Source organism: Bufo bufo, chromosome 5 (genome assembly GCF_905171765.1).
Source record: "Bufo bufo chromosome 5, aBufBuf1.1, whole genome shotgun sequence".
In the NCBI taxonomy this organism is placed as follows: domain Eukaryota; kingdom Metazoa; phylum Chordata; class Amphibia; order Anura; family Bufonidae; genus Bufo; species Bufo bufo.
In genome coordinates this window covers 532,688,215-532,932,007 of record NC_053393.1, presented here as the reverse complement: position 1 = coordinate 532,932,007, position 243,793 = coordinate 532,688,215, and the positions used below count along the sequence as shown (strand labels likewise).

The following is a 243,793-nucleotide window of genomic DNA, read 5'->3' as shown; positions in this document are numbered from 1 at the left end:
GTAAGAGAGTTGATCTCCAGCCTGCCAGCGGCGATCGTTCGCTGGCAGGCTGGAGATGTGTTTTTTTTAACCCCTAACAGGTATATTAGACGCTGTTTTGATAACAGCGTCTAATATACCTGCTACCTGGTCCTCTGGTGGTCCCCTTTGTTTGGATCGACCACCAGAGGACACAGGTAGCTCAGTAAAGTCCCACCAAGCACCACTACACTACACTACACCCCCCCCGTCACTTATTAACCCCTTATTAGCCCCTGATCACCCCATATAGACTCCCTGATCACCCCCCTGTCATTGATCACCCCCCTGTCATTGATTACCCCCCTGTAAAGCTCCATTCAGATGTCCGCATGATTTTTACGGATCCACTGATAGATGGATCCGATCCTCAAAACGCATCCGGACGTCTGAATGAAGCCTTACAGGGGCATGATCAATGACTGTGGTGATCACCCCATATAGACTCCCTGATCACCCCCCTGTAAAGCTCCATTCAGATGTCCGCATGATTTTTACGGATGCACTGATAGATGGATCCGATCCGCAAAACGCATCCGGACGTCTGAATGAAGCCTTACAGGGGCATGATCAATGACTGTGGTGATCACCCCATATAGACTCCCTGATCACCCCCCTGTCATTGATCACCCCCCTGTAAAGCTCCATTCAGATGTCCGCATGATTTTTACGGATGCACTGATAGATGGATCCGATCCGCAAAACGCATCCGGACGTCTGAATGAAGCCTTACAGGGGCATGATCAATGACTGTGGTGATCACCCCATATAGACTCCCTGATCACCCCCCTGTCATTGATTACCCCCCTGTAAAGCTCCATTCAGATGTCCGCATGATTTTTACGGATGCACTGATAGATGGATCGGATCCGCAAAACGCATCCGGACGTCTGAATGAAGCCTTACAGGGGCGTGATCAATGACTGTGGTGATCACCCCATATAGACTCCCTGATCACCCCCCTGTCATTGATCAACCCCCCTGTCATTGATCAACCCCCCTGTCATTGATCACCCCCCCTGTCATTGATCACCCCCCTGTCATTGATCCCCCCCCCCCTCTGTAAGGCTCCATTCAGATATTTTTTTGGCCCAAGTTAGCAGAATTTTTTTTTTTTTTTCTTACAAAGTCTCATATTCCACTAACTTGTGTCAAAAAATAAAATCTCACATGAACTCACCATACCCCTCACGGAATCCAAACGCGTAAAATTTTTTAGACATTTATATTCCAGACTTCTTCTCACGCTTTAGGGCCCCTAGAATGCCAGGGCAGTATAAATACCCCACATGTGACCCCATTTCGGAAAGAAGACACCCCCAGGTATTCCGTGAGGGGCATATTGAGTCCATGAAAGATTGAATTTTTTGTCCCAAGTTAGCGGAACGGGAGACTTTGTGAGAAAAAAATTAAAAATATCAATTTCCGCTAACTTGTGCCAAAAAAAAAAAATTTCTATGAACTCGCCATGCCCCTCATTGAATACCTTGGGGTGTCTTCTTTCCAAAATGGGGTCACATGTGGGGTATTTATACTGCTCTGGCATTCTAGGGGCCCCAAAGCGTGAGAAGAAGTCTGGTATCCAAATGTCTAAAAATGCCCTCCTAAAAGGAATTTGGGCACCTTTGCGCATCTAGGCTGCAAAAAAGTGTCACACATCTGGTATCGCCGTACTCAGGAGAAGTTGGGGAATGTGTTTTGGGGTGTCATTTTACATATACCCATGCTGGGTGAGATAAATATCTTGGTCAAATGCCAACTTTGTATAAAAAAATGGGAAAAGTTGTCTTTTGCCAAGATATTTCTCTCACCCAGCATGGGTATATGTAAAATGACACCCCAAAACACATTCCCCAACTTCTCCTGAATACGGCGATACCACATGTGTGACACTTTTTTGCAGCCTAGGTGGGCAAAGGGGCCCATATTCCAAAGAGCACCTTTAGGATTTCACAGGTCATTTACCTACTTACCACACATTAGGGCCCCTGGAAAATGCCAGGGCAGTATAACTACCCCACAAGTGACCCCATTTTGGAAAGAAGACACCCCAAGGTATTCTGTGAGGGGCATGGCGAGTTCCTAGAATTTTTTATTTTTTGTCACAAGTTAGTGGAAAATGCTTATTTTTTTTTTTTTTTTTTTTTTCATACAAAGTCTCATATTCCACTAACTTGTGACAAAAAATAAAAAGTTCCATGAACTCACTATGCCCATCAGCGAATACCTTGGGGTCTCTTCTTTCCAAAATGGGGTCACTTGTGGGGTAGTTATACTGCCCTGGCATTCTAGGGGCCCAAATGTGTGGTAAGGAGTTTGAAATCAAATTCTGTAAAAAATGACCTGTGAAATCCGAAAGGTGCACTTTTGAATATGGGCCCCTTTGCCCACCTAGGCTGCAAAAAAGTGTCACACATCTGGTATCTCCGTAATCGGGAGAAGTTGGGGAATGTGTTTTGGGGTGTCATTTTACATATACCCATGCTGGGTGAGAGAAATATCTTGGCAAAAGACAACTTTTCCCATTTTTTTATACAAAGTTGGCATTTGACCAAGATATTTATCTCACCCAGCATGGGTATATGTAAAAAGACACCCCAAAACACATTCCTCAACTTCTCCTGAATACAGAGATACCAGATGTGTGACACTTTTTTGCAGCCTAGGTGGGCAAAGGGGCCCACATTCCAAAGAGCACCTTTCGGATTTCACAGGTCATTTACCTACTTACCACACATTTGGGCCCCTAGAATGCCAGGGCAGTATAACTACCCCACAAGTGACCCCATTTTGGAAAGAAGAGACCCCAAGGTATTCGCTGATGGGCATAGTGAGTTCATGGAAGTTTTTATTTTTTGTCACAAGTTTGTGGAATATGAGACTTTGTATGAAAAAAAAATAAAAAAAAAAATCATCATTTTCCACTAACTTGTGACAAAAAATAAAAAATTCTAGGAACTCGCCATGCCCCTCACGGAATACCTTGGGGTGTCTTCTTTCCAAAATGGGGTCACTTGTGGGGTAGTTATACTGCCCTGGTATTCTAGGGGCCCAAATGTGTGGTAAGGAGTTTGAAATCAAATTCAGGAAAAAATGAGGAGTGAAATCCGAAAGGTGCTCTTTGGAATATGGGCCCCTTTGCCCACCTAGGCTGCAAAAAAGTGTCACACATCTGGTATCCCCGTACTCAGGAGAAGTTGAGGAATGTGTTTTGGGGTGTCTTTTTACATATACCCATGCTGGGTGAGATAAATATCTTGGTCAAATGACAACTTTGTATAAAAAAATGGGAAAAGTTGTCTTTTGCCAAGATATTTCTCTCACCCAGCATGGGTATATATAAAATGACACCCCAAAACACATTCCCCACCTTCTCCTGAGTACGGAGATACCAGATGTGTGACACTTTTTTGCAGCCTAGGTGGGCAAAGGGGCCCATATTCCAAAGAGCACCTTTCGGATTTCACAGGTCATTTTTTTACAGAATTTGATTTCAAACTCCTTACCACACATTTGGGCCCCTAGAATGCCAGGGCAGTATAACTACCCCACAAGTGACCCCATTTTGGAAAGAAGAGACCCCAAGGTATTCGCTGATGGGCATAGTGAGTTCATAGAACTTTTTATTTTTTGTCACAAGTTAGTGGAATATGAGACTTTGTAAGAAAAAAAAAAAAAAAAATCATAATTTTCCGCTAACTTGTGACAAAAAATAAAAAGTTCTATGAACTCACTATGCCCATCAGCGAATACCTTAGGGTGTGTACTTTCAGAAATGGGGTCATTTGTGGGGTGTTTGTACTGTCTGGGCATTGTAGAACCTCAGGAAACATGACAGGTGCTCAGAAAGTCAGAGCTGCTTCAAAAAGCGGAAATTCACATTTTTGTACCATAGTTTGTAAACGCTATAACTTTTACCCAAACCATTTTTTTTTTACCCAAACATTTTTTTTTTATCAAAGACATGTAGAACTATAAATTTAGAGCAAAATTTCTATATGGATGTCGTTTTTTTTGCAAAATTTTACTACTGAAAGTGAAAAATGTCATTTTTTTGCAAAAAAATCGTTAAATTTCGATTAATAACAAAAAAAGTAAAAATGTCAGCAGCAATGAAATACCACCAAATGAAAGCTCTATTAGTGAGAAGAAAAGGAGGTAAAATTCATTTGGGTGGTAAGTTGCATGACCGAGCAATAAACGGTGAAAGTAGTGTAGGTCAGAAGTGTAAAAAGTGGCCTGGTCTTTCAGGGTGTTTAAGCTAGGGGGGCTGAGGTGGTTAACAGATTCCAGTGAGATTTGAACCCCAGACTTTCTGTACAGCAAACAGCCGCCTTACTCATTCCTCTACAGAAAAGCTCAGCTGTAAAGATTGGATTTTTTTTAAAGACTTATAGTAAATAAAAAGGGGGCACAAAGTTTGCCTGTATGAAGCCCTGAAATTCCTAATGGCAGCCCTGTATCCAAGCCTGCTTGAAGACCTGCTGGAAAAACCCCACCCTAAGACGCAGCATCATTGCTGACATCACATCTACAGGGCTGGGTCCAGGAGAATGAGCAGACCACCACCCACAGAGGCAAAGTCATTGACGATATTGTGTCTACAGTGCAAAGCCTTACAAGACTTGTCACGCCTCAGATGCAGACGTGAGGTCATCAAGATAGGGAACCAACACAGTGGAAAATGTCAATGCTGAAAACTGCAAAACTGGAATACCCCTGGGGAATAAAGGGAATTCCACATTACTTTTATAAGACTCTACATCTTTAATTGGGTTAAAAAAAAAAAAAACATTCTACAACAGTAGCGACAGGTGTACATGTGGTTTTTGAAATGCCTTTTCAGCAGTGAAGGACCACAGGAGTGTCCTAATCATCTGAAAGAAGGGGTGACCCAGATATCTATTAGTACAATGGGTATGCCTTGTCTTTTGGAGACAATGCCGGAAACGGCTAAATCGAGGAGCTTTTTTTTGTGTTATCAAGATAATAAACATGAAGCCGGTGGTCTTGGCACAGCACCCGACTGCTGGGAAGTCCAATACAGTATATGGACTTGCTATATGAAGACACACCATGGATGATGAATGCCTTCAGCCAGAGTTGGATTTTTAATGCAGATAATAATAAAATAAAAAAAGTATTACAGCATATCAATGTCATTAGATTTCTTTAACAGTAAAGACCTATAAAATTCCCAACAAATCGTTTATTTATTTTTTTACTTTAAAATTAGCCTCTAAGATGCCAAAAAAAAGGTACTGTATATAGTCTCAAAGCTTGAAGTGTTTCATAGGAACTTGAAGGGGTCATTGATTTCTGGGAACCCATAGTGCAATGATAGTGGCGACTTCCCCTGAAGCCACAGAGTGAGAGATCGTTTGCTCTTCCCCCAAATACATCCAGCTGCCTAGAAGGAAAAAAAGTTATCCAACTGGAACTGTGCCTCATTACTAAAGGGATATTGCTAGGATATGTCACAAATGTCAGGTGCAGTGGAGTCCACACCGATCTCCAGAACGGGGCCTCCGAAGGGAAGGGAGAGCAGCCGTGTATTTTTCGAAGTCTCACAGCAGTGAATGGAAAGCATGTCACGCAAGCGCAGTGTGTTCTCCTTCATTTCAGGGGTCCGTTCTCAAGATAGGAGCAGGTCCCAGAGGTGGCACCCTGGATCTGTCTGACATTTGTGGCATATGCCACAAATGCTTGAATGGGAAAACCCCTTTATGACAAGTAGTCACTATGTGGCAAGAGTCAAGTGGCATCTTGGACATAATGTATTGCCGCAAATTAGACAATTCTCTTAAATGCCATTGCATGCTGTTAGATTTAGCTCTTTACTGGAACTAAAGCGGGCCATACACATTAGATAGCTGTTGTCCGAATCCTACTGCTCCCAACCCCCTATATACATGCTCGACTTGGCCGAGCAAGCATGTGTAATCAATTGGGAGAAGACCATAGTCTCCTGCCAGACTCTTTCGGCAGTGGCTTATCTCCCTTGACCACAAAAGGATCAGGCTGGTTGAAATCCAACGTGCCGACCCTTCTTCCTCTACATCTATCACTGGGGCAAGAGTCGGGACACCCCATACACATGAAATGGTCAGTTGTTCCAACTCCCACCTTACGGAGCTGCGCCTAAACAGTCCAGACAAATACTCAACCAAATTATACAGTTGGCACTATGCATTTCGGTAGGAATTCAGGAGGCATACACCAAATTAGGTTATTATCGTTTGTTAGTTTATCTGAAGACTTTGAGTTGTAAGGCTATTTTCACATTAGCGGTTTTTGCCGATCCGTCATGGATCTGCAAAAACGCTTCCGTTCCAATAATACAACCGCATTCATTCGTCATGAACGGATCATGTTGCATCAGGTCTTCTTGAACACCATTGAAAGTCAATGGGGGACGGATCAGTTTTCTATTGTCAGAGAAAACAGATCTGTCCCCATTGACTTACATATGGTTGTCAGGACGGGTCCGTTTGGTTCCGCACCACATAGCGGACAGAAAAACGCTGCAGGCAGCCTCCAGAGTGGAATGGTGACTGAACGGAGGCAAACTGATGCATTCTGAGCGGATCCTTTTCCATTCAGAATGCATTAGGGCAAAACTGATCCGTTTTGGGCCGCTTGTGAGAGCCCTGAACGGATCTCCCAAACTGAAAGCCAAAACGCCAGTGTGAAAGTAGCCGAATACATCTTTACTGGCAACGTGTTCGGACTTCCCCAGCCTCCAGTGGTGTTATGCTGTACGCCACTCTGGCCAGTGCTTGGCACTGTACATGCCGTTTTCCATCTTGATTGCAATTGGTAGAAAAATTCCGTCCCAGCACTTGACAGAATTGCCTGCGTCTATACTTCTTACCAAAAACTCTATTCTCCTACAGCTGCAGTGTGCACCACTTTTTTTCCTGCCACTGTCAATCTACCAGACTGGTCTGGGAGGGAGTGCAGTATAACCTAATGTTTAAATTATGTCAGTGGATGGAGGATATGTAATTAGGCTCCATTAACACGTCCGCAATTCCGTTCCCGAAAAAAAAATAGAACATGTCCTATTCTTGTCCACAATTGCAGACAAGAATAGGCATATTCTATTAGTGCCGGCAATGTGCGGTCCGCATAATGTGGAACGCACATTGCCGCTGTCCGTGTTTTGCGGATCCATGGATCCGCAAAACACACACGGATGTGTGAATGGACCCTTAGAGTTGAGCAAAGTTCTCAAAACTTCGATTTCGGCTTTGTTTCATGACAAATTACTTTGTCACGAAGTGCATTTCTTTGAGAAAAGCGTGCACAATGATGGGGAACAGCGATGGTGCCACCCCCCCCCCCCCCCCCCCCGTCATTGAAACCCTCAGATGCTGCGTTCATTGCTGATCACAGTATCTGGAGATTAGGGCTGTCAGGGGTCAATCTGTTAAAAAGAAAAATGAAAAAAAGAGTGGCCATCTTGATTGAAGATCCAGTGAGAAATCTAGTGCGGTGCGTCAAGTGAGAATTTTTATTTTTCCTACTACCATTTTACCACGAATCAAGAAATTTGGCTTCGCGTTGAATCAAATTTTCACTGAAATTCGGATTGAAGTCCACTTGGTGAACTTCGATTCGCTCAACGCCATATGTAACACTTTCTCTGCTGTGATTATTACATTTGGAGACTACATGCAAACAATCTAGCATTGCCTGCGATTTTCATTGAATGTTTGTTGGTGGAAGAATCCCTTCACAGATGACCCTCTACATTTGTGTGTCGTACCACTGCTTTTAGAATTGTGTTGCTTCCAAAGGCAATTTGGATTTGAAATTGAGACCTAGTCCAGCTTCAGTGGCCACCACCTCACAGCTGAGCAGTTGTTTCAATGACCAAGGTATGGCATTCATTGACCAAGACGAAGGGCGGCATTCATTGATCAGTTGGACATTGGAATTGACACACTGGAAAGGATGACATTCGTTGACCAAGACACACTGGAAAGGATGACATTCGTTGACCAAAGACACACTGGAAAGGACGGCATTCGTTGACCAAAGACACACTGGAAAGGACGGCATTCGTTGACCAAGACACACTGGAAAGGACGGCATTCGTTGACCAAGACACACTGGAAAGGACGGCATTCGTTGACCAAGACACACTGGAAAGGACGGCATTCGTTGACCAAAGACACACTGGAAAGGACGGCATTCGTTGACCAAAGACACACTGGAAAGGACGGCATTCGTTGACCAAGACACACTGGAAAGGACGGCATTCGTTGACCAAGACACACTGGAAAGGACGGCATTCGTTGACCAAGACACACTGGAAAGGACGGCATTCGTTGACCAAGACACACTGGAAAGGACGGCATTCGTTGACCAAGACACACTGGAAAGGACGGCATTCGTTGACCAAGACACACTGGAAAGGACGGCATTCGTTGACCAAGACACACTGGAAAGGATGACATTTACTTATCAAGACTAGTCGGAAAGGAAGTCATTCGCCGACCAAATCGCATTGGAAAGGAAAAAGTATTCGCCGACCACTGTCAGTTTTATCAAATAAAACATGGAAACCCAGAAAGTGATTGGAGTATTTACATATTTTTGGTCTCCTAGTGCAAAAGTCACCACAGATTTTACGGGAATAGATTTTTCTAAGTAAATGAGAGAAGACGATAACGGAAATTGTCCTCTGTTCCAGTTTATTGGATTCACATTATAACGTCTTGAATACACTGCATCGTAATAAGGAAATTATATGATCATTATCTACACAGAAGACTGCATTATTAACACCAACTCCTGCAGATGAACAAGAGCTCGCAGGAGACCACCATTATTAATGATCACTGTCCGGAACGATTCCTGATGAACTCAAAGTCCTGATGAAGTCACTAAGTAAGGGCACATGCACACGACCGTATGTATTTTGCGGTCCACAAAAAATGCGGATGCTGTCTGTGTGCATTCCGTATTTTGCGGAACGGAACAGCTGGCCCCTAATAGAACAGTCCTATCCTTGTCCGTAATGCGGACAATAATAGGACACGTTCTATTTTTTAGCGGAACGGAAATACAGACATACGGAAACGGAATGCACACGGAGTAACTTCCGTTGAAATTAATGGTTCCGTATACGGTCCGCAAAAAAAACTAAACAAAAAACGGAACGGATGCGGAAAGAATATACGTTGGTGTGCAGGAGCCCTAAGGCAGATGTTAATACAGTACATGGATTCTCTACTGTTCATTCAAGTAGCATTTTATAGACGTCTATAATTCACACATTGCTTTGATTTTCGATCTCAAGAAGTTGGCCTATCGCAGGGTCACGTACACAACAGCAGTTATCACCCATTTTGTAGACTTCACCAAGACGCATCCGATCCATAGACTAGGAAGTACGGTCAGTCCTTAGGCATATAGCGCACAATGCAGCTCCTGGGTCCTAGTCAGGTGGCCATCATAAGAAGCTATACAGTTTAGAGATGGGATCTCATATTCATCACCGGTTCTGTCTAAAAGCATAAAACAGTTTTCAGTCCGGTGGGTTCACGTACAAACACTAGTGCATGAAAGACCACCCTCACTGGGTGCTGCAGACGGAGGAGGATAAATGCAAGTCACCACTGGAGGCGGCACACCTAGTGAGGGTTGTGCTGCCAACAAAACTTTCATGGCATATCCAATACATGCGGTAAAAGGTTTGTGATGGGGACATCCATCGGCGTCCTGGGTTAGGATTCGGCACAGATTTCTAAATTTAAGTAACATAGAAATTGTGAAAGCAGCACTCTACTCCTTTTGATTGTAATGGATGTTCTGTCCTCTTGAATCATCCGCTCCGCTCCTTTGGTGGTTCCGTCCCTCCGATCCATACAGCATTGTCAGGGTGGGGCAGAAGTCAATCTCAGTGCATGTCTATGAGCGTCTAAAAAGGAAGACACTATGATTCGGAGGGTAAGAGTGCAGTCATGAACTACAGCTGAAGGAACGGAGCTGGTGAGCTGATGTGGTTGCTAGATATCAATGACCTATTTGTATAGTTTGCTGCAGCTGACATGAATGGTAACCTGGCATGGCCACCACAACAATGGACAGAGCTGTCTGCCGGGAACAGCTAATCGGTGGGGCTGCTGGGTATCGAGCCCTCAACGACCTGATATTGATGACTGGTCATTCATATCTAGAGCTTGAACAACTGGTTGTGCATTTCAAAAAGTAACATACAACATTTTTCTAGAGTGCATCTTTAAAAGGTTTGTCCCACCAAAAACACATCCTTCACCACTGGGGTGCCACCAACAAGAACACGGTGGCTGGCAGTAGTGCATGTGTGCAGCCGCTCCATTCACTCTATGGGGCTGATGGAGATACCCGAATACAGAGACAACTCCGTGAAGGAGCGAAGGAATGAAGCGCCTTTGTATAGGTTTGTGTGGCTTTTTTTTTTTAAACTGAGCATTTCTAAGGGCCAAAAGTAAAACTGCATTGAGAGGTAGACAACCCCTTTAAGGCATCTTTCACACAACGTTTTTTGTTTTTTTTTCCCCCCACAGCTTTTTGCGTTCCGTATACGGAACTATTCATTTCAATGGTTCCGCAAAAAAAAAAAAAAGGGGAATGTACTCCGTATGCATTCCGTTTTTCAGTTTAGTTGAAAGATAGAGCATGTCCTATTATTGCCCGCAAATCACATTCCGTGGCTCCATTCAAGTCAATGGGTTCGCAAAAAAAAACGGAACACATACGGAAATGCATCTGTATGTCTCCCGTATCCGTTTTTGCGGAACCATCTATTGAAAATGATATGCCCAGCCCAATTTTTTCTACGTAATTACTGTATACTGTATATGCCATACGGAAAAACGGAAAAGAGACTGAAACAAAAAACGTAACGGACTGCAAAACACTGAAAAAGCCATACGGTCGTGTAAAACAGGCCTAAAGAGTATGCATTTGTTGACCTCAACCAATTTCTCAATTCTCCTGCCCAGCGGCACCAAACTTATCCAAAAAAGTACCTCCGATGTATAAATCGATAACATGCACTATGACCACCCCTGGACCACTGTTTGTGCCTCTACACAGAACCACGTATTAGGCTAGTTCCACAACTGCGGCACAGCTCTCCGACATCGCCGCATGTTACTGGAATGCCCACCGGCCCCCACTGACTATAGTCCTATCTGGCGCAGAGCTGGCTTCTACCCCGCAAACATGCTGGGAGGAACGGTTTTCGTCCTCCAAATCTCAGCATTCGATGCCAGAAAGCTGGGCCACAAATGTGAAAGTAGATTTAGATCTAAAACTAAATTTCACAGAAATTAACAGCAACAATTAAAACTTTTAAAGCATTTTTTTGAACCCTGAAATGACGTAACATTGACTTCCATTGCATTTACATTTTTACTACATAATCCAGAAAAAAAACTTTGCCAGACCGCGGCTCTTCATCTGTCGTGAAACCACTATCTTCAGCGTACATGTAAGAGCACGCTGGGAGTTGTGGTCCAAGCTATGAGGAGCCACGAGTTGCTGGAGCCTGATCGAGCCCTTAGAATTGTAGGACTTGGCAAAGCCCAACCTGAAGGACAAGGACTGATCGGGCTCTCACCGCAACGTTCGACTGGTTTCAACTACTTAAACACTGGGGGCATTAAATCTCGATGACACAATCCAGATCGAGTCCTCGGACGTTATTTAAAATCTACGGCTTCAGAGGGATTTTTTTTATTTTTGTAAATTAAAATTTTTCATTAAACCCACAACTAGCTACCTTGACTGTTCTAGGTGAAGATTATTGCTAAAAGGGGAAAAATATCATTGTAATACTAGCATCCGATTTCAGAGTATTCAGTGAAACTGTAAGTGCTTTATAGCAGCCTCCAGAGGTTGGAAGACTACAACAATCAGTATGCCCTGCCCAGCATGCTGGGGGTTGTAGTTTGGCAACAGGCGAAGGGCCGCCGTCTGCAGCACATGTCAGTCAATAAGCTGGTGGGGATCATCCCGAGTCATTCCTTGCGCCTCATATTTAAAATTTCTGTAAATAAAGGACCTGCACGTTCTCCTGACATGTCCATTTTAGTAAAAACTTGCACTGCCCATAAAGTAATCATTTTCCCACCTCTATTACTCCTCCTGGAAATGTATGAATAAATTCAAACTGGGGAGTTACCAATTCTCTTGACAATGGGTGTTGTCACTACAGTCTGATACTGTGACAGAAATCAGACTGGGCAAGTACACACCAAGCTGAAAAGCCCATTGGAGATCCTCGGTTGCCAATTTATTTATTTCCAAGAGGAACTACAGAGGAATGGCCCAACCCAGAATTCTAAGAAAATCTACCCCGGTAATTGCCATCTCATGGGGAATACACATTTTTACTATGACAGACAGGAGATCTTATAGTGTAATGAAAGGTTGTTTCCTTAAGATCTCTGCTTGTGGTCATTGAATGGGAACAGCTATCAAGATTCTGTGCTATAACTCCCGTGCGAGCAGCACCTGATCAGGACGGGGTTCCAATTCAATGATAGTAAGCAGAGGTCTTGCGAGGATAGGAAGAACAAATGACAAAGCACAGGCTTTACTTACAGAAGACCAGCGGCAGGTTGGAGAAAGCTTTGGGGGGAGATCCCAGTGATGGTGGCGCCATTGTCTGGTTGCAATTATTTACACCAGTGTTTCCCAACCAGCGTGCCTCCAGCCGTTGCAAAACTACAACTCCCAGCATGCCCGGACAGCCTTTGGCTGTGCGGGCATGCTGGGAGGTGTAGTTTTGCAACAGCTGGAGACACGCTGGTTGGGAAACACTGATTTACACCATACTGTCGCTATACACTGTATGTCATGTTCGTACACATGCAGCCACATGACATGGCCCATCATATGCTCCCGTGTATTTCTTCTCCCACAGCGCCACGCTGGAGAAAATGGTCAGGATACATGAAAGTCAGAGTGCACTGGGATCATACAGCCTCCTGCCTGCACAGTAATGAGGGCGCTGCAGGCCGCACGTCTCTCCAGCTACAGAATCTGTAGGTCCCGTGAGGTTAGAAGAGAGGATTCTCAGGATCAGTACCACTCCTGTCCCTGGGTTCTGTCTGGTGCTGCAGCCCAACTCCATTCAAATGAATGGGACAGAACTGCAAAACCAGATACAACCTGAGGACAAGGATGGCGCGGTTTGTGAAAAAATTGCAAATCCTTCCTTCTAATATCAGACATCTGCTTTAAATGTTTCCTTAAAGTAAATGTTCACCTCTGAGCCTCAATTTATATCTAAATATATATAATCTTAATAAAAAATTTGTTAACTCTGTAAGTACATTGCATTATTTTATCCTGCACTGATCCAGAGCTGCACTCACTATTCTGCTGGTGCAGTCACTGTGTACATACATTACATTACTTATCCTGTACTGATCCTGAGTTACATCCTGTATTATACTGCAGAGCTGCACTCACTATTCTGCTGGTGCAGTCACTGTGTACATACATTACATTACTTATCCTGTACTGATCCTGAGTTACATCCTGTATTATACTCCAGAGCTGCACTCACTATTCTGCTGGTGCAGTCACTGAGTACATACATTACTTATCCTGTACTGATTCTGAGTTACATCATGTATTAAACTCCAGAGCTGAATTTACAATTCTACAAGCGTCAGCGTCTGCACATAGCTTGTTTGGATGTTTTACATTGTGGGTATTGTTGCCTTTACACCAGAATATTGCATTACAGGAGCAAGGCTAAGGCTGGGTTCACACCTGAGCGTTTTACAGCGGGTTCCTACGCGCTGTAAAACGCTCAACAAGCAAAAACCAATGCTTCCCTATTGGAATGGTTCTCACCTGAGCATTTTACATCGTGTACGATGGCGCTGTAAAACGCCTGACGCCCCAAGAAGTACAGGAGCTTCTTTGGGGCGCATTGTCGCGTGTTCCCGCACATAGACCTAGCGGGAACGCGCGACAATGGGCGTTTGCTTGTCTCCTCGGCACGTATGTAAACGCCCGATAAAGCACGCTTGTAAACACTGCTTATCGGGTACGCTTATGTGTGAACCCGGCCTAAGCCAAGCCAATAAAGACAGCAGCATAGTGAGTGCTGCTTTGGAGAATAATACAGGATGTAACCCAGGATCAGAACAGAAAAAGTAATGTATGTACACAGTGACTCCACCAGCAGAATAGTGAGTGCAGCTCTGGAGTATAATACAGGATGTAACTCAGGATCAGTACAGGATAAGTAATGTAATGTATGTACACAGTGACTCCACCAGCAGAATAGTGAGTGCAGCTCTGGAGTATAATACAGGATGTAACTCAGGATCAGTACAGGATAAGTAATGTAATGTATGTACACAGTGACTGCACCAGCAGAATAGTGAGTGCAGCTCTGGGGTATAATACAGGATGTAACTCAGGATCAGTACAGGATAAGTAATGTATGTACACAGTGACTGCACCAGCAGAATAGTGAGTGCAGCTCTGGAGTATAATACAGGATGTAACTCAGGATTAGTACAGGATGAGTAATGTAATGTATGTACACAGTGACTCCACCAGCAGAATAGTGAGTGCAGCTCTGCAGTATAATATAGGATGTAACTCAGGATCAGTACAAGAGACAAAATGTAATTACAACTGACCCCTTTTTTTTTAGATTATATATATATATATATATAAAATGTAGCTCAAAGGTGGACACTCCCTTTAATTCGGTCCCTATGCTAGATTTAGTCAGTATTTTTTTAATAATTTTTAAATAGACCAAAAATTCTGAGCAACCCAGAAACTATTTCATGAATTAATTGTCTAGTTCATTTGTGGGGTGTGCAGAACCCACTAAAGTTCACAATCCAAAGCAACCCGGAGACTCCCTAACTGGTGCTGGTGAGAGGCTGAGGGGTCACAGGGGACCCACCGCCACCTCCCTGCCACAGGCTGCATTCTGTAAGGAAGGGAACCACAAAGATAATTGCACAAAAAATAAGTCTAAAAGATCTTTCAGGAAACAGACTGTGGGATAAAAGGCGAGAGTCGCTGATACATTGTAACAGATGACAGCTGTGTATCTAAACCTCTCGCCTGCGTCCTCAGGCTTTAACAGCTAATGGTTTTAGGTGGTTTTAGAGGTTGCTGATGATGGCTGAAATCTAGGAAGGTAGAGTCCAAATTTGCTTTCAATTCCCGCAAAAGTCGCCACTGCTAGTTTGTATCCTCCGACGTGGTCGGGATTCGCCGCAGGAAGTGTGATCCGGGACTTGGGGACGGCTCCGGACCCGGCTGGTTTCCTGGAATGGAAAGACAAAAGTTAATATTGAAGAACAGCTTTGAATATTTAGAATAGGATACTTTAGAGCTCTTCTTCCCAAATCAAAGGGAAATCTTTGAAAAATTAATTAAGGGGAATTAAGGTGATGTCCAACAAAAAAATATTCTCTCTGACCGTTTTCAAACCAGCGCCCGGATCTGAAGACTTTCATAATTGCATGCAATTAAATATTTAGCATAGCCACTGAGTTATTTAATAACATGTATCTGTATAGCGCCACCTGCTGTTTGTTTTTTGTTTTTCCTTATTTCTCTGTCCATTTTGCTGAGGTGGTCGCACATGCTTATTTCCATCTATTAACCCCTTAGTGACCACCCATACACGCCTTTTTAAAGCGTCAACTAATTGGCCTTAGGGTGAGCAGATGCCCTTTTAAGGCGGCCCTGTCTAAGAGCTGTACGGGTCCCCACATGCAGTGGAGAGCAGGGACTCGGCTCTACTGCTCCAACAGCCTGGACCGGCAGGAATGCTAATCCGGGCTGTTTAACCCCTTAAATGCGGCAGGAGATGGCACCCACCGCATGTATGTGGTAACAGTGGGTGCTTTTTAATTAAAAGATAATTGTAAAAATAAAATCTCCCCCACGTTTGGCATCGCCGTGTCCGTAACGACCCGCACTACACAAATACAGTCCTGATCAAAAGTTTAAGACCACTTAAAAAAAATTGCAAAAAAAATCCTATTTAGCATGGCTGGATCTTACCAAGGTTCCAAGTAGAGCTTCAACATGCAACAAGAAGAAATGGGAGGGAGACAAAACATTTTTTGAGCATTCAATTTAATGAAAACGACGAATAAACTGAAACAGGCTGTTTTTCAGCTGATCAAAAGTTTAGGACCACACCTCCAAAAAAAAAAACTAAACCCCCCCAAAACAGAAATACAATCTCCAAACATGAGCTCAGTAACGAGTAGCTCCGCCGTTATTGTTTCGGCATGCTTGATGCAAGCGTTTCCATGAGGTGAGTGGGAACATTTCTCCAAGTGGTGAAGACGGCCGCACGAAGGCCATCTACTGTCTGGAACTGTTGTCCATTTTTGTAAACTTCCCTTGCCATCCATCCCCAAAGGTTCTCAATAGGATTTAGATCAGGGGAACATGCAGGATGGGCCAAAAGAGTGATGTTATTCTCCTGGAAGAAGTCCCTTGTCCTGCGGGCATTGTGTACTGTAGTGTTGTCCTGTTACCACACAGACGAGGGCCCTCAGTCATGAGGAATGCTCTCTGCCACATCTGGACATAGCCAGCGGCCGTTTGACGCCCCTGCACTTCCTGAAGCTCCATTGTTCCACTGAAGGAAAAAGCCCCCCAGACCATTATGGCGCCCCCTCCACTGTGGCGCGTAGAAAACATCTCAGGTGGGATCTGCTTGTCATACCAGTAACGTTGGAAACCATCAGGACCATCAAGGTTACATTTTTTCTCATCAGAGAATAAAACTTTCTTCCACCTTTGAATGTCCCATGTTTGGTGCTCTCTTGCAAAGTCCAAACGAGCAGTTCTGTGGCGTTCAAGGAGACGAGGTCTTTGAAGACATTTTTGTTTTTGAAGCCCTTCAGTCTCAGATGCCGTCTGATGGTTATGGGGCTGCAGTCAGCACCAGTAAGGGCCTTAATTTGGGTCGAGGATCGTCCAGTGTCTTGACGGACAGCCAATTGGATCCTCCGGCTCAGTGCTGATGAATTTTTTTGGGGTCTTCCACTTGACATTTTTGTTCCATAACCCTCAGGATCATTTAATAAATTCCAAATGACTGCCTTACTGCGTCCCACCTCAGCAGCGATGGCGCGCTGTGAGAGACCCTGCTTATGCAGTTCAACAACCCGATCACGTTCAAAAAGGGAGAGTTTTTTTGCCTTTGCCATCACAACGTGTGACTACCTGACAGAAAATGACAATGAATCCACATCTTTGCACAGATTTGGCCTTTTAAAGGCATGTGGTCCTAAAATTTGGATCAGCTGAAAAACAGCCTGTTTCAGTTTAATAGTCATTTTCAATTAATTGAATGCTCAAAAAATGTTTTGTCTCTCTCCCATTTCTTCTTGTTACATGTTGAAGCTCTACTGGGAACCTTGTTAAGATCCAACAATGTAAAATATGATTTTTTGCCATTTTTCAAGTGGTCTTAAACTTTTGATCAGGACTGTATCATGTGAATTATCTCCTACAGTGAACGCTGTAAAAAATAAATAAAAATAATATGGCTGAATTGTTAATTTATTCTTAGTTGCCACCAAGAAAACTTAACAATCAAAAAGAGTAATTTTCCTCAAAATGATAGCAATGAAAACTACAAGTTGTCCCACAAAAAATCAAGCCCTCACACAACTCCATAGAAAGAAAAATAAAAAGTTATGGGTCATAGGAAGTGGCGATGCAAAAATATTTTCTTCCCGTTAAAAAACAAAAAGGGGTTTTATTGCACAAAAGTAGTAAAACGTAAAAAAAAATAAAAAATAAAAAAATAAGTATTTGTTATCACTGTAATCGTACTGACCCAGAGAATACAGATATTATATTATTTATACCAAAAAATGAACGCTGTAAAATGTATAACGTAGAAAACTCAGTGGCAGTATTGCTGTTTTTTCCCCATCTCCCTCCCAGAAAGAGTTAATAAAAGTTAATCAGAAAGTTATGTGTACCCCAAAATCAAACCATTAAAAACTACAACTTGTCCCGTAAAAAACAAGCACTCATACAGCTACATAGACGGAAAAATAGAAAAGTTATAGCTCATGGAACGACAAATGAGAAAAGGAAGAAAAACGCTTAGTCAGTAAGGCCCAAAACAGTCTGGTCACTGAGGGGTCTGCTGCAGTTTGGGCTGCCCTGCTGAGATGTGATAGGGAGAGAGCTGTAATAGTAAGGACACACCCCCTGAGCTGTGATAGGGAGAGAGCTGCAGATGAAAGGACACCCCCCCTGAGCTGTGATAGGGAGAGAGCTGCAGATGAAAGGACACCCCCCCTGAGCTGTGATAGGGAGAGAGCTGCAGATGAAAGGACACCCCCCCCCTGAGCTGTGATAGGGAGAGAGCTGCAGATGAAAGGACACCCCCCCTGAGCTGTGATAGGGAGAGAGCTGCAGATGAAAGGACAACCCCCCCCCTGAGCTGTGATAGGGAGAGAGCTGCAGATGAAAGGACACCCCCCCCCCTGAGCTGTGATAGGGAGAGAGCTGCAGATGAAAGGACACCCCCCCTGAGCTGTGATAGGGAGAGAGCTGCAGATGAAAGGACAACCCCCCCCCCCCCTGAGCTGTGATAGGGAGAGAGCTGCAGATGAAAGGACACACCCCCTGAGCTGTGATAGGGAGAGAGCTGCAGATGAAAGGACACCCCCCCCCAGCTGTGATAGGGAGAGAGCTGCAGATGAAAGGACACCCCCCCCCCCCCCCTGAGCTGTGATAGGGAGAGAGCTGCAGATGAAAGGACACACCCCCTGAGCTGTGATAGGGAGAGAGCTGCAGATGAAAGGACACCCCCCCTGAGCTGTGATAGGGAGAGAGCTGCAGATGAAAGGACACCCCCCCCCCCTGAGCTGTGATAGGGAGAGAGCTGCAGATGAAAGGACACCCCCCCTGAGCTGTGATAGGGAGAGAGCTGCAGATGAAAGGACACCCCCCCTGAGCTGTGATAGGGAGAGAGCTTTAGATGAAAGGACACACCCCCTGAGCTGTGATAGGGAGAGAGCTGCAGATGAAAGGACACACCCCCTGAGCTGCCAGCTCGATATAAATCTAGCAGAGCCATGAATGGGGAGATCTCTGGATGTGATGTCCAGGGCTGGTTCTAGCTTTGTTAGAAAGAGATTGTCATCTACTATATGATGTCTGATTTTCATTTTACACCAATCATGGGATAAGCACATTTCTTGAATCAAGCTTTCTATTGCTCCAATGCATGAAAAATAAGTACAGTAAAATGAAGGGGATTTGGCAAATATTCTGGATTAAAAGTCTCAAATCTCTGTGTTTACAGCTCCCATGCAGGCTTATGAGTCTACACCAGAGACTGGCAACCTCCGGAGCTCCAGCTGTTCTGAAACTACAACTCCCAGAATCCTCCTTTCACTTCTATGGAAGTTACAAGAATAGCAGAGTAAGTGTGCATGCTGGGAGTTGTAGTTTCACAGCTTCTGGAGTGCCGAAGGTTGCTGATCCCTGGTCTACATAGTTATACACCAAAAAATGTGTAGTCAGATCCTGCAGTAGTCAAACTCACTTTCATCTTTCCCCCACTTTTTGCTATGGAAGAGAGTGGTCCACCAGCATGGAGTCATATAAACCTGCATAGGCGCGGCATACACAAAACAGTAGGTGACGGTAATATTTTTTTCCACAGACTTTAAAAATAATAAAAAATAAATAAAAAATACTCTAAATTTTATTCTTCTATCTGGATTTTTATGTTGCAGCTAGCGTGCCTCCTGTATCCGCAGCTCAACTATGGCACTCGGCACAGGAGCCTGAGGAGGGATCTCTGCAGCTATAATGTTGAAGATGTTATGGACCACAGGCGAGATATACAGTCAGTTAGTAGGAAAACAACAGAAACCAAAATGGGGCACTTACACTCCGCCAAAATCCACGTACAACCATCTCTGCAATAGCTCATAGGTCACAAGAGTCACACCGAACTGTGGAGAGGACCTGAAGACGCGGGCTGCAGGAAGACAAGGCATTGTAAGACTTTGAAAAAATCCACAAATAGATATTAGATGGAAAGCAGCGCTGCACAGAGCTTCCCGGGGCTCACAATCTAAATTCTCAATTAGGGCTCATGCACACGGCCGTATTTTGCATCTGTGTCGGATCCACATTTTTTGGACCCGTTGATTTCTATGGATCTGCAAAAAAAAATGGACAGCACCCAGATGTTAACTGCATGCTATCCGTATGTCCGGTCCAGAAATTATAGAACATGTCCTATAGAATAGTTATTTCTAGTGATGGGAGAAAAATGTGGACCGCACACAGAAGGTATCCTTACTTTGCGGATCAGGGGTCTGCAGACCACAATACGGACATGGTCGTGTGAATGAAGACTTAACCTGTTTGTATGTCTTTGGAGTGTGGGAGGAAAGCCATGCAGAAAAACATACAAAGTACATGCAGATGTTGATTTTGGGTGGATTCGAACCCAGGACCCCAACGCTGCAAGGCAACAGTGCCAAGCAATGAGCTACTGTGCAGACCAGGACAGATTGATCGAGACAGACAGATCTTACCTCCAGCGCCTTTCCATAACGCCCGATGTCCTTCCTCTCGCAGAATCTTTCTGAAGCAGTCTATGACCCCGGAATAAGTGGTCTGACCTGCTCGTGCGGCAACCTGTAGTCGAGTCTTAATGACGTCGGCGGGGGTCACAAGAGAAGCGGCCGGCATACCTGGAGAGCAAACCACCATCAATACAATCGCCTCCTAATACAGCAGATGACAGTGAAAGTCTCAACTTGGTTGGCTTCCCTGAAAGATCCAGAGGGTCTCTGAGGATGGGTGCTGTAGTCATTTGAATGGGCACCATGTACTACTACACTATCACTCCAAGGTGATCTCCAGGGGTTTTAGGAGCTAACCTCTGACTTCTGAAAAGTCCGGCCAAGACATCTCTTAAAGGGGTATGCCCAGTGATCAGAATGATATCTGATCACTGGGATCCTCTTGTATCTTATTTTGAAACAGAATGTAAGAACAGTGAAAGTGCTAGTCAGTGTGTAACTGGAAGGGGAGGACTGTACGTATAGTCCCTGAGGAGCATGATGTCCCATCGGCCTTCATCCATGGTAGCTTCAGCTATACTCTAGCTGCCTTCTTGTCACCTTGGACCAACTATGAGGTAATAACCTTGAACACCCAGTCTTTACCAGTAACGGCAGTGCAATCTAAAGGTAGACTAATTCAAACTCACAACAGAAGTAGAAAACCTACAACCCGTCAAACTTTTCCCCGATCCTTTGGAATGCAAGGGTCAAGAACTGATGGTAACTCTTAGCCAAAGCTTAGGAAAAGCCTACATTGTTCTTGGCTTCTGCTTGGGCGACAGTTCCTCCAGTAGGCTAGAAGTTGAAGGGGAAGCCACAGCTGCATGGGAGTGAGCAACCTGACAGATGCACACACAACTCCTACATCTCCAAGAAAAACACCCATAAAAGCATGGCACCCTAAAAAAAATCCTCTGCTACACACATGGAAAATGACTACTCAGTGGCAGCATGAACAGCCAACCAGAACTATAAAAATTCTTCAATATCTGCTAGCCGGAAGGACCGGGCAAACAGGAGCCAGTGCAGCCAACAGAGTAAAAAGCGAAGTACATGCAAACGTGTCAACAAGTTGGATCTCATCCCTGGTGACATCTGAGACCTCAGGGTCACTTGTCCACATTGGGTTTTTTAAAGGACTTTAGACTTCTAGAACTTTTTCCACTTGAGGTCTTCAGGGAGGAACAAAAATGCCAAACTTCAAAAAAGCAAAATTTAGCCAACTAAGAGAGGCCATAGGCCTAACTAACTGGGACAAAGTCCTCAAAAATAAAAATACAGCCACAAAATGTGATATTTTTAAAAGCATCCTAAAATCTCATTGTGAGAGGTATATACCGTATGGGAATGAAAGGTTAAGGAACAAGAAAAAACCCAATGTGGATAAATAGAACCGTAAAGAAGGCAATAAATGACAAAAAGAAAGCATATAAAAATCACTAAAACAGGAGGGTAGCACAGAAGCACTGAAAAACTATAAAGGAAAAAAATTGAATATGTAAAAAACAAATAAAAGCAGACAAACTAGAGACCGAGAGATTAATTGCCAAAGAGAGCAAAACTAACACTAAAATGTTCTTCTATTATATAAATGGTAAAAAGTATAAATCTGAAGGTGTCGGCCCTTTACAGAGTAATGAGGGGGGAGTCGCAGAGAGGGATGAGCACAAAGCAAAGCTGTTAAATATTTTTTTTCTCCACTGTATTCACTGAGGAAAATAAACTCTCAGATGAAATGCAGAATGTAAAAGTAAATTCCCCATTAAAAGTGCTCTGTCTGACCCAGGAAGAAGAAGTACAGCAGCATCTTAAAAAGATTAAAATAGACAAATCGCCAGGACCAGATGGCATACACCTCCGTATCATAAAATAATTTAGTAATGTTATAGCCAGACCCTTATTTCTGATATTTGCAGACTCTATACTGACAGGGAATGTTCCACAGGACTGGCACATAGCAAATGTGGTGCCAATATTCAAAAAGGGTCCAAATACAAAGCCCGGAAACTATAGGCTGTTAAGTTTAACATCTGTCGTGGGTAAACTGTTGGAGTACCTCAATGAAAATAAGCAAATAACGCCATATCAGCATGGCTTCATGAGGGATTGGTCATGTCAAACTAATTTAACCAGTTTCTATGAGGAGATAAGTTCTAGACTTGACAGCGGTGAATCAATGGATGTCGTATATCTGGACTTCTCCAAAGCATTTGACACTGTACCACATAAAAGGTTAGTATATAAAATGAGAATGCTCGGACTGGGAGAAAACGTCTGTATGTGGGTAAGTAACTGGCTCAGTGATAGAAAACAGAGGGTGGTAATTAACGGTACACACTCAGATTGGGTCACGGTCACTAGTGGAGTACCTCAGGGGTCAGTATTGGGCCCTATTCTCTTCAATATATTTATTAATGATCTTGTAGAAGGCTTGCATAGTAAAGTATCAATTTTTGCAGATGACACTAAACTGTATAAAGTAACACTGAAGAGGACAGTATACTACTACAGAGGGATCTGGATAGATTGCAGGCTTGGGCAGATAAGTGGCAGATGAGGTTTAATACTGACCAATGTAAGGTTATGCAGATGGGAAGGAATAATGCAAGTCACCCGTACATACTAAATGGTAAAACACTGGGTAAGGGCTCATGCATACAAACTTATTTTCTTTCCGCTTCGGTTCTTTTTTTTTTTTGCGGACCGTATGCGGAACCATTCACTTCAATGGGTCCACAAAAACAACGGAAGGTACTCCGCGTGCATTCCGTTTCCGTTCCACAAAAAAGTAGTGCATGTCCTATTATTGTCCGCAAATCACGGTCCAAGGCCCCATTCAAGTCAACGAGTCCGCAAAAAATACAGAACGCACACGGAACACATCCGTATGTCATCTGTATTTTGCAGATCCATACTGTAGAAATGCTCTGCCCAGCCCATATTGCTCAAGTTACTGTTTCCGTTTCTGATCCCCAAAAAATGGATTGCATACGGAAACCATTCGGATATGTTTAGTGGAATAACGGAACAGAAGAGGACTTAAATCAGACTAAAACAAAACTCGCATACAAAACAACGGATCCGTGAAAAATGGTCCGCAAAAACACAATGGTCGTGTATATGAGCCCAAACACTGACCTAGGAATTTTTGTGAACAGCAAAGTAAGCAGAAAAACCAGTGTCAGGCAGCTGCTGCCAAGGCAAATAAGATAATGGGTTTCATTAAAAGGGGCATAGATGCCCGTGATGAGAACATAGTCCTAACACTTTACAAAACGCTAGTCAGACCACACATGGAGTACTGTGTACAGTTCTGGGCTCCTGTAAACAAGGCAGACATAGCAGAGCTGGAGATGGTCCAGAGGAGGGCAACTAAAGTAATAACTGGGAGGGTAGGACTACAGTACCCAGAAAGATTATCAAAATTAGGGTTTTTCAATTTAGAAAAGATGACTGAGGGGAGATCTAATAACTATGTATAAATATATCAGGGGTCAGTACAGAGATCTATCTCATCATCTATTTATCCCCAGGACTGTGACTGTGACGAGGGGACATCCTCTGCGTCTGGAGGAAAGAAGGTTTGTACACAAACATAGAAGAGGATTCTTTACGGTAAGAGCAGTGAGACTATGGAACTCTCTGCCTGAGGAGGTGGTGATGGGGAGTACAATAAAGGAATTCAAGAGGGGCCTGGATGTGTTTCTGGAGTGTAATAATATTACAGGCTATAGCTACCAGAGGGGGGGTCGTTGATCCAGGGAGTTATTCTGATTGCCTGATTGGAGTCGGGAAGGAATTTTTTTCCCCTTAAGTGGGAAAAATTGGCTTCTACCTCACAGTTTTTTTTTGCCTTCCTCTGGATCAACTTGCAGGATGACAGGCCGAACTGGATGGACAGATGTCTTTTTTCGGCCTTATGTACTATGTTACTAATTTTAATTTCCGTGTTTTAAATTCCATGTTTTGTAATTTTAGCAATGGTGCGATCAGAAGGGCGGCAGAGATCTCCGAAAGATGATTGACCTCATGTCTCCCAGCAGGAAATTATCTCATGGTAAAAAGTGTGCCATCATCTCTTGAGGTTTTCTCCAAAAACCCTTAAATTACAGACTAGGAAAGGATACTGAGAGATTTTCCATATCTGCCCCAAGGGAAAAAAAAAAAGAAGCTATATGATATGGGCTATCGGTGCCCGGTAAACCACTCAGACCCTTACCCTGCGGAAGGTATACCACCCTATCATTGATAACATGGACCCTGCCGAATGCTCAGCATGTGGCCGTCTCAGAATTGGAAGCGTTGGAGAATCTCGTTCCACGTAATCTCCACCATATCTGATGATTACATTCAGATTTTTGGGAGGCGAAAGCTCCTTTGGCCTTTTGCTTTTCTTTACGCCTCTTTGTGGCTACTGGCAAGGAACACACAGCGAGCTGAAAAGCAGAGTCTTCAAACTCACCACCGCTGCCGCCACCACTTACCCACAGGCGCGCGCAAGCATGACTGTCTGCCACCGCCTTAAATAACCCTATGTAAACTCTGCATCCCTGCAAAGAAACATTTCTGTGCAAAATCAGCAAACCAAATACAGATAGGATTTCAGGAGGGAGGGAGCCAAATGCATTCTCTCTGTACAGCACAGGCTCCTGGCTCAGACGCCTCACCATGCATGATCCATGTAGGTGGGTCACATTCAGTCTATTAGATGGAAATGAAGAACATGTGCCTGGAGTTAAGCATGCAGACCTGGCGCTGGCTTCAGATCTCACACTTTACGCACTGTTTTGCTTCTCGTCAATAAATGTAAAATCTAAGGTCTTAAATACATCTTTTGCACCAAGAAACTGTCAACAAGCTGGCTGGTTGATGCTGCAGCCAGATCTCAGTATACTTCTGCATTGGGCTGCCATTCTCAATGGTTTCCAGACAAACACAAGAGAGTTCAACGCGAGAAACTCGCAGCGTGCGTCAGTGTGAGGTCTTGTTCTGAACGCTGCTCCTCTGACAGGCTCGCACAGCACAAGGTCAGAGGGTCCTGGAATCTACTGAGTTACACGGACATAATGCCGTCAGTGTAATACAACAGATTCCGGGACTTTCAGGGCCACACGGCCTTATAAATCATTATAGTGCTGTGCGGTCCTGCCACATGCAGCGAGTGTCTCACATTGAACTTGCTAGCCTTAAAGGGTTGTTAAGAACTTAGATATTGAAGGCCTATACTCAGGATAGGTCACAAATATTTGATCGGGGTGGTTCTGACTTCCACAAATCCAGCACTGCTGCCTCCTCCTTGACATCACATTCAACGGTCACATGGTCTTTGTGCAGCTCAGTCCCATTCAAGTGAATGGCCCTGAGCTGCAATACCTAGCACAGCCACTATACAATGGAGGGCGCTGTGCTTGGTATGGTGTGAAGAAACTACAGTGCCCTTGAACCCCATATATATACGGCGTTATGCGCCCGCAGGTGTATGGAGCGGGCCTCTGCAGTGACCCTGCTCCATACGCGCAGTGTGCCGGCTGTTTCATACAGCCGGCACCCGCCTGCACTGACGGGGAGCAGCGATTGTGCTCCCTCGTCATTTAACCCCTCAGGTGCCCTCATCAACGCTGATCGTGGCACCTGAGTGTGAAGGCAGAGGGATGCGGTTCCCTCTGCCTTCCGATCAGAGCCCACGCAGTGAAATTGCGGGGTTCCGATCGGTTGCCATGGCAGCCTGGACGCTTCTGAAGCGATTCACGCCTACCATGGCATTCTCCCTGCTGAGCTATGCACGAATGGAGGGAGTAAAAATCCTATTCACCCTAATAGATCTCTATTGGGGTGAATAGGAGAGGGGATCAAAAGATCCCATGTACGAGGCCCCTAACGGGGGTAATAGTTATTTAAAAAAAAATTTTTTTTTAAAGTTTTCAAAAAATTAAAAAAACACCAATATATTAAAAGTTTGAATTACCCCCCTTTCCCAATTTTACATATAAAAATACATAAACAATAAAAAAAAATAAACATATTGGTTATCGCCGCATTCAAAAATGTCTGAACTATTAAAACATTTAAAAAATTTCCTGTGCGGTGAAATGCTGTAACAGAAAAAACATGCAATTTGCCATTTTTTGGGTCATTTTGTCCCCCCAAAAATTGAATAACTGATCAAAACGTCATATAATAAAAAAAACTGTTCAAGTTTGGTATCGCTGCAGAATAAGAAAGCTAGGTCAGTCCATAGTGAACGCAGGATTTCAAAACCCCAAAAGCCTTGGTGGAATTCAGCTTCTTTTTTATTTTTTTATTTTGCCACACAAAGAATTTTTTTCTAATTACCAATACAAGCCATGGTAAATTAAATGGTGGCATTAAAAAAATGCATCTTGTCCCGGCAAAAATAACCCCTCAAATAGCTGTGTGAACGGAAAAATAAAAAAGTTATGGCTTTTGGAACATGAGGAGGAAAAATGAAAGGGGTTCAACAGCTGATCAGTGGGATGCCAGGAGGGAGACTTCCACTGTTCTAAACCTATATTCTGCGTTTTTCACGCTGCTCTGGCTCCATAGAAATGAAAGGGGCTGCGTAAAAAAACAGAAGGCATCACGGATGCAATGCATTTTTCACGGATGGCGGCTAGAAAATGTAGATTGTTAGGCCCCTTTCACATGAGCGAGTTTTCCGTGCAGGTGCAATGACACGTGTAGGGCGCTTGACTACTCCACACTGATCGGTGGGGATGCTGGCTGTAGAGCCATCACAGATAGGATATAGGTGACTTATCCTAAAGATAGGTCATCATTACCTGTAGGCCAAAAGACTCCTTTAAATAAATATCCTCCGCTCTGTTTAGCCACAATACACAACCTTTGACCTTGGGGGTAAACCATCACTTGCAGTGGAAACGCCACCGATTCTATTACTTCTGGATTCTACTGCGAGCTCCGAGCCAAACAAGTCTCAGAGCGAACCGTGAAATATTTTCTTGTTGTAGTTTACTAAGTCCTGTGAGAGATTTAGCCAAACCAGCATGGTCTGGCTCCTCAACCCCTCTCCATAAAAGTGCAGGGGACGGCACACGGAGGCTCGGGGCGATGTGAAATAAAACTATACAGAGCGTCTGTAACATGAGGTAGATCTGTGTGCAGAATATTGTACCGCTGCCCAATATAAACCTACAAGAACAGACCAGCGTGTCCGTGTGGCACGGCCACCAATGATATAGATAGGACCGTGACGATACGGCTAAAATGAACGCTGTTTAACCCTAAAGCCAATAAAATAGATGACGACCATCCGTGAAGCCATCATGTGGAGAGCCTGCTAATCCAACAGCACTGTAAAATGGTTTTAGATTTGGATGAACAATGGATTGGCGGTTTTTGGGTCCTGAATGCAGAAGAGCAGAAATGGCGGAGCAGCAGCTAAATATCTATAGGTGAGAGCTCCTTATGGCGCAGCACTCCAGCTGTTCGGAAACTACAACTCCCAGTATGCTTCATTCACTTCTATGGAGTTAGAAGAGCAGCCAAGCATGTTTGCATGCTGGGAGTTGTAGTTTCACAGCAGCTGGAGTGCCGAAGGTTGCTGATCCCTGTTATAGAGGGACAATTTTTAGGCTGCAGTGCAAAGTTTTTTTTATCGGGATATGTAAACTTCTGCAATCACTTAAAAGAGGTACGCAAAGACCAGAGAATTGGTCGCTCCCTGCCGTTTATCCTTCTGGTCCACTTTCTCCTGCATTTAGTGGTGGACACACATGCTCAGTGGCTTCCCTGCTCTCTTCCTCCTCTCCGTGCCGGCGTAGCGATCTCATAGTGAACCAGCCCAGCGGAGAAGGAAATTATGGGGGCATCATATATCTCATATGCATCTCTGAGGCTACATGTTTTCTATGCAGGGGGAGGAACGGGTTAACAAGAACTAACTGCAATGCATCCTGAGACATATAGATGTTTGATGAGCTGCTGCCCTCCCATAGAAAGAGAAGAAAGTCCTCCAGATATGTAATAAAAAAACAAAAACATTAATTTGTGGGATAACCCCTTTAATACTTCCAATCAAGGTGATATATATTATATATATTCTCCTTATTCTGTGCAACCCCATCCACAATATTAACCTGACACCTATCAGCCCCATCGATGCCGAATGAAAGACATTTTATCTGTATTGCTTTTTGTTTTGTTTATAAACCTTTACCTATAGTTTTAGATTTCAGGTTCCATACTCTCCGTCCCTGCCAGGATTTCAGTAATGGCACAAGCCTTGACGAGCAGATGACAATCAGGTTGACATGGACAAGAAGGGAGGGGGGAGGTGGATGACCTATTACATTACAGTAAAAAGGGCCGAAAAGGAAAAAGCTTCCCTTCCGCCGCCTGCAGAATCTGAATGCATTGTATCATATCTATAGATGTGTTCGGCGCACCCGAATGTAGATCTCGCAGCGTTGTAGATCGCTAGCCTGACATAAATGAAAGCATAAAAGCCGCCTGTGTGACTGAACTTCAAAAGGCAAATTATCTTGGTCTACCATCACATCAGCAGCTTTCAAAGGGGACGACTGAATCTCAGAAATTGTTTGGCCTGTCGATGTACGCTTCCATTTCACGTCGGCGCATAGGCTCCCATGTTAAAGGCTTGTTTTGTTCCAAGGAAGCAGGCTGGGAGTAGACAAGTCTGAAGGCATTTGTATCTGATCGAGTGGTGGGTAAAAGTAGTGTTTATGGTCCTCGGAGCTTTAAAAAAAAAAAAAATTTAAAATAATCTGCAGAATCTTTTCATTTCTGGCCTCTGTGTATTTGCCCTTTTACCTATAGAAAGGTGTAACACTGTAGACTGAACTTCCAGTCCATGTTATAGTGGAATATGCTGGAGATGCAATGACGTTTGGAAAGCCTATTTCTGCTTAAAGATAATAGCTTTCTTTAAAGGGGTTCTCCGGGGTTTTAATATTGATGGCCTGTCCTCAGGATAGGTCATCAATATCAGATAGGCGGAGGTTAGATACCCGGCACCCCTATGAAAGGAAGGCGCGCGCGCAGTGTGCACGTCCTGCATTTCATGTTCAGTGGGACAGCGGACAACCGCATGGGTCGTCGGCTCCGAGGCTGGACAAACCCTTTAAAGGGATTCTGTCACCAAGTTTTAGGCTCCTTCACAGGCGGGCGTAGCTGGGCACCAGGAAGGTTCGTACAGCCCCTTGGGCACCTACAAGACTAATTTACATATCTCTAAAATCCTTTTTTAAAGAAAATAAAAGCGCACAGCCCTATAGGACCGGTATATTGCGGACATGCTAGCGGCGATCTAGCCGTGCATGTCCGTATCTCTATAGCCTAAAACTTGGTGACAGAATCCCTTTAAGGCTGATTTGCAGGAAGAGATAATCTGACTGGAACAATCATTGAAACAAGCAAGATGATCAGCGCTCGACTTCCAATCATCAGCATGTAAATGGATCCGGTTAAAGGGAATGTGTCGACATTTTCAAGAAAAACTTTGGTGATTTTTTTATTTTATTTTACATCAATACCAATATTATTTAAAAATAAATAAAATAAAAAAGTCTTGCAGTTTTCACAGCGACCATTGAACTTTATAATAGGCTGACCCTTTCTGCCCTGTGGAGATCACTTTTCAGCAGTCATCTCATTATCACAGGCAAGATTTCAACAACAGGTATCACCAATATATGCAGTAGATAACACAGGATCCATCATTCACAATAGGTGATGTCACAGCTCATCTACTCCCCTTCCCTGTACAATGACCTCTACACAGGTCACAGAGCATGCCTAGAAGAGTCTGACACAGACGTCAGTGAACAGCTTCAGACTATAGTGCCCTATGGGACACGTGGCAGCAGCAAAGCAGATCTCTAAATGCTGGTAACAGCAGCTCAGGCAAGATGCCTACAATCCGGTACAGAAAATAGAAATAAAAAAAACTACAAATCAGAAAATAAAAACAGATTAGAAAAAAAAAAAATTTCTATCTGGTTCTTATGAGTAAAAAACAAACAAAAAACAAAACAACTGGTGACATTCCCTTTAAGGCTGGCCACACACACAGATCGCTTTTGGCTCAAGGCTTCTCCGTTGAGAGCAAAAGGGATCAGACTTGATGAAATCCAACTGACTGATCCTCCATTAGGCTGGGTTCACACGAGCGTGTCCGGATTAGTTCCGGATGCGTCCAAGTGTGTTGCGGCAAACCCGCGCGAGTAGGAATGCAATTTCAGTCAGTTTTGACTGCGATTGCGTTCCGATGTTCAGTTTTAATCGTGCGTGTGCAATGTGTTTTGCACGCGCGTGATAAAAAGGAGACTTTTGTATTACTTACCAGTAAAGTCTCTTTCTCGCTCTTCCTTGGGGGACACAGGAAACCATGGGTATAGCTCTGCTCCCTAGGAGGCGTGACACTAAGTGAAAGCTGTAAGCCCCTCCTCCATCAGCTATACCCTTCAGCCTGGAGAAGAGACTGCCAGTTGCGTGTCCAAGTAGTGAAAGATAACCACCAACCGGAAAAAAGAACCGTCAAGCCCCAACGGGGGCAACCAAGCCGGAACCACAACTGTAAACCCAAATGAAGGGCGGGTGCTGTGTCCCCCAAGGAAGAGCGAGAAAGAGACTTTACTGGTAAGTAATACAAAAGTCTCCTTTTCTCGCCCATATTCCTTGGGGGACACAGGAAACCATGGGACGTTCCAGAGCAGTCCCAGAAGGGAGGGACCAGAACAAACTAGACCAACACCGGAGGCATCAATCAACTGCCGCCTGCAACACCAGACGGCCTAAAGCAGCGTCAGCCGACGCATGAGTATGCACCCTGTAGAACTTGGTGAAGGTGTGCAAGGAGGACCAAGTGGCCGCCTTGCAAATCTGCTCCGTAGAAGCCCGATTTCTCTGAGCCCAGGAAGCCCCGACCGCTCTAGTGGAATGAGCGGTAACACCGAGGGGCGGAACCTTGCCCTTGGCGAGATAAGCCTCAGTAACAGCCATCTTGACAAAACGGGCGATAGCAACTTTGGATGCCGCCAACCCTCTGCGCGACCCCTCCGGAACCACAAAGAGCGAGTCAGTACGCCTGAAAGAGCTGGTTACCTCCAGGTAAACCTTGAGCGCCCTGACAACGTCCAGGCGATGAAGTTCCCTCTCCCTAGGGTGGGAAGGGGAAGGACACAAAGAGGGGAGAACGATGTCCTCGTTCAGATGAAAGGCGGAGACCACCTTAGGAAGGAAGGAAGGGACCGGACGAAGAACTACCTTGTCCTGGTGGAACACTAGGAAAGGTTCCAGACAGGAGAGTGCAGCCAATTCGGACACCCTCCGAAGAGAGGTGACGGCTACAAGGAAAATAACCTTGCAGGACAGAAGTCGCAAGGAAACCGTCCGCAGAGGCTCGAAAGGAGAAGCCTGGAGCGCTGAGAGAACCAGGTTCAGGTCCCAGGGCGGTACCGGAGGCCGGTACGGGGGAACCGCGTGAGCCACGCCCTGAAGGAAGGTCTTGACAGGACCAAGGGGGGCCAGTGGGCGCTGAAACAAAATGGACAGCGCAGACACCTGACCCTTCAAAGAACTAAGACCCAGACCTTGGGCAAGTCCGCTCTGCAGGAAGGACAAAACGGTGGGGAGAGAAAAGCGGAGCGGAGGAATCCCCAGATCGGCACAGAACCCCAAATAGGTCCTCCAGGTCCTATAATAGATCCTAGAAGAGGACGGCTTACGGGCGCGGATCATGGTGCGGACGACGTCCGCAGAAAAACCCCTACGTGTCAGGACGGTGGTCTCAACAACCACGCCGTCAAACGTAGGGACCTTAAACGCGGGTGGAAGATCGGTCCCTGAGAGAGAAGATCTTCCCTGGCGGGCAGCGGCCAGGGCGCGTCTGCCAGGAGCAGCATGAGGTCGGCATACCAAGACCGGCGGGGCCAGTCCGGAGCGACCAGAATTACCGAGACGCCTTCCGCCGCGATCTTCCGAAGGACCTTGGGCAGGAGTGGGATGGGAGGGAATATGTATGGACGTGCGAAGCCTCGCCAAGGAAGAACGAGGGCGTCGGCTCCGCAAGCTCCCGGATCCCTGGCCCTGGACAGATAGGCGGGGACCTTGTGATTGAACTTGGAGGCCATGAGGTCCACGTCCGGTATGCCCCAACGAAGGCAAATGGCCTCGAATACCTCCGGGTGAAGAGACCACTCGCCGGGGTCGACAGTGGTGCGACTGAGGAAGTCCGCCGCCCAATTGTCCACCCCTGGAATAAAAATTGCCGATAGGGTCGGGACGTGGGCTTCCGCCCAACGGAGAATGCTGGAGACCTCCCTCATTGCAGCAGCGCTGCGAGTGCCCCCCTGGTGGTTTATGTACGCCACAGCCGTGGCGTTGTCCGATTGTACACGAACTGGATGACCCTTCAACAGATGAGTCCAGTGTCGTAGAGACAAAAGGGCCGCTCTCAGCTCCAGGACATTGATCGAGAGTTTGGACTCCAACGGAGACCAAATGCCCTGGACGGATCGGGGAGGAAACACGCCTCCCCAGCCCAAGAGACTGGCATCGGTTGTAACCACCAACCAGTTGAGTGGCAGAAAAGACCTGCCCAGAAGAGGGGACTGTAACCACCAGCGGAGAGATGACCTCACCGGAGGCGATAGATGGAAGGGATGATCCAGAGACTGCGGCGATTTGTCCCAGGAGGAGAGGATCGCCCGTTGGAGAGGGCGGGAGTGAAACTGTGCAAACGGGATCGCCTCGAAGCAGGCAACCATCTGCCCCAAGACCCGCATGCAGAAGCGGAAGGACGGTCGACGGTGGAGAAGGAGACCCCGAACCGCCCCACGGAGGATCAGACGTTTTTCCGAGGGAAGACGTACTTCCGCCGCTCCCGTGTCTAAAAGCATTCCCAGGAAGACCAGTTGTCTGGAGGGGGGAAGGGAGGACTTGGGGAAGTTGATGACCCAACCGAACCTCGTCAGAGTCTCTAGAGTGAGATCCACGCTGGCAACCGCTTGAGAAAGGGACGGAGCCTTGATGAGGATATCGTCCAAGTACGGTAGCAGAAAAACACCCCTGGAACGGAGTAAGGCCAAAACCGGGGCCAGGACCTTGGTGAACACCCGGGGGGCTGTTGCCAGCCCAAAGGGAAGGGCGACAAACTGGAAGTGGAGGTCCCCCACGGCGAATCGGAGGAAGCGATGGTGACACCGGGCTACCGGAACATGGAGGTAGGCATCCTGTATATCGATGGAAGACATGAAATCTCCCTGCTCCAGGGAAGCCACCGCGGAACGGAGGGACTCCATCCGAAACCGTCGAAGGAGGAGAAAACGGTTGAGCTTTTTGAGGTCCAAAATGGGCCGCATGGAACCTCCCTTCTTGGGAACTACAAAGAGGTTCGAGTAGAACCCTTGGAACCTTTCCTCTAGAGGAACGGGGGTAATCACCCCCCTGTCCAGTAAGGCTTGAACGGCCGCGGAGAACGCAACCGCGCGTTTCGGGTCCCGTGGCGGGCGGGAGCGAAAGAACCGATCTGGAGGGAAGGATGCAAATTCGATTTTGTATCCGGAGCACACAATTTCGAGGGCCCAGGCGTCGGAGACGTGAGCCAACCAGACGTCCCTGAAAAGGAGGAGCCGGCCCCCCACCCGGGTGGGTGGGGGCGCGCCTTCAGGCAGAGGATTGCTTTGCTGCGGGTGTGCGGGCAGCCTGCGGCTTGCGCCAGGAGGGCTGCGCCCGAAAAAACGGCTTCCTATGTTTGTCCTGGGGAGGAGCCGAAGCGGTAGCTGTGGTGGGAGCCCCAGAGGCCCTGCGGGAGGACCGAAAACGAGACGCACCAGGGCGTCCGCGGGGGGCGCCCCTGGCTTGGGGTTGAGGAAGATGGGTGCTTTTACCACCCGTGGCCTCCGAAATAAGTTCGTCTAGGCGGACCCCGAAAAGGCGGGAACCCGCAAACGGTAGCCCCGCCAAGGAACGTTTGGAGGCAGCGTCCGCTTTCCAAACCTTCAGCCAGAGCTCCCTCCTGACGGAAACTGCCAGGGCGGAGAAGCGTGCAATAAGGGCTCCCGCATCAAGGGAGGCCTCACAAACAAAATTCCCGGCCCGAACAATAAGCTGGGCCAAGGAACGCAGGTCCTGGATAGGGACGTCCGAGTCCAACTCCTGTTCCAGCTGCGCACCCCAAGCAGAAATTGCTTTCCCTGCCCAAGCAGAGGCAAAAACCGGTCTGAGAGCAGAACCGGAGGCAGCAAAAATGCCCTTAGAAAGGGTCTCCATGCGACGGTCCTCCGCTGACTGAAGAGAGGACCCGTCGGGAACAGGGATGGCCGTGTTCTTTGACAGCCGGGCCACAGGGGGGTCCACCTTGGGTGGGGAAGACCATGTGGCCACGACATCTGCTGGAAAAGGATAGCAAATGTCCAGCTTCTTGGGGTTGACAAAACGGGCGTCCGGGCGAGCCCAAGCCTTAGACACCACAGAGGAGAAATCAGAGTGGATTGGAAAGACTTTTGAGACCTGCCTGGGTCTGATAAATGAGACGCTAGCTGCGTCCGAGCTAGGGGGATCATCCTGCACCTTAAAGGTGTCACGAATATCAGAGATGAGTTGACCCATCGCTGAGGCTAGCTTGGACGGCAGGGCCGAGTCCATTTCCAAATCTGAAACCGCCAATTCACCTTCAGAGAGCGAATCCTTTGGAGAGGAGAGGCTCGTCTGGGTGCGCACGCGTGGCGGGGAGAGGGAGGCATCCGAGGAGGAGGCTCGCTCTACTCTAATACGCTTCTGAGAGTGCCTAGCTCGGGAGGGGTCACTAAAAGAGAGTGAACCCGCTGCAGCGGCAGAAGCGGTGGACCCGGAGGGCGCGACAGTAAGAGTGGCGTCCTGCGGGGTAGGCGGCCTGTCTATTAGGCGGCCCACGACATGAGTGAGGCTTTCCATGGCCTGGGACAGGGATCTAGCCCAGTCAGGCGGGTCAGAGGCAGCAGGGAGCGACACAGCGGGCGACTGAGGCTGCGGTGGAGCCCGGCATGCAGTACAGTGCGGATCAGACTGCCCCCGGGGAAAAGGTTCCCTACAAGCAGTACAGGCATGGTACCAAGGCTTGGCGGCTGCAGAAGGGTCTGACATGGTGGAACAAAGATGTTGCACTTAAAGTGGGAGACCCCAAGGAAAGAAACGGGGATAACACCCAAGCGACAGTACTGTGGCACGGAGGGGGTTAAAAGTCCTACCAGACCCGGATGATGCAAGCGGCAGCGGTAAGGGGAACAGACTGAGGAGGCTGTGGAGGAGAGGCAGCAGCACCGGCTTCGGATCGCACTGCAGAGAGGATTCCACGCAGCACTGTGCGATGAACCCGGAAGTAGCGGAGCGCATGTAGGAAGCTCCGCCCCCTCTCTGCCGCTCTGAAGCAGAGCCGCGCGCGCGCGGCAAAATGATTTTAACCCCCAAGGATCATGAAGTGCCGGCCTGAAATGGCGCCGTTCACGCCAAGAAAGCGGCCCCCTCCGCGCCTGGATGTGGCAGACGGCTTGCTTTTTTCCTGCAGCCGTCCCCTGAAGGTAGCGTCCCTGCCAAGGACCTGCCCAGATAAACTCCCCTGCCCGATAACGGTCCCGATATATGCCCGGGGGGGGGGGGGGGGGAGGGGTGGCGCACGATGTAGCAGTGGCCATGTAGTAACAGTGGCCATGGGAGCCCAGGAGGCCTGTAGCAGCGGTGGGAGGGAGGAAGGGGAGGCTGGAGCAGCCTGTCTCACCATACGCTGTCTTCACCCTCAATCCATCCAGCGGGGTCGCCCCTTCAGCTCCTGGCACCGCAGTGGCAGGAAGCCGGGGGAGGGACTTGGCGTGCGGGCGACCCTGAGCTGGCGGGACGCAGGGGAGCGAGGCTGCCCTGGTCCACCTTGTCTTCTGTGGGGGAGGCGGCAGTGCGGAATTACCGGCACTGGCGCAACTCAACCCCGGGAGAAACAGAGGGGTCTAATGCGCCTCTGTTGTCCCTGTAAGTAGAAAAAACCGAATTAAAAACAACAAATAACGCAAAAATAAAAAATCATAGGAAAACAACCCTGCATAAGCAGGGGGTGTCTTGCCTCCTTGGACACTAAGCAAAAACTGGCAGTCTCTTCTCCAGGCTGAAGGGTATAGCTGATGGAGGAGGGGCTTACAGCTTTCACTTAGTGTCACGCCTCCTAGGGAGCAGAGCTATACCCATGGTTTCCTGTGTCCCCCAAGGAATATGGGCGAGAAAAACCGACTGTGGTACCCAGACCTGAACTTCTTCACAGAAGTTCAGGTTTGGGTTCGGTGTTGTGTAGATGTTATTATTTTCCCTTATAACATGGTTATAAGGGAAAATAATAGCATTCTGAAAACAGAATGCTTAGTAAGTGATCAGTTGAGGGTTAAAAAAATAAATAAAAATTAACTCACCTTCTCCTGTTGTTCGCGTAGTTCTCCCGGTCTTTAGTTCTTTAAAAGATAAACTATGGGCTAAAGGACCTTTGGTGACGTCAGATCACATGCTCCAATCACGTGGTCCATCACCGCGGTGATGGACCATGTGATTGGAGCATGTGATCTTACATCACCAAAGGTCCTTTAGCCCATAGTTCATCTTTTGAGAAGTAAAGAAGAGACCGGGACTTACGCGAACAAACGGAGAAGGTGAGTTAATTTTATTTATTTTTTTTAACCCTCAACTGATCACTTACTATGCATTCTGTTTTCAGAATGCTATTATTTTCCCTTATAACCATGTTATAAGGGAAAATAATACAGTGAATAGACTGTCACCTAGCAACCATGCGTGAAAATCGCACAGCATCCGCACTTGCTTGCGGATGCTTGCGATTTTCACGCAACCCCATTCACTTCTATGGGGCCTGCGTTGCGTGAAAAACGCAGAATATAGAGCATGCTGCGATTTTTACGCAACGCACAAGTGACGCGTGAAAATCACCGCTCATCTGAACTGCCCCATAGAAATTAATGGGTCAGGATTCAGTGCGGGTGCAATACGTTCACCTACCGCATTGCACCCGCGCGGAATACTCGCCCGTGTGAACGCAGCCTTACCCGACCGTCTGCTGTGTAGGGAGCGGCAGGACATCCCTACGGACATCAGATGGTCGGCTAGATGTCAAAATTGGCCTGAATGCACTTGCAGCAAAGGGGTTTTCTGGGAGTAAACTATTGATTACCTATTCTAAGTATAGGTCACCAATATTTAATAGGTAGGGGGGGTCCAATGCCTGGCACCCTCACACAGTCAGCTCTGTGAAGAGGCGCTCTACCAAGTACTACAGCCTCTTCCTAGGCAAGTGGTGTCACATGGCGCGTGTGCAACTCAGTCCCATTCAAGTGAATGGCCCTGAGCTGCAATACCAAGCACAGCCACTATACAATGGACGGCGCTGTGCTCGGTAAGCTGTGAGGAGTCTGCAGAGCTCACTAAAGCGCCGATTCCTCTTCAAACAACTAATCAGATACCTCTTACTAGAGATGAGCGAAGCAAGCTTCGGATACTACGTCCGAAGCTGCTTCGCTAAGAAATGTGTTATAATATCGTACCGAGATTTGTCTCCATACAGTATTAGAATGTATGGGCTCCGATGAGCCGAAGTAAGTTATTCACGAAGTCGCACGAGACTTGGTTGAATAACTTCAGTAATTGATTATTACAGTGAAAATAAAACACTTCAAAACTTGGAACCGAGTTCGGTTCTAAGGTTTTTCACTGTAATAATCAATTACTTAAGTTATTCAACAAAGTCTCGTGCGACTTCGTGAATAACTTACTTCGGCTCATCGGAGCCCATACATTCTAATACTGTAAGGAGATGAATCTCTGTACAGCATTATACCAATCCGACTTCGGATGCTCATCTCTACCGACTACCTATCCTGAGGACGGGCTGCCAATATTGTACTCCTTTAAAATTTCGATTCCTATACACTAGCAAATCCTGCACACTCCAAATGACAGTATCTCTAACTGCAGCCAATCCCCCCAGCACAAGGTCCTTCCACTACACCTTCTTGTATCCTGCCCCCATCACTACATCTATCACTGCTGAGATCTAGGAGAAGGAGCCATGTAAACTCGAAAGCATATTTTGTCTTGCTCCAATAGAAATCCATCCAAATATGTAAAGAATGCCGGAGACCACCCACCGCTGCCGAATATCTGCACCGATCAGCAATGGCTGTGATAAGACTGACAGCCCTGGAGGACGGAGAGGGATTCGTTTGTATTTCCTGGAGCCCGATTTGGTCTCCACATCTGCTTGTTGTGGGGAAGGTTCCGGGTCCGAGGTGGGGGGTAGAGCGGGTGCATTTTCAGTGTCCAGCACAGGCATCCGAAACAGACAGGAACCCACTTCTGCAGTCTAAATAGCCAGTGAGGACCATGTAGTGTGGAGAGGCTATGCTGCGGTCTGTGTGATCGCTGGGTGGTCCCAGGCACGGCAGGGTGCTGAGTCTTAAGCAGGCCGCATGAGTTATGATAAACGGCGGGTAAGGCTACTTTCACACTAGCGGTTTAGTTTTCCGGTATTGGAGTTCCGTCATAGGGGCTCAATATAGGAAAAAAACGCTTCAGTTTTGTCCCCATTCATCGTCAATGGGGACAAAACATATCTGAACAGAACGGAGCGCTCCAAAATGTATTCCGTCCCGTTTAGTTGCGTTCCCATACCGGAGAGCAAACCGCAACATGTTGTAGTTTGCTTTCCGTTCTGGGATGCGGAGCAAGACGGATCCAGCATGACCCCCAATGCAAGTCCATTGGGACGGATCCGTCCTGGCACACAATGTAAGTCAATGGGGATGGATCCGTTTTCTCTGCCACAATAGAAAATGGATCCGTCCCCCATTGACTTTCAATGGAGTTCATGACGGATCCGTCTTGGCCATGTTAAATATAATACAAACGGATCCGTTCATAACGGATGCAGATGGTTGTATTATCAGTAATGGAAGTGTTTTTGCCGAAACCTGCCGGATCCAGTAAAAACGCTAGTGTGAAAGTCGCCTAAACCTGCTCAGGACTGGCCGACCATCTGCTATGTGTGTGTGGTGGATGTTGGGGGAGACGAGCAGTGATCACATAGGGTATCGTGATCACAGCATTTAGGATATGCCTCATTTGTCAGATAGGAGCCGGGCCCAGAGGTGGCCTCCACACCTATCTCCAGAATAAGGCTCTTGAAGTGAAGGGAGAGAAGCTGTGTACGGATGGCCGCCCTCCATCTACAGCTATGGAAGCCTCAAAAACAGTCGGCTCTTTCTGGCAGCATACTGGTGAATGGAGACCTAATCTATGGGACTTCTGAAGATAGTCGAGCATGCTTTCTTGGCTGTTTTCGGAACATTTGTGTCATATGCTAGTGATACGTCATAAATGTTGAGATGGAAACACCCCTTTAAAAGGCTTTTGGGGGGTCTTGGGGTCTAAATACTAGTAACTGGGATATATTAGAACAAGACGACCAGAACAACTAGAAATTCGTTGACTACTTACCGGCGATGGCTCCCGCCAACAGGAGATACCCGGGACTAACCCTGCCGTCTTCTCCGGCGAAGGAGCTTTTCATATGTGCATAGCAGGGGAAGTAGATGGCGGAGAAGGGGATATCCCGGAGGAAGCACGCCTTCGCCCCCTGAAACAAACAAGACAACTCACTACAGGCTCCGGTTACAGCAGCAATTCCATAGTGCAGTGTGTGAACAAGCCCCAAGAGAGAAGCAGACAAGGAGGATTTTAAGGTCTTGGGCAAAGAACTTGTTCTTCAGCTATAACATACCATGAGGTCTGATCGTTTGGGGGCCTAAGGCTACTTTCACACTGGCGTTTTGGCTTTCCGTAAGCAAGATCCGTTCAGGGCTCTCACACGCGGTCCAAAACGGATCAGTTTTGCCCTAATGCATTCTGAATGGAAAAGGATCCGCTCAGAACGCATCAGTTCAGTCTCCATTCCGCTCTGGAGGCTGCTTGCTGCGTTTTGCTGTCCGTCTGATGAAACTGAGCCAAACGGATCCGTCCTGGCACACAATGCAAGTCTACGGGGACGGATCCGTTTTCTCTGACACAGTCAGGCACAATAGAAAACCGATCCGTCTCCCATTGACTTCCATCTTGGCTATAGAAGACATAATACAAACGGATCCGTTCTGAACGGATGCAGACGGATCCACACAAAACGCGAGTGTGAAAGTAGCCTTATTCTGCAGCCACCCTGCAGCAGGTGCTGTCTAGCTCTAATAGCAGGGATCCGAGTAACTCCAGATCCCAAATGTTTAACCCTGTGATTGCTGCTGCATGATAAAATGGGACCTCCACCTTCAACTGGTTTCCTGGGGACAGGAACCAGGACTAGGGAAACCTTTGCAATCAGCCCAAAGGATTGAAAGGACCTCTTTCGGAAATGGAGGATTCATTAAAGGGGTTTTCTGGGAATTATATACTGATGATCTATTCTCAAGACAGGTCATCAATACATGATCAGTGGGGGTCCAATTCCTGGCCCTCCCGCCAATCAGCTGTTCCTAGCATACCAAGCACAGCGCCGAACACTGTACAGTGGCTCTGCTTGGTATTGCAGCTCAATCCCATTTACTTGAATCTGTGACACAGGACATGTGACCGACAGATTTGACGTCACAGGCCGAGGAGAGGCTGCGGTGCTCGCCTTTTTATCAGCTAATTGGTGGAGATCCTGGGAGTCAGCATCTGATCTTAAAGTGTCGGATGTGAGATCCAGTTCTTTTTCTTATATTTTACATTAAAGTGTCGGAAAACTCAGTTAATTCTTCATCTTACCCACACACACACGAAACAAAACAAAAAATCCAGTCAGCGTCTCAATTTGTAAAGTTAAATTTGGGTGGAAAACCTGAAAAGAAGATTTCACTTGCACAGCGCTAGGTAATGAGTCTGATCCTCTTAAAGAAAATTACGTCAATAGTATTATGTCGTCTCGGGTTATCATATTTCGATACACATACAATACAAATCAAGAAAAAATAATAATATATAAACATAAACGTACAGATTTTTGGTAAAGAAGCTATAGGAATGTTCTTTATTGCTCGCCCCTTCAATCCCCTTTAAATCATGCCAAAAAAGTCCTAAAATGCGTAGACCTGAGCAAGAAAAATGCGTCCAACCTCCCCAGTGACTTGTGTCCGTGTTCACATGCACCATTCTGATACATTTGCCAAAACGTACAGCACTCCTGATCTCCCCTATGACAGAAAATGTCTGCCCATCCACAAGGTGTAGCCCACAAGAATGACCCTTCCCCTTTAGGGTCCCATTCACACGTCCGTGAATGTGTCCGCACCCGTTCCGCAATTCTGCGGAACAGGTGCGGACCCATTCATTCTCTATCGGGCAGGAATGGATGCGGACAGCACACAGTGTGCTGTCCGCATCTGCATTTCCGGAGCGCGCCCCCGATCTTCCGGTCCGTGGCTCTGGGAAAAAAAAATAGAACATGTCCTATTCTTGTCCGCGAACAAGAATAGACAGTTCTATGGGGGTGACGGCCGGGTGTATTGTGGATCCGCAATACACTACGGAACGTGTGAATGGACCCTTAATATGAAGTCACACCCCCCCCCAATCCCATGCCAATTTATCCTTTTGAGGGTCCATTTATTCTCCTCTCGGGTCTCGTCCCTACTATAAATTTCCATCCTCCCTCCGCATTCCGGTTTCATGAACCTGATGAGGTCACCAATTTCTGATTGGTGGAGGTGTGACTCTCGGGACCCCCACTGGTATGGGTCATTACCCAGTACCACCACTACAGTGTAGATGGTGGGCAGGTAGACACTGAAGAGAACACCGTTCTCGCCCCATCACCGCAGCCCCTTCAAACAGCTGATGGGCGGGGGTGCCGAGAGTCAGACCCCCACCTATCTGATATTGATGACCGATCCTGAGGATCGGTCATCAATATCACAGAACTGGAATACCCCTGATCGTCCAATGAACAGATTTCCATTATTGCAGATAAAGCGAAATGCGCACAAATCCCCAGAGAGATGCGTCAGCGGCCATTCATCCCCGTAATAATAATAAATTAAATTAAAAAAACCTGCGCACATAAATTAGGTCACATGCAGCCAGGTCAGGTGTTACAGCCGCTCTCTGTCTATGACAAATGGGTGGTTAAGTCTTAATTCATTAGTATGTTGTGTAAACCATTAAAGAGGACTGGTTAACCCCTGAGATTCCAGGCAGCACACTCCCGCCCCTCCCTTCCTGGACGGCCGCTGTACCCACGAGGCTGGAGGACTCTCTTTAGCATGCTAATTCTTGCATTTTCCAAAGCGTACCTGCAAGGGACGGCTCTGAAACAGCCATTTCTACAACAAGGGGAGAGTAATTACACTCACAAAGGCACCTCTGTGTCGGGCTGGGCAGAAGGAGCCAGCACGTCTGGGAGACGTAGGCTTAGCCCAGTCTCCTGCAGTGAATGCACATTGTCTCGTGTAGGGGGGAAAATGCCAGACAGGGGGGGGAACCTTCATCTATAGAAGACAGAGGTGCACCTTGTCTGCTGGGGTTATTTAATGCTTCTGGCACCTGTACGGGCTCCCACCCCCTCTTAAGTACTTTTTCCTTCCCTTATACCTTACAGGTCTAGAAATGATTTGGCATCAGTAATTGTTATTTGGAGTCAATGGCTGTAAACAATAGGCAGCAACTCACTTCTTGAGTCACCAATTTTGGCCCCCGCCACCTCCCCTACTCCATGGGCCCATTAACCCTTGTGCATTAACCTGTAAGGTGTGCAACGAGATGCACGATGGTCCCCTCCTAGATCAGAAGTATGCAGGTTCCTAGAGGTGCAGTATCTATTAAAGCCTGGATTACTAAACGACTGAGCTTGGGGGTCTCCCGACTATCCCTCCGGGGGAAGGAGGGATCAGGTCCAGCTGAAGGTCCTCGCCCGCTCCTTTTGTTCTGCCAGGAGATAAGGTGCCTGGCAGCAGCATTCTCCTCTTTTGCCAATGTGAACACATGCATGCCCGGCTGAACCGAGAATGCACATATGTGGTGGAGTCATCAGAACAGCTGTAAGCATTCGGCCGACGGCTACTGAAGGCACCTCCAGGGTGAGACCAGACAGTGCGGCCATTGGCTGTTGCAGGTGTATGTTGACCATCCCTGACCTATACAGAAGATACGTTATCAATATCGGACCACCAGACAACTAAATTTACAGGCCTTAAATTGTGAGGCTGCTCCTCTGCATGGACAGCTATATCTTACTTATGATCACGTGTGTATGTGTGTGAACATTAATGTGGATGGTGATTTGAATTCATACAGGGACATATGACAACACTGCGCCTAGCACAGATCAAATGAGGACGGGTAGTCAAAATCTCTCAGTAGTGCAGCCTCAGGTCTTAGGCTCCATTCACACGTCCGTGGTGTGTTGCGGACCCGCAACACACCCGCCCGGCAGCCCTATAGAAATGCCTTTTCTTGTCCGCAAGCTGCGGACAAGAATAGGACATGTTCTATATTTTGCGGAGCTGCGGACCCGAAGATCGGGGCCAACCTCCCGCAAATGCGGATGCTGACAGCACACTGTGTGCTGTCCGCATCCATTCCGTCGCCATAGAAAATGAATGGGTCCGCACCCGTTCCTCAAAATTGCGGAACGGATGCGGACCCATTTGCGGACGTGTGAATGGAGCCTTGCAGGCGGTAAAATTCTGCTGTTGGCAAAACAGCAACAAGGCAAGTTTTGCTCATCTCTACACACGTGATAAGACCCCGCATATTCTTTTACATGGACTAGCAGGGACTGCGGAGGGATGGGCGATTACAGGAGGTTTAACCCTAAACACTTTCATAGGAGTGTCATCAGTGGAAAGTTCCCGCAAATCGGGGGAAAACACCTATAATAGAAACAAAAGCTGCGTGCTGCTGTTTTCACCCAAGTAGTAATGAAATTTGTGCAGAAAGTGTCGATTTGCAGCTTTGCATTATCAAAGATTTATCCCAAATTGCTGCATTGATGCATATTGTAGCTGCAGACACCAGAGAGAAGCAGACGCTCCTGCGAGGAGTATGAGGGGCAGGTGTACAGGTGAAAGATCTTGCTCAGTAAACCTGTGCATCGCCTTAGCCAACAATTACCCGGAGGAGACACAAGGGGGCTTTGCTGCACCTCACCTGAGGAATACCTGCGTCTTCAGGAAAGCTTCTACTATACAAATTGTTTAGCAACAGAAGAGTTAATTTACATCTGATAATAAAGAGATTAATAGGTCACTCTAATGCTTCCCATAGTTCTCTATACGTTCTCTGTGGATTATTATATATTTTTTGCTACTATTGAGGAAAGGGACAACTGGTGAAATGCAATAGTATACCGATGGCATCTTGAGATGCGAAAGCAAACAGCTCTATTGATGTTTATAATGAGAAGATTTGTGCATAGGTCAACTCTACATGAGTACGAGGTCAGAAACAATCAGCAAGGAGATCCACCGAGCAGCACATAATACCTTGTAAAGTCCAAAGAAGCCCAAATCTCTAAGAACACTCAGAGCGCTGACACGGGGTCCTGTGGTAATTTCTCCTGCCACCTGCAAGCGGATCTTCACAATCTCCAAGGGGTTGGTGAAAATTACTTGAGAACCTCCAGCCTGAAAAACAAGACCGTGATATCATTTGTACAATATGATGAACCTTCTGTGCTGATATTAATTAAATGTAAAGTAGAACCCTTTAAAATGTCACTACTATCATTTAATGCGGACACGTCTTTCATTTGTCACTAACCCCCTGCAAGGCTATGTACTCGATATGAACTGCCAAAAGAAGCATGAGAAGGCAAGAGAGGAGAACACAATATAACTATAATATAACTACTATAATACTGCTCCTATGTACAAGAATATAACTACTATAATACTGCTCCTATGTACAAGAATATAACTACTATAATACTGCTCGTATGTACAAGAATATAACTACTATAATACTGCTCCTATGTACAAGAATATAACTTCTATAATACTGCCTCCTATGTACAAGAATATAACTACTATAATACTGCTCCTATGTACAAGAATATAACTACTATAATACTGCCTCCTATGTACAAGAATATAACTACTATAATATTGCTCCTATGTACAAGAATATAACTACTATAATACTGCCCCTATGTACAAGAATATAACTTCTATAATACTGCCACCTATGTACAAGAATATAACTACTATAATACTGCCTCCTATGTACAAGAATATAACTACTATAATACTACTCCTATGTACAAGAATATAACTACTATAATACTGCCTCCTATGTACAAGAATATAATTACTATAATACTGCTCCTATGTACAAGAATATAACTACTATAATACTGCCACCTATGTACAAGAATATAACTACTATAATACTGCTCCTATGTACAAGAATATAACTACTATAATACTGCCTCCTATGTACAAGAATATAACTACTATAATACTGCCTCCTATGTACAAGAATATAACTACTACAATACTGCTCCTATGTACAAGAATATAACTACTATAATACTGCTCGTATGTACAAGAATATAACTACTATAATACTGCTCCTATGTACAAGAATATAACTACTATAATACTGCCTCCTATGTACAAGAATATAACTACTATAATACTGCTCCTATGTACAAGAATATAACTACTATAATACTGCTCCTATGTACAAGACTATAACTACTATAATACTGCTCCTATGTACAAGAATATAACTACTATAATACTGCTCCTATGTACAAGAATATAACTACTACAATACTGCTCCTATGTACAAGAATATAACTACTACAATACTGCTCCTATGTACAAGAATATAACTACTACAATACTGCTCCTATGTACAAGAATATAACTACTACAATACTGCTCCTATGTACAAGAATATAACTACTATAATACTGCTCCTATGTACAAGAATATAACTACTATAATACTGCCCCTATGTACAAGAATATAACTACTACAATACTGCTCCTATGTACAAGAATATAACTACTACAATACTGCTCCTATGTACAAGAATATAACTACTACAATACTGCTCCTATGTACAAGAATATAACTACTATAATACTGCTCCTATGTACAAGAATATAACTACTATAATACTGCCCCTATGTACAAGAATATAACTACTATAATACTACCTTCTATGTACAAGAATATAACTACTATAATACTGCTCCTATGTACAAGAATATAACTACTATAATACTGCTCCTATGTACAAGAATATAACTACTATAGTACTGCTCCTATGTACAAGAATATAACTACTATAATACTGCTCTTATGTACAATAATATAACTACTATAATACTGCTCCTGTGTACAAGAATATAACTACTATAATACTGCTCCTATGTACAAGAATATAACTACTATAGTACTGCTCCTATGTACAAGAATATAACTACTATAATACTGCTCCTACGTACAAGAATATGGATATAAAAAAGTATTCAACAGCAAGGTACACCTCAACTGAAACCACCATATATCACCTCTATTATGACGCACAGCTGTATTTTACTACCACTTGCTGGTTATTCCCATCGGGGACAGCAGTCTCAGCTATTCTCAGAACTCCCATAGAAGTGGATGCATGCACATCTCTTCCTTTGCTGCAGCCTCCAGAGTTGAGACCCTACACTACACTGTAAGATGTGATAAATAAGGGGGCGATAACTAAAGGGTTCAAATATAAGAACTTACATATATGTGTAACGCAATATAAAATTGTTCTAGTTTTTTAATATGGTGACGGGAGACTCAAGGGTGAAAATGAATTTTATGCAAGAAGAAATTCCAACCGGTAGAAACAGAGTAGAGCTTCACAAGTTGTGACCAGCATTGCAGTGTTCTGGAAGAAGAGGGGGGGGGGGGCTTTGGCGGAGCGCTTAGAAGTTCGGGCCAAGTTGCAGAACACCCCACTTGACTGACGTTACAAAGGCAATTACGTCCCAAACCTGTGTGATGTGTCATTACATTCTCCCTGTGCCGGGTAACGCTGTTGTGTTGGGCTGGATGGCCCGTTACCACAGCTCTGTGTATGAGAACCTGGTGAAAGAGGACCTTCCAGGAGAAGCTCAGATCTCATCTCTCTCTCAAAATGTAGCATTAAAGAATAAAAACAACAGTAACGAGAGTAAAACAAAAAAATGACAGGGGGGAAAAAAAGGAAACTTTACAATTGCAAAAATTCCAAACGCGCGGCACACTACCTCAAGTTACACTGGTTTAAAAAGGTCCTACATTTTTATGCATATTTGGGTAAAAGGGTTATTTGCAGAATACGCATTAAAAAAGGGCTGAGTGCAGCATAAATAAAAAATAAGGAATATTGAGCCTTGCCGATCCCATCCCTATGCTGGTCTCTGCTTCCTGGATCGGACAGCCAATCACTGGTTGCAGTGGTGATCCCGCCTCAGCTGATCAGGCATCTCCAAGCAGAAAGCTGAGAGCAGGAAACACAAGACCTGATCAGTGGGGTCCCAGCGGTAATCACACACTTACTCTTTATTGTAAGGACAGGGGAAAAGCTTAAATCTTCAGACAGCCACTTTCTGAAGGGGGTTGGCAAGGATCAAAAAAGGGTGGCTTTTTTTTTTTACTCCAGAATCAGCACCATACGTGTCCATAGGTTGTATGTGTTATAGTAGCGCAGCTCAATAGAGTCGCGTTGCACCATCTCTTACTGGTCTCGTTTGTGTAAAAAACCTAACCCTTTCGGCTACACCTAAGGTTAAAGGCTCTGAGAAAAAGAAAAATCTTGTGTGATGAAGGTCAAGACAACAAAAAGATCCAGGAACAGTCAATGTATTAATATCGACATCTCAAGGAACGTCCTGAAGAAGGTCAGAGTTTAGAATGTAGAGCCTTTCGATGGGGTGGATAAAAATGGACATCATTAGAGATTGAGTCAGAGAGTCTTCAAGCGGAGATGATGATTCTGCGACGAGCAGAAACTCTTCACCGAGATCTAGGAATGAATCATTCCTCTGTGCAGAAGCTAAAAAAAAGGAAACATGGCGATACGGAGACGCTTGGCTTAAGACAACATCTTGAGTCTCTTGTTTCACTAACAAGGGCCAAAATAAGAAGCTCGCTCCTTGGGTCAAAACAACGGGGCATGAAGTCTCTCTTTTGAACTTCTACGTTTCACTTTCGCAGAATTAAATATAATTTGTTGTCTAATAATGATATCTCTCTCCGCCGCCATCAACCCTCTGGTCTTCCTCCTTAGCGCTGACCTTCGAGGGCCAGGCTTTGTTTGTGTATCCTCACCATAAAGACCTGACACATTTACCGTGTCTATTTAATGCAATAACAGCGGCTAAAAAGCTGTTAGCTGAACCGGGGTCACGAGGCTCATGGGCTATTAGAAAGGGGGGGGGGGGGGGTAAAATTTACAAACAGAAAATTGCACAATGGAGAAGTGGACAAAATTAGCCATGCGTACTAATTCCCAGTAATTACCATGCAAGGTGAACTCCGCAGGGTCTCGGGAGTCAGCACCCGGGGACGCTCGACTGGAGAGAGAAGTGGAGAGGATCGTGTGACAAGGACCCTATGAGAGGCTCTGGAATGTTATCAATGGGCACAAAGGTTTGCTGAGTGGCACGGATCGTGAGGTTGGCATGGATAATAGTAATTACAGGAAAAGAGTGCATGGCAACGGCGTCCTCAATAGACCTATTCATCCTGTAGTGCAGGTTGAACGATCACACCACAGGCGTGTATTTGACACTCTCGTTCGGGGACGTTTTAAATAAACATCTGATTGGGAAAGATCATGAGAGTATACCGAGGAGGAAGGTGGGCGGCTTGTGGCAATGCCGTGGCGCAAGACCTGGCATCAAAGGAGAAACCGACAAGTAGCTCGTAAGTTTTGAAGGTTTGTCACGCTCGACGGCCACTGGAACTGGCGGTGGCCTAAAGTAATATACGTGTGCCCAGTGGCGGCACCGACTACCACCTAATACACAGACGTGAACTCCTCTCCAGTGGAAAGCAGGATGCGTTTCGTAACTTCTATTCAAGCCATTGGAATGGGACCTCTTCTTGGCAGGAATATTTATGGTCCGAATTTTAGAGAGTGTCCTCTCGTCTATAATAAGTTATTATGAAAGGCATTATCAAAGATGGTGGACAACCCTTTGCCGGGTCAGCACAGGTGGAGGTACAGTACATCAGGGAAGAGGTGGACGTCTCGTATCTGCACTGCAAGGTGCAAGATGAAAAAGCGCCATCTTAGAAAGGATCTGGACAGCTATGACCGCTACCCTGGACACTAAGGGAGGGCAACTCCATGCGGGCTACTGTAAGCCCGGAGGCCAATTAGCAGCATGCTATACTATCACATTAGTGAATGGCATATCTGCCATTCAGCAACCCCTTGATTTAGTGATCTGAGGTGTAAGCTCGGGAACCTGGGCCCTAATGCATAATCTTCAACATGACCCCACTTTGACGACTTATCTGGCAGACAGGCCTTAGGGCTCCTTGGACACCAAGGATCGGGTGCTTACTGCTAGGTGCATAACAGGTTCTGCAAGGAGTGATATAATGCGCATAAGTCATTGCACGCTGAGGGTGATTGTCCATAAATGATCAGATGAAGCTCTTCAAGGGATGCTCATTACGTAGCGGCAGGGACACTACATTACATTTCTGTAAATATAAAGGCTCAGTAATCAAAGACATTTTTCCAGGAAGTGTTGCAGAACAAGGGACAGTACCTGGAGTTTAGCAAAAGGTGATCAAACAAAGCAGCGGCCAAATCAGATCAGCACATGACATCTCCCCAGAGAACAAACAACGTGGACAGAACTTCCCGGGGGCTACATGACTTTCACCTGCAAGACCGGTCCGTGGAGGGGACGATAAGCTGAGGCCATCACTGGAATATAGATGACAACCTGCCTCTCCTGGAGAAAAGCCGAGCAGGAGAAGGCAGGGGGGTGGTCAGGCATGGCTGATCACAGAGGGGCCGGTTATTGGGAGCCTTGGTGTAGAATTAAGTGCATTCATCTTTCAACAAAGGGTGGCGTGACCTTCCCAAACCAACTTTATTAGCAAGCGCACAGTTTGAGCCGAGTACCTCCAGATTCTGGACTCTTCCCTTAGGCCTCTTTCACACGGGCCTTGCGGGAAAATGTGCGGGTGCATTACGGGAACACTCGCGATTTTTCCGCGTGAGTGCAAAACATTGTAATGCGTTTTACACTCGCGTGAGAAAAATCGTGCATGTTTGGTACCCAAACCCGAACTTCTTCACAGAAGTTCGGGCTTGGGTTAGGTGTTCTGTAGATTGTATTTCCCCTTATAACATGGGTATAAGGGAAAATAATAGCATTCTGAATACAGAATGCATAGTACAATAGCGCTGGAGGGGTTAAAAAAAATAATAATTTAACTCACCTTAGTCCACTTGATCGCGATGCCCGGCATCTCCTTCTGTCTCCTTTGCTGAACAGGACCTGTGGTGAGCATTCATTACAGGTCAAGGACCTGTGGTGACGTCACTCCGGTCATCACATGATCCATCACCATGGTAAAAGATCATGTGACGGATCATGTGATGACCGGAGTGACGTCACCACAGGTCCTTGACCTGTAATGAATGCTCACCACAGGTCCTGTTCAGCAAAGGAGACAGAAGGAGATGCCGGGCATCGCGATCAAGTGGACTAAGGTGAGTTAAATTATTATTTTATTTTTTTTAACCCCTCCAGCGCTATTTTACCATGCATTCTGTATTCAGAATGCTATTATTTTCCCTTATAACCATGTTATAAGGGAAAATAATAATGATCGGGTCTCCATCCCGATCGTCTCCTAGCAACCGTGCGTGAAAATCGCACCGCATCCGCACTTGCTTGCGGATGCTTGCGATTTTCACACAACCCCATTCACTTCTATGGGGCCTGTGTTGCGTGAAAATCACCGCTCATGTGAACAGCCCAATAGAAATGAATGGGTCGGTATTCAGTGCGGGTGCAATGCGTTCAACTCACGCATCGCATCCGCGCGGAATACTCGCCCGTGTGAAAGGGGCCTTAGACTGCCAACATCCAGAAAATGAAACAGATTTTCTATTTATTTTTTAATTTTTTTAGACCAAAAGCTTAAATGGGGTATTCCGGATAGAACAAGATCTCTATCCAGTGAAAAACAGATCGGCAGGGTCCTATTCACTTTCAGTAAGCAGAAATTTAGAAAATAATTAAAAAATAAAAAATAAAAAAAATACCCTTCCGCCGAGTGCTCCTTCTCATAGGTCTGTGCGGCGCATTGCTAATGCTATAAGCATTAGCAATGTGCCGCACAGACAGAAGAAGGAGCGCCCAGGGCGCACGTGAGTATAATGCTGCTCACTAACATACCATGGCAGCCAGGACTTCAGTAGCGTGACTCCTGGCTACCATGGTAACAGATTGGAGCCCCAGTATTACACTGCTGGGACTCCAATCGGAACTGCCCACTGCCACCAATGCAGAGACTGAAGAACATTCCCGGCACCCGACCTCTGACAGGACTCTCTGATCCGCGCGATTAACCCCTCAACTGAGGGGTTAATTGTGGCGGATCGCAGCGTGCAGTCATAGAGGCCGGGATATGGCCGGCACATGAACGCTACGTTGGTATTCAGGCATTCATTGGTGGCGCAGTGGCCACAGTCCCTCCCCTTGGCCACAGTCCCTCCCCTCCTCCTCCTACTCTGATCTTATTGGTGGCCAGCGGCAGCCGCGCACAGTGGGGAGGGACTGCAGGGAGAAAGGTAATAAACATACTGTTACATAGTGCTGACATTAGCGCATCGCTATATCAGTCAGCTACATAACAGTATTCCTGGTGGTAGAAACCCTTTAAAGGGAGTCTGTCAGTAGTTTTGCTCATGCTCAACCACTGACAGCACTAGGTAGGGGCTGAAGACAGCAGCATAAAACAGCTTGTGTGGAGCTTTCATTATCAGGAGCAGTGTGAACATAACATTTTATTCTGCCAGATTCTGCTACTGCAAGTGCCAAGCAGGTGAGGCTTCGCTGTGATGTGCCCTTGGCATTGAGCTGCTTGACAGCCCCTCCCCTATCTGCTCTGATTGACAGCTGTAGCATCCAACCAGGAGACTAGAACATCTGTCACTCAGAGCAGAGGGGAGGGGCTGTGATGCAGCTCAATGCGTAGAGCGCTATACAGTGAAGCTTCGCCCCCAGGGCACTTGCAGAGGCAGAATCTGACCGACTAAAAGTTCATATTCAGATGTGCATACTGCTCTCCCCAATCCCTACCCACTGCTGTCAGCAGTTTAGCATGGTCAAAACTGCTGGCAGCTTCCCTGTACGTTTACACTGACTATATATTACACAGGATAAGTACATCTGCTGTAAAGTATGTTAAAAAAAATAGCAATAAACTCAATTACTGTATTTATAGGGTGGCTACAATCTTTTCACCACTGAAAGGATAGTTTTGGGGGGATGGAAGCTGTACACAGATTATTCTGACTCAGTTACCGATGAACTTGCAGAAATGGACACTTACGGACGTCGACTTCAATATTGCAGGGTATACAATTACCATGACATAAGCTTAAAAGGGATTGTCCAGCTTCAAAAACCCATTTTATACACCCCATTATGGGTTAATAGAGGGGGTTCTATGCACAGGACCCTAATCAATTGGCCGGAGGGGAGAGCATTTACAAAGAGCAAATCTCTCGCTCCGGAGGACGTCCTGTCCTGTATTACACAGACAACCCCTACTTGAATAGGACCTGTGTAATACTTCATTTCCACAGTGGTGGCGCTGTAGGAAAGCTGAAAACTTACTCCCAGGTTTCCTAACAGATCACAGCTGATCACTGGGATCATCTTATAGTCAGGGAACCCATCTAAAAAACGGGGATTGTTGACAGCGGAGAACCCCTTTAACAGCACAGTGTTCATGCAGAACTTACACATCCACCGGCGAGGATCTCCGCAGCTAATGGAATGCCACCATCTCTCTTTGTAAACTTATCTCTCATAAAGTCGTTTACCTGGAACACAAACACAACAGGAAGTATTATTTTTTTTTTATTTCTGGAAAGATTTCATTTTCATACAGAAACAGGGAACAGAACATTCAATGAATCGATGCCATGTTCGCCGCCTTCCAGATGTCCTATTATGGCGCATTTGTCACGATCAATGGTTTCGAACGAGCAGTTCGTGCATGAAAATCTACCAATGTGTCTGAATTACAGCATTTCTAAGAGCTAAAATTATTCAACAAAAGGCCAGAGAGACTGAAATCAAATATTACAGAACGTGTGTGGGAGCAACTTTTATTTTATTTTTTTCAGAAAAATAAAAAAATAAAAAAGTTCTTGTAGTTAATTTAAGGAGGCAAATGCACTTTGCTGCTGTCCACCTAAGGGATGACTGGAGAATAATAAAACACAGCAACATTACAAATAATCTTGATTTTAACAAAAAATCTGGCTATTGTGCCTACAAGCATCTATGCAGATCTTTGTGTCTCCATGGTTACAGACTACAAACAAACCTTCTGTAGTCTGATCCTGCAGTTGTGTGTTACTCCACTCTCTATGCCCTTCTAAAGGTCCCTTGACACAGGATGATGTACAAGCAGATTGTTGGGAGGGAAGTGTTCCTTCCCGACAATCTGCTGAACGCTAGAGGAGGAGACATGCAGCGATCTCCTCCAGCGTATGGGGAGGAACGACCGCCAACGCCATCGCTCTTCCCCATACACGATCTGCTGTCGGGAAACAAGGACTTTTTTGCTGCACTCATTCATAGGCGGTGATTTACACTGCCAGATCATCACTAACGAGCGTTATTATGAACGCTCGTTAGCCATGATCTTTTCAATTCTCGGGCCGTGTAAAGGGCCCTGAATCCACAGACTGAAAGATAAGACTCCACACAGGGTTTGTATGTAGTCTGTTACCACGAAGACACGCAGGTCAGCATAGGAGCTGTGTACAGAAAATAGTACATTTTCAACCAAGACTATTTGAAAGCTTTCTTTATTTTAGATTTGAAGCTATGAAAATGGTTGCAAAGGTGGACAGTAAAACGCAAGACCTAAATGCAATAGAAAATATTCCTGAATAAAGAAAAAAATGCAATACTAACTGTTAGTTTTATGGCTTTCTCTGGTGCAACTCCCAGCAGCTGAGGCAGAAGACCTATCAAGATAAAGAACAGATTTTTTACTTCCGTCCCTAGCAAAATTATCACTTTTGTAAATATTAAAGGGCCTGGCCACAGGATAGGTGAATTTTTATATATATATATATATATATACACACACACACACACACACACACACACACACACTATATACCACAATAACAGGATGTGGATGGAGAAGTAGTGCGCATGTGTGACCGCCACTCCACTCATTTCTATGCCGAAGATAGCCAAGCGTTGCACCCTGCGGTCCGATAAAAGTGAATGCAGCAGTGGTCAGGCATGTGCACCACTACTCAATTGACACAGGGGTCTCTGGCATACATGTTGGTACCTGCATCCCTTGTAAGTAATGGAGTAAAAGGCAGAGTGGACCCAGCATGCATGTGGATCCAACACTACCTGAACTTCATGGCGCATAACAGGTAGTATTTAGCGTTAGGACCCGTCTTACAGAGATCGCCTTGACGTTCGGCAGACGGGCTCAAATGGTTTTGTACAAAATGTATTTGCCAAGCATCTCACTTTATAAATAAGCGGCTTTGCAGGGTGCTGCTGCATTGTCTTTTTTCCTCTATGTTTTCAGCCATGGCAGCATGCACCTGCGCATTGGGATGTGCTGACTAACCCCCTTTTCTTTGGGACCCTCGTTTGTGACCACAGGGGTTCCCAGTGATCATACATTCGTTACCTATCCTGTGGATGCAGATGATAAATGTTGTTCGTGAGTCAACCACATTAAATTATAACACTCTGTTCACCAGCAGCCACCACTAGAGGGAGCTAACTATTTTTAACCCCTGAAGGACTGGGCCTATTTTCATTTTTCCCGTTTTTTTTTTTTTTTTTTTCCTCCTCACATTCCAACAGCCATAACTTTTTACATTTTCGTTCACATAGCCATATAACGGCTTATTTATTTATTTTTTTGCAGGACAAGATGCATTTTTTTGATTGGCGCCATTTAATTTACCATGTCTTTTGGGAAAGAAAATTCTCTGCTGGATAAAATCTAAAAAAAAATTTTTTGGAGGGGGTTTAATATTACGATGTTCACTGTGCACAAAAAAATTATTACGATTACAGCGACACCAAATTTGTATCTTTTTTTTGTTTAATTACTTTTAAAAGAATAAAAACCTTTCAAACTGTTTTTTTTTATTTTCTGACAGCCATAACTTTTTTTAAATTTCCATCTACAGATCTGTAGGAGGGCAGGTTTTTTGCGGGACGAACTGAAGTTTTGTATTGGCACCATTTTTGGGGCTAGTACAAATTTTTGATCACTGTTATTCAATTTTTTGGGTGGGGACACGGTGACTAAAAAATGGCAAAATTGCATGTTTTTTTTCTTTAGGTTACGGCGTTCACGGTGAGGGAAAATATTTTAATAGTTTAGATTTGCCAATACTTGTTATGTTTATTTTTTTGTTTATTTTTAAATGTAAAATTGAGAAAGGGGGTGATTTGAACTTATAACTTTTTTTTTCCTTATTACATACCGTAGCTTTTGGTCCCCTTAGGGGACTAGAACCTGGGATCTTTTGATCCCTTGTGCCATTCATCATAACAGAAATCTATTATGGTGAAGGGGATTCTGCCACTGTACCTGCTGAGCTATGCCTCGTGCACAGCTTAGCAGGCAGATTACCATGACAGGCCTGGGAACCTGCATCAGGCCCCAGGCTATGATAGCAACCGATCGGAGCCCCACAATTTCACTGTGGGGGCTTCAATCTGAAGGCAGAAAGAGCTGCAGCACTAACCTCACAGATGCAGAGATTGCTACTGAATGCGGCAACTGAGGAGTTAAATGACCAGTTTCAGCCTCATCGTCGATCCAGGTCATTACGGCCAGGTGTGAACGGGCTCAGCACAGCCAGCTCCATACAATTCCCGGCGTTTAATGCCGTTATGGGGTTAAGGGGAATCTGTCACCAGAGACCTCCCTATCAAACTGCATAGACACATAGCTGTGGTTCACTGGACTAAGGCTACTTTCACACCTGCGTTTAGGTCGGATCCGTCTGGTATGTGCCCAGACGGATCCGCACCTATAATGCAAACGCTTAGATCCGTTCAGAACGGATCCGTTTGCATTACCATGAACAAAAAAATATATATATATTTTTTTTTTTTGTTCATGATGATGCAAACGGATCCGTTTTGACTTTACATTGAAAGTCAATGGGAGACGGATCAGTTTGAAAACTGAGCCATACTGTGTCAACTTCAAACGGATCCGTCCCCATTGACTTACATTGTAAGTCTGGACGGATCCGTTTGCCTCCGCACGGCCAGGCGGACACCTGAACGCTGCGTTCAGGTGTCCGCCTGCTGAGCGGAGGACAAACGGAGCCAGACTGATACATTCTGAGCGGATCCGCATCCATTCAGAATGCATTAGGGCTGGACGGATCCGTTCGGGGCCGCTTGTGAGCCCCTTCAAACAGAACTCACAAGCGGAGCCCCGAACGCTAGTGTGAAAGTAGCCTAAGACTGTTTTTATTTTGTTGATCCGAGGCTCTGTTCCAGAGTTACGATACTTTTTCTTAAAGGGATTCTGTCATCAGAAATTACTCCTATAACCTAAACATATGGCGATGTCCCTAGTAATTCAGTGAATCCTAAAGTGACTTTATCAAATGATCCTGTGGCTCTATAATCATAAAAAAGACGTTTATATCACCTGTCAATCACTTCAAAATGTGTCCAAGGGGACGTCTCATGCTGAAAGGTGCCCGGCTACAGCCATCTCGTTTAGGTGCCCAGCGCCGCCTCCTCAAGTGAAATCGCCGCCCCTCCCTTTTATTATATCCGCCTACTTCAGTTCGTGGCCGCCTCTGTAACCTCCGCTCGCTTCAGCCAGATCCCGCGCGTGCGCACTAGGTATAACCTGATGCGCCCGTGCGGACTACTGGCATCGGCCCCGTTTAGCGAAGCGCGCATGCGCCGGCGCACTTCGCTCAAACCTCCACAGACCGCCCTATTACAGCCCATCCCAGCCGGTCTGTGGAGGTTTGAGCGAAGTGCGCCGGCGCACTTCGCTAAACGAGGCCGATGCCAGTAGTCCGCACAGGCGCGGGATCTGGCTGAAGCGAGCGGAGGTTACAGAGGCGGCCACAAACTGAAGTAGGCGGATATAATAAAGGGAGGGCGGCGATTTCACTTGAGGAGGCGGCGCTGGGCACCTAAACGAGATGGCTGCAGCCGGGCACCTTTCAGCATGAGACGTCCCCTTGGACACATTTTGAAGTGATTGACAGGTGATATAAACGTCTTTTTTATGATTATAGAGCCACAGGATCATTTGATAAAGTCACTTTAGGATTCACTGAATTACTAGGGACATCGCCATATGTTTAGGTTATAGGAGTAATTTCTGATGACAGAATCCCTTTAATATGCAAATTAGGCCTTTGGTGCAACAAGGGCATCACCGTTGCTCTTGTTGCACCTGAGCTCCACTCCTTGCTGTGACCAGCCCCTCCTGGCTGCTTTGCCACTGGCTGGTCCTGTCAATCAACACAACCAGGGAGGTGCTGGCCACAGAAACGAGTGGAGCTTGGGTGCAACAAGAGCAAGAGGACTGCCTCATTGCACGCAGGGTCTACTTATTATTAAAAGTGTCATAACTCAGGAACGGAGACTCAGATAAAAAAAAAACATTATTTTAATCAGGTGAACCACAGCTGTGTGTCTATGCCAACAGTTGGATAGGGAGGTTGCTGGTGATAGATTCCGTTTAATGGTGAATACGACTAGTTAACACTATATACAGTAAAGCTCCCCCTAGTGGTGGCTACAGGCAGCCAGAATTCTGTCACGTAACTATTTTTATAAGGTGGAATTGGAGATCTGTAAATATATTAGACCTGGACGACCATAAAAGAAAAAAAAGAAAAAATGCGGACATTCACTTTGAATTTTCTCCTCTGCAGTGTCCTGTGTATGCAGAGCATCTCTGACCGGGCTAGCCTCACAGATCTCTGCACAATATGAAGGAGGTGAGAAAAACAAATATTTCCATGTATTGCCTCGTAGCCCACACACTGGGATCACAGCCCAATTTCCAGTGCCAGCCCACACACCCCTGTCCTACAGGCATACGGTGGAGATCTCGTAGACTCAGTGGTGTCAATAATTTAATAAAGTTGTAGATGGAAAAGGTGTGATCAACATGCATTTCCTCACCCAATTTTTTTTCCTGAGGGGGGAAAAAAATCCTTTAAAAAATTCTTACAAATGTTGCATCACACCCAAAGTAAAATATAAAAAAAAAAAAAGGTGCAAAACATCCAAAACGAAAATAAAAAATTGACATCATTAAAGCAAGACGGGAGGGTCAGCAGGTGATCCCACCAGAGCCTGCACTGAATCGGTGGCATGCCTATGACCATAGTCCCGCTACCAATGCATCTGGGGTGCCATTTCCCTAGGTGCTGGTGAAGGGAACCACTCGCAACCTTCAGCGACTGACTTTCCGGGTGCAGGATGCTAAAGCTTCGACCTTATAAATATATATTGCAGGCCTACGACCATCAATATGCATTTCATTTCAGGCCTCTGCAATGGAACGCAGCCCCCTGCTGCGCGAGCGGCCTGCAAAATCTACAGCAGAGCGGCCACAATCGAGACCAAGAGCTAAGGACACCATGGGGTCGACCTATGAACCTGAACAGCTCAGGAAGCAAGAAACTGACATATTTATGTGGAAATCCCATCATCTTCATAATTCAGACACTTTGGCGAGGAACACAGAATATGAATATTTGAGACGCTGGTTGGGGAGGGGGTTGGAGCAGGACATAAATCAGCTGAACCGAGAGCACAACCCCCCCCCCCCCCCCCATCTGATGTCATTTCCTTTTTACGTCTGTATTTTCACGAGATTTAACGTCTGTTTAGTTTTCATTAGAGTTTTTTTTTTTTATGACATTTTTCATTATTGTTGGCTTATTTCATTTATTTTATGGATTTTAATTTTATTTTTTTAGGGGATGAGGCGGATTTAAGAGGTCGACTTAAGGTGAATATTTAAGGTCTCGGGCAGACTAAATTTTTGTTACTAGGTGGAGGGTTGCAAATAACTTACGTAACATCTTGTAAAGTTTACTGAAATGCGGGCGTCTTAAGATTTTTGAGGCCATTCGCCAAGTGGCGCAATCTCCTGTTTTTATTTAGATTAGATCACCCCAATTAAAGGGCTCATCCTATGCAGATCTATAGGTGACATCACATGAATAAAAAGTAACAGGGGACATATAACGGGGAGGGAAGGGTCTGTGATGTCATCCAGTTAATGTGACCTTCAGTGTTTAAAGGGGTTTTCCAGGACATCAATTTATTTTTATTACAGATGAAGGCTTCATCCTCTGCATGCTGCAAACTAACGAGGTAGGTAAGTATCCTTTATGATGGAAAAAGTCCAATACAACTCAAACCCCAAGGCATACGGAGACCTTTCAAAAATGCATGGAGAGGAGGTCTATAGCCGGCAATCATCAGGTCTCTGAAGGTTTGCGGTTTTAGCTTGGAGATCTTCCATATTAAAGGCACATGAGATTCAATGGCACTGTACTATGACTGCAGTCCCGTAGAATGTTAAAGGGGCTGTCCACTTCCAGAGGCCTTTCGGGCTGACAACCCCACTTCAATGGACCTGCGGAGGGAAGCGTACTTACCGGCTTCCCTGCCGCTGCGTTGCAGCTCATTTGGTCCGTCGCTGTCACCATCGGGTTTCAGCAGTGACATGTCCTCCACTGACATGACTCAGGGAGGACACATTACCACTGCAGCCAGCCATTGCCTGCAGCAGCACATGTGATCCCCATCAAACCAGCAGACATGCGGCAGAAGAGTACCAAGGGAGCCAGAACCCAGCAGCGGCGAAGTATGACACTGGTTTACACTAGCATTAGGAGATCCGACTGCCATGTGCCGGTAGCCTGCCCGTCATAAATGGCACAAAAAGAAGAAAAAAAAAAGACGCATGCGGAAGAATTTATCTGGCCGGAAAGTAGCTGGATCACCGCTGGATCCCATTACAGTCAATGGGGACCCGGTGGTTCCCGGCATTATCCGGCAGGCTGTTCCTCTGCTGGATTATGAAAAATGATGTAAACACACCTTGTAGAAACATCAGGCCCAAAGTCCCCCAAAGGTGGACGAGCCCTTTAAGAGAGGCATTGATGATCTACAGATCTCAAAGCTAATTGTCAAAGGAGCCTCTAGCGCAGCCATGTTCAACCTGCGGCCCACCAGCTGTTGTGAAACTACAACTCCCACAATGCACTGCTGTAGGCTGATAGCTGTAGGCTGTTCTGGCATGCTGGGAGTTGTAGTTTTTCCACAGCTGGAGGGCCGCAAGTTGAGCATGCCTGCCTAGAGTATGTTCACATGTGATGGAAAATATCCACTGCCGATCCCTGGCAAGATCCACATTTTACATGAGATTTAAGGATTACACCCTATGCACTGCAAAGGGTGAAATCCATGATGAACAAACGCATTAATAAACGGATGAATCCCTCAAACCTGGATGGAAAGTGTGGAATATTCCAAGGAAGAGAGCCAACGTTGGGGGGGGTGTGTGAACGGTCCGTGTCTCGTGTAGGATGCTGCTGGCCGATTCCTATTAGGCGGGATTCACACAAGCAGCATTTCCATGAACCTGCCCTCAGATGTCACTTTACAGTCTACACATACACGTTGTTTTTGAGCACTGTTTTTGGCCATTTTCATTCCAAATGCTCTGGGAATGCCATTTTCTACAGGCATTAAAAACGGCAGAAAAATGCTTAGAATTCATAGCTTTTTAAGGACTTTTGCTGACATGTTGCAGTGGTGTGCGGAGTCACTAATTACCATAGCATCTTTTTGGCTGCGCGGTTTGTACAGGTGAAACATGCATGCTTGTAAAAACCGTGAGCCAAAAAACGGCATGCAAAAATGCGGCAAATGCACGCGGTCTGGCTGCGCAGCACACTACTGGCATGTTTACAATGCAGACTAATACCTTTGAACCGAGGTCATCAGTACCTGATTCATGGGGGTCCGACACCCCCACAGATTAGCGGGTTGAGAAGGCACTGGCGCTCACACAGTACCACCATGACCACCTCTCTGCTCGCCAAGCACAGTGCCGTACATTTGATAGTGGCTTTGCTTGGTATCGCACCCACCCCAATTCAATTCTAAAAAGATGAGCTGCGCCAAGGTCATGTGACCGACGAAAGTGACGTCACATGGACTAGGCAAAGCTGCGGGGCTACTGTGAGCGCCAGTGCCTTCTCAAACAGTTGAACGGTGGGGGTTGCAAGTGTCGCACCGATCAGAATAGGTATTCCTTTAAAAAATGTCAGAAAACCCTTTTAAAAACTGTGTGTGGAAAGACCCTTAAAGGGGTTATCCAATTTCACAAACAGCCCCCCCCCCAATGTGCCGGGCCCCTCACAGGTAATATACTTACCCCACTCCGCTCCTGGTCCCCGCACTGCTGCTTCTCCGTGTAGAGGGATGAAAACATCCGGTGTCAGGGAGGGAAGCAGCCGATGGCATGTGGGGAAGTGGACGAGCCTCCCTAGCATCGCGGGTAACGTCTGCCATTGGCTGCTTCCCCCCACACTGGATGTTTTCAACCCTGTACAGGGAGAAGCGGGGCCCCGGGGAGTAAGGTAAGTAGATTAATTGTGAGGGGCCCGGCACATGGGGGGGGGGGCAAGTTTGTGAAATTGGATAAAGGGGTTGTCAGACAAATTAAAACTGCTTTACTGAATGGTGTACAATAATAAAATAAGTCATACCTTACTAATTTCCCACCCCCTGCCGGTCTCTTCTTCCTGGTCCCAGTTGACACACAGGATACGACCACTCAGCCAATCACTGACTGAGGCATGTGAGCACAGCAGCCAGTGATTGGCTAAGCATCCTTCTCCTGAGTATTGGGAGGAATCTGGAAGTAGAGCCTGGCGGGGGATGCAACAGGAGCAGCGGGGGAAATCGGTGAGGTATCAACATATATTGTTTCACTCTCATTCTGAAAGGTTTTTTTCATTTAATTAACCAGACAACCCCTTTAAGAGTGCACGAGAGCCAGTCTACTGTCTTCTAATGGCTATAGCTGCCTATCGTAAGGTTAGGGTGGCTATTATCGTTTCATGAGGGGAAAAACAAAGGGATTGGGGGGTGACTGACCTCTGTAGAGTCCAAAAAAGCCTTCATACCGCAGCACTTTCTTAAAGCAGTCGAAGCTGTTCTTGTACATGAGCTCCCCTACAAAGGATCCAGTAGATCTTTGGTTCTGCATTCTCGTCTTGACCAAGTCAATGGGGTAGACGGCGGTGGCGCCAACAGCTTATTGGGGGAAAAAATAATAAGCGATTCAGTGGTTACAAGACACAATAATCTTAAGGGCAGGTTTCATAAAACTTAATGAGGTAACATTAAAGGCTCCTCCAAGACTTTATTAAAACGGAACAGTAAGTTGTTCTACATTTATTAAGTTTACAGACTTGAGGGAGACAAGTCATAGGTACGACTCCGATAGTCATAAAGTACAATGGACGGAGCGGCGAATACTGACAGGGTCAGCGACCCATGAAGCTCCTGTGGGAATAGACAGGGAGAGCATTGTGCACCCAGTCAAGACCAGGGAGGGGCCCATCATGAAGATAAGACGACGACAGTCAACCATGACTAACCTCCAGCGATTGAACCCAGAGCAAATCTGTACGCCGACTCGGCCACTTGGACAAGGACAGTACGAGACACTTCTCCGGAGCCTTGATGCTTGAAAGAAAGAGGACAAGATGAGACACCTGCTATTGTGCGGCCCGGTCACCGGCGCGGTATCAGTTACCTGGGGCTGCGGCCACCAGCTCCAACATAAACGGAGAAAAGACTGTACCTGTAAAAGTAATTAGTGGGCGCTCCGCAGGATAACACAAACGTGGTCGTCGCCAAGTAAAACAGAAGAAGGCAACGTTTACATCACGTTAAAGGGGTTATACCATGATTGATGTAAAAAAAAAAAAAAAAATGGAAAAATTAAAACCATCATCATCTAGTACACGGCAATGTCCTTCTAACAAAGCTAGAACCAGCCCTGTACCTCACATGGATCTAGAGATCTCCCCATTCCGTGCTCTGCTAGATTTATATCAGCCTGACAGCTCAGGGGCGTGTGTTTCCTTTCAGAGGGTGTGTCCTTTCTGTTTCAGCTCCCCACTATCACAGCTCTGGGGGGAGGGGGGGTCCTTTCTGTTTCAGATCCCCACTATCACAGCTCTGGGGCTCTGGGGGGGGTCCTTTCTGTTTCAGCTCCCCACTATCACAGCTCTGCGGGGGTGTCCTTTCTGTTTCAGCTCCCCACTATCACAGCTCTGAAGGGGTTGTCCTTTCCTTTTCAGCTCCCCACTATCACAGCTCTGCGGGGGGTGTCCTTTCTGTTTCAGCTCCCCACTATCACAGCTCTGCGGGGGGTGTCCTTTCTGTTTCAGCTCCCCACTATCACAGCTCTGAAGGGGTTGTCCTTTCCTTTTCAGCTCCCCACTATCACAGCTCTGCGGGGGGTGTCCTTTCTGTTTCAGCTCCCCACTATCACAGCTCTGCGGGGGGTGTCCTTTCCGTTTCAGCTCCCCACTATCACAGCTCTGCGGGGGGTGTCCTTTCTGTTTCAGCTCCCCACTATCACAGCTCTGCGGGGGGAGTCCTTTCAGTTTTAGCTCCCCACTATCACAGCTCTGCGGGGGTGTCCTTTCTGTTTCAGCTCCCCACTATCACAGCTCTGCGGGGGTGTCCTTTCTGTTTCAGCTCCCCACTATCACAGCTCTGCGGGGGTGTCCTTTCTGTTTCAGCTCCCCACTATCACAGCTCTGAAGGGGTTGTCCTTTCCTTTTCAGCTCCCCACTATCACAGCTCTGCGGGGGGGTGTCCTTTCTGTTTCAGCTCCCCACTATCACAGCTCTGCGGGGGGTGTCCTTTCTGTTTCAGCTCCCCACTATCACAGCTCTGCGGGGGTGTCCTTTCTGTTTCAGCTCCCCACTATCACAGCTCGGGGGGGGGGGGGGGTGTCCTTTCTGTTTCAGCTCCCCACTATCACAGCTCTGAGGGGGTGTCCTTTCTGTTTCAGCTTCCCACTATCACAGCTCTGAGGGGGTGTCCTTTCTGTTTCAGCTTCCCACTATCACAGCTCTGAGGGGGTGTCCTTTCTGTTTCAGCTCCCCACTATCACAGCTCTGCGGGGGTGTCCTTTCTGTTTCAGCTCCCCACTATCACAGCTCTGCAGGTGTGCCCTTTCTGCTGCTGCTCTCATTATCACAGCTTAAAAGGCGTGTGCTCTTTCTGCTGCAGCTCTTTCCCTGTAACTGTCACAGCTGCTAGAAGATATGACCAGTGTCAGTTACAGGAAGGAACTGAGCGCGTGCGACCGCCTCGGCAAGATACTTTTTATTGATCAACTCTGTGGCTATTCTACATTTTTAACTACAACCAATTTAAAAAAAGTATCTAGATCCAGGAACTAGTTTGAAAAATCCAGAATATTTTTTCTTTTTTTTTTTTTCTTCTCCTGGGACAACCCCTTTAAGGGACCTATGTATACATCCCAATGGAAAGCTGCACCGTTCAGGCATACAGCAGAATACGTCAATAATTGACTCATTATATATAGTTAAAAAGATGCGTTCTGTAGTTTACTATTACATATTGCAAAAAGAAGAAGAAAAAAAATAAAATGCCAGATGAAGGCTAAAAAGACAACACTCCTGCCCCCTCCGCAGGGACCTTGTGAGCTTCTCCCGGTTCCTCCAGTAACATAGGGCATAACATGTCATCAATCTGCATAAAGTGCAAACCAACGACACAAACTGCATCCAACCAACGACACAGAAGACAAAGCTGCTGAGCACAGTATTAGTGAAGCCAATCACGCCCGCTCCGAGTCTAGTTCTAGAAGCGCTGGTCTTAAAGGGGTTGTGCCAAATTTTACCTCTCTTGTCCAAACTGAGGGGATCCGACCGATGGCGTATTCACCGATCACAAGAGCAGGAGTCCCGATCGCCCAATTAAACGCTAATAAATGGTGCTGTACAGTCCTGCTGCTCTACGCGGGGCGATCGGTGGGGGTTCCAGCGGTCGGACGCACCATTCAGATGGTTATCCTTTTTCCTGGGAGCTTTACAGCCTGGCACAACCCCGTTATCAGGCTCGATATTAGGTCGACTCAATAAAATCGCATTTACAAATGAAGCCAGACAGGCAATGAGCGGTCATAGAAGACTGGGCGGCTCTCAGTGCTCAATACTAAAATGCTAAGGGGGTTCACTAATTTTAGACCTGACTGTTTAATAGACATTGAATGAATTCTGCTAGTGATGTATGTGGGAGCTGCTGCCGGACACCTCATCACTATGCACCCACCTCACCATGCAAATGACACGCATCCCGCAGACCGCAATGACCCCATGAAAGAAGAAGACATGAGGTGGTCACACATAACGGATCTCACACAGTCCTCTCTAAGGAAGATGTGCAGCGTCTGTACCTGGTAATATTTCACCATACTTGGGACCAAGCTTGAAACACGGGCACACGAAACCAGCAAACGTCCAGGAACACGTAGCGATGGCGGGATGGCAGAGCCTACATTATCCCGGGATGTTGAAGCAGCAAGGGAGAGCTGGTTGTGGCCACACTGCATCTCAGTTACAGAGAGGGGCACACTCACCAATTAAAGGAGCATCTCCATAGGATATATCAAATGTTCAATGGGTATGGTCCCACCTCTATCTCTAGAACAGGTCGCAGTCCTGCGATGGCAGGGACGGTGAGGAGGCCTTGCGTGTGCAGTCCTCTCCAATCACTTGTGCACCGTTATTTCTGGAAGCTCCATAGCAGTGAATGCAGAGGGCTGCTCTTCAATCAAGGCTGCAAGACGGGTCCTAGAGATGGGACCTGCACCAATCGGGCATTGATGACCTATCCTGTGGCGATACCAGAAAGGTCCAGGTAGGACAAACCTTATAAAATGGTTGTCCTTATCCCCTATGCACAAGGCATGAGATAAGTGTCTGATCGGCACATGCGTGTCTGCCGCCCCGTGTAAACAGGGGAACGCGGCCACCGTTCTCGTGATTGGCTGGGGTCTCAGCGGACGGAGCCACGCCAATAAGACACTTATCCCCTATATATTGTTGTAATGGGACAACCCCTTTAATGAAACCGCTGTTTTTTGCGCTTTATCATCTTCACATTCTGAAAACTAGAGCGGATTTTTATTTTTTCCCACCGATGTAGCAGTATGAGGGCTTGTATTGTTTTCAGTGGTACATAAAATGTCCTGATTAACCTTTATCAAACTTTTTATTTATTTGTTTTTTTGGGGTGGGGGGGGGGGGGGGTAAAGGGAGAACGTGTTTAAAAAAAATAAATAATACAATGTCCACCATATTTTTCTAACTTATAAATTTTGTACCATTCACCATGCGCCATAAATAATGTGTTTCCTCTATTCTGGGGGGTCAGTATGATTATAGCAATATCAAATCTATATACAACTTATTGATCTTTTTGTCTTACTACTTATCCATAATAAAAAAAAATAATAATCTTTAAAGATTTCTAGCACTTGACTCAAATTCTTTTTTCCAATTAAAGGAGCTATGCAAGCGCTTCTTTTCTTACAGGACAAGCTGCCATTTTGGGTTTCTTAGAGCTTTTACAGCATTCACCACGTGGGATAAATAAACATCTGTTTTAGTATAGTTTATTACAGTTGCAGTTACCTTAGACTTTTTTACCAATTACCTTAGACTTTTTATAATTTTTTTCTTACACGATGAAGCATTGATTGCAGGTATAATGAAATACTTCTGTATTGCAGTGTATTATGCCTGTTAGCGTAATGCTGACAGGCATCCCGTCAGTCCCTTCCCAACATGAGCGCACATATTCACAAGCTCCTTGGCTACCATGAAAATCAATGAGCACCCCAAAATAGTGTTGAGGGGGTGCTGATGGAATTACAGAGGGCGCCCCCTCCCTGTCCCACTGTTGCTTATTAAACTGTTGTGTCCAAATCGACTGCCAAAGTCAAGTATGAGCTCCCCCTCTATCGCAGTCCACCTCACCTACATGTCGTTAAAACCAAATACTGAGTATGCTGACCACTGAACGCCCCCAACATGACATTAACTTATCCTGTACTGATCTTGGTTTACATTCTGCATTAGACTCCAGAGCTGGACTCACTATTCTGCTGGTGGAGTCACTGTGTACATACATTACATTACATTACTTATCCTGTACTGATCCTGAGTTACATCCTGTATTATACTCCAGAGCTGCACTCACTATTCTGCTGGTGTAGTCACTGTGTACATACATTACATTACTTATCCTGTACTGATCCTGAGTTACATCCTGTATTATACTCCAGAGCTGCACTCACTATTCTGCTGGTGCAGTCACTGTGTACATACATTACATTACTTATCCTGTACTGATCCTGAGTTACATCCTGTATTATACTCCAGAGCTGCACTCACTATTCTGCTGGTGCAGTCACTGTGTACATACATTACATTACTTATCCTGTACTGATCCTGAGGTATTATACTCCAGAGCTGTGCTCACTATTCTACTTATACTGTATTAAACCCAGGTTATATCCTGTATTATACTCCAGAGCTGTGCTCACTATTAAGCAGGTGGAGTCACTGTGTAAGATTATGGTGTAGTGCCTGTTATAAAGATTACAGCTTCTCAAAATGCAAATCACAAGAGAAGGTTCTGTTGACACTGAACACATTTTGGAACTTAAGTCTTCAGAATTGTGATTGAGCTCTGAAGTATAATACAAGATGTACCTTGGAAGGTTAACGTATTAACAAAGTGGATTAGATTAATTCTAAATAAACTGGTGTTCACAGATGGACAAATGCACACAGAACCCCTGGAGCCCTGCCTAAGAAATAAAAACAATGTATTAAAAAAATAGGAAAAATCACTGCAGGCCAGTGCCAGCTTCAAAGCCAATGCAGACCACATCGTAGACACCATAAAGCATGGCAACAAAAGCAGCGAGAACACTGCAAAACAAAAAGAGTTCAGCCCCAGCAATGTAAGTGCAAGCTCTTCTGGAAGCCGACACACCTGGAATAGCTCTCGAGCTTCTGTGCTCCTCTTGAAGAAGCAGCAGCCGCCTCTTGCTGTACAGAGACATCGGGTCAGAAACCGCACAGCAATACTCTGGGATGGAGGTCTGGACCGGGGCCTGCATCAACCCTTTGTGGTCTTGAGCAGGCGTCTCAGCGCAGACTTGGCCTCCGCGGCTGTGGTTTTATCATAAAAATTTGATTTAAAAAAAAAAATATAAAAAAGATGCAAAATATCTATAATAAGCATAAATAAAACACAATCAAACATTCTTAATGTCAGGCGATACATGCAAAGGCCTAAAAGAAAACAAAGCTGTGTACATCTGAGACCTTATTATATAGTATAGTCGAGTCCAGGGCATGATCTTCAGATGAAGTAATGTTTAGCAATCGGTAGAGAAACTCCTCAGATCATATGGTTAACATGTCTTATAGAGTGTGAGCCACAACACAGTGCCTATCAGACATATCGGGTCAAAGCAAGTCTCCCCTGGATAGCAGGATGTATAAGCTCTCCCTCCTACATCACAATATTTCTGCTCTCCAACATCTTGAAAGATAAATATTTCTCCTTGTCTCACTCTCTAATCTCCCTGCCACTCTCGGATAAGAATGAGCGCCAGACAAAAAGGTATGAGTTAGAAAAAGCGAAATGGCAGGTAAGCATCAGCCAAATGGTGGAGGGACTGGAAGGCGAGCGTCAGCCAGAGAGTGGGTGGGCAGGCGAGCACCAGCCAAAAGCATGGAAGACTGGTAAGTGAGAGTCAGGCAAAAGGAAGCCAGAGAGGCGAGCGAGAGTCAGGCAAAAGGAAGCCAGAGAGGCGAGCGAGAGTCAGGCAAAAGGAAGCCAGAGAGGCGAGCGAGAGTCAGGCAAAAGGAAGCCAGAGAGGCGAGCGAGAGTCAGGCAAAAGGAAGCCAGAGAGGCGAGCGAGAGTCAGGCAAAAGGAAGCCAGAGAGGCGAGCGAGAGTCAGGCAAAAGGAAGCCAGAGAGGCGAGCGAGAGTCAGGCAAAAGGAAGCCAGAGAGGCGAGCGAGAGTCAGGCAAAAGGAAGCCAGAGAGGCGAGCGAGAGTCAGGCAAAAGGAAGCCAGAGAGGCGAGCGAGAGTCAGGCAAAAGGAAGCCAGAGAGGCGAGCGAGAGTCAGGCAAAAGGAAGCCAGAGAGGCGAGCGAGAGTCAGGCAAAAGGAAGCCAGAGAGGCGAGCGAGAGTCAGGCAAAAGGAAGCCAGAGAGGCGAGCGAGAGTCAGGCAAAAGGAAGCCAGAGAGGCGAGCGAGAGTCAGGCAAAAGGAAGCCAGAGAGGCGAGCGAGAGTCAGGCAAAAGGAAGCCAGAGAGGCGAGCGAGAGTCAGGCAAAAGGAAGCCAGAGAGGCGAGCGAGAGTCAGGCAAAAGGAAGCCAGAGAGGCGAGCAAGAGTCAGGCAAAAGGAAGCCAGAGAGGCGAGCAAGAGTCAGGCAAAAGGAAGCCAGAGAGGCGAGCAACAGTCAGGCAAAAGGAAGCCACAGAGGCGAGCAAGAGTCAGGCAAAAGGAAGCCAGAGAGGCGAGCAACAGTCAGGCAAAAGGAAGCCACAGAGGCGAGCAACAGGTCAGGCAAAAGGAAGCCAGAGAGGCGAGCAAGTCAGGTAAAAGGAAGCCAGACAGGTAAGCAAAAGTCAGGCAAAAGGAAGCCAGAGAGGCGAGCAAGCGTCGGCCACAGAGAAGGCAAGCAAGTGAGCAAGCAACAGCCAAAGAGCGGTTGGGACAGCAAGCGAGTAATAGCCAAACGGCAGGCTAGCTATTGTTCTCAAATACCTCCCTCACACTTATTAGAAGAATGTGGTTCCCCTGCACTTCAGATTTAAAGTGTCTATGCCCGGGGATGGCAATCAATTCTCTGTCTTTTTATAAACCACCAGGGCAGATACTTATAGGCGGAGACGGCTAAGAACAGCATGGCAGGCACAGGCTGGGCACCCCACTCTAATCTCCCTCTATATTTTTAGCTGGGGGGGTACTGTTTCTCATTGATGACTTGGAGACTTATTTTTCACGCAATGCTCCATAGGAAATGTGTATGCAAATTAGATTGTACCAGCCAAACCAGTACCCCGCTCTTAGCCCTGCTTCCTGGGCCTTAGCCACTACCAAATAAATAATGAATACTTGCAAAAAAAAAAAAAATTGAAAATAGAAAAAAATTGAACAAAGCAACATAGAACTCCTTATGTTATACTTTTACTTCAAATAAAATCTTTTGAGTAAAAAACTAAACAAAAAAAAAAAACTGCTTTTTAGTTAAAAGAGCTTTTTCCTGGCTGCTACCTGCGCCATTTATGGAAATGTTAAAAAATACGGCCTGTGTCCCTTTAATGGGTATAATTAAAGTGATGTATGTATAATTGCTGTGCTTTCAAATGAAAAGACGTGGCCCTTGAAGATAATTGCGCACAGCGAGAGATGGCTTCCTAAGGAGCAAAGAGCCTTAAATGTGGGCCCGGATCACTATGGAACAGCCTAATGACATGAATGAAACATGTATGACGCTCCAGCATGTACGGAGTTAAAGCTGCCAGGGAGATCAAACGCAACAGGGAATATAGAAATTGGTCCGACGACCTGAAACGTGGATGTAAAGCAGGATTCGAGCTATTCGGCTATTATCTCCCCTGGTCAGGGCCACTTTGTGGATGACGGAGCGAAAAAGGGGCCACAGCCTTTCAAAAGGCTTTTATGTGGAGATCTATAGGGAGCCGTATATAATGATCCACCGCTCACGTAATGTAATAAGCCAAAGATACAGGCATTAGAGAAGCCAAATCGAGGGAAGAAGAGAGTGCAATGCAAAAAAATGGAATAAGGGAGTGCAATTTTAAAGGTCTCCTGGCAGATTCATGGACTCCTGCTACAGAGAGGTTATGCAGGTACTCTTATTGCTGTAGAACCGCAAGTCCCAGCAAGCGTCACCGCGGTAAACACAGAGAGAGCTCTGCTAGTTATAGGAGTTGCCCAATTTTTGCATTAAAATTTGGGCAACTTCCATAATTCTCTATGGAAAAAAAGGCTGCAAGTCACCCTGAAAAAACATTCAGATACTTAAAGGGGTTATTCGAGTGTTTAATACCGATGACCGATCCTCAGGATAGGCCATCAGTGTCTGATCGGTGGGAGGTGCGACTCCCAGGACCCCCACCTATCAGAGAGCAGCGGCCTCTTCCTAGGCCAGTGATGTCACATTCATCTGTCAAGTGGCCTAGACTCAGCTCAGTCCCATTCAAGTGAATAGAACTGAGCTGCAATACCAAGCACAGCCACTACACAATGGATAGCGCTGTGCTTGGTAAGCTGCGAGGAAGCCTAGGTCATCCGTATTAAACACTCTGACAACCCCTTTAATGACTGTGGCAAGGATGGGCACGTGGTTCCCAGGGCTACAGCTAGACTCCCGAAATTAAATACTGAAAGGGGTTGCACGCGATTGTAAAAGCCGGAATTAGATTTACCGGTAATTCAGTTTCCACGAAATCACCACGACGGCCACGAGGAGATTGACCCCTGACCTCTGTAGGGGCAGGAACAGAGGGTTTAAATCCCCCCCCCCCCCCCCCCCTCCCACCACCAGTGTGTCCAAAAATTACAGAGGCAGAAACAAAGGTGGTGATAAAAAATAAATAAGTCAAGAGGATATTACTTCATAACCTCCAAGCTCAGGACCAAATTTAGGGTAGGGAATATATGTGCCGTCGTGGTGATTTTGTGGAAACTGAATTACCGATAAGTCTAATTCCGGCTTTTTTAGAGATAGGTGTTTAATTGAACAATCTGACAGGGGCTCGAAAGGGGCAAGTGTCAGGCCTGTGAGCACTGTATTTAGGTCCCAGGTAGGGATCCTGGATTTTAGAGAAGGACGGAGCCGAGAAGCTGCTTTCATAAATCTTCTAATCCACCGGTGTTTGGCTAGATCTTGATCGAAGAAACAAGCTAGGGCCGAGACTTGTACCTTCAGGGTGGAAGGTCTAAGACCTAGCTCGAGACCTTGCTGGAGGAACTCTAGGATTTTCTGAAAGTTAGGAGGCCCTAAGTTTGGGGCAGGGTTACCGATCCAGGAGCAAAAGCTCTTCCAAATTTTCAGATATATCGAAATGGTGACCTTCTTTCTACTTGCTTTCAGGGTAGAGATTACCCGATCAGAGAGACCTTGTGATTTCAACATCTGGACCTAAGGATCCAGGCTGATAATTTGAGGAAACCCGGGTTTTGGTGTAAGATTGGCCCCTGGTGAAGCAGGTCTCTCCTGGATGGGAGAGGCCACGGGTTCTCTACTGATAGGTTCTTTAGGGAAGGGAACCAGCTCCTCTTCGGCCAATAAGGGGCTATTATTTTAAGGTTGTATCTTCTTGGTTGAGCTTCTGGATTATCTTGGGAAGTAGAGGCAGGGGTGGGAATGCATAACAGGGTTCGAATTCCACCGTATCGCGAGTGCGTCCAGGGATTGTCTCGTGGATTTAGGGAACAGAATGTTGGTACATTTGTGTTCTTCTTTGAGGCGAACAAGTCTATTTGAGGGGTGTCCCATCTGTCTATTAGCATCTGGAACACGTCCTGGTTCAGAGACCATTCGGTGTGGTCTATTAGCTGTCGACTGAGGTAGTCTGCTTCCACGTTTAGTGCTCCCTTCAGGTGAATCACGGAGATGGATCTTACGTGGGACTCCGCCCCAATTAAAGATCTTCCCTGCCACGAACATCAGCTTTCCTGATCTCCTCCCTCCTTGGTGAGAGAGGTAAGCTACTGTTGTAGTGTTGTCGGAAAGGACCTTCACATGCAGGCCCTCGAGTAGGTCCTCTGCTGCCTTTAATTTTTTCCAAACCGCTTTCAGCTCTCTGAAGTTGGAGGATTGAGAGTGAGTTGTTGGCGGCCAGGAACCCTGGAAATAATGATCCCCCACTTTCGCTCCCCATCCTTTTTCGCTTGCGTCTGTTAGGACTTGGATGTAGGAAGTCTTCTCCCAAGGAACTCCTAAGGACAGGTTGTTTACGCTCGTCCACCAGTCGAGGGGGCTTTTACTGTTGGAGGGATAAGCACCTTGTGATTTAAAGAATCCTGCTGCCTGTTCCAGATTCTGAGAATCCACGACTGGAGGGATCGGAAGTGTGACTGACTCCAGGGGACAGAAGGAATGCAAGACGAGAGGAGACCCAGAAGGCTCATGGCTTCCCTTATGGGACAAGACCTCCTGTTCTGAAACCGTTGGATCTTTAACTGAAGGTTTCTGATCTTGTCTGATGGGAGGAATGTATGTTGAACCCGGGAATCCAGGATGACCCCTAGAAACTGGATTGTGCTGGAAGGTAGAAAATTTGATTTCTTCAGATTCAACAACCACCCTAGATCCTGAATGAGAGACAGCAAGGTTACTAGGTCTGTTTTGAGCTGGCTCTCTGAGTTTCCAATCAGGAGAAAGTCGTCCAGGTATGGTACCATCACCAGGCCCTTGTGTCTCAGGAAGGCCACCATCTCGACCACCAGTTTCGTGAAGACTCTGGGAGCAGATGATATCCCAAAGGGAAAGGTCGTAAACTGGAAATGAAGGGTTACTCCACCGTGATCTTGAACGGCGAATCTTAAAAACGTCTGAAAATCCGGATGGATTGGGACGTGATGGTAAGCATCCCGTAGGTCTACTGTACACATCAGAGCGTTTCTCCTTATTAATGGTATCAGGGATTTTAGGGATTCCATCCTGAATTTTCGATATACTATTAACCCGTTCAGGGTCTTTAGATTTAGGATGGTGCGAAATGAACCTTCTTTCTTTTCTACCAGGAAGAGAATCGAGTAGAACCCCTGTCCTAGCTGTGTTGATGGTACCTGGATTACCACTTCCATATCTAGAACGTTCTGAATGCCCTGCAGGATCTTTTTGCATACACTGAAGGAGCTCGGGTTGGTTACAATGAAGTGGTCTGGAGGAGATGAAGAAAATTCGATCAGGTATCCGAATTTTATGATGTCCCGGACCCAAGGGTTCGGAGTAATGGACTCCCAAGGAGCCATAAAATTCTCCAATCTCCCCCAGACTTTGGCGTCATTGTTTGTCAGAAGATTTGTTCTGGGAAGAGGGAGGGGTATCTCTCCTCCTGCCCCCTTTAGGGTAGCTCCAACGCCCCGACTTTCCTTTATCCCTATAGGGCCTATTCTGGCTAGTGGGGGCACAAAAGGGATATTTTGTTTTATAGGCTAGTTCCTCCGGGAAGCCCTTTTTCTTATCCGCTGCTTTCTCTAAAATACGGTCTTATACAGGGCCGAAGACGTACTCCCCCCGAGAACGGGATGGAGCACAACTTCATCTTTGAGGTGTTATCCCCTGACCAGCATTTCATCCACAGAGCCCGGCGGGCCGCGTTGGAGAGGCCGGCGTCTTTAGCAGCGAATCGGACAGATTCTGTCGAGGAATCTGCCATGAATGCCGTGGCGGATTTTAGTAAGGGAAGGGACCTTAAGATCTCTTCTCTAGGGGTGTTGTCCCTAATATGAGACTCCAAGTCGTTCAACCACAAACCCATAGACCTTGCCACCGAGGTGGCGGCAATATTAGATTTTAGGTTAAACATAGCGGCCTCCTAAGATTTCTTTAACAGACTATCCGCCTTCCTATCCATGGGGTCGCGTAACTGGGAGGCATCCTGAAAGGGCAAGGCAGTCTTTTTATTAACTTTTGCTACTTGTACATCATTTTTAGGTGTTTCATTGAAAATTTTACATTCATTTGGATCGAACAACAGACTATTCCTGAAGGACTTGGACACCCCCACGCGTTTCTCGGGATTTGACCACTCATCAAGCACCATATCGCGTATATATTTTCATTAAATCGGGAAGACCCGGGTCTTCTTAACACAAAGTCTCCCGAACATCTTGTCCTGCACAAAGTGACCTTTTGGAGCTTCTTCCACTTCCATAGTGGCTCTGACTGCCCTTGGTAGGTCTGGCATCTCGTCCGAGGAGAAACAAAATCTTCTGTCCCAGGGTCTGGAATATGAAGCGTTTTCCGCAACCTCTTCCGAAACAGAGGAAGAAAAAGACGGCCTTCTCTGTCTTTTAGATGGAGGTAGGTCCCTGGGTAAGAAGGAGAGCTGGGATAAGGAGGATTTTACTTCCTCGGGTATCATAGATCTAAGCTTCTCAATTAAGGAAGACTGTTCTTCTCGTATAACGCTAGAGATACAATCTTTACATAATCTCTTGCGGTAATCGTCCGGAAGTCGCTTAAAACAGGATACACATTAAGCAGGCTTCCTGACTTTCTTCTGAGCCTCCTTAGGGACCTGGGGGGGACACATACATATATAGAAAACTATGTAAGCCCCAAGCCTGAAGAGTGGAGGAGGAGGATGAATGACAGGTAACCTGAAAACAGTGAAGACACAGTTAACAGGGCAATAGCGCTTTCCCCACAGGGGAACTTATGGCAGGCGGCACAGAGGGGTCTCCTGGGGAGCGGGGTTCCGCAGACATGTTGGCACACACAACGGCTGTTGCTCTGCACTTCCATGTGCTGTGCCGATGTTTTGAAGGAGACGCATCCTAAATACGTCACTTCCTCTGTCCACCGGAAGTGACGTCTGCCGCATACTTGAAGCGCTTCGGCGTGCAGCCCGGCTACAGCCATAGGAGGACCGAGGAGCAGGCTCACGTATAGTAACGGAGCGAGGCCTCCCACATCACCCCCTGCCCAGCATTAGTACAGAGACCGCAGAAGGGCAGGGGAACACCAGGTTTCCGGAAGAGTCAACATTTTTGCCATCCTGTGACTGACACAGTCAGTCTTTTGCGGTCCCAATTAAGTGAGTGGGTCCGCATCCGACCCGCAAAAAAGGGGGACCGGATGCAGACCAAAAATACGTTCTTGTGGATGAGACCTTAGGCTATTTCCCCCCTACATTGCAATGAGTTTCTTCAGAAAGAACCAGGCTATCGCAGACAATGACAGGCTCTGCCCGATCGTTCCCCCAAAGCCGCTTGAGATGCCGTGGCCACAACTCACCACGCCATCTGAGGGCTTAAATGTCTACAATCAGCGTTATCACCGATCGCAGACATTAGAACTGGGTGTCTGTAATAATGCAGAAACTTGCCGGCTTTGGCACTTCCGCCATGTCTGGAAAGGATTAAAGGGTTTTTCCAGAAATTTTATATTGATGACCTATCCTTTGGATAGCTCATCAATATCTTATCGTTGGGATAGGACTCCCCCAGCGATCAGCCATATGAAAGGACTACAGAGCATTCGGCTACATGCGGCCTCCAAAGAAAAGTAGAGACGGAAGCCGAAGTGTCGCCGCGTTTCCTATGGTCACTTCATTCTAGGGAACAGTAAAGCTCACAGACATCAAACTTCCATGACATTGTGTGACACCGCACGTAGCACAGCAGCAGGTCCGCGCCTTTGACTGGTACAGTTGACATTCCTACTCTGCATACCCTCCGGTCCGCTGTTTCAGTGTAGCTCTGGCACCAGTACAGCACAGCCACTACAGAATGGACAGAGCTGGTTACTGGGAGCAGGTCTGCAGTAACCAGTTCTGTCCACTACAGAATGGACGGAGCGGTGTAAATCCGGCACTGGAGCTAAACTGAAACAGCTGATCGGCATGGCTGTTCAGATCAGATAGTGATGGCCTATCCTGAGGATAGGCTTTCACTTCTAAAAAGCTAGAGAACTACTTTAATGTGTCATGATATATACTCCTGCTAGTAAATAAGCCGAGAACCTATAGTTTTACCTGTCTCTGAGCTTCAGCCAGGTTGTAAGGCAATGCCCCCTCCTCCAGAGGAGCGATGCGTTCGATATCTGCCATCGTCATCCGCCTGTTAATGAAAACCGCGACATTAACTTTGGAGCCTGGAGAACAATACTTTGGACATACATTATATTACACACATTTCAGATATGAACGTATAGGCAGTACAGCCACTGATTCAGGTTATTGTTTTCTCCTGGCTTATAAAACAACGCAGCAGCATCTTACTTACCCCCTCGACTCATGTAAATCGGCTAATTGGAACAATATGTCGACTTCCATGGGTGTAATTTGACCAAATTTCTGAGCAGCCAACACAAACTCCTCTATAAAAATATAAAAAGGACAGAATAGAGAGAGCACACATTAATTACAGAGCATCACAAAGAAAAAAAAAAAAAAAAAAAAAAAAACAACGAGGTACACAATGTGGAATTCTAGTCAATCTTCCAAGTCTGGTCTTGTGAAATCACATCCAGCTCCAAACCCCATTTTCCAGTTCCTTAACTGCTATAATCAACATAAAAGTAAATTACGTTTGTACATACATTACTTATCCTGTACTGATCCTCAGTTATATCCTGTATTATACTCCAGAGCTGCACTCACTATTCTGCTGGTGCAGTCACTATGTACATACATTACTTATCCCGTAGTGATCCTGAGTTACATCCTGTATTATACTCCAGAGCTGCACTCACTATTCTGCTGGTGCAGTCACTGTGTACATACATTACTTATCCTGTACTGATCCTGAGTTATATCCTGTATTATACTCCAGAGCTGCACTCACTATTCTGCTGGTGCAGTCACTGTGTACATACATTACATTACTTATCCTGTACTGATCCTGAGTTACATCCTGTATTATACTCCAGAGCTGCACTCACTATTCTGATAGTGGGCTAAAATCTCAGTGTCTGGCAATGTATTTCTTTATGTAACTGCCCTTCTATTTCAGATTTCCATTAAAGGGCATCTGTCAGCAGTTTTGTCCCTATGACACTGGCTGACCTGTTACATGTGCGCTCGGCAGCTGAAGGCATCTGTGTTGGTCCCATGTTCCTATGTGCCCGCATTACTGAGAAATATGATGTTTTATTATATGCAAATGAGCCTCTAGGAGCAACGGGGGAGGTGCCATTACACCTAGAGGCTGCCGCGTCCTCTCCACATGTTTTCACTGCCTAGCCAATCAAAGTGCAGAGGGAGTTGCAGGGAGAGCAGAGCCTCTAGGTGTAACGGCGACGCCCCCGTTGCTCCTAGAGGCTCATTTCCATATATAAAAACATCATTTTTCTCAGCAATGCGGGCACATATGAACATGGGACCAACACGGATGCCTTCAGCTGCAGAGCGTACATGTAACAGGTCAGCCAGTAAAGGGGGGGGGGGGGGGGGGGGGGGATTTACAGGGGGCCTGTCTAAGCCAGGGGTGCACAACCATTCTGTGCGGCCCCCCAACCATCTGGTAACAGACATGTATGTCTATGTCTTGAGGCTGCTGCTCACATACATTTTTATTGTATTCTCTTATTAGATGGGAATCCTGGAGGTGTAACCAGACATTTATAGTATATACTGTAAGTAAAATATGCCATTAATACAGTATTTGAGTTGGTAATACCCCTTAAAAAAAGAATTTCGGGCCTGGTCATTGGTTCAGTCTGGCAATGAGGCCCCCAAACCGTAAAGGTTGTGCACCCCTGGTCTAAGCCATATGTCTGAGTCAGATGAGTCCTACAGACGGCACTACTATATGATGATATCACCGGTATGCTGAATTATATAATAGTTTCCAAATTTTAAGGTATTTCTCAAATTCTCCATTCACATCCAAAGTTCAATTTAAAAAAAATCATCTGGATCCTTCATGGAATCTGTACACGGTCATGTGACCTAACCGCTGAGCTCCCACAATGCACTGCTCTCAAATAATAAGATCTCAATTATGTAAAACGAGATATAATAAAATTAAAAAAAGCAAAAAAGTAATATAAAGTATTAGTACGGATATGACTCCTTCAAAAGAAACCTAAAAACTCACCTCTTCAGACAAGCGTACAACCAGTGACCCTGCTGCTGCTATACCGCCATATGACCAGCTTTACCCTCACCCACTGTGTCCTCGCGGGCGGGGCCCTCGCTCCTCCTGTACCAGTTTGTAACTCGTCTTGTTCATGCTTAGTGCAATTGTCTGTATTCTCATATGTACAGCGCCATGGAATGAATGGCGCTATAATAATAAATAACAATCTGAACGGTGGATTCTTGCACATAAGTTGCTGTGAAGTGGAGTTCCCCTTTAAGTAACCAGACCATAGCTATGAAATTCTCCCTCATGAATAACACTTAGAGAGCCCAACGGGACTCTGCTACAGATGTGGTCAGGGCGGAAGAGATAGCATCGTGTTCTGGGCTTGCTGACCGGCAGCGCGCTGCTCTCCTCCCTGCGCCTTGAGGGACAGGTCGCCGTGCTGCCAATTTGGACGGAAGCCCAGTCCGTACAATCCAATCACTGCTTCAAGATATTTTTCTTTCTAAACCTCCAACCTGGCAGAAGGCGCAATGAGGTGTAAGCCTGAGCTGTACGGCAGACAGGAGAATCTCACAGTTCACCTGGATGACACCAGGGGGCGACAGCGAGGCTTTATAACGCCCCACAGTGATTTGGATATTGGGAGTTTAGATATGTCATTTAACCCTTAACAACTGACTGCAGCATCTCAGTGGTTAAACCTCTGCGTTCAGAGTTGATTCCACCCGTAAGAGCGGGTTGCCAGCTGTGTAAATTTAGTCAGCACCCGCAAGTAATGGCACGGGCACAGCTCCTAACTCTACTCCACAACTGCACTTTGCACTAACTACATTCCGGTCATGATGTCAAAGTGCCCAGCGAGAAGGGGTTAATAATAGTAATCATTTTGCTAGCCCTAGCCTTGCTAATTTCACCTCATGTAGCATTCAAAATACAGTGAGCTCCCTCTAGTGGTGGCTGCAGGTAGCAAAAGTTTTAGCATTCAGTTATCTATCTAAGGCTTCGTTCACATCAGCGTTCAGCTTTTACGTTCTCCTGCGCCGTTTAGGAGCGGGAGAACGTAAAGGACGGATTCGTCACATAACTGAGCAGAAAGGAACCTTGTCTCCACCTCAAAAATCTTCCTCTGAGAGGAAACCTAATGGACCCCATTATAGTCTATGGGGTCATTAGGTTCCGTTCGGCTCAGTTATGTGCCGAATCAGACCGTTCCGTTCTCCGGCTCCCAAACGGAGCAGGAGAACGGAAAGGCTGAACGGTGATGTGAACGAAGCCTAAGGGCTCATTCAGACGGCCGTATGAACGGGTCCGCATCCTGTTTCAGCAATTTTGAGGAACGGGTGCAGACGCATTCATTTCAATGGGGCCGCAAAGGATGTGGACAGCACACCGTGTGCTGTCCGCATCCGTGGTTCCGCGGAAAAGATAGAGCTTGTCCTATTCTAAATAGGCATTTTCTATTATGGTTGCAGCCATGTGTGGTCCGCAAATTGTTGATCCGCAAAGCACTACAGCCGGCTGAATGCTAAGCATTGCGGGTGACGCTAGGGAGGCTCATCCCTGTCCCCGCCTGTTATTGGCTGCATCCACTCCCCAAAACCTACCCCCCCCCCCCCCCACAGGGAGAATCAGCGGTCCCGAAACCAGGAGCCGCGTAGGGAGCAGGAAGCCAGGTAAGTATATTCAATTTGAGGGGCCCGGGCATATGAGGGGCATTGGTTAGTCTCGGATAACCCCTTTAACTTTCCAATCAGAAGACTCTACCATTTAGTTCCTTATGCTCAATGTTCTACTTGGGGTCAAAGTTTTCATGCACGAGTTCCGTCCTAGGGGCTCAATACTGGAAAAAAACTGATCAGTTTTATCCTAATGCATTTTGAATGGAAAGAAATCCGTTCAGGACGCATCAGGATGTCTTCAAGTTCAGTCCTTTTATGGTATTTGGACGGAGGAAAAAAAATAAAAGTATAAAAAATGGCTGCATGCTGCATTTTTCTCTCCGGCCAAAAATCCTGAACACTTGCCGGACCTTTAAAAAAGTAAAAAAATAAAAAATACCGGATCCGTTTTTCCGGATGACACCGGAGAGACTGATCCGGTATAGCAATGCATTTGTGAGACGGATCCGCATCCAGATCAGTCTACAAATGGTTTCCGTTTGCATACAGATTGCCGGAATCCAGCGACGCTAGTGTGAAAGTACCCTTAGTTGTGCTGATTAACATTATTACACGTAGAATTTATAGACCAGGTCAGGTATCTTTAAAGGGGTTTCCTGGATTTTTATATTAAAGGGTAACGGTCATGTTTTCAGGAAAAATATTTAGCATATGCATAAAGCAATCTTTAGTTTCTTCACATATCACTACTTTCCTTGAGTTTTTCCCTTAGTTACGGCTGTTTAAACATGCACAATATGAGGACCTTCTTAAGATGGCTCCTCTGCCAGTTCTCTAAGGCCAAAACTGCTTTCCCTCACTTCCCATACACACTTGCTGTAGCCAGCAGCTCCCTGCCAGCCAATCAGATTGGATTACTGAGAGACACGCCTCCTCACTCTGAAGCCTAATGCAGGCATGCAGTGTGAAGGACCGACCCTCTGTCTTCTGTTTATACTAAAAGGGAAGACCGATAAGGCATAGCAACGGTCTTTTAAGGGAGCAGTGGGAAGGGACAGGAGACATTAATGAAAGCTGTTATTATAAGGTAATTACAGATCTTTTGGCAATCATTGACAGACTAACTCAGGTATACATGCCTAGCTGTAATAAACTAGCAAAAAAATTAAATAAAAAAATATGACAGTTACCCTTTAATATTTTCAGATTAGTTCATCGATCTGATAGGTCCAATTCCCAGCACCCCCACCGATTAGCTGCTTGCAGAGAGCGGTCTCTTCAAACATCTTATTGGTGGAGGTGCCGGACCTCCACCTATCAGAACCTTCCTAGGCCGGTGACATCACTGTACATCGGTCACATGTCCTAGACGCAGCTCATTCCTGGGCGGCAAGACCAAGCACAGCCACTATACAATGGACGGCGCTGTGCTTGGTATGCTGTGGAGGCCGCAGCGCTTGCTGGAGTGCTGTAGTCTCTTCAAACAGTTGACCAGTGGGTGCGCCAGGTGTCGGACCCCCACTGATCTAATTCAAATCCAAAACAACTCCTTTCATTTTAATGTCACTGGGTGCAAATACAGCATTTTAGAAGAACATAATTGCAATACTGATATAAAGAGGTAAAAAAAATAAATAAATAACTAAAAACAAAATAAAAAATGACCACACGACAAAAAGGACTGACCTTTGGTGACCTCTATGTCTTTTTTACTGCCGGCCAAGGTACTGTAGATCTTCCTAATAAGCTCCATGTTGTTAAGCAAGGAATTAAATCCATTAAAGTAGGAGAAGCTGACCTGATGAGATATGGTACCTCCAGCAGCCTTCAACAACACAAGAGGAAAGACCAAAGAAACGCTTAAAAATTAAGAATTAAAAAAAGAACAAAAAAAACACACAAGCAAAAGATTTATGAAGACAAGAAGGCGAGCTGTCAAAGAAAATACGTCTCTCCTACTAATAAACTCCATGAAAGCCCCAGCCGAGAACCTAAACAAATACATATGGCGGTGGATTACGCCGGCTCGGCCAGCGCTGATTTACAAGGCTAAAGTTTCAATATTGCCGGGGTCAGAAATGTTTTACAAGTCGATTTATTTGGGGTAATAAATGTAGAAACATCACCATAGAACTTGTCCTTCAGGATAAAGCGCAACCAAACACCCTCTCCCCCAAAAATGCCCCAGGGCACAGAGTCGGATGGGTTAAAGGGGTTTTGCAATCACATACAATGGGGGCATATCGCTAGGATATGCCCCTATTGTCCGATAGGTGCGGGTCAACGAAAACGGAGCGGGAAAATTAATGGAGGGCACACTGTGCATGAGCAGCCACCCTCCATTCATTTCAAGAGAGCTCTGGCTTGGCTATTTCCGCCTGCCCCATATAGATATGTATGGGAGCAGGGGCCGCGCATGCGCTGTGCGCTCCCATTCACTTTTATTGGCGCAGTGCTTGGTGGTGGACGTACCCTGGGTCCTCCAGCCACAGCTCTCCCCTCTCCTTGTCCCAGATGTAGGACCCGCACCTATCAGACAATGGGGGCATATCTTAGTGATATGCCCCCATTGTATGTGATAGGCATACCCCTTTAAGGCCACTATATTTTCACTAAAGATAGTTTATTATAACCTGCTTCTTCATTAGGCGCCATTGCTTAGCCTAGGTGCAGGAGGGTTCCTGGAGTATGACACCCAGCGGTCCAGATCATCCGAAAAAATATTCTTATATTCAGCTTGAATTCAGAATCTATTAATGGTCAGCTTTGGAGGATTCCTTAAAGTGTAACTGGCATTTCACTAACCAAAAATGAAATTCCTAACATATGTGATGGTGAAAGGAAGATATTCATGAAGCTTTATTTTCCCTTTCACCCATCACAGCACGAGAGAGGATACACGCCCCCCCCCCCCCAGACAGGTTCCTTCCCTCTGGTGGTGCTTCTACGCTGACCCCTACAGTGGGCTGGATTTCTCCCCGTCGTACCCGCCGTTCCTGGGATTATATTGCGGCATCTCTGGTGCGCTGAAAGGGTCAGGCAGAGGCACAGCAAAACTCTGGAGGGAGTAGTTTGTGTGCTGGACCATCAGTGATGCGCTAGAGGCACGGACTTCCGGACCCCAGAGGGAGGAGGAGGAGCCTCCGGCAAGCGGCATGTGCCACGTGACCGCCGGCGCGCAGCATCGAGCGTGACATCATCACAGAAGCGCCTAGGAGAAGGGCGCATTGTGGATGGATAGCCGGCGCCCTAGCAGCGCTGGTGCGGTAACAGAAGCAGCATGGAGGAGGACAACACGTGGAAGAGTCTGCAGTCCCTCCAGCCTTGGTACCTCTGAGGGGGTGAGGGCTCTGGGCATAACGTTGTGTTTTTTTCTGTTGGGTTTACTTATACTAATGTGTTACAGACAAAACCTAGGAAAGTGGTGACAAAAAGGAAGAATAAAGAATGTGTTCTTTGTAAAACTGGGTTGTCATCTGAATGGGAGAAGAGGATGTGTCAGCCATGTATTGTTAAAACAGTGGCTGAGGAATCGCCACCTTTTTACAAATGTCTCCAGGCACTAGTCAAATCGGAAGTTAATTCTACCTCATCATCTAAAAAAGAATCTAGAATTAGACGACATGATCCTATACAGGAACATAATTTGTCTGATTCTGATGAAGGCGACATGCATTCCTCATTATATATCCAGTCTGATGATTCATCCCCAAACACATGAGACCGTGTTTCCCTATAGAAGAAGACACAGAGAAACTCCTAAAAGCCGTATGTTCAACCATGGGCATTGAAGAGACAAAAGAACCCAGGTCCATCATCCAGGATATTATGTTTGGGGGGGGGGGGGGGGGGCTGTAATCTAGACACCACAGCACCTTTCCGGTTCATAAAAATGTTTCAGCTTTAATCAAAGGAGAATGGAAAAAACCTTACCGAAAAGTTTACATATCTAAAAATCTCAAACGTAAATATCCCTTCAAAGAGGAAGATTGCGCCACATGGGATGAAGCACCGGGAATAGACGTGGCCATTTCTAAAGTATCTAGGAAGACTGCTCTTCCCTTCGATGATATGGGGATATTAAAGGACCCACTGGATAAAAAGGCTGATAACTTTTTAAAAGGGGCATGGGAAGCATCTACTTCATCGTTCAGACCAAGCATTGCCTCTACTTGTACGGCCCGGTCTCTGATAGTATGGCTCTCTGAATTAGAAAATCAATTAAGAAATAGATGCCCCAGGGGTAAGATTTTATCAGCATTGCCAACTATAAAGAAAAGCAGCTGATTTCTTGGCGGACGCCTCAGCTGACTCGGTTAGACTGGCGGCTAGATCTGTCTAACTTAGCCCGTAGAGCACTCTGGGTAAAAAATTGGGTGGGAGATTTCCCATCTAAAAATAAACTATGTGGGGTTCCTTGTGAAGGGGAGTACCTTTTTGGACCAACCCTAGATGATTTACTAGATAAAGCGGCCGACAAAAAGAAAAAATTCCCGGTGTTTCAGAGTTCTTTCCCCCCCAGAAATAGGTTTATCCGCCCTTTTCGTTCTTTTAGAAATAATCAAGAAGGAGACAAAAAATCCAGGGAGGACAGATTTCGGAACCAAAAGGAGAGGTAGAAATTACTTTTTTAACCAATCCCTTGGAAACAAAAAGAAACAAGACCAGCAATGATGCCAGAAGTCAGGTAGGGGGCAGATTAAAAAATGTTTTTCCTGCCTGGTCCCAGATTCCTTTAAGTTCATGGATACTAGACACCATTCACAACAGATGTAAACTAGAATTTCATCTGTCCCCGCCAGCAAGATTCTTAATTACAAAAGATCAGGCCTCGGCTCTAGGAAATTCGGCCATCGAAAATGAGGTGCTAAAATTTGTAGAAAAATCTGTCTTCGTGCCAGTAACAAAAGCGGAAGAAGGTGGTGGGGGAAGGGGGGTTTACTCTCCCCTGTTTTTAGTGAAAAAAACGGATGGGTCCTTCAGGACAATAATAAACCTACAAAAATTTAACAGGTTTTTACATATAAAGTTCAAAATGGAAACTATAAAATGTTTCATGGCAATACTCGATCTCAAAAGATGCATATCATCATGTCCAAATCTTTCCAGAGCATCAAAAATTCCTAAGAGTCGCAGTGAGACTAGGGGGTCACCTTCGACACTTTCAGTTCCAGACTCTCCCGTTTGGCCTGTCCATAGCTCCAAGAGTATTTACGAAAATAATTGCAGAAATGGCAGCTCACATAAAAAAGGGAAAAAGATTTTCTCTTCATACCATATCTGGGCGATTTTCTGATAATAGGGGGAACAGAAGAAGCTTGCAGAACTGCAGTATTGACAGTATCAGAAATTCTGAGCAAGTTGGGCTGGATTTTGAATCTGGAAAAGTCAAGACCAGATCCTACCAGAAGACTTTTCTGGGACTGATATTACATTCCTCCTGCCAGAAATGTTTTTTACCACAGGAAATAGTTATTCTTGTCCAGAAAAAAAAATCAAAAATCAAAAGATCTGATCATGAACCCTGTGATCACAATGAGGAAGGGAATGTCTATTTTGGAGTCCCTCACAACATGCATTCCGGCAGTAAGATGGGCGCAACTCCACTCGATGGTTCTCCAGTGGGAAATCCTGTTATTCTGGGAGAACGACTCCCTAGAGGCAAAAATAAGATCATCAGACCTTACTCTTTAGAGCTTGAGGTGGTGGATGGAGGAGAAAAATCGGATTCAAGGGGTTCCATGGAAGCTAGAAGACCTGGTATGTCTAACTACAGGCACAAGCCTCTGGGGATGGGGTGCTCATATCCTATCGTTGGAGCGATATCCAGGAAAGAGTATCCTCCAACCTAAAAGAACTAGTTGCGGAACGCCTTGCAATGACCTCTGTCCTCCCAAAAATAAGAGGAAAAGATCTCAGAGTCATGACAGACAACAAGACCGTAGTCTCGTATCTGAACAACGAGGGGGGCACATGGTGCAAAACTCTGATGCAGGAAGCCCAGAAAATCCTCCTATTAGCAGAAAAGAAGTGCGCCTCGATCTCTGCAGTACATGCAGACTGAGTAGTTTTACGGAAAATCAGGGAAGATGGGACAAGGGTTGTGCTCATTGCCCCATTTTGGCCAAGAAGATCTTGGTTCACGTGGCTCTGAATCATGTCAATCTCGGATCCCTGGATTCTTCCAGAGAACTGGAATCTATTGAGCCAAGACCCAGTTTTTCACCCCGGCATAAAAAATCTCCATTTAACTGCCTGAAACTTAAAAGGTACTTGTTAGGTAAGAAGGGATTCTCTGACGCCCTGATCTCTACCCTTCTTAAGAGTAGGAAAAAAGTGACGGTGGCTATTTATGCTAGGGTTTGGCAAAAATTCCTAGACTTTGCTCTGATCCAGATTAATGACATCCCCTCTTCTGCTCCTATTCATCTAATTTTAGCGTTCCTTCAGAAAGGACTGGATTTAGGGCTAGCAAGTAGTACTTTGAAGGTACACGTTTCGGCTCTGTCAGCTTTGTTTAATCAGGACATAGCAGGGATCCGATGGGTGTCCAGGTTCTTTTCAGCAGTAGCCAGATCCACCTCAACAACTTCCAGTAGACGACCTTCTTGGGATTTAAACCTAGTGTTAAAGGCTTTAACTCAACCTCCATTTGAGCCTTTAGAGACCATCTCCATTAAATGTCTCACCTTGAAGTCTTGCCTTCTAATAGCCTTAACATCTGCTCGCAGTATTAATGAGATTCAGGCCATCTCCATTAATCCTCCATAAACCACTATTTTAGATTTCCAAAAGTTGTTTCCAAATGTAATAGGTCTCAGGAGATTGTTCTCCCTACGCTGTTCAGTAACACTGGGTCAGAAAAAGAAAAATCTCTTCACTGCCTAGACGTTAGAAGGACCTTGATTAATTACCTATCTCGCAATAGAGATTGGCGCAGATCTCCTTCACTCTTTACACTCTTCCAAGGAGTGAATAGGGGAAAGGCGGCCACAAAAAGTTCTATAGCTAGGTGGATTGTGTCTGCTATATCTTTTTCTTATCTTGCTTCTGGGTTGTCTCCTCCGGTGGGTCTTAAGGCACATTCTACCAGGGCAGTTGCTACTTCCTGGGAGGAAAAATTCTCTGTTCCCATAGAGGATATTTGCAGAGCGGCTACCTGGTCTTCTCCTTAAACTTTTTTCAAACACTATCTGCTTGATTTGAATTCCTCTCCTTCGGGGTCGTCCTTTGGGGAAAAGGTGCTTCTTTCTACTCTCCCACCCTGATTTTTCCACTAGTAAATCTCTTGTGGTGCTGTCATGGGCGAAAGGGAAAAGTGATGATTACTTATTTGATTTTCCAGAGCCCATGACAGCACCCTTCTATTCCCTTCCTATTGGGTTCTCTTGAATCTCTTATTCACATGGGTGTTGCATAAAAAACATAAATAATTATGATTAATCATCTAACACTATGTTGGCGGACTTCCTCTGATGCTTGGATATCACACTGAATTAGGAGGAGAGTGTCTGCCCCGTTTATTCTGCAGGTTTCCTGTCTGTGGGGCGGATCCTCTTTCTCGTGGTGCTGTCATGGGCTCTGGAAAATGAAATTACCGGTAAGTAATCATCATTTTTTCAATTAATTTTACCTTTCTGATGTCTGCATTCAGCCCTTAGCAACCCCATTTCTCTGTGCCTCTATTTCAGCATCTTCCTAAGATGGCCTCTGCTGCACTTCCTGTGGTGATGTTTGCCATGTCCTTGGAGGCCATCCTGCATTTCCCTCACTTCCCATAAGCCCTCGCTGTCCTCACATGAACTAGCAGGAACAATCAGAATGCAGATAACCTCCCCCACTACCCCAGAGCAGTGTGTATCCTCTCACGTACAGCTAACTAGAGACAAGCCCTGCAATTACATGAAATCAGTAAGCACTTGTTATAGCCTCTTAGTCACATTAAAAGGTTTTTTGGAGGGTGTATATATAGTCTATTAAATAACTTATTAATTTATTTTTAGGGGGAAAGAAAAAAAAATTAAATTTTTACATTATTTAATGGAATTTTTTTATGGCATTCACTGTGTGGTAAAAATAACCATTTTACTATGTTGGTCACTATATTGATGATAAAGTCACACACATTTCCATATATTTTTCTCAACTTCTGCAGCCTGTCAGCTCTGCAGCTGCTCCCTCATTCTCCTCCACACTGACAGGGAGGGGAGGGGGGCGGCTGCTTTAGCTGCTCATATCTCTGGTTTGACATTTTAAGCTTTCAGACAATACCAGAATGACAGCAATATGTTCAGTACAGAGGAAGATATCACTGATAGAAAATCGGGATGCTGTGAATAAAGCTAAAAATGAAAGTAAAAGCAGGTTTTACCCATGATTATTCCTAACTCCATTTTTAACAGTGATTTCTCCACTGTTGCTTGGACTTGTAAAGCCTGGAATGTCAGCTTTCAAACAAGATCAGTTGTATGTTTCTAGCTGCTACCATTCAGGAGATATCCCCATCTTAAGCAGCCCTCCCCCTCCACTTTCTGCCCGAGCCCAGGCACTCAGGGCTGTGCTCCTCCTCCCAGTGCTCTCCCAGTCTCTTGTTTATAATACAGAGGAGACGGCTGCACATGACAACGCTGTGGAAAAAAAACTGCAGAATAGGAAAGTAGCACACATTTCTTGGAGTTATTATCAAGTAAAACTGAAAATGATTACATTTTAAAGCACAAAAGCATTTATACAGCAGGGTATAAAAAAAATGAAACGGCAGTTACACTTTAAAAGGTGCTTTCCCGGGAATTAAGAAAATGAAAATACTTAAATTATACTTTATTATAAATATATTCCCAAATACCTTTCATTAGTTATAATGCCTTGTTTTGTCTGGGGAGCAATCATTAGAAGTAAAATGGCCGTTGTCCTATTAGTACACACAAAACCTGTCATAATCATACAGCAGCACAAGTTATTTCTCAACACGTTATTTCTCTGTTCGTCAGGGATTAGGATCCTGAATACAGGTGATAAGATCTTCAGCTGAATCCCTGTAGGAATGGAGTTCATGAGGAGACATGGAGTATAGAGAGGACGGACAGGACAGATTGTGGTAATGGAGACTGCATACAAGAGCTGCTGCTCATTATCCACATCCCCCACCTCCTCTCTGTACTTCATGTCTCCTCCTGGACTCCATTACTACAAAGATTCTGCTGAAGATCTCATCAGCTGTATTCAGGATCATAATCCCTGACAAGCAGAGCAGAGAGGAGGATGAGGCAGCTCTTTGGCTCACTGCTCTGACGTAACTTGTCCTGCTGTGTGATTAGGACAGGTTGTTTGTGTACTAAAAGGACAGAGGCCATTTTATTTCCCCTGATTGCTCCCCAGACAAGAAGAGCCATTATAACTAATGAAAGGTATTTGGGAATATATTTATAATAAAGTAATATTCAAGTATTTTTATTTTCCCAATTCCTGGAGAACCTCTTTAAAAGGGGCATATGGAAGTAAGGGGGGGGAGGGGGGGTCCTCTGACCATGACCCTCCCATTAACTATATATAGTAAAGAGCTATTGCAAGCACTCTTCATAACATTATAGGGATCCACAGTGGACAACTCCTGGAACTTAAAAGGGGTTTTCAGCTTTGAACAATTCCTATTTGTTAGATAGGTCCCTTGACCAGAAGCTGATCATCAAGTTTCCTTCTGCCAGGACCTGAAGTGACCAGTTTAGAACTGTATGTGCAAACCTGACAGTAAGGATACTTTCACACTTGCGTTTTTCTTTTCCGGCACAGAGTTCCGTCAAAAGGGCTCAATGCCGGAAAAGAACTGAAAATACTGCAATGCCGGATCCGTCCTCCCGGTCTGCACATGCGCAGACCGAAAAATAAAAATAAAAAGGTGAAGAAAATAAATGCCGGATCCGTTTTGCCGGATGACACCGGATCACCGTTTTTGCCGGATGACACCGGAAAGACGGATCCGGCATTTCAATGCATTTGTCTTACAAATGCCATCAGTTGGCATACGTTTCGGCAACGGAACTGCTTGCCGGATCACTCTGCCGCAAGTGTGAAAGTAGCTTAAGTCTTCTGTTTCCCTGCAGCGCCACCACAGGGGAAATGAAGCATTACAAAATGTCCAATGAAATCAGTGGGTTGCCTGTGTAATACAGGAACAGGACAGGTCCTCCAAAGCAAGAGACTTTCTTTGTAACCGCTTTCCACTCTGACCAACGGAGCACGATCCTGAACAGAGGAACCCCACTATTAAAGGGGCATTCCACTTACACAGAATAGGGGATAGCTACTAGATCACCGTACCACTGGGACCCCCACACCGAAACAAACAGAGCTGGCGGTTGGGCATGCTCACTAACTTGGCTATCTCCAGAACTCCTACAGAAATGAAAAGAGCAGCTGCGTGCATGCCTGACCGGCCGCTCCTTTGTTTTGGTGGGCTCCCGTTCTCGTGATCAGTGGGGGTCCCAGGAGTAGGACCCCACCCAATCTAATCGTTATCCCCTATTCTGTGGATAGGATACAACTTAATATAACCGTAATACCCCTTTAATGAAGAATCGCATAATAGGGTGAATGGAAATGTTTTGGGAAAGTGGACAGACCCTTTATAAGACAGTTATCCGAGAGCAGAATTTTTTTTTTACTTTTTTGCTCAGTCTCAGGAGCACAGATACATGACGTGGTCAAGTGACCAGATACATGACGTGGTCAAGTGACCAGATACATGACGTGGTCAAGTGACCAGATACATGACGTGGTCAAGTGACCAGATACATGACGTGGTCAAGTGACCAGATACATGACGTGGTCAAGTGACCAGATACATGACGTGGTCAAGTGACCAGATACATGACGTGGTCAAGTGACCAGATACATGACGTGGTCAAGTGACCAGATACATGACGTGGTCAAGTGACCAGATACATGACGTGGTCAAGTGACCAGATACATGACGTGGTCAAGTGACCAGATACATGACGTGGTCAAGTGACCAGATACATGACGTGGTCAAGTGACCAGATACATGACGTGGTCAAGTGACCAGATACATGACGTGGTCAAGTGACCAGATACATGACGTGGTCAAGTGACCAGATACATGACATGGTCAAGTTGAATCGAGTTGCACTGCAATACCGAACACAGTCCATGCACATGAAGTGGCGCTCTTTCTGGACAAAAGAACCATTTAGGCTCCATTCAGACGTCCGTATGAATGGTCCAGATCCATTCCGCAATCATGCAGAATGGGTGCGGACCCATTCATTTTTAATAGGGCCGGAAAAGATGCGGACAGCACACAATATGCTGTCTGCATCCACACTTCCGGTTCGTGGCTCCGCAAAAAAATAGAACAAGTCCTATTCTTGTCCGCAATAGCGGACAAGAATAGGCATTTTCTATTATAGTGCCTGCCATGTGCACATGGCCGGTGTCAGTGCAAAACACTTGCGGACGTGTGAATGGACCCTTATTCTAATCTCCTGCGACTAGTTAAACGTGACCTAAAGGGCATACAAGTTATCCTTCATTACAAACCGGCACAGCTCATTCCTCAGATCATCGTCTGCTGTTTTGCCGGATCTCTTACAGAGGACTGGTGATACCACAGGTTCTCTGCGTAAATAAGGCCTTGGATCTGCCCACAGATGATAGTTTCTGGTTCGCCGATATCCATTTGGGTCTTCAGCCCCTATGCAGACCTATCCGTCAACATAGCTACAGACTACCGACAAACCGTGGGTTGTCTGATCCTGCAGTCAAGCTTGCCAACTTACATCAATAGCAAGAAACAGGGGATCGCAACGGCAGGATAAGACTACAAAGGGTTGGTCTAAAGTCTAACTATGGCAACACAGAGTGCACAGGGGCCCAGGATCCAAACAGAACGACATTTAAGAATAAGATGGAATTCGCTGTAAAAAAAACAACAACATTATCTATCTGTGGATTTGCTGATTTTTTTCCCCCTTCATTTTAGATACACTGGTGCAGTAAAAAAAGTAGGCTTTGCTTTCTCTAATTTTTATATCTACAGAGTCCATGAAGTAATGTGAATGACGTTTGGACAGATTTACTTACAGCCACTAAGCACTGCTCCACGAATGGTGTCAAGACATGTGGGCGGATGGTCACCATGATGTCCCTAAAGTCCATGGCATTGATCGTCCCAGTGTGGTCTGTGTCACGTTGGACAAAGGCTTGTCGTGCATGCTCCAGTTGTATTTCCTACAATTAAAAAAAAAAAAAAAAGACAGTGGTGTCACGAAAACTGCCTGCCAGGATCGTGGCACCAAGGTATGTGACTAGAATGGTGCAAAAGTGGGAGGCCAAGGACGTAGAGAGCCACGTAGCATTTCTACGGGACACGGTTTTCTGTAACAGTTCAGTAATGCAGAATGTTTCATAACTGATGCCGGATTAACCTCCTCACAGTCACACTAAAATTGGAAAAACCCTCCCAAAAATATCACTTTTTTTATTGTAGATTTTTAATGCGTGTCTGCAGTAAAACAAGTCATGGGACACAATTGCATTTTTAACCCCTTAGTGACAATTTAGCCTTAAGGACCAATAACATTTTCCCCCTTCGTGTTCCAGCAGTCATAACTTTTTAATTTTTTCTTCTAAATTCTTTTTTATTAGTTGTAGGTTTTTAGGAACCATTTTGGGGTGTATATATATATATATATATATATATATATATATATATATATATATATATATATATATATATATATATATATCGTATTAAATAACTTTTCTTATTTTTTGAGGGATAGATAAAAAAAATACAGCAATTGTAACATTATTGTGTGGAATTTCTTTACGGCGTTCAAGGTGTGGTATAAATAATATAACTTTATTATGTCAATCACTGCAATGATGATAATATTAATATTTTTTCTTCTCTCCTGTGTAGGCTGTCTGCAACTGCTCCCCCTCCTGCAGAGCTTTGCTTTAGCTGGGGGGAAGCTGCTTTAGCTGCTCATATCTCTGGATAGGTAGCTGCTAGAGATATGGGCTTTGTATTCTTTGAAAGTTGGCATTCCAATTATGACAGCAATATCTTCACTACATGGGAAGATATCACTGTTAGAAATCGGGATGCAGTGAATGCATCTGAATGTGAAAGTAAAAGCAGGTTTTATCCCCGATTATTCCCGAATTGATTTCTAACAGTGATATCTCCTGCTTATCTTGGGCTAATGCTGTCATTTTGGCCTTATATGAAAGCCTAAAATGCACATTTTCAAACAAGACCAGTGTCTCTAGATGCTACGAATCAGGAGACATGAGCAGCTAAAGGAGCCCTCCCCCCCCTTCCCCTTCTGCCTGAGCGGGGCACTGGCAGAACAGTTAAGTGCTTTTTCTACAGCCCGAGCTGAGCTTGGGGGGAAAATGTTATGTGGTTAAAGGACTTTTCCAGGAGTTAAATATTGATGGTCTATCCTCAGGACAAGGTCATCAATATCTGAACAGTGGGGGTCCGCCTTCCGGCACCCCCTCCAATCGCCTGTTTGAAGAGGCACTTTAGTGAGAGCTGTGGCCTCTTCATATACCAGCGATGTCACGTTCATTGATCACATGGACTATTTACTGCTCAGTCCAATTCAAGTGAATGGGCCTAAGATGCAGTACCAAGCAGAACGACTATACAATGTACGGCGCTGCAGCCATGGCCTCTGCAAACAACTGATCAGAGGGGGCGCTTGGAGTCGGACCATAGCTTTATCCGATATGGATGATCTATCCTGAGGACAAGCCATCAATACTGAACTCCCAGAAAACCCTTTTAAAACTAATGCTTCGGATAATATGCAGCAGGTGTCTAAAGGCAGGGCTGCATCAAGGAGCTTCAGGGAATTCCAAGCAGTATACTTAAATTACAATGCTCTTTTAATTCCAGTTTAAAGTGACTTAAAGGGGTTTTCCCATCAAAGCGAGTGACTGCATGCCACCAGCTAACCAGTGGGGGTGCAACCACTGGGAGCCCCATCAATTGCTAGAATGAAAGGGTCACAGTACTGGAATGCCGCTGATCTTTCTGCCACCCTCAGGCTTGTGCAGGTACTACAACTGACTTTCTGCATATGCTGTAAAAAGGAAGATCCTGAAGGTGCCTCTGTTCCTTTATTCTCTTCATCTGTTGGGTCCCTTTGGCTGTATCTAAGGCATATCTAAGGGATACGTCGCTAAATACAAAGATGGGGATTTAAAAAAAACACGCAAAAGGAACAGGTTACCGGCATGTTTACAAGTACGCTGATTAGTCAACCATCTAGGGAACACTAAAATGTACCCTTCTGTCTTTACGGTCTTCTCTTGTTTTCTGGAGAATCAAATGTCAGATTATCTCCTTAATAACTGCCAATATGCCTTTCTGCAGTGGTCATTAAATTTTTTTTTTTTTTTTTTTTTAAGATAGAAAGTCATCCCCTATGGACTGGATGGATAAGTGGGGGGAGGGTCTGACCGCTGGCATCATGAGAACAGGGCTCCAAATGAATGGAGCGGCAGTTAAGCATGTGCATCACCGCTCCATACATTCTCTGTGGGAGGGATGGAAATAGTGGCGGGTGGTCCAACCGAATGAATGGAGCGGCAGCGTGCTTGCTTTATTTATATGTAGATGAAGGAGCCCCTTTTTTGTGACTCCCAGATGTTGGATAGGGGACAAGTTTCTATCTTGGCCCAGCCCCTTTAAGAGGGCCTTTAGGTGACGTTTATGGACTGTACAACAAAGCCTCCAGATTGACAGACATGCTCAGCGCTCTGGCTTTCATGTGGCCGCACATCTATCAGGAAATAGGACGTTCCCACTTCCCTCCTCGGGAGTCCTGACCACAGCGCGCTGCAAGGAGGAAATGTTACTGCTGCTGATGCAACGTGCCGGCTTCTTGCTGGCGGTGACTTTTAAGCTTTCCAGCTGATGGAACAGCGTACGGAAGGAGAACATAAAATGCATTTGGATGCCCATCTGGTCCAGGTTAGGAGCGACATGAAAAGAAAGTGAAGTTAAACGAGCGTCTCCACGTACACTCCGGTTCCAGCTGCCGCAGGTCTAGACATCGTAACGAGAGCATAACTCATGCACAGCAGATTCCTGGACCGGCACTGGGGGCTTCGCTTTAAGTGACACATCTTGAAGAAGCCTGCACAATCCATTCATCCTTCTAAATGTCGGACAGAAGGAAGTTGTGAAACAGAGGGAAAAGGAAAAATAAGATGCTCTGCGGCACAAGCAATAAATTATGTTTAACTGGGTGAGGATCGCCTGCTGAGCTGCCTGTTACAGTGGGAACGTACAGCGGGAAATTTTATATGTGTGTATGTGTATATATTTATATACAGTACAGACCAAAAGTTTGGACACACCTCATTCAAAGAGTTTTCTTTATTTTCAGGACTATAAAGGCATCAAAACTATGAATTAACACATGTGGAATTATATACATAACAAACAAGTGTGAAACAACTGAAAATATGTCATATTCTAGGTTCTTCAAAGTAGCCACCTTTTGCTTTGATTACTGCTTTGCACACTCTTGGCATTCTCTTGATGAGCTTCAAGAGGTAGTCCCCTGAAATGGTCTTCCAACAGTCTTGAAGGAGTTCCCAGAGATGCTTAGCACTTGTTGGCCCTTTTGCCTTCACTCTGCGGTCCAGCTCACCCCAAACCATCTCGATTGGGTTCAGGTCCGGTGACTGTGGAGGCCAGGTCATCTGGCGCAGCACCCCATCACTCTCCTTCATGGGCAAATAGCCCTTACTTTCAAAGTTTTCCCAATTTTTCGGCTGACTGACTGACCTTTATTTCTTAAAGTAATGATGGCCACTCGTTTTTCTTTACTTAGCTGCTTTTTTCTTGCCATAATACAAATTCTAACAGTCTATTCAGTAGGACTATCAGCTGTGTATCCACCTGACTTCTCCTCAACGCCACTGATGGTCCCAACCCCATTTATAAGGCAAGAAATCCCACTTATTAAACCTGACAGGGCACACCTGTGAAGTGAAAACCATTTCAGGGGACTACCTCTTGAAGCTCATCAAGAGAATGCCAAGAGTGTGCAAAGCAGTAATCAAAGCAAAAGGTGGCTACTTTGAAGTACCTAGAATATGACATATTTTCAGTTGTTTCACACTTGTTTGTTTGTATATAATTCCACATGTGTTAATTCATAGTTTTGATGCCTTCATAGTCATGAAAATAAAGAAAACTCTTTGAATGAGAAGGTGAGTCCAAACTTTTAGTCTGTACTGTATATATATATATATATATATATATATATATATATATATATTTATTTTCCTCCACACTAGCAGAAAGTGAAAAAGAACTCTTAAAGGGGTATTCTCATCTCAGACACTGATGACAAGGCTATGCCATCAAATGTTGGATACAAACAGGTCCCAGAGGAAGGACCCGCTCCTATCTCCAAAATGGAACCCCTGAAGGGAAGGAGAGCGCACTGTGCAAGTGTAGCTGTCCTCCAGTCATTTCTATGGGAGTTCGGTTATTTCCAGCAGTCCCATAGTGCTGTGCACGTACAGTGCGATCTCTACTCACTTCTATAGGACTTCCAAAAATAGCTGATCATGCTCGCTCGCCCACATTTTGGAACTCCTATAGAAATGAATAAAGAGTGCAGCACATGCGGGCTCAGTAATGGAGATAGGAGTGGGTCCCAGAGGTGTGACTCGCACCTATCTGACATAGGTCGCTAGGATATGCCATCAATCATCAATGTCTGAGATGGCCCAACCCCTTTAACTTCAATAATTCTATAGCTTCAAAAAAAATTGATTTATTTCAGATTTTTTTTTACAATTCTAGTTAAAATGCTTGGCAGTTATATAAGGTTACATTAAAAAAATTACTGTGTTTGACCATTTTAGGGGTGGGGTTAGCATTACAACAGTATTTGATGAGGGTCTATTTTTGGGGAAGGGGATATTTTATGTGTGTATTTTTTTTAAATTTAACTTTTTTTTTTATTACTACTTTTTTTATTTAATTTTTTTTGCTTTCCCTCAAAAGTCAAAAAAAGACCTCCTTGCAAGATGCCCCATGTCTGTATTGTAGACCACAAACAGCAGGTCTGCAATATATGGGCACAGGCCGTGTGCACTCTGTATCACGGATGTGCACCCACTGACTGAATGGGTCCACATCCTCAAGATACAGAGCGGTGGCACAGATCGGAAGCACTACGAAGCGCCTCCGTGGGATTTTGGCCCGTGCCTTCGCACTGCAAAATAAATCGAACGTCCTATTGTTTAGCGGGCGGACTGTCTCTTGTGGATCGTGGACCCAGTCAAGTCAATGGGTCCACATCCGCAAACAGTGTGCACATGGACGTTGCCCGTGCATTGCAGACCGCAGTTTGCGCCCCACAGCAGGGGGCACGGGGCACACACATTCGTGTGCATGAGTCCTAACCCTGCTACTTAGTACAAAGGCAGAACCTGCCTTCATCACTGTACACTATCGTTTGCCATTGACGGTTTCATCAGAGTTCGGAGGAGGGCTGGAGAGCGCCTACTGCCATTATACATACTGTGGAGACACACTGGACCAACACCAGGTGTCATAGTGTGGGGCGCCATTAGCTGCCATGGCCGTTCCCATCTGGTATTTGTGGAGGGACCATTGACCAGTCTTCTGTATATCCATGACATCATGGAACCAGTCCTACTGCCATTTTTGTAACGAGAAGTGGTGTCCAACAAGATAATGCTGCCACACACTGCCTGTGCTACACAATGTGCTCTTCAGGTTCTCCAGAATGCCAGAGGGGCCACCTGTATCTCCAGCAAGGGGAGACGACACCCAGTCTTATTGAGACCTCAACATACACCCTGCTGCAGAACCCAAAATAAAGGTGACGCCACCTTGGTTGTGTGATCACTGACCCAGCACCAGGTGCAGTTCATACTTTGTCAATCTTAATTCAATCACATAAAGTTTTCCAAGTGTTCAGTACATACACTGCCTTGGAGGGAAAGCATACAAAAATAAAAATGTTTAATAATTAAATAAATATAAAAAAAAAAAAGCACATAAAATATTCCCTTCCCAAAAAAAAAACATCCCCCATCAAATACTGTTATAACACTAGCCTAAGGAAACACTATATAATTACCAAAAATTTCACTAGAATGTAAAACGATTGAATGAGGAATTTATCAAGAGAAGAATATTTGTCTGGGTTGTAGTACTTTGCACAAAATTTATCAAACGTGGCATGATATTTGTTAAATTTCACACATTGTTTGGAAATGGTACGCCAGGTTTTCTAGGCCAGAAAGCGCAGAGACCCGGGGCGGAGCGGAACATAGGTGGCGGGGGATCAGTAAGGTGTTTTTTATTATACAGACTCTTTTTTTAGTACATTGCCTAGAACCTGTTGTACCGAATGCAGACTTCTTCCGCCTTACTTAGTTTTGCTCATCGTCTGGGCAGAAGTGATCATGGTCCTGTTGGGGGTGAAGTGTTGTTATTGGGTCTACCAGGTGAGGAGTTGAGGCTGCACCAAACCTCTACCCTACGACAAAGTGCTTTATTCCCAGCATGGAAAACTGCAATGAAAGTCAACGGGACTGCGACAGAATCCCTATCCAGAACTCACCAGCAAAAACTGAGTAAACTCGGCATAGGGCAAAAGCCTCTTGCGGTCCTTGCCAAAGTGCAGCTGGATGAATTCACAATCCCAGTTGAATGGTATATGCTGGTGAATGGTGGTCTGGCCGAAGACTTGCTTTACATTCTCTGTGAAGACAAACGGTAAGGTAGAAGAATAAACATTACTGCATTCACAGTAATGGAGTTTGTTATGCTGAAAAAAAGACATTTGTCCATCCAGTTCTGCCTGCTATCCTGCAAGTTCATCCAGAGGAAGGCAAAAACCCCAGTGAGGTAGAAGAATAAAAATGATGGCATTCATGCATGTTGGAGCTGTGGGCTGCAATATGTAGAGGACCGTGTGGTCATCTCTCACAGTATCAACATAACATCTATCGGGACCTTGATATCGATGATGTATTGACTGATCAGTGGGGCTCCCAGCGTCTCCACCAATCAGATGACAGATACAACACTCTGGGGGGCATAGCTTCCCCCTGCATTGTTTACACAGCGCCCTTACATAGGATAGTGGCAGTGTCTGGCATTGCAGCCCAATTGCATCTCCTTTAATAGCAATGGGCTGCAGTAGCAGGCACAGCCATTACTAAACGTGTGGCACTGTGCCTGTGCCGACCCCTTCAGTCGGTCGGCTGATTGGAAGTGTTGCTCGGAGACAGACCCCACAGATTTGATATTGATGGTTTAGCCCAGGGGTGGGCAACCTGCGGCTCTCCAGCTGTTGCGAAACTACAATTCCCAGCATGCTCCATTTATTTCTATGAGAGTTATGAAAAGAGCACAGCAAGTAGGCATGCTGGGAGTAGTAGTTTACAACAGCTGGAGTGCTGCAGGTTGCCCAACCCTTCGTTAGCCTAAGGATAAGCCATCAATATCAGCCCCGAAAATCCGGTTTAATGCTGCATTTTTTGAAACTACAGTGTACTGCATTTATCTATTCCCGGTTACTTATATGGCGCCGACATATTCTGCAGCGCTGTGCAGGCCGATTACTTCCCAATAGGTCCCAAAATCTAATCTCCTTACCTCACATACACACTGGGGTCAAGTAACCTGTCAGGACATCTAAGGAGACTTGGAAGACAACGGAGATGTAGGAAAAAGCCACAAAAGCAAAGGGAGGGCCTACGACCTCCATGCAGAAGCTGACACTAGTCCACACTGCCAGCTGTACCCTACGCCAGGCATGCTCAACCTGCGGCCCTCCAGCTGTTGCAAAACTACAACTCCCAGCATGCCCTAGTAGCTGTAGGATGTCCAGGCATACTGGGAGTTGTAGTTTTGGAACAGCTGGAGGGCCGCAAGTTGAGCATCCCTGCCTTACGCCACTCACCCTTCTTGGCTCATTGGTATCAATGGTTCACCGACAGGACCCCCTCCCGCCATCTGAAGTTCCCACCCTGCGACATAATGCGTGCAGGTAGTTCATGCGAGCCTCCATACTTTTCAGACACCGAGAAGGCACAGGCTCCTGAGCTGCGTCTGGGCCTTCCCTTGAGGTCACCAGCAAACTCCTCAACCTCAGCCTGGAGATAACTCCGAGGTTGGTCCGTAAGATGCTGCGGTCAGCTCCCTCTCTTATATTATCACCTACCCCGAGATGTGATTGTAGAGTGCCGTGGCAGGCACTCTACAATGGTCTCTCCGTGCCGTGACAGGCCCTCTACAATGGTCTCCCCGTGCCGTGGCAGGCACTCTACAATGGTCTCCCCGTGACGTGGCAGGCACTCTACAATGGTCTCCCCGTGACGTGGCAGGCACTCTACAATGGTCTCCCCGTGACGTGGCAGGCACTCTACAATGGTCTCTCCGTGACGTGGCAGGCACTCTACAATGGTCTCTCCGTGACGTGGCAGGCACTCTACAATGGTCTCTCCGTGACGTGGCAGGCACTCTACAATGGTCTCTCCGTGACGTGGCAGGCACTCTACAATGGTCTCTCCGTGACGTGGCAGGCACTCTACAATGGTCTCCCCGTGCCGTGGCAGGCACTCTACAATGGTCTCCCCGTGCCGTGGCAGGCACTCTACAATGGTCTCCCCGTGCAGTGGCAGGCACTCTACAATGGTCTCTCCGTGCCGTGGCAGGCACTCTACAATGGTCTCTCCGTGCCGTGGCAGGCACTCTACAATGGTCTCTCCGTGCCGTGGCAGGCACTCTACAATGGTCTCTCCGTGCCGTGGCAGGCACTCTACAATGGTCTCTCCGTGCCGTGGCAGGCACTCTACAATGGTCTCCCATGCACAGATGCCAACCTCAGGGCCTGATAGGCAGCCGGTTAGATCTACTTAAAGTGATGTAATGCGATGCAATACCGAAGCATTGCAGAGTATTATATGGGCGATCACCTAATCAGATTAGAGGAATTTCACCATATACTAAATTCTACATTACTATTCTATTTATTGCAGGCACGTTCAGGTGCCAGGAGTGGGGTCATCGTATATGAATGCAGGTGCACACCCGGATTTTTATATAATAAAATGAAAGTGGCTGAGGACAATTAGTGGATCATATTTACATGAGCGGTGTACTTAAGGCACAATTGCCGAGGTTTTATTGAATTTTGTGTGGGAAGATCACTTTTGTATACCGCGAAGGAAATTGCCCTAGTGTTGTTCTATTCAAAGTGACACATCTCTCCCCGGCTTGACACTGACTGGAGGGAATTATACATGTACGGCAGAAGCTGTTTTCAAAGGTTTCCTACACAAAGTTCTCAGCAAAGTACAGCCGAACCCATGAAGACAATTACCGATGTCTAACGCCTCCCCGAGTCACGTACTTTGTGCCTTTTTATATATAAAAATATATTTCTAATCTTCATCCAACACTGCCATGTGTTTTCCAGCTTAAAGGGAAAAAGTAACCTGGACATGCTCACTTTGTATCAAAGCCGAAAAGAACTTCTACTATTCATTATCTTACCAGAAGTAAATAGACCAAAAATATCCACGATCCTGATCCCAGTAAACACCTAAGAATAAAACAGTGCAAAGGGCGATTGTGTGTGTGACCAATTATCTCCCCCCTATGGTAGAAATGAAAAAGACCCCCCCTCTATATGTGACAGAGGGCACATATCCTCCAGACTGGTAAAAGGGTGACAACCTGAAGAAACGTTCCTGTGGTCACTGAAGGTTGTGCACGGGAAGTTGTGACAGTGACAGCCTGCGATTGGTAAAAGGGTGACAACCTGAAAAAATGTTCCTGTACCTCCCAAGTTTGATCAAAATGTGCGCTAAGAGCTTCCATTGATCCTAATAGTAGGTATAGTACCACTTGAATTTAGAATCTCAGCTTTACTGCTTATATGTGTGTGCAGCCATTATTTTTTTTATTTATTATGTACCTCCCTGGGGTCACTGGTGGCTGCACAGGAGGTGAGTGACGGGCTGTGATCGGTAAGAGGGCGATAACCTGAGGTAACGCTCCTGTGGTCACTGAACGTTGTGCATGGAAAGAGATGACAGTGACAGGGTGATAACATGAAGAAAAGTTCCTGATAGTGATCTGTAAGAGGGGTGATAACCTGCTGTAAAGTTCCTGGGGTCAATTAAAGTTGTGCAGGGGAAGAGATGACGGTAAGAATCCTTTAGGGAGGGCAGGTTTTTCTGCTCAAAGCTAGCAAGTCCAGCAGTGCTATTTAGCTGCCATATACATTCAGCAATCATTGTGCAGAGTTCAATACAAACCAAGCAAATCTGTGATCCCCCCACCCAAACAATACAAGTATGTGAACAGTTCCACATTGCACATGTATCATAAGTATTGACATCTCACCCTAATCCATCTCAAAGTAAATGCACTCAACTGCAATGCGTAAAGTGAAGAGAAAAAAATAAAAATAAAAAGGTACCATAGAACACAGACAAGGTGCATTTGTTTTTGCCTGGACCATTCCATCAATCCGAAAAAGACCTCATGCACACAACCCTAGTTTTGGACCGTATCCAATCCACATTTTTTGTGGGTCAGTGGGTCGGATGCAGACCCATTAATTTCAATGGGGACACAAAAGATGCGGACAGCGGGGATGTCGACTGGAGGTAGCAGTAGGCAGCCAATAGGAGGCGGCGACGGGGACAAGCCTCCCTAGCATCGTGGTTGACGCTAGGGAGGCTCGTCCCCATTGCGGCCTGCTATTGGCTGCCAACCTGGTCGACAAACGCACAAATTGCAAAAAAGCATAATAGGCCCTTCTTATATGGCTGCAAGGAGGCGCTAGCACAGCAGAACCTACCCATGTGACCGCCATTCATTTAACTAACCCCTTCCTGATATCTAACGAACATGTCTGTCATAATGGGAAACCAAGAGCTGAACCCGGCAACCATGCAGCAGGTGCCGGCTGTGCCATACAGCTGACGCCAGCCCATAGTGACTGGCATCAGTGGCATCTACTATCCTGGTAATTTAAAGGGCTTTTCTAGGATGCATATATTGATGACCTACCCTCAAGTCTAATACATGGGGGTCCAACACCCGGCACCCCCGCCGATAAGCTGTTTGAAGAGGCTGCAGCGCTCTTGTAAGCGCTGCGGCCTCTTTTTTTTTCGACCAGTGACGTCCAGTTCATTGGTCACATGACCCAAGTGCAGCTTACTACCAATGAAGTGAATGGGGTAGAGCTGCAATGGACAATGAACACCGATGTGCTTGGTAAGCCGACAAGAGGCCGCAGCGCTTCCCAGAGCACCACAGCCTCTTCATATGGCTGATTAGTGGGGCTACTGGATGATGGACCCCCCACTGATCAGGATAGGTCATCAATATAAGAGTCCAGGAAAAGCCCTTTAACCCTTCAGACACCATGGTCAGTAGTGACAGCAGCATCTGAGCAGTTAGAATGAGGAGGCTTTATACACCATGACAGCTCCAACAGGTGTGTCAGAGTATGGAGTATGGCCAACTGGAAGAGGGCGCATGCACAGCTCTCTCTATTCATTTGTAGGGGACATCCAAGTACAACAGTGCTCAGCCATTCTCAGAACTCCCATAAAAGTGAATGGAGAGAGCTGTGCATGCGTGGCCCTCTCTCCATTTACTGTCAGCAAACAGGACTCCTGTTTTCAAGACAGATGCAGGTACCAGAAGTGGACTTGAAGTCTAGGTCATGAAAAGGTCATGGAAACCAGAGCTGGAAATGCATCTTTAAAGGGAGTCTGTCAGCACAATTTCACATACACTGCTTACATAGCGCTGTATCATAACTATACACGAGTCAAATGGTACCTTTGTTGTGTTATTCTGAAGTTCAACAGAAGCAAAATCGCTAATTTATTCATATGTAAATGAGGGCTCGCCAGCGCCCAGGGGGCGGTGCTTTCTTCTCACTTAACCCCTCCCCAGACTGTTGCTTGGCCCGCCCTATAAGCCTCTTGCGTCATCCAGTGTACTGGCAGAGATCCAACGAGTGTGCGTAGTTCACCGCCGGCCCGGGCACGCGCACTGTGATGACCATTGTGGGCAGCGGCATCGCCCCATTCAGTCTGCATGCGCCGGCGGGATCTCGGCCAGTACACTGGATGACTCAAGAGGCTTACAGGGCAGGCCAAGCAACAGGCTGGGAAGGAGAAGGCAGAGCAGCCTGGGCACTTAAAGAGGACCTTTCACTAGAATAAAACCTCTAAACTAACTATACAGACATGGAGAGCGGCACCCAGGGATCTCCCTGCACTTACTGTTATCCCCGGGCGCCGCTCCGTTGTTCCGTTATAGGCTCCGGTATCTTCATAGTTAGGCTCCACCCAGGGGAACCTCCAGGCGTCTCCTTCTCCCAGGCTGTAGCGCTGGCCAATCGCAGCGCTCAGCTCATAGCTTGAGAGAAAAAAAAAGCCTCTCAGGCTATGAGCTGAGCGCTGCGATTGGCCAGCGCTACAGCCTGGGAGAAGGAGACGCCTGGAGGTTCCCCTGGGTGGAGCCTAACTATGAAGATACCGGAGCCTATAACGGGACAACGGAGCAGCGCCAAGGTATAACAGTAAGTGCAGGGAGATGCCTGGGCGCCGCTCTACATGTCTGTATAGTCAGTTTAGAGGTTTTATTCTAGTGAAAGGTCCTCTTTAAAGCCGCCCCAGGGCACCTGTGAGCCCTCATTTACATATGAATAAAACAGCGATTTTGCCTCTGTTGAACTTTAGAACACAATAAAGGAACCATTTGACTCATCTATAGTTATGCTACAGCGCTATGTAAGCGGTGTATAATGTCAAATTGTGATGACAGACTCCCTTTAACCCCTTAAGGACTCGGCCCTATTTCACCTTACGGACTTGGCAATTTTTTACAAATCTGACCAGTGTCACTTTAAGTGCTGATAACTTTAAAACGCTTTGACTTATCCAGGCCATTCTGAGAATGTAATTTTTGTCACATATTGTACTTCATGACACTGGTAAAATGAAGTAAAAAAAATCATTTTTATTTATAAAAAAATACCAAATTTACCAAAAAATTAAAAAAAAAAAAAATTTAGGGACCAGTTCAGGTCTGAAGTCACTTTGCGAGGCTTACATAATAGAAACCACCCAAAAATGACCCCATTCTATAAACTACACCCCTCAAGGTATTCAAAACTGATTTTACAAACTTTGTTAACCCTTTAGGTGTTCCACAAGAATTAATGGAAAATAGAGATACAATTTCAAAATTTCACTTTTTTGGCAGATTTTCCATTTTAATAATTTTTTTACAGTTACAAAGCAAGGGTTAACAGTCAAACCAAACTCAATATTTATGGCCCTGATTCTGTAGTTTACAGAAACACCCCATATGTGGTCGTAAACCGCTGTACGGGCACACGGCAGGGCGCAGAAGGAAAGGAAAGCCATACGGTTTTTGGAAGGCAGGTTTTGCTGGACTGGTTTTTTTGACACCATGTACCATTTGAAGCCCCCCTGATGCACCCCTAGAGTAAAAACTCCCCAAAAAATTGCCCCATTTTAGAAACTACGGGAAAGGGTGGCAGTATTGTTGGTACTAGTTTAGGGTACATATGATTTTTGGTTGCTATATATTACACTTTTTGTGAGGCAAGGTAACAAGAAATAGCTGTTTTGGCACAGTTTTTATTTTTTGTTATTTACAACATTCATCTGACAGGTTAGATCATGTGATATTTTTATAGACCAGGTTGTCACTTTTTTTTATTTATGTAAGTTTTACACAATGATTTCTTTTTTGAAGCAAAAAATAATAAATAAAAAATCATGTTTTAGTGTTTCTATAGTCTGAGAGCCATAATTTTTTCAGTTTTTGGGCGATTACCTTGGGTAGGGCATGATTTTTGCGGGATGAGATGACTGTTTTATTGGCACTATTTTGGGGTGCGTGTGACTTTTTGATCGCTTGCTATTACACTTTTTGTGATGTAAGGTGACAAAAAATAGTTTATTTAGCACAGTTTTTATTTTTTACGGTGTTCATCTGAGGGGTTAGGTCATGTGATATTTTTATAGAGCCGGTCGATACGTTTTACACAATAATAGCTTTTTTAAAACAAAAAAAAAGATGTTTTAGTGTCTCCATATTCTGAGCCATATTTTTTTTGGGCGATTGTCTCAGGTAGGGGCTCATTTTTTGCGGGATGAGGTGACTGTTAGATTGGTACAATGTTGGTGGGCAAACGCCTTTTTGATCGCTTGTTGTTACACTTTTTGTGATGTAAGGTGACAGATTTAGCACAGTTTTTATTTTTTATGGTGATCATCTGAGGGGTTAGGTCATGCGATATGTTTATAGAGCCGGTCGATATGGACGCGGCGATACCCAATATGTATACTTATTTTTCCCCCCTATTTTTTACCAATTTTTTTTTTACTTTATTTGGGGAAAATTAAGTTTTTGTTTATTTTTACTTGAAACTTTTTTTGGGGGGGAACCTTATTTTTTCAACTTTTTTTTTTCACTTTTTTTTTTGTCCCCCCTAATCCTTTACAATGCATTCCAATACTTCTGTATTGGAATGCATTGGCTGTATGAGTAATACTGTGTGTATTACTCATACAGCTTCCGGCCTGCGTGAACCATCTCTTCACCGGAAGGCAGCGCGATTACTTCCTTAGGCATCGCACTGCCTTCCATGCCATCGGGTCCCCCCCACAGCCCCATGGGGACCCGATGGCACCGCCGACCGCACAATAAAAAGCCGCGATCGCCGACACAGGGGTAGACACTGGACCCCCCCGCGCATTTAGCCGTGGTGCCTGCTCACCGTGATCGGAACTATAGAGGACGTACCGGTACGTCATGGGTCCTTAAGGACTCGGGATCCATGCCGTACCGGTACGTCATGGGTCCCTAAGGGGTTAAAGCAGGGCTTGACAAATTTCCTTGGAATCTAGGAGCCAGCTAAAAAAGTTAGGAGCCAGGCGGAGCCGCGTCATAAAGCCCCCAGTAGGTGCCCCCATAGTGCTCCCCCCCACTTTTCCATAGAGCCCCCCAATAATGCTGTATACCATGTTACATATACCGCCGCTCCGTCCCCGGACCCTATTGACTATAATGGGGACGGGGGTGGAGCTCCGGCACAGCACGGCAGTTCGCGGTAAGAGGCCGCCGGACTAAAAAGTTGGACATGCAGTACTTTTAGTCCGGCGGCCTTTCACCATGCACTGCCGTGCTGCGCCAGAGCTCTGCCCCCATTATAGTCAATGGGGACGGAGCGGTGGTCCGGCGAAACAGCGGAAGGACGGATCCGACAGGGTGAACAGCCTGCCGGATCCGTCCTGCCGCAAGTGTGAAAGTAGCCTTAGTTATATAGCTACTGAATGAGACAGAAGAAGGGATGCCTTTTAACATGTATATCTCCTTGAGAAGCCAATTTGATCCTAAAGGGTTAATTCAACCTAAACTGTGTCCTGTCACTTTTATCTCTCTGCTCCTGTCCCAGCCGACAGCCTCAGTGTAACCTGTTCTTTTAACTCAAAGAATCGAATGAGTCACTAACTAATCGGATATTTAGATTCTTTTAACCTGAGACTCATTCGATTCTTTCTAGACTCCCTCCTGTACTTGTGTCAGTGACCTAGAGCTGCTAGTCCTTGCCTCAGCTCTGATTGGTTGGTGGGCGGAGAGGGGAGGGGCTGGCAGAAGCAGCTTCCACTCTAGGATCAGATTACACTCCTCCCGAGCCCCTCCCCTCCCTGCTGCCAGCGTCTCGCTCTCTGTGTGTGATGTGACTCACTGACTGGATGAGCTGTTTCAAACGGTGCTGCCTCCGGACAGAACGGCAGCTCCGCACCCATCGCCCGGGCACCTTTGAAAACGGGCTGACAAATACCCAAGCGCCAGGACTAAATTTCTGGTCGCCATGGCGACCTGGCGCCTGGGATTTGTCGAGCCCTGGGTTAAAGGCTATGTACACCTACGGAGGCATTTTTTTTATGATTGCATATTACTCATTTTTGGTTAAAAAAATTTTTTTTCAATTGGCCTTTATTAAAAATATTGAGCTGTTCTGTCACAAAGGATTAACTGTTTTTCTAGCTGTGTGACTGGTACTTTCATCTAATAATCCTTATCTGTAAGTTACTGAGAGGTCATACACACTTATTTAAGCCACATTCTTATCAGTAAGATAAGAACTGAGCTATAATGCTTTGGAGGTCAGAGAGTAGAGATAAGGAGTCTTTCAGCTCCTGGTCTGATGGAAAAAAAGACAGAAAATCCAAAGGGTGCTACTAGAGCGTCTCAGCTCTGTACAGAAAAAAAGGAGTTTTTTATAAAGTGAAAAAATATTTTTAGCTCAAAATGAGAACAATGCAATAATAAATAAAAATTAACTCCAAAGAGGTACATAGCTTTTTTTAATTTTTATTATTATGGGCAGTTGGGCTCAGTGATCCCCATTCTGACCACCAGTATGTCAGTCTCTCCTGTGTGGCTGACTTCCTGTGAACTACAGGATTACATTTTCATCTATCCAATCCCTCCTGCAAGCCTTCAGACACCTCCCCTCCCCACTGACCTCTCCTTACTTCCTTTATATAAAGTGCTGACATTGAGAAAACTATAGCAATCAGGAGGCTGGAAAAGCAGGCTGAAGTTAAACTACATCGGAATAGGCCGACTCTGCAGGGTGATCTAGGTGAAAATCAATGTCGCTGAACTATGAAATGCTGTCCCTAGATAGAACATCAAATACATTGTCATCAGACTGTACCTCCTCATCATGGGTAATAATGCTGCTCAGGAGAACCACAAACTTGTCCCCTATCCTTCCATAGAGGTGTATAAGTGTCCGACCTCTGGGGTCCCCACTGATAATAAAAGGGGCCCTGTTTTTAATGGAGCCGCAGCCCCATGTGAGTACTGCCATTCTATTCTATTCAACTCTATGGGACTGCTGGCAATAGAGTACAGCGATAGGGACCCATCCGCGGAAGCCACCTTGACGCGTGGTGGATGGGCCCGATACAAGTTTGATCAAAATGTGCACTAAGAGCTTCGATTGATTCCAATAGTAGGTATAGTACCACTTGAATTTAGAATGATCCCCATTTCTCAGCTTTACTGCTTATATGTGTGTGCAGCCATTATTTGTTTATTTAATAGAGCACAGCGCTCAGCTTTTTCCAGAAATCCCATAGAGTTTAATAGAGTGGCAGCGGACACACGTGACCGCAATTCCCTATCGTGTGGCCAGGTGGAAACAAGTGGGCTAACATCATAGGGATGAACGCATGGCAAACAAGGGGGACAAAGGCAAGGAAAGCTGTATGGGATGTCACACAGGGAGGTCTGGAGTAGACTTCTGTGCAGAAACAGCATATCTGGCGCTTGTGATTGTACAATGGGGGCACTTCAAAGAGCAAGAGACTGACCATTTCTAACCTTATTTTCCAGTGTCTGATAAATGTTTTTACAAGTGATCATTATCAGATTTCAGTTCTTACAGGAGGTAGAGTTTAGAAATCAGATCAGTAAAGGTCTCTTCTTCCCTGTTATCTCCGCTTTCTTATGTGTAATACATGTAATAAAATAGACAAGAAATTTACCAAAAGTTACTTCTCCTTTCCCTGTTTTGTCAAAGAGTTGAAAGGCGACCATGAATAAAGCATCCGGGGCGCAGAGGACAGACTCGAACGCCACAAACTCTGGGAAGGAGATAAACCTGAAAAATAAATAAAAAGGCTAAAATATAAAGCATGAGACATAATAAGTAATTGTGATAAACTGAATCCTTTCAAACCTATTAACAAATTTGCACACAATCTACCTAAAATTTTGGTCATATACATTACTTATCCTGTACTAATGCAGTTACATCCTGTATTATACCCCAGAGCAGCACTCACTATTCTACTGGTGCAGTCACTGTGTACACACATTACTTATCCTGTACTGATCCTGAGTTACATCCTGTATTATACTCCAGAGCTGCACTCACTATTCTGCTGGAGCAGTCACTGTGTACATACATTCCATTACTTCTCCTGTACTGATCCCGAGTTACATCCTGTATTATACTCCAGAGCTGCACTCACTATTCTGCTGGTGCAGTCACTGTGTACATACATTACATTACTTATCCTGTACTGATCCTGAGTTACATCCTGTATTATACTCCAGAGCTGCACTCACTATTCTGCTGGTGCAGTCACTGTGTACATACATTACATTACTTATCCTGTAATGATCCTGAGTTACATCCTGTATTATACTCCAGAGCTGCACTCACTATTCTGCTGGTGCAGTCACTGTGTACATACATTACATTATTTATCCTGAACTGATCCTTAGTTACATCCTGTATTATACTGCAGAGCTGCACTCACTAATCTGCTGGTGCAGTCACTGTGTACATACATTACTTATCCTGTACTGATCCTGAGTTACATCCTGCATTATACTCCAGAGCTGCACTCACTATTCTGCTGGTGGAGTCACTGTGTACATACATTACTTATCCTGTACTGATCCTGAGTTACATCCTGTATTATACTCCAGAGCTGCACTCACTATTCTTCTGGTGCAGTCACTGTGTACATACATTACATTACTTATCCTGTACTGATCCTGAGTTACATCCTGTATTATACTCCAGAGCTGCACTCACTATTCTGCTGGAGCAGTCACTGTGTACATATATTACTTATCCTGTAATGATCCTGAGTTACATCCTGTATTATACTCCAGAGCTGCACTCACTATTCTGCTGGTGCAGTCACTGTGTACATACATTACATTATTTATCCTGAACTGATCCTTAGTTACATCCTGTATTATACTGCAGAGCTGCACTCACTAATCTGCTGGTGCAGTCACTGTGTACATACATTACTTATCCTGTACTGATCCTGAGTTACATCCTGCATTATACTCCAGAGCTGCACTCACTATTCTGCTGGTGGAGTCACTGTGTACATACATTACTTATCCTGTACTGATCCTGAGTTACATCCTGTATTATACTCCAGAGCTGCACTCACTATTCTTCTGGTGCAGTCACTGTGTACATACATTACATTACTTATCCTGTACTGATCCTGAGTTACATCCTGTATTATACTCCAGAGCTGCACTCACTATTCTGCTGGTGCAGTCACTGTGTACATACATTACTTATCCTGTACTGATCCTGGGTTACATCCTGTATTATACTCCAGAGCTGCACTCACTATTCTGCTGGTGTAGTCACTGTGTACATACATTCCATTACTTCTCCTGTACTGATCCCGAGTTACATCCTGTATTATACTCCAGAGCTGCACTCACTATTCTGCTGGTGCAGTCACTGTGTACATACATTACATTACTTATCCTGAACTGATCCTTAGTTACATCCTGTATTATACTGCAGAGCTGCACTCACTATTCTGCTGGTGGAGTCACTGTGTACATACATTACATTACTTATCCTGTACTGATCCTGAGTTACATCCTGTATTATACTCCAGAGCTGCACTCACTAATCTGCTGGTGCAGTCACTGTGTACATACATTACTTATCCTGTACTGATCCTGAGTTACATCCTGCATTATACTCCAGAGCTGCACTCACTATTCTGCTGGTGGAGTCACTGTGTACATACATTACTTATCCTGTACTGATCCTGAGTTACATCCTGTATTATACTCCAGAGCTGCACTCACTATTCTGCTGGTGGAGTCACTGTGTACATACATTACGTTACTTATCCTGTACTGATCCTGAGTTACATCCTGTATTATTCTCCAGAGCTGCACTCACTATTCTGCTGGTGCAGTCACTGTGTACATATATTACATTACGTATCCTGTACTGATCCTGAGTTACATCCTGTAGTATACTCCAGAGCTGCACTCACTATTCTGCTGGTGGAGTCACTGTGTACATTACATTACTTATCCTGTACTGATCCTGAGTTACATCCTGTATTATACTCCAGAGCTGCACTCACTATTCTGCTGGTGCAGTCACTGTGTACATACATTACATTACTTATCCTGTACTGATCCTGAGTTACATCCTGTATTATACTCCAGAGCTGCACTCACTAATCTGCTGGTGCAGTCACTGTGTACATACATTACTTATCCTGTACTGATCCTGAGTTACATCCTGTATTATACTCCAGAGCTGCACTCACTATTCTGCTGGTGCAGTCACTGTGTACATACATTACATTACTTATCCTGTACTGATCCTGAGTTACATCCTGTATTATTCTGCACAGTTACCACCATAATTCTGCAAGCTTCAAATCTAACTTCCCCCAGCATTCCCTGCTGGTTCAGCGCCTGAACACAGTTTTCTTTGATGTTTTACATTCTCTACAGAACCCGATGTTCAAAAAACAAATTATTTGTAATTATCACAATATAATCCAGTTTTGGTAAAAGTACAGATTGCTAGATAAGAAAATGACCACAATTAATACTGAGCCCCCAATACATCAATCTCAACGGATTCTCACAACTCTTCTCTTTCCTAAAACTACACCGAAACCAAGGAAAGAAATATATAAATCACCCTCCTGGTAGCTGTAGGTTAATGCATCGCTTAGGAATTAGCTCGGTACAAGTTAATGCAGTGAAAGCTGCAGCCGGGGCTTTTGTTTGAGGGTGAAAAAAAAAATAAACTCTCAGCCACTTACAGACTTCTCAAAAGGTTAATGAAGAGATTAAAAAAAGAACCATGGAGACAAAAAAAGGAGCAATTTCACCGACTTGAGAACAGCCAAGGATTAAACCCAATGAATAAAATGTATCTAAATGGGTCCCACGTGGCAAAAGAACAAAAAAAATAAAAAAAATATACAATAAAAAATATAAAGTATAAAAAGGTAAAGTAAAAAAAATAAAATAACCAAAAGCCGACAAAATAAATAAATTTAAAAAAAATAACTTCAATTTTGAGCATTTTGCCCATTTCTCAACGCTTTAATTAGGCATGGAAGGTAGTGCGTGCGATTATTCCCATGCGCATTGTGCTTCACGGAGGGTAGTCCATTATCTGGAGAAAGTTATCAGGCAGATAATATATTCCGGCCCATCGGAGGCAGGAACACCTGTTTTTCCCGCACATGAAAAGAATTCGTTTTAAGTAGTAATGTTGAGGTTCATATTTAAATTTTATTTAATGACACCTAATGATGTGCAAAGTGGGGGGGGGGGGGGGGGGATCGGTAGGCGAGGGCCTAGGCTAATCCTGAAAGAGAGCGCGTTGCCACGGAAACTGCCCTCCTCGCCGTCGCGGATAAGAACACGGACTGTGTGCCTCGCATTACTTAGGCTTCTCTAGACATAAAGAACTCCGCATGTAATTGACTGTGTAAAATTGATGCTCGGTTACTCCATTGTGCGGGTCATAATTTGAGTAAGTGAATACGTCACCGTTATTAGGGAGTAAATCTGTTGTGATTTTGCCGGCGAGGCGGGCCTGAGATACAATAAGATGAAAATAGCTGGTTTAATTAACTTGTAAAAATTGGGTTAATTTAAATGCAGCTGCTGCCACAGATCCTCCGGGTGTCCCCTTTAGTCATCGGATTAAAACCTCACATTAATATCTGCTATTTTATCTAATAAGGCTCTGCAGACGGTCATTTTCCGTATAGATACTTAAAAAAAAAAAAAAAAAAAAGTCAGGCTGCGCAGCAGTGCAAGCTTTAACAGAACGCTGCCACAAAAAGACGGAGCCTGACCAGGGTGGGTTAGTGGATTTAGGCTTATAGGGACACTACACCTAGAAATGAATGATACAAGGTAACGGGCCCTAAACTTGCCCCCATTGTTTGTCAGTCTGCAGGATATTCTGCATGTTGCTGAAACGGTCGAGTAGAAATCCTGCAAAAAAAACACAAGGGTTAACTTCCTGCTGATTGGTTCTATTTTTTGCTAGGGAGTGGAGTTTAAAGGGCTTATCCGAAATCTAAAAGATCCTCCCCCCAATGCCCGGGCCCCTTGTATGGATTATACTTACCTGCCCCCCCGGCTCCGGATCCCTGCACGGCTGTCGCTGCATCTCCTCGACACTTGGATCAAAACATCCGGTGACGGGGGGAGCAGCCAATAGGAGGCCGTAAGAGCCCCATCGAGGCTGGTCACTGTTACGGCCTCCTATTGGCTGCTCCCCCCATCGCCCAGGCATTGGGGAAAGGGGGAGGGGGGGGGGGGTATTTCAAATATTGGATAACCCCTTTAACAATCTTTATGTCCGACCTGCACAGGGCAGCGAGGGGAGGCTCCTGCTGCAGCCAGTTGTCTTATAGCCAGACACAGGACAGTGAGAAGAAGGAGTAATGGCTGATCTTCAAGAACACAAAGAAAAGATTTCTCGAAACATTTCTCAGTTTTAGGCTACATGCACACGATCGTATGTATTTTGCGGTCTGCAAACTGTGGATCTGCAAAATAAATATACCGCCGGTGTCGTAGCTGCTCGGCCTTTTTAACAGTTACTCCTCCCCCAGCCTCTTCCTTTGCCCGCCGCCCTATTCCCTTGTATCATCCCTAGGTCTGGCCGAGATCCCGAAGCTGCGGGCTGGCGCATGCGCACTAGTTGAATTGATGCCGTGCCCAAAATGGGCATTGCAGTGTGCATGCCCCGGTCCGGCGAAGCAGTGCGCATGCGCGGGATCTCGGCCGGACCTAGGGATGATGCAAGGGAATAGGAGGGCGGGCAAAGGAAGAGGCTGGGGGAGGAGAAACAGTTAAAAAGGCAGAGCAGCCTGGGCACCTACACACTGAACGCCGCCCCTGGGCACTTGCGGGAGCTCATTTGCATATGAAATAAACGTAGTTTTTCCTGCTTGTGGATGTCTAAAGAATAGAACAAAGGTACCATTAGAATCATGTATAGGTGTGCTACAGCGCCATGTAAGTGCTGTATATGGTCACAGACTCCCTTTAAATGTAATATGAGGCAATGTAGGATCATGGGAAATAGAGGACAGGCTGAGATATTGTTTAGTTTTTGGTGCATTTTCCATGTATAGTGGTCATTTAATATAGTTCTAGAAGAGTCACTCATTTTGTTGCAAGTGCCACTTTGCAACTATTTAGCTCTGACAAATTAGCTCTGCTAATTTTCCAAAAATTGTGCGAGGTGTGAGTGGGTGGGTTTAGGTGGGCCACAGATGGAAATTCCGTGGCCTAACTCATTGAAAAACGTGTGGACATTACACTAGAAATCTACTGCGGCTCCTGGCTGGAGTGGAATTTTAGTTCTGGTGCATGGACAGCAGCATGCCTCCTAATAAATTAATCAGAAGCCTCGCAATGGCGAGGTACTGTTAGGTTTCGTCTTGGTCTCATGATGTCAAAATGTGAACAGCATGATGAGGAGGAGGAATGTATAAATACCAATTCCAATTGAACCAGGAAATGTATTGGGCGATTCATGGATCAAACACCTGTTGTGAATTTTGCCATAAGGCTCCTTGTTAGAGAACAGCAAGTTGTGAAAACAGTACTGAAACACTGAACAGTTGGACGTGTGCCTTCAAAAGTTTAAAGAAGGTCACATTAAAGGGGTTCTGCAGTTTGTTTAAACTGATGATTTAACCTCTGGATAGATCATCAGCTTCTGATCGGCGGGGGACCGACACCCGGGACCCCTGCCGATCAGCTGTTTGAGAAGGCAGCGGCGCTCCAGCAGCGCTGCGGCCTTCTCACTGTTTACCGCCGACCCAGTGACGTCACGACTAGTATCAACTGGCCTGGGCGGGGCTATGTTCCATTCAAGTGAACAGAGCTAACGAGGCATTTTCAATGCAGACGTTTATTTAAGGCGATCACGTCTGCAAATGGCAGGGTTGCATCTTTGGGTCCTGCGGCCGACACCAGTGAGAATGTCATTTTCCGCTATATATAATTTTTTTCAGAAAAAGAAATATTTCCCCCCCCCCCCCCACAAATGACAATCAATTGTAACCCGCACAATAGACAACACGTGGGGCCGGGAGCATGTCGCGCGATGCTTTCCAATGCCTTTCAAAGTATCTTCTGCGCGTCTTTCTATTATATGTCATCTTTTAGTGCATCCGTAGAGGCTCCGAAGTGCAGGGTTGCCCGGCAACAAGGGAATTATGTGTCAGCGAACAATTAACGGCACTGACACCCGGAGCCCAGCAACCATTTTCTGAGCCGCGTCTACATCAGGAAATCTTCACGTACAACCTCCCCCCCCCCCCCCCCCCCATCATCCTTCTTTCAAGGGGGTTTGAAAGAAATATGGTACAGTGGGATGATTATCATGTTCCCGACAGGGGTTGTAAATATGAAATGTAAATGTAACGTGGACGGCGTCATAAAGGGTCGGACAGGAGAAGTGTCTCGCCCAGATGAGGCCAAGCCATACATCAGCCAATGCTACAATTTTGCATGCAATTTGGATCCATTTTGATGGTGTCTGTAGAGCATCTCGAAGCGATCACTTTCGACGACGCACCGGTTGAGCTTATTCGGAGGAGAAGAGTATTTTTCAGCCGTCTCAAGGTCCCCCCATACACAGCGTATTGTCGAGAAGCGCAGGTTCGGCCGACAGTCTAATGTGAATGGGGGCTCCTGACAGATGAGCGAAGGATCAGGCAGACTGAATATTATTGCCTGGTCCTGGCTTTTTACCCTATTCCCATGGAATACACACACACACCAACGTGAGAGCCGGGATAGACAGCTGTCGGCCAAGTGATCGTTTGACCAAGAGCTACTGAATGTATACGGTCGCTCTAATGAATGGCTCCGGAATGATTGGTGTGAACGAGAACAATGGCTGATGCCAAGGACGAAATCTGATCCGAAAAGCCTTTCACACTTGCGGCAGAGGAATCCGTCAGGCAGTTCCGTCGCCGGAACTGCCTGCTGGATCCGTCAAAACGTATGCCAACTGATGGCATTTGTAAGACTGATCAGGATCCTGATCCGTCTTACAAATGCATTGAATTGCCGTATACGTCTTTCCGGTGTCATCCGGAAAACGGATCCGGCATTGCGGTACTTTGCAATACATTCCTATGGGAAAAAATGCCGGCAAGTGTTCCCGATTTTTGGCCGGAGATAAAACCATAGCATGTTGCGGTTTTATCTTTGTCCTGATCAGTAGTCAAAAAGACTGATCTGAAGACATCCTGATGCATCATGAACGGATTACTCTCCATTCAGAATGCATGGGGATAAAACTGATCAGTTATTTTCCGGTATAGAGCCCCTAGGACGGAACTCTATGCCGGAAAAGAAAAACGCAAGTGTGAAAGTGCCCTAATCTTCTCTCATTTACTGACCAATCCTGTCCTTGGTTCATGGGGCCATAATGCCGCCATATCCCTGTGCAATGAAATCCTGTTTATTACTGGGATTTAAAAGCAGGGCCTAATATCCAGACGGACATCTAATGTGGCTGCCGTCTGACCTGTCACAAATAATTCACGTGACTATCAGAAAAAGAAACGCACAAATTTCCTACCAGAATAAGCATCCTCTATTATCCCTTGCTAATAGTAATAGGAACCCAAGCTGAATGCTTTTCCAGGTCCATAACAAATGTCACCATTTTCAGTCTCCGCTGGAGAATTCTCAGCTTCCGACGACGCGTGCCGCGGTTGTAGAGTACCTGCACGTGACGAGGATTAAGTGCGGATTCCCGTGCGGAAAAAAACACAGCGTAATACAGCGACACTGCTGGATTTCTTGCGACGGACGCGATGATCCCATTAATTTTTTTATGAGATCATCACTACTCAGCGAACCTTGTTAACAAATTTGGTAAGGAAGAAATTGGGTACCGGTGGCATGCTCATACTACACAGGGTTGTTTGCTGTCCGTTACCGTGGAGACAAACAGTTTTGCACAGGAGCTGTATACACAAAAATGTTGGATTTTTATTTATTGTTTTTATTAAAGGGGGTTTTCTGTTTTTCCCATATTGATGGCCTATCCTCAGGATATGTCACCAATATCAGATTGGCGGTGCCCGACTTCCGATCCGCTGTTAGAAGAGCGTTCTCTTCACCGTTTACCTGCTCGCAGCAGCTTGCAGTGCAATTACAGCTCCTTCAAGTGAATGGGATGGAGATGCTATATTTATCTGCCCGCCATCGACATTGCAGCGGTGAATAAAACGCAGTGCTTGCAGCTCTTCAAACAGCTGATCGCCTCCAGGCACCCCCTGCCGATCTGATATTGAGGAACTACCCCGAGTATAGGTCATCAATATTGGAAACTGGACAAAAAGGACTATGGCAAAGTTGCTTCATCTCAGATGAAGACAGACATATATAAAATATTAAGACAGAAACAAAATGATAAAAATGAAATGATGTGGACTCACCCGTCTTTGGTCTGGTCCACCACACCTGCCAGGAGCTGGATGGTTTTGGGGTTTGGCTCTCCATCTCCTGTGAAGTTCAGGTAACGTCTGACAAAGTCAAACGGGGACATGAATCGCTCTCCATCCTTTTCCACGCTGGCATACTAACAAAGAGGTAAAATAAGCAAATATATGTAAAAAATAAAATAATAATAATTTGGAGCTTTTTATTTGAATTCAGTTATCTGTAGCACCCTTACCTTGACAAATATAGCTTTAAGCTCAGCTGGATCAGCTCTCTTGGTCAACGCTACCTGGAAAAGGGAAATGGACATAAGTAGTTATGAAGATTTACGCTGCAGGACAAGGTGCGGTGACCATAGGTACTACTACATACCTGCCTAACTATCAGTGCTAGCCAAGATTAGGAGATGCCATCACTTCATAATCCATTGAGGTCTGACTGCAAAGACCTCAGCAATCCTGAGAAGGAAGGGTCGCAGCTTTCGGGTACACCGCTTCTACTTCACAGCAGCGCTCCCCCTCAGCTCTAAGCTAGCACTGGAGCCCCTTAATTCTGAGGATCAGGAGACTACCCTGCAGCTGGACGCCCACCAATGGGAAAGTGACGGCATACGCTAGAGACACCGTCTATTTTAACCTTTCTTAATAATGGCACAGTGATAGCCCAGAGCTGCTGCAGTCTTAATTCTGCAGGCTTCAGAGCCGAAATCTCTCAGCAACCCTTGCTTATTCAGTGTCTGCACAGATGTTTCTCCTATGCTTGGTTGAACAGACAGGAAAAGACTGTTCGGCCAACCACTTACCGGAGCGGGGACCTATCGCAGCCAGTGATTGGCTGAGCGTTCATTCCCTGCACAAACCAGGAAGGAGAGACCAGCGGTGGATCGGGCTTAACAGGAAATCAATATCAGATTGTTGGGGGGTGGCGTGTTTTATTAAATCCTGGACAACCCCTTTAAAGGAAATCAACTAACCCTACAAGTAGAACTGGCAGCAGGTAAGACTCCTCGTGCAGACTAGTCTCTGGAGGCTAGGTTCTCCATCTATGGTGCATGCTGTGTTTAAAGGTGCAGCTTTGCCTTGGAAGCAATTTAAAGGGGTGTTAGGGAGAAGAATATAGATGACATATCCTTGGAGAAGGTCATCAATATCACATCAGTGGAGGTCCGACATCTAATTAGCTGTTTCAAAGGCCCGCAGTACTCCGTGAGCGTCCAAGCCTCCTCACAACATACCAAGCACAGCGCTGTACATTGCATAGTGGCTGTGCTTGGCATTGCAATCCTGGCCCATTCACTTGAACGGGACTGAGTTGAGCCTAAACCAGGTGACATCACCGATAGTGCTTCTATCATCTGAGTGTCCGAGGTCCCGGGTGTTGGACCCCCACCGATCAGATATTGATGACCTATCCTGGGGATAGGGATAAGACAGCGCGTGATCAGGTGTAATTACATCTGAGCCGTCCCATTCACTTCTATGTAGGAGCACTGGTCTGCGAGGGTGCCGGGAGTCGGACCGCCGCCGATCCTGAGGATAGGTCATCAACATAAAAAAAGCGGACAACCCCTTTAAGGCCTCATGCACACGACCGCTCTGCAAAACACGGAAGCTGCCCGTGTGCCTTCCGCAATTTGCGGAACTGAATGGGCGGCCCATTGTAGAAATGAATATTCTTGTCCGCAAAACGGACAAGAATAGGACACTTTTTTTTTGGAGGGGCTACAGAACGGAGCAACGAATGCGGACAACACCCGGAGTGCTGTCCGCATCTTTTGCGGCCCCATTTAAGTGAATTGGTCCGCACCCGAGCCGCAAAAACTGCGGCTCGGATGCGGACCAGAACAGCGGTCGTGTGTATGAGGCCTAACACAGTACCATTGAGTCTGTAAAGAGTGCAAGCTGTGGTGATAGAGGGGGTCCCCTCGATGACCTCCATATACCCCTCAACCTCTCTGGAGGGTAAGGTGGTAAATGCTCCGGAAGCACACTGCCCCAGGTTAATTCTGCCCGTTCCAGACTGGGACTAAAACGCCAATTCGATGTCAGTTTTACAACTGGAACGAAACTAAACAGCAACTTGTAAAAAAAAAAAAAAAGAAAGAAAAAACCTCCCGTGTACAGAGAATGTCAGCAGTTCATATGCTCGGAGCAGAAATAATTTTATTTGCTCTTTTTACAAAGTATATCCAAAATGTTATCGGCAAGAAAAGAACAGGCAAAGACGTGAAGCCAGTGACCGATTAATGAGCTCCTAAGAAGCCGGCTCGGTAACGTATGTCAATTATATTTACAACTATTGAGTGGAAACAGAGCTTTAATGCGCTCCTCTATGATTAGAGATATACAAATTCCCTTCTACTGCAATCATTCAGTTTGATATGTTAACAACTGAACAAAACGGCAGCGCTGGCAAAAAAAACGTACAGAAAAATCCATCCTGACGAGCCGACGTCGCCGAGCCTGCAGCTCGCAGGAAAATTGTTTCAAGCAGGCTTGAAAAATCAAGATCACTCAAAGTGACATTATTCCGCGTTCCTATGCAAAAACATTTATTTTTGACATACTTTCAGAAATTACTTTAAGTGTAAGCGCCGCTGCCGAAAGTCGCGGGGAAAAAAAAATTATAATAAAAAAGTAGTATAGTCATATAACCAAATATACCGGTAAACAAATACCCAAGACAGGAAAAATTATGTTTAATGGACATCCCTCTCCTGAAAACCTCTCAGAAGTCCTTTGTAATCCGACGATTATCGGCAGTGTTATTCAGGCCGGTCCACTTGTTGTAACAATGCTATCCTGAAAAAACGGACCGCGTCCCGTCCAGGCAGAAAGTTCGCTGGAGATCACTATGGATCTGGCAGTTTATAATCCTAGACATCAGCCGGGATAGCGGCAAGCAGTGGCCACTACAGGAGAAATGTGGTATTACATCGTGCCTATAAAAATGAATATGCTACACGGTAGTGCCGAGTCCTTAAAGGGGTTGCCTCATCTGAGACATTGGTGGCATATCGCTAGGCTAAGCCAACAATGTCAGATAGGTCCAGCGGTAGGACCCAAACCTATCTTCAGATCGGTGGCTATCCACTCTGGCTAATGGAGGGTGGGTTCCACTATAAAGGAAAACTCCACCCAAGTGTCAGCATACACCACACAACCATTAAAATAACCTAAAAAGATACAGTAGTTGTCCCATCTGGAAAAACTATGGGGTAACACCATGACAGATGGGACGACCCCTTTAAGAAACCCTGAAGAGTCCTGGCTCTATTCTTTACACTGAAGGCACTCCGTTCTCTGCTATGTTGTGCTGTACAAATGTCGCTGCAGATTTCAGGCTGCTCTGCAACAGATAAAATCAGCTGCGTAGGCACACGGCCTTATCACCGTGCCATCAGTCACTGTTACGACTACCGCCGGCCGCGCTCAGTAAAGGCGTGCACCGCAGGTCACTGGATTATTGCTGAACTTTTATATTACACTGAATAAATACAACACCGCTCTGTAATGTCCGCTGCCGCCTGAACTTCTAAAATAGAGGAGTTATTGAACATTTTATAGGCAGCAACATGAAAGCCTGATATAGGAGGTGATATTCAGACAACCTCCAACCACCAGGGATGCAATAGTTACCCCCTTGAGTTGCCTAAACCGTGATGAAAAGTAGTCATTCACCCCCCCCCCCCTCCCTCCGATGCCCTAAACCAGCAGGGAAGTAGTCATTGGACCCTCCATTACCATAGATCACATAAGAGGTAGGCATTTGCCGCTCCTGTGCCCTAAACCAGCAGGGAAGCAGCCACTCACCCCTCCAATGTCCTAAACCACCAAGGAACCAGACACTAACCCCTCCAATGTCCTAAACCACCAAGGAACCAGACACTAACCCCTCCAATGTCCTAAACCACCAGGGAAGTAGGAACTCCTCCCTCCAGTACCTTAAACCACCAAGGAGCAGGCACTAACTCCTCCATTACCCTAAACCACCAGGAAAGCTGGGACCTCACCCATGCTGGGTCCTAAACCACCAGGGAAGCAGCCACTCACCCCTCCAGTGTCCTAAACCACCAGGGAAGCAGCCACTAGCCCCTCCAATGTCCTAAACCACCAGGGAAGCAGCCACTCACCCCTCCAGTGTCCTAAACCACCAGGAAAGCAGCCACTCACCCCTCCAGTGTCCTAAACCACCAGGGAAGCAGCCGCTCACCCCTCCAGTGTCCTAAACCACCAGGGAAGCAGCCGCTCACCCCTCCAGTGTCCTAAACCACCAGGGAAGCAGCCACTCACCCCTCCAGTGTCCTAAACCACCAGGAGAGCAGCCGCTCACCCCTCCAGTGTCCTAAACCACCAGGGAAGCAGCCGCTCACCCCTCCAGTGTCCTAAACCACCAGGAAAGCAGCCACTCACCCCTCCAGTGTCCTAAACCACCAGGGAAGCAGCCACTCACCCCTCCAGTGTGCTAAACCACCAGGGAAGCAGCCGCTCACCCCTCCAGTGTATTAAACCACCAGGGAAGCAGCCGCTCACCCCTCCAGTGTCCTAAACCACCAGGAAAGCAGCCACTCACCCCTCCAGTGTCCTAAACCACCAGGGAAGCAGCCGCTCACCCCTCCAGTGTCCTAAACCACCAGGGAAGCAGCCGCTCACCCCTCCAGTGTCCTAAACCACCAGGGAAGCAGCCACTCACCCCTCCAGTGTCCTAAACCACCAGGAGAGCAGCCGCTCACCCCTCCAGTGTCCTAAACCACCAGGGAAGCAGCCGCTCACCCCTCCAGTGTGCTAAACCACCAGGGAAGCAGCCGCTCACCCCTCCAGTGTATTAAACCACCAGGGAAGCAGCCGCTCACCCCTCCAGTGTCCTAAACCACCAGGAAAGCAGCCACTCACCCCTCCAGTGTCCTAAACCACCAGGGAAGCAGCCGCTCACCCGTCCAGTGTCCTAAACCACCAGGGAAGCAGCCGCTCACCCCTCCAGTGTCCTAAACCACCAGGGAAGCAGCCACTCACCCCTCCAGTGTCCTAAACCACCAGGGAAGCAGCCGCTCACCCCTCCAGTGTCCTAAACCACCAGGGAAGCAGCCGCTCACCCCTCCAGTGTCCTAAACCACCATGGAAGCAGCCACTCACCCCTCCAGTGTCCTAAACCACCAGGGAAGCAGCCACTCACCCCTCCAGTGTCCTAAACCACCAGGGAAGCAGCTACTCACCCCTCCAGTGTCCTAAACCACCAGGGAAGCAGCCACTCACCCCTCCAGTGTCCTAAACCACCAGGGAAGCAGCCGCTCACCCCTCCAGTGTCCTAAACCACCAGGAAAGCAGCCGCTCACCCCTCCAGTGTCCTAAACCAATCAGCATCTCATACACCAGAATATACATGCAACATGCAAAACTTGTTAATAGGAACGGGGTATTCGAGGTTGGGTTGAGGATACGTGTATACAACAGACAAGTCATAGAAAATTACAATATAGGAATATTCTGAAGTGCGGTCATCTGAGGGGCAGCAGCAACAACAAGAAAAAACTTTATCTGATCTTGCAAATGCCTCTCCACAACTTAAATGCTTAAACTAAGAAGTCAACGTGGCAGCTAAAGCCTCTAAGAAATAATCTGTTAAAGAGGAGCCACCAGGAGAAGAAATATTGGAAACGTTGGCTCTGTAATCCATTTGTGGAAGCCACTTACCCCCAGACATAAAGGGTTTCAATTACCAAACCATTGAGAGACTCCTTGGGGGTAAGGAAGAGCCAGCGCGACACGGAGCACTTGAAATTCAAGGGAATTGGAAAGCTCAAAGGAAATCTTAAATCTGGATCAATGTGATATCCAGAGGCGCTGGCGGGGCAGCACGTGGGGGGTGTAAGTGTTTTATTCCTCATAAAGCTAATGGACAGAAAACGGAGTCAAATTGCTTTTCTGCGCCATTGGGGAACGGATAAAGATGCAGAATGGATTTTCAGCATTTTATGAAAAAAGATGCTGCTGTCTTAAAACTTACTTTTTTTTCCTGCTGAACCACAAGAAATAATCTGACTACTGAGACCCGGAACATGGAAGATGACAGGAATGAGAAAGGGATAGAAAATTAAGTGTGGATCTACAGGAGCGGGTCGTATGGAAGTCAGCTCTTATACAAATGCTAAGTGACAGAAGGATGGAGGAAATTAAAGGGGGTCTCCGGGCATTTTCATATTGATGACCTATCGTCAGGCTAGGTCATCAATACCAGATCGGCGGGGGTCTGGCACCAGGCACCCCCCCGCCGATCAGCTGTATGGGGAGACTGTGCGCGCAGTGCACACATTCCGTCTCTCTTCCTGTCCGCTGCTGCCGTCTCAGACCCACAGTGGTGAGATGGGAGACGGCACGAGTGCACCGTCTCCTCAAACAGCTGATCGGCGGGGGTCCCAGGTGTCGGACCGAGGGCCGGATTAACATAGGGACGGATGGAGCTGCAGCTCCAGGCCCCTGCGTGAAAATAGGCCAAGCAGCCCGCTAGGCGGCGGCGGGGCACAGGGAGATGAGCGCTTCCATTGTGGAAGTGCTCATCTCCATAGCCATCTGTATCGCCGTCCTCCGGACAGCGAAGCAGGTGACTGTGTTGCAGCGGGGCAGGGGAGGGAGAGGCGTGTCCCTTCCCTGTGTCTCTGATAGACGGCCGGCAGTCTATCAGAGGCCAGTGCAGGCGGCGCGATGATGTCATCACGCCGCCTGACTCCCGTACAGCGTGGGACAAAGGCCGGAAGAAGCCTGCATCGCTGACATGGAGGCAAGTGTTTTTGTTTTTATATATGTACAATTACAATACTGTTACTGGCACATGACACGGGGGGGCGGCTCTTGTTACTGGCACATGACACGGGGGGGCGGCTCTTGTTACTGGCACATGACACGGGGGGGGCGGCTCTTGTTACTGGCACATGACACGGGGGGGCGGCTCTTGTTACTGGCACATGACACGGGGGGGGCGGCTCTTGTTACTGGCACATGACACGGGGGGGGCGGCTCTTGTTACTGGCACATGACACGGGGGGGCGGCTCTTGTTACTGGCACATGACACGGGGGGGCGGCTCTTGTTACTGGCACATGACACGGGGGGGCGGCTCTTGTTACTGGCACATGACACGGGGGGGCGGCTCTTGTTACTGGCACATGACACGGGGGGGGGCGGCTCTTGTTACTGGCACATGACACGGGGGGGCGGCTCTTGTTACTGGCACATGACACGGGGGGGGCGGCTCTTGTTACTGGCACATGACACGGGGGGGCGGCTCTTGTTACTGGCACATGACACGGGGGGGCGGCTCTTGTTACTGGCACATGACACGGGGGGGGCGGCTCTTGTTACTGGCACATGACACGGGGGGGGCGGCTCTTGTTACTGGCACATGACACGGGGGGGGCGGCTCTTGTTACTGACACATGACACGGGGGGGGCGGCTCTTGTTACTGACACATGACACGGGGGGGCGGCTCTTGTTACTGACACATGACACGGGGGGGCGGCTCTTGTTACTGACACATGACACGGGCGGCTCTTGTTACTGACACATGACACGGGCGGCTCTTGTTACTGACACATGACACGGGGGGCTCTTGTTACTGACACATGACGGGGGGGGCTCTTGTTACTGACACATGACGGGGGGGGGCTCTTGTTACTGACACATGACGGGGGGGGCTCTTGTTACTGACACATGACGGGGGGGGCTCTTGTTACTGACACATGACGGGGGGGGCTCTTGTTACTGACACATGACGGGGGGGGCTCTTGTTACTGACACATGACGGGGGGGGCTCTTGTTACTGACACATGACGGGGGGGCCTGTTACTGACACATGACGGGGCTCTTGTTACTGACACATGACGGGGGGCTCTTGTTACTGACACATGACGGGGGGCTCTTGTTACTGACACATGACGGGGGGCTCTTGTTACTGACACATGACGGGGGGCTCTTGTTACTGACACATGACGGGGGGCTCTTGTTACTGACACATGACGGGGGGCTCTTGTTACTGACACATGACGGGGGGCTCTTGTTACTGACACATGACGGGGGGGCTTGTTACTGACACATGACGGGGGGGCTCTTGTTACTGACACATGACGGGGGGCTCTTGTTACTGACACATGACGGGGGGCTCTTGTTACTGACACATGACGGGGGGCTCTTGTTACTGACACATGACGGGGGGCTCTTGTTACTGACACATGACGGGGGGCTCTTGTTACTGACACATGACGGGGGCTCTTGTTACTGACACATGACGGGGGGCTCTTGTTACTGACACATGACGGGGGGCTCTTGTTACTGACACATGACGGGGGGCTCTTGTTACTGACACATGACGGGGGGCTCTTGTTACTGACACATGACGGGGGGCTCTTGTTACTGACACATGACGGGGGGCTCTTGTTACTGACACATGACGGGGGGCTCTTGTTACTGACACATGACGGGGGGCTCTTGTTACTGACACATGACGGGGGGCTCTTGTTACTGACACATGACGGGGGGCTCTTGTTACTGACACATGACGGGGGGCTCTTGTTACTGACACATGACGGGGGGCTCTTGTTACTGACACATGACGGGGGGCTCTTGTTACTGACACATGACGGGGGGCTCTTGTTACTGACACATGACGGGGGGCTCTTGTTACTGACACATGACGGGGGGCTCTTGTTACTGACACATGACGGGGGGCTCTTGTTACTGACACATGACGGGGGGCTCTTGTTACTGACACATGACGGGGGGCTCTTGTTACTGACACATGACGGGGGGCTCTTGTTACTGACACATGACGGGGGGCTCTTGTTACTGACACATGACGGGGGGCTCTTGTTACTGACACATGACGGGGGGCTCTTGTTACTGACACATGACGGGGGGCTCTTGTTACTGACACATGACGGGGGGCTCTTGTTACTGACACATGACGGGGGGCTCTTGTTACTGACACATGACGGGGGGCTCTTGTTACTGACACATGACGGGGGGCTCTTGTTACTGACACATGACGGGGGGCTCTTGTTACTGACACATGACGGGGGGCTCTTGTTACTGACACATGACGGGGGGCTCTTGTTACTGACACATGACGGGGGGCTCTTGTTACTGACACATGACGGGGGGCTCTTGTTACTGACACATGACGGGGGGCTCTTGTTACTGACACATGACGGGGGGCTCTTGTTACTGACACATGACGGGGGGCTCTTGTTACTGACACATGACGGGGGGCTCTTGTTACTGACACATGACGGGGGGCTCTTGTTACTGACACATGACGGGGGGCTCTTGTTACTGACACATGACGGGGGGCTCTTGTTACTGACACATGACGGGGGGCTCTTGTTACTGACACATGACGGGGGGCTCTTGTTACTGACACATGACGGGGGGCTCTTGTTACTGACACATGACGGGGGGCTCTTGTTACTGACACATGACGGGGGGCTCTTGTTACTGACACATGACGGGGGGCTCTTGTTACTGACACATGACGGGGGGCTCTTGTTACTGACACATGACGGGGGGCTCTTGTTACTGACACATGAGGGGGGGCTCTTGTTACTGACACATGACGGGGGGCTCTTGTTACTGACACATGACGGGGGCTCTTGTTACTGACACATGACGGGGGGCTCTTGTTACTGACACATGACGGGGGGCTCTTGTTACTGACACATGACGGGGGGCTCTTGTTACTGACACATGACGGGGGGCTCTTGTTACTGACACATGACGGGGGGCTCTTGTTACTGACACATGACGGGGGGCTCTTGTTACTGACACATGACGGGGGGCTCTTGTTACTGACACATGACGGGGGGCTCTTGTTACTGACACATGACGGGGGGCTCTTGTTACTGACACATGACGGGGGGCTCTTGTTACTGACACATGACGGGGGGCTCTTGTTACTGACACATGACGGGGGGCTCTTGTTACTGACACATGACGGGGGGCTCTTGTTACTGACACATGACGGGGGGCTCTTGTTACTGACACATGACGGGGGGCTCTTGTTACTGACACATGACGGGGGGCTCTTGTTACTGACACATGACGGGGGGCTCTTGTTACTGACACATGACGGGGGGCTCTTGTTACTGACACATGACGGGGGGCTCTTGTTACTGACACATGACGGGGGGCTCTTGTTACTGACACATGACGGGGGGCTCTTGTTACTGACACATGACGGGGGGCTCTTGTTACTGACACATGACGGGAAGCTCTTGTTACTGACACATGACGGGGGGCATCTATGGGGGAACATTCTACTGGCACATTATTGGGGGGCATCTATGCGGGTACTTTTTACTGGCACATTATTGGTGGGCACTATAGGGGAATCTACTGAGGCCACAAAGAAGGGGTATTTTATATGGGGGGCTCTGTACAGTAGCATTTTATACTGGGACACATTATGGTGGGTACTGTGGGGGAGAGGAGAACCATCGGGTCATCTACGGGGGGGCACTAAGAAGGGGTATTTTATACTTGCAAATTATGGGGGAAACTGAGGGCATCTACTGGGGCATTTTATACTGGCACATTATGGGGGCATTATGGGCACATTAGCTCAACTGGGGGCATGTTTTGCACATTATAAGGAGAATTATTTCTACTGGGGGGGCATTATGGTGGGCTTTATTACTCCAGCACCAGCACCAGCCTCTCCCTGCTCTGCTATCCCTCTGCCCCTTCTCCAAATTCTTATTATGAAATCTTTCTCATTTTAGCCCCCGGCCAAAGTGTGGAAGTGGTGTCCGAGATCCCCAAGGGCCAAGCCAAGTAACTAAGTTTTCATGTGAAATATGTTTATGTTATACACATATACCGCTACACTGTGCCCCACAATATACAGTATACCGCTACACTGTGCCCCACAATATACAGTATACCGCTACACTGTGCCCCACAATATACAGTATACCGCTACACTGTGCCCCACAATATACAGTATACCGCTACACTGTGCCCCACAATATACAGTATACCTCTACACTGTGCCCCACAATATACAGTATACCTCTACACTGTGCCACACAATATACAGTATACCTCTACACTGTGCCCCACAATATACAGTATACCGCTACACTGTGCCACAAAATATACAGCATACCGCTACACTGTGTAGTCTGTTCTATAAGCACCATTGTTTTTGCCCTGTGAGTTCATGCCTGCACCTTCTTTGACACACACACACACACACATCCTGTATGCGCTGTGAATGGGGATTGCGGTGCATGCACAGTCTCAGGTTCCTACAGTCTCCACATTTGTGTACCGCAATCCCCATTCATGGCACATGCGCAGGATCTCAACACGTCGCTGTCAAGTGAGCTGTTTGTGTCAACCAAAGGAGCGGGCGTGACTTGACATGGGAGAGGTGCCACAGTCTGGAGGGTACAGAGGACCCCCTACCACACCTCTTTTGACACTCTGGGCCCCATAAGTGTTTTACTTAAAAAAAAAAAATTTTTTAAGCTAAGTAAAGGCTAAAGAAAGAACAGCTTCTATAAAAAGGTATGCAATGTATCGATACATCAACATCTATTCAGCTATGCTGGTGATTTCATATGCATAAAACATATGACAGATGCACTTTATTTGTGTTATAAAAAAAATTTCTCTGCGTTGTGTTTTCATTTTCTATAAAAAGGCCCATTAAAATCTTCACCACCAGGCCCATGATGCTCTTAATCCGGCCCTGGTCGGACCGCCGCCGATCTGATATTGATGACCTATCCGGAGGATAGATCATCAATATGAAAAAGCCCGGAGAACCTCTTTAAAGTTCTAAGACAGGAATATACAAATCAAAATCAAGAAATGCAAAAATCCGTCTAAAATATAATAATAATAATAATAATAATGAGTGAATTGTGCGCATATTAGAAGGGAAGCACCCCACAACTGCATTTAAAGGGAGCCTGTAACCAGGAAGGTCACTGATAAAGCAGGCACAATGCCTTGTAGGTCTAGCGCAGCTGAATGTAATGTATAATTCACTTACCAAACCATTGCTTCATTCTGGAGAAAAACAATTGGTAATCCATATGCAAATGAGCAGTTAAGTGCCATGAGGGCGGGGCCAAGCTACTCTATGCACCCTTGCTCCTCCTGCTTCCTCAGCCAGCTCCTCTCTCTCTCACTTTTGATTGACAGGATCAGGCAAGATCACTATGCAAGAATCTGGTGCTGTCAGTCAAGGAGAGCGAGGGCCTGGCAAAGGAAGCAAGATGAGCAAGGGTGCACAGAGTGGCCTGGTCCCGCCCTCAGGGCACTTAACTCATCATTTGCATATGGATTACAAAGTATTTTTTCAATCGATTACATTCAGCTAATCTAGCCCTGCGAGGCATTGTGCCCAGTTTAACGGTGAATTGCTGGTGACAGGAGCCGTCCAGTCTTAGTTACATAATTATCCCCTATCCCCGGTGGGGTGTCGAGCATACACCCTGCTGCTCCAATCACTCTGTATTGGATCACCCCTTTAAATAGGACTAGCTGGATGTCCAGGGCACACAAGAGGGATGCGTCATATACAGTATATACAGGATCGGTGGGGTGCCCAGAGGTCGGACCCCCACTGATCATAAAGTGATTTTGCCCAGTTGGCAGACTTAGAGATCTGGTGCATCATTGGACTGAGAGAAGAAACATGGTCATCCTGTACCCAGGCCGCGTCTCATCCTCTACCCAGGCCACAGGCCGCGTCTCATCCTCTACCCAGGCCACAGGCCGCGTCTCATCCTCTACCCAGGCCACAGGCCGCGTCTCATCCTCTACCCAGGCCACAGGCCGCGTCTCATCCTCTCCCCAGGCCACAGGCCGCGTCTCATCCTCTACCCAGGCCACAGGCCGCGTCTCATCCTCTACCCAGGCCACAGGCCGCGTCTCATCCTCTACCCAGGCCACAGGCCGCGTCTCATCCTCTACCCAGGCCACAGGCCGCGTCTCATCCTCTACCCAGGCCACAGGCCGCGTCTCATCCTCTACCCAGGCCACAGGCCGCGTCTCATCCTCTACCCAGGCCACAGGCCGCGTCTCATCCTCTACCCAGGCCACAGGCCGCGTCTCATCCTCTACCCAGGCCACAGGCCGCGTCTCATCCTCTACCCAGGCCACAGGCCGCGTCTCATCCTCTACCCAGGCCACAGGCCGCGTCTCATCCTCTACCCAGGCCACAGGCCGCGTCTCATCCTCTACCCAGGCCACAGGCCGCGTCTCATCCTCTACCCAGGCCACAGGCCGCGTCTCATCCTCTACCCAGGCCACAGGCCGCGTCTCATCCTCTACCCAGGCCACAGGCCGCGTCTCATCCTCTACCCAGGCCACAGGCCGCGTCTCATCCTCTACCCAGGCCACAGGCCGCGTCTCATCCTCTACCCAGGCCACAGGCCGCGTCTCATCCTCTACCCAGGCCACAGGCCGCGTCTCATCCTCTACCCAGGCCACAGGCCGCGTCTCATCCTCTACCCAGGCCAGGGGAGACCCAACAGGGTCCTGGAGCCTCCTTTAATTGTACAGTTTTTCCCAATAAACTTCTCCTTTCGCACTAATATTTTAATCACCTCCATATATTATTACATCCCAACAACTCCTCTTTGGTGTGTTTTTTTCCCCCCCATCCTTATTGAATCTACATCTCTTTAAAAAAACAACAACGCACTTTTGATTCCAGTCTTACTATATAAACTGTGATATTGTTCAAGTTTGTAAAAAATAAATAAATTAAAAATAAATACTTTGTTACATTTGTTCGCTCCCCCTCTTTTTTGCAATTTGGTTTTATATGTGTCCTGTATTAATATACAGTTAAAAATATATAATAACCATTTAAAACGCAGCACCGAGAAAGACGTGGCCTGGCCTCTCCTGCTCCTTGAATCATTGACCAATCCTGGCCACGTGCCCGTCCTCCTGCACAAACACGATCATGAGCAGGTAACAAAATAAAGCCAAGCATGCACATGGCATGTGATTTCACACGCTGGAAGTCAGAGACCACGCGCAGCATTACACAAGGAGACATGGCTGCAGATAACAGGAGCTCACAGACAGGCCATTAAACAGTAAATGCCCTGGAGACTCATTAACAAAGAGGGCTCCCAACATAACAGCATTACAAGTGACTGGGAATACAGGCCAACATCATAAAAAAGGCTGTCTGGTTTAGAAAAGTCTATTAGGGATTTCTAGGTAACTGGAGTGGGGGGGGGGGGGGCGGAAGTAACCCATTCAGGACCTTCATCAGGACCAGGGGCTACAAAGAGAGGCTCTGGAGGACTCAACGGGTCCATGCATTACATGAAAAGTTAACTACTGTGTTTCCCCGAAAATAAGACATCCCCCGAAAATAAGACCTACCTCTAGTTTTGCCTATCGCTGTAAAATAAGGCACCCCCCGAAAATAAGGCCTCCCCGATAATAAAGCATCCCCCGAAAATAAGGCCTCCCCGATTATAAAGCATCGGCCGAACATAATGACTCCCCGATTATAAAGCATCCGCCGGACATAATGCCTCCCCGATTATAAAGCAAGCCACCCCAGAATGTAAGGAGCTCACTGATTGGCCGCAGCCGCCACCAGGACAAGCTGCCGCCTTCTTCCGCCTGCTGCTCGCTCTGCCCTGATGGAGTCTCACAACTTGGCTGGCACGGACACACAGGGGACGGGGTGACAGGTAGGGGGGGGGGGGGGGATATCTGATGGAAGGTGGGGGATGTCTGGTGAAGATGGGGGGGGGGGGAAGAGACTAAAAACGGTAATTAAAATGACACAGGGTGATCAGAGGGGGGAATCAAAATGACACAGGGTGATCAGGGTGGGGAGGGGGATCATTTAAAATGACACAGGGGGATCAGAGGGGGGAATCAAAATGACACAGGAGGATCAGAAGGGGGTACTCAAATACTATAGTAATCCCCCCCCTCTGATTCTCCTGTACCATTTTGATTCCCCCTTCTGATCCCCCTGTGTCATTTTAAGTGATCCCCTCCCCACCCTGATACCCCTGTGTCATTTTAAGTGATCCCCCTCCCCACCCTGATACCCCTGTGTCATTTTAAGTGATCCCCCTCCCCACCCTGATTTCCTTTTTGTTTTTCAACAATAAATGTGTACCGTATTTTTCTTCATGGAAAAATAAGACATCCCCTGAAAATAAGACCTAGCGCATCTTTTGGAGCAAAAATTAATTAATATAAGACACTGTCTTATTTTCGGGGAAACAGGGTAGTTTCAACAGCCACTGTGTAATGCTTCATTTCTCCTGTGGAGGCAGTGCAGGGGAATTCAATGCTTTCTTTTTTTTTTTAAATCAAATCATTTTTATTGAACAAATAAATGCAGGATATTACAAAACATTACATTGTCTTTTTCTTTCATTATCCACCATTGTGAAAACAATGTACAGCAATATCCGATGACAACCATCACATATCAACATCATGAATCTGTACAAAGCATGAATACATGAAGAAACAAATATTAAAACAATAGATTAATTATGTCCTAACAATCGCTGACTCCCATCCCCCCCTCCCTTCCCAGTTAACTAATCCTGAACTTGCTGAGCCTATATAACCACATGAGTATGAGATAACCAATCACTCCATAATTTTTCAAACTTCTGCGGACATCGTCTCTTCACATACACCCCTTTTTCCAATATCAGCATGTCATGCACCTTCCGTTCAAACTCTTCCAGTGTAGACGGGCTCCCCTGGATCCACCTCATGGCCACCAGCTTCCTGGCCACATACAGCAACCTCCCCACTGCAATCTTGACCGATTCAGTCCCTCCAACCTCAGATACGTACCCCAATACACACACCTTGGGATCCTTTTGAATTGTCAACGCCATTTTACTATTAATCATACTCCTTACTTCCTCCCAAAAATTACCTATTACTGTACAAGACCAAAGCATATGTAACAAATCCGCACCATCTTCCATACACTTTGGACACTTGTCATCCATTCTTACTCCCAACCTTTTTGAGGAACACTGGCGTTTTGTATACTCTATGTATGATAAATAGTTGGGACAATTTGCCCTGTTCACTCAGGGACACCTTGGGGGACTCCTTCCAGTATGTCAACCCACTTATCATTAGATATATCCCCCAGGGGAATTCAATGCTTTCTACCCACACAGATTACAGCTGATCTATGGAGGTCCCAGCTTGAAGGGGGTTTCCAGAATCAGCACCATGCCTGTCCACTAGCTGTGTCCGAAACTTCCGCTAAAGCCTGTACTACACAGGCCGACTGCGCAAGCGTTTGTCCCTTCCCTCCTGGCAATCGCTTGCTAGCTAGTGGAGGAGACTGTTGCTATTTTATGCAGCGCTCTCCTCCGGAGTATGGGGAGGAGCAACGGCTAATGCCGCCGGCAAGCGCTGATTTTTAAGCATGCTTAAAAATCAGAATCGCCCGATGAACGAGCTGGTTCAATACTCGTTAGCGATTATCGCCCGAAAAATCGCCCAGTGTAATACAGCCTTAAAGTGTAACTGTCATATTTTTTATTTAGTAGTTTATTAGATCTAGACATGTATACCTGCGTTAGTCTGTCAATGATTATCAAAAGACCTGTAATTACCTTATAATAACAGCTTTCATTAATGTCTCCTGTCCTTTTCCACTGCTCCCTTAAAAGACAGTTGCTATGGCTCATCTGTCTTCGACTAGGAAGAAGGTCCTTCACACTGCAGGCCTGCATTAGGCTTCAGAGTGAGGAGGCGTGTCTCTCAGTAATCCAATCTGATTGGCTGGCAGGGAGCTGCTGGCTACAGAAAGTGTGTATGGGAAGTGAGGGAAAGCAGTTTTGACCTCAGAGAACTGGCAGAGGAGCCATCTTGAGAAGGTCCTCATATTGTAAACGTTTAAACAGCCGTAACTAAGGGAAAAATTCAAGGAAAACAGTAGTATGTGAAGAAACTAAAGATTGCTTTATGCATAATGCTGCTGCAGCAGTAACATGTGCAAAAATTTGAAGAAAACATGACGGTTACACTTTAAGGCTGCGTTCACACAGTCAGCGAGGAATCAGCGATTGTGAGCCAAAACCATTAGAGAAGCCTACACGGAGATAAGGTATAATGGAAAGATTCCCACCTGTTCTCCGTTATTGACCCCCTCCTGACAGTCACTGACCTGACTGTGTGAAAGCGGCCTTAGCCCTATTCACATCAATGGACAAGGGTGGTGCCGTTTATGGCAGAAAGCAGTCCTGTTTTTCAATCCTGGAATCCCTTTTTTTTTTTTTTTTGGGGGGGGGGGGGGGGGACCCTCGCCTGTGGCCATCAGGGTATAAAGGGAGTTGTAGTTCTGCAACAGGTGGAAAGTCACAGATTGGAGATCACTGCACTAAACGGACAACTCGTTGATCTGGCGCTGCAGGAGAACTGAACACTTGCTCCTGGATTGATGATACGATTACAGGTGATCACTGGAGGATCCAAAACTGGTTACCACAGTATATCTAACAAAAAACACAACCCCTAGACACATGGCGTTAATGGGGGTGGGGACCTTCCCCGTCAGCCAGAACAGAATTAAAATAACAAAGTGGGTCAGTTTTGCTCAACCGGGCCACTGGATGGCATCAGACAGGCCATGGCAGTACCCACACTGACTGGCACGTCCCTTTCTCAGACTCGCAATAGGACTTAGGCCTGTTTCACACTTGTGGTTTGGTTTCCGTTTTTTTTTTTAGATCCATCCGGCAGAGGATCTCAAAATCGGACCACAATAGTTCTGTTTAATGTTAACACATCCGAAAGCATCCTTTCCGTTAGTATGCGGTTGTGTTACATCGAAACGGAACAAACCGGAACCAGCACTAAAATCATTCTAAGTCCATGGGTGATGGATCTGTTTTTTTTTCCGGCTCTGGCATCAGTGACTTACATTGATTTCGCTGCCGGATCTGGTTTGTTTCGCTTCCCAGACTGGACACAAAGCCACAGCTTGGAGCGGTTTTGTGTCTGGTCAAAAAACACAAAAGGAACGGAGGACATCCTGCTCCATTTTGTCCTCGTTGACAACGAACGGGGATGAAACTGAACCCTTTAGGCCCAGTTTTTAGATCCTCTGCCGGATCTCAAAATCGGAATGCAACCACGCAAGTGTGAAACGGGCCTTATTCAGCAATACATTCCCTTTCCCCATCTTGCACATACCTGTCCATACAAATTAAAATAAAGAGGGCCATTCAGCATTTTAAAGGGGTTGTCTGGGTTCAGAGCTGAACCCGGACATACCTCCATTTTCACCCAGGCAGCCCCCCTGACAAGAGCATCGGAGCAGTTTATGCTCCGATGCTCTCCTTTGCCCAGGGCAAAGGCATTTTCTGGAGATCCGGTGACGTACCAGGCTCTCCTTCCGCCCCCCAGTGAGCCCGGTGACGTCACCGGAACTGATGGGCGGGCTTTAGCGCTGTCCTAGCCGTTTTACAGCGCTAAAGCCTGCCCATCAGAGCCGGTGACAGCACCGAACACACTGTTGGGCGGAAGCACGTTCGGCACGTTTTTTAGGCTCCCTGCACACGTTGCGGATTGTGTGCAGATTCTCGTGTGCAAAAAGCGCAGCGTAATACACTTGGGAGCTTTCATTCCGTACGGAAATTGACCTGCCGTATGGTTTTTGACATTCCCAGCATGTCAATCGTTTATGTGGGTGAGTGAGATGTAAAAAATAAAAATAAAAACTTCAAATCTCCACCAAAAACACATGCGTTTTTTGGTGTGCACAGAAATCCGTGAAGAATTCCTGCAAGACAGGCCGGACCCGAGTGCAGGTAGCCTTACTCCTGTGGATCCAAGGAAAGGTGAAAGGCCTACAACAGTGCATGACCCATGTACATAGGGATCTATGGAATTTTACTTTAAGAAAGCATCTAAAGCTGTCCATAAACCAGGGCTCAGCAGCCTTCGGCATTCCAGCTGCTGTGAAACTACAACTCCCAGCATGCCCACTTGCTTGGCTTTTCTTGTAACTCCCATAGAAGTGAATGGAGCATGCTGGGAGTTGTAGTTTCAGAACAGTTGGCGTGCTGGAGGTTGCTGATCCCGGCATTACACCAACTCCTGCCAATTTAGGCCGGACTGGCAGATCATCTAATGGAGGTTTTCCCGACTCTCTCCCCAACAACAGATGTCGGAGAGAAAAAAAAAAAGGATTGAGCATGTTGGGTTTCAGTCTGACACAGGGAATAACGCAACGATAGAGATGTCGGCAGCAGGTCACTCCCCTCCCCCACTGAGAAGACTTTAAGAAATGATGACGGATGTCTAAGGTGTATGGCCAGCTTCAACCCCTACAAACTAGTCATAACCTAGCGTATCAGTTCAGATGGAAAATTCCTTCAGGGTTCCTGCGCAGGTTACAGAAGAACGGCAGGGTAAGGCTAGGGCTACACAGCGACCTCTGTAGCGTGACATTGATGTTGCGCGACATATATTTATAATGCTTGTCTATGGCTTTTTGTGCTGCAGTCTCAGCGCGACACCATAGACTAGGCTTATAAAATTATTATCAAACGGGGGAGCACAGTGATTGCCCTAATGGCACAACCCCTTTAAATGAAATTGTACCCATCTGTCTCCAGCTGATGCCCACTCCACAGGACTCCGTGTCTGCCTGTGGTGGCACCAGCAGGAGAGCGCTCCCTTTCCCGGCATCGGGGGTAACTCGATTTCCACTTTACAATGGAGCTTACGATTACAACAATTTACAAGTTTCCCGTTCCGTCTGCCGGAAATACACGCGACCTCTCCTTCGAGGAGACCTCATCTGATTACAGGCAGTAAATGAATAGCGCCGTCTACGCCGCCGCGCTCCGTCACATCGAATCAGCGTCAGGTACTAAACGTCGGGTAACCTGCTAGAAAAAACAAACAGGGAAGCAAAGGAAAAAAAAAACCCAGACGGGAAAATGACATTAGCCGACAATCAATTAACGTTCAGTGTAATTGTGCGCAGGACACAGAGCAGAGCCGCGGCCGCGCTGCAATCACCGCAGACAAATTGTGACTGCCCTGATATCATCGTCCCACAGGCCGAGGGCTGATCTGCTCAATGTCAGGAGCTACACACCAGCCGGGGGTCACGAGACACTTGACCTATAGATAAGTGGCAGTCCCTGTGCCCGAGGACAACATACACCTCTATACGCCACCTGACACATCAGACCTATAGGCACACTCCGAGCAAGACCTCATACAGAATTGTGTGCGCCACCATCAGAGGTCGCAATAACGTCTGTACAAGCGTCATAGACGCCTGTTCAGGCCATTTTACTCCCTGGAAAAAGGCGTACCAATACACCTTAGACTTTTCCCTGCCATTCATCAGCGCAGTGAGCGCTGTGAACGGCGAGGGCAGCGCTCCGATGCTGCTGCTTGAAACAACCAATAACAAAGCTCCTTACAGTAAGGAGCGTAGTGATTGGTCAGTTTGAGTGGGCTGCCGGAGCTTATGGCGCACGATCCTCACTGGCGGGGTAAGTGGCCTTGCTGTGTAGTGAAATTTAGTGGGGGTCCCGGATCTGAGCGCCTGGTTTTTCCCTGTAGTGATGAGTCTGCAGCGCGCAGCCGAGCGCCGTCTCTCCTCCCTGCTGAGTGCGGTACTGAAGACCGCCTCAATAGAAGGTCTAGGGGACCGTCTTCACTACCGCGCTCAGCAGTGAGGAAAAGTGGCCGAGCGCTTCAGACTCCTGCTTATAGAAGTCAGCGAGGGTCTCAGCGCTAGACACGCCAACAGGAGACCAGCAGCAAGCAGCACCGACCTCAGACTTGGGTCTGACCGCCAGCTGCAAGACAGCGAGGACACGGGAGGGAGACCCTCGGGGCAGGTCATTCTATTGTCCCATAGCCATAAAAATAAAGGAGGAGCAGCTTATAGGTGCAGCAGACTGATGTGCCCGTGTGCCCGTGTACCCGCTGCGGGGCTGATACACAGATGTCACAGCATGACTGACTTACAGATACCCCTACTCTCATTGCCAATGCAAGTCCTGAAGATAACAGGGGAGAAGAGAGGAGGCTGCAAGCTCCATGGAAAGGGAGGCTGCATGAGCGTTAGGGTCGGGTTCACACACAGACAGTAGTGACCAAGGAAAAGCATCACTGTCCCACTATATACCGTACACTATTAAACAATGTGCACTATAGTCCAGGACACTATCACACTATATACCGTATACTGTATCACTATGTACACTATAACAGTATAACAGTACACTATCACACTACATCCCACTATGTGCACTACATACAGTACATTATCACACTGTGCTACCCTAAGACTACCACCCTGACCCTGCAGAGCTCTCTGTGCTACCCTAAGACTACGTAGCCTCATACTGTGCCAACCTGACCCTGCAGAGCTCTCTGTGCCACACTAAGACTACGTAGCCTCATACTGTGCCAACCTGACCCTGCAGAGCTCTCTGTGCTACCCTAAGACTACGTAGCCTCATACTGTGCCAACCTGACCCTGCAGAGCTCTCTGTGCTACCCTAAGACTACGTAGCCTCATACTGTGCCAACCTGACCCTGCAGAGCTCTCTGTGCCACACTAAGACTACGTAGCCTCATACTGTGCCAACCTGACCCTGCAGAGCTCTCTGTGCCACCCTAAGACTACGTAGCCTCATACTGTGCCAACCTGACCCTGCAGAGCTCTCTGTGCCACACTAAGCCCACGTAGCCTCATACTGTGCCAACCTGACCCTGCAGAGCTCTCTGTGCCACACTAAGCCTACGTAGCCTTATACTGTGCCAACCTGACCCTGCAGAGCTCTCTGTGCTACCCTAAGACTACGTAGCCTCATACTGTGCCAACCTGACCCTGCAGAGCTCTCTGTGCCACCCTAAGACTACGTAGCCTCATACTGTGCCAACCTGACCCTGCAGAGCTCTCTGTGCTACCCTAAGACTACGTAGCCTCATACTGTGCCAACCTGACCCTGCAGAGCTCTCTGTGCCACACTAAGACTACGTAGCCTCATACTGTGCCAACCTGACCCTGCAGAGCTCTCTGTGCCACCCTAAGACTACGTAGCCTCATACTGTGCCAACCTGACCCTGCAGAGCTCTCTGTGCTACCCTAAGACTACGTAGCCTCATACTGTGCCAACCTGACCGTGCAGAGCTCTCTGTGCCACACTAAGCCTACGTAGCCTCATACTGTGCCAACCTGACCCTGCAGAGCTCTCTGTGCTACCCTAAGACTACGTAGCCTCATACTGTGCCAACCTGACCCTGCAGAGCTCTCTGTGCCACACTAAGACTACGTAGCCTCATACTGTGCCAACCTGACCCTGCAGAGCTCTCTGTGCCACCCTAAGACTACGTAGCCTCATACTGTGCCAACCTGACCCTGCAGAGCTCTCTGTGCCACCCTAAGACTACGTAGCCTCATACTGTGCCAACCTGACCCTGCAGAGCTCTCTGTGCTACCCTAAGACTACGTAGCCTCATACTGTGCCAACCTGACCCTGCAGAGCTCTCTGTGCCACACTAAGACTACGTAGCCTCATACTGTGCCAACCTGACCCTGCAGAGCTCTCTGTGCCACCCTAAGACTACGTAGCCTCATACTGTGCCAACCTGACCCTGCAGAGCTGTGCCACACTAAGCCCACGTAGCCTCATACTGTGCCAACCTGACCCTGCAGATCTCTCTGTGCCACCCTAAGACTACGTAGCATTAGCATCCAATCTGAGACCACCATTAACTGCCTGAATAAGGTACGTTAAAAACAACTTTATTGTGTTCTTTTATAAAAAAAAATCGGTTCTCCACCAAACCTGGCGATCAGGCAAGTAGTGTGAACTGCAGGTGTATAAAGGATGATATTTATAAATACTCACTCTGGTGAGAGTTGAGGAGGAAGTATTTATAAATATCATCCTTTATACACCTGCAGTTCACACTACTTGCCTGATCGCCAGGTTTGGTGGAGAACCGATTTTTTTTTATAAAAGAACACAATAAAGTTGTTTTTAACGTACCTTATTCAGGCAGTTAATAGTTTTCAATAGCAGAACGTCCATTTACTATCAGAAAGCAGTTCACTCCAATCTGTGACCACTGCAGAGGGGGGCGCTCTCATGTAACGGGGTCCTCAGCTTTAGGCGTTGGAGGAATGACTGTAATAAGGAGTCTACTGTTCGCGTCTATACCAGCAAAAACTGGTGGCACTGTTTAGGTGGCAGTGGTCTTATGTTTAGTATATGATGTCAGCTAAATTTAAAATTGTCTAAATTTGCTATTTATGCATGGACGACAGTTCTAGAATACTAGTAATGGTTTCCCTGCATAAATAGCAAACCTTTAATGTTATGTAGGCCTTCGTATTTACTATTTGAATCACTGTAACTTTCGTGCTCCTCATCTGCTAAAAATACTCCTCAAAAATGGTAGGAGGAGTATTTTTACTCTTCCAGAAAAAATGTAGCGCGACCTCTGGCCACCATACAGCGCCTCCGTGCAACCCTGTATTCTCTCCTCCAAGCGATGTCCCTCAATGCAGCAGGTCACATTTTCTTAAAGGGGGTTTCCCATCTCAGACCATGGGGAAGGGGGGGGGGGCATATCGCCAGCCCTAAAAGTGGTGGAGGGTTAACTGCGCATAGAAGTGAATGGGAGCGGTGGCCGCACAAGCGCAGTGCGCTCCCATTCACTTCTATGGGGGGAGCGCTTGGTTGTGGCCACCCATCCCGTTTCCTAGCGATATGCCCCCCATTGTCTCAGATGGGAATACCCCTTTAAAGATTTATACATATAACTGGAGATACGATATGGGCCGGCAGCAAGCGCCAGGCTACAGATTCAGAATAATGCGGGGGGGGGGGGGGGGGGGTTAAACTTTTTTTTTTTTTAGAACCCTTGTCCTACTCACCCTAACAGAGCTCTATCAGGGTGACTAGGACCTCACACTCTCCCTGCTGTCCTGTGCATAGTACACACAGCAGCAGGGAGATTACTATGGCAGCCAGGGCTTCAAGTAGTGTCCTGGCTGCCATGGTAACCCCCCGCGATTACACTGCTGGGGCTCCGATCAGAAGCTGCCACCCTGGGGCCACTGCCACCAATGATTTCATCGTGTGGAGGGGGGGGGCCCCACAATTAATATAATACTTAGAAGAGGGTGAGTAGAAGGGAGGGGCTGTGGCCACTGTGCCACCAATGAATATAGTTAATATGCCTGAATACAAACGTAGCCTGCATGTGCCGGCCATATCCCATACCTGGCCTCTATTACTGCGCGCCATGACCCGCCGCAATTAACCCCTCAGGACCTGAATGGGTCCGGATTCAGTGCGGGTTTTATGCGCTCACGTCACGCATTTCACCCGTGCAGAAAACTCGCTCGTATGCTTTCACACGAGCGAGTATTCCGCGCGGGTGCAATGCGTGATGCGAACACATTGCGCCCGCATGGAATCCGGACCCATTCATTTCAATGGGTCTGTGTACACATGCGTTGGTTGCATCACAGCATGTTCTATATTCTGCAAACTTCACGCAATGCTGGCCCCATAGAAGTGAATGGAGCTGCATGAAAATCGCATAAAAAAACGCATTAAATCGCATTGCACACACGCAATAAAAACTTAACGCGATTGCAGACCAAACTGAATAACTGTTTGTGAAATCGCGCATCCGGACCTAATCCGCACACACTCGTCTGCAAGGGGCCTAAGGGAGCTGGGAGTACCACCTGTCCATGGAGGAGAGGACACAGTAAGGGAGCTGGGAGTACCGCCTGTCCTTGGAGGAGAGGACACAGTAAGGGAGCTGGGAGTACCTCCTGTCCTTGGAGGAGAGCACACAGTAAGGGAGCTGGGAGTACCGCCTGTCCTTGTAGGAGAGGACACAGTAAGGGAGCTGGGAGTACCACCTGTCCTTGGAGGAGAGGACACAGTAAGGGAGCTGGGAGTACCACCTGTCCATGGCGGAGAGGACACAGTAAGGGAGCTGGGAGTACCACCTGTCCATGGCGGAGAGGACACAGTAAGGGAGCTGGGAGTACCACCTGTCCTTGGAGGAGAGGACACAGTAAGGGAGCTGGGAGTACCACCTGTCCTTGGAGGAGAGGACACAGTAAGGGAGCTGGGAGTACCACCTGTCCATGGCGGAGAGGACACAGTAAGGGAGCTGGGAGTACCACCTGTCCATGGCGGAGAGGACACAGTAAGGGAGCTGGAAGTACCACCTGTCCATGGCGGAGAGGACACAGTAAGGGAGCTGGGAGTACCACCTGTCCTTGTAGGAGAGGACACAGTAAGGGAGCTGGGAGTACCACCTGTCCTTGTAGGAGAGGACACAGTAAGGGAGCTGGGAGTATCTCCTGTCCTTGGCGGAGAGGACACAGTAAGGGAGCTGGGAGTACCACCTGTCCTTGTAGGAGAAGGGAGCTGGGAGAACCTCCTGTCCTTGGAGGAGAGGACACAGTAAGGGAGCTGGGAGTACCACCTGTCCTTGTAGGAGAGGACACAGTAAGGGAGCTGGGAGTACCGCCTGTCCTTGGAGGAGAGGACACAGTAAGGGAGCTGGGAGTACCGCCTGTCCTTGTAGGAGAGGACACAGTAAGGGAGCTGGGAGTACCTCCTGTCCTTGTAGGAGAGGACACAGTAAGGGAGCTGGGAGTACCGCCTGTCCTTGTAGGAGAGGACACAGTAAGGGAGCTGGGAGTACCTCCTGTCCTTGTAGGAGAGGACACAGTAAGGAAGCTGGGAGTACCACCTGTCCTTGTAGGAGAGGACACAGTAAGGGAGCTGGGAGTACCTCCTGTCCTTGTAGGAGAGGACACAGTAAGGGAGCTGGGAGTACCTCCTGTCCTTGTAGGAGAGGACACAGTAAGGAAGCTGGGAGTACCGCCTGTCCTTGTAGGAGAGGACACAGTAAGGAAGCTGGGAGTACCGCCTGTCCTTGTAGGAGAGGACAAAGTAAGGGAGCTGGGAGTACCGCCTGTCCTTGTAGGAGAGGACACAGTAAGGGAGCTGGGAGTACCACCTGTCCTTGTAGGAGAGGACACCGTAAGGGAGCTGGGAGTACCGCCTGTCCTTGTAGGAGAGGACACAGTAAGGGAGCTGGGAGTACCTCCTGTCCTTGTAGGAGAGGACACAGTAAAAGAGCTGGGAGTACCTCCTGTCCTTGTAGGAGAGGAGACAGTAAGGGAGCTCGGAGTACCTCCTGTCCTTGTAGGAGAGGACACAGTAAGGGAGCTGGGAGTACCGCCTGTCCTTGTAGGAGAGGACACAGTAAGGGAGCTGGGAGTACCGCCTGTCCTTGTAGGAGAGGACACAGTAAGGGAGCTGGGAGTACCGCCTGTCCTTGTAGGAGAGGACACAGTAAGGGAGCTGGGAGTACCGCCTGTCCTTGTAGGAGAGGACACAGTAAGGGAGCTGGGAGTACCACCTGTCCTTGTAGGAGAGGACACAGTAAGGGAGCTGGGAGTACCACCTGTCCTTGTAGGAGAGGACACCGTAAGGGAGCTGGGAGTACCTCCTGTCCTTGTAGGAGAGGACACAGTAAGGGAGCTGGGAGTACCGCCTGTCCTTGTAGGAGAGGACACAGTAAGGGAGCTGGGAGTACCGCCTGTCCTTGTAGGAGAGGACACAGTAAGGGAGCTGGGAGTACCACCTGTCCTTGTAGGAGAGGACACAGTAAGGGAGCTGGGAGTACCACCTGTCCTTGTAGGAGAGGACACCGTAAGGGAGCTGGGAGTACCTCCTGTCCTTGTAGGAGAGGACACAGTAAGGGAGCTGGGAGTACCTCCTGTCCTTGTAGGAGAGGACACAGTAAGGGAGCTGGGAGTAACACCTGTCCTTGTAGGAGAGGACACAGTAAGGGAGCTGGGAGTACCACCTGTTCTTGCGGAACTCCAGCCCCAGCAAATGTAATACTTTTTTTTAACTGGAAACAGGTGAAAAAGTAGAGGAAAAAAAAAACAACGACACCAAACAGGGGCTATCATTTCTACAGACAGCGCACGGACTGCCATACCTGCGCACGCCTCATCATAATTTAGAAGCAGACTACGGAAGCGCACGGAGGGACAACTAAGGCGACTTTCACATCGCCGTTTTTTTTATTCAGGTTTTAAGATCCGGCAATTTGCAGAACGGCACGGACAGCCATTGATATAACTGCCCATTATTGTCCGCAAAACGGACAAGAATAGGACAGGTTATATTTTTTTGGCGGCCCACGGAACGGAGCCACGGATGCGGACAGCACACAGAGCGCTGTCCGCATCTTTCGCGGCCCCATTGAAGAGAATGGGTCCGCATCCAAGCCGCAAAAACTGCGGCTCGGATGCGGACCAGAACAACGGTCGTGTGCATGAGGCCTAAAACGGATGTTTCATACTACATCGCTATGCATCCGCTCCGTTGGTATGTGGTTGTATGAAATCGAAACAAATCGGGTCCGGCATTAAAATCTTTGTAAGTCGATGTGGTAACGAAAAAAATAAATAAAATAAAATAAACGTATCTGCCACCACTGACTTACTGACTTCATTTTCATGTCAAATCTGGTTCGTTCGATTTTTGCAGACCGGACGCAAAAACCGCAGCTTGCTGGTTTTCACGGACCATCGATAGGAGATGCTCTGGAAACTAACATGTGGAATACGGAGGAGACACTGCGCGCAGAAAAACAGACACGGACCAAACACGGACCCTTCACGGATGAAACAGTCTAGTGACAGATGTGATGGCGGACACAGAGTACCGCCTGTCCTTGGAGGAGCTGATACAGTGTCCTCGGGGACAGCAGAGCTGGGGAGCTGGGAGTACCACCTGTCCCTGGAGATTTCAGGGGGGCGCTGGGAGTACCAACCTTGTGTACTCCATTATAAATCAATTACGGACTACTTTCAGCTGGATTTGACAGGACTATCACCACCACCATCTCCTTAATGGCTTTCAATGAGAGTACCTACCTTGTGTAAGGCAATGTACTCAGTTAGGAATAATCCACGGACTACTTTCAGCTGGATGTGACAGGACTACCACCACCACCCTCCTCCTCCTCAGTACCACCTGTCCCTGGAGATTAACATTTCATTGGTTGCTAGGAGTACCCCCCTTGTGTGAAAGGCAGTGTAAACAGTTCTGTATAAGATAAGGACTACTACCACCACCATCCTCCTGAGCGCCTGTCTCTGCAGGACCACTCTCCACCAGTCAGCACAGGTATGACCCCACACACAAGGGCAGGCTCAGGGTCAACAGCGAAATGCGCCCATAGGAGCCCTGTCACAGGACAGACGCTGCGTCTTCCCGCCTGCGGCTCCCCCCCCCGTCCACCTGTCCGCTCGCCGCTCCGGGGGCCCTCCTGTCACCCCGTCCCCTGCACTGGGCACATACCTTGGCAGCCATGCTGTGCAGAACTCACACACTTCCCATCAGCCGCTTCCCCGACACGTCACAGCGGCTCCGCCCCCTCTGGGTGGGCTGCGCGAGCCGATTGGCTCTTGGCCTTTCCCGCCTTCTGTGCTGTCACGTGATCAGGCGTCCTTAGTTTAGAGGTGAAGTGTGAGGAATGCGGTGAGGAGGCCGCCGTGTGTGTACAGTGCCCGGGTCACCTGTGACTGGAGGGGTGGGAGAGCACTGTCATGGAGATGACAGGAGGTGTGGGACAATGTATTCCACAATGCCCCCACCACATCATACCCAAAAATCCGTAAACTGTAACCACAGTATTATGCAGGTCATGGAATTCCACACGTTTCTTTAATTTCTCCCACTCAATCCAATGACCACTAGCCTCTGCACCCCCAAAAATACCTAAAAACACATAAATGTAGACCAGGTGGGTATATAAGGTGCGGTGAGCTGTCTCGGTGGGTATATAAGGTGCGGTGAGCTGTCTCTGTGGGTATATAAGGTGTGGTGAGCTGTCTCGATGGGTATATAAGGTGCGGTGAGCTGTCTCGGTGGGTATATAAGGTGCGGTGAGCTGTCTCGGTGGGTATATAAGGTGCTGTGAGCTGTCTCGGTGGGTATATAAGGTGTGGTGAGCTGTCTCTGTGGGTATATAAGGTGTGGTGATCTGTCTCGGTGGATATATAAGGTGTGCTGAGCTGGCTCGGTGGGTATATAAGGTTTGGTGAGCTGTCTCGGTGGGTATATAAGGTGTGGTGAGCTGGCTCGGTGGGTATATAAGGTTTGGTGAGCTGTCTCGGTGGGTATATAAGGTGTGGTGAGCTGTCTCGTGGGTATATAAGGTGCGGTGAGCTGTCTCGGTGGGTATATAAGGTGTGCTGAGCTGTCTCGGTGGGTATATAAGGTGTGCTGAGCTGTCTCGGTGGGTATATAAGGTGTGGTGAGCTGTCTCGGTGGGTATATAAGGTGTGGTGAGCTGTCTCGGTGGGTATATAAGGTGTGGTGAGCTGTCTCGGTGGGTATATAAGGTGCGGTGAGCTGTCTCGGTGGGTATATAAGGTGTGGTGAGCTGGCTCGTGGGTATATAAGGTGCGGTGAGCTGTCTCTGTGGGTATATAAGGTGTGGTGAGCTGTCTCGGTGGGTATATAAGGTGCGGTGAGCTGGCTCGGTGGGTATATAAGGTGTGCTGAGCTGTCTCGGTGGGTATATAAGGTGTGGTGAGCTGTCTCGGTGGATATATAAGGTGTAGTGAGCTGGCTCGGTGGGTATATAAGGTGTGCTGAGCTGGCTCGGTGGGTATATAAGGTGTGCTGAGCTGTCTCGGTGAGTATATAAGGTGTGAGCTGTTTCGGTGGGTATATAAGGTGCGGTGAGCTGTTTCGGTGGGTATATAAGGTGCGGTGAGCTGTCTCGGTGGGTATATAAGGTGTGGTGAGCTGGCTCGGTGGGTTTATAAGGTGTGGTGAGCTGGCTCGGTGGGTATATAAGGTGCGGTGAGCTGGCTTAGTGGGTATATAAGATGTGTTGAGCTGTCTCGGAGGGTATATAAGGTGTGGTGAGCTGGCTCGGTGGGTATATAAGGTGTGTTATAGGCTGTCTGAACCCTTATCCCTCTTTGCTGTCATGAGTAAAAGGGACGAGTTGTAAAAAGGTCCGATTATTGGTTTCAGGCCCCGGGTGTCGGTATTTCTGACACTGCGCATTGTGAACTGTTCTCGTGCTGCTGTGGTGAGCAGACAAATGGCGCCATTGTGAATAAACGATGTAGAAACTGCGGAGCACCCCGTGCCATTGATGTGAGAGGTGAACATCGGCTATGAAGGTGCCGGAGGACGCCCTACAGTGGAGCAACCAGTCGTGTGTCTAACACAACAGTTCACTGAACCCTACTGTGTATGGGGCCCCGGAGCGGACGGGCGGTCACTGCACCTCTGATAATGGAGCTGCATCAACAGACAAGGCTTCAATATTCCCGGCCGTATCGGAATCTGACCTTCGCTGATTGGTAAAGGGTTGTCTTCTCCGATGAGTCACATTTTCTGCTTCATGGAACGGATGGACGTTGGCGTGTCAGGGGAGAAACATCAGAGAACAAACACCCTGCAACCATTCCTGGAGGAGCAGAAGCTGGTGGTGGAGGCAGAGTTATGGTCTGGAGGAGGTTTTCCTGCCATTTTCTGGGCTCACTCATCTCCACCTATTTGGGTATGACTCCATCCTTGCAGATCACGTACACCCATACATGCTGATCGTCTTCCCTGGGGCAGATAGGATCTTCCAGCAAGACAATGCGATATGTCACACTGCTAGAAATATCTGACATTGGTTGGAAAAGCATGACCAAGACTTCCAAGTACAACCCTGACCTCCTAATTCCCGAGATGTGAACCCAACTGATCAGTTGCGGGACCACCTTGATGGTCGTGTTCGCTCTATGGTCCCCCCACGCACCCTCCAGCAGCTGTGGGATGCATAGCTCCAGATACCTGGGACAACCTCCCAGGACCTTATGGAGTCACTCCGGCCTGTCTAGCTGCTGTCCGTGCTGCACACGGCCCTTACTTTGGATATTACCTGCTGGTCAGAATAACGGGACTCAACCTTGTAAATGTAGAGACCATAGCACCCCTAAAAATGGCAAATAACATTCCCACAAATGAAGACCATAGGGCCACCCCTAAGTGCCAAACACAACACCCCATGAATGTAAACCTGTCCTAGCAACACTCTTGAAACTTTATGCCAAGTCTTCAATACTATATTTGTTTTGTCCTAGTGCCCAGGTACGCCACACTGTGTTATTAATAGTGCCACACAGTGCACAAATAGTGCAAGCCTGTGCTGATATGAAAATTGCTGTATACTGCCCATATAAATAGTGTGATACAGTGACCTAGGTCAGACATGGGCACAGGAGTGGTCCTAGACAAGACATCACCCAGTACACTGCACTCTACTGCCCCCGCTCTCATGTCACACCTCTTCTTGCCTGTGACTTGTACTGTCTGCAGCCTGATGAATGGAGGTGGGCGTAATTATGTCAGGATAGGTAGGCCAAAATCAGAGGTTCACTTAGACTACAAGCTAAAAAAAAAAACTTAGCGGATCATTTACTAACCAAAAATACGCCTATATTAAGTGTATTTCTGGCACAGAAAGGTTCTTTGCACCACAATCTGCGACTTTTCTCCGCTCACACCAGTTCCAAAAAAAGTGGGTGGGAAAGGGGGCAAGCACGGCCACCGCTGCTGGATTGCAGGGTGGTCGTAACCATGGAAACGAGCAGTATATAATGTGATGGAAAAATGAATCAAGCCAACAAAGAAGGCAATATGGACAATCACAATACATGGGACCGAACCCAAATTTGGGAAATGTTTTTTTTTACAGTAGAAATTGATTTGTGAAGTTATTATGCGAAGTCTCGCGAGACTTCGCGAAGTAATAACTTCGGCTCATCGGAGCCAATCCATTCTAATACTGTACGGAGCTCCTGCTCCGTACAGTATTAGAACGAAGTTTTATGCGAATCGACTTCAGATGTTTCATCCGAAATCGATTCGCTCATCCCTACACATGACCGTTAGATGTTTTGATGTACGCAAATTGCGGATCTGCAAAACCTGGATACTGGCCGTGTGCATTACGCATTTTGAGGATCAAAACGTCCAGCCCCTAATAGGACACAAGATGCACACAGGGTCATTTCCAATTTTGCAGCCCCATTGAAGCGAATGGTTCCACGAGCCGCAAAAAAACCAGAACGGACACGGAAAAAAAAAAAAGTTTATGTGCATGAACCCTTAGTGTGGGTTTCTTCCCACAATCCAAAGACATACTGATAAGGAATTTAGATTGTGAGCCCCACTGGGGACAGCAAATGATGACAATGTCTGTCAAGTGCAACTAAAAATGCTGGTGTTATATTAACCCTTTAATGACTGGGCAATTTTCAATTTTTTTCAGTTTCGTTTTATACTCTCTGCCTTCCCAAAGCCATAACTTTTTTTTTTTTTTTGCGGGACAAGTTGTGCTTTATAATGGCGCCATTTAATATTGCATGTGATGTAGTGGGAAACTGGAAAAAAATTCCAAATGCCGGGTCAGTACGATTAGAATCACACCAGATATATATACACTGCTCAAAAAAATAAAGGGAACACAAAAATAACACATCCTATATCTGAATTAATTAAATATTCTTCTGAAATACTTTGTTCTTTACATAGTTGAATGTGCGGACAACAAAATCACACAAAAATAAAAAAATGGAAATCAAATTTTTCAACCCATGGAGGTCTGGATTTGGAGTCACCCTCAAAATTAAAGTGGAAAAACACACTACAGGCTGATCCAACTTTGATGTAATGTCCTTAAAACAAGTCAAAATGAGGCTCAGTAGTGTGTGTGGCCTCCACGTGCCTGTATGACCTCCCTACAACGCCTGTGCATGCTCCTGATGAGGTGGCGGACTTGAGGGATCTCTTCCCAGACCTGGACTAAAGCATCTGCCAACTCCTGGACAGTCTGTGGTGCAACGTGACGTTGGTGGATAGAGCGAGACATGATGTCCCAGATGTGCTCAATTGGATTCAGGTCTGGGGAACGGGCGGGCCAGTCCATAGCATCAATACCTTCGTCTTGCAGGAACTGCTGACACACTCCAGCCACATGAGGTCTAGCATTGTCTTGCATTAGGAGGAACCCAGGGCCAACCGCACCAGCATATGGTCTCACAAGGGGTCTGAGGATCTCATCTCGGTACCTAATGGCAGTCAGGCTACCTCTGGCGAGCACATGGAGGGCTGTGCGATCTAAAGAAATGCCACCCACACCATTACTGACCCAATGCCAAACCGGTCATGCTGGAGGATGTTGCAGGCAACAGAACGTTCTCCACGGTGTCTCCAGACTCTGTCACGTCTGTCACATGTGCTCAGTGTGAACCTGCTTTCATCTGTGAAGAGCACAGGGCGCCAGTGGCGAATTTGCCAATATTGGTGTTCTCTGGAAAATGCCAAACGTCCTGCACGGTGTTGGGCTGTAAGCACAACCCCCACCTGTGGACGTCAGGCCCTCATATCACCCTCATGGAGTCTGTTTCTGACCGTTTGAGCAGACACATGCACATTTGTGGCCTGCTGGAGGTCATTTTGCAGGGCTCTGGCAGTGCTCCTCCTGTTCCTCCTTGCACAAAGGCGGAGGTAGCGGTCCTGCTGCTGGGTTGTTGCCCTCCTACGGCCTCCTCCACGTCTCCTGATGTACTGGCCTGTCTCCTGGTAGCGCCTCCATGCTCTGGACACTACGCTGACAGACACAGCAAACCTTCTTGCCACAGCTCGCATTGATGTGCCATCCTGGATAAGCTGCACTACCTGAGCCACTTGTGTGGGTTGTAGACTCCGTCTCATGCTACCACTAGAGTGAAAGCACCGCCAGCATTCAAAAGTGACCAAAACATCAGCCAGGAAGCATAGGAACTGAGAAGTGTTCTGTGGTCACCACCTGCAGAACCACTCCTTTATTGGGGGTGTCTTGCTAATTGCTTATAATTTCCACCTGTTGTCTATCCCATTTGCACAACAGTATGTGAAATTGATTGTCACTCAGTGTTGCTTCCTAAGTGGACAGTTTGATTTCACAGAAGTGTGATTGACTTGGAGTTACATTGTGTCGTTTAAGTGTTCCCTTTATTTTTTTGAGCAATGTAGTTTTTCTTGTGTTTTAACACTGAAAAAAAAAAACTTTTTTTATTTGCATCATCAAATTATGACCTTTGTTGAAGCGACCAAAAAAGGTGAATCTGCCATCTTTACTTTTATTCTGTTTGTCATATGGGATAAGTATTTTTATATTTTGATAGTACGGGCGTTTTCCCACACGGTAATGCCCATGATATTTATTTTTTTAATTGTATATGTATTTTTATTTTGGGGTGATTTGAATTTGTATTTTAAATATTTTTAAAAAGGTTTTCTTTTTTAACTTTTTAATAGTTCCTTAGGGAACTTAAACAAGCAATCAATAGATTGCTTCTCTTATAGACCTCAATGCATCAGCATTGGAGTCTATAGGGATTACACTATGTTTCACAGGCGGGGGCCCATAGGAACCTATGTGCGGCATCCTCTTACCATTCAGGAGGAACGACTGCTGCACGCACACTCCGGCTCCCCCGATCCTCGCTAGCGGGAGCCGGTGCATGGCATGACCAGTGCATCTGAGAGGTTAAATGTGTGCAATGAACATTATCGTCGATTGCATATATTAGTCCCAGATGCCTGCTGTTTAAAACGCGAGCGCAGCGGGCACCATCTTTAAACCTCCGCTGTAATTTTATGTTGGGGCGGTGGGAAGGGGTTAATGTGGCCCATGAAAGGCAGAGATTGGAATAAAAACAGGCTGGGTTGACATCACACTTTCACCATCCGTTTAGCGTATACAAAAAACGTACACGTAAGGGTACATTTTTGCTAGCCATTTAATGGATACATTATAAAAAAAAAAGTATAAAAAAGCGTGGGGCTAGAGGGACGGCCATACTTGATTTAGTACTAACCAATAGACCTGACAGAACAACAGATGTGCAGGTCGGGGGACACCTGGGAATTGTCATTCAAAAGAGTATTTCTTCAGGGAGGAACAAAAATAGCAAACTTCAGAAAAGCTAAATTTAACCAACTAAGAGAGGTCATAGGCCTAACTAACTGGGACAAAATCCTCAAAAATAGAAATACAGCCACAAAATGAAATTTTTTTTTTTGAGAGGTACTGTCACGGACGTTCCCGCGACAGGTGGCAGGAGATCGGTGAGACTGGCAACACGTGGTTTGATCTGACATGTTTTCCGTTTGGATCAAATGACATCGGTGCTTGAAAATCTGATGTGGTCTTATTAGACCGAAAATCCCTGTAGGGGTCTCTAACTGATATTTTAACACAAAAAAACGTATCTTTATTTTTACCACTAAAAGACTTACACACACAAAAAGACTATTTAAAATTGTCAGGGTCCGATCAGGTGATGATAGGCGATTTTTTATGGACACTAATAACTCTTAGTAGTCTTGTAAATGTTCCTTTGTGTCTATTGGGTGCACTATTTGGGGCACATTCCAGTCCGTCCTTATAAAGGGACCTATTTTGTACTGTATTTTGTGGGATACTTATGACCGGTCCACATCAACAACCTTTGTATTTAGGTTGTCAATCTGGTCTGTTTGAGAGTAATGAGTAACACATTCCCCGTGTATTACAATGTATCAATGCGTGCGAGCACCAAATAAATCTGTCTCCTATGGTACCTAATAAAGGGTTCCATTCATGGCAGCCTGAGCTCTCTACTGGGTGCTCCACTGCAACACGGTAAGCTTCTAGCTACTGTTACTTTACTAACCACTCACTAGAACTGCGCTGTATATGGTTGGATTGGACTCGGTCAACTCCCTTACTCACTCTATGATATGTATCAGTGTGCCGCTAATACTGCTCCCTTCACTTCTCACTGTCCCTGTTTAAAAACTTGCACGCTACACTAATACACCCCTCCCGACATGTTTCGCCACTATGTGGCTTCGTCAGGGGAAGTGGGGTATAGGTTTCTGGTGCTTGCCACTCCTTCTTTCCCCAGGTGTAGCTATTATGGTCATTTAATCTTCTCTATTTATTGTTGTTTCTCCCACTATGGTATGTGGTTTATAGATTATGTTTGAGTTGTGGATCGCTTGTGCGTGGATCTCAGCTGAGTTCCTGGTGCTGCCATAGCCACTTGAAGTTAAGTGTTTTCTTTCCCTTTTGTATTTTGTTTGGGTTATTTTGTGTGTTGCATTGTGGACTACCAAAATAACTTTTGCAACAATTTTTTACGTGACACATAGGGATTTATAATTTATTTTTTTGTCGTTTTTTGGGGGGGAAACTGTAGAAAACATTTTTTTATTTTTTCAAACTATAGCTCCTTTATTCTTTAAAGGGACACTCCTCGCCCCAACTGCCGTTTGAAGCGCCGCCCAGCTCATCAATATTCACTTCCGCACTAATCATATCGCGCCTGCGCACTAATTAACCCCTTTTGAGATGTAACAGAGCAGCGCTCTGGAGCGCTGCTATGAACTGTGCCCGGCGCATGCGCATAAAGCAGAGGCTGCATCGGCCTCTGAGATGCAGACTGTGCGCAGGCGCGATGTGATCCCGGCCAGTGAGGGTGCCGGGCGCATGCGCTGAAGATGAGCCGGAGGCCGATGCCCATAGGATTGTATTGGGCATGCGCCGGATCTTGTGTCGGGGACACTAGCAGCCGCCCAGCGAAGTGAATATTGATGAGCTGGGCGGCGCTTCAAACGGCAGCTGTGGCGAGGCTGGCTGGGCGCAAGTGGAGGTGAAACGCCGCCCCTTGGGCAGATTGAAGACGATTCAAGCAGGTTATAAAACTTCATTTTACTGTATTTATAAGGTGGACAGGGGGGATACTTAGATGATTCTAATACACTTTATAAGACCTGTACTGTCATATATATACCTAAATATGCTTATTGGGCCTGTCAGTGTCCCTTTAAATATGCAAATTGACACTAAAATAAATTATTATAATTAGTTCCCTATTTTGTGTAGGCCGTTTTGTTTTATAATAGGTATAGTTTCACGTGAATTGGGTGGTAATAGTGACGGTTTTGGTTGGTGTGGGTGTTTTTTCTTTTATTTTGCACCTTTTCCTTTTTATTTTTAGCTTTTATTAGTATTTTATTAATATTTTATTTGTATTATTTTTTATAATTGGTTTATTATATTTTGCCACATAATATGTCCCCCAAGAGGTCATAAAAAGACTGTTGGGAGACAATGAACACTCTATTAATTAGCACTTTTTCCTTTATATTTTCTTAATTTTCTTTTTTTATTTTATTTGTATTTTTTATTTGTATTTTTTTAGGATTTTCTATTATTTTTTTAAAATATATTTTTGCCACATAAAATGTTCTCTAAAGGGTCATAAAAAGTCTGTTGGGGGGACAGTGAACACTTTTATTTTGCACTTTTTCCTAAACTATAATATATTTATTTTTTTTAAGTTGTATTTTATTATATTTTTTATTTGGTTTTCAATAAAAAAAAATAAAAAATCTAACTTTTATATATATTTGAGACAAAAAACTGTGAATCAACTATTTTTATTTTATTTTTTTTGTCGTTTAGGTCGTAAATATTTTTTTATTTTAAAAGTTAGGGTGTACCTACCAAAAGGGCAGACTGCACTACTGGCTGTTGTGTTTGGGGCGAGAGGTGCCCTGGCACTTACCGTAACTGGTTTCATTGTGTGCTCGCTGCTAACAGATTTTTACAGCTCCCATTGCTTTGCTTGCAGGAGAGCCATATCTCTTTAGCCCCCCCCTAGAGGTGGCTGCACGTAGCCAGAATTTAATCGTTTAACGCTATTAATGTGTTAAGAGAAGCAGGACACAGGGCTGGGCACAGAGTGGGGTTCATGTCTTACACAGAAAGCACTAAGAAATGTGTTCCCTAAAAATGTGTCGTAGGTTAAATAAAGTTTGACCTGTTGAATTGTAGATTTCTCATCTCCTAACAGAAAGGGGTTATGTGCACTAAATGAACCCTTACAACATAGGGGACCCGTAATTAGCTATTTTGGGGGGGGGGGCGGCCCGCTCCGAAACCACCCTACCTAATTATAATTTGGGTAATTATTATATGGTGCTTAGTGAAATTAATTCAGACCCTGGACTCTCAGAGCTACCGCCACTCACCACAGTAGGAGGTTAGGAGATTCGCCCATTGATTACCCATATATATTATCTAATAAATATCTTTACTTATCTCATAATGGACAAAGAATGAGTTATTTAAAGAGCCTCTGTCAGCATGATCAACCCTATTAAACCAGGCGTACTCCTGTAGGGTTCATCATGCTGATTAAAACAATACCTTTGTTTTGTCTGTTTGCTTAACAGCTGCAGAGATATCTGTGTTTTATTCATATGCAAATGAGCAGGCTGGAGCACCAAGGGGTGGGGCTGAATCCTTTGAGCACTGCTTTGTAACACCCCCACCACCTCCCCTTGATTGAGAAGGTTGGACATCAGCATGCTGAGTGCAGAGCTGTGTCCTAGAGCTGTCGCCTAGCATGTACATACCATATGCACTTCTTACTGTACTGCATTGAGATCTGCTCAGAAAGCTTATCTACATATTACTGCCTTATTTACCAGCACAATATATCATTATAAATACACCAGTAATATGTTTTAGCTTTTAATAGAAAACTAGCTTTTTCTACATGGTAGTCCTATAGCTTAGTAGTAAGTGCTTGCTTTTGAATCCAGAAATCCCAGGTTTGAAACTTGGGAGAGACTTTTTGTTTTGTTTTTCTTCTGATATTTTTTTTTCTTCCACATTTAACATATAATTAAAGTATATATCCTTATCATATTGAGAATAATGTTTTTATGCTTAAAAAGCTAATACATTTTGCTGGTTTCTTTATAATCATATATTGTGTCTATGAATAAACCAGTAATAGGTTTTAGGTTTCTAAGCAAAAAAAATAATAATAATACACTATTCTCTATATAGTAAGACCTTTTATTATAATGTGATTATAGATATTATTTATTATAGTATAGCCTTTTATTACATGTTAAATGAGAGAGAAAACAAAAGCAGAAAAAATATATAGTCCATATACTGTAAGTCTCTCTTGGGATTTGAACTTAAAATCTCTATAAACAAGACTGTTCACTTATCACTAAGCTCCAGCCTTTTCTCTTAGAGTTGGCTGGTTTTTCTATGCTTAAAAGCTAACACATCTTACTGGTGTCTATGATCATATATTGTGCTGGTGAATAAAGAAGTAATATTAGCTTTCTGAGCAGATCTTAGTGTACAGTAAGCAGTGTATATAATATGTACATGCTACATATCTGAGGGGGGAGCGTGCAGATCACAGGGGATGATACAAAGCAGTGCGCAAAGTATTCAGCCCCGTCCCTTGGTGCTCCAACCTACTAATTTGCATATGAATAAAACAAAGATATATAAAGCTATCGTTTTAATCAACATGATGAGCCGTACCAGGCAGTATGCCTGGTTTAATAGGGTTGATCTTGTTGACAGAGTTATTTTTATTTTATGGAGAAATGCTCTTAAAGGGCTTTTTAATGTCTCTTATATTCATGGTCTAGGCCGGTGGTGGCGAACCTGTGGCGTGGATGCCAGAGGTGGCACTCAGGGCCCTCTCTGTGGGCACCCACGCCCTTGAAATAGTCTAAGGTGTACCAATATGCCTTAGACTTTTCCTGCCATTCATCAGTGCAGGGCACACTGTGAACAGCACAGGCAGAGCATTGAATGCTGGCAGGCTATTATAGCTAAATGATAAAATACATGGAACATATACTGTATTGCACTGTAATATTCAGGTTAAATTGCCATATTGACATTTTGCAATAAATATGTGGGTTTTAGGTTACAGTTTGGGCGCTCAGTCTGTACAAGGTTCGCCATCACTGGTCTAGGCCATCAACGTTTCATCAGTGGGGGCTATTGTGAATACTTTCACTAATCGGTCGATTGAGGGGACCAGTGAGAGCCTTGTGTATTTTATTGTTCGCACAGGCACAGTGCTGTTCATGTGGTTGTGGATCACCTGGTAATGCAGCTCAGTCCTAAAGTATTCCTGCTTTATGACATAACAATACGTTACAGAGCACTGGTATTTAACACTCTGTGCTGTCATAGTATGTCACAGCGATGGCATAGGCTCAGTAACTGGACCCACATCATGGCTTCTGGTGCCGGTTGTATTATACAACAGGCATTCAGCTCTCACTGTTGGGATCGGCAACCTCTGTCCTCCTTTCAGCACCATGCAAAGGCAATTATGGGCTGCCGAGTACTTGGCATTGCAGCAGGGCTTTCTGAAGGGCCCCAGGCCAGCCATGTCCTAACCAGAATAACACCCTTAGGGTTTAGACCAAAGCCAAACCAGGCGGTATGGTGGCTCAGTGGTTAGCACTGTTGCCTTGTAGCAATGGGGTCCTGGTTTTGAATTTGACCAAGGACAACATCTGCTTGGAGTTTGTATGTTCTCCCCGTGTTTGTGCGGGTTTCCTCCGGGTTCTCCGGTTTCCTCCCACACTCCAAAGACATACTGATATCGTGAGCCTCACTGGGGGGCAGTGTGATGCTAATGTATGTAAAGCGCTGCGGAATAAAATAGCGCTATATAAGTGAGTATAATAAAAAAATAATAATGTTTGGTTGGGACAGTGGGTCCACATTTGCTGATCCGTAATACCCTGCCCCTGTAATCCTCTGTTCACATGTGCATTGTTTTTTCTATTTATAGCGAAAACCATGATGCAGTGCCTGATAACCATAAATATAGTCAAGTAGGTGCCACCCAGGTGTCCATCATTTTGACAAATCAAAAATAAAATAAATGCTATGGCCTATGTTATCAATGTATTTTGCTCTCAAATTGTGTGTTACTCGTTATGGGACACATGTATTAAGGGGGTTATCCAACCCCTATAATGACCACCCCAATGCCCGGGCCCCTCGTATACATTATACTTACCTGCTTCCTGGCACCCACGATGCTAGGGAGATGCAGCTGCCGTGCAGGGATCTGGAGTGACCCGGATGCCTAGGAGCAGGTAAGTATAATATATCGGAGGAGCCCGGGCATTGGGCGGTCATTATAGGGGTTGGATAACCCCTTTAATCATTTGCACCCGAAATTAGAGCTGTTAGCGCCATGCAGCTTGATTTGTCAAAAGTAAAGGAAAAGTGGACATTGCCTGATACTTGGCCAGAATTTATACACATTTATGACTTGTGACTTTTTTCACCTTAAAGGACTTCTGTCACTCCACTAAACTCTTTTTTTTTTTGTCTCCTTAAAATCCTTATGCTGCGATTTCTCAATATATAGGGCTATTACTCAGTTTGGTTCAGTAGTTATATAAAAAAACAGACTTTTATAATATGCAAATTACCTCTCTAGCAGCAGGTAGGGCGGCTACCTGCTGCTAGCAGCCGCATCCTCCATTCATAATGACGCCCCCTCCTCATGTTGATTGACAGGGCCAGCGGACGCGCTCGTTCTCTGACTGACCCTGTCTGCGTTTTAAATCTCGCACCGGTTTTCAGTTGGCGCAGGCGCACTGAGTGGAGGACTCTCGCTCGGCCGCTCCATCCTCAGTGAGCCTGCGCCGGGTGTACATGTGACATCATCGGCGCAGGCGCACTGAGGATGGAGCGGCCGAGCGAGCGTCCTCCACTGAGTGCGCCTGTGTCTCCATATTCTGAAAGCCATAGTTTTTTTAATTTTTTGGACTGTCTTATGTAGGGTCTCATTTTTTTTGGTATGAGATGACAATTTGATTAGTACTATTTTGGGGTGCATATGACTTTTTGATCACTTGGTATTACACTTTTTGTGATGTAAGGTCACAAAAAATGTCTTTTTTTACACCGTTCTTTTTTTTTTTTTTACGATGTTCACCTGAGGGTTTAGGTCATGTGATATTTTTATACGAGAGGTTCTTACGGACGTGGCAATACCTAATGTGTATACTTTTTATTATTTATTTAAGTTTTACACAATAACAGCATTTTTGAAAAAAAAAAAATCATGTTTTAGTGTCTCCATATTCTGAGAGCCATAGTTTTTTTTATTTTTTGGGCGATTGTCCTATGTAGGGTCTCATTTTTTGCGGGATGAGATGTCGGTTTGATTGGCACTATTTTGGGGTGCATATGACATTTTGATTGCTTGCCATTACACTTTTTGTGATGTAAAGTGACAAAAATTTATTTTTTTTACACCGTTTTTATTTTTTATTTTTACGGTGTTCACCCGAGGGGTTAGGTCATGTGGTATTTTTATAGATCAGGTTGTTACGGACGCGGAGATACCCTAAAAGCATTTTTGAAACAAAAAAAAATCATGTTTTAGTGTCTCCTTAGTCTGAGAGCCATAGTTTTTTTATATTTTGGGCGATTGTCTTGTCTTAGGTAGGGGCTGTGATATGTTTATAGAGCAGGTCGTTACAGACGTGGGAATACCTAATATGTCAACTTTTTTTTATTTATTTAAGTTTTACACAATATCATTTTTAAAACAAAAATAAAAAATCCTGTTTTAGTGTCTCCATAGTCTGAAAGCCATATATATATATTTTTTTCTGCCGATTGTCTTAGGTAGGGTATCATTTATGCGGGATGAGATGACTGTTTGATTGGCACTATTTTGGGGTGCATATGACTTTTTGATCGCTTGCTATAACACTTTTTGTGATGTAAGGTGACAAAAAAATGGCTTTTTTGACAGTTTTTATTTTATCTTTTTTTAAACTTTCAAGTTTTATTGATTTTTCAGCATAAGAAAATCAGACAGTAAATATGTCACTTGCATAAGCCAGAACAATGTTAAGATTTGCAAAGTACAACTTTAACATTCATATTGTGATGTTACATAGTTAATCCAACATAAGAATATCAGATAATAAATGTCACTTGTATTAGGCCTCTTTCACACTTGCGTTGTCCGGATCCGGCGTGTACTCCATTTGCCGGAATTACACGCCGGATCCGGAAAAACGCAAGTGTACTGAAAGCATTTGAAGACGGATCCGTCTTCAAAATGCGTTCAGTGTTACTATGGCACCCAGGACGCTATTAAAGTCCTGGTTGCCATAGTAGTAGTGGGGAGCGGGGGAGCAGTAAACTTACCGTCCGTGCGGCTCCCGGGGCGCTCCAGAATGACGTCAGGGCGCCCCATGCGCATGGATGACGTGATCCATGTGATCACGTCACCCATGCGCGTGGGGCGCCCTGACGTCACTCTGAAGCGCCCCGGGAGCCGCACGGACGGTAAGTATACTGCTCCCCCACTCCCCACTACACTTTACCATGGCTGCCAGGACTTTAGCGTCTTGGCAGCCATGGTAACCATTCAGAAAAAGCTAAACTTCGGATCCGGCAATGCGCCGAAACGACGTTTAGCTTAAGGCCGGATCCGGATTAATGCCTTTCAATGGGCATTAATTCCGGATCCGGCCTTGCGGCAAGTGTTCAGGATTTTTGGCCGGAGCAAAAAGCGCAGCATGCTGCGGTATTTTCTCCGGCCAAAAAACGTTCCGGTCCGGAACTGAAGACATCCTGATGCATCCTGAACGGATTTCTCTCCATTCAGAATGCATGGGGATAATCCTGATTAGGATTCTTCCGGCATAGAGCCCCGACGACGGAACTCTATGCCAGAAGAAAAGAACGCAAGTGTGAAAGAGCCCTAATCCAGCAACAATCACTAATATATGCAAAGCATATTAATGACATATACAACAGATTGTAACATAGTCAATCCAAGAACAAACTAATAGATTGAATCCAGAACTTGTGATCCTTCTCTAAGATATAATTTATTCTATACTTTAGCGTACCACTATATAGTTATTTCCCACACAGTTATCTATCCACCGTTCTCTCCTGCTATGTATACCACATTATCAGTCACTACAAAGCCAAAGAGTGAATCTTAGCTGCAAACGGGCAAGTGTTCCACAATTCCCATCTTTTGTGAGCTTTTAAGCGTTCAGAGTAAGAATCTGCATATATATATTCATGTTGCATATACTGATTAACCAGTGAGATCACATCAGTCTCCTGAGGAGTAATGGGCAGCTTCCATGAGGTTGCAATAAGCTTCCTTGCAGCCGAGAGAATGCCCATTATAACCGGTCTATGGGAATGAGGTAAATCTCCTATTCCAATGGATAGCACAGCTAATGGAGGGTCGAGGGGGATCTGGAAGCCCGCCACTGTCGAGATAAGGTCAAAAATCTTCCTCCAAAAAGGGAGAATAATAGGGCACGACCACCACATATGGGATAAGCTTACCTTTTCCCCACAATTCCTCCAGCAGTTTGAGCTGTATTCAGGATCCATGTGTGCTATACGGGCTGGAGTCAAGTACCATCTAAGTTGCATTTTCCTATTTTGTTCAATGTGATTAATGCATTTGGCAGTAGCTATCGTCCAATGGAAAGCATCCCTCCACTCCTCGACCGTCCAAGAGCTCCCCAACTCTTCTTCCCACTTCACCATAAAGTTAAGCTTTGTTTCTAAAGTAGGGTCAAGTGCATGATATGCAGTCGCTAGGCCTTTCCCCTGACCTGTCTTACTAGTAAAATATTTACTAAAAGAGGTAGTTTTATTCAATGAAACAATGGGAGGTCTCGTTCTGTGTAGCATATGCCTAACTTGTAGGTATTGATAAAAACAAGTATTAGGTATACCATAGTTTTGATGCAAGGTCTCAAATGTTTTCATAGTATCACCTTCATACAGCTGATCCAAACATACAGTATAATACCTGCTTTCTCCCATTTATCTAAGGAGAGATCGGGAACCCCATACGTAAGCGCAACCAGTGGGATCTCAGATCTCTTAGGAGAGAAAAGCAACCCTTTCTCTATATAATGGCACCAGGTCCAAACTGCCGCTTGCATAGTCAAGAGAGGGGGCGAAGATTTAGGCGCCTCTAGGGAATGGGCGGCAAGAAAGCCTGGGAGAGAACCCAGTTTTGTGTAGGTGGATTCTAATTCATGCCATCTCTGTGGCGAGGAAGGCGCCCACCACTCCTTAGTCTGCTCAATGAGGTTCGCTTTGTAATAGCGAATGAGATCCGAGACCCCCCTCTCTCAGCTATAGGGCTCGTCGGTCCACTCTAGGTGTTTTGTTACCCCATATAAATCTTATAAGGTCCGACTGCAGCAATTTTAATATTTTATGTGGAATGATAAGGGGAATACATCTAAGTTTATAGAGGATCTTAGGTAGAATCATCCTTTTGACCGCATTAATTCTGGCCAGCCATGACATAAACAGCTTAGAATACTCGGCATAATCTGTTAGTAATTCTTTTCTCAGGGAATCAAATTTACTCCTCACTAAATTTAGTATACGAGGTGTTAGTAATATGCCCAGGTAAATTATGCCATCCTCTGCCCACTGAAATGGAGCTTTCGCCAGAAGCTCCCTTTTGAGAGGTTCTTGGATCGCAAATGGGAGAATATGCGATTTTGTAACATTAAGTTTATAGAAAGAGGCTTGTGCATATTCTTTTAAGACTTCCATGACATTTGGGAGAGATATCTCTGGATTCGTAAGTGATAACAGGACATCATCCGCGTACAGTCCTATTTTGTGTGATGCATTTCCCACATGTATACCCAAAATACCTGGATCCGAGCGGATTCTTTCTGCCAGGGGTTCCATCACCAGCGCAAAAACCAACGGTGACAAAGGGCAGCCTTGTCTGGTACCGTTCGTTATATCAAAACTTTTGGAATAAAAGCCGGATGCCAATACTCGAGCTGATGGAAGGGAGTATAGATTTAAGATAGCCGATAGAATAGGTCCCCGGAACCCAAAATGATTCAACACCTCCGTCAGAAACCCCCAGTGCACCCTATCGAAAGCTTTTTCAGCGTCAAGAGATACAAATATCGTGGGTGCACCGGAGGTATCCGCTAGTTGGAGCAGATCAATCACTCTACGAGTTCCATCTCTACATTGACGGCCAGGGATGAAACCAACCTGGTCAGTGGACACCAATTGAGGGAGGAGGGGCTGTATCCTCAGGGCCAACAGTTTAGAGAATAATTTCAGGTCATTATTTAATAAAGATATGGGGCGGAAATTTGCTGGAGTATCATGAGGTTTCCCTGGTTTAGGGATTGTCATGATAATAGCACATAACATTTCTTTGGGTATATTACCCGGGAGTAGAAATGTATTAAAGAGCTGCGTAAGGTATGGTAGTAAGCTTACTTTAAAGGATTTATAATAGTCCCCCGAAAAGCCATCTGGGCCTGGAGCTTTATGCAATTTTAATGATTTAATAGCTGTATCTACTTCCCGTTCCGAGAAGGGTGCATTGAGCAATTCCAAATCTTGGGGGGCAATACTTGGGAGAGATACTGATTTTAAGAAATTCAGTATGGTATGTGAGGTGGGTTGTGGGGTGCCGCCGTCATTTTTCAGATTATAGAGGGAACTATAGTAATCTGCAAACGCATCCGCAATATCTATCGGATGTGTAGTCATCTTTCCATTATTTTGCTTCATTGATTCTATGCAGGAGGCTGCCTCCCTTTTTTTCAGTCTACGGGCTAGCATGGCCCCGGCCCTATCTCCTAAGTGATACCACTTTGCCTTCGACCGGGTTAGGGCCTTTTCAAATTTGCAGAGCAAGAGAGAACACAGTTGAAAGCACAAGTCTGTGAGTTGAGCTGATAATGTATCTGTAGGGGCCTCCTTAAATCGCGCTTCTACCTCCACTATTTGAGCTAAAATTTCCTGCATCTGTTTATCTCTTTGCTTCTTAAGTTTGGACGCAGTCTGAATGAAAAGGCCTCTCATGAAGCTTTTATGGGCGCACCATAATGTGGAGACGTTGATATCTGGCGTGTCATTAAGAACAAAGTATTCGTCCAAAGCTTTAGAGAATAATTGGTGCCGATTTTCATCCCTCAGCAAGTATGAGTTAAGACGCCAGAGCGGTGGGTTAGGATTAGGATAATTATCTGAGATGTGGAGGTAGGTTGGAGCGTGATCAGACCATGTAATATTGCCTATTGCTGTGTGAGTGGTTTTATGAAGAAGGTCTTTGGAGATAAGGAAGTAGTCGATTCTAGATTGGGAGATATGAACCTGGGACATAAAGGTGTAATCCCTTTCTGTCGCATGCTGGTACCTCCATATATCATGTAGGGGAGTAGTTTTGAGAAGCTTACCCAACGCAGGCCGATGAGCCCCCGTTTTCTTGGAACAGTCCATCAAAGGGTCAATGGGCAAGTTAAAATCCCCTCCTAGAATGATGGAACCCCTGGCAGAATTCAACAATTTCTTAAAGAACCTTGTAAGGAAAGAAATTTGGTGAGAGTTAGGTACATAAACATTAGCTATAGTGCATTCAGCATGATTTATAGAGCAAAGGAGAATAATATATCGTCCCGCTTGATCAATAATAGTTTGATGTGCTTTAAATTGGACCGAGCGCCTAACCCCTATAAGAACCCCAGCTTTTTTAACTTCTGCAGATGCAAAATAAAGATGTGGGTAGTGCCTATTAGAACACTTACCGATATCTTTGGTCAACAAATGAGTTTCTTGAGCTAGACCTATATCACGCTTGCTCCTATTAGCATCATTCCACAGCGCAGAGCGCTTGTAGGGGGAATTTAAACCCCTTACGTTTATAGACATTAGGTGTAGTACCATTGTGGTTTTGTGGGGGTAAGTACTTAGCGTTATACAGGAGAGAACGGTGGATTTCAGATGGCACGATGGATATAGTAGATTCAGGATCACATTGAGTCTGGAAGAAACAACGGTAGTTAGCAAGATCACAAAGCAAAACTAGGCAAACATGCCTATATTGGTACGAAAACCAAAGATGAGCGCCCATGAATTTTCAGGAGCGCAAAGGTTTCCAAATAAACAAAAAGATCCTGACAGGATCACCTTAATTTATAAGAACCGTAAGTTATTTTGAGGTTAGAGTAGTCAAGAAAGAAAATAAATTTGGCATAGCAACTACAACAGTGGAGGCGTTACCCATTCCAACCCACTCTATAGACAGATAAGAAGAGATGTTAGGCAGTCTATGTAAGGGTTAGTGATAGATCGAGTACAGAATAGAAGGACGTAGGTGTCCTAGTTTAGGATACGTGAGTATTCCCACATCATAAGAAATTTTTTATATTAAAATAATATTCATGTTATCTCCTCATCGGGTTGTTTAGGGGACAGCCGATCATTCTTTCTTTTATTACTTTTCCCATGTCTGCCAGCTTGTGCAGTGGACCATGGGATCGGGGCTGGTATTACTGGAAAGGCCTGTAGGTTTTGGACACTGCACCAATCTTCAATGGAGATCATGGGGTCCCCCAGTGCTGATAAAAGTTCCGTAAGGTCCTCATATCGTCGAATAGAATTTTTTTTTCCCCGCCACCGTAGTGGAGAGTCCAAACGGGAACATCCAGCGATATAATATCTTCCTATTTCGCAACAAATCTGTGAGAGGCTTCAGTTGCTTCCTTTTGTGCAGAGTCATAGGGGCTAGGTCTTGGTATAGCACAAGCTGGTGATCTTCAAAGGACCAAGACGGGCATACCCTGGTTTTCCCCAACATATCTTCCTTAAGGCCCCTTTCACACGGGCGAGTATTCCGCGCGGATGCGATGCGTGAGGTGAACGCATTGCACCCGCACTGAATACCGACCCATTCATTTCTATGGGGCTGTTCACATGAGCGGTGATTTTCACGCATCACTTGTGCGTTGCGTGAAAATCGCAGCATGCTCTATATTCTGCATTTTTCACGCAACGCAGGCCCAATAGAAGTGAATGGGGTTGCGTGAAAATCGCAAGCAAGTGCGGATGCGGTGCGATTTTCACGCATGGTTGCTAGGTGACAGTCTATTCACTGTATTATTTTCCCTTATAACATGGTTATAAGGGAAAATAATAGCATTCTGAATACAGAATGCTTAGTAGGTGATCAATTGAGGGTTAAAAAAAATTAACTCACCTTCTCCTCTTGTTTGCGTAGTTCTCGGTCTCTTCTTTACTTCTCAAAAGATGAACTATCGGATAGGACCTGTGGTGACGTCAGATCACATGCTCCAATCACATGGTCCATCACCACGGTGATGTACCATGTGATTGGAACATGTGATCTGACGTCACCAAAGGTCCTTTAGCCCACAGGTCATCATTAAAGAAGTAAAGAAGAGACCGGGAACCACGCGAACAAGAGGAGAAGGTGAGTTTATTTTTTTATTTTTTTTTAACCCTCAATTGATCACCTACTAAGCATTCTGTATTCAGAATGCTATTATTTTCCCTTATAACCATGTTATAAAGGAAAATAATAAAATCTACAGAACACCTAACCCAAGCCCGAACTTCTGTGAAGAAGTTCGGGTTTGGGTACCAAACATGCGTGATTTTTCTCACGCGAGTGCAAAATCCATTACAATGTTTTGCACTCGTGCGGAAAAATCGCGGGTGTTCCCGCAACGCACCCGCACATTTTCCCGCAACGCCCGTGTGAAAGAGGCCTAACTCTGAAGTCCAGAAATCTGCAAATAATATCCCTGGGGGGATCATTAGGGTTGGGTCTTGGTCTTAATGCTCTGTGTGCTCTCTCAATTTCAATGGAGAGGGGATAATGATCTCCCAATAAAACAATGGCAATCTGTTTCACAGTTGAAAGTAGAGATTCTGCAGCATACGTTTCAGGAAGACCACGGATTCTTAGATTATTGCGTCTATTGCGATTATCTTGGTCCTCCATTTGGGAGTATAGCTGGTTCAAATGATCTTGACATGTTTGAAAATGAGTAACAACTTCTCTAGAATGATTGCAGAGTTCTGCTGTGGTGTCCTCCAAACCATCCACACGGTGACCAATATGGCGTAGATCTTGTTTAATTTCCTGCAAATTCTGTGCTAGAGGCGACAGAGCATTGGTGAGGGTTTGCTGAAAAAAGTCCCTTGATAGAGGGAGATCCGTCTGTGCTGCAGCTTGTGGTTCATCCTGCAGTGTGTCACTTAAAGATAAAGGTAGATTCACATGAGCAGAGGATTCAGCACCTGCAGACGTTTTTGTAATAAATTTCTCTATATTGCCTTTGCCATGAGGAGTTTTCTGAGGCATGTTAGGATCTCTAGGTGTAGGTTGGCCGTATTTAACCATTGCAAGATAGGTGGTTTATGTCCCTTAGATGCTGGAGAAATCACTTATGGATGCTATGCCTTTGTGTGCTGCATATCCTCACATATGCTATGAAGGTGTCCAGACAGGATAGATCATAATAATAATCTGAAAACATTGAGCCTGTGGCTCTAATATGTGGAATAGAGAGACCCCCTCTCAAAGGTAGCTGGCGGGTTACAGCTTTCCAAAATGAGGGATTTGTGGCTGTATGAGGCGGTTTTCTAACAGGATAGTGGTAGATGTAGAACCGAGTGGACAGAGCTCCCTCACCACACGTCTCTTCTTGTCCGCGGCAAGCCACGTCCCCCTTAATTTATCTTTTTTACGGTGTTCACCTGAGGGGTTAGGTTATGTAGTATTTTTATAGATCAGGTTGCTACGGACGCGGCGATATCTAATATGTATACTTTATATTATTTATTTATTTAACACAATAAAAGCATTTTTGAAACAAAAAAAATCACGTTTTAGTGTCTCCATAGTCTAAGAGCCATATTTTTTTTTTTTTTTGGGCGATTGTCTTAGGTAGGGGCTAATTTTTTGTGGGATGAGGTTACGGGTAGATTGGTACTATTTTGGGTGGCATACGTCTTTTTGATCGCTTGGTGTTGCAATTTTAGTGATGTAAAGTGACAAAAAAATGTTTTTAGCACAGTTTTTATTTTATTTTTTTGACGGTGTTCACCTGAGGGGTTAGGTCATGTGATATTTTTATAGAGCCGGTCGATACGGACGCAGCGATACTTAATATGTCTACTTTTCTTTTTTTCCCTATTTTTTACAATTTTTTTAAACTTTATTTTGGGAAAAGGACACTTTTTTTTTTTTTACTTGAAACTTTTAAATTTTTTTGTTAACTTTTTTTTTTGGCCCACTCTGGGAATTCAACTTTTGGGGGTCTGATCCCCTTTATAATGCATTACAATACTTCTGTATGCATTGGCTCTAAGTGTATTACTCAATGTAATTCACTTACAGCCTGCTTCCTGTGAGATTCAGGAGTCACAGAAGCACGGGAACCCGATGGCCACCCCGCACCCAGCAGGAACCTGCACGTGCCGCGGTCAGCACTGACCTTTATTTATAAAAAAAAAAATCGAAATTTTAATTTCTCTACTTTCAGGACAGATATAATTCCTCATAAAATAGTTATCAATCAACATTCCTCATATGTCTACTTAATGTTGGCATAATTTTGTAAATGTCATTTTATTTTTTAAACTGATCTTACGGATAAAACTGTTAACTGTTAAAGGGGTTATCCCACTTTGCATTTTCATACTTACCTGCTGCCTGCGCACCGTTCACTTCCTGGATTCTGGCTGGGGGCGGGCTTCATCTTGATTGAAGTCTTCTCCCGGCCGGGCCGTGCGCTGGACTGAACGCGCACGCCGACGCGCATGCGCCATGGTGTGCGCCTTCAGGACAGCGAGCGGCCCGGCCGGGAGAAAAGAAGGAGTCTTCTGCGCAAGCGCGGCCATCGGGATTCCGGAGAAGAGCGGTGGCCGTAACCAGGGGAGACCGAATGACAACAATGAGGTAAGTGGGAATGAATTTTCTCGTAAACGGTGGGAATAGGTTAATCAAATATATTTACAAAAATGATCACTGTCAAATCATTAACAGATTTAACAGTGATCATTATAATGGGATAACCCCTTTAAGCATTAAACAAAAATAGAGGTGAAATTGCAAAATTGAAATTTTTTTGGGCAGATTAGTCCATTTTTTCCTGTAACACAGCGAGGACAAACAAACCTCAATATTGATTACCCTGATTCTTCAGTTTACAAAAACACCACATATGTGGTCGTAGTAAATGCTCTATGGCCACATAGGACGCCCCAGACGAAGCTGGTAGCGAAACCCGGGTCGGGCAGAGATACACAGAAAAACTTTTTATATGTGACGTGGCAAGAAATGGTCTGTTAAGTACAATTAAAGCTCGGTGAACCTGTCTTTTTATGTCCTTTTGAAGGAAGAAAAGGTTTCTGTTGCCGGTCGGTTCAGGGATCGAGGAAGCCAAAAGTCAGGAATAAGGAGAGACGGCTCCAGGAGAGTGACTGCTTGTGAACATTTCTCTAGGGGAAAAACAATTAGCGCGGACCCATACCTATGCGTTTTCAGTTGAATTTACTCCTGTTTCTGGGACTGCAGCTGTGAGAAAGTTTCAAAACCTGCACACTAATTTGTTTTGATTATGGCCATATGGTAGGGCTCAAAACGGAGGCAGGGCCATACGGTTTTTGGAGGGCATATTTTTCTGGAATGGTTTTTGGGCACCATGTTGTGTTTGAAGAGACCCTGAGGTACCCCTACAGTGGTAACCTCCAAAAAGTGACCCATATTGGAAATTACACCCCTCAATGAATTTAGCAAGGGTGTACTGAGCACTTTGACCCCACAGGCTTCTTACGGAATTTAGAAACACTTGGTTGTGAAAATCAAAAATTTTATTTCTTCCAATAAAATGTTGCTTAAACCCCAATTTTTTTTACTTTCACAAGGGGTAACAGTAGAAAAAGCACCCCATAATTTGTTACCTATTTTCTCCTGGATACGGAAACACCTCATATATGGTCATAAACTGGAACTGAACATTTTTTAGGCACTATGTCACATTTGAAAAAACTCTCGAGGTACCACTATAGCAGAAACCTCCTAAAAGTGACCCCATTTTGGAACCTACACCCCTCAAGTAATTTATCAAGGGGTGTACTGAGCGATTTGACCCCACAGGCATTTCACAGATTTTAGAAACACTTGGCTGTGAAAATGAAAAATGTCATTTCTTCCAATAAAATGTTGCTTTAGCTCCAAATTTTTTATTTTCACAAGGGGTAACAGGAGAAAATGCATTACATAATTTGTTACTTATTTCTTCCTGAATACGGCAACATCCCATATGTGGTCGTAAATTGCTGTATGGGCACACCGCAGGGATCAGACGAGAAAGAACACCATGCACATTTGAGGCCTAGTTTTGTGATTTATACAGCACTGGCTGACAAATGCAGAGGCTCTGAGGTTAAAAAAGAGAAACACCCAAGAAGAAACACTAATTTAGAACTCACACCCCTCGCAGTATTTACCAAGGGCTGTGGGGAGCATTTTGACCCCACAGGAGTTTAGCAAAAATGTATTCACAGCAGATGGTGCAAATTGAAAATGAAAATTTTTCCACAATATACTGTGCCAGCTTGTGCCATCTGAGACAAACAATGTCCTTTAAACTGTTAGGCGGGTTCTACTGTGTAATGAAATGCCATAAATGTGGACGTAAAGTCCTGTTTGGATGCACTGCAGGGTTCCGAAGGGAAAGACCACCCTTTTGCAACAAAGATTTTAATGGATTGGTTTATGGGCGCCATGTTGGTATTGGACAGCCTCTGGGTCCATAAGTTTTTCGCTCAAAGGAGCTGTGTCAGGACTTATTTTTTGCCGTATGAGTTGCCATCATTATTGGTTCTATTTTGGGGTAATACAACATTTTGATCACTTTTTATTTTGCTCTTTGGGAAGCAGGATAAAGAAAGGCAGCAATTCTGCCTTTGCCTTTTGGGTTTTGTTATTGCGGCGTACATTGTGCGTGAAAAATTACATGTTATCTTTATCCTGCTGGTCAGTAGGATTTTTTTTTTTTTTTTTTATGTTTTACCACATTTGCACAAAGCATTTTTGAAAAGGAAAATCATATTTTTGCATCACCATTTTTTAAAGCCATCATTTTTAGATTTTTCTGGAAATTGTCTTGTTTGAGGGCTTGTTATTTGCAGGATAAGGTGATGGTTTGATTGGTACCATTTTGGGGTAAATACATCTTTTTGATTGCTCCATATTAGGCATTTTGTGAGACAAGGTGACAAAAAATGACTGTTGTGCACAATTTATTTTTTTACATCGTTCACCTGATAGGATAGACCATGGGTTATTTTTATAGAGCAAGTTGTTAGGAATGCAGCGATACCTAACATGTCTATTTTTTCATTTTTGTTAAAGGGGTTATCCCATGACTAATGTAAATAATGTAAATCGGACATCATCTAGTAAATGGCAACCTCTTTCTTTTCAAAGTTCTTTTTATTGAAATATATGACAGAACAAGAACTGCGGTACATCCGCATATAAACCAAATACAGGCGTCTAGCAAAGTATAGCAAACACAAACGTATTCACCCGTTTAGAGGTCAACAGAAAGGCTTGAAGTAAAAACCCAAACAGATGTGTACAAAAAGAAACTTGAGCTAGGATGACAAGACAACCTCTTTCTAACAAAGCTAAAACCAGCTCTGTACCTCACATGGATCCAGAGATCTCCACATTCATTGCTCTGCTAGATTTATATCAGCCTGACAGCTCAAGAGGAGTGTCTTTCCTGCTGCAGCTCAGGGGGCGTGTCTCAGCTCTCCCTATCACAGCTCAGGGGGCGTGTCTCAGCTCTCCCTATCACAGCTCAGGGGGCAATTGAAGTATGAAACTGAGCATGTGCGGCCTTCTTATTGAGCTGGTCAAAGAAAAAAAGAAAAAAAACAAACAGCAGGTGGCACTATACAGAAACATTTTACTGAATAACTCAGTGGCTATGCTACATTTTTAATTACATGCAATTATAAAAGTATTCAGATGCAGGTGCTTGTTTCAAAACTGTAGAATATTTTTCGTGGGACAACCCCTTTAAGTTATTCTCAGTAAAATAAATTTTTTCATGAAAAAATCATGTTTTTGTGTTGATATTTTCTGGCGGTTGTCTTATGTGGCGCTCGTTTTTTTTTTTTGGGATGAGGTGACATTTTTATTGGTACCATTTTGGGATAGATATGACTTTTTGATCGCTTGATATTACACTTTTTGTGAGGCAAGGTGACAAAAAAATGACTGTTTTGGCACAGATTTTTTTTTCTATAGCGTTCACCTGACAAGGTGTACCATGTGATATGTCTATAGAGCTGGTCATTACATACTTAATGTGATACCTATTATGTCTGTTTTTTTTCTATTTTTTACAATTTCATATTTTTTTATTATGTAAAACACTTTTTTTTTACCACCATGGAACTTTTGGAGGTCTGATCCCCTCTACCTTGCATTACAATACATTGTGTATTGTAATGCATTGACTGTCAGCATTATGCTCCATTACACTTCAGTGTTTTGGTTAGTGATTTCCATCAGTGATTGTGAGGCTGCCAAAGGTCCCCTGTCACCTTAGCCCGGTGGATCGATGGGATCGGAATCGGAGAGGGAGCCCCCCCCTCCCTCTGCAATCTTGGTGCATGCCAAGGTCAGCATTGACCACAACATACAGGGGGTTAATACAGTAACAGAGGGTTAACAGCTGTGCCCCTGCTGCTGATTGAGGGGCATAGCTCCTGCACCCGCCTTACATGTATGACGCTGGTTGGGAAGGGGTTAATGGCACCATTTTGGGGTACACATAACTTACTGGTTAAAGGGAACCTGTCATCAACTTTATGTTGACCTCACTGAGGCAAACAGAAATGAAGGCAAACAGAAATGCTGATGTCAGCGGTGTGTCACACATCAGCTAAAAGTAAGTGGTTGCTGAGAACTAGCATCATAATCACTGCAGCCCAGGCCTGGAAAAGAGTCAAATCTACCTAAAAAGAGTCCTGGTTATTCCTAATCTACTGCTCTCTCGCCCATCTGCTGATGATTGGCAGCTCTCTCCTAGAGAGAAAGGGAGAAAACCAGGTGGTAGACTGTCAGTCATCAGCAGGAGAGCAGGAATTCATGAATAACCAGGACTCTTCTCAGGTGGCCGTGACTCTTTTCCAGGTCCAGTCTGCAATGATTGTGATGTTGAACCTCGGCAACCACTTACTTTTAACTTTTAAATGACTGAAATCAACTCACCTGTCTCTACTTTATTCTGCCGTTAGCATGGGCAACGTAAAGTTTATGACAGGTTCCCTTTAACCGGCTCCGGACCGCCTAACGCAGGATCGCGTTCCGGAGGCGGCAGCTCAGCGCAGAGTCACGCATATACGCGTCATCTCGCGAGAGCGAGATTTCGCTCATCGCGGGCCGGCAAAAGTTCAAGGAGTATTTCGTCAGCAACCTGCCAGCCAATGATCGTCGCTGGCAGGTTGCTGATTTTTAAAAAATCGAATCAGAAGCCATCTAACACCTTATATTTATAAATATAATGTGTTAAATAGCTTCTCTGCTCCTCTGCTGGTCCTTTTGGTCGGTTGGTTCCAGCAGAGGAGCAGACATCACAGTGAGTACACCCAACACCACACTTAGCCCCCAGATCACCCCCCATCACCCCAATTAACCCCTTGATCACCCCTTGATCGCCCCTGTCAATCACTAGTGAAAAGGAAAAAAGTGATCAGTGTAAACTGTCACTTTTTTTCCCCACTAGTATTGACTGTTAGGTTTTAGGGATAGTTTAGGCCCCTTGGTTAGGTAGTTTAGCGTCAGTTAGCGCCCACCCCACCGCACCGCAGTCACTGATTTGCTGATTAGCGTATCGCTAATCAGCATTTGTACTTTTATAGTATCTATAAGTGATCAAAACTGATCACAGTCAGATCTATAATTGTATTAGTGTCACCTTAGTTCACCCTCCACCCAAAACGCAGTGTTTGCCCGATCAGGCCTGATCGGTCGCCCACACGTGCGTTCACCCACGCCCGCCCCGCCGCAGTGACAAAAAAAAATATATTTTTTGATCACTGCACATTCATTTTACACGCACTGCGGCGATAAAAAAATCAGTTTTGATATTTTTTATCAACCGCAGCGGCCTCCGGTACTTCGCTAGCCTCCCATTTGTAAGACTGGCTTGCTTTTTTTCTTGGGTAGTCTCAGGGAATACCCCTAAATTTAGTAGTCCAAATGTCAAACAGGGGGTATTCTTCTGAAGAGGCCTACAGGCTTCTGACCCAGTCGGATGAGGAATGGGAACCCTCATGTGACGAATCTAGCGGGTCAGAATATGAACCTGTAGAAAGCAGTGGCAGTCTGACCCAAAGTTCGGACGAGGAGGTTGAGGTCCCTGATAGCACCAGGCGTACCCAGCCCCATGTCGCTAGACCACAGGTTGCGCAGGATCCGCTTCAAGGCAGCAGAGTGGGGCTGGCGCTGTCGGATCACGTGGTGAGGCATACACCAGCAGCGCAGCCCTCCCTGGACCTAGTACCAGCACTGCCGTACAACATGGTGAAGTGGCAAGCACCAGAAGGGCAGTTGAAGCTGGTACGGTGGCACGTGCAGTAGTTACCCCGTCGCAGCCACCGCACAGACAGGCCCGTAGAGCCCCTAGAGTCCCTGAGGTGCTGGCAAACCCTGATTGGCAGTCCCCAACTTCAGCCGCACCTGTAGTTCCCCCTTTCACTGCCCAGTCTGGAGTTCGGGTTGAGACAGCTCAGATCGGTTCGGCACTGGGATTTTTTGAGTTGTTCTTGACTGCGGAGCTCTTGGACTTAGTCGTGGCAGAAACAAATCGGTATGCCACTCAATTTATAGCCGCCAACCCGTGAAGCTATTATGCCCAGCCTTTCCGGTGGAAACCAGTCCAAGTTTCCGAATTAAAAACTTTTCTGGGCCTTCTCCTGAACATGGGTCTAACCAAAAAGCATGAATTGCGGTCATATTGGTCCACGAACCCGATTCATCACATGCCCATGTTCTCTGCTGCTATGTCCAGGACACGATTTGAGGCCATCCTGCGTTTCCTGCACTTTAGCGACAACACCACCTCCCGTCCCAGATGCCACCCAGCTTTTGACCTGCTCCACAAAATTCGGCCCCTCATAGACCACTTCAACCTGGCTTCAAACAATACATCCCAAGCAAGCGCACCCCGGTATGGAGTCAAATTGTATAAGCTCTGTGAAAGGGCCACAGGCTATACCCACAAATTTCTAGAACAGATTGGCTGCTGTGGCACCGTGCGACCTAGTCGCCGGGGCTTCCCCCAACGGCTCGTTACCATCCGTCTTGTAAGGGGGGAGAGGGCTGCCTTGTGTAACGAAGAACTGCTCGCGGTGAAATGGAGAGACAAGCGTGACGTTTACATGCTCTCCTCCATTCACGCAGACACGACAATACAAATTGAACGGGCAACCAGTGTCATTGAAAAGCCCCTCTGTGTCCACGACTATAATGCGCTCATGGGAGGGGTGGACTTCAATGACCAGATGTTGGCTCCCTATTTAGTTTCCTGACGCACCAGACACTGGTATAAGAAGGTGTCTGTATATTTGATTCAATTGGCTGCATATAATAGTTTTGTTCTCTACAGTAAGGCTGGGAGAACAGGATCCTTCCTCAAATTTCAGGAAGAGATCATCGCGAACCTCCTGTATCCAGGAGGTTCCGTGGCCCCATCCACCAGTGTAGAGAGCCGTCTACACGAGCGACATTTCCCCAATGTCGTTGCTGGTACCTCAACCCAACCGTCACCCCAAAAAAGATGTCGTGTCTGTAGCAGGAGTGGAATAAGGCGTGACACCCGCTATTTCTGTCCTGACTGCCCTGACCACCCTGCCCTATGCTTAGGGGAGTGTTTCTGGAAGTACCACACACAGGTACACTTAGCATAGGGATTGCATCTTACAGGACAGGCACACAGGGCTATTAGGGCCCTTTTACTCACAGCTGCTGCAAACCTCTCCTTTCACCTGGGATAAAGTGCATAATGTACTTCGCCACATCTTTGGGCGATTTGCACTTTGCACATTGTCCCATGGGGAAGGAGAGGTTTGTCCTATAAAGGTAAAAAAAAAAAAAAAAACACCGGTAAGCAAAAAAGTTAACGTTCAGTTCAAAAAGTTAACGTTCAGTTCAAATTTTATTATAAAGTTAATAAATTTATTGTGTTGCGGCCTGGTTTTTTCATTTTTTTTTTTTTTTTTTTTTTACCTTCCAGGTGGACCAACCGATGAACCAGCTGCAGCACTGATGTCCATTCTGACAGAAGCATTGCGCTGCTGTCAGATTACACAAAAGTCGGTGTATGCGGCGCTGCAAGACGAGATTTCTCCACTGCAGTAAAAGATATGTTTGCCGAGGCATATGAGCTAAGGAGGTGGCGGTGTTCATATACTTTGGCAAACACTTTGTATATAAATAAATAATAATCCCGGCAATGATTTATTCATCCACATCGATTGATGTGAATGGAGAAATCTGGTTTGCCAGGGCATACGAGCTAAGTGGGTATGGATGTTGGGCGGAGCTCCTATGTCCTGGCAGATGCCTTTCCCCTCCTTTTTTTTTTTTGGCAGAGATTTTTTCATCCACATTGATCAATGCGAATGAAGAAATCTGTGCCGTTCATTTTTTCTTTCAGCCCATAGGCTGAACGGAGAAAAAAAAATCTCATTACCCGTATGCTCAATATAAGGAGAATAGCAGAAACTCCTAATGCTGGCTATACATGTAATGATTGCGGAGACCCTCAAATGCCAGGGCAGTACAAACACCCCACAAATGACCCCATTTTGGAAAGAAGACACCCCAAGGTATTCGCTGAGGGGCATATTGAGTCCATGAAAGATTGAAATTTTTGTCCAAAGTTAGTGGAAAGGGAGACTTTGTGAGAAAAAAAAAAAACATTTCCGCTAACTTGTGGCAAAAAAAAAAAAAATTCTATGAACTCGCCATGCCCCTCATTGAATACCTTGGGGTGTCTTCTTTCCAAAATGGGGTCACATGTGGGGTATTTATACTGCCCTGGCATTTTAGGGGCCCTAAAGCGTGAGAAGAAGTCTGGGATCCAAATGTCTAAAAATGCCCTCCTAAAAGGAATTTGGGCCCCTTTGCGCATCTAGGCTGCAAAAAAGTGTCATACATGTGGTATCGCCGTACTCAGGAGAAGTTGGGGAATGTGTTCTGGGGTGTCATTTTACATATATCCATGCTGGGTGAGAGAAATATCTCGGTCAAATGCCAACTTTGTATAAAAAAATGGGAAAAGTTGTCTTTTGCCGAGATATTTATCTCACCCAGCATGGGTATATGTAAAACGACACCCCAAAACACATTGCCCAACTTCGCCTGAGTACGGCAATACCACATGTGTGACACTTTTTTGCAGCCTAGGTGGGCAAAGGGGCCCATATTCCAAAGAGCACCTTTAGGATTTCACAGGTCATTTTTTACACATTTTGATTTACTTACCACACATTAGGGCCCCTAGAATGCCAGGGCAGTATAACTACCCCACAAGTGAAAGAAGACACCCCAAGGTATTTTGTGATGGGCATAGTGAGTTCATGGAAGTTTTTATTTTTTGTCACATCAAGTTAGTGGAATATGAGACTTTGTAAGAAAAAAATAAATAATTAATAAATCATCATGTTCCGCTAACTTGTGACAAAAAATAAAAAATTCTAGGAACTCGCCATGCCCCTCACGGAATACCTTGGGGTGTCTTCTTATAGGGGGCGAAAAATACGGTAGATTTCTCCTCCATTTTGTGTTTATTACCGTGAAACTCCTAAAGGGTTATATAACTTCCTAAATGCCATTTTGAATACTTTGAGGGGTGCAGTTTTTAAATTGGGCTGTTTTATGGGGTCTCTAATATATAGAGCCCGCAAAGGCACATCAGAACCGAATTGGTGTAAAAAAAATGAGATTAGGAAATTTTCTTGAAAATCAACAAAAATGCTACTAAATTTATAAGACTTCTAAGTGGGCGTTTGTCAATTAACTATTTTTTGAGATATGAGTGTCTGTCTTAGGCCTCATGCACACGGCCGTTGTTTGGGTCCGCATCCGAGCCGCCGTTTTGGCAGCTCGGATGCGGACCCATTCACATTCACCCCGTAAAAAAAATATAACATGTCCTATTCTTGTCCGCGGTTTGCGGACAAGAATAGGCATTTACATTGCCGGCGCCCGTTCCGTTCCGCAAATTGCAGAAGGCAACACGGGCGGCTTCTGTTTTTTGCGGACAGCAAAAAACAGCACAGCCGTGTGCATGAGGCCTTAAAATCAGAGAAATTCTGATTTTTTAAAATGTCATTACATTTTGACCGAAATTTACCACTAACATAAATTACAATGGGGCAACTTATTAAGACTGGCATTTCTGATGCCAGTCTGAGCAAGAAAATTCACCGGTGTACTATGCACCAAAATTATTAAGAGGCACTGACCTCTTAATATTACTGGCGCTTCCTTGGGAGGTCCATGCATAGATCTCAGGTGTAATGTGAATCATTTTTCTGGCACACATATTGTTGAATGTGTTGGCAGCAAAAATCGATCCTACACCCCACTCACTTTTTGTAAAAGTGGCAAGGGTTGACGATTCCTTTATTCACTGCATGGCACACATTGAGCTGTATGTACTGAGCAAAGGAGAAGGTAGAATCAAGGTCAGTGACAGCCTGGGACCCGACCTGGTCCTGTTAGATTGCAGGGGCATTAATCTGGTGCCATGCATGTACAGCGCTCCAGATTAAAGTCCAGCACTAAGCGATGTACACGTACTGCACTTCGGATTGAAGCCCAGCACTAAGCGATGTACATGTACTTCGCTCCGGATTGAAGCCCAGCACCAGGCGTTGTACATGTACGGCACTCTGGATTAAAGCCCAGCACCAGGTTATGTACATGTACGGCACTATGGATTCAAGCCCAGCACTAAGCACTGTTCATGTACTGCTCTACAGATTTAGACGCAACACGAAGCGTTGTACATGTACGGCACTCTGGATTAAAGCCCAGCACCAGGCGTTGTACATGTACGGCACTATGGATTCAAGCCCAGCACTAAGCGATGTACATGTACTTCACTCCGGATTGAAGCCCAGCACCAGACGTTGTACATGTACAGAGCTCCGGATTGAGGCCCAGCACCAAGCACTGTTCATGTACTGCTCTACAGATTGAGACGCAACACGAAGCATTGTACATGTACGGCACTCTGGATTGAAGCCCAGCACCAAGCGCTGTACATGTACGATGTTCCGGAGTGAAGTTCAGCACCAAGCGCTGTACATGTATGGCGCTCTGGATTGTAGCCCAGCACGAGCGCTGTTCATGTTCGGCGCTTGGTCATTATGACGTTATAGATGCACCAACTTTATCAAACATTGTGCCACATTTGATACATTTTGCATAAATTACAGCCACACAATATTTATAAATTAATTTTTTTAATCAGTGATTTTGCTTCTCTTTAGGCCTCATGCACACGACCGTTGTGTGTTTTGCGGTCCACAAATTGCAGATCCGCAAAACACGGAAGGCGTCTGTGTGCGTTCCGCAGTTTGCTGAACAGCACGCACAGCCATTGATATAACTGCCTATTCTTGTCCGCAAAACGGACAAGAATATGACAGGTTATAATTTTTTTGCGGACCACGAAACGGAGCAACGGATGCGGACAGCACACTGAGTGCTGTCTGCATCTTTTGCGGCCCCATTGAAGTGAATGGGTCCGCATCCAAGCCGCAAAAACTGCGGCTCGGATGCGGATCAAAACAACGTTCGTGTATAGGAGGCCTTAGATGTATGTAGCTGGCCCTTCGAAATCTGACCCCTCAAATCAGTTTTGTCTAGTGTATTAAACAGCTGCATGCCAGTGCCCCTTGTCTTTACACATCTGGCTGTGAGTCACCCTGGCACCCTAAAAAAAGAACTCAGAAAACTGGAAAGGAAGAGTTTAGACGAAGCTTTTTTTTTTGTCACATTTAAATCTGGTGACAGAAAGCAATGCATGTGGTCATGACAGCTGCATAGTAATTTCTGAGGGTGGAAGACATGAGTATACCTCCCTCTACGGACCCCTGTGGATACGGATTATAGAGAAGCTGAGTTTCCTATGAAGGGTATTATGTTTCTTCATGGGTGGAAATGATTCCTGTGTACCACATGCATGAGTAAGCCGCTTGCTACCTTTTTATACCCTGACAGAAATATAATCACTGCCCATGTGTAACAGAATTGTTTATTCTGTAAAAAAAAAAATAGTTGCAGATGATTAATCACCAGGGTGTTATAGAAGGGAGTGATATCTATTTTTTTATTATTATTCTTTGCAGCTGTCAGTTCATGGTCTGTCATCTTTGTGTATTCTGGTCTTTTTATATACAGTCAGGTCTATAAATATTGGGACATCGACACAATTTTAAGATTTTTGGCTCTATACATCACCACAATGGATTTGAAATGAAACGAACAAGATGTGCTTTAACTGCAGCCTGTCAGCTTTAATTTGAGGGTATTTACATCCAAATCAGGTGAACGGTGTAGGAATTACAACAGTTTGCATATGTGCCTCCCACTTGTTAAGGAACCAAAAGTAATGGGACAATTGGCTTCTCAGCTGTCCCATGGCCAGGTGTGTGTTATTCCATCATTATCCCAATTACAATGAGCAGATAAAAGGTCCAGAGTTCATTTCCAGTCTGCTATTTGCATTTGGAATCTGTTCCTGTCAGCTCTCAAGATGAGATCCAAAGAGCTGTCACTATCAGTGAAGCAAGACATCATTAGGCTGAAAAAAACAAAACAAACCCATCAGAGAGATAGCAAAAACATTAGGCCTGGCCAAAACAACTGTTTGGAACATTCTTAAAAAGAAGGAACGCATCGGTGAACTCAGCAACACCAAAAGACCCGGAAGACCACAGAAAACAACTGCGGTGGATGACCGAAGAATTCTTTCCCTGGTGAAGAAAACACCCATCACAACAGTTGGCCAGATCAAGAACACTCTCCAGGAGGTAGGTGTATGTGTGTCAAATTCAACAATCAAGAAAAGACTTCACCAGAGTGAATACAGAGGGTTCACCACAAGATGTAAACCATTGGTGAGCCTCAAAAACAGGAAGGCCAGATTAGAGTTTGCCAAACGACATCTAAAAAAGCCTTCACAGTTCTGGAACAACATCCTATACAGGGAGTGCAGAATTATTAGGCAAGTTGTATTTTTGAGGATTAATTTTATTATTGAACAGCAACCATGTTCTCAATGAACCCAAAAAACTCATTAATATCAAAGCTGAATATTTTTGGAAGTAGTTTTTAGTTTGTTTTTAGTTTTAGCTATTTTAGGGGGATATCTGTGTGTGCAGGTGACTATTACTGTGCATAATTATTAGGCAACTTAACAAAAAACAAATATATACCCATTTCAATTATTTATTTTTTACCAGTGAAACCAATATAACATCTCAACATTCACAAATATACATTTCTGACATTCAAAAACAAAACAAAAACAAATCAGTGACCAATATAGCCACCTTTCTTTGCAAGGACACTCAAAAGCCTGCCATCCATGGATTCTGTCAGTGTTTTGATCTGTTCACCATCAACATTGCGTGCAGCAGCAACCACAGCCTCCCAGACACTGTTCAGAGAGGTGTACTGTTTTCCCTCCTTGTAAATCTCACATTTGATGATGGACCACAGGTTCTCAATGGGGTTCAGATCAGGTGAACAAGGAGGCCATGTCATTAGATTTTCTTCTTTTATACCCTTTCTTGCCAGCCACGCTGTGGAGTACTTGGACGCGTGTGATGGAGCATTGTCCTGCATGAAAACCATGTTTTTCTTGAAGGATGCAGACTTCTTCCTGTACCACTGCTTGAAGAAGGTGTCTTCCAGAAACTGGCAGTAGGACTGGGAGTTGAGCTTGACTCCATCCTCAACCCGAAAAGGCCCCACAAGCTCATCTTTGATGATACCAGCCCAAACCAGTACTCCACCTCCACCTTGCTGGCGTCTGAGTCGGACTGGAGCTCTCTGCCCTTTACCAATCCAGCCACGGGCCCATCCATCTGGCCCATCAAGACTCACTCTCATTTCATCAGTCCATAAAACCTTAGAAAAATCAGTCTTGAGATATTTCTTGGCCCAGTCTTGACGTTTCAGCTTGTGTGTCTTGTTCAGTGGTGGTCGTCTTTCAGCCTTTCTTACCTTGGCCATGTCTCTGAGTATTGCACACCTTGTGCTTTTGGGCACTCCAGTGATGTTGCAGCTCTGAAATATGGCCAAACTGGTGGCAAGTGGCATCTTGGCCGCTGCACGCTTGACTTTTCTCAGTTCATAGGCAGTTATTTTGCGCCTTGGTTTTTCCACACGCTTCTTGCGACCCTGATGACTATTTTGAATGAAACGCTTGATTGTTCGATGATCACGCTTCAGAAGCTTTGCAATTTTAAGAGTGCTGCATCCCTCTGCAAGATATCTCACTATTTTTGACTTTTCTGAGCCTGTCAAGTCCTTCTTTTGACCCATTTTGCCAAAGGAAAGGAAGTTGCCTAATAATTATGCACACCTGATATAGGGTGTTGATGTCATTAGACCACACCCCTTCTCATTACAGAGATGCACATCACCTAATATGCTTAATTGGTAGTAGGCTTTCGAGCCTATACAGCTTGGAGTAAGACAACATGCATAAAGAGGATGATGTGGTCAAAATACTCATTTGCCTAATAATTCTGCACTCCCTGTAAACAGATGAGACCAAGATCAACTTGTACCAGAGTGATGGGAAGAGAAGAGTATGGAGAAGGAAAGGAAGTGCTCATGATCCTAAGCATTCCACCTCATCAGTAAAGCATGGTGGTGGTAGTGTCATGACGTGTGCATGTATGGCTGCAAATGGATATGGTTCTCTAGTATTTATTGATAATGTGAGTGCTGACAAAAGCAGCAGGATGAATTCTGAAGTGTTTCGGGCGATATTATCTGCTCATATTCAGCCAAATGCTTCAGAACTCATTAGACGGCGCTTCACAGTGCAGAGTTTTTTAAGGGAAAGAAGTGGAATGTTATGCAATGGCCAAGTCAGTCACCGGACCTGAATTCGATTGAGCATGCATTTCACCTACTGAAGACAAAACTGAAGGGAAAATGCCCCAAGAACAAGCAGGAACTGAAGACAGTTGCAGTAGAGGCCTGGCAGAGCATCACCAGGGATGAAACCCAGCGTCTGGTGATGTCTATGCGTTCCAGACTTCAGGCTGTAATTGACTGCAAAGGATTTGCAATCAAGTTTTAAAAAGTGAAAATTTGATTTATGATTATTATTCTGTCCCATTACTTTTGGTTCCTTAACAAGTAGGAGGCACATATGCAAAGTGTTGTAATTCCTACACCGTTCGCCTGATTTGGATGTAAATACCCTCAAATTAAAGCTGACAGTCTGCAGTTAAAGCACATCTTGGTCATTTCATTTCAAATCCATTGTGGTGGTGTATAGAATCAAAAATGTTAAAATTGTGTCAATGTCCCAATATTTATGGACCTGACTGTATATTAGGACAAACAATACCGTCTGCAAAAATGCAGTATTAACCATAGTGCATAAAGTAGAAAATAAAAATAACCGTGCCATATTTACCATCATGCAAATTTCGTTTAAAAGGGCTTTCCAAGATTTTTATACTGATCAGTATCTGATTGGTTGCGGTCCATCACCCGGGACCTCTGCCGATCAACTGTTTGAGAAAGCACCGGTGCTCCTGTGAGTGCTGCTACCTGCTTACCAAACAGAGCGCCGTACATAGTAACGCTGCTGTACTCGGTATCGCAGTTCAGCCCCATTTACTTGAATGGGGCTGAGCTGCTCTTAGTCCACGTGACACATGAACATGTCGCCGCTCAGCCGAGGAAAAGCTGAGGGAAGGCAGCGGTGCTCACAGAAGCGCCGCTGCCTTCTCAAACAGTTGATCGGAGGGAGTCCCTGATGTCAGACCCCCACCAATCAGATACTGATTAACTTTCCAGAGGGTAGGTCATTAGTAAAAAAATCTCAGAAAACCCCTTTAAGGTTCTGTTCAGAGAACACTTTTGCATATCCACTCTATCGAGTCCTATATACCCGGCAGATGTCATCGGGCCTTATGCATAATGTAAGAAGGTACAAGGAATCATCGTGGATGATAGGTATGTGTCACCGAGGTTCCTGGCCTCGGTGGAGTAAGAGCTGGATTGTATGTGTCAGCAGCAGTTGCTGTACTTAGTATGGCTGTTCTGGGACAGCTCTTACTGAGAGTAGTCAAAGTGCTGGGTGGGTGACTACTCCCCATGTTCCAGGCCGGGCACAGCCAGGTGAGGAGGATTACCTCAGTCTGCCAGTGGAGCTCAGGAGGTGTGTGCTGGGATCTGGTAATTTGCCTCTGTACCGCGCCCACACACCCTGTCTACCAGAGCTAATGCCCACAATAACCATGCCTGTTTTTTTCACTGGCTCTCATCAAAGTGTAACCTGTTCTGCTTTCTTATACAGAAGTATACAGTAAAAACCCTGTTATTATGCTAATTTAACATGGCAACCTCTGTATTTTTACTGTTTACCATCAGGCAGCTCAACTGACAGCCCCTTATTTTTTATTTCTAATCTTTTACACACTCATTATAACTCAATTCTTGTCTTACTGATAAGAATGTGGCTTAAATAAGTGTTTATGACCTTTTAGTAATTTACAGATAAGGATTATTAGATGATCGTCACACAGCTAGAAAAACTGTTAAAGGATAACTGTCATATTTTTTTTATTTGCGAGGATGACAGGCAAATTTATAAGATTAGGCAGAGAGAGGCCAAGCAAGTTATAAGAGCTTCTAAAGCACAGGCAGAAGAGAAATTAGCTCAGTCAGTGAAAAAAGGCGATAAGACATTCTTCAGATACGTAAATGAAAAAAGGAAACTAAAACAAGGAATTACAAAATTAAAAACAAAAGAAGGAAGGTATATGGAAGAAGATAAAGAACTAGCTGACTGCCTCAATGAATACTTCTGTTCAGTTTTTACAAAGGAAAATGAAGGAAAAGGACCTCAGTTAGGAAGGAAGACTAATGCATCTTTTGATGTATGTGTCTTTACAGAGGAAGAGGTTCTAAGTCAGCTGTCTAAAATTAATACAAATAAGTCACAGGGGACTGATGGGATACACCCAAAGCTATTAAAAGAGCTTAGCGGTGAAGTAGCAAAACCATTAACAGATTTATTTAACCAATCACTGGTAACAGGAGTCATCCCAGAAGATTGGAAATTAGCAAATGTTGTGCCCATTCACAAGAAAGGTAGTAGGGAGGAATCGGGCAACTATAGGCCAGTAAGCCTGACATCAATAGTGGGGAAATTAATGGAAACCATACTTAAGGAGAGGATTGTGGAACATCTAAAATCCCATGGATTGAAAGATGAAAAACAGCATGGGTTTACTTCAGGGAGATCATGTCAAACTAATCTTATTGATTTTTTTTGATTGGGTGACTAAAATAATAGAGGTGCGGAGGTGCAGTAGACATCGCTTATCTAGACTTTAGTAAGGCTTTTGATACTGTCCCACATAGAAGGCTTATCAATAAATTGCAGTCTTTGGGCTTGGACTCCCATATTGTTGAATGGATTAGGCAGTGGCTGAGGGACAGACAACAGAGGGTTGTAGTCAATGGAGTATATTCAGACCATGGTATTGTTACCAGTGGGGTACCTCAGGGATCTGTTCTGGGACCAATATTGTTTAATATCTTTATCAGCAAATTTGCAGAAGGCCTCGATGGTAAGGTGTGTCTTTTTGCTGATGACACAAAGATTTGTAACAGGGTTGATGTTCCTGGAGGGATACACCAAATGGAAAAGAATTTAGGAAAACTAGAGGAATGGTCAAAAATCTGGCAACTAAAATTTTATGTTGATATGTGCAAGATAATGCACCTGGGGCGTAAAAACCCAAGAGCAGAATATAAAATCAGTGATACAGTCCTAACCTCAGTATCTGAGGAAAGGGATTTAGGGGTCATTATTTCAGAAGACTTAAAGGTAGGCAGACAATGTCATAGAGCAGCAGGAAATGCTATCAGAATGCTTGGGTGTATAGGGAGAGGCATTACCAGTAGACAGAGGGGGGCCGCTCTACAGAGCACTAGTGAGACCTCATTTGGAGTATTGTGCGCAGTACTGGAGACCATATCTCCAGAAGGATATTGATACTTTGGGGAGAGTTCAGGGAAGAGCTACTAAACTGGTACATGGATTGCAGGATAAAACTTACCAGGAAAGATGAAAGGACCTTAACATGTATAGCTTGGAAGAAAGACGAGACAGAGGGGATATGATAGAAACTGCTAAATACATAAAGGGAATCAACAAGGTAAAAGAGGAGAGAATATTTAAAAGAAGAAAAACTGCTACAAGAGGACATAGTTTTAAATTAGAGGGGCAAAGGTTTAAAAGTAATATCAGGAAGTATTACTTTACTGAGAGAGTAGTGGATGCATGGAATAGCCTTCCTGCAGAAGTGGTAGCTGCAAATACAGTGAAGGAGTTTAAGCATGCTTGGGATAGGCATAAGGCCATCCTTCATATAAGATAGGGCCAGGGGCTATTCATAGTATTCAGTATATTGGGCAGACTAGATGGGCCAAATGGTTCTTATCTGCCGACACATTCTATGTTTCTATGTTATTACAGCTAGGCATGTATACCTGAGTTAGTCTGTCAATGATTGCCAAACGATCTGTAATTACCTTATAATAACAGCTTTCATTAATGTCTCCTGTCCTTTTCCACTGCTCCCTTAAAAGACCGTTGCTCTGGCTTGTCTGTCTCCGGCTAGGAAGACGGTCCTTCACACTGCATGCCTGCATTAGGCTTCAGAGTGAAGAGGCGTGTCTCTCAGTAATCCAATCTGATTGGCTGGCAGGAAGCTGCTGGCTACAGCAAGTTTGTATGTGACCTGAGGGAATGCAGTTTTGGCCTCAGAGAACTGGCAGAGGAGCCATCTTGAGAAGATCCTCATAATGTAGGATTCGAAACAGCCGTTACTAAGGGGAAAACTCAAGGAAAACAGTGGTAATTGAAGAAACTAAAGATTTCTTTATGCATAATGCTGCTGCTGCAGCAGTAACATATGCTAAAATAGATTTTTTGATGAAAATATGACAGTTATCCTTTAATCCAGCTGCATAGTTTTTAATAAAGACCAATTAAAAAAATTATTTGTAGCCCAAGATGAGTAAAATGCAATCATAAAAAAATTGCTCCTGAAGGCGTGCATAGCCTTTAACCGCCTCCGACCGCCTAACGCAGGATCGCTTTCCGGAGGCGGCTGATTCATTGCTCCTAGACGCATATACGCGTCATCTCGAGACGCGAGATTTCCTGTGAACGCGCGGGCGTTCACAGGAACTGCAGGTAAGCGAGTGGATCTACAGCCTGCCAGCGGCGATCGTTCGCTGTCAGGCTGTAGATGCGATTTTTTTAACCCCTAACAGGTATATTAGACGCTGTTTTGATAACAGCGTCTAATATACCTGCTACCTGGTCCTCTGGTGGTCCCTTTTGCTTGGATCGACCACCAGAAGACACAGACAGCTCTGTAATAAGTAGCACCAAGCACCACACTACACTACACCCCCCTGTCACTTATTAACCCCTGATCACCCCATATAGACTCCCGGATCCGCAAAACACATACAGACGTCTGAATGGAGCCTTACAGGGGAAGGGGGGTGATCAAATTTTTTATTTTTTGTCACAAGTTAGCGGAAAATGATGATTTTTTCTTTATTTATTTTTTCTTACAAAGTCTCATATTCCACTAACTTGTGACAAAAAATAAAAACTTCCATGAACTCACTATGCCCATCACGAAATACCTTGGGGTGTCTTCTTTCCAAAATGGGGTCACTTGTGGGGTAGTTATACTGCCCTGGCATTTTAGGGGCCCTAATGCGTGAGAAGTAGTTTGAAATTAAAATGTGTAAAAAATGCCCAGTGAAAACCTAAAGGTGCTCTTTGGAATGTGGGCCCCTTTGCCCACCTAGGCTGCAAAAAAGTGTCACACATGTGGTATCGCCGTACTCAGGAGAAGTTGGGCAATGTGCTTTGGGGTGTCTTTTTACATATACCCATGCTGGGTGAGAGAAATATCTCTCTAAAAGACAACTTTCCCCATTTTTTTATACAAAGTTGTCATTTGACAGAGATATTTATCTCACCCAGCATGGGCATGTGTAAAAAGACACCCCAAAACACATTGCCCAACTACTCCTGAGTACGGTGATACCACATGTGTGACACTTTTTTGCAACCTAGCTGACCCGAACTTCGTCCCGAACCCGAACCCCATTGAAGTCAGTGGGAAGCCGAACTTTTCGGCACTAAAAAGGCTGTAAAACAGCCCAGGAAAGGGCTAGAGGGCTGCAAAAGGCAGCAAAATGTAGTTAAATTCCCTGCAAACAAATGTGGATAGGGAAATGAATAAAAATAAAATAAATAAAAATTAACCAATATCAATTGGAGAGAGGTCCCATAGCAGAGAATCAGGCTTCATGTCAGCAGAGAATCAGTCTTCATGTGATAGCAGAGAATCAGGCTTCACGTCAGCCAAAACTGGAACAGTCCATTGTCAAATATTTAGGCCCCGGCACCCAGACAGAGGAGAGAGGTCGCATAACAGAGATTCAGGCTTCATGTCAGCAGAGAATCAGTCTTCTTGTCATAGCAGAGAATCAGGCTTCACGTCACCCAAAACTGGAACAGTCCATTGTCAGATATTTAGGCCCTGGCACCCAGACAGAGGAGAGAGGTCCCATAGCAGAGAATCAGGCTTCATGTCAGCAGAGAATCAGGCTTCATGTCATAGCAGAGAATCAGGCTTCATGTCATAGCAGAGAATCAGGCTTCACGTCACCCAACACTGGAACATGCCACTGTCAGATATTTTTAGGCCCCGGCTCCCAGACAGAGGAGAGGTTCATTCAACTTTGGGTTGCCCCGCAATATAATGGTAAAATGAAAATAAAAATAGGATTGAATGAGGAAGTGCCCTGGAGTACAATAATATATGGTTAAGGGGAGGTAGTTAATGTCTAATCTGCACAAGGGATGGACAGGTCCTGTGGGATCCATGCCTGGTTCATTTTTATGAACGTCAGCTTGTCCACATTGGCTGTAGACAGGCGGCTGCGTTTGTCTGTAATGACACCCCCTGCCATGCTGAATACACGTTCAGACAAAACGCTGGCCGCCGGGCAGGCCAGCACCTCCAAGGCATAAAAGGCTAGCTCTGGCGACAATTTGGAGACCCAGAAGTTGAATGGGGCCGAACCATCAGTCAGTACGTGGAGGGGTGTGCACAGGCACTGTTCCACCATGTTAGTGAAATGTTGCCTCCTGCTAACACGTTCCGTATCAGGTGGTGGTGCAGTTAGCTGTGGCGTGTTGACAAAACTTTTCCACATCTCTGCCATGCTAACCCTGCCCTCAGAGGAGCTGGCCGTGACACAGCTGCGTTGGCGACCTCTTGCTCCTCCTCTGCTTTCGCCTTGGGCTTCCACTTGTTCCCCTGTGACATTTGGGAATGCTCTCAGTAGCGCGTCTACCAACGTGCGCTTGTACTCGCGCATCTTCCAGTCACGCTCCAGTGCAGGAAGTAAGGTGGGCACATTGTCTTTGTACCGGGGATCCAGCAGGGTGGCAACCCAGTAGTCCGCACACGTTAAAATGTGGGCAACTCTGCTGTCGTTGCGCAGGCACTGCAGCATGTAGTCGCTCATGTGTGCCAGGCTGCCCAGAGGTAAGGACAAGCTGTCCTCTGTGGGAGGCGTATCGCCATCGTCCTGCGTTTCCCCCCAGCCACGCACCAGTGATGGGCCCGAGCTGCGTTGGGTGCCACCCCGCTGTGAACATGCTTCATCCTCATCCTCCTCCACCTCCTCCTCATCCTCGTCTTCCAGTAGTGGGTCCTGTCTGGCCACATTTGTACCTGGCCTCTGCTGTTGCAAAAAACCTCCCTCTGAGTCACTTTGAAGAGGCTGGCCTGAAAGTGCTAAAAATGACCCCTCTTCCTCCTCTTCCTCCTGGGTCACCTCCTCTTCCATCATCGCCCTAAGTGTTTTCTCAAGGAGACATAGAAGTGGTATTGTAACGCTGATAACGGCGTCATCGCCACTGGCCATGTTGGTGGAGTACTCGAAACAGCGCAACAGGGCACACAGGTCTCGCATGGAGGCCCAGTCATTGGTGGTGAAGTGGTGCTGTTCCGCAGTGCGACTGACCCGTGCGTGCTGCAGCTGAAACTCCACTATGGCCTGCTGCTGCTCGCACAGTCTGTCCAGCATGTGCAAGGTGGAGTTTCACCTGGTGGGCACGTCGCATATGAGGCGGTGAGCGGGAAGGCCGAAGTTACGCTGTAGCGCAGACAGGCGAGCAGCGGCAGGATGAGAACGCCGTAAGCGCGCACAGACGGCCCGCACTTTATGCAGCAGCTCTGACATGTCGGGGTAGTTGTGAATGAACTTCTGCACCACCAAATTCAGCACATGCGCCAGGCAAGGGATGTGCGTCAAACCGGCTAGTCCCAGAGCTGCAACGAGATTTCGCCCATTATCGCACACCACCAGGCCGGGCTTGAGGCTCACCGGCAGCAACCACTCGTCGGTCTGTTGTTCTATACCCCGCCACAACTCCTGTGCGGTGTGGGGCCTGTCCCCCAAACATGAGTTTCAGAATGGCCTGCTGACGTTTACCCCGGGCTGTGCTGAAGTTGGTAGTGAAGGTGTGTGGCTGACTGGATGAGCAGGTGGGAGAAGAGGAGGAGGAAGCTGAGTAGGAGGAGGAGGCAACAGGAGGCAAAGAATGTTGCCCTGCGATCCTTGGCGGAGTAAGGACGTGCGCCAAACAGCTCTTCGCCTGGGGCCCAGCCGCCACTACATTTACCCAGTGTGCAGTTAGGGAGATATAGCGTCCCTGGCCATGCTTACTGGTCCACGTATCTGTGGTTAGGTGGACCTTGCCACAGATGGCGTTCCGCAGTGCACACTTGATTTTATCGGATACTTGGTTGTGCAGGGAAGGCACGGCTCTCTTGGAGAAGTAGTGGCGACTGGGAACAGCATACTGTGGGACAGCAAGCGACATGAGCTGTTTGAAGCTGTCTGTGTCCACCAGCCTGAATGACAGCATTTCATAGGCCAGTAGTTTAGAAATGCTGGCATTCAGGGCCAGGGATCGAGGGTGGCTAGGTGGGAATTTACGCTTTCTCTCAAATGTTTGTGAGATGGAGAGCTGAACGCTGCCGTGTGACATGGTTGAGATGCTTGGTGACGGAGGTGGTGGTGGTGTTGGTGGTACATCCTCTGTTTGCTGGGCGGCAGGTGCCAACGTTCCTCCAGAGGAAGAGGAAGAGGCCGAGGCGGCAGCAGCAGAAGAGGTAGCAGGGGGAGCCTGAGTGAGTTCCTTGTTTTTAAGGTGTTTACTCCACTGCAGTTCATGCTTTGCATGCAGGTGCCTGGTCATGCAGGTTGCGCTAAGGTTCAGAACGTTAATGCCTCGCTTCAGGCTCTGATGGCACAGCGTGCAAACCACTCGGGTCTTGTCGTCAGCACATTGTTTGAAGAACTGCCACGCCAGGGAACTCCTTGAAGCTGCCTTTGGGGTGCTGGGTCCCAGATGGCGGTGGCCAATAGCAGACGGACTCTCTTGGCGGCAGGTGTTCTGCTTTTGCCCACTGCTCCCTCTTTTGCTACGCTGTTGGCTCGGTCTCACCACTGCGTCTTCCTCCGAATTCTGAAAGTCAGTGGCACGACCTTCATTCCATGTGGGGTCTAGGACCTCATCGTCCCCTGCATCGTCTTCCACCCAGTCTTCCTCCCTGACCTCCTGTTCAGTCTGCACACTGCAGAAAGACGCAGCAGTTGGCACCTGTGTTTCGTCATCATCAGAGATGTGCTGAGGTGGTATTCCCATGTCCTCATCATTAGGAAACATAAGTGGTTGTGCGTTAGTGCATTCTATCTCTTCCACCCCTGGGGAAGGGCTAGGTGGATGCCCTTGGGAAACCCTGCCAGCAGAGTCTTCAAACAGCATAAGAGACTGCTGCATAACTTGAGGCTCAGACAGTTTCCCTGATATGCATGGGGGTGATGTGACAGACTGATTGGCTTGGTTTTCATGCGCCATCTGTGCGCTTTCTGCAGAAGACTGGGTGGGAGATAATGTGAACGTGCTGGATCCACTGTCGGCCACCCAATTGACTAATGCCTGTACCTGCTCAGGCCTTACCATCCTTAGAACGGCATTGGGCCCCACCAAATATCGCTGTAAATTCTGCTGGCTACTGGGACCTGAGGTAGTTGGTTCACTAGGACGTGTGGCTGTGGCAGAACGGCCACGTCCTCTCCCAGCACCAGAGGGTCCACTAACACCACCACGACCATGTCCGCGTCCGCGTCTCTTACTAGATGTTTTCCTCATTGTTACCGTTCACCACAATAAGAAAAAAATTATTTGGCCCAATGTATTGAATTCAAATTCAGGCCTTTTTTTACAGGCACCTAACACTATCTGGCTATCTATTTAGGTACCGTATTACACTAATACAGGCACAGCAATAACGACAGATTTAGCTGAATATAAATTGTAGGCCTAGTATTTAGGCGCTGGATGACAGGTATCCCTTTTACGGACAGAATTAAACTTGGAAATGCACGGTAGCGTGTGAAGTTATTGAGGATGACCCTATCCGCACCTTCAATCTAATATACCCTTTTATGGATAGATTTAAAGTTGGCCTGATACAGCAGAAACCACTGATTTAGAGAATTGCTAAGTTGGGAATTGTATTCAACCCAGAACAAAAACTGTGCTTTGGCGGACACTAAATAAATTGACCAGCCTCAGCAATAAACACAGATTTAGCTGAATATAAATTTTAGGCCTATTATTTAGGCGCTGGGTGACAGGTATGCGTTTACGGACAGACTTATTTAAACTTGGAAATGCACGGTAGCGTGTGAAGTTATTGAGGATGACACTATCCGCACCTTAAATCTAATATCAAAGCATACCGCCACCTCCTCAGCTCATATGCCTCGGCAAACGTATCTTTTACTGCAGAGGAGAAATCTCGTCTTGCAGCGCCGCATACACCGACTTGTGTGTAATCTGACAGCAGCGCAATGCTTCTGTCAGAATGCACATCAGTGCTGCAGCTAGTCGATCGGTTGGTCCACCTGGAAGGTAAAAAAAACAAAACAAAAAAGAAAAAACCAGGCCGCAACGCAATAAATTTTATTAACTTTATAATAACTTTTGAACAGAACATATAAACTTTTTTTTTACTTTTTGAACTGAAGTTAACTTTTTTGCTTACTGGTGTTTTTTTTTTTTTTTTTTTTTTTACCTTTTATAGGACAAACCTCTCCTTCCCCATGGGACAATGTGCAAAGCGCAAATCGCCCAAAGATGTGGCGAAGTACATTATGCACTTTATCCCAGGTGAAAGGAGAGGTTTGCAGCAGCTGTGAGTAAAAGGGCCCTAATAGCCCTGTGTGCCTGTCCTGTGAGATGCAATCCCTATGCTAAGTGTACCTGTGTGTGGTACTTCCGGAAACACTCTCCAAAGCATAGGGCAGGGTGGTCAGGACAGTCAGGACTGCTACAGACACGACATCTTTTTCGGGGTGACGGTTGGGTTGAGGTACCAGGAACGACACTGGGGAAATGTCGCTCGTGTAGACGGCTAACTACACTGGTGGATGGGGCCACGGAACCTTCTGGATACAGGAGGTTCTCGATGATCTCTTCCTGAAATTTGAGGAAGGAACCCGTTCTCCCAGCCTTACTGTAGAGAACAAAACTATTGTACACCGCCAATTTAATCAAATATACAGACACCTTCTTATACCAGCGTCTGGTGCGTCGGGAAACTAAATACGGAGACAACATCTGGTCATTGAAGTCCACCCCTCTCATGAGCAAATTATAGTCGTGGACACAGAGGGGCTTTTCAATGACACGGGTTGCTCGCTCAATTTGTATTGTCGTGTCTGCGTGAATGGAGAAGAGCATGTAAACGTCACGCTTGTCTCTCCATTTCACCGCGAGCAGTTCTTCGTTACACAAGGCAGCCCTCTCCCCCCTTGCAAGACAGGTGGTAACGAGCCGTTGGGGGAAGCCCGCGCGAACTAGTGCCACAGCAGCCAATCTGTTCTAGGAACAAATGCCTGAAGAGGGCCACACTTGTGTAGAAATTGTCCACATAAAAATGGTACCCCTTGCCAAATAAGGGTGACACCAAGTCCCAGACTGTCTTCTCACTGCTCCCCAGGTAGTCAGGGCAACCGACCGGCTCCAGGGTCTGATCTTTTCCCTCATAGATCCGAAATTTGTGGGTATAGCCTGTGGCCCTTTCACAGAGCTTATACAATTTGACCCCATACCGGGCGCTCTTGCTTGGGATGTATTGTTTGAAGCCAAGGCGCCCGGTAAAATGTATTAGGGACTCGTCTACGCAGATGTTTTGCTCTGGGGTATACAAATCTGCAAATTTCTGGTTGAAGTGGTCTATGAGGGGCCGAATTTTGTGGAGCCAGTCAAAAGCTGGTTGGCCTCTGGGACGGGAGGTGCTGTTGTCGCTAAAGTGCAGGAAACGCAGGATGGCCTCAAATCGTGCCCTGGACATAGCAGCAGAGAACATGGGCATGTGATGAATCGGGTACGTGGACCAATATGACCGCAATTCATGCTTTTTGGTTAGACCCATGTTGAGGAGAAGGCCCAGAAAAATTTTAATTTCGGAAACTTGGACTGGTTTCCACCGGAAAGGCTGGGCATAATAGCTTCCCGGGTTGGCGGATATAAATTGTGTGGCATACCGGTTTGTCTCTGCCACGACTAAGTCCAAGAGCTCCGCAGTCAAGAACAGCTCAAAAAATCCCAGGGCCGAACCGATCTGAGCTATCTCAACCCGAACTCCAGACTGGGCGGTGAAAGGGGGAACTAATGGTGCGGCTGAAGTTGGTGACTGCCAATCAGGATTTGCCAGCACCTCAGGGACTCTAGGGGCTCTACGGGCCTGTCTGTGCGGTGGCTGCGACGGGGTAACTACGGCACGTGCCACCGTACCAGCTTCAACTGCCCTTCTGGTGCTCGCCACTTCACCATGTTGTACGGCAGTGCTGGTACTAGGTCCAGGGAGGGCTGCGCTGCTGGTGTATGCCTCACCACGTGATCCGACAGCGCCAGCCCCACTCTGCTGCTCTTGAAGCGGATCCTGCGCAACCTGTGGTCTAGCGACATGGGGCCGGGTACGCCTGGTTCTATCAGGGACCTCAACCTCCTCGTCCGAACTTTGGGTCAGACTGCCACTGCTTTCTACAGGTTCCTATTCTGACCCGCTAGATTCATCAGATGAGGGTTCCCATTCCTCATCCGACTGGGTCAGAATCCTGTAGGCCTCTTCAGAAGAATACCCCCTGTTTGACATTTGGACTACTAAATTTAGGGGTATTCCCTGAGACTACCCAAGAAAAAAAGCAAGCCTGTCTTACAAAGGGGAGGCTAGCGAAGTACCGGAGGCCGCTGCGGTTGATAAAAAATATCAAAACAGATTTTTTTTATCGCCGCAGCGCTTGGAAAGTGATTGTGCAGTGATCAAAAAAATATATATTTTTTGTCACTGCGGCGGGGCGGGTGTGGGTGAAAGCACGTGTGGGCGACCGATCAGGCCTGATCTGGCAAACACTGCGTTTTGGGTGGAGGGCGAGCTAAGGTGACACTAATACAATTATAGATCTGACTGTGATCAGTTTTGATCACTTACAGATACTATAAAAGTACAAATGCTGATTAGCGATACGCTAATCAGCGAATCAGTGACTGCGGTGCGGTGGGCTGAGCGCTAACTGACGCTAAACTACCTAACCAAGGGGCCTAAACTATCCTAAAACCTAACAGTCAATACCAGTGAAAAAAAAAAGTGACAGTTTACACTGATCACTTTTTTCCTTTCACTAGTTGATTGACAGGGGCGATCAAGGGGTGATCAAGGGGTTAATTCGGGTGATGGGGGTGATCTGGGGCTAAGGTGTAGTGTTTGGTGCTACTCACTGTGATGTCTGCTCCTCTGCTGGAACCAACCGACGAAAAGGACCAGCAGAGGAGCAGACAAGCCATATAACAGATCATATTTACTAATATGATGTGTTATCTGGCTTTTCATTCTTTTTTTTGAAAATCGCCAGCCTGCCAGCCAATGATCGTGGCTGGCAGGCTGATGACGAACTTGTCCTCTAACTTTTGCCGGCCCGCGATGCGCATGCGCGGGTCGGCTTTGAGCGAAATCTCGTGTCTCGCGAGATGACGCGTATATGCGTGACTCTGCGCAGCGCTGCTGCCTCCGGAACGCGATCCTGCGTTAGGCGGTCCGGAGGCGGTTAAACTTGGCCTGATACAGCAGAAAAAAATTATTTAGGGGATTGCTAAGTTGGGAATTGTATTCAAACCAGAACAAAAACTGTGCTTTGGCGGACACTAAATAAATTGACCAGCCTCAGCAATAAACACAGACTTAGCTGAATATAAATTTGAGGCCTATTATTTAGGCGCTGGGTGACAGGTATACGTTTACGGACAGAATTATTTAAACTTGGAAATGCACGGTAGCGTGTGAAGTTATTGAGGATGACACTATCCGCACCTTAAATCTAATATACCCTTTTATAGATCAATTTAAACTTGGCCTGATACAGCAGAAAAAAATTATTTAGGGGATTGCTAAGTTGGGAATTGTATTTAACCCAGAACAAAAACTGTGCTTCGGCAGACAGCAGACAGTATTATAATTGGCTAGCCACAGCTGAAACACCTGATTTAGGGTACTGCTATTTTGGCCAATTGTATTTTACCCCTCAATAAAATAGCAAGCACAGCCAAGCCCCTGATGTAGGATATAGCAAAGAAATAACCACACTATTGATGGTTAAATGGACTTGGTGGCAGCTTGTGCTGGCACACCACAAGACACAAAATGGCCGCCGATCACCCAAGAAAAAAGTGACATAAAAACGCTGTGGGCAGCCTAAAAACAGTGAGCAATTAAATAGCAGCACTTCAATGATCCACAGCTGTAGATCGATCACTGAATTAAGTGTTTTTGCAGAGTTAATCACTGTCTAATCTCGCCCTAACAGCAGCTGCATCCTCTCCCTACACTGATCAGAGCAGAGTGACGTGCGGCGCTACGTGACTCCAGCTTAAATAGAGGCTGGGTCACATGCTGCACTGGCCAATCACAGCCATGCCAATAGTAGGCATGGCTGTGATGGCCTCTTGGGGCAAGTAGTATGACGCTTGTTGATTGGGTGCTTTGCAGCCTTTCAAAAAGCGCCAAGAAAGCGCCGAACACCGAACCCGAACCCGGACTTTTACGAAAATGTTCGGGTTCGGGTCCGTGTCACGGACACCCCAAAATTCGGTACGAACCCGAACTGTACAGTTCGGGTTCGCTCATCCCTATTTGTAAGGAAAAAATAAAATCATCATTTTCCGCTAACTTGTGACAAAAAATAAAAAGTTCTATGAACTCACTATGCCCATCAGCGAATACCTTAGGGTGTCTACTTTCCGAAATGGGGTCATTTGAGGGTATTTCTACTGTCTGGGCATTGTAGAACCTCAGGAAACATGACAGGTGCTCAGAAAGTCAGAGCTGCTTCAAAAAGCGGAAATTCACATTTTTGTACCATAGTTTGTAAACGCTATAACTTTTACCAAAACCAATGAATATACACTTATTTATTTATTTTTTATCAAAGACATGTAGAACAATAAATTTAGAGAAAAATGTATATAGAAATGTAGTTTTATTAGAAAAATTTTACAACTGAAAGTGAAAAATGTAATTTTTTTGCAAAAATTTCGGTAAGTTTCAATTAATAACAAAAAAAGTTAAATTGTCAGCAGCAATGAAATACCACCAAATGAAAGCTCTATTAGTGAGAAGAAAAGGAGGTAAAATTCATTTGGGTGGTAAGTTGCATGACCGAGCAATAAACCGTGAAAGTAGTGTAGTGCAGAATTGTAAAAAGTGGTCTGGTCATTAAGGGGGTTTAAGCTAGGGGGGCTGAGGTGGTTAAGACTATGCATCCGTTCCGTCGGTATGCGGTTGTATTGAATTAAAACTGAATAAACCGGATCCGGCATTAAAATCATGTCAAGTCAATGGGTGAAAAAAAAAATTCAACCATTCAGCAATTTTTTTTGGGCTTGACAAGATACTGATAAATGTTTTTTTTTTATATAGGTTTTTATTTTCTGATTGTAGATTTTATTTTGTTCTATTTTCTATACATAATTACATGGGTGACCATCTTGCCTGAGTGGCTTTTTAAAGCATTCAGAGATATTCTTTACAGCAGCCACACGATCCGTATGTGCCTGTAGTCTACTCTAGAGATAACTCATTGACTTTTGTGTTGTGGACAAGCTCTGTGATCTGACAGAGGTCATTGTGCAGAGAGGGGGAAGAGTTAAGCCGTGACATCTGTTCTGAATGGTGGATCCCGTGTCATCTATATAAATAGGAGTTACCTATGATTATATTCCTGCAATAGTGAGACAACTGCTAAGAAGTGAAATCTACAGAAAGGGAAGTGTCCGCATGTTGTGGGGCTTGTGAAAACTACAAGATTTTTAGTATTTTCTAAAAAGATATATCATGACTGTAACGGATCACCTGGCACCCCGACTGAGTACCTCCGTTGACAGAAGCTCCTAGCGTTTTCCTGAGGGTTTCCAAGCACTATGGCAGACACCACAATCACCGAACCGAAGAAGCATATAAATACTCTTCAAGCATATGAATGCTGTAGGCAGTTGAATAGGAAACCATACGAATAGGTTTACACTCCTAGCAGTCAAACTGGGACAACATGCAATAAATCCTCCCCCAAGAATGAGACGACACTTCACCTTGAGGGTTAAAACAGGAACTGAACTTTATTTAGACACAGCACACCTACTTTAAACTCCCCAACAGCCTCATTTACATACAATAGGGCACCTAGAGGACTCTGGTACAAGGAAGGGTGGGGCCAGACAATAGCAAGGGCTGATGGGAGATTGAGGAGGGACAGAGCAGCTGGTTTAAACTGGTGTCCCTGCGACAACACCCTGGCGGGGAAACAATGGGACAGGAAAAAGGGGGAGGAGAAGAGGCACAGAACAGCACTGCCTGTAACATAGCAACCATTACAGTAAGAGCAAGATATATACAGTCCACAACACACAGCAATACAATTTAACCGAACCCATAATAACATACATAATATTAAAGACGGCCTGAATGCAATCTGCTACACAGTCTTAAAGGGGCATTGTTCCTAAAAGTCATAACATGTCCACGGATGGCCATTAAAGGGCCAGTAGCAGCAATATAAAATACCACATGCCCAAATATTGCATTCAATCGTACCAATTTACCAGGGGCCATAGTCAGCAGGTAGGAGGCGGGCAGCCAGGCCTCTCCAATGCCCAGTGGCGAGGCGGGTTCCGCCACAATGACATACAGATATAGAACATGTACCATAAACTACTGTATATGTCCATTAAAAGTCAATGGGGAACGGATCCGTTTTCTATTGTGTCAGAGAAAAGTGATCCGTACCCATTGACTTGCATTGTGGTTCATGACGGACCCGTCTTGCTGCGCATCCCAGGACGAAAAGCAAACTACATGTTGCGGTTTTCTCTCCGGTATGAGAACGGAACGGAATGCATTTTGGAGCACTCCGTTCTGTTCAGTTACATTTTGTCCCCATTGACAATGAATGGGGATAAAACGGAAGTGTTTTTTTTCCGGTATTGAGACCCTATGACGGATCTCAATACCGGAAAATATTAACGCTAGTTTGAAAGTAGTCTTACCTCCTGTCCACGGCTCCTACCTATATCTGTCAGCAGTTTTGCATCGACAAAACTGCTGACAGACTCCTTTTAAATATTTTAAACATGAAAACGTGATTTAAACAGTAGGTCATTTTCTGATGAGATGTTCCCTACATGCTCTTAAATGGGTTATCCCATGACTAATGTAAAAAATGTAAATCAGACATCATATAGTAGATAATTGCATGATTTTCCTAGTTTATGACGTAAAGTCATGATTTTATTAAGGACACGGAGGCGAGTATTGCATTCTCTTTCTTTACTGAAATTTCTATAGCAGCACAGAAAAAGAAGAAAAAACTTTACCACACAGGGTAACCATGGCAACAAGCCCTCCCCTAACCCAGTGTAAGAGTCCTGGCATCAAACATCTCCTCCTCTTTCTTTGATGAAGGCACATCCTCAAAACCGTGATGACAGCAGGACCGAATCCAAACACGAAGAACCCAATCCGAAAACATCCAACCGGGATGATTGTAGGGACAAGGCAACAGAGCCAAACTTGATCTCAGGCACCAAGAACGCCAGTGTTGTTATCCTAAGGAAAAAACAGACAAGAGAAACATAGATAATGTAAGATCAATGCAAGCCAAATGTACTGCATAGCGATAAGAACAGGTCAGTACTGTAGTAAAGCAGAATAAGAATATAAATAAATATTAAGCAACATGAAGTATGATATAGCATAACAGTAATAATAAGAATATCATAAAAATACCATAAAATAGACAATGAGGGTGGGAGAATATAAATATGGGAGGGGCAATACTCGCCTCCGTGTCCTTAATAAAATCATGACTTTACGTCATAAACTAGGAAAATCATGCAATTTTATTACATGACACGGAGGCTCCTATTGCAAGTTTAAAGTTGTTGAATAACAGAAGAAAATACATGAGTGGATGGACGGAAATAAAACTCACGAAATGTGGAAACTCGAGACCAGTTAGCCACACGAAGAATATCCTCCAAACGGGCACCAGCGACCGCCATAGATGTAGAAGCAGCGCCTCTAGTGGAATGAGCCGTGAACACAGAAGTATCCACACCCGCTAAGGACATAATCCACTTAACCCATCTGTATAAGGTAACACAAGTGACTGGAGCGAATGGACGCCGATACGACAGAAATAATTCCGGCGATGCCGAAGAGCGATGAGGAAACGTGCGGGCCTCATATACCTGTAGGCACGCAACTGGACAAAGGGCAGGAACCTCGGGAAAGCTAGGGTAAGAAATCGATCTAATGTTGGTTTTAGTACACCGCGAAATGTTAAAAACAACACCCTCAGGCGTAAAAGACCTAGCATCATAATCTAAGGCCCTGACATCGGAAACCCGCTTACATGAAATCAAACAAAACAAAGTGACCAACTTTGCAGACAACTGTCGCAAGGAGAGCTGCTCATTGGAGGGCCAGGAAGAAAAAAGGGAAAGAACCAAGGAAACGTCCCAGGTACAAGAAAATCGAGGGAAGGTGGACGGGAAGGACGGGAACCCCTGAGAAGACGACAGACCAAGGGGTGCTGCCCAGCCGGGCGACCGTCAAAACCTGAATGATAGGCAGAAATGGAAGAACGGAACAAGTTAATTGTTCGGTAAGCCTTACCCGACTCAAACAGTGAAGTGAGGAACTTCAAGATCTCAGTTACAGGGGCTGATACGGGATCCAAGTTCCCTGCCAGGCACCAGTCAGACCAAGATCGCCAGGCAGCACGGTAGGATCTCCTAGTCCCCGGAGCCCATGCGCTCTCCAAAAGGCGTCTAGTTGCTTCCGGAACCTCAGAGACGTCCCAGGAACTCCTGAAACTCTGCACGCGATCAGGCGTAGAGACCCGTCCAAAACGAGCGGATGTTGGTGACCTGACGGATCGAGTAGAAGGTCTGGGAGAGACGGCAGGAGCAAGGGAGGTTGGATCAGACACTCCAGAAGTTGAGGGAACCACGACTGGGCCGTCCAGAAAGGAACCAGAAGTACCATCTCGGCTCTCTGAAGACGCAGTTGAGCAAGGACTCGAGGGATCATCATGAACGGTGGGAACGCATATGACAGACGACTGGTCCACTTCTGGAAAAACGCGTCCACCGCCTCCGCGTCCGGGTCTGGCCTCCAGCTGTAGAATCTCGGAAGCTGAGCATTCAGACGAGAAGCGAAAAGGTCGATGCACATAGGACCCCATCGAGAAGAAATAGAAGAGAACATCTTCACGTCTAATCTCCAATCGCTGGAATCCACCAGAAATCGAGAGGACCAGTCCGCGTGAGTGTTGTGCAAACCCGGAAGATATTCTGCCACAACATTGATGTCCTTCTCCAGGCAAAACTCCCAGAAGTCCCTTGCTAGCTGGGAAAGAGCTGAAGAGCGTGTTCCTCCCATGGCGTTGACATAACGCACCGCTGAGATATTGTCCATCCGCAGTCTCACACACGCGTTGGCCATACCATTCGTGAAGCTGCGAATCGCGAAGGAGCCAGCCAGCAACTCCAGAGAATTGATGTGCAGATTCGTCTCTGCAGGGGACCAACGCCCGCCAGTGGTCACCCCATTGCAGTAGGCACCCCAGCCCGAGAGACTGGCGTCCGACTCTATCGTGAAGTCCGGGAGCGGACCGAAGATAGCCTTGCCGTTCCAGGCCTCCAGATTGTGGATCCACCACCGAAGCTCGTTCTTGGTCTCTCTGTCCAGAAAAATCAGGTCCTCGTATGTAGCACCGGCACGAAGGTGTGCAAGTTTGAGGTGTTGAAGAGCCCGGTAGTGTAACGGAGCCGGGAAGACCGCCTGAATGGAAGCGGATAGAAGGCCTATCACTCGGGCAAGCTGGCGTAGCGAGACTTGCGGGAGAGTCAACGTCTGGTGAAGTTCCCTGCAAATAGATCGAACCTTGGCGGAAGGAAGACTGAGGGACTCTGAGGCAGAGTCGACTCGGAAGCCCAGAAACTCCATGGAACGAGACGGGACAAGACAAGATTTCTCCCGGTTGATGAGAAAACCTAACCGGGAAAGAAGATCCATAGAAGTCGACAAGTGCTCCAGAAGATGGTTGCGATCCTGGGCCATGAGAAGGATGTCGTCTAGGTAAATAACTAGACGAATTCCCCGACTGCGGAGGAAGGCCACAACCGGCCGCATCAGCTTGGTGAAGCACCAAGGGGCTGATGATAGGCCGAATGGAAGACATGTGAATCTCCAAGTTTCGCCGCACCAATGGAAACGCAACAGGTCCCTGGAAGAATCCGCTACCGGAACCGTCAGGTAGGCGTCTTTCAAATCGAGCTTGGCCATCCAATCGTTGAAGAGGAGCATGTCCCGGAGAAGATGAATGCCCTCCATTTTGAAATGGCGGTAGCGGACATAGCGATTCAGGGGACGGAGATTTATTACCGGACGCATTTGGCCGTCCTTCTTGGCCACCAGGAAGATGCTGCTGAGGACACCCGCAGGAGTAGGGGGAGCACGTTCTATTGCGCCCTTCTGATAAAGAGAAAACAATTCCAGGTGTAGAAGGAGTTGTTTCTGAAATGGAAGACAAACGGGATGGGGAACAGGAATCTGAACAGATGGAATAATCAATTCTATATGAAACCCCTGAACCGTAGTTAAGACCCAAGGGTCTGTGGTGACAGTCAACCAAACATGTTTTTTGTGCTGCAGCTCAGGAGGAGTGACTTTTCTGCTGCAGCTCAGGAGGAGTGTCTTTTGTGCTGCAACTCAGGAGGAGTGTATTTTGTGCTGCAGCTCAGGAGGAGTGTCTTTTGTGCTGCAGCTCAGGAGGAGTGTCTTTTCTGCTGCAACTCAGGAGAAGTGTCTTTTGTGCTGCAGCTCAGGAGGAGTGTCTTTTCTGCTGCAGCTCAGGAGGAGAGTCTTTTCTGCTGCAACTCAGGAAGAGTGTCTTTTCTGCTGCAGCTCAGGAGGAGTGTCTTTTCTGCTGCAGCTCAGGAGGAGTCTTTTCTGCTGCAGCTCAGGAGGAGTCTTTTCTGCTGCAACTCAGGAGGAGTGTCTTTTCTGCTGCAGCTCAGGAGGAGTGTCTTTTCTGCTGCAGCTCAGGAGGAGTGTCTTTTGTGCTGCAGCTCAGGAGGAGTGTCCTTTCTGCTGCAGCTCAGGAGGAGTGTCTTTTCTGCTGCAGCTCAGGAAGAGTGTCTTTTCTGCTGCAACTCAGGAGGAGTGTCTTTTGTGCTGCAACTCAGGAGGAGTGTCTTTTGTGCTGCAGCTCAGGAGGAGTGTCTTTTCTGCTGCAGCTCAGGAGGAGTGTCTTTTCTGCTGCAACTCAGGAGAAGTGTCTTTTGTGCTGCAGCTCAGGAGGAGTGTCTTTTCTGCTGCAGCTCAGGAGGAGAGTCTTTTCTGCTGCAACTCAGGAAGAGTGTCTTTTCTGCTGCAGCTCAGGAGGAGTGTCTTTTCTGCTGCAGCTCAGGAGGAGTCTTTTCTGCTGCAGCTCAGGAGGAGTCTTTTCTGCTGCAACTCAGGAGGAGTGTCTTTTCTGCTGCAGCTCAGGAGGAGTGTCTTTTCTGCTGCAGCTCAGGAGGAGTGTCTTTTGTGCTGCAGCTCAGGAGGAGTGTCCTTTCTGCTGCAGCTCAGGAGGAGTGTCTTTTCTGCTGCAGCTCAGGAAGAGTGTCTTTTCTGCTGCAACTCAGGAGGAGTGTCTTTTGTGCTGCAACTCAGGAGGAGTGTCTTTTGTGCTGCAGCTCAGGAGGAGTGTCTTTTCTGCTGCAGCTCAGGAGGAGTGTCTTTTGTGCTGCAGCTCAGGAGGAGAGTCTTTTGTGCTGCAGCTCAGGAGGAGTGTCCTTTCTGCTGCAGCTCAGGAGGAGTGTCTTTTCTGCTGCATCTCAGGAGGAGTGTCTTTTCTGCTGCATCTCAGGAGGAGTGTCTTTTGTGCTGCATCTCAGGAGGAGTGTCTTTTGTGCTGCAGCCCAGGAGGAGTGTCTTTTGTGCTGCAGCTCAGGAGGAGAGTCTTTTCTGCTGCAGCTCAGGAGGAGTGTCTTTTGTGCTGCAGCTCAGGAGGAGTGTCTTTTCTGCTGCAACTCAGGAGAAGTGTCTTTTCTGCTGCAACTCAGGAGAAGTGTCTTTTGTGCTGCAGCTCAGGAGGAGTGTCTTTTCTGCTGCAGCTCAGGAGGAGAGTCTTTTCTGCTGCAACTCAGGAGGAGTGTCTTTTCTGCTGCAGCTCAGGAGGAGTGTCTTTTCTGCTGCAGCTCAGGAGGAGTGTCTTTTCTGCTGCAGCTCAGGGGGCGTGTCCATGCTCTCCCTATCACAGCTCAGGAGGCAGTTGAAGGATGAAACTGAGCATGTGCGGCCTTCTCAGTGAGTGGGACAAAGAAATAAGAAAAAAACTAACAGCAGGTGGCACTGTACAGATACATTTTATTGAATAACTCAGTGGCTATACTAAATTTTTTATTACATACAGTTACAAAAGTATTCAGATCCAGGTGATGGTTTGAAATAATATTTTTTGTGGGACAACCCTTTTAAGTACACAGGGGAAGGTGTCATTCATTTGCATAGCTGCATATACTTGTACATATTTTTGCTTATATTGGACACATTTATTTTATCAGTATTTCTAATGAATAACTTGCACGGGTCAACTGTTGATGCCTGATGCATATCACACCAAGCTTTCGAAATTAGTTCAGGTTGATATGACGTGTGCTCTGACCTTTAATACTGTGACTTGGCTCTCCCAATTCCTGGCTGCACCCATCAGAAAATGTTAAAGCTGAACCTACGAGCACATGGAGTCTGATATCTTTTACTTGTTTCACTGTGGAACCACATAGCGCCCATATAATGGTGCAATATGTCTAGTTCCCACCTTTAAAAGTAACATCTGAGCAGGGGTGGATTGGCCATAGACCTTACAGGGAAATTTCTCAGTGGGCCGATGCCCAGGGGGCTGTCCAAGCCCCCATCTCTGCCGCAGTGGTAATTAACTCTGTGAGAATCAGGTACTCATATAATCGGCCAGTGACATGCCCTCCTGAATTCAACTATGTCCCGCACCTCACCTCCTAAGCACTCTGCTCCATATTTTAATCAGCGACAACTGGAAGAGGAGGAGAGAAAATGGCCGCTATTGATGGTCACCTCGAGGGATAGCTTTTGGGGCAGGATATTGTGCCGCACTGTGGTATGTGGTATTTTACTCTACGGTATTGCTGAGCCCCTACTTTTCTTGTCCCGCCTCCTGTCAATTTAAACCCTCCTACCATATGGGGCCACTTTTAGGTATTTTTTCCAGGGCCACTTTAGGTTCCCAATCCGCCCCTGCATGTGAGCAGCCAACAATTAGCTGTTAGCATGTCAGTTCCTCTTCCTGTCCTGAAATCGATCATCAGAGATCGTTACAGGACGTAGGTTTAGGAGCAGTATATGACTTAGGCCACATTCACATCTGACAGATCAGAAAAATAGAAAAAAAGAATCCGTTTTTAGTCAGTTCCGCCAGAGATCTGATATTTTAGACGGGAGAAACAGTCCAGAACGGAGGATCAAATGCAAAATGAGCACAACAAATGCTCAAAATAAAGGATCCAATTTTTCTGTTCTATTGACGGATAAGAAGAATGGAAAAGAAAACTGTGAAGCGCACGTGGCCTTAATTGTTATGTGGAGCACTACAGATTCCCACTTGTGTGGGAGAAATGCTTGGAAGTCTTTCCTTTTTTAGTGAGACTGGTGAAAGTCTAGGACTGTGATGGCCAACCTCCGACACTCCAGCTGTGGTAAAACTACAACTCCCTAGATGCACACTTTTTTGGCTGTTCTCAGAGCTCCATGGAAATAAATGATGCATGCTGGGAGTCGTAGTTTCGCCACAGCTGAAGTGCTGAAGGTTAGCCATCACTGGTCTAGGCCTTCTGCATAGGAATTACTAGGACTATTTCCAAATAAAGACTGTATTAAGAGCCAATGCCGACTAGGGTCAGTGGGCCATTGCAGCCTACAAGAGGACCAGGAGAAACTTCTGGAATAGCAGAAATGAGAGGAATTACACTGTAAATCCACCCTGGTGTCCTCCATTCAAAACAACCTCCTCCAGCCCGTTTGCCCCATCAAGGCAACATTGCTCTCTGTATAACGGCACATTTCTTTGTGCAAAACTTGTATCTGGACAACAGCACAGAATTGACTACTACGGTAGCATAATCTTGCCTGCATAGGCAGACTTCCCAGGCTTCAAACAAAATGATTTTTTTGTGTGTTATTTCTAGTAGTTTTGCATATTTTATGTGTGATACTGAAAGAAGAAAGTACAATAAATTATTGCGAATATCCTGTCTTGCGGGTCTGCCCTATGTTCATGTTTAATTTGAAGGAATAACATCAGCTCTGGATGCTGGTCAGTTCAGAGATCATGGGGGTTGGAGCCAAAGACCGAGAGAAACAACTCCTGTAAGACCATTGCTTTTGAACCATCCTCTACATGTGAATTTCTAGCGCGGACCCATACTTGTATGTATGTATAGACTTCCCAGGAACAAACGTAGAAGCTAAGTCAGTAGGACCGTATGTCAGGAGCCAGAAGAAAGCAGACACAGTCAGCCTTCCATTTGATGATGCCCCGTTTGGTATATAGTATTCTGTTATACAGTGTACAAATGAATACACCATACAGTGCAAAATTATAAATTCCATACAGTATGGTGCCCAGATAACAGTGCCATTCATTGTCCAAATAGCTCTTCCATATAGTTGTCTAAAGAGCAGTGCTATACCGTGCTGCCAAAGGCACAATGTCTAATCTGTGCCACTCAATATAAATACCGCCTCATAGTGTTCAAACAACCTAGCAGTGGCCAAATAACAGCTCAGAGCATCAAGTAATCTAATGACAGAGCCATACAATGTCTATATAATTACTTGCATTAGACTCCAAGTCCTCAGTGGCGCTCATGTCGGTAATGACTGCTAATGGGCCCAGAAAGCACACTCTAAAGGCTAGCCCTGACAGAATAGGCCAGGTGTTAGCAGTGGCATTCTCGAGTGACCCTAACAAACTAGTGGGACATATCAGCCGGAGCACAGATTAGACAAGAGCAACATCATGGTCAAGCTGTAAGAAAACAAAAAAATCAAGAACCATCAACAACATAGGGCTTGTAGAACCAAGTAAGGGAAGATTGAAAGTTATGGGTGACTTCCTACAACCTCTTGCAAGACTTCCTCTTCATCTAAGCTGGGGATTTCACCAGTGCTGAATCATGGAGAGGTAAGGTTATTTTCACATCTGGGCTTTTAAATCGGGCAGGCTGTACTGGCATAGGAACAGTCTGCCGGATTTCATAGTATCCGGAATAACCGGATGCTGCTATTCACTGCTGGACTCCATTGACTATAATAGGATCTGGCTGGTGCTGGCATGAGTGCACGCACTGGTTTTTGTCCAAACCCAGCACTCATGCCGGAAGCCGCCCAGATCCCATTATTGTCAATGGAGTTCGGTGGTGAATAGCAGCATCCGGCTATGCCGGATACTGTGAAATCTGACAGGCTGTTCCTATGCCAGTACAGCCTGCTTGATTTAAAAACCCAGATGTGAAAGTAGCCTAAATATTGAGACATCGCTTCCACCAACTGTAATGCTGGTTACACAATGGCCATTCTATAGGTCAGTCCTAACAGGGTTGGCCTTAATTTGGATGGTGCCCCGTGCAGGACCTTCTATTGATGCCCATGGTGCCCAAATAACATTCCCATAGAGTGTCAAAATAACACTGGCGAATCAATAAAAAAGCTGCATCTTGTGCAGCTAAATTTTCAAGTTTGCAGATTTGGGGGTAAGTTCAAAGTGCCCAGAATATCTGGCCCAGTGGTGCCCATTTTAGTAATGATTGGTGAATGAATGAATAACTTGTATAGCGCTACAATTGCGAACTAAATCGCCTCAAGGTGCTTTTTTTCAGCCATTGACCGCCTGTGCCTTCAGAAGAGATGGGTCTTGAGCTTCTTCCTGAAGGCCAGATGGTTTTCTTCTGAGCGGATCTCCGCGGGTAGAGTGTTCCATAGCCGGGGTCCTAGGACTGCAAACCTTCGTTCGCCTTTTGATTTGTAGCGGGTCTTGGGGATATGAAGGAGATTCTGGTTAGCTGACCGGACGGGGCGACCTGGGGTGTAGTGCTTTATTTTGTCACAGAGGTATTGGGGTGCTTTCCCCTGTGTACATTTGTGTGTGAGGCAGAGTGTCTTGAATGTGATCCGATCCTTCAATGATTGGTGATTGTCCCTGTGTAACTACACGTCACACACCCCTAAGGCCGACCCTCGATACCAGAATTTGAGTCATGAGGGGTATGTTAGCATTTCAAGGGGAAATTTGTAAACTTTATATCATTTTTTAATTACGCCGGCCCTTTGGGGGCCGAATCAGTGTAAGATATGGACCAAGTGTCAAATCAGGGAGGAGTAACTTCAGATTTCACTGCATCTTTATCCGCATCGTTTTCTCTCTATGGTTTCTCCCCTCCTTTATTTTGTATATAAGGTTTCGGTAGGTTGCATTCGGAACTTGGAAAATTCTTTCATTGGTGCCAAATACATGGTTGTGATTTCTAACGATTGTGTCTGATAATTAGAGTGGTGTTCACCTCCCGTGTGTATGAGCCGCGGTGATACACTCTGAAATTTTATATTGCGCTGAAATATTGTTCTCATATAAGTAGCGGTATCACCTGTTTGTTTCATTTTCTCTTTTCACAGCCAAGACGCAAATCTTTTCTACAAGATTTGTTATCTGTAAAAATGGAGGCTGATAAATTGTCCACTGACCCATAAACGCCTGCATACATTTTACGGCTGTCAATCTCTTTGACAGCATCATAACACATGCTTATTGCTAGATGGAATAATGGATGTGCTTTACGAATGCAGTCATAAATGTGTTAGTCTCACAGTGAAATGTCAATTACTGTACATTATGTAGAATGTATAAACACATAGAGTACCTATAAAAAGTATACACCCCCTTGTGCTTTGTCAGGTTCTATTGTGTTTCATTTTCTATAAAAACTAGCACAGACTACATATTGGAGTAGAAAAGTGTGCTGTATATACATTGAAGCACATTTACATTTAGATGAAAGTAGCATAATCTGCGGCCCTCACCAGTTGCAGTTTTCTTTATTTCTTTATTGCTTTGCAAAAACATCCAGACATCACAGGGCTGAGGCGGACGAGCCTTCACGGAAACAAAAGCCGCATTAGCGGCAAAGGGCAGCAACGGTCGTTTCGCACAACTGTGCTTCTTCCGGCTACCTGTATGACGCAGATAGGTGTGCTAGCCTTTATAAAGGGGCGTGTGATTAACCCTAAGAGGCATGGCAAAAAATATACCAAGACACCACCTGTGTGCGTGTTAAATGCAAATCACAGCAATCAGATGACATTATAAGAACAGAGTATTTACCTCAAACAAATGCACTAAGATCGTTACGGTCATTCAGGCCTAAGGGACCCATTGCATCCGTACGGATGATCCATCGCGCTTCTTTTTGTAGCAGGAGGCGATGTCTATCACCCCCCTGTGTCATTACTGGAACCACTTCAATTCCCGCAAAACCCAAACATTTTTTTTATTTTTTTTTAATAATTGTTTATTTTATTAATTTTTATCAATGAAAAGTAATACAGGTACAATGTCACATTGCATATCAATGAGAAGTAAAACCCAAACATTTTTTATTCCCCCCCCCCCCCATGCTCTTGCCATACATGATTTATAAGGCGGGGGCAGCCTTTTTTCGTTTTTATGGAATTAAGGTGTTCCCGGGAATCTGGGCCTAATTGTCTTGCCTATATAAAATGCTCCTCATTTACACTTCACTACATAGACTACATATGTGGTCCTACACGTGCAGAATTGTCTCATTCTGTGGGATATACCTCCTATCCATAGGATCTTGTCCCGGAGGATATATCCACAGAAGGAGCAATTACCGCAGCGATGATTGCCTGCAGGATTTTTTTATCACCGAACCATTGTTCTGGGTTCTGTTCACAGATCATGCGGCTACTGACTAACTGATCTGGGTTTTTCGGAAAGCAATGAGAGGTTTTTTATCTGTAAATTTATCCAGACTACTTTCATTCTTTAATAAATCCCAATTGTCATGGATGATTTTTTGGATTTGATCAGCCATAGGGCTGTATTTGAACACAAAAACAAAGCGATCCTCTTTCTATGTTTTCTTACTTTGATGCAATAATTCATATTGTGTGTGTCCATCCGCCCTAACAAATGCTTCAGCCAGCATTCTCAGAGGATAACCCCTCTTCACTAGCCTATTTTTTTAATTCAGTGGCCTTTCTTAAATAGCCTTCCCTCCTGTTGTTGATACGTCTTAACCGTGTAAATTGCCCATATGGTATGGCCTCTTTTACGCTACGTGGATGAAAACTCCCATGGTGTAAAAGGGAATTAGAGGCAGTAGGTTTTCGAAAACCCTCTGTAACTATTTCACCATTACGTATAATGACACGAACATCAAGAAAGTCTAACACCTCACCTCCAAAATTCAAGGTGAAGCGCATGTTCATGTCATTTTTACGCGATTTAGATAGGAAACAAACTCCTCACATTGGGCCCGTGTTCCCTTCCAAACCATGAAGACATCATCCACGTAGTGCAGGAACGTCTGTATGTATATCAAAAAGGGATTTTTTATACTGAATACATATCTACTCTCAAGATTATTAAGGTATATGTTAGCGAAGGTACACGACACTGGCGTCCCCATCGCCGTGCCGTGTATCTGTCGATACCATTGCTGTCCGAACCTGAAAGTATTGTTACCTAATACAAAAAGTAGCGCCTCCTCCACAAATTGGACATAGATCTCATCCTTATCAGTCAAATTCAGCATATCCACGACCGCCTCCACTCCCGCATGCCAGGGAATGCGGGTATACAGACTTTCTACATCTAATGACACCAGGTTCCAATCACTCTGCCACTGGAGATCCTCCAGTGCCAGGAGAAAATCCTTGGTGTCCTTTAGATAAGTAACTGACTTTTTCAGGGCCGGTCTCAATAGCCAATCAAGATATTTCGACAAAGGTTCTGTTACCGACCCGATCCCCGCCACAATAGGGCGGCCGGGAAGTCGAGTCGGTGACTTGTGCACCTTTGGCAAAAAATACCAAGAATACCAAGAAGGCTTTTTGGAATATGCTGGTACAAATTTTTCAATAATTGTGCTGGTAAAAAAAAAACAATATCTAGCAACTCTTTCAATTGTATTTGTAGGACAAAAGTAGGGTCACTGGATAACTTTTCATATGTCCCTATATCTTCTAACTGCCTTAATGCCTCCGATCGATAATACTCAAGGGACAACAACACAATATTCCCCCCCTTGTCTGCAGGCTTTACCACAATACCAGGATGGTTACGTATGGCCTTAGATTCCCCTGGACTCACATTAAAGGGGGTCCGAGGATAAATCAATGCTTTCATATCACGGAGTATTCTTTTATAAAAGGTATCAATACCCCTACCTGCAGACATAGGGGGGGGGGGGGGGGGAAATATGTAGATTTTATACCCCCAGTAAATCTTTCACGTTCACTATCGCTTTCTTCACATACAGTAAACTTCTTATCCACTAAAATTTCTAAACAGGACCTTTCTGGCTCCTCAAAATTCATAGCAAGCATCTCACTTTGATGGCCAACTGCTATAGGAATCTCACCCTGTCTCAGGGGAGTAAAAGCGGTAGGGGTATCCTGAAAAGCCTTTTGAAGATACATTTTTCTTATAGATTTATATAAATCAATTTCAAAAGTCGCACGGTCGAATTGCTCCACCAGGCTGAAGCCCTGTCCTTTATTAAGGGCTGAGGAGCAGTCCGGCGGCAACTCGACACCGGAAAGGTTGATGATCAAATCTTCATTTACTACGGTTTCAGTCTCTACTATTGTCTCCAAGACACTTGTTTCCTGCTTCTCATGGATTTTCTGTCACGGATGAAGTTAGCAGCTAGCTGGAACATATAAATAAACGAGCGACTGGCTTGATCCCAAACTAAGGAGCTTATAGGTGAGCCCTATAAAACCCTAAGAGCTCTCCCTGACTGCTATGCACATGCAAGGGTCTGTATGTAGACGATTGCATGCCCGCCTACCTAATACTGTGTGACACCTGAAAACCCTATAATAGTGAGGGGACACGACCACCGGCTCCCTGCACTTAATACGGACGGAGTCAGGGTCACTTAGAATCAAGCCAGCAAGGAAACACAATAAAGTAAATGACTTATCTGAACAAACAGCAGAAGCAGCCTCCAGCAGTGAACACCTCATCCAGGAAGTAGTATAAACCGCAAAGTGAGGCAGTATGGGAGGGATTATAAAGGAAGACGATTAGTCGAAATAAGTGACACCTGGCAGAAGAAAAGGAGATGAGAAAGTGAAACCAAAACAAAGAACATCATACAGAAGGTAGAGAAGAACGTCTGCCAGATCTTCTCACAGAACTGGCGGTGACATTTTCGAACTCTGTTTGTTCCTTCTCCGTCCACCTCTCCTTGTTCTCCTCTTATGGAGTTTTTTTGTACTTTTTCAGTTGATGTATTGGGGTCATCTGATGCACTGGAATCTGAATCAGTTGTCCAAAAGTCCGTTCTATTTCTCCTTTGTGGGCGTCTCCTACGTTGTCTCTTTTTTCCCCAATCAAATACTCTCCCAGTTTCATAGTCATTTTTATCCCGCAAAAATGTATTCTTCTTATCCTCTTTTATTTCTGTTTGTGTGATAACCAACTTCCTATTTAGTTTTCTTTCAAAAGCTTGTATTTGGTTTTCAGTTAGGCGTGTGCGTAATTCCTCTTTTGCTTTTAATAAGGCGTCATTCACTGCCTCGTATTCTTGTTCATTTCTATGCAGCACCATCTTTGGAATTTGTATTGAAAAGTCCATATGCAATTTTTTTCCATTCCAAATTAAATGACACATCATCTTCATATTGTGCTAGCTCTTTGTATATTCGTAAACCGCGCGGTACTCTCCCGCTGTCTCTATATGATCTCAAAGAATTAACCGACCAAAACAGTCGTACCTCTTTGTCGGCTAGTTGGGAAATCTTCATTTCTAAAGTCTTTGTACTGATTGCCTGTAAGTTGTCTTTGGAGTTACACTCCGTAAAGAAGGCGTCCGCCCCTTCTCTGCCCTCATTCAAACCCGGAACCACGTCTTCAGACATAATCAATGAATGTATACAGACGCAGCGAATCAAAATGTGTGCTCTGCCCGTGGAAAATGCAAGGCGGCACTACAAAAAGAAAAATTCAGGCGGCACTACACCAAAAAGTCGCTATCATGAGCATATAAATCGTCCTCTGTGTAAACCGGGGTAGTATGCAGCTTTCGGTGGTGCCTGCTATAATACACTGTCAACAGAATCCAATCCACACAGAGATGAAAGTAGCATAATCCGCGGCACTCACCAGTTGCGGTTGTCTTTATTTCTATAGCTGGCATAGATATCTGTTTGTGGCGCACGGACAGCAGAAAATGCAACAAATTTGTTTGCACCTCTTAGTAAATTTGGTGCATACCACTCCAACGGACTTAGAGAGGTTGTCCCCCAAAAAAATATTCAGCATTTTTCAAACCAGCACCTTCATCTGAATATGTTTGTGATTGCATGTAATTAAAGGGTTTTTTCCGTGCTTTTAATATTGATGACCTATCCTCAGGATTGGTCATTAATATCAGATCAGCGGGTTCCGACTTCCGGCACCCCCGCTGATCAGCTCGTTGAAGAGAACGCCGCTCTCCTTGTGAGTGCTACATACCCTTCATTGTTTCCTGCTCGTCGTCGACATCACAGCAGTGAGCAGTTGTAATTACAAGCCGTCCCATTAACTTCTGTGGGACGGCTCTGTAGTAGCTTCCAAAATATATGTTTGGCCCAAAAACAACACTGCACATCACCAAAAGAACCCAATACCCACAGTAAGGCATGGTGGCAGGGGCGTAGCTAGAAATGCATGGGCCCCATAGCAAAAAAAAAATTATGCCCCCCCCCAGCCCCCACATATCTATCGGGCCTCCCACCACCCTTTCCAGAGCTCCCACCCAAACACCCATCCTAGATCTCCCACCGCCATGAGCAGTTTCACACTTGCAAGTAGTTTCACACTTGCGGCAGGACGGATCCCACAGGTTGGCAGCCTGTTGGATCCGCCCTGCTGCTATTTCGCCTTGCCGCCACTCCATCCCCATTGACTATAATGGGAATGGGGACGGAGCTCCGGTGCAGAGCGGCAGTGTGCGGTGAAAGGCTGGCGGCCGAAAAGTACTGCAAGTCCGACTTTTTTGTCCGGTGGCCTCTCACCGCGCAGTGCCGTGCTGAGCCGGAGCTCCGCCCCATCCCCATTATAGTCAATGGGGACGGAGCAGCGGTCCAGCGAAATAGCGGCAGGACGGATCCGACAGGGTGAACAGCCTGCCGGATCTGTCCTTCCGCAAGTGTAAAAGTACCCTTAGTCTGTCATATAAGAGTGTGCCCCCCAAAAGAAGGAAGGGGCGCCCTCCTTATCACTGCTGGCATCTCTTTTTAACTGATGATCTATCTTCTGGATAGATCATCAGCTTCTGATGATCCGGGACCCCCGCCCTGCAAGAATAAGGAGGGCACCCCTTGCTTCTGGGGGCCCCACTCTGCAGGCAGCTCTTTTTAACAAGAATTTAGATCAAGTATCTCAGAAACTTCTTTCTCACTTTCTTAAATTCACTTTAAGTGAATCACTTACTTTTAGAGTCACAGCAGCAGCAGGCAGTGGCACAGACTGGAGAGTGGAGATCAGTGAGGAGTGAGTGAGGTTCCTCTCTCTCACTCTGAGCTGCTCACCTCAGACTGGTTTCGGAAATTCGGGCAGTCAGAGAGCGCGAATCTGACTGGCGCCAGTGCAGCCGGCGGGACCACTTCCTCCCTAGTCCCTCCACTCCAGTCTCCAGGTACACCCCCGGCCCGGCCCTCTCCACCGCCTGAGTCCGCCTCCTCCACCGCCTGAGTCCGCCTCCTCCCTCTAGTTACTAGGGCCCCCAGTGGCGTAGGGCCCCATAGCCACTGCTATGGTTGCTATGGCGATCCCTACGCCACTGCATGGTGGTGGCAGCATCATGCCAAGGGGCTGTTTTTCTTCAGCTGGAACTGGGGCCTTAGTTAAGCTAGAGGGAATTATGAACGGTTCCAAATACCAGTCAATATTGGCACAAAACCTTCAGGCTTCTGCTAGAAAGCTGAACATGAAGAGGAACTTCATCTTTCAGCATGACAACGACCCAAAGCATACATCCAAATCAACAAAGGAATGGCTTCACCAGAAGAAGATTAAAGTTTTGGAATGGCCCAGCCAGAGCCCAGACCTGAATCCGATTGAAAATCTGTGGGGTGATCTGAAGAGGGCTGTGCCCAGGAGATGCCCTCGCAGTCTGACAGATTTGGAGTGTTTTTGCCAAGTCAAAATGTGCCATGCTGATAGACTCATACCCAAAAAGACTGAGTGCTGTAATAAAATCAAAAGGTGCTTCAACAAAGTATCAGTTTAAGGGTGTGTACACTTATGCAACCATATTATTTTATTTTTATATTTTTTTCTTCCATCTACCTAAAAGATTTCAGTTTGTTTTTTAATTGAGTGGTACAGTTTATAGGTCACATTAACCTCCCCGGCGGTATGATTATGTCAGGAATTTTGTACCAAAAGTGGTACAATTTTTTGCATAAATATTTTATGGGCACAAATGACAGTAAAATGGCAGGCAAGGGGCACTGTACAGTCATCAAATGTCAGATCTGAGGTTATACAGTGTAATCCTCTCAGATTACAATGTATAACCTCTTTTATGTGTGTTTGTCACTTTTTATGTTTATATTTATTTGAATTTCCCGCCCAGTTCCGCTCCCATGTGCAGCTGCTGCTCACAGGGAACGGAACCAGGAAGTCAAATGCTGGACGGTGTTCTGCCAGATCTCTATACCTTACGAAAAGTCTATACCGGAAGTGGCGCGTCCGCACAGGAATCAGCTGGAGGAGGGTGTGCGCGGCGCTGCGCAAGCACACAACCACTGGCTTAGGAAAGAATCATTGCAGCGCCTCAATGGAAGTACTTTGTGCACCGCGCGTGCGCACTTAGGGGTATAGAGATTTTGCAGCGCAAAATGTTGCATCAGATCTCCCTACCCCTGAGTGTGCACGCAGGCACAAATCATCAGATCAAATCAGGATGAACTGCAACTGATGATTTGTGCGCCCGTGCGCACTCAGGGGTAGGGAGATCTGATGCAACATTGTGTGCTGCAAAATCTCTATACCCCTAAGTGTGCACGTGCGGTGCACGAAATACTTCTATCTCGGCGCTGCAACGATTCTTTCCTAAGCCAGTGGATGTGCACTTGCGCAACGCAGCGCCGCGCACACCCTCCTCCAGCTGATTCCTGTGCGGCCACGTCACTTTCAGTATAGACTTTTCGCAAGGTAGAGAGATCTGGCAGAACACCGGCGCTCTCAGCAGAGGACATCACCGGATCGCCGACAGAAGGTGAAGGGACTCTGCAATGTTACCCCGAGCAATGTTACTCTTATGGATCATGCGAAGTACAGCCACAATGCCCCAGCAAGGTAGTTTTTAATGTATATGGTTCAGTTGTTTTTAAGCACGATGCACTTTATATAACTATGTCACTATTATAATATATCGACACTAAGATTAGTACTGCAGATATGGTTACCTATATGGTTGCTACTGACTACGCACATTGCACTTATGCTGTGGTTCACATTGAAGAGTGTTTTAGACTGAATGAGTTGTAACATTGTTAAAAGGGGTGTTCACAGTTTTTTATTGGATGATCAATTAGTACTGACTTCATGATGTATAAATGTTGCACTTTATAATTCACTTGGCTTGAAAAAGGTTCTGAGAGAGAACCGAAACGTTGCTGTATGACATGTGTGAATAAATAGCACATTTTTTCACTTTTAAGGAGTGCCGTGGATTTTTGCAACTTGTCTACCACCCAGAATCGAGGGGTTACCGCTGGCACCCACTTTACAGTTGGCAAGGAGTGCTGCCCTACTTTTGATGTGTATATATATATATATAATAATAATAGCGACCTAAGGACTGCACAAGATTGCATGCAACATTGAGCTACAGCTGTTAAAGTGAGGGCTGTGGAGTCAGTAAGCCAAAGTTCTGATTCCGACTCCAGCTCTGACTCAGACTCCTACATAAATGGCCAACAATTTAGTAATAAAAAATTCCTGTAGTAAAATGGTGACATTGAGCTTTCTCTTACTATCATGTAAGTAATCAGGCTACTGCGATAGAACATAAACCATATTTATTGGAATACAATCTATGAAATTCCTGATATTTTCTAAATTCCTGTAAGTAAATATATAGTGCACTATGCATTTAATAACTGGAAAACACTGTTACACACTTAGAATAATATTAAGCAATACTTATATATAATACTTATAATAATTTTAAGAAATCTATGAATTTGTCCTCAGAAAAAGTTAGAAAAGCTCTACACTGCATGCAGAATTATTAGGCAAATGAGTATTTTGACCACATCATCCTCTTTATGCATGTTGTCTTACTCCAAGCTGTATAGGCTCGAAAGCCTACTACCAATTAAGCATATTAGGTGATGTGCATCTCTGTAATGAGAAGGGGTGTGGTCTAATGACATCAACACCCTATATCAGGTGTGCATAATTATTAGGCAACTTCCTTTCCTTTGGCAAAATGGGTCAAAAGAAGGACTTGACAGGCCCAGAAAAGTCAAAAATAGTGAGATATCTTGCAGAGGGATGCAGCACTCTTAAAATTGCAAAGCTTCTGAAGCGTGATCATTGAACAATCAAGTGTTTCATTCAAAATAGTCAACAGGGTCGCAAGAAGCATGTGGAAAAACCAAGGCGCAAAATAACTGCCCATGAACTGAGAAAAGTCAAGCGTGCAGCTGCCAAGATGCCACTTGCCACCAGTTTGGCCATATTGCAGAGCTGCAACATCACTGGAGTGCCCAAAAGCACAAGGTGTGCAATACTCAGAGACATGGCCAAGGTAAGAAAGGCTGAAAGACGACCACCACTGAACAAGACACACAAGCTGAAACGTCAAGACTGGGCCAAGAAATATCTCAAGACTGATTTTTCTAAGGTTTTATGGACTGATGAAATGAGAGTGAGTCTTGATGGGCCAGATGGATGGGCCCGTGGCTGGATTGGTAAAGGGCAGAGAGCTCCAGTCCGACTCAGACGCCAGCAAGGTGGAGGTGGAGTACTGGTTTGGGCTGGTATCATCAAAGATGAGCTTGTGGGGCCTTTTCGGGTTGAGGATGGAGTCAAGCTCAACTCCCAGTCCTACTGCCAGTTTCTGGAAGACACCTTCTTCAAGCAGTGGTACAGGAAGAAGTCTGCATCCTTCAAGAAAAACATGATTTTCATGCAGGACAATGCTCCATCACACGCGTCCAAGTACTCTACAGCGTGGCTGGCAAGAAAGGGTATAAAAGAAGAAAATCTAATGACATGGCCTCCTTGTTCACCTGATCTGAACCCCATTGAGAACCTGTGGTCCATCATCAAATGTGAGATTTACAAGGAGGGAAAACAGTACACCTCTCTGAACAGTGTCTGGGAGGCTGTGGTTGCTGCTGCACGCAATGTTGATGGTGAACAGATCAAAACACTGACAGAATCCATGGATGGCAGGCTTTTGAGTGTCCTTGCAAAGAAAGGTGGCTATATTGGTCACTGATTTGTTTTGTTTTTGAATGTCAGAAATGTATATTTGTGAATGTTGAGATGTTATATTGGTTTCACTGGTAAAAATAAATAATTAAAATGGGTATATATTTGTTTTTTGTTAAGTTGCCTAATAATTATGCACAGTAATAGTCACCTGCACACACAGATATCCCCTAAAATAGCTAAAACTAAAAACAAACTAAAAACTACTTCCAAAAATATTCAGCTTTGATATTAATGAGTTTTTTGGGTTCATTGAGAACATGGTTGTTGTTCAATAATAAAATTAATCCTCAAAAATACAACTTGCCTAATAATTCTGCACTCCCTGTAGATGAAAGTTATTAAATTAATTATACAATATTAATAACAGATAATTTTTTAATATTGGAGTCGGAGTCTGTACTTTTCTACCAACTTTCTACCAAGCCTCAATGTAGCCCAAGCCTAATGGTGGAAGAGTTTAGAAAGGGTTGAATAGCCATTTGATGGCATAGCCAGAAGTAACTTTTAAAGAGGACCTTTCATCGGTCCAAACATTGTGAACTAAGTATCATGACATATACAGCGGCGCCCAGGGATCTCACTGCACTTACTATTATCCCTGGGCGCCGCTCCGTTCTCCCGTTATGTCCTCCGGTATGTTCGGGGACTTGGTTATAGTAGGCGGAGTCTGCCCTTGTTCTGCTGGGCGTCTCCTTCTCCTAGGCTGTAGCGCTGGCCAATCGCATCGCAGAGCTCACAGCCTGGGAGAAAAAACCTCCCAGGCTGTGAGCTCTGCGCTGCGATTGGCCAGTGCTACAGCCTGGGAGAAGGAGACGCCCAGCAGAACAAGGGCAGACTCCGCCTACTATAACCAAGTCCCCTAAGTCTCCGCCTACTATAACCAAGTCCCCGAACATACCGGAGGACATAACGGGAGAACGGAGCGGCGCCCAGGGATAATAGTACGTGCAGTGAGATCCCTAGGCGCCGCTGTATATGTCATGAATGATACTTAGTTCACAATGTTTGGACCGATGAAAGGTCCTCTTTAATTTATGCACCCAGTTACTATACTAGATATATTTTCCGTAACTGTTTAAAAGAAGTTTGTACGTTAAAATAGGTTGAAGGAATTGAGGAGCATTTTTATTTTATTTTAGGCACACCTTTTAACACCATGCTTTTTTAAGTGTATCATTATGTGCCGATTAATATATCATCACAGAGGTCAGGGCTCCAGTTTCCTGGTAGTGAATGATACATTTCTGTCTGCAGTCTCCCCTAGAGGGCGCTCAGGTGCTTAATGTATACAGTGTTACATTGAACGCAACAATAAATCAGTAGGAGTTAAGCTCCCTCTAGTGGTGGCTGGAGCTTCATATCAGAACAAAATATAATGCTCAAAAAAATAAAGGGAACACAAAAATAACACATCCTAGATCTGAGTTAAATAAATATTCTTCTGAAATACTTTGTTCTTTACATAGTTGAATGTGCTGACAACAAAATCACACAAAAATTAAAAAATGGAAATCAAATTTTTCAACCCATGGAGGTCTAGATTTGGAGTCACCCTCAAAATTAAAGTGGAAAAACACACTACAGGCTGATCCAACTTTGATGTAATGTCCTTAAAACAAGTCAAAATGAGGCTCAGTAGTGTGTGTGGCCTCCACGTGCCTGTATGACCTCCCTACAACGCCTGTGCATGCTCCTGATGAGGTGGCGGACGGTCTCCTGAGGGATCTCCTCCCAGACCTGGACTAAAGCATCTGACAACTCCTGGACAGTCTGTGGTGCAACGTGACGTTGGTGGATAGAGCGAGACATGATGTCCCAGATGTGCTCAATTGGATTCAGGTCTGGGGAAGGGGCAGGCCAGTCCATAGCATCAATGCCTTCGTCTTGCAGGAACTGCTGACACACTCCAGCCACATGAGGTCTAGCATTGTCTTGCATTAGGAGGAACCCAGGGCCAACCGCACCAGCATATGGTCTCACAAGGGGTCTGAGGATCTCATCTCGGTACCTAATGGCAGTCAGGCTACCTCTGGCGAGCACATGGAGGGCTGTGCGGCCCTCCAAAGAAATGCCACCCCACACCATTACTGACCCAATGCCAAACCGGTCATGCTGGAGGATGTTGCAGGCAGTAGAACGTTCTCCACGGCATCTCCAGACTCTGTCACGTCTGTCACATGTGCTCAGTGTGAACCTGCTTTCATCTGTGAAGAGCACAGGGCGCCAGTGGCCAATTTGCCAATCTTGGTATTCTCTGGCAAATGCCAAACGTCCTGCACAGTGTTGGGCTATAAGCACAACCCCCACCTGTGGACGTCGGGCCCTCATATCACCCTCATGGAGTCTGTTTCTGACCGTTTGAGCAGACACATGCACATTTGTGGCCTGCTGGAGGTCATTTTGCAGGGCTCTGGCAGTGCTCCTCCTGTTCCTCCTTGCACAAAGGCGGAGGTAGCGGTCCTGCTGCTGGGTTGTTGCCCTCCTACGGCCTCCTCCACGTCTCCTGATGTACTGGTCTGTCTCCTGGTAGCGCCTCCATGCTCTGGACACTACGCTGACAGACACAGCAAACCTTCTTGCCACAGCTCGCATTGATATGCCATCCTGGATAAGCTGCACTACCTGAGCCACTTGTGTGGGTTGTAGACTCCGTCTCATGCTACCACTAGAGTGAAAGCACCGCCAGCATTCAAAAGTGACCAAAACATCAGCCAGGAAGCATAGGAACTGAGAGTTGGTCTGTGGTCACCACCTGCAGAACCACTCCTTTATTGGGGGTGTCTTGCTAATTGCCTATAATTTCCACCTGTTGTCTATTCCATTTGCACAACAGCATGTGAAATTGATTGTCACTCAGTGTTGCTTCCTAAGTGGACAGTTTGATTTCACAGAGGTGTGATTGACTTGGAGTTACATTGTGTTGTTTAAGTGTTCCCTTTATTTTTTTGAGCAGTGTATATTAAGAAATTATAAAAAATCACACAAAAAGATAAAAAAACATCCTGCACGATCTGATAACTGAATATGCAGATGTACATGGCTACATTTATAAGAGAAAAATCTATGAAAATAATGCACTAATACAATAGATGCAAACATTATATATGGACTAACTAAGCCCTCACTCTGATATGATAAAATCTGAGACTCTCAGCCAATATATTTTGATCAAACCACATCTGTGCCCGCCTACCTGCGCCAAGGTGGTCTCAGTCAGGCAGGTCCTACTCTAAACCTACCTATGCCGTTGGGCATCTACATTCAGGAGAGCAGACCCTGCACAGAAATTTGGATTGACTAAGATGTTTAAAAATGCTAAATGATATTCAAGGATGGACAATCCCGTTAAGGAATATCAAGGGGATGCAAGCTTCCATTTATTCCCTAATGGTCTGTCTTGCCTTGCTTTAGGCCATATCTGCAGCTTCTGTCGCTTTCTCCACTGTTTTATAGGGTGGTACGCCATATTATATACTACTACTCTATGCAATCATACATCGTGTGTATGTGTATAAGCTAATGACTATGTTATTATATGCCACATCGCTCCACATACAGGCCTGAATACCCAGCATTGTGACCATTTTCCGAGCGTCGTATGTGCTCAAGGGCAGCTGAACACTAGTTAAATGAAGTGAAGTAGAAAAAATGCCTCTGATTGAAGTCTCGCTCTTGTAGCTTTGACTAGAGCGGCCGCGGAGACACCTTGCTGTGTTTTTGCCGGAGTAACCTGGTAACAATCTATGTTTTTGCACCCGTCTGTTTAGAAACAGAACCGGACAAGCAGAGCAGCCAGGTTCAGGAAGGAATGCAATCAAGGCATTTTGGTATTCGCTGTTGAGGCATGCACTTCCAGAGAGGCGACCATTGATCTGACATCACATTGGATGTACCCAACGCTGATTTACAGAGATCTCAAGAGCCTTGTCTTTAGCTCTGGCTTTTTCTTTTTTTTGAAGATTAAGTGCCGTGGCTTGAGGTTATCATGGGCTTAAGAGATTTCAGACATACCTTTTATAGATTTTCTGAAGGAATTAAAGGATAAATCTATTGCTAAGAGGTTCTTTCAAATATTAAACTCCCCGAGGCTTTAGAACCAGGTAAACATGTCTAACATGAGAAGACCCAATCAGCTCACAGGTCACAGTGTCTGCAGTGCAAAGATATCATGAACATTCATCTTTATTTCATAGGCTTAAGAGACGAGATGGTCTGATGCAGGTGTTGTACTCCAATATTTTAAATATATATATCTATAGGAAGGATGAGCTCCAATGACAACCCTTTACTTGGGCCCACTACCTACAGGCAACAAGTCATTATATGCTGCCCAGACTGCAGTGCACACTATATCATTGTTCCTCCCGAGCATGGGGGGAGTAATTAGCCAATTAGTATTAGAGACACAAACCTGAAAACGTTTTACTTTTTGTAGTGTTGTCACATCTTTATGCCTGTAGGTGGCACTGTTGCTCTTGGTGTAATTGAAGACATCCTACTTACACTGTTTGTAAACAGCCAGTGATAATTGTCATCTGTGTCTATGAGAGCATTGACATAAATACTTTTGTCCTGACTGTATAGGCAGAAGATATAATGCAATAATGCATGTAGGCTCAGTAATCTCTCCTTCACTTTGCACAGACTACTTGACTACTTTGTCAGTCAGAATCCCACCAATCCAAAGGGGAAGCCAGTGGCCTGTTTTCAGTGGCGTGCCTTGTAGGTTTCCATAACCTAACATCTTAATAAGCATGTTGTTATGGCAGTGGGTGTGGAACCGCTGTGCCAATCCAACCGGTTTGAATTTGGGCTAGACCTAAAGGCATTATCCTAGCAGTCCCCTGTTATTCACACTTTAACCCTTGAACAGGGATCTGGGCTTCACTGCAAAGAACCACGAGACCATTACCTCCTGGAGTACTTCCGGTGTGCTTGGCAGCTGACCCACAGGTGTCATAGACACTGCTGTGGAGCACCGAGGGATCAGGCAAAATTCATAGGCCCAAGTCAGGGCGGGCAGTGTTCGTGTGAATATGGGAAACAGAATCAAGGGCAGACAGGGTAAATCAGGCACAGTTCAGGTAGCAGAGTCAGTAAATGGGCAGAGGTCAGTACACAGGGAACTAGCAAAGTTAAGAACTTTATTGTTTGAGCACTTTCCCACTGGGGAATGTTCCTTGAATATCCACAGGTTGCCAGCAATTGGCCGGTGAAGTTTAGGGCTAATACACACTGGTCCTTTAAGAGCCTAAAGGGGTGCGCCTGTATGCCCTACAGGCATTAGAGGTGGATCCTGACTGACGAGCAGGCCGCAGCTTTAAAAAGGAGAAAGAGAATGCCCGGAAGATGGCAGCAGGAGGTGGGTCCAGTCTGCTGAGTAAGAAGGGTGGACAGTGGCAGTTAGCCGCCCCCGCTGTAACACATGTGGAGGACCTCCTTATCAGTGGTGGTAACCCCAACAGATCTGATCTTTAATATATTTCATTTTTTATTCTTATCCATAGGGGGCAGCCTTATTTCCTTATCTATGATTTGGTGGTGAATTATTGTAGATCGATGACAGTGTTATAAAATATATATATATATTGTTATGCATAGGTGGCAGTATTATAGTAGTTATATTCTTGTACATAGGAGCAGTATTATAGTAGTTATATTCTTGTACATAGGAGCAGTATTATAGTAGTTATATTCTTGTACATAGGAGGCAGTATTATAGTAGTTATATTCTTGTACATAGGAGGCAGTATTATAGTAGTTATATTCTTGTACATAGGAGCAGTATTATAGTAGTTATATTCTTGTACATAGGAGGCAGTATTATAGAAGTTATATCCTTGTACATAGGAGCAGTATTATAGAAGTTATATCCTTGTACATAGGAGCAGTATTATAGAAGTTATATCCTTGTACATAGGAGCAGTATTATAGAAGTTATATCCTTGTACATAGGAGGCAGTATTATAGTAGTTATATTCTTGTACATAGGAGCAGTATTATGGTAGTTATATGTTTGTACATAGGACCAGTATTATAGTAGTTATATTCTTGTACATAGGAGCAGTATTATAGTAGTTATACTCTTGTACATAGGAGCAGTATTATAGTAGTTATATTCTTGTACATAGGAGGCAGTATTATAGTAGTTATATTCTTGTACATAGGAGGCAGTATTATAGCAGTTATATTCTTGTACATAGGAGCAGTATTATAGTAGTTATATTCTTGTACATAGGAGCAGTATTATAGTAGTTCTATTCTTGAACATAGAGGCAGTATTATAGTAGTTATATTCTTGTACATAGGAGCAGTATTATAGTAGTTCTATTCTTGTACATAGGAGCAGTATTATAGTAGTTATATTCTTGTACATAGGAGTAGTATTATAGTAGTTATATTCTTGCACTTAGGAGGCAGTATTATTGTAGTTATATCCTTGTACATAGGAGCAGTATTATAGTAGTTCTATTCTTGTACATAGGAGGCAGTATTATAGTAGTTATACTCTTGTACATAGGAGCAGTATTATAGTAGTTATATTCTTGTACATAGGAGCAGTATTATAGTAGTTATATTCTTGTACATAAGGGCAGTATTATAGTAGTTATATTATTGTACACAGGAGCAGTATTATAGCAGTTATATTCTTGTATATAGGAGGCAGTATTATAGTAGTTATATTCTTGTACATAGGAGGCAGTATTATAGTAGTTATACTCTTGTACATAGGAGCAGTATTATAGTAGTTATATTCTTCTACATAGGAGCAGTATTATAGTAGTTATATTCTTGTACTTAGGGGCAGTATTATAGTAGTTATATTCTTGTACATAGGGGCAGTATTATAGTAGTTATATTCTTGTACACAGGAGCAGTATTATAGCATTTATATTCTTGTACATAGGAGCAGTATTATAGTAGTTATATTCTTGTACATAGGAGGTGGTATTATAGTAGTTATATTCTTGTACATAGGAGGCAGTATTATAGTAGTTATATTCTTATACATAGGAGCAGTGTTATAGTAGTTATATTCTTGTACATAGGAGGCAGTATTATAGTAGTTATATTCTTGTACATAGGAGGCAGTATTATAGTAGTTATATTCTTATACATAGGAGCAGTGTTATAGTAGTTATATTCTTGTACATAGGAGGCAGTATTATAGTAGTTATATTCTTGTACATAGGAGGCAGTATTATAGTAGTTATATTCTTATACATAGGAGCAGTGTTATAGTAGTTATATTCTTATACATAGGAGCAGTGTTATAGTAGTTATTTTCTTGTACATAGGAGCAGTATTATAGTAGTTATATTCTTGTACATAGGAGAGGAGCAGTATTATAGTAGTTATATTCTTGTACATAGGAGCAGTATTATAGTAGTTATATTCTTGTACACAGGAGCAGTATTATAGTAGGTATATTCTTGTACATAGGAGGCAGTATTATAGTAGTTATATTCTTGCACATAGGAGGCAGTATTATAGTAGAAAGCCATATTACAGCAGTTATATTGGTCACAAGGGGCAGTATTATGGAAGTTGCATTCTTGGAAATAGAGGGCAGCATATTCTCTAGGGGAGCATGCCTTATAAATTGAATGTATCCAAATGTAGGAGCAGGCCCCTATACACTTTTATGGTACCCATATTATAGCTCTGTACAACTCAAGTATTTATAAAACATTTCATCATAGATGAAACCCTGAATACATATCTGATGCTACGAAAAACAATTGCCCAACATTAACAATTTGCATTATTTGGTCTATTATTTTGTTGTTTCATTTGCTGTTATTTTGAAATTGTAAAAAAAAAAAACTATATTGTAAGCATTAGGAATTTTTGGAAAACTTTTATGAAAAGATATACGGAAATATGGATAAAAATGTATGTGTCACAGAATAAACTGAATTGGGAAAACATGGAAAAAATTATGGTAAAATTGAAATCATTCTAAAAATCAGAAGATGACAGTAATTCATTTTGATAATAAATTAAAATAAACAGTAATATAATAATAACCTGTGTTCTGAGAAAATTAGTTTAAATAATTGCTTTAAAGTAAAGCGAGAAAACATAAATTGGGGCTGTTGTAGGGAATGACTTGGTGAGAGTGACCGTGTAAACAGTAAATCTAGCAGTGCTGAGTGCTCGGGTTGACTTTTAAGGGATAACAATTAATGAACTGTATGACATTTTTATTGCTGGTTAACAGACTTATACATCTTTAATTAATTGTAATGAAGTGGGTGAGAAGTTTATTGGAACTGGTTAACACAATATCATTCCCCAGCTCACTTGTGACAGGAGAAACCTGTACATTTGAACAATAAAAAGAAAAAAAAGTTTTATTGTGCAAAACCAGAGGCCTGTGGCGTCAGGACAGAACATATTGTTTCCCTGAAGTAATTATAGATTTTAATCTACAAGATTCTAATTAGTAAATCTATTCTATGTAATATATGGTCATTCTATAATATCACAATAAGATGTATAATAGATATGCAGTCTCATCAGAGCCGTTTTTTAGCTATTCATTTTAGCTATTTTACGTTTAATTTATGTTTTCAAGCAAATCATTTTTATTTTTTGTATTTTTTATGTTTTTATTTTACACATTCAGTTATGTTGTGTTTAATCTCACTGTGTTATTTTCTGGTTTGTAGCCCCAAATATATAGGCCCTGATTTATCAAGACCAGTACGTGCTATGCCGTGGGGCTGTGTAGCCAAAGCAGGCATTTTATTTAGAACTAGGTGCAGGCCTCCTCCGGCAGTCTGTGTTCTATACAGACATATACTCCAGGTCCTAGCTGGCATAGATTTTAGTCATCATTTATGCCAGTTGCTAAGTAAGTGATGATAAATAGTTATGGACGAACATCGGCCGTGATGATTTGCGAACGCGATCAAATGTTCGCGAACCGCAAGTTCGCGGCGGGCCCCATTCACTTTAATGGCAGATGAACCTGAAAAACCTTCAGGTCATATTTGCAGCCACCAAATACTTACTAAAAGTACACAAATCGTCCCACAACATATACAGTGACATACCAGAGGGTGATCAATGGCAAAAGTTCCCCCAAAAAATATGTATTTTAATCTGGGGCCATTTTTATGTGTCTTAAAGGGAAAAACTGTAAAAAAATGTGCCCTGCTGGAGCCTAAATTTTTTTTATTTTAGACCTCGGGAGTACAGGCCCTAAACATTAGACATTCACCGGATAGAAAACATTAAGTAATTATGTGGCTGGAGATATATTAGACGGTCAATGGATATCAATTTTACTGCAGGCCAGTGGACTATAGGCCCCAAAAATTATTTATTCACCGTACAGAAAAGAACAATTGATAATGTGGTTGGATGTACATTAGGCGGTCACCGTATAACAATTTTACTGTTGGCCAGTTAGATTACAGGCCCCAAAAATGATGCATTCACAGTACAGAAAAGATCAAGTGATTATGTGGCTGGAAGTTTATTAGACGGTCAATGGATATCAATTTTACTGCAGGCCAGTACAAATACATGTCAAATACATATGTTTAAAAGAACTAAAAATATTAAATTGGATTAAAAACATGGCTAACGAAATTCCCCCTCTTGAAGAAAAAAAAAATATGGTAGCAGGTGAAATTCAATTAAACGTGGTCGTCACAGTTGTTGAATTCCCCTGAGATCCATGCCTCATTCATTTTTAGAAATGAGAGGTAGTCCACACTGTCGTGAGCTAGGCGAGTGCGCTTATCGATCACGATCCCCCCCGCTGCGCTGAAAGTCCTTTCGGACAGGACACTCGACGAGGGGCAAGCCAAGAGTTCGATGGCAAATTGTGCCAGCTCTGGCCACAGGTCAAGCCTGCACACCCAGTAGTCCAGGGGTTTCTCGCTTCTCAGAGGGTCCAGATCGGCCGTTAACCCGATGTAGTCGGACACCTGTCGGTCTAGGCGTTCCCTGAGGCTGGATCCGGAGGGCGGCTGTCGATGGGTTGGCTGCAAGAATGATCTCATATCCAAAGTGACCAAGTCCTTGTAGTCCTCGTCGTTTGCTTTTACATTGCAGCCATGGTAGCGTGTACCTGAACTCCCTTTATACATAGTTTGGAGGCGCTGGCCTAACTCTCTTTTGCAAGATTATACAGACGCAGCACTTCTATCCTACTTGGTAAGAAGAAAGAAATGGGTGGGGGGCAAGCAATCTTCATATTAGATTGAGGTTGTGGTGGAGTATATGAGCATATTTGGATTTTAAGCTATTGATCTGTATGAAGGTCCCTCTTTTCTGTGTGTGGAGGCCAGTCAGTATAAGTGTATGAAGGGATATTTGGGCAAATTTTTGCTCCATCCAAGTTTTCCATTATCGGGCAGTGCTAATCGTCGATCAGCAATAGTTTTCTGGGTGGATAGTTCAGAGGGGCTTATAGAGGGTGTTTTTTTATCAGCTTTTCCTTCTGTCCAGTGGAAAGCACGCCCACATAATCTATTGTAGCATTCAGATAATAACTGGACATTATAATTGTAGTTAATGAAGGAACATCTTGATTTGCAGACGCTGAGATCCAAGCAGAAGTTAATAAATTACTCTGATCCCCTGATGAAGTCTGCAGCAATAATGAGTATTGGTCGCGGCCTAATTAAAGACCTGCTTGTATTTCTTGCCGGTTCCCAGAGTGCATCATTATTTGTGTACACTGAAGGCATGTAAAACAATGAGCCCTGGGGGAGCGCAGCTTCTCTTTAAAGCACCATTACTGTCTGATATTTTGTGTGATTCAATCATAATAAAAGCTTTACATGTAGTGTTTTACTATATTTCATTATTTTGCTCCCCTGGGCGAACATACAGAAAATAAGCAGTGTTAGTTATCACAACCGCAAGCTTATTGGAGGGGGGGGGGGGAGTAGATCTGAAAAGTGGTGGAACTAGTCATGTATATTGGGATAGGACTACTGTAACGGAGAGTCTTCATGACTGGACTGCAAACTGTGGTACTATATATGAGGACTCTCTGCAGCTGGCATAGTGTATGTGGTTGCAACACTGTACACGAGGGCAGTGGCTGCCTGGGGCACTCTATGTACACTCTGGCTAGGGCACCTAACATGCAATGTATATGGGCGCATGGCTTGGGTAGTGTATGGCCTATGGGGGTCTCTGTAGCTGTCAGATTTTATGCAGGGGCACTCTCTGCCTTGGGCACTGTGCATGATAGTGCTCTCTGTCAGGGGCACTGTGTATGGCGGCACACTCACTGTAAATGGGGTGCTCACTGGTTCACAATTCCACCCCATTTAGATATTTTACAGCTTCTCAATACATTGTATGCAACAGTCAATGATGCCATTAAAAAAAAATATATATTTGTTTTGCAATAAGCAAGCCCTGATACAGCTATGTGAACCGAAAAATAAAAAAGTTATAGCTCCGGGAAGACCAGCGGCAAAGTGCAAAAATGAAAAATCCCCCAGGATTGAAAGGGTTAATGGTTGCCAACTTTGCACTTAGGTTGCACCCATGTAGTAGCGCCATGTTCCCATGAGTGTTTCAACAATATTTGGAATGGATTTTTGTAGCCTAAAGTTGTCCATTAGGCTACAGTCAACTGAACTGACCAACCATTTAATGTGTATTATGCTTACATTCAGGACGCCCCTACAAGGGTGGCCCTTAAGAACGGCTTGTCAAGAGGTTCTCTGGGATAGAGGTGAGGTGCGCCAAGGCCACGTGACTGATAAACGTGACGTGGCCTAGGAAGAGGCGTAAGCACTCACAGAGCACCGCGGTCTCTTCATACAGCAGATGGCCGGGGGGCCGCTGGGAGTCGGACCTCCGCCAATCTCATATGGATCGTCTGTCCTGAGGAGTGACACGTGACTGGAGGATCAGACCGCGCAGAGTTAGTTTGAAGTCTTTAACCATAGACACACATTGGTCTAAATATGAGCCGTATATGCAAAATGATAAGACATTTTTAATCAAGACTAAAGGCAAAGATGCCTTGAGACGCACAGGAGCAATCCAAAAATACTTGTCAATGTAGAAAAACAAATCAAAAGGGAACAAGCGGACATGTTACTGAATAGCTGGGAGGTTTGCCCTCTAGTGGCCCCAAGGTACTGCAGCGAGGAGAAAGTGACGCTAGAGCACTATCCTAGTTTTTAGGCGAAGATGCCAATAAATAGTCAGTTCCTCGAATACAGGACACAGGATAAAGTACAGGACTGATTATGAGATACGGCAAATACAAAGGGCTCAGTATTTGTTTTGGCAGAAATCTGAACTTCTAAAATGAATGCTACAACTTTTTATAACTGTCTGTGAGGCACCTGATGTTCATAGATCAACAGAAGTCACACTTCAGTCAAGGACGCTAGCAAATTGAAGCCTTAGACAAGTGGGGTAAAGGAGGTTTAGAAGGAAAGAAAAAAAATATCAATATTTTAATATATACATTGTATGCAGACTGTTCATTGATTGCAATGTGTATTGTAATACTTTATATGCCCTGTGGGGGTGCTGCAGGGGAATTGAACTCAACTGTGGGACACTCTATAAATAGTTTATCTTTATGGGACCTTTATAAAAAAATGTTGCTCGCATTTGAAACAGTCCTATCCAGTCCTATTCGCTTTCTGTCAGACCCATGTCAAACAGCTTTTCTGAGATTCCGTTTACGGGACGCATAAAATCACTCTTTGCTAAGAGCACATCGCCCTGTTGAAACCGGGATCTTCCACCGGCTACCAGAGAATCACAGTGGCGGGGTTGATTGTTGCATATAATTGCAGCTCTCATCTCTGCTTATTGATAGGCAATTATTGGAAATTAACAATTTATTTCTGGTAATTGCCTGTTAATTTGGCTCATGTAGAAGGGCCTTTACTTTTTGCCTACATCAGGTGACTGAACAGTTGCTGCTGTAACTACTGAACTTCCCACCATGCAAGTCATCAGGCCAAGCTCAATGCAGACACAAAGCCAACAAGAAATGCTGGAAGGTTCCAGCTCTGAAGTCTGCAAAACTGTGAAGGCACCTTGGGAGTATAATATAGGATATAACTCAAAACACAAACTAAGTCATTTATGTACACAGTGACTCCACCAGCAGAATAGTGAGTTCAGCTCTGGAGTATAATACAGGATGTAACTCAGGATCAGTACATGATAAGTAATATAATATATGTGCACAGTGACTCCACCATAAGAATAATGAGTGCAGCTCTGGAGTATAATACAGGATGTAACTCAGGATCAGTACAGGATAAGTAATGTAATGTATGTACACAGTGATTGCACCAGCAGAATAGTGAGTGCAGCTCTGGAGTATAATACAGGATGTAACTCAGGATCCGTTCAGGATAAGTAATGTAATGTATGTACACAGTGACTCCACCAGCAGAATAGTGAGTGGAGCTCTGGAGTATAATACAGGATGTAACTCAGGATCAGTACAGGATAAGTAATGTAATGTGTGTACACAGTGACTGCACCAGCAGAATAGTGAGTGCAGCTCTGGAGTATAATACAGGATGTAACTCAGGATAAGTAGAGGATAGGTAATGTATGTACATAGTGACTCCACTAGCAGAATAGTGAGTGCAGCTCTAGAGTATAATACAGGATGTAACTCAGGATCAGTACAGGATAAGTAATGGAATGTATGTACACAGTGACTCCGCCAGCAGAATAGTGAGTGCAGCTCTGGGGTGTAATACAGGATGTAACTCAGGATCAGTACAGGATAAGTAATGTAATGTATGTACACAGTGACTCCACCAGCAGAATAGTGAGTGCAGCTCTGGAGTATAATACAGGATGTAACTCAGGATCAGTACAGGATAAGTAATGTAATGTATGTACACAGTGACTCCACCAGCAGAATAGTGAGTGCTGCTCTGGGGTATAATACAGGGTGTAACTCAGGATCAGTACAGGATAAGTAATGGAATGTATGTACATAGTGACTCCACTAGCAGAATAGTGAGCGCAGCTCTGGCGTATAATACTGGATGTAACTCAGGATCAGCAATGGATAAGCAGTGTGAGTACATTTGCTGTCATGTGCTTCATGTGTCCATGATATATCTACCCCTTCTTTTAACTCTTGCTTTGCTAGCACCTTTTTGAATTTCTGATATTCAGTTATTTCATTTTCTATAGAGAAAAGAGAAGGATAATTTTTATTTACAACTTCTTCTCAGCAATATTAAATGATTCTGACAGAAGTACTTGTCATGCCCCCGTCCATAACCAATCTGTAGCCCATTTTTGCCTGATTATGTTGAATATTTCCAGGCTGCAATAGTCTGCATTGGTGATCATTTAAAGAAACATCAGTGTAAACATCTGACTCGTGTGTGTTGTGTTTTTGATACATTCCATAGTATTCTTACCTGTCTGGCCTGAGTCATAATGTTAAGTAGACTGGAGACATTTGCAGATTTGACTTGAAAGGCATTGTTTGCCTCGATACAATGTATCATGAAAGGATGAGGTGCACATACTTGAGCAAGTTCAGACAGCTGTTTACTCTCTTCCTATAAGGCATCTTAAGATCAAACTGTAACACAAAAGAAAATTCTGAGGAAGAGAAATCATTAGAGGATATTTCTCCTACATGTGAACTATAAGTCAAACACAAATGTCCAAATGTCATATTAACGGCGGCGCTGACACATCTTGACATGCCAAGCTTTCCCGTCATCCGCTCCCTCGTCACCAGACGTGTGAAATGGTATGAGGTGATGTGTGATGGAAAATGATGAGAATTAGGGCTCTTTGTGAATGTGTAGAGTATGTGTAAACTGATTGAAAATGTCAGCCATTTCTGAGTGGTCACAATTAAAGGGCATGTTCACCAGCTATGCACTCTTAAAGGGGTTGTACCAACTGGACAGCCCCCATACATGTGCCTTGTTGTATGGCTGTCATAGAGGGGTGTACTCTGCTCTATTAGAGTAGAGAACCACTGTACAATATGGCCGTCCTTTAGCAGAATGGGCATGACCATGTATTTGATTGATTTATAAGGCATCACGTGACTCCGCACTTCCCCTGCGGAGGGTGTCATTAGCTTCAGCCAGTGATAGTAGCGGATCTATGGTTTGCATTCTTTAAAGGGGTCGTCTCACTTCAGCAAGTGGCATTTATCATGTAGAGAAAGTTAATACCAGGCGCTTACTAATGTATTGTGATTGTCCATGTTGCTTCCTTTGCTGGCTGGATTCATTTTCCCATCACGGTATACACGGCTCGTTTCCATGGTCACGACCAACTTGCAATCCATCAGCGGTGGTCGTGCTTGCACACTATAGGAAAAAGTGCCGGCCTCTCTGGTGGCCGAGGCCGTGGGAGCGCACATGCTGTAGGCCAGTGCTTTTTCCTATAGTGTGCAAGCACGACCACCACTGAATGGATTGCAGGGTGGTCGTAACCATGGAAACAAGCTGTGGGAAAATGAATCCAGCCAGCGAAGGAAGCAATATGGACAATCACAATACATTAGTAGGTGCCTTGTTTTAACTTTCTCTACACAATAAATGCTATTTGCTGAAGTGAGACGACCCCTTTAAGGCCAACGAAAAGGAGCAATTTGGGGAAAGAAAATAGGTGCTTTTGAATGGGAATGTGACATCAGAAAATGTCCTTGTTATTGTTTTATTTTTACCATTTGGTGATGTTTTTATCAATTTACTATGTCTATATTTACAAAACAAATCCTGGAATCCAGTAATTCTCACACTGACCACTAAGGCTAGTTTCACACTATGGCTAGGGACGCGGCAGGCTGTTCCGGCATTGCAGGAAGCTCGAACGTCTCCGTCCAGCCCCATTAACCATAATCAGGCCATATTCCGACAAATAGGTAGAGAATTGGCCGGAAGAAAACCTGCCAGATCCCTAGTGCTAATCTGAAACTAACCTAACCGTAATAAATAAGGTCCTACTTGTTCAGTAGAGATGACTTCTCAGCAGTCATCTTATCATCATTACAGGTAGGATTACAATGGTGGAAGGTTACATTTCATAATACAGGCTCCAATATTTACAAAGTGTGATTCCATAGCTGACTTCCTCCTCCTTCCTGCACATTGACCTCTGCGCAGGTCACAGAGCATGCCCACGATGCTCTCCCATAGAATTCCGTGAGACTTCAGGTTCCTATGGACCGTGTGGCTGCTGTAAAGCATATGTCTAAATGCTGTTAAGAACAGCTCAGGCAAGATGACCGCCCCCATAATCATGTGCAGGAAACAGAAAAACTTGAGAGAACCTAATGCCCAGAACCTGACCCGACTAATAAGTAGTCAGGTAGAAATCAGGAAATGATGTCTCTGGTTGTGTTAGATATTTGAGCCAAATTTGCGACTCCCCACTTCTCAGGGAAATTGGGAGAAGCTTAGTAAAAAGGGGCTCGGCCTCCATGGCCCTACTAATTTACTATAATTTACTCCATAAACTGTCCTAACTAATAGCTTAGTTCTACACAAACTAATAGCTATCATAGACGTGAATGTCTGGTCTAGCGATGTGCCAAATTTATTAAAAGGGTATTCCAGTTCTAGAAAGTTGGATAACTATCAAGTAAGACCGCGTGAACGGGGCTGAGCTGCAGTACTAAGTACGGCCACTATACGATGGATGGCGCTGTGAGAAGGCTGCAGTGCTCGGGCAGCTGGCGCTCTGACCTCCACCTGTCCTGAGATCATCACATATCAAACCCTCTAAGAGGCTCGCACTTCTATTCCGATTTGTAACAACTTGGAACATTATTGATGAAATGAACCTACCTGATCTACCAAAACAATACATTACAAGCCGTACTAAATAATTACAGCTTCAAACGATGAGTGTCCTGACATGAGCTGACATCCCTTTGCTTGCACTACACTTGAATGAGCCTGTTTTTATGACTAGTAGCTCAGGTATATGACCCCGGGGAAAAAAGAATTCCATTATACTAAAAATAGATCAAAGTCGATCGTCTTTTAATGATTTCTGCTGGATGATTTTCATGCAGGGTTCCACTATTCACTGATTATCTTGCGGTTAGATTAAGACGTTATTTTTTTATTTGCACGTCTTAGCGTTGTGTTTTCTTTATTGCTTATCTTTAATTGGGCCGTGTATTTCTTGATCACCGACCAAAGAATTGCAATTTGCGAGCAGCTAATCTCCGGCTTTGAGGTCTTGCAACCGTTGAGATGGTATCTGTCTGCTTGTCGTGTAAACGGGAACAAGTGATTGACATGCGGTATAACCCGCCGGCGACAGATACAGAATGAAAATGGGCCTGTCGCCCCTTAATTTACAGCAATTGTTGCTCTTGTGTTATGGTTTTAAGGCGCCATTTACTGAGGTGTGAATCAGTAGACAGAATATGACAGGATATAGACTATCCTGCAGCTAGTCAATGGCTTCCGGATGGTAAGATATGAGAACTAGACCTACGAGAAGGGGTTTCCACTGCTGGGACTTGTAACGATCATCTGTAGTTTGTGAAGGAACTGGAAGCAAGTGTTTAATTTCCCTGCAGCGCCACCACAGGTGAAAGACAGCATTGCACAATTACATGTAAAATCAGTGAGCCGTGTCGGGTCCTCCACAGCAAGAGGGAAAGAACCTATGCACATTACACAGTTGACCTACTGAACCTTTCTTTTCCAACACTGCATGACTCCCATGACTACAGTACCCTAAGGTAATCCTATGTTTTATGCCTGGACGCTATTTAACATGGGTGGAACCAAAATAGGTTTGGTGGCTAATGAAAGCGGCAACTAAAAGTGTATTCAAAAACATACTGGTGTATGGACGTCAGAGAACTGGAGGCTGGAGAACTGTAGTCAGACTTAGGCCATGTTCACATCTCTGGTGAACGTTCACCAGATCCAACATTGCCATATTCTCGAGATCACCGCCGGATCCCTATTGACTATAACGGGATCCAGTGGTGATCCAGCCTCTTTCCGGCATAAATGCCAGGTTTTGTACAGACAAAAACCATTGCATGCAATGATTTTTGGTCCAGTCGGCAGTTATGCTGGATCAGGCCGTCTGATTTTCTTGCGGAGATGTAAATGTGGGCTAACTAAGGTCAGTAATGGAGGTCAAGCAGATCCGGGATATGGTACTATGAAGTAGTAAGAAGCATACTCAAGAAAACCAGGTGGTCATAAAAGGTTAGACACGTGCCACCTAGCTTCCCTATTTACTATGCCGCAAGACTCAGTGGCCAGGAAGAGGGGGCTATGCTGATAGAACCTGGACAGGCTTATCACCTGTCTAGTTATTGCTATAAAACCTCATGAGCTTATGTTTTCAAGCAATGCATGAGATTCAATACAAAACCTAAGAGCAAGAACCACAGAAAGAGAAAAAGGCAGAGTGCAGGGGCTATGCATTTCCAGGAAGCCTGGGTGACTCTGTGACTAAAAGATAATCCCCATAGCTGGTTAAAATGGTCAACATTACTTGGTTTCTTCTTGAATCAGAAGCAGAACTGGCTGATATACACTCACCTTAAGAATTATTAGGAACACCTGTTTTATTTCTCATTAATGCGATTATCTAGTCAACCAATCACATGGCAGTTGCTTCAATGCATGTAGGGTTGTGGTCCTGGTCAAGACAATCTCCTGAACTCCAAACTGAATGTCCGAATTGGAAAGAAAGGTGGGCTACAACAGCAGAAGACCCCACCGGGTACCACTCATCTCCACTACAAATAGGAAAAAGAGGCTACAATTTGCACGAGCTCACCAAAATTGGACTGTTGAAGACTGGAAAAATGTTGCCTGGTCTGATGAGTCTCGATTTCTGTTGAGACATTCAAATGGTAGAGTCCGAATTTGGCATAAACAGAATCAGAACATGTATCCATCATGCCTTGTTACCACTGTGCAGGCTGGTGGTGGTGGTGTAATGGTGTGGGGGATGTTTTCTGGGCACACTTTAGGCCCCTTAGTGCCAATTGGCCATCGTTTAAATGCCACGGGCTACCTGAGCATTGTTTCTGACCATGTCCATCCCTTCATGACCACCATGTACCCATCCTCTGATGGCTACTTCCAGCAGGATAATGCACCATGTCACAAAGCTCGAATCATTTCAAATTGGTTTCTTGAACATGACAATGAGTTCACTGTACTAAAATGGCCCCCACAGTCACCAGATCTCAACCCAATAGAGCATCTTTGGGATGTGGTGGAACGGGAGCTTCGTGCCCTGGATGTGCATCCCTCAAATCTCCATCAACTGCAAGATGCTATCCTATCAATATGGGCCAACATTTCTAAAGAATGCTATCAGCACCTTGTGGAATCAATGCCACGTAGAATTAAGACAGTTCTGAAGGCAAAAGGGGGTCCAACACCGTATTAGTATGGTGTTCCTAATAATTCTTTAGGTGAGTGTATATAGAGAAAAACACAGGCAAGCTCTCAACAGAATTAAGATCTGACTTATGAGGAGGTGCTTTAAGAATCTGACTCACTCTCTGTATTTCCCAGGGATCATTCTCAAATTCTAAGAGACAGATCACAAACACACCAACAAGTCGAGGGTTTTTCACATCCAATAAAAAGCGCATTATTTTTATACTTTATATATTTTATCTTATGGTTTTTTTTCCCCCCTCTGAGGACTGCGTCTCCTATAATTGGACAAGATGGGTGATTTCATAAGAGAAGAATTGAAGTTTGGGGGTTTTCGAGACATTCCACCCATGACATCATCATGTTGAAGCTGAGCTCGCTGCACTGAAAGCTGGAATCCATAGAAAATATATAAATAAATATTATATTTGGCTGAGGAACTTTTATTAGTAATTCTCGCTCTGTTTTCTAAGAAAATAAGAGGGAGGAAAGTGATGATGACTGACACCCGGTTGGACTTGTGTAATCCTGAAGATGCTTTTATGTGAGCTCCGAGGACTGTCACTTCTACGCCTACTCGAGGGCCGGAAAGTTCTGACTCCTATAGGACATTTCCTGCAGACATCAGATGTACTGAATGAAATGGAACTTCACTGACACAAGACTTTAATTTTTTTTATGTTTTTTTTTTTTTGTCTTGTTACCCTCAGGTCTGAATTATGGTTGATGAAGGCCACTGGGCAAAACATTTAGTGGGGACCCTCTTCTGATCTTTGGGAACCAGACCTCACTGTATAGCCTTCTATGTATTGAAATCCATGGAAGTGACAAAGACAGCCAAGTCAGTGAATCCATGAAACTCAGTGGTTAGCACTATTACCTTGCAGCACTGGGGTATTGGGTTCAAATCCAAACAAGAACATCTGTGCAAAGTTTCTAAGTTCTCCTCATGTTTGGGTGGGTTCTCCAGTACCACCTTCCCTCGCCAAAAAAAAAAATCTAGTGAAATCAAGACCAGGGCAGTGATGTGAGTGATTATAGTCTCTGTATAGTGCTGCGGAATATGTTGGAGTTATATAAGCAAAAGAAGTAAGGAAAGGTATCCAACAGCTGAAATCTAGCAGTGCAGGACACAAGCCTCTTCTGACCTCTGTCCAACTCCAGGTGAGTAGGTCACAAGATTAGCCTGCAGCCAGCGGACAACCAGTTCTCCTGGAATTTTTGGGGCAAGTTCTTTGAAAATATTATGTACACAATATAGAAGCTGTTCCTTCTAAGAGAATGGGTTAATGTCAAGCTGACAAGGAGAACATATTACATTTCAGATCTGTTCTCGGAGAGGTGACTCTTCATTTGATTAATTTAATGAAAAATGAAGTTGAATGAATAGTGTGTTGAGAGCTCTAAGATTTTAAATAGATCTTTAGAGGGAATTAAATCACAGGTGAGAGAACACTTCATTTTACAAAATTTTTAAGGTGTTTTATTTCCCTTTCTATAATCTGTATTTTATTATTATTACTGTCTCTTATCACTTTTATTTTTTTGCATAATTTACCAGCAGCGAGTAAATAAATATAGTATTAATAATAATAAAAAAATATACATTCACTGTACATAGTCGACCCACATTAATATGACTACCAGCTAATATTTATAGTAACCATCGTGTGCAGCATAGCATGGACAGCAACTAGACGGGCTGAGAGTCAATAAGGTCCTGGTGGGTTGTCACAGATATCTGGAGCTATGCTGACTGCAGTGCATCCCACAGCTGC

The 243,793-nt window shown here is 45.5% G+C and overlaps 1 protein-coding gene across 1 annotated transcript; it reads right to left on the bottom strand.

Moving 5' to 3' along the window:
* Positions 1-14,708: 14,708 nt before the first annotated feature.
* On the bottom strand, positions 14,709-148,434 carry SLC25A13 (solute carrier family 25 member 13). Its single transcript, XM_040431237.1, has 18 exons — positions 148,358-148,434; positions 120,167-120,220; positions 119,928-120,070; positions 111,171-111,286; positions 100,157-100,296; positions 93,603-93,749; positions 83,190-83,328; positions 78,079-78,172; positions 77,829-77,913; positions 63,615-63,702; positions 63,109-63,267; positions 54,856-54,908; positions 53,670-53,750; positions 45,173-45,313; positions 40,161-40,299; positions 20,607-20,765; positions 19,951-20,041; positions 14,709-15,329 (listed from the first exon to the last, which is right to left on the bottom strand). Exons 1-18 carry the CDS (start codon positions 148,367-148,369, stop codon positions 15,155-15,157), a joined length of 2,016 nt encoding a protein of 671 aa, XP_040287171.1. The 5' UTR covers positions 148,370-148,434; the 3' UTR covers positions 14,709-15,154.
* Between the last annotated feature and the right edge of the window lie 95,359 nt (positions 148,435-243,793).

Coding starts and splice junctions, on each gene's coding strand:
- SLC25A13 (XM_040431237.1), bottom strand. Junction 111,287..119,927: donor GTGGACCAGACCAAAGACGG/GTGAGTCCACAT, acceptor TTTATTTTTCAG/GTTTATCTCCTTCCCAGAGT. Junction 20,042..20,606: donor GTTATGGAAAGGCGCTGGAG/GTAAGATCTGTC, acceptor GTCTTCCTGCAG/CCCGCGTCTTCAGGTCCTCT.